Source organism: Trichosurus vulpecula, chromosome 1 (genome assembly GCF_011100635.1).
Source record: "Trichosurus vulpecula isolate mTriVul1 chromosome 1, mTriVul1.pri, whole genome shotgun sequence".
NCBI lineage: Eukaryota > Metazoa > Chordata > Mammalia > Diprotodontia > Phalangeridae > Trichosurus > Trichosurus vulpecula.
This window is the reverse complement of record NC_050573.1, coordinates 360,227,527-360,515,884: the sequence shown is the minus strand read 5'-3', so window position 1 is coordinate 360,515,884 and position 288,358 is coordinate 360,227,527. Positions and strand designations below refer to the sequence as shown.

Sequence of the window (288,358 nt, the reverse complement as noted above, 5' to 3'; positions counted from 1 at the left end):
CTGGATGAAGATCCAGCAAAAGAAACTGAGAAGGAACAGTCAGGTAGGTAGAAGAACCAGGATAGAGTAGTGTCATAGGAACCTGGAGAGAAGAGAGTATAAAAGAAAAGAGGGAGACCAGTAATGTCAAAGGCTGCAGAGAAACCAAGAAGAACTGAGGAAAGGCTATTAGATTTGGCAAGTAAGAAATCATTGGTAACCTTGGAGAGAGCTTCAGTTGAGTGATGAGGTTGGAAAACAGATCTTAGGAGTGTTTGGAAGAAAAAGGAAACGGAGACACTGATTGTATTTGATTTTCCAGTGGAAGTTGGTCACAAAAAGGAGGAGACATATGGAGAGGCAGTGGATAGATCATCTGATAGTATTTTGAGGATGGGGAAGACAAAGACATATTTTTAGGAAGTTGGGAAGCAGCTAGCAGACAGGGAGAGATTTAAGATAAGTGGGAGTAGGGATAATAGAGGGAACAATCTTCTGGAGGAGGTGGGACAGAATGGTCAGTGGTTTGTAGAGGGGTTTGCCCTGGCAAGAAGGGCACCCTCTTCACATAAGACAAAGGGAAGGAAGATAGTTGTACAAGGCATCTGAATTATGCGAGATGAGGAGAGAAGAGGAAGCTCTTGGCCAATGGTGATTCAAAAGTGGAATGACTACTTTAGGAGACTGTACCCTTTCACTTGATGATTCCAAGTGTATACTGTTTGTCCACTTGTTCTGATGTGAAAGAGGGGATCTTTAGTAAGTTTTTTGATTGTTCTAATTGTTAGAAGCCAAAATTTACCTCTCTACAACTTCCAGCCATTACTCCTAGTTCTGCTCTTATGTTGACTTGGTTTTAAAAATTCCAGGTTCTTCATGTGATTTTTTTTCTGTTTCTTCATCCCCTACAATAAATGCTGATAGATAAACTGAAATTATCTTCATGGTGGTCTGTATAAATTTTAGTTCTTTAAGCACTAAAAGGAGAGAATACCAAGTGACCAATGAAGCAATGAAATGATGTTTTTTATTGCACTTGTGCCCAAGTTGAAACCAACTTTTCCAATTTTTTTATTTGTCTCTCTAAAAAGAACCCACAAGGCCTCCCTTCTCACCTCCATCTCTCTTCCTTCAAGGCACAGCTCAAATGCTTCCTTCTACATGAAGCTTTTCCTGATCCTCTAAACTGCTGGTATGTTTCCTTTCAACCTTTTCATTCCTCTTAAAACCTCCTGTAGCATCCCCTCCCCCCACCCTCTAAGAATCTTGCCTCATATTTCACTGAAAAAATTGGGGACCAAGAAGAGCAAGTTTATATGAGAACTTAAAATATGGAGACTGAGTTGGTATGGTCAGATGAGTAGATGGAAGACTAAGAATAGTAGCATGGAAAAAGAGGTGTCAAATAGGTGTCAAAGCTACAGTAGGGGCAAGTAGAACGAGATCTTGAAAAGACCATTCAGCAATCAAGAGATTGATGGTAACCTTGGTAATATTGAATAGTGGACTCAGAAGCCGAATCTCAAGGATAAAAGAAATGAGCAGAACATTGAGGGGAGGTGGTGACACGTTGGTATCTAGTGGAGTCCTAGTCCCTTACAAACACCCCAGAAAACTCTTAAACTGAACCAGAAGGAACAATGATAAAACCAAAGAGAAACAGCCATGAGCTCCTTCATTCGGTGTAACACTACAAGTTCAGACTGTAAGAGTCCTTCAGAACTTTCTGAGAAGAGACAAATGAGGATAAGCAGAAGGCAAAGTATACAAGCAAAACAGACCTAGAGCAGGAGAAAACACCAGACTAAAGTTCAGCTCAAGAAACAGAGCTAGACCAGTGCCCAGGTAGTACTCAAGCTGCCCTACCTAATGCACAGGAAGAGATAGGATCAGAGTAACACCTAGTTACTCTGTCCAAGTAGCCCTGCTAATGGAATTGCAGGCAGCGTTTAGGCGGCCCAGGCCAGAAACACAGCAGTAGAAAGGTCCAGATCAATATCTGGGAAAAAAACAACAAACCCTGCACTCTTGCAGAAGGTTGCTACCAATATAATTAACATCTGTTTGTGATCTGCCAGACTCATAGCAAGGGATGGAGCTAATTCTAAGTTCAAGACTTTGTACAAAGGAAAATACAGAGAAGCAGCCAAGGCTAATACACTAAATTGAGTAAGTACAATGCCTATCTATAATCCAGATGTTTCTGCAAAAGGAGGGCCTCCTCTTAACTACCACTTCCAGGACCAAGCAGGACCTACCCTCACCATCCTAGAATATGGAAGGCGGCAAAATATGACCCAAGTACAAAAGCCCAATCCAAAAATTGAAGCAAGAGACACAAAAGAAAATACCAAATGTAATGAAAAATAGGATGAATTGACAGAAGTCCAAGAGAAAAACCCAGAAAAGGGAGTAGCTCCACAACAAGTCTAAGTAAAGATTCATAGAAAATAAAGTCTTCAACAAAAGGACCATGAAAACACATGGAAAAATTTATCAATATGCAAAATATGAAGTAAAAGGGAATGACAGTGAAGAAAAACTGGAAAGAAAAATTAATAGTAAAAATAAGAATAATAAGAGTTACCATTTATGTAGTGCTTTAAGGTTTACAAAGTACTTTACAAATATTATCTCATTTTGTCTTTACAAAAATCTGGGAAGGTAGGTGCTATTATTATCCCTATTTTATAGGCAGGGAAACTGAGGCAGACAGAAGGTAAATGACTTAGCCAGGGTCACACAACTAGTATCTGAGGGCAGATTTGAGCTGAGGTGTAACCACCAGTCTAGCATGTATTCCACTGAACCACCTACCTGCCTCTAAAAGCTGAGAATAGAGGATGGTAAAACTCTAAATTAGAATATCTTAAAATTAATATGAACTAAACTGAAAGCAGTGTCTTTGTGCTACTACAAGAAATATTTAAATTAAAAGGTAGAGGAAAATAGAAGAAAATATATAGTATAAAAACAATTGAACCATAAACCCACAAATTATCAGCATTTCTGTATATTACCAACAAAGACCAGCAGCAAGAGACAGACAAATTCCATTTAAAATAGCTATATGATATAAAATACTTGGGAGTGTACCTGCTGAGACAAACTCAGGAACTATATGAATACAACTACCAAATACTTTTCACACAAATAAAGTCATATCTAAACAAATGGAAAAATGTTAATTGCTTATGGGTAGATTGAGCCAATATAAAAATGACAGTTCCAAATAAATTAATTTTTTCAGTGCCATAACAATCAAACTATCAAAAAATATTATATAGAGCTAGAAAAAAATAATAACAAAATTTACTTGGAAGAACAAAAGGTTAAGGATATCAAGGGAATCAATGAAAAAAAAATATGAGGGTAGGTGGTCTAGCCACACCAGATCTTAAGCTGTATTTAAAGTGGTAATTATCAAAACAGTCTGGTACTGGCTAAGAAATGGAATGGTGGATCAATGAAATAGATTAGGTACAAATTACATTATAGTAAATGACCATAGTAATCTAGTATATGATAAACCCAAAGATCCAGATTTTTGGAATAAAAACTCATTATTTGACAAAGGCTGCTGGGAGAACTGGAAAACTGGCAGAAACTAGATCTAGACCAACATCTCACACTATATATTAGGATAAGGTCAAGATAGGTACATGAGTTACACATAAAGGGTGATACATAAGCAAATTAGGAGAGGATGGAATAGTTTATCTGTCAGATCTATGGATAATGGAAGAATTTAGGACCAAAGAAAATATAAAGAGCATTACAAAGTTGTAGTGTAAAATAGGTAATTTTGATTATATAAAATTAAAAAGTTGTTACACAAACAAAACCAGTGCAACTGAAATTATAAGAAAAGCAGAAAACTGGGGGAAACTTTTCAGCAAGTGTCTGATAAAGGCCTCATTTCTCAAATATATAGAGAACTGAGTCAAATTTATAAAAATACAGGTCATTCTCCAGTTGATAAATGGTCAAAGGATATGAACTGGCAGTTTTCAGACAAAGAAATTAAAGCTATCTATAGTTACGAAAAATGCTCTAAATCACTATTGATTGGAGAAATGTAAATTAAAACAACTCTGAGGTACCACTTCACCTCTATCAGATTGGTTAATATGACAAAAAAGGAAAATGGTGGATGTTGCAGGGGTTGTGGGAAAACTGATGCACTGTTGGTGGACTTGTGAACTGATCCAACCATTCTGGAGAGCAATTTGGAACTATACCCAAAGGGCTATAAAACTGTGCATACCCTTTGATCCAGCAATATTGAATCTATTACTACTAGGTCTTTATTCCAAAGACATCAAATAGGGGATGGGGGTGGGGAAGGATCTATTTGTACAAAAATATTTATAGCTCTTTTTGTGGTGGATAAGAATTGGAAATTAAAGGGATGCTCAACAATTGAGGAATGGCTAAACAATTTGTGGCATATATGATTGTGATGGACTATTATTGTGCTATAAGAAATGACAAGCAGGATGCTTTCAGAAAAACCTGGAAAGATTCACATGAACTAATGCAAAGTGAAGTGAATGGAACGAAGAGAATGTTGTACACAGCATCAGCAATATTGTTCGATGAAAAACTGCGAATGACTTAGCTATTCTCAGCCACCCAGCGATCCAAGACAATCCCAAAGGACTAATGATGAAGCATACTATCCACCTCCAGAGAAAGAACTAACATTGTTTGAATACAAACTGAAGAATACTATTTTTTACTTTCTTTCATTCTTTTTCTTTTGTTTGAGTCTTTTTGTACCAAAATGACTAATAGGGAAATGTTTTACATGATTGTACATGTATAATCTGATTGCTTACCATCTCAGGGAGGAGGGAGGGAGAGAGAGAATTTGGAACTCAGAAATGTAATTGGGGGAAAATTATATGTGTCTGTGTATATGTATATAGACACATATATTAATACATGTATATGTATATACACATATGCACAGATACATTTGTACATATACATACACACACACACACACACACACACACACACACACACACACACACACACGATCGAACCATAAAACAGGTCAAGGAGAGATCATATGAGAATCATCAGACTGCCTGAAAATCACAAAAACAAAAAACCTGAATGCTTTATTTCTAGAAATGATAAACAATAAGCACCCAGGTCTTTTAGAACCAGAGGGCAATATGGAGATAGAAAGATTTTGCTAGTTAACTTTCAAAATGAAAATTCCCAAGAATGTCATAGCCAAAATCCAAGTTAACAAGTCAAAGAAAAATACTGCTAGCAGCTGGGGTGGGACTGGGGTGGAGGGGTGGGGCTGGGAGGGGGGAATTAAAGTACAAAGAAGTTAAAGTTAGAATCATAAAAGACTTGGCAGTGCTCGCTTTCGAGGAGAGCTTGTAACAGTTCTAAAAGGCAAAAGAAAAAGCATTACAACCAAGAATAACCTATTTGACAATTCTGAATATAATCCTATAGGAGAAAAAAGTACACTTTTAATGAAACAGAGGATTTCCAAAAATTCCTGATGGAAAGGCCAAAGTAGAGACTTTGAATTGTGAACCTAGGAACCATGAGGAACATAGAAAGATAAATACTTTTTAATCAATTTGAAGGGACTATGCAATGATAAATTTTTTGCATTCTAAGAATGGAAAAAGAAGCAAATGTCCCCAGAACTCTTCTAGTTACATAGGAAAGTTAAATTCATAGGCAGAATTTTTGCCTGGGAGTGGTTTTGTTTTCTTTTGGTGGTTAGAGAAGGAAAAAGAAATGGGGAGGAATAGAAGGGAACTTATAGTCTCACGTAGCAGGGATGCATGTGATGAAGAGTATATGAGCATGGAAGGAGGTGTCAAGAGAACTTAGCCTTTCATCTGAACAGGAGAGGAAGGTTGGAAACAATACATATACAGAGGTTGATACAGAAATTATTGAAATCAACAGGGAAATAAATAGGGACAAAGAAGAGAAGTTCAAGTGAATGGTAACCACCAGTGTTGTAAGTTAGACCATTTAAGGAGTATTTAAAAGAAAGTAAAAAAAACCTTTGGGAGAGAGATAAGAGGGACAATGGATTGCAAACATCTGTTCAATTATAGATCATTAGTGTTAAGCACACCACTTCTTTGTAAAGGGAGGAGAGGGAGGCTAAGAGAGAAGAAAATAAAAATAAAAGTGGACAGATTAATAGTCATAACCATGAACATTAATGAGATAAATTAACAGCTAAAATAAAATAAAAATAAGTAGACTGAGGCACAAAGTATGATCAAGTTATTAATAAAGCATGAATTTACCAATAAAATAAAATAGAATCTCACCTTCCTGTCTTTTGTAGTTTTGAGGAGTATGGAACAAAGAATAGGATTTCATGAGTAGGGAGCAAGTTATGATTGTTTAAAAGAGCTTAATATCATGAATGATGAAATCAGTATGATTGATTACAGAGCTGAGACATGAGAGACAATATGATTGGTTGGAAATTGGGAATGTGGGGCTAGCAACAACTCCCTTCTTTCCTGCTGTGACTAAGAAATATTTATTGTTTGAATTTGCCTTCAAGGTTAGAGATAGTGGACCAGACTTCTTTGGATAACAATCCAATCCTTGAAGGATAGCTTGGTGGTGTACAGACTCCCTGGTATCCACCAGCATTCTTCAAGGATAACATTTCCTTGAGACAAGAATAAAACTGATTAGCAGAACTGGATTTCAAAACTTAACTCATTATAGGCCAGCTGAATTTCTAAACTAAGTTCAGAGACAAAGAACTATGACTTAGGCAGTAACAGGACAAAATCAATTAATTGCAGATAGGATCAATTTAAAAAAGAATCAGTCTGATTATTTCATAACCCATTAAATGGAAAAGAATAGCAGCATATATTAGAAAGAAGAATCCAGTAATATGCTATTTGTAAGAAATACTCTTGAAACATAAAGATTGATTTATAACCTGGGACAAAATCTGTTATGCTTCAGGTCAGCTCAAAACAGGGCTAACAATCTTGATTTCAAAAGAGAGTAACAGTAACAAGACACATGATAATGAGAGATTTTATACTTAAAGACACCATAAATAATAATACAAATACTAAATGTTTGTGTACCAAATAATCCATTTAGACCAAGAAAATCTAGTAACTACTACTACAATTACCAGAAGAAAAAAATAGTTAATTACCTGAATAGAACTTTAGCAAAGTTGGAGATGATAGACCTCTGGTGATCACTAATATGAGAACAGACATATATCTGAACTCTACAAAAATTGACCATATAGAAGTAGTATGACCTGACAGAAACCCAAATGATAAACCCAGACAAAGAGAATAAGACCATAATTAGTCCAAACAAAGCCTTACAGAAAATAAAGTCTTTGCCATGAGGACTACAGAAATGATTTTTTTAGGTCTGAAAGGGACACATTGAGGTACCCCACTAGCATAAATTTTCTTTCTGTGTTTGCATACAATTCAGTTAACTTGGCTTTCAAGTATGTATAGTCCATGTTAATAAAATGATAAAAACCACCCAATTATATTGATAGATGCTGAAAAGGCTTTTGACAAAACTATGTTTAAAAAAAAGCACTAGAAATGTTCATAGCCTAGAAAGTATAGACATAATATGGTAAGATGTATCTATCAAAACCCAGAGCTCCATATAATGGAGAAAGGTTAAAGGTCTGTACAGTAAGATTCAAATAAAACAATAATGTTTATTGTCAGCACTGTTATTTTACATAGTTCTAGAAATACTTTCTGTATCAATAATACTAGAAAAAAGCCAGAAGTAGTAGGACTCAGTATTTGAACCCAGATTATATTTGATCTTATGGATATCTTAATAAACTGGGTTTATTAAGGGGAATAAGAGGGTCAGACTTGTACTTAGGAAGATCACTGGCAGCTATATGGAGTATGGACTGGAGTTTGTGAGCAACTCTAGATGCTACTATGTGCAAAAGACATTGTGCTGATTATTTCAAGTCCCAGGTTATCCTGAGCACCCCACATTTTGAAGCCTTTACTTATTGGATAGATACCAGTTAATACACAAATGAAAAGTGAAGTGAATAAGAACTTCACATTGCCCAGAATATGGCATAAATTTGGATGGGTAGGTCATCAAGATAGTTTACCAGGACTTGTATCTTGAAATAGCTCAGCGATTAAACACTGAGCCAGGCCACAGTTAAATAGGAAGAAGAGAACAAATTGAAAATTGTACAGTGGTTTCAATTATCCCAAACTTAATACCAACATAAAACCTCTTTTAAATACTAGTGATACAGGTACAGCTAGCTGGTGCAGTAGATAGAGCACCAGCCCAAGAGTCAGGAGGACCAGAGTTCAAATCTGGCCTCAGACACTGACTAGCTTTTTGACCCTGGAAATTCACTTAACCCTGATTGCCTCCAAAAAATAATAATAGTGATGCAACATAGCTGTCAATCATGAAAGACCACAATCTCAAAAGATCTTTGTTGACCCACAGGGTAATAGAGGTCCATGGTAGTTGTAAGTAGGCTGAAATACATTGCCAACTATGATTTTCAGAGAAATAGCATGAAAGACATTATTAAGGACATAAAACTGGAATAAGCAGTGAGTTTGTTGTGAAATTAGAATGAGGGATAACAGATGGATATCCAGAGTACTGTATTAGATACCTATAAAATGTTTTTTTTAAATCCTCTAATGTTTTGGTCAGATCCTCTTTGGAAAATTTAAGAGGAACATAAATAAGAATCATAGAATGAGCAGATGTGGGTACACTGCATTCTGCATTGATAGAATAACCATAACAATGTTATCATACACTGTTATAAGTGATGCTATATAAAATTTAGAATTCTCTATGCCATATTTCATTTGTAGTAGAATTGTAAAGAAAGTACCTTGAAATATTTAAAATATATTTGTGATATTATCTTTTATTCTTAAATAATATTGCTCTCAGGTCAGGCAAGACATGTTTTGTCTTCTGTGCAAACATCTGTATCCAATCAAGAAAATTCATCAATCATGAGTGAAAAAATTAATCATTTAATTTTAGAAAACAAAGCCTTACAAAATCTTGCTGAACAGGAACAGCAGTACAATATAAGGATTAATGGGCTGATGTTGGAGTTAAACAACACACTTCAGGAGATGGTGAGCCATGAATGTTAATTCTTAGATGTGTTGGGTGGGGAATTGGATACATTAATAGAAGAAAAATTAATAGAAGAATAATATCACAGGAAGTAATAATCCTATTGTTCTCTTTCCAAGTCTGACTACATTGAAGTACAAACAGGCTTTAACTTATGAAAGGGTTATATTTGAAAAGTTTGCTTAAGTTAGTTTGTATAACTTGGAACACATTTCTCCAAAGATACAATATTATAAATTGTAGTGAGTTTCCCAGGTCAATATACAAAAGCTTGCTTATTAGTTCATGTTCTACCTGAAGTATATTTATATAATGGTACTATTTCAACCATAACTAACTACTATTTCCACCATAGTTTCTGTGGGAAAATATATCCCATCTCCCAAAGGATTCCAGATATTGATTTCCTTCCTTCTCAGTGATTTCCTGGAAGAGCTGTGGGGAGAAAGAACTTCTTTGTGGGTGGCAGAGAAATACAGTAAATACTGCTAGGCACTAATAACTTAACTTTGCATATCTGCAAAAGAAGACCATTTTTCTGAATCCGTACGACTGCATGGAGTTAACACTTCTTCATAACTTTGTTAAAGAAGTTAATTTTCTAGGTCAGTTACTGTTAAGGTGCTCTGAATTAGAGAAAAAGCTTAATTAAACTCATAATAGGTAGTTCTGGATGAAGGATAGTCATGTGTCCCAGTGTGAGCTTTTCAGTAGCAACTAGGGTCTAATAATATGAAAGTAATTGTTTTTTGAACATACTGAATTAAGTGGCTTTTCCTGAAAATTTACAGCCTAGTTAGTGATTTAATCTAGCTAGTCCTTGGTACCTGGTCCTTCAGGTACCAGAAACCTCCAGGAGCCCTTGGGATCTTATGCTCCAGTCCACTTTAAATCTTGCAAGTCTACAATCTGTTCTAATTCCCTCTCAAAAAAGTCAAACTTATTCATAATTTAATAAGAGCCATTACAATAGCCAGATAATGAATGGACTTGTATTCTCTAGAACACAGGGAGTCTGATAAGCCTTTGAACTTCCTTCTTAGTCTGTAGAAAAGCAAGTGTCAATAGCTTGTTGTGGATCATATCTGGAGTCATCTGGGTTTTCTTCATGCAGTGTATAACTAAACACTTAAGTGGATGGGAAGGACCCTGAATTTTATTTAGTCAGATCTTCCATCCCTTGTCTGTCACATGAGCCACCATCCATTTTAAGACTTCTGTTACCGTGGCCTCATCCAGCACAGTTAGCCAATGTACTTTCAATATAAAGGTGTGTGTTAATGTGCTCATAAGTGAGGACTCTTAGGTCTCTGCCCACTAGAGTGTGGCAGCACGAAAGAAGGTTCAGATATGGGGGGAAATGATGGAAGTTTATTGAACTCCTTCCCAGGTAAAAACAAACAGTCCCTTACTGGTTTGAGCCACAGGGATGGAGAAAAAAGGCGAGATCCATAATTCCACCCTATTCTAGCTGGACAAGATGAGGAACAGATGCAGCAATTGGAATAGCTCCTTTATTCAATTCTTAGTAAACTGCTATTAATCACTAGGGACATCTACTTTCACTGGCCACATAGGGTAATTAAACATAATTGTGCATAATAGACGACTCCAGTCTCTATCTCTGTTACTAGGGAGGTACTAGTTGGGACCCACTAGCACCATTACTCATATATAACTGAAATTATTTAATTTTAACCATAAGAGGTAGTTTAGACAGCCCCAAGGATTTTCATTTAGCCCTACCAGAATAATAACTAGCAAAGGGATTACTACGGCAGAGAGAGTATTGCCCAGGTTAAAGATAATGGATACATAATTTTAACAGAAAACAGGTCTGTGGCTCCCAAGTGCCTAAAAGGTAAAGTCAAGGCAAGGTCAGAATAGAGTGTTTCAGTATATAAGGAAAATTTTGAATCTAAGCAGATGAACCAGAGTCAGAGCTGACCTTTGGACAGAGATCTATCTCTGGACAAGTATTGGCTCCCAAGAACTCCATGCCCTAAATACACTCCCCCAATCATCCACCACAACTGAGGCCCATATGGGGAGTCTTCTACCTAGGGTATTCCTTTCTCAGTGCTTTGTCTCCCCAAACCCATGGTAGAAATTGGAGTACGCCTATGAAGTCGTTGAGCAGCCCTAGTAGAATTGTAACATGGCGAATACTCACCCTTATATATTTCATGCTTTCCATTTTCTTACCACAGTAACTTGGACATATGACCTCCTGGTCCCCCAGGGGTCCTACAGTTAAATAATCCAAGTTGTAGTGGAACTAGATTCACCAATAGGAAAATTCATTCTGACAGTCCCTTAAGTCTGGATGCAAACAGCCAGGTAGAGTAGAGGCTTTCAGGAAAATCTGAAGTTTTGACGGGAAGGGTAGAAGGATCCTTGCCGTCTTGCTCCTAGATATCCTAATATAATTTTATCAATACCTTTGCATTTATTAAACATGAGAAAGTGTGTCATCACTCTCTGCCATCCTAACATGGTGGTAGGCCTTGTACTTCCTCCCATTAAGTGCAGAGAGTTTGTGAGAATGAATAGTCCTGCTTATCTGAACAGCTGCTGGATCTACCCCAGTCTGCAGTCACTCAGATCTCACTAACTGACCCAGATTTTTCTGGTGATCTGAGTAAAGACCTGTAGATAGTGCCTGGAGCCAGTCTAGGGGAGGGAGATTTTAGGAGGGGTTGTGTACCCAGAAGTTATGAACTATTGTACTGGAAGCAGGCTGGCCATAAGGAATAGGGAGAGGCAGAGGAAATAGGGATCATAAATGCAATCCACCAAATCCATCTCTTTTAAAAATGTTACTCTTTTCCCTGCTTTCCTTCCTACATTAAAAAAATTGATCATGAGGCCATAATAAAATATTGTTTAAAAAAAGAACAACAAACAAAACCTAAAAACTGTCTATTCACAGCGCCAAATATTATGTGGGATAACCTAAATTTAGCTTAGACCAGAGGTTCAAGGTTTTGTTTGTGTTTGCTTAAAACGCAGTAGACCATAATGGACCGTAAAATCCAATTAAATATTCAGAATTGAAATTTATGAACATATAATGCAAGAATTTTAAAAATGTATATAAAACATAACTCCTGTTCTGCAGTACTTAACTGAAGGAAGTCCTCGCCAGCAGTTGAAACTCCAAAAAATATTATTTTTGAGACCTGCTCAGATTCCTGACCAGTTGTTTTATAATTCTTACTCGGCTTGCAGAGCATCAGGAGCGCTAGGCACTCATATTGTCACACTCAGCAATAGCACATATCGTGGATGGTAACCTGGAAAGAGCCTTGACCTAGATGTTTTTATCAGTGACTTGAATGAAGGCATGAGTAGCATGTCAGTCAAATTTATCTTGTTTACAAAATGCTTTATGCTCATTAACTTTTGACATTCAAATGTTTATTATGTTTGAATACAGGTCTTATGTCTTACTTAGTAGAGTTCCTTGAAGGCAGTGACTATCATTTCATTTTGGTAATGCATTATATGGAGAATTGTATGAATACCTGTATTATCAGAAATTCTGAAAAGACATTAGATTCAGAAATTATAATACTTACATTGTTACTAATACCTAAGGGTTAGTCCAGGGCTTCTTAAACTTTTTCCACTTGCAACCCCATCACAAGCCACAGTTTAAGAAGCAGTGATAGTCAATTTTGTTTTTCTTATCTCCGTATTTTTATGCCATTAGGATACCTTGAAACAACAATTAAGCAAGTCGCTGGAAGAAAACAACAGTTTAAAATCACGTTTGTTAAATATGGAACAAGATACCAAACAGGGAGATTCTTCAGCTGTATTAACTGTGCAGATTAATGGTGAGTTCAAAATTCATTCAGTTATATAATCTTTAATAAATTGGTATTTCAGTATTTAATCATAGGTAAGAGTAAATACTAAAATAATAAAAACTATATATTATACTAACACACACATTTGAGAAAAACCATACCTTGAAATTATACAGCAAGAGAAATAAGAAACAGCCCATAAACATGATCTGCCTGATGACATTTTTAATTGTGTCTGTAAGTATATACTATTAATCAAGACAATACCAGGGCATTTAGCTCTGTTGAAGGAAAGATGTAAATGGTATAACTGAACATGAGTGTTCAAAAGCAGGCAAAAAAAATTAAAATAAAAAAGGGGAAAGGAGAGATCAAAGTGAGGAAATGAGAGATTATTTTATTTTTTTTCTTCTTTTAAAAATTTTTATTTTTCCCAGTTATACGTAAAAACAATTTTTAATCTTTGTCTTTTACAATTTTGAGTTGCAGATTTTCTCCCACTTTCCTCCCACTTTCCTCCCTCTCATCTCATTGAGAAGGCAAGCAGTTTGATAAAGGTTGTGCATGTGTAGTCAAAGAAAACACAGACCAAAAAACCCAAGAAAAATATAGAAATTTAAAAAACAGTATGTTTTGATCTGCATTCAGATTCCATCAGTTCTTTCTCTGGAGGTGTATAGCATTTTTCATAATGTGCCCTACAGAATTGTGTTGGATCTTTGTATTACTGAGAATAGCTATGACATTCACAGTTGATCATTGGGCAGTATTCCTGTTACTGTACAATGTTCTCCTGGTTCTGCTCACTTTACTTTTCATCAGTTCATGTAAATCTTTCTAGGTTTTTCTGGAAGTATCCTGTTCATAGTTTCTTACAGCACGATAGTATTCCATCTTAGTTATATACCACAGTTTGGTCAGCCATTCCCCACTTGATGGGCATCCACTCAATTTCCAGTTCTTTGCTACCATAAAAAAGAGCTGCTATAAATATTTTTGTACATATAGGTCCTTTTGCCTTTTTTAAAAAAATCTCTTTGAATTACAAATCTAGTAGTGGTATATTGCTAGATCAGAGAGTATGCAGTTTTACACTTCTTTGAGCATAGTTCCAAATTGCTCTCCAGAATGGTTGGATCAGTTCACAAGTCCACCAACAGTACATTAGTGTCCCAGTTTTCCCACATCCCCTCCAACATTTGTCATTTGCCTTTTCTGTCATATTAGCTAATATGATAGGTGTGACGTGGTACCTCAGAGTTATTTCAGTTTGCATTTCCCTAATCAATAGTTATTTAGAGCATTTTCCATGTAACTACAGAAAGTTTTGATTTCTTCTTCTGAAAACTGCCTGTTCATATCCTTTGACTGTTTATCAGTTGGGGAATGATTTGTCTTCATATAAATTTGACTTAGTTCTCTATATATTTGAAGGATAAAGCCTTTATCAGAGAAACTTGCTATCAAATATTTTCCCCAGTTTTCTGCTTTCCTTTTAATCTGGGGTGTGTTTGTTTTGTTTGTGCAAAACTTTTTTATTTTAATGTAATCAAAGTTATCCATTTTATATCCTGAAATGCTCTCTATCTCTTGTTTAGCAAATTTTTCCCTTATCCACACTCCCCTAATTTGCTTATGGTCCATCCTTTGTGTTGAAATCAGGTACCCATTTTGACAGTATCTTGGTGTATGGTATGAGGTATTGTTCTATATGTAGTTTTAGTCAAACTGCTTTTCAGATTTCCCAGAAGTTTTTATCAAATGATGAGTTTGAGTTTTTGTCCCAGAAGTTTGGATCTTTGTATTTATCAAACAAAGATTACTATGGTCATTTCCTACTGTGTATTGTGTACCTAATCTATTCCACTGATCCACCACTGTATTTCTTAGCCAGTATCAAATTGTTTTGATGATTACCACTTTGTAATACAATTTGAGATCTGGTGTAGCTAGACCACCTTCCTTCACATTTTTCCCCTTAATTCTCTTGACATTCTTGACCTTTTTATTCTTCCAAATGATCTCTTTTTTTTTCTGCCAAGCACTTTCCCTAAGTTTGCTGAAAAGCTGTTTTCTGAATATCCACACTGTGTATTCACCCCCAATGACTGTGGGAATTTTAACAGAGAAAATTGGGGAAAACTGTTACCATTTCTAGCTACCTTAAACCAGAATTTGGTTAAAATATAGTTAACTGCTGTTTTGAAATTTCATTGGTTAGTTCAACATTGTCCATGATACATTTGTATATTGAAATTGGTTAAAAAAAAAAAGAGAGAGAGAGAGAACAAGACCAGAATTAATGTCTTTCTTTCTCCAGTGACCTTGTGATTCATCTTTTGAAAAGTAGAAGTACAAAAGGATTAAATCAATTGGATCTATCATTCATCAATTTGTCTTAATTTTCCTTTGAACCTACTTATACTTGGGGGCCATTAACCTGTTGAAATAATCAGCTTAATAAATTTATGGCTACCAACATATATTTTGACTTGTCTCAAAATGTCTCCTTTCACAAGATTCACTGATTCCTTTTAAATTCTGATATTCCCATATTTGTTAAATAAGTTTATGTTCACCTAACCACATCATTCATATTTTGTAGACATTGGTCATATACCTCTTCTGGTCATTATCTTTGCAGAAAGAAGTGCCTTAACCTCTCTTTGTCTTATTAGTTCTCCTACCCTTTGCTTATTTTAATCACCCTTTCCTGGACCACCTCCATACCCATGTTATTTTTCTTGATCTATGAATACCAGAACTATACGCACTCTTCCAGGTCCAACTACATCAAGGTTTTAGAGAAGGGTAAAATAATATTTTCTCTTTTCTTCCTAAACTCTTTTTGATAATGTTCAACATTTGTTGATGTTTTGGTTGTAGTAGTACTTTATCTTCAGAGCAGTTTATAATGATTCCTTTATCCCTTTTCTGGATCTTAACTGACAGCCTAGACCACACTCTCATATAAATATGGTTTAGATTTATTTTTTCTAAATATAACTATCTATGGTTGCATTTAAACTCATCTGCCAATTCTTCTGCATATTTTTTTATTTTTAAGAACCATTTGTTTAATTATGGTTTTCAACATTCATTTCCACAAGATTTTGAGTTCCAAATTTCCTCCCCATCTCTCTCCTCCCCCCACCCCAAGATGGCATGCATTCTGGTTACCTCTTTCTCCAGGATACCCTCCCATCTGTGGTAGAAGATTCTCCCCCCATCCTCTTCTCCCTTACTTTCTTGTAGGGCAAGAGAGATTTCTGTACCCCATTGTCTGTATATTTTATTTCCCAGTTGCATGTAAAAACAATTTAAAAACATTTGTTTTTAAAACTTTGAATTCTGGATTCTCTCTCTTCTTCCCTCCCTACCCACCCTCATTGAGAAGGCAAGCAATTAAGTATAGGTTATACGTGTGTCATTATGCAAAACACTTCCATAATAGTCATGTTGTGAAAGACTAACTATATTTCCCTCCATCCTGTCCTGCCTCCCACTTACTGTATTTTCTCCTTTGACCTTGTCCTTTACAAAACTCTTTGCTTCTGACTACCCCTCCCCCAGTCTGCCCTCCCTTCTGTCATCCCCCCCTTTAGCCCTTTCCCCCTGTCTTTCATATAAGGTAAGATATCCAATTGAGTGTGTATGTTATTCCCTCCTTAAGCCAAATCTGATTGAGAATAAGATTCACTCATTCCCTTTCACCTCCCCACTCTTCCCCTCCATTATAAGTTTTTTCTTGCCTCTTTTATGTGAGATAATTCACTCCATTCTATCTCTTCCTTTCTCCTTCTCTCAATATATTCCTCTCTCACTCCTTAATTTTATTTTTAAGATATCAACCCTTCATATTCAACTCATCCTGTGCCCTCAGTCTATATATATACATATATATATGTATATATATGTATATATATGTATGTATGTATATATATTTATGTATGTATATGTATGTATATTCCCTTCAACTACCCTAATACTGAGAAAGGTCTCATGAGTTACAGATATTGTCTTTCCATGTAGGAATGTAAACAGTTCAACTTTAATAAGTACCTTATGATTTCTCTTTCCTGTTTACCTTTTCATGCTTTTCTTGATTCTTATATTTGCAAGTCAAATTTTCTATTCAGCTTTGGTCTTTTCATCAAGAGTATTTGAAGGTATTCTATTTCATTGAATGTCTATTTTTCCCCTGAAGTATTGTACTCAGTTTTGCTGGGTAGGTGATACTTGATTTAATCCTAGCTCCTTTGACCTCCAGAATATCGTATGTCAAACCCTTCAATTCCTTAATGTGGAAGCTGCTAGATCTTGTGTTATCCTGATTGTGTTTCCACAGTACTTGAATTGTTTCTTTCTGGCTGCTTACAATATTTTCTCCTTGACCTAGGAACTCTAGAATTTGGCTACAATATTCCTAGGAGTTTTCCTTTTGGGATCTTTTTCAAGAGGCTATTTGTAGATTCTTTCAGTTTCTATTTTACCCTCTGGTTCTAGAATATCAGGGCAGTTTTCCTTGAAATTTCTTGAAAGGTGATGTTTAGGGTTTTTTTTTTTTTTTGATCGTGGCTTTCAGATAGTCCAATAATTTTTAATTATCTCTCCTGGATCTATTTTCCGGGTCAGTGGTTTTTCTAATTAGATATTTCATGTTGTCTTCCATTTTTTTCATTCTTTTGGTTCTGTTTTATAATTTCTTGATTTCTCATAAAGTCGTTAGTTTCCATTTGCTCCATTCTAATTTTTAAGGAATTATTTTCTTCAGTGAGCTTTTGGACCTCCTTTTCCATTTGGCCATTTCTGCTTTTTAAGGCAATCTTCTCCTCACTGACTTTTTGGACTCTTTTGCCATTTAGGTTAGTCTATTTTTAAGGTCTTATTTTCTTCAGTATTTTTTGGGTCTCTTTTAGGAAGCTGTTGATTCATTTTTCATGATTTTCTTGCATCACTCATTTCTTTTCCCAATTTTTCTTCTACTTCTCTTACTTGATTTTCAAAATCCTTTTCAATCTCTTCCATGGCCTGTGACCAATTCATGTTTTTCTTGGAGGTTTTGGATGTAGGATCTTTGACTTTGTTGTCTTCTTCTGAGTGTATGTTTTGATCTTCCTTGTCACTAAAGTAAGATTCTGTAGTCTGAGTTCTTTTCTGCTGTCTGCTCATTTTCCCAGGCAATTACTTGACTTTTGAGCTCTTTGCCAAGGTATGACTCGGCTTCCAGGGTGGAGAGTGCTCTATCCCAAGCTTTGGGGTTTTTGTGCAGATGTTTTCAGAGCTACTTATAGGTACCTGTAACCTTTCAGTTCTTCTGAGGTGCTATAATCCAAGGAGAGCTGTTTACTTCTTTCCTGGCCTGTGCTTTGGTCTATGAGTAACCTCAAGCACTCTTCTCTGCCCTGGACCTGGATCTTTCACTGTTGTTGCAAATAATTTATGTACTCATATAATTAATTTTTCCTAGAATGTTAATTAGAATTTTAAGTCCATCTGTTCCTTTTTTTTTTACTTTGTGGATTAATTTATGGCTTGTTCAATTTATTTCTAAGATTTAGGTTATTTAAATTATTTTTCTGATCATTTGGGCACTGCATGTATTTGTAAATATTCATCCATTTTACTAAATTGATTTCTAGTGGCATATAATTAATTGGGCAACACATTTTTTGATGATTTCCTTTATTGCTTCTTCATTTAAGAGTTCTTTGTTTCTTTTTATTTTGGCAATTTGATTTGGTTTTTTGCTCTTTTAAAAAAAGTCAGATTAACAAGTGGTTTGTCTATAACTACCCCCCGCCAACCAAAAAAAACCCACTAGCTTTTTAGTTTTATTTAGCATTCCAATAGATTTTAGCCAGGTTCAGCTTTATATTTCTCATTTGAATTTCTCATTTGATATTTGTTTTTATATATAGTTAGTTGAGGTTGTTTGATTTGTTGCTTTTCATGACTTTTTGGTTTGTTTTTGTGTTTTATGGAATGTGTGTGGGTGTGTTTGTGTGTGTGTGTTTAGCTATATATCTAGTTCATTGATGCACTCTTTCTCTGTTTTGTTAAATAAAGTATTCACAGAGATAAACTCTGGCCAGAGAAGTGAGAAGAGAGGGGAGAGGTTGCATCTGTTAAATTTCAGTTGTCTTACCATTGGTCTTTTGGGAGCCCTTTTCAGATATCTGTTGGGGTGAAGGTGGGAGAGCTGGGCTCCTACAACTTTTCATGTTCCCATTTTAACTGGAAGTTGCCCCATACAGTATAACCAAATCCAAAAAATCATAAAATTTTACTGTAACACTGTTTAGCAGATTATCAATTTATAACATTGATATCCTTCCTTTGGAACTAATTATCCCATGTAATGTAATTTCGTTTAATGTGTATTCAGAACTAGATAATGTTTTCATTTACAGTAGTTACACTCTTCAGGCTACTGAATCTTAGGGTACATGTAATTGAAATCCTGAGAGATATTATTTCTTAGTTGAATCTATTTTTAATGTTTACCCAGATTTTTTTTGTTATCAGAATATAACTATATAGTTTAAGTAGTTCTTAGAAGATGCATTTGAGTTGTCATTTGCAGCAAAAAATTGGTTGTGATAAAAGCAAGGACAAAGTCAAGACTTCAGTTCTAGTTCTGGCTTTGGCTAAAGTGACAAATAATTTACCATACATCTCTGGACCATGGTTTCTTTTATTTATGAAATATGGGTTAACCTAGATTTCTAAGGTGCCTTCCAGCTTCTAAGATTAAATGATTTCTAATCAGAATATATTAATCTAAAATATATATATTAGTCTAAATAATTCCTCTGATATACTCCCCAAATTATAGTATAGCTTACAATAGTAGCTCTTCTGGTCATGATCATTTCTTCTGCCTGGAGTTTCTGCCCCAACTTTTTATGAGCCATGAACCCATCAAGGCTTACCTTTGGAGCTTTGTAGATCCCTTGATTAGTGGGTTTTTTAAAAAAAATGATAATGCTGTTTTTTCCTCTTATAAGTATTGGTATAAAAAGATCTTTTCTTCCAACTACTTAAACCCTCAAACTGCTATTCATTAAGGAAGAAAATCACTTTTTGTTTCTCCCTTAATCCAGTGAATATGTCCTCTATGAAGATCAAAATTTGTTTCCATTGTCATAGCAACCAGCTGCTGTTACCATTTCTACCATATTTCCTATGTTTATTGGGAAGGGCATATTTCATAACTTCTCCATTTCACACCTGCCAAGTTCAACTTAATCCCAACTATGTTGGGTTCATTTGCTGACTAAAGTAATGCTTCTAATTTTTTTCCCCACTCTCATGTCTATAGTTTAATTTCTGTAAGAATTATTTATTTAAAACACAATGGGGACTTGTTTCCTAAGCACTAACTCACAAAATGGCCTTGTGCTAATAGAACTTATTAATTAAAAAAAAACTAGTATATTTTTATACAAGGCGTACATAACCTGACAGATTTTTAAAGTTACAGTTATACACTTTTTTCCATGCTTCCTCAATTGTGATTGGTAGATTATCAGGTGTTATTTCTACTTTACGAAAGCATGTTGCCTTTTCTTTAATAGGTCGTATTCGAAGTATTCAGAGATAGGAATAGGAATAGGGAAAGGGACTGTACTTGTAATTTCATTGGTAGAAAGAACTTCTAGGTGAAGGAACTCCCTCTATTTTCTTGGCAGCCTGTAATCTTAGAGAATTTCCTAAAGCACTTGGGGGTTAGGGGAGAGTTGCTCAAGATCCCATAGCCATTACATGTTAAAGGTAGGACTTGAACCCTTCCCGGTTCTAAAGCTGTCTCTCTATTCAGCTTACCATGCTTCTTCCTCTCCCTTCAGAGATATTAACTTTGATTGTAAACTTCACCTTGCTCAGTATGAAAAACTCACTTCTTATAAATTCCCAAAATCTCCCCTTGAATCCCTCTTATAGATGAAAATCTTCCTTTCCACCCTTATCTGACTGTACTCCTTGCCATGCACACCCTGCATTCTAGCCAGAATGAACTCAACATTTCATCTTCTACCTCTGTGCATTCACACAGGCCATCTCTTATACTTGTGCAATTGTCTGCTCATATTTCCACTTCTTATAACTCAAATGCTACTTCCTCCATGGGGAATTCTTTAGTTCCCATCACCACCACCAACCTAATATTCTCTCTTTTTTAAGGTTACTTTATATTTACTTAGCTGGGTAAAAATTGAATATTCCTCTCCCCTCCCCTACTCTTTGCATTTGAATATAGACTTTTTGAGGACAGGGACTGTTTTGGTCTTGTTTCTTTTTCCCTAGCACCTAATGCTTTGCACATAGAGGGCACACAGCCAATATTAAATTGAACTGTTAATAAACAATTCAAGTGGAGTGAAGTTAAACTTGAGTGGTTGATTTTGAAGCAAAGTAAAATTCATGGATTAAAAATATCTTTTTGGTCATACCCTTTCTTTTTATAATTTTATTTGTTATTGCTGTGAAATTTTACTTTTAGAGGAATATTACTAGTTGGAACTTGTAATAAAGTATTGCTCTGTTACCCCAATCATAACCTTGGGTTTTCAGAGACTTTGCCAGCAGAGCTCTCTGAGAGCTTTTGCCAAAATGGAGGTGGGGCGTGGGGGTGGGGTGCGAATCCAGGTAATCTTTGGAAGAAGAGTTTCAGTACAGTGGATGGATTCAGAAACTATATGGCTGAGAGTTGATGAGTGATTGAGTGGTAAGGATGTTGGAGGCAGTGAGTACAAACAATTTTTTTCTTTGAGTTTGTTAGTAAAAGGAAGACAAAATAGTTTGAGGGGATCGTAGAACAAGTGAAGATTTTTAACAAGAATGGGGTACTTGTGAGTACGTTTGTAGGATCCTGGATCCAATAGATAGTGAGAGACTGAAGGTGATTGAAAAAGATAAAGCTATTAGTCATCATGTCATTGTTTACACATTATTATGTAGATTATTAATTATACCTTGAGCTCCAGGAAGAGAAGAGGGTTGAGAGAATTTGACTGGATTAACATTGACTTTAACAGGAAGGACCATCTCTCTGAGACTATAAGCAGAAAAGTTAGAGATGGGCTAAAATATTGAGGGATTTCTAGGTGTGGAGTAGATGAAGGGAACTATGGAGAGTCTCAACTTAATACAGCAAAGTAGGAATCAAGGTCATTTGCTGAGAGCAAGGGCGCATAGATATGGGAGGAGGAGTTTGAGAACATTTAGATTTGCTGCAGGGATCAGGTTAGAAAATCAGTGAGGGAAAAATAAAAGAACTGCCACACAGAAATGTATGCCACGAATCAATTAGGTAACATGAAATTGCAGTGGAGCAGAGTAAGTTTGGGGGTGGGGCAGGATTGGGAAGACTGTCAGGACATGTCCACTGAAAGCATCAGGGGCTGGAGGTTAAAGTATAGTAATAAGGGTGGAAGATAATGAATAATGGAAGTCATTAACTTTAAGTAGAATGCAAACTTGTTGAAGTTAAGGACTGTTTGGGGGGAGGAAGGGTTTATCTTTAAATCACCAGCTTAGCACTGTGCTTGGGCCATAATAGGTACTTAATAAATGGTTATTGAATTGAATAGAGTTAAAATTTTAAAGGGAGGAGAGTGAAACCAGAGCAGAGATAATACACTAGGAAACTATAGAGGGATTGAGGTACTGGCAGTATATAGCTGGTGATACTGTATATATCTCATGAATCCTCTGGATTAAAAATACCGTAACTTTATATCTCTTATTTTTCAAGGGTTATCGTAGGTGACACTCTTGCCTTTTTTAAATCTTTATTTTTAATTTATAGAATAAAATAAGCATTTCCATAACATAGCATAATGAAGATAATTGCACATGAAACTGCAAATCTATTATGTACAACTTGCTATTTCTTTTAAATATATAATAAAATTATCTTGTAGATTTTTTTTCTTTCCTCCCCAGTTCCCCCACTCTAGAGATAGCTACCATTAGACACAAATATGGGGGGTGAGACCTTTATCTGAGAAACTGTCTATAAAAATGTTTTCTCAATTTTCTGCTCTCCTTCTAATCTTGGCTATATTTGTTTTATTTGTATAAAACCTTTTTAATTTAACATAATTGAAATTATCCATTTTGTACCTCACTCTGCTCTCTGTCACTTGTTTATTCATAAATCATTCATCTGCCCATAAGTCTGATAAGTAATATGTTCCATGTTCTTCAAATTTTACTGTAATATCTCCTTCTATCTAGGTCATGTTTTCTAACAAGCACAGATAGATGTTGTTTGTTAAATTGATCTAATAAGCAAGTTTAATTACAAATTTATTTTTAGTTAACTTTATGACTTACATGTACAAAAATTTATTTTATTTTTTTTTTCAAATTACATTTTCTTTTTTGGAGTACAACTATTGCCAAATTCTAAAAATTAAGTTTAAATTCACAATTTTATAGAAACAAATGACAAAACTTAATACTAAAGATATTTCATTTCTATTTTAGAACTTCAGAACAGTAATCAGGAGTTGTCCAGTGAAGTAGATAACTTAAAGGAACATCTTGAACACTATGCCAAGATTCAGGAACTGACGGAGATGCTTCAGGAAAGTCACAGGTACATTATTGCCAGGAGTGTATGATTTTAAGATGTTACTACTTAAAAATCATATGAGGGAGAGCGTTTAGAGGTTTTATGACATTGTGAAGAGGGCAGTGGACTGGGAGATCTGTATTCTCATCCTGGTCCTGGGACTCACTGGCTAGCTAATATTTACTTAAACTCTCTGAGCCTCAGATTTTCATCTATGAAATGAATCTGATCACTTAAAGTCCTTTCAGATCTACAATTATGATGTCTTAAGTTCCTTTCAATTTTAACATTATGTACTATGAAGTGTGGTAGCAGAGGGTTGGAGAGAGAAGGGCAATTGGCTAACTTAGGGTAGGGAAGTACAATAACAGAAGGTTAAAGGAATGTCAAGAAGTCAAAGGAGGGATGTGGTGAATTGTTATTATCCTATTGCATTTTCTACATCCCCATATACACACTCACAATTATCCACACTAGCACACTTACTAGAGATTCATAAAGAGAACTGAGGTTCTTAGGGAAGGGAACTAAAACTGGAGCTCACTCTCATGAATAGAAAGCTATGAATATGAGGAATTTTCTAGATTATTCACGCAGAGATTGAACAACTCCATTCCTATTGCTGATACTTGGAATATTTTGTTGTTATTTCTTCAACCAGAAAAATGCTTGTTTATTCTTTTTGTTTCCTGCTATTAAAATTATTCCATATCCAGAATAAAGTATTTTTGCCAATCCTGTGGTGGCTCAATTTTTAAAAATAATGAAATAATGAACAGACCTTGGGTTGTAAATCAGAAGAACAGTATGCCAAAGAAAAACCTAAGGCTCTAAAGAGGAGTTTGACAAGAGGTGTGTTTGAGGGGGTAGACTGAGTAAAGTTTAGAATAGGAATGGATAATAGGAGACACTCTGAAGGATGGGACATTAGAGATCAGGGGGAAGAATTATTGGAAGAATTTCTCTGAGTTGGAAATAGTACAGGTACATGCTTGTTCTTGGAGTATGCATGCCTTTTTTGCAGTGGTAGCTGTTACAAGTCTTGGATATAAATTTCCTCCTTCCCTCTGCCCATCCTTCTTCCATCCTCAGGCCAAAGATGGGAATGCTGCTGTTAGAAGTCTCAAAGAATTTGGAAGGAAAATGTAGCATTCCCATCATTCTCAGCCTACACTTGTGTAGTCCAGCTCACATTTGGAAGCCAGATCACAACTATGTAGGAATTGAAGGTTAAAAATGATTGATTTGTTTGTTGTAAAGGGAAAAAGTGAGATTTTGTCAGGTGAGAAATGACTAGGGTAAATAGGAAATGAAGTAAGCCTGTTGTGAAGGTTATGTGTGAAATCACATAGATAGTATAATACTACTCAGACATAAAGGACTTTTCTTTTTTTAAAAAAATTTATTTAATTTATTTAATATATTTAGTTTTCAGCACTGATTTTCACAAGAGTTTGAATTACAAATTTTCTCCCCGTTTCTACCCCACTCCCCACTCCAAGATGGTGTATATTCTGGTTGCCCCGTTCCCCAGTCAGTCCTCCCTTCTGTCACCCCACTCCCCTCCCATCTCCTTTTTTCCTTCCTTTCTTGTAGGGCAAGATAAATTTCTCTGCTCCATTGCCTGTGTATCTTATTTTCTAGTTGCATGCAAAACATTTTTTTTTTTGTCTTTGAACATCTGTTTTTAAAACTTTGAATTCCAGATTCTCTCCCATCTTCTCTTCCCACCCACTCTCCCTAAGAAGTCAAGCAATTCAACCTAGGCCACATGCATATCATTATGTAAAACCCTTCCACAATACTCATGTTGTGAAAGACTAACTATATTTTGCTCTTTCCTAACCTATCCCCCTTTATCTGATTTTCTCCCTTGACCCTGTCCCTTTTTGAAAGTGTTTGTTTTTGATTACCTTCTCCCCCGTCTGCCCTATCTTCTGTCATCCCCCCTTTTTTATCTTCTTCCTCCTTCTTTCCCGTGGGGTAAGATACCCAATTGAGTGTGTGTATGGTATTCCCTCCTTAGGTCAAATCTGATGAGAGCAAGATTCACTCATTCCCCCTCACCTGCCTCCTCTTCCCTTCCTACAGAACTGCTTTTTCTTGCCACTTATATGTGAGATAATTTATCCCATTCTGTCTCTCCTTTTCTCCCTCTCTTGATATATTCCTCTCTCATCCCTTAATTTGATTTTATTTTTTTTAGATATCATCCCTTCATATCCAACTCACCCTGTGCCCTCTGTCCATATATATATATATATATATATATATATATATATATATATATATATATATATACATACATACATAGACACACACACACACACACACATACACACACATATATGCATATTCCCCTCAGCTACCCTAATACTGAGGTCTGATGAATCATACACATCATCTTTCCATGTAGGAATGTAAACAAAACAGTTCAACTTTAGTAAGTCCCTTGCAATTTCTTTTTCTTGTTCTTTTTCTTGATTACCTTTTCATGCTTCTCTTGATTCTTGTGTTTGAAAGTCAAATTTTCTATTCAGCTCTGGTCTTCTCACTGAGAAAGCTTGAAAGTCCTCTATTTTATTGAAAGTCCATATTTTGCCTTGGAGCATGATACTCAGTTTTGCTGGGTAGGTGATTCTTGGTTTTAATCCTAGCTCTATTGACCTTCAGAATATCATATTCCAAGCCCTTTGATCTCTTAATGTAGAAGCTGCTAGATCTTGGGTATTCTGATTGTGTTTCCACAATACTCAAATTGTTTCTTTCTGGTTGCTTGCAGTATTTTCTCCTTGATCTGGGAAATCGGGAATTTGGTGACAATATTCCTAGGAGTTTTCTTTTTGGGACCTATTTTGAGGAGGTAATCTGTGGATTCTTTCCATATCTATTTTGCCCTGTGGCTCTAGAATATGAGGGCAGTTCTCCTTGATAATTTCTTGAAAGATGATATCTAGGCTCTTTTTGATCATGGCTTTCAGGTAGTCCAATAATTTTTAAATTATCTCTCCTGGATCTATTTTCCAGGTCAGTGGTTTTTCCAATGAGATATTTCACATTGTCTTCCATTTTTTCATTCCTTTGGTTCTGTTTTATAGTATCTTGGTTTCTCATAAAGTCGCTAGCTTCCACTTGCTCCAGTCTAATTTTTAAGGTAATATTTTCTTCAGTGGTCTTTTGGACCTCCTTTTCCATTTGGCTAATTCTGCCTTTCAAGGCATTCTTGTCCTCATTGGCGTTTTGGAGCTCTTTTGCCATTTGAGTTAGTCTGTTTTTTAAGGTGTTGTTTTCTTCAGTATTTTTTTGAGTCTCTTTTAGCTAGTCATTGACTTGTTTTTCATGGTTTTCTTGCATCCTTCTCATTTGTCTTCCCAATTTTTCCTCTACTTCTCTAACTTGCTTTTCCAAATCCTTTTTGAGCTCTTCCATGGCCTGAGACCAGTTCAAGTTTTTCTTGGAGGATTTTGTTGTAGGCTCTTTGACTTTGTTGACTTCTTCTGTCTGTATGTTTTGGTCTTCTTTGTCTCCAAAGAAAGATTCCAAGGTCTGAGATTGAATCTGAGTGCGTTTTCGCTGCCTGGCCATGTTCCCAGCCAACTTACTTGACCCTTAAGTTTTTCGGCAGGGTGTGGCTGCTTGGAGAGTAAAGAGTACTGTGTTCCAAGCTTGAGGGGATGCGCTGTTGTTTTCAGAGCTATTACAGCCAGCTCTGCCACACCAGCACTCCTCCTTCCCCAAGAACCCCCAACCCGGACTGCACTCAGATCAGCAGGCTCTGCACTCCTGCTCTGATCAGCCACTTAATTCCTCCCACCAGGTGGGGCTTGGGCTGGAAGCAACTGCAGCTGTAGTTCTGTAGCTATGCCACCTCTGCTGCCCCTAGCGCAATGGCTGAACCGCGAACTCCTTCCACTCCTGCAGTTTTTCCCACTAACATTCTCTGTTGTCTTTGGTGTTTGTGGGTTGAGAAATCTGGTAACTGCCACAGCTCACTGATTCAGGGCGCTAGGGCCCACGCCGCCCGACTCCCAGTCTGGTTGGTCCTGCCGCCACCCATGCTGGGCTCTGCTCTGCTCTGCTCCACTCTCAGCTCCATGCGCATGCGGTAGACCTTACCCAGAGACCATCCAGGCTGTCCCAGGCTGGACCCCTGCTTCCCTCCGCTATTTCATGGGTTCTGCAGTTCTTCTTTGTTGTCTTTGGTGTTGGTGGGTTGAGAAGTCTGGTAACTACCACAGCTCACTGATTCAGGGCGCTAGGGCCTGCGCCGCCCGGCTCCCGGTCTGGTTGACCCTGCTGCTGCCCCCGCTGCGCTCTGCTCCGCTCAGCTCCCAGCTCTGTGCGTGATAAACCTTACCCAGAGACTATCCAGCTGTACTGGGCTGGAGCCCTGCTTCCCTCTGCTATTTTGTGGGTTCAGCAAGTTCTAGAATTTGTTCAGAGCCATTTTTTATAGGTTTTTGTAGGGACTTGGCAGGGAGCTCACGCAAGTCCCTGCTTTCCAGCCGCCATCTTGGCTCTGTCATAAAGGACTTTTTTTTTTTAATATTTTTTTTTATTTTTAGTTTACCACACACGGTTCTACATAATTTTGAGTTCCAGATTTTCTCCCCTCCCTCCCACCTCCCTCCCCAAGATGGCATGGAATCTCACATAACTACCATGTATAACTTCGCATTGAATTAATTGATACACTAGTCAAGTTGTGGAGAAGAATTATGACCAATGGAATGAATCATGAGAAAGAAGAGACAGAACCAAAAAAAAAAAACCCAAAAACAAAAACAAAAGAGAAGAAAAAATGAAAGCATGTAGTGTGCCTCAATCTGCATTCAAACTTCACAGTTCTTTCTCTGGATGAAGATAGCATTCTCCATCATGAGTCCCCTGGAGTTGTCCTTGCACCTTGCGTTGCTGAGAAGAGCGAAGTCTGTCCGGGTTGGTCCTCACGGAATCCATATATCTGTGGTTGTGTACAATGTTCTCCTGGCTCTGCTCCGCTCACTCAGCATTATGTTGTGTAGGTTTTTCCAGGTTGTTACGAAGTCCATATCATCCCCATTTCTTATGGCCCAATAGTATTCCATTACATTCATATACCACAGCTTGTTCAGCCATTCCCCAATTGATGGGCATCCCTTTGATTTCCAATTCTTGGCTACCACAAAGAGAGCCGCTATAAATATCCTTGTACATATGGGTCCCTTTCCCTTTTGTGTGATTTCTTTGGGATACAACCCTAGAAGTGGTATTGCTGGGTCAAAGGGTATGAACATTCCTATGGCCCTTTTGGCATAGTTCCAAAGTGGCTGGATCATCTCACAACTCCACCAGCAATGTAAAAATGTTCCAATTTTCCCACATCCTCTCCAGCATTTATCATCCTCCTGCTTTGTTATTTTAGCCAATCTTACAGGAGAGATGTGGTATCTAAGAGTTGTTTTGATTTGCATTTCTCTAATCAGTAGTGATCCAGAGCATTTTTTCATATGCCTATAGATAGCTTTAATTTCTTCCTCTGAAAACTGCCTGTTCATATCCTTTGACCATTTCTCAATTGGGGAATGGCTTGTATTCCTATATATTTGACTCAGTTCCCTGTATATTTTAGAAACGACACCTTTATCAGAGATACTAGTTGCAAAGATTTTCTCCCAATTTTCTGCTTCCCTCCTAATTTTTGTTGCATTGGCTTTTTTTTGTACAAAAACCTTTCAATTTAACATAATCAAAATTATCTATTTTGCATTTTGTAATGCTCTCTATCTCTTGTTGGGTCATGAATTCTTTTCTTTTCCATAAATCTGATAAGTAAACTATTCCTTGCTCTCCCAAATTACTTATAGTATCAGCCTTTACTCCTATATCATGAACCCATTTTGACTTTATTCTGGTATATGGTGTAAGATATTGGTCTATGCCCAGTTTCTGCCCTACCATTTTCCAATTTTCCCAGCACTTTTTGTGAAATAGTGAGTTCTTGGCCCAGAAGCTGGCCTCTTTGGGTTTATCAAAGAGTAGATTGCTATAGTTGTTGACTTCTCCATCTTGTGTACCTATCTATTCCATTGATCCACACCCCTGTTTCTTAGCCAGTTCCAGGTAGTTTTGATGACTGCTGCTCTGTAGTACAGTTTAAATCTGGTATGACTAGGCCACCTTCTCTAGCATTTCTTTTCATTAATACCCTAGATATTCTAGAGCTCTTGTTTTTCCAGATGAATTTTGTTATTATTTTGTCCAGCTCGGTAAAATAATCTTTTGGTAGTTCGATTGGTATGGCACTGAATAGATAGATTAATTTAGGTAAAATTGTCATTTTTATTATATTAGCTCAGCCTAACCATGAGCAACTGATATTTTCCATTTATTTAGATCTGCCTTTATTTGCGTGAAAAGTGTGTCATAATTATGTTCATATAGGCCCTGGGTTTGTCTTGACAAATAGACTCCCAAATATTTTATAGTGTCAACAATAACTTTGAATGGAATTTCTCTTTCTATCTCTTGCTGTTGGGATTTGTCAGTAATGTATAGGAATGCTGAGGATTTATGTGGGTTTATTTTATATCCTGCAACTTTGCTGAAGTTGTTTATTGTTTCAAGTAGTTTTTTACTTGATTCACTAGGATTCTCTAAATAAATCATCATATCATCTGCAAAAAGTGATAATTTAGTTTCTTCTTTTCCTATTCTAATTCCTTCAATTTCTTTTTCTTCTCTTATTGCTACAGCTAAAGTTTCTAGTACCAAATTGAATAATAGGGGTGATAATGGACATCCTTGTTTCACCCCTGATCTTATTGGGAATGCATCTAGCTTATCCCCATTACAAATAATGCTTGTCGATGGTTTTAGGTAGATGCTATTTATAATTTTAAGGAAGGTTCCCTTTATTCCTATGCTTTGTAGTGTTTTTAATAGGAATGGGTGTTGTACTTTGTCAAAGGCTTTTTCTGCATCTATTGAGATGATCATATGGTTTCTGCTAGTTTTGTTGTTGATATGGTTAATTATGCTAATAGTTTTCCTAATATTGAACCAGCCTTGCATTCCTCGAATAAATCCTACCTGGTCATAGTGTATTATTCTCATGATGAGTTGCTGCAATCTTTTTGCTAATATTTTATTTAAAATTTTTGCATCAATATTCATTAGAGAAATTGGTCTTTAGAGAAATTTTCTTTCTCTGTTTTGACTCTACCTGGTTTGGGTATTAGTACCATATTTGTGTCATAAAAAGAATTTGGTAGGAGTCCTTCTTCACCTGTTTTCCCAAATAGTCTACAAAGTATTGGAATTAGTTGTTCTTTAAATGTTTGAGAGAATTCAAATGTAAAACCATCTGGCCCTGGAGATTTTTTCCTAGGGAGTTCATTGATGGCATGCTCAATTTCTTTTTCTGAGATGGAGTTATTAAGAAATTTTACTTCCTTTTCTGTTAACCTGGGCAGTTTATGTTTTTGTAGATATTCATCCATATCTCCAAGGTTGTCAAATTTATGGGCATACAGTTGGGCAAAATAATTCCTAATTATTGTTTTGATTTCCTCTTCATTAGAGGTGACCTCACCCTTTTCATTTTTGATACTGGTAATTTGATTTTCTTCTTTCTTTTTTTAAATCAAATTGGCCAAAGGTTTATCAATTTTATTGGTTTTTTTTTTTTTTCAAAAAACCAGCTCTTTGTTTTATTTATTAATTCAATAGTTTTCTTGGTTTCAATTTTATTAATCTCTCCTTTGATTTTCATTATTTATAATTTGGTATTTAATTGGGGGTTTTCAGTTTGCTCTTTTTCTAGCTTTTTCAGCTGTATGCCCAGATCATTGATCTCCTTTTTCCCTATTTTATTCATGTAAGCATTTAGGGATATAAAACTTCCCCTAAGAACTGCCTTTGCTGCATCCCATAAGTTTTGGTATGTTGTTTCATTATTGTCATTCTCTTGAATGAAGTTAGTAATTGTTTCTCTGATTTGTTCTTTGGCCCACTCATTCTTTAGAATTAAATTATTTAGTTTCCAATTAGCTTTTAGCTTATTTTTCCATGGTTCTTTATTACAAATAATTCTTATTGCATCATGATCTGAAATGGATGGTTCTACTACTTCTGCCTTTCTGCACTGGATTGTGAGGTTTTGATGCCCTAGTACATGGTCAATTTTTGAGTATGTGCCATGTACTTTTGAGAAGAAAGTATATTCCTTTTTATCCCCATTCAGTTTTCTCCAGAGGTCTATCATATGTGCCTTTTCTAAAATTCTGTTTACCTCCTTAACTTTTTTCTTATTTATTTTGAGGTTAGATTTATCAAGTTCAGAAAGGGGGAGGTTGAGGTCTCCCAATATTATAGTTTTGCTGTCTATTTCTTCCTGTAACTCCCTTAACCTCTCCTCTAAGAATTTGTATGCCTTACCACTTGGTGCATATATGTTAAGCAATGATATTGCTTCATTGTTTATGGAGCCTTTTAGGAGGATGTAGTGTCCTTCCTTATCTCTTTTAATTAAATCTATCTTTACTTTTGCTTTGTCTGAGATTAGGATTGCTACACCTGCTTTTTTAACTTTAGCTGAGGCACAATATATTTTACTCCAGCCTTTTACCTTTACCCTATGTGTATCCCCCTGTTTCAAATGCGTTTCTTGTAAACAGCATATTGTAGGATTATGGTTTTTAATCCATTCTGCTATCTGCTTCTGTTTTATGAGAGTGTTCATCCCCTTCACGTTCAGAGTTATGATTTCTATCTGTGTCTTTTTCTCCATCCCAGTTCTCCGTTTATGCTTTTATTTCTCCCTTTCCCCTTCTCCTCCTCAACAAAGGTTTGCTTTTGACCACCGCCTTCCTCAATTTACCCTCCCTCTTTATTCCCCTCCCTTATCTTACCGTTTCCCACTTGCTACTTCTCCCCTCCCTTCTGACCACCCTCCTCCCTTTTTCCCCCCTTCCCCTCCTACTTCCTGTAGGACAAGTTAGATTTCTAAACTTATCGGGGTATGTTATTCCCTTCTTGAACTAGCTCAGATGGCAGTAAAGCTCAAATACTGCTCTTCTCCCTCCCTTCTTTCCCTCTACTATAATATGTTTTTGTGCCACTTCATTTGGTGTAATTTACCCTTTTTTACTACCTCCTTACCTCTTCTCTCATAGCCCTCCCTTTATATCTCTTACTTATATTTTTTATCTTTACATCAGTTAATTTATACAGGCTTTCACAACCTATGCATATCCCTTTCAATTGTCATAGTAGCTGTGCCATTCTCAAGACTGACATATATATGTATATATATAAAACATACATAAGATGATATAATCCCACATAGAGATGCAAATAACCTGCCCTTATTGGTTAATAAGGTTTGTGGGGTTTTTCCCCCTGGTTACCTTTTTATGTCTCTCTTGAGTTTTGTATTTGGAGATCCAATTTTCCATTGAGTTCTGGCCTTTTCACCAGGAAGGTCTGGAATTCCCTTATTTCATTGAATGTCCATCTCCTTGCCCGAAAAATTATGCTTAGTTTTGCTGGGTAGTTGATCCTTGGTTGTAGTCCCAGCTCCTTTGCCCTTTGGAATATCATACCCCAATTTCTCCTGTCTTTTAATGTGGAAGCTGAGAGATCCTGCGTGATCCTGACTGTGGTTCCACGATATGTGAATTTCTGCTTTTTGGCTGCTTGCAGTATTTTCTCCTTGAGTTTATAGTTCTGAAATTTGGCTATAATATTTCTTGGTGTTTTCAGTTTGGGATCTCTTTCAGGGGGTGATTGGTGAATTCTTTCAATGACTATTTTGCCCTCAGGTTCTAGGACCTCTGGGCAGTTGTCTTTGATAATTTCTTCGAAGATACTGTCAAGGCTCCTTTTTTCATCGTGGATTTCTGGTAGACCAGTAACTCTTAAATTGTCTCTCCTGGATCTATTTTCCAGGTCGGTTGTTTTCCCAATCAGGTATTTCACATTTTTTTTCTATTTTTTCAATCTTAACGTTTTGCTTTACTACTTCTTGGTGCCTCATAGATTCATTAGCTTCCACTTGTTCAACTCTAATTTTTAATGAGTTAGTGTTTTCATTTTGCTTTTGAGTCTCCTTTTCCATTTGGTTGATTTTACCTCTCAGGGTGTCATTTTCTCTCTTTAGATTCTGAATCTCCATAGCCATTTCGCCAATCTTATTCTTTAGGGACTTGATTTCATCAGTGGATTTTTTTCCAAATTTTCTTTTAGCTCCCTCATTTGGTTTTTAAAATCCTCCTTTAGCTGTTCCAGCAATGCTTTTTGGGTTGGAGACCAGTTCACATTACCTTTTGAGGTATCATACACGTCTATAGTGTCATTACTTCCCTCTTCCATATTGGTATTTTGATCCTGCCTGTCTCCATAAAAAGAGTCTATTGTCCTCGGTTTTTTTGTGTTCTTCTTCATGTTTGTTGTTTTGCCTTTTCCTGGCTTTACCACAAGCTTCTGTCTATGAGGCTCAGGGCTCTCTGTCCCAGCTTGCTTATTCTGGGGATTGTGAGTCTAGAATTATACCCTTCAGTTTCCTGAGGTGTGGGGGAGGGGTCTGGCTCCCTGGCGTCTCACTCCCTATGGGTGCTCTCCAGCACTTGCTTTTCAGCAATGGTCTTAGCTGTTTGTTGCTTGAGCTGATGTCTGGCACTTCCCCTGGGGGAGCAAGAATATGTCTGGGCTCCTGGTGTTGACCCCTGCCGACTCTGCCCCTCTGGAACTAATGAACTTGTAGTATTTGACCACAGAAGCCCCACTTCTTTCTCCTCTGTTCCAGCGTGTTTTTTTTTTTTATTTTTCCCGAGGAATTCTCTGGTTGAAGGGGGTGGGATTAGAGCTGTTTACCTGGCCATTATGTCTCCCGGAAGTTCGAGAAACCGAGTTTCTGGGCTGCAAGCGTCAGGAGTTGGTGTTTCATGGCCGGTGGCGTTGCGCTGCCTCTCCTGGCTTCCACAGACTGCTGTCCTGTGTTGGGTGGCCTGAGGATCTCCGCCAGTTTCAGACGCCCAGCTTTCTCCCAGCCTGTCTCCCACGTGGATTTCCCGGCCAGCCGCTTCCGCTTTGGTCTGGAGCAGCTCCGCACGCCGCACTCCGAGCCCTCTCCGAGCCTATAGATTCGTGCCTTCAGCCTTTCAGACTCTCCCAGCCCAGAAATTTGCCCCACGCAGACTGCTCTCGATTTCTGACTCTCTCAAATCTGCTGAAATTCACTTTTTTATGGGTATCAGACAGACCTTGTGAGAGAGCTCTGGTAAGACGCTGCTTTCATGCGGCCATCTTGGCTCCGCCCCCCAAGGACTTTTCTAAGAGCCATTTAATTCACCAGTTGATACTGGTCAAAGGATGTGAATGGACAGTTTTCAGAGGAAGATATCAGCTATCAATAGTCATACAAAAAATGCTCTAAATCACTAACAATTAGAGAAATGCAAATTAAAACTACTCTGAGATGCTACCTCATGCCCATCAAATAAGCTAAGATGACAAAAAAGGAAAATGGTAAATGCTGCAGAGGTTGTTGGAAAATAGGTACACTAATGAACTGTTGGTGGAGTTGTGAACTAGTCCAACAATTTTGGAAAACATTTTGGAGCTATGCCCAAAAAGCTGTTAAACTGTGCATACCAAGCAATTCTACTACTAGGTCTAGACCCCAGAAAAATTAAAGAAAGAAGAAGAGGGTCAATTAGTATAAAAATACTTATTGCAGCTCTTTTGGTGGTGGCAAGAACTGAAAACTGAAGGGATGCCCATCAATTGGGTAATGGGTGAATTAGTTATGGGCCTAATTTCTCTCCTGAACTGTAGTCTTGCTTTGCCAATTCATGCTAGACATCTTGTCCTGGCTGAAATTGGCATTATAAACTCAATACACCCAAAACAGAATTGATTCTCTTACCTTAAACTTGCTTCTCCCCCAGATTTTCCTATTTCTTTTTTTTTTCTTTTTGGAGGGGGGAGGACAGGGCAATTGGGGCTAAGTGACTTGCCCAAAGTCATACAGCTAGTAAGTGTGTCAAGTGTCTGAGGCCACATTTGAACTCAGGTCTTTCTGACTCCAGGGCCAGTGCTCTACTCACTGCGCCACCTAGCTGTCCCAGACTTTCCTATTTCTGTTGAGGGTGCTCACCTCCCAGGCACCTAGCTTCATAACCTTGGAGTTGTCCTTGACTTTCCTCTTTCCCTTACTCTCCATGTCTAGTTAGTTGTCAAGTTCTGTTAATTCTGCCACCACAGTATCTTTTGCCTCCATTAGCTTCTCTCCATTCACACTGTCACTAGCCTAATTGTGGCCTAGACTACTTAATTAGGCATATTAGCTGTATTGAGTCCATCTTCCACTTAGCCGTCCCAACCATGAACTCGTAGATTTAGAGTCAGAAGTGACCTTAGAGGTCTTATAGTCCAGTCCCCTCATTGAATGGGTGAGACAATTGAGGGACAGAGAAGTTAAGTGGCTTGCCTAAGTTCATATATATAATTAGTGACAGAGACAGATTTCAAGCCCAGGTGACCCAAATCCAAATATAGAAATTTTCACTGTACCATTTCACCATCCTAAGATACAAATTTGACCATATTATTTCCTTGCTCAAAAACTGTGGCTTCTAATTGTGGGCACTATAAAATAGTGACTCCTCAGTCTGGCTTTTAAGACCCTTCACAATCTGGCTCCAGTCTTTCTTCCTTGCCTTATTTCAGGTTATGTTCTTTCATGTAGTCTACATTGTAACCAACCAGGAAAATTAGTTGTTTCTTGAAGCCTGAAATTCACTCGATAACCATCTCTGCTTCTCAGAATCCTTGCCTTCCTCTCAAGGGCTATCTCCTCCATGGTGCCTTTTTTTATCTACCCCACCTCCAGCTGATAGTGTTCTCTCCCTCCTTAAATGGCCTTGTATTAATTTAACCATGTTCTTGTTGTATCCTGTGGCTGCTATCACAATACCTTTCCAGTGGATTTGTGTGATTCCTTATAAAGAAAAGGCATTCAAATGCTTGTTGATTTTAATAAGATGTGACCATTAGTTCTGTTGGTCTCTGGATGAGTGGGTTTATTTTTGCAGAAGTAATAATGTTGATCTGAGTGAAATGGTTTTGTTCTTTTTATTCCATTTTTTTCATTTATTCCATTTTTAAGACTCTATTAATACATCGTTTCTGGAAAGCAAAATAATTAGCTAAACCTTTAATTTTTGAAGCATACTGAATGAAGACTGGGGAAGGTCGGTAATTTTGAAATGTTTTAGAACTTTTGGATGAAATTTATATATTTTTATTTTAAGCACATCATTTTACAGAAAAAAAACCAAGTAATCACTTTACATTATATATTTTTTTACAGTTCTTTGATTTCTACTAATGAACATCTTTTGCAAGAACTCACTCAGACCCATATTCGACACAAGGCTGAAGTTGAGCAGTTACACTGGAGTTATAAGGAGTTAAAAAAGACAATGTCTCAATTTCCTCTTAGCAACTCTGACGTCAGCAGTGGTTAATATTTGTGGAATGTTGAAGAACATACTTTTAACTCTTCAGTCCACATTTTTGTACCTTCATTTTAAAATTATATTGAAACTGTTTTTACCTCAGATCTTTGTATTTTTTCATATTTAATTGTTTAGGGAAGATTTCCTTAAGAAAAATTTATTCTCTGATTTTTTGAAATATTTATGTGGGGTGACTTAACTCTGTTTTTTTTAAAGTTTCATAAATATTATAGGGGAGTGAAAATGTAAGAGGTTTTTCTTTTGGTGAAATCCAAATCCTAAGTGTGTAAAATAAGGAACAGGCTTTGAAATTTCTTAAAGTGAAGTGAGCATTAAGACTTAAATATTCAGAGATACCTTTTATTATCTGTAATCTAAAACTGCTAAATGGTTAAATAGTGATTGTCATTTGACATAATAAGTATCTACAAGTATCTACTCACTTGTAGGTATTTCTTATTATGTAGTCCTGAATATTTTGTTATAAAGTGATTCTTTGTAAATTTAATACTAACTTCTCATTGAGTTTCATAATTTTCGTTATCATAAATGAGAGGTGCATTTTCACAGGAACAAAATTCGACTCAAAATACAACCAGAATCTACTTTAAAATTCAAGAAACAACCTATATTGAAAAGAAAATATTTTTCTAAATTATAGTCAAAATAAATCAGAAAATACAAATAAAATTTTATAGACTGCCCCTGCTGGAAATTAAATCATCAAGTGGATTGAGTTTTCTTATAGCAAAAACATTGTATTTGAAGGTTACATTCTGAAAGCAGAGAGAATAGCTATGATCCACTCTAATGATCGAAAAATTTTGTCATAGAATTTTACAACTGAAGTACCTGAAATCATTTGTTACAACTTCCTTGTTTTATGACTGAGGAGATCTAGACGATTTAAGTTAGTTCCTAAAATTACTGTGACAGAGCAGAGACTAGAACCCAGGTCTCCTGACTTCTAGTTCAGTGCTATTTCCACTATTTCATAATTTTTTTCTTATCATGGTCCTATAAAATGGACATAAATGTGCTGCACATATTACATAATAGGCCTTAGTATTCACATAATATAGATGTAAACAACAGATATACACAAAACAAAGGTCTACTTTATCATAAATTTGACCTATCTGAAGCTAAAGTGCTAGTTATAATAAGCATTAATTTAACATTTAGGTAACAGTTATTCTTGCCTTAGAATCTTAAAAGCTCAAAATTTTTTAAGGCAAAATTGTTACCTAAATTTTAGTTAATGCTTGTTGCCAGCATTTAGCTTTTGATACCTCAACTTTATGGTAACATAGACCTTTGTTTTATGTATATCTCTCGTTTATATCTACATTGCATGAATTTACTTTTAAAGGGATGATTTGAAGACCCTTTGTTGGTTTTTGTTGTTGTTCAGTCGTTTCAGTCGTATCCAAATCCTCCTGACCTCATTTGGAGTTTTCTTGGCAAAGATGCTGGAATGGTTTGCCATTTCCTTCTCCAGCTCATTTCACAGATGAGGAAAATAAGGCAAACAAGGTTAAGTGAGTTGCTCGGGATCACACAGTAAGTGTCTGAGACCAGATTTGAGCTCAGAAGATGAGTCTTCCTGTCTCTAGGCCCATCACTCTCTGCTGTACCATCTAGCTGCCTTATGTTTGAAGGCCCTGTTTTTATTTAAAAAGCTCTCTAAGAGTGTTTGAACAGGTATCTTTTTCCCACCTCTAAATAAATGTTCCTGCAACAGGCTGAGGCATTAGAAATAATTCTGTTTCACTTGTCATATCCCTTAAATGGAGCTTTTCTTGCAACTGTGAGGGGAGAAACTTTGGAAAGAGCATCAAGAGACTGTGACTCTCTTCTTAGTCTTGGCACTAATGCTGGGTGTGCCCTTGGGCAAGGTACTGTACCTTCTCTTTGCCTCAGTTTTCTTACTTGTAAAATGAATAAGTTGAATACCTGTGGTCCTTTCCAGCTTTAATTTTTTTTATTCTAACTTGTGAAGATTTGCAGAACAGTAATCTCTTGAATGTGATGTTCTTGTACTTTCTCATTTATGTTCTCTTTCTTCCAAACATAAGATCAAAGAGGAGCTTTAAAAGGTTTGCTTCTGCTTTGAAAATACCTTTTTCACTTGTTTGCTGATGCCTGGAAGAAGTCACCCAACAACAGGACAGAGTCAGTCACCCTTGTTTGCCTTGGTGACAGTTTTTGCGGAAGACACTCATTGGTTCATATGGAGAACAGCCTCAGAGTTTTGTTTTGTCTTTTAATTATATGATCTCTTTCTACCTGTTGTTGCAAAAGTGAGCATTAAGTGGTCAGTGACACCTCATTTCTCATTGAGAGAAGTGAATATGCAGGTCCACTTGATCATGTGGAAAAAGTAAGATGGAAAAATAAAAAGCTTAGAAAAATTAGTTCTAGCTTTACCAAAGTAAAGTTATTATCTAAGCAGTGTGGGTTAGATCTACATTAGAAGGAAATATGACAGGTAGGCAGTGTGTGGAAGGAGCATTGGATTGGGAAGCAACTGACCTAGGTTCAAGTACTAGCTAATTACTACTGTGTGACCTTGGGTAAGTCAGAGCACTTCACTCGGCCTCAAGATTCCTCTCAGTAAAATGGTGATCTCTGAAGTGTCTTTTAATTCTGGATTCCATGTACTTTGTGTTGCTGTTGTCTATAATTCAAGCTTTATCCCAAGGTAAATATTTTTACTTATTTTGGTGAAAGTGGTGATGATTATTAACTTTAAATCTCAAATCAAGTTGTGCTGTATTTGTGAGCCAAAACATGCCATGCGTACCAGATTTTTTTTCAAGTGACTTAACTGAGTCAAAATTTTGAAAGAATTTGCTTCTTAATTTTTAATGTGGTAAAGGAGAATAAATATTGGAAAAAAACAGAAATGTGTGATTAAAATTTGGTTTAGAAACTTAATTTCATATCTTGATGGTAATGACTTGTCCCAGTGCAGTACATTTTTCTATATGTCCTTGACAAATAGTCATCTAGCCTTTCCTGGAGTAGCTTTAGTGCCAGAACTCAACTTTTAATGAGGCAGAACATTCCGTTTTTGATAGGAAGTTATTATCATGAGTGAATTCTGCCTCCTGCTAACTCTACTTATGGGACTTTTCTGGAGCTAAGCAGAATAATAAGCTTGCTTCTTTCACTTGACAGCTTTTACAAGTATTTGAAGATAGCTAATATTTGAATCTTTTCATCATACTGGTCACTTTCGTCTGTCCTCACTCTTTTGTGTTAGAGGCCCTCCTAAAATGTATCTAGAACTAGAGTTGTCTGACTAGGGCAGGGAACAGCAGAATGATCCTCTCCCTGATTCTTAATACTATGCTAACTAAGCTTAACAAAGCATCAACATTTTGTGTAGATGTAGGATACTTGGGACTCACTTACTTTGAAGATAATTATAAACTTTCAGTTTATCAAGGGCATTTCGAAGCCATAGTACTGGCCCCAAGAGATTCATCTGAATCTAGAATTGGTCCCAGGGGGATATCTAGGCAATATGAGAAGTGAAGAATTGGCATCATGAAATGGCAGTAAGAGAACCTCTCTGAAGACCCCTCTATCAGATATTTCTGCTCTTTAACTCTCTTGGTTAACAGATAGTAGAACATAACATAGGTGACTAAACCTGAGGTCACAAGACATTGTAGAACTGGCAGTTTTTTTACCCAGATCTAAATAAAAAAAGGATTGAAAAGAAGCACTATGGAAGGTCAGTATGCTTTACAAGTGAGAATTTAACCAAGACCACTGACAGTGTCATTCCTTCACTGTACAGTTTGGCCCCCAAAACAATACAACTTGACACTAGGAAAGGTAGCTACTACTGCTCTCTCCTATCTTCCCACAGATATTTCTTTTCCTGTTTTTTTATAAACTTGATCATCAACAAACACATACAGAAAAGAACTAGAAAGAGGGTTGTATGTGGAACTATGAACTTTTCTTATGTTGTTTGCTTTTTTAATTGTATACTAAATTTAATGTTAGTAATGAATTTAGCTAGTTTAATATTATAAACTTTTGAACTTTAATTCCCCTCACTCAAACAGAGCACAACCACTCTACATATAAGTAAAGTCTAGCCAAAGAATTCAAAACATTGGCTGTGTCTGAAAATGTATTATTCTCTACCACTAGTTCATCACATGTCTGCCAAGAAGCAGAAGGCAAGGCTAATAATTATACCTTTGAAATCACAATTATTCATGATATTGATGAAAATTCTGAAATCTTTCACTTATTTTCCTTTACATTATTCTTGTCATTATGTCCTCCTGGTTCTGCTTATTTTGTTCAACATCAGATCATTAAAATGTTTCCAAGTTTCTCTGATTTTTTAAAATTAATTTATTTTTAGTTTTCAACATTCACTTTGACAAGATTTTTGGGGTCCAAATTTTCTCCACATCTCTCCCCTCCCCCTACTCCATGACGGCGTGCATTCTGATTACCCCTTCCCTCAATCTGCCCTCCCTCCTATCACCCGACCCCTCTCCTCTTACCTCCCTCCTCTTCTCTTTTCTTGTAGGGCAAGATAGAGTTCTATACCCCATTGCCTGTATATCTTATTTCCCGGTTGTATGTAAAAACAATTTTTAACATTCATTTTAAAAATTCTCACCCTCCCTCCCCACTCACCGTCACTGAGAAGGCAAGCAATTTGGTATCAGTTATACATGTATAGTAATACAAAACATTTCCATAATATGTTGTAAAAGACTCTATTTCCCTCCGTCCTCTGGTTTATTCTATTATCCCACCTCTGGTTTATTCTATTCTCTCCTTTTCCATTTGGCCAGTTCTGCTTTTTAAGGCATTCTTCTCCTCATTTGCTTTTTGGATCTCTTTTGCCATTTAGGTTAGTCTATTTTTTGAGGTGTTATTTTCTTCAGCATTTTTTGGGGTCTCTTTCACTAAGCTGTTGACTTGTTTTTCATGATTTTCTTGCATTACTCTCATTTCTTTTCCCAATTTTTCCTCTACTTCTCTTACTTGATTTTCAAAATCCTTTTTGAGCTCTTTCATGGTCTGAGACACATTCATATTTTTCTTGGAGCCTTTGGATGTAGGAGCTTTGACTTGTTTTCTTCTGAGTGTATGTTTTGATCTTCCTTGTCACCAAAGTAAGATTCTGTAGTCTTGAGTTTTTTATGCTGTTTGCTCATGAGGCCTGCTTGGGGTTTGCTGGGACTGGGTCTGTGCTGGAGCATTTTGCATGCTGGACTGTACTCCTCCGTCAGACTGGTGCAACAGACCTTTACTGTCAATGTTCTAGGTTGTCTTGGGCTGGAAATTTGTTTCGCTCTGTCATTTTATGGATTCTGCTGCTGTAGAATTTGTTTAGAGTCATTTTTTTACTGGTGGTTTGGGGGAGAGCTCAAGCAAGTCCCTGCTTTTACTCCGCCATCTTGCCCCACCCCCCATTTCTCTGATTTCTTATTTGACATTTCTTATGTCATAAAAATAACAATCCATTATATTCATATGCTACCATCTGTTCAACCAATCTCCAGGTTATGGGCACTCACTGTTTCCCATTCTCTACCACAAAATAATGCTGCTATAAATAATTTTGAATACATGGATCCTTTCCCTTTAGCATTGATATTCTTGAGTATTTGCCTAATAATCGTATTGCTCTTTCAAAGATTATGTATAGGTTAGTGACTTTCTGGATATAATGCCAAATGATTTTTTTGAGAGAACTGGACCAATTGTATCAGTAAGGCAATAATAAAAATGTAGATGATAATTATCAAAATGCGTATGTAGTTCTGTATCACAAAGTATGAGAGACTCTACATGAAAAAGGTAGAAGTATAACATTTATTCAGACACAAGAGAACCCTATCCCGTAACCAAATGCTCAGCTCCCATAGCCAGTTAAGCCACTTTATTATAACAGCAAGGAACTTAAAACATGATATCACAATATGGAGCCTCACCATCCCAAAACCTCTCTGACCCCCTGCTCCAAACACAAACTCACAGTACAGCTAAGTCAGCCCGTTCAGTTCTAATCATCACGCTGACGGCCATTAGCAGCCGTAACTGCTTATGCTCTCTCAGCATTTTTCTGTGACATAACATAACTTCCTTTTCTTGTCAGGAAGCTTCTCCCACCACATGTGTCTTAGGCTTCCTCTGATGTAAGTAGTTCACATGGCCTATTAATGGGTGAGGAAAGATCTTCAGATTTAAATTGCAACTATGTTTGGCCCTAAGATCTTTCGTATCCATTACATAGGGCAGTGGGAATTTTGTGTTAACTGGTGTCAACAGAACTTTACACAACAGTGTAACAGGGATAATACAAGATAAGCATATAGAACAATGTTATCATTCCCTTGAACTAATGGGGCTCAAAATCTTGGGGGCGAAGGTCTCATTCCCCAAAGCTTCCTACTGAAATTGGATGTAGAGCTGTCCCTGCCCCAAGAGTTCTATTCGAGAGGTAAGTTCTTTCGCAAGCTGGCAGCCTGAACTCAGTTGATGCCAGTTCCAGAGATGACACATCACAGTCATGGACAGGTGACATCTGAACACATCAGAGGGTGACATCTGACTTAAGCAATCAGGCATCTGCAGGTAGATGGTACTAAGCCTCCAGGAAACAAATCTCACAAACAAATTTAATAGACAAAAGCCAAAAAGAAACAAAGAGACTATCATAGCCTCATTCACAATAGAATACATGAGTCAAGGGTACAATTTCATAATTATTTTCTCTTGGGTAAACCACTACAGTTACAGTGTTATCTTTACCATGTGCTATAATTTCTGCAGCCTTTGGAACGTTGTCAGGCTTCTGCTTTACCCATACTTTAGCTACCAATTTTATTCTATCAGTAGAACCAAATCCTTCCTTTTCTCTGATAGTTATTTTGGAAGGAGGGTCAGTTTTTTTATTATTATTTTTATTTTATTCAATATTTTTGGTTTTCAGCATTGATTTCCACAATATTTTCAATTACAAATTTTCTCCCCATTTCTGCCCTCCCCCCACTCCAACATGGCATATATTTGGATTGCCCCATTCCCCAGTCAGACCTACCTTCTGTCACCCCACTCCCTGCCCCATCCCCTTTTCTCTTACTTTCTTGTAAGGCAAGATAGACTTCTATGCCCCATTGCCTGTATATCTTATTTCCTAGTTGCATGCAAAAACTTTTTTTTGAACATCTGCTTTTAAAACTTTGAGTTCCAAATTCTCTTCCCTCTTCCCTCCCCACCCAACCTCCCTAAGAAGATGAGAAATTCAACATAGGCCACATGTGTATCATTATGCAAAACCCTTCCACAATACTCATGTTGTGAAAGACTAACTATATTTTGCTCCCTCCCATCCTGTCACCCTTTATTCAGTTTTCTTCCTTGACCCTGTCCCTTTTTGAAACTATTTGCTTTTGATTACCTCTTCCCCATATCTGCCCTCCCTTCTATCATCCCCTGTTTTTTATCTCCTTCCTCCTTTCCTGTGGGATAAGATACCCATTTGAGTGTATTTGTTATTTCGTCCTCAAGTCAAATCCGATGAGAGCAAGATTCACTCATTCTCCCTCACCTGCCCCCTCTTTCCTTACAACAAACTGCTTTTTCTTGCCAATTTTATGCTAGATAATTTACCCCATTCTATCTCTCTTTCTCAATACATTCGTCTCTCATCCCTTAATTTGATTTTGTTTTTTAGATATCATCCCTTCATATTCAACTCACCCTGTACCTTCTGTACACACACACGCACACACACGCACACACGCACACACGCACACACATATATACACATATATATGTGTGTGCATATATATACATATATATGTGTGTATATATTTATATATATATGTATGTATGTATGTATGTATATATATTCCCTTCAGCTACCCTAATACTGAGGTCTCATGAATTATACACATCATCTTTCCATGTAGGAATGTAAACAAAGCAGTTCCACTTTAGTAAGTCCCTTATGATTTCTCTTTCCTGTTTACCTTTTCATGCTTCTCTTGATTCTTGTGTTTGAAAGTCAGATTTTCTACTCTGCTCTGGTCTGTTCACTGAAAAAGCTTGAAAGTACTCTATTTTATTGAAAATCCATATTTTGCCTTGGAACATGATACTCAGTTTTGCCAGGTAGGTGATTCTTGGTTTTAATCTTAGCTCCATTGACCTCTGGAATATCATATTCTGAGCCCTTTGATCCCTTAATGTTGAAGCTGCTAGATCTTGGGTTATCCTCATTGTGTTTCCACAATACTCAAATTGTTTCTTTGTGACTGCTTGTAGTATTTTCTCCTTGATCTGGGAATTCTGGAATTTAGCAACAATATACCTAGGAGTTTTCTTTTTGAGATCTATTCGAGGAGGTAATCTGTGGATTCTTTCAATTTCTGTTTTACCCTCTGGCTCTAGAATAACAGGGCAGTTCTCCTTGATAATTTCTTGAAAAATGATGTCTAGGCTCTTTTTTTGATCATGGCTTTCAAGGTAGTCCAATAATTTTTAAATTATCTCTCCTGGATCTATTTTCCAGGTCAATGGTTTTTCCAATGAGATATTTCACATTCTCTTCCATTTTTTCATTCCCTTGCTTGTGTTTAATAATATCTTGATTTCTCATAAAGTCACTAGATTCCACTTGCTCCAATCTAATTTTTGAAGTAGTATTTTTTTCAGTGGTCTTTTGGACCTCCTTTTCCATTTGACTAGTTCTGTTTTTTAAGACATTCTTGTCCTCATTGGCTTTTTGGAGCTCTTTTGCCATTTGAGTTAGTCTATTTTTTTAAGGTGTTGTTTTCTTCAGTATTTTTTGGGTCTCCTTTAGCAAGTCTTTGACCTGTTTTTCATGGTTTTCTCACATCACTCTCATTTCTCTTTCTTGCTTTTCTAAATCCTTTTTGAGTTCTTCCATGGCCTGAGTCCAATTCATGTTTTTCTTAGAGGCTGTTGATGTAGGCTCTTTGACTTTTTGACTTCTTCTTGCTGTATGTTTAGGTCTTCTTTGTCCCCAAAGAAAGATTCCAAAGTCTGAGTCTGAATCTGAGTGCGTTTTCGCTGCCTGGCCATGTTCCCAGCCAACTACTTGACCCTTGAGTTTTTTGTAAAGGTATGACTGCTTGTAGAGTAGAGAGTACTTTGTCCCAAGCTTTAGGGACTGCACTGCTGTTTTCAGAGCTATTTCTACACAGCAAGCTCTGCCACACCAGCGCTCCACCCCCACCCCGCCATCCCTGCCCAAGAACCGCCAACCCAGACCGTGACTCAGATCCAAGCAGGCTCTGTACTCCCGCTCTGATCTGCCACTTAATTCTTCCCACCAGGTGGGCCTGGGACTGGAAGCAACTGCAGCTGTAGGTCTGGAAGCAGCCTCAGAGCTGCACCACCTCCACTGCCCCCAGGGCGGTGGCCGACTGTGAACTCCTTTCACTCTGTCCCAGCAGCTTTTCCCACTAACCTTCTCTGTTGTCTTTGGCGTTTCTGGGTTGAAAAGTCTGGTAACTGCCACAGCTCACTGATTCAGGGTGCTATGCCTATTCTCCCTGGCTCCTGGTCTGGTTGGTCCCCACGCGGCCTGCCCTGGGATCTGCTCCACTCCGCTCCCAGCTCCGTGTGATAGACCTTACCCAGTGACCATCCAGGATGTCCTGGGCTGGAGCCCTGCTTCCTTCTGCTATTTCATGGGTTCTGCAGTTCTAGAATTTGTTCAGAGTCATTTTATAGGTGTTTGGAGGGATCTGGCAGAGAGCTTTAGGCAGGTCCTTGCTTTCCAGCCACCATCTTGGCTCCACCCTTGGAGGGTCAGTTTTCACAAGAGGTATTGTTTCATAAGTAATAATAATCAATTGAACTATCATTTTTACACAACTGTATAGGTTCTTTACCTAAATTCTGGAGTGTGACAATAATTTCTCCTTGATAACTAGAATCTATCACTCCAGCCAATACATGTATTCCCTGAGCTGCTAATCCTGGTTTAGGTAATATCTGTCCAAAATGATTCTTAGGGATTCTCATATATATATCCCAGTAGAGATTTTTCTTATCTCTTTTCTATCCAACCAAAAGTCCTCTAAACAATGTAAATCATATCCTGCCAGATCAGGTATTCCTGGATATGGTGGTGGGACATCTTCCCTCACAGTCCAATACTCAATATTTTGGATCTTATGTGTTTGCTGTTTTCTAACTTGCAGATTTGGGGTCATCATTCTGGCCAGAGGTGTACTTCCTCCTAATGGTCTATTATTCAAATTACATAAAGCAGTGAACAAATTATCCTTCCAATGTTGATACAAATTATTAGAACTTAACTTTCTTAACTGTTCTTTGAACAATCCATTTATTCTATCGAACCAGATGCTTGTGGATTATATGGAATATGATATATCCACTCTATATTGTTCAATACACAATATCTCTTCATCTCATTACCTTTGAAATGTGACCCATTGTTACTTTGAATCTGCATTAGGGTTCCATAATATAGACTTATAATATCTAAAGTTTTACAGAGGTTTTCTGGGTTGCATTCTTATACGGACAAGCCACTAGTACACCTGAATAGGTGTCAACATAAGTACATATAAATTTGCATCCTTTATCTTGGTCAGTGGTCCAATATAATCTATCTGCCAAATCTGAGCTGGAACTTTTCCTCTTGCTATTTCTCCAGATACTACCCGAGGAACAGTTCGTTCCTTTTCCAATTGACATATATGACATTCCTCTGTTACTTGCTTTAACAATGAATATCTTGTGCCCACCAGTGTGTGGCCTAGACCCCTAAATGGCCAGCCATTTGGTGGACCCATTTTGCTAGTACTGGATCAGCAGTTGGTGTTGAAATAGGGCCAGTATGTTCAGTAGCAGTCTTTCCTAGTTGATCAGCATGTACATTGTACTCACGTTCTGGCATGGTGAGGGCCATGTGAGCATCTACATGAAAAGCTGACAAATTAATAACCAAAGACATGTCCCATATATCTTTCCATACTTCTTTACTCCAAACTTGTTTACCATGAATTTCCTAATTTTGATTTTTCCACATTGGCATCCATGTACCTAACCTATTAGCTACTGCCCACAAATCAGTGAATATATGACACTGTCCTCCTTTCTTTGTTTCAATAATTTGATGTACTGCCATAAGTTCAGCATATTGACTACTTCAACCTATCCCAGTACTTTCCAAAGTTCTCTTAGTACATGGGTTATAGGCTACTGCTTTCCAATGTCTTTTATGGCCCAAATATTTGCTGTCCCATCAGTAAGCCATGCATTTTTCTTCTGTTCTTTAGTCAGTCCATCATATCTGTCATTCCATTTTACCAAGGATTGTACCAACTCTTGCCTTGGTTCAGATGGTTTGTCATTCCCATCAGTGTCAATGCTTGTGATAGATTCATGTAGAGCAGAAACTCCACTTCTGCCTGTTTTCGATCTATTCTGAATATACCATTTCCATTTAATTATGCTAGCCTCTTGTGCATGTCCAATTCTGTGAGATACTCGGGAACTCATTACCCAATCATAATCGGGATTCCAGGCCTTATTATCACTTCATGGCCCAGAGTCAGTTTTTCAGTCTCTACCAAAGCCCAATATACAGCTAACAACTGTTTTTCAAAAGGTGTATATTCTAATCCAGATGAGGGTAGTTTCCTTGACCCAAATCCTAAGGGTACATTTCTGCTTTGTCATTTCTGCCATAAACTCCAATTCACATAGTCATCTTGTAGAATCACTTGTAATTCTACTGGTCCACTTTGCATAGGCCATACATCCAAAGCCAATTGTATAGCAGCTTTAGCTTCTTCAAAAGCTTTACTCTGTTCAAGTCCCCAGTCAAATTCATATTTTTTCCTGGTAACTTTATATAAGGGTTTCAAAATCTGTCCAAGATGTGGAATGTGGTGCCACCAATATCCAAGCAGTCCTATGAACTTTTGTGCCTCTTTCTTATTGGTAGGGATAGGAAAATCTTGAATCTTTTGTCGAGCTTGTGGGAGAAATTCTCGCAGTCCTTTATTCCATTGTCTACCCCAAAACTTTACAGTTTGAGCTGGTCCTTGAATCTTTGCAGGGTTAATTTCCCATCCTTTGCTTTTCATATGCTCAATTGAAAGCATCAAACTCTTCTCCACTTCTTTTACATTTTCTTCCTGTATCAAAATATCATCTATGTAGTGAGTAAGCTGTACATTGGGTAACTTTAATTCATCCAAATGTTCAGCCACAATCCTATGATTGGACTATGCATATATCCTTGTGGCAATCGGGTAAAAGTATATTTTTGGCCCTTCCACATGAAAGCAAACTGGTCCCATTGTTTGGAGTCTATTGGGATCGTAAAGAAAGCATTGGCCAAATCAATAACTGCGTACCAAGTCCCATCATATTTCTGAATCCTTTCTATTAAGATAACAGTATCTGGAACAGCAGCATACAAGGGAGGAGTCACTTTATTCAGTTGTCTATAATCCACTGTCATTCTCCACATTGCATCTAACTTTCCATTGAGGATTATTCCATTGAGTGTTTGTAGGGACTAACACTCCTGCTTCAACATATTCCTTTATAGTATTGGCAATTTCACCTTGCCCACCTGGCACATGATACTGCTTGGGTCCATCTTTACTTTTCCCACTAAAACTGTATCAATTCCTATCTTCCTTACTCCAAATTGATCTCTCCCCTCAGGCAAATTCCAAGTCATGCCTTTCAATATATCTATTCCGATGATGTATTCAGGAATGGGTACAATGACCATAGTGTATTCTTTCTTAGCAAATTGTCCAATTTTCATCATCAGTTTAACTTGTTTGGCTGATATTTCAGCTCCTCCTAGTCCTGTGATGGTAATAGGAGTTCCATGCTTCAATTTGTCAGGGTTTCCATAAATCAAGCTGGCCTCTGCCCCAGTGTCTATCGATGCCCTAGTTATAGTATTTGATCCATTTTTCCAATACATTGTCAGATTAATATGGGGTCTGTAATCCCCTCTGTGTGTTTCTTTAATCTGATCTGGGGCTTGGCCTACTTCCTACTGCCCTTGAAGGTGTGACTCACTTGGATACAAAGATTCAAGATCTGTAGGATTTTCAGGGGCAGTTCCTCCTTCTCTATTCTGTCTGCTCTTAAGCCTCTTATCTCTGTACATTTTGTATAGCTTATCAGTTGGAATACCATCTATTCTTCCAAAATTTACCCCTGCTTTCAATAGAGCAGTAAACATTTTTCTTCTTGTCATTCTGTTCTGACTTTGAATCTGTCAGGTTTTTACCCTTCTCTCCTGAGGAAATTTATCATTTCCCCAGTCTCCTAAGCCACTTATCTGTGAAATCTTATCCAGCATCTCTGAAAGAGGGTTCCCTACTTCTGCAATTAGCAGAGTCAGAATCATGTGTTTATAAGTAGGGAGTGCCGTCTTAATGATCAAATTCCTATGTGAGACCCCCAGGGGAGTTTCATAATAAACTTCGGCATTCCCTAACATAATAGCAGTCTTCATTACCTCCTCCTTTAACTTTCTTGTACAGTCCCTAATTAAATACCAAGGTCTGTCTGCAGTAGGCCACATAGTATCAGCAGGATATTGTCTTTTACAGCCTGCCACAGCCAAAGCCAACAAATTGGTTGTTTGGTTATCTCCTTGCAAATTATAATCCATAAAAACTTGCTGTACAAAAGAATTCTGACTAATACTTATGAATCTCATACAATCCACAGTATCTACAGACACTCCTGTGACCCCTTCATCACTGATTCTCACCATCCAAGATATTAATGATTCTCCTGTTCTCTGAGTGAACCTACTCAAGATATATGTGTTTTCCTGCTGTGTAAAATATTCCAAAACCTCCCTGAACACAGTATTGCGATCCTATGTTTCTTACCCGTTTCACTGTATAGGGTCCATTTCTCTTTGAGAAGTCTGGTGTGATACTGTAATACTCAATGGTGGCTCAGAAGTAGCATTATGCCACAAAGTATCACCTCATGCCTGAGGTTCTGACATTGTATCCTCCTGTCTAGATTCTCTCCCCCTGTTACCATGGTAATCAGACTGACTGCTAGACTGGACCTGGGCTGAACTAAAGTACACTCTTGACCTCCTTGGCTCCCTCTGCCTTCTAGCTGAATTTACTGCAAAGCTAGTAGGTTCCTGTTATTCTGCCACCTGAGGTTATCCATCTTGCTATAGTATAGAAGAAGCATTCTCAGACATTTCAGTAACTGTCTGAGTTCTCTCTCATAATAGTCTGTCCCTGTTTTCACATACAATATGATAGGCTGTGAGTAAAATCCAGCCTCGTCTAGAAATTGCTGTTGGCACTTCCATTCCTGGCTCAACAGTAACCTCTCTGAAGCATTGCTCCAAATCTCTAGGTCCTCCACCATGTAGCTTATATTTCCAGTCTTCACAGAGACCAGTGCATTTAGACTATTCCCTTGCTAGGGAGCAATAAGTTACATCCTCCCATCCTGGGACAACCATTCCTTCCTCTAAAGCCCTTCTACCTCTAAATAGAGATCTTATACCTTGCAATCCTGTTTGTGATGCCAAATAATGTATCAGCAAGGCAGTAATAACAATGTAGATGATAATTGTCAAAATGCCTATGTAGTTCTGTATCTCAAAGTATGAGAGACTTTCCATAAAGAAGGTAAAAGAAGTATAACATTTACATTGGGTAACTTTAATTCATCCAAATGTTCAGCCACAATCCTATGATTGGACTATGCATATATCCTTGTGGCAATCAGGTAAAAGTATATTTTTGGCCCTTCCACATGAAAGCAAACTGGTCCCATTGTTTGGAGTCTATTGGGATCGTAAAGAAAGCATTGGCCAAATCAATAACTGCGTACCAAGTCCCATCATATTTCTGAATCCTTTCTATTAAGATAACAGTATCTGGAACAGGAGCATACAAGGGAGGAGTCACTTTATTCAGTTGTCTATATATTTATTCATTTATATAAATAACATTTATTCAGAGACCATAGAACCATATCCCATAACCAAATGTTCAGCTCCCACAGCCAGTTAACCCATTTTATCATAACAGCAAGGAGCTTAAAACATGGTATCACAACATGGAGCCTTGCCATGCTGGGGTCTTCCCAGACTCACTCACTCACTCACTCTCTCTCTCTCTCTCTCTCTCTCTCTCCCTCTCTCTCTCAGCATTTTCCTGTGATATAACTTCCTCTTCCTGTCAGGAAGCTCCTCCTACCACATGTGTCTTAGGCTTCCTGTGATGTAAGCAGGTCACATGGCCTATTAATGGGTGGGAAAGATCTTTCAAATCTAAATTGCTACTACACCAATTAACAATGCTTTTCTTTCCATAGCACCTCCAATATTTTATTTTTACCTTTTGTTCTTAATTCACATTGAGGGTCTTCCTCTCCCAGTTTGTTTTCTTTTTTTTGAGTTTTTGATTAAAGGGGCCATCCCTTGATTAACTTCTTAAAGAGGCCTATTCATTGAATGGGCATTACCTCACTGAAAGTGAGAACCTGAAAAGACCTTAGCCTAAAAGGACCAGGGTCATCCTGAGCCATCTCCAGTCATCCGAACCCAGATGGCTCTGGAGGAGAAAGTGAGGCTGGTGACCTTGCACAGCCCTCCCTCATTCAAATCAGGCAACTGCAACTCATGTCATCATTTCCCTGATGTCGTGGTTCTCTTTGAGAACAAAGACACACACACATACATATTTCTCTTAGTATTAGTGATTTGCCATTCTTTTATATGCATATTTTTCTTATGAAAATTGCCTATCCTATCCATTGCAGAATAGTTCTTGTTCTTATATATTTATATCAGCTCTCTATGTCGAATATCTTACCTTTTAAAGCATTCTATCTCTTATTGACATTAATAAAAATGAAAAATACTCTTATAAGTGGATGATATTTCAATAAGTTTGGAAGGACAATTTTATATAATATATACAAGGAATCCTACAACATACATAGATCTACAATTTATAAAGGGATCTACAACAACGACTAGACATTTAAATCTATACAATCAAATTCTTGTGGAATTCCAAAGGCTTTTTTTTTAAATAGTTTTACTTCAGATCCTGAGGCAAATTTTTTGGCCCAAGATTTTATTGCAAATATCATATCAGTCTATCTGTTAGCATCCTCCTTGGCTACAGTTATTGTTTGCAACATTTCCTTTACAGCTTCATGGTTACCTTTTTTTTTTTTTGTACTTTGCTCCTCTGGCCCATAGTAGGTCCCTTTGCTATCTCAATGAATTGAGCTCCCTTGAAAACATGATGTGTTCTTCCACATCTTGTTGGACAATTTTGACACACTACGGTCTTTCTTGTAGGCTTGCTTTTTTTCTGATTCCCTTCAGAAAACTGAGGTGACAATGTCTCTCGTTTCCATTTCCTAGCATAAAATGTTTCTTGGAAAAGCCTAGAAATAATTAGACATTCCAATCCTCCCAGAATCCAGCATTCCCATGTCATTTAAGCTTTGAAGGATTTGCTTCACTGACAGTACAACAATTTCTTTCTCTTGGTGTCAGAGATATTTGCTGTAAAGATGTGCTTTTAATTCTGGCTGCCTTGATTTTCTCATGCAAAAGGTTTTCAATTTTATATAATCAAATTGTCCGCTTTGTCTTCTATGATTACCTCTATACCTTGTTTAATTAAGAATTCTTTCCCAGTCATTGTTGTAAATTCTTTTTTTATGATAACTTTTTACATTTAGGTCATGTATACATTTGGAGCTTAATGTGATGTATGCTGTTAGAGGTGGATCTGTCTAACCTTATTTTCATCTAGACTGCTTTCCAGTTGTTCTAGCAGTTTTTGTCAGATGAAGAGTCATTTCCCCTGCAGTTGCTGTCTTTCAGGTTTGTCAAACACTGTACTACTATGTTTGATTACTTCTTCGTCTTATTAGCTAGTCTTTTTATTGAACAACATATCTATTTTTGACTAGTACCAAATAATTTTGTTGATGAGTGTTTTATGGTATAATGGTTTTTTGGTTTTGGTTTTTACATTTTTCATTATTTCCCTTAAGATTCTTGATCTCCCCCACCCCCTCGCTGTCCCTCCCCCGGATGAATTCTGTTATTATTTTGTGTAGTTCTATAAAGTGACCTCTTGGTAGTTTGAGTGGTATGGCACTAGATCTGTAAATTAATTTAGACAACATCATTTTGATTAAATTAGTATGGCCTAACCATGAATAATTAATATCTGTCCAATAATTTCCATTTTTATTCCCTAAGATTTCTTCCTTGCAAGTTTCAGCTTTCAGTTTTGCTGTGCTTTTCTATGCATTTACTCTCCTCATGAATCTTAGCACCTTTCTTTCTTCTGAGTGTGACTTCTCTGGCAGTGTTGTGTTACTGGTATAATTTATTAAGACTAAGTTTATTATGCAAAGCACTTATCTGAGTTGACACATTATTTTTGCACAGTGATTTACATACTTGACTAAACTAGAATTTTCCCAAAGTAATCAATGAATATTTTATTCTGTAATTTTTTAATAATTGTAAATTTCTACGTTCAAAGAACAATATAAGTAAGTATGAGTTGTTGGATACGAGCTGTCAAAATGTACTATTGCCAAAGTTAAAAAAGAAAATCCAAAGACCTAGAGACTCTTGTAACCCTTTTAGAAGAAGTACATGTCCCAGAAAAAGGTGAGATAATAGTAAGCTATTAGAAATGTGGGCCTGGAGCTCAGAAAAGAGATCATGGCTAGAGATGATAGATTTGGGTGTCTCTCATGTGGCTATGGTCTGTTAAAAAGTGGGTATGAATCAAAATGACCAGGTGAGCGTGTAAAGCAGAGAGGGCTAAAGATAGCACCTTAAAGCATATCCATTCTTGGCGTTGAAAGGAGGAGGTAGAAACATTGAAGTTCACTGAAAAGTCAGAAGAGTAGGGGGAGAACCAGAAGTAGGATGAGGAGTGGTATTCAATTATAGAATTAATTTGAGAAAATATGAAGGAGGGGATGATCAAAAGGTCATGGTACAGAAAGGTCAAGTTGGATGGGTACTGAAAAGAAACCACTGGATTTGACAATAAAGGGGTCACTGGTGACCTTGGAGAGAGTGACTTTGGGGGATCAGTGAGAGTGTCCCATATTGCGGTAGTTGAGTAAATGCATTGTCAGAGTCAGCACATCACTTGAATCTCAGAAATTGAAAGACTATCAGTGACCAAATTAACCCAAACTACAGGAATCCCTTCTATAATATCTAAAAAAAAAAAATGAAGCAGTATGGGTAATAGGAAGAATGATGGGTTTGGCACTTAATATTAACTGACTGACTGACTGACCCAGGTCCTTTGACTCTTAAGATCATCATTCTTTCCACTGCATCACGTTGCCTCTTGCCAAACCTCTCCCACTTCAATGATGGGGACTTATTTTTCATATTCACATGTTCTTTCAGTACCTTGGGATATGCTACAGAAAAGAGCTGATGATATGGAGTGTATGTTTTAGGCCTGTGGACATATGAGCTCATGGAGGGCAACTAGGTATTCTCTTTCTCCTTTCTAATCTTGGGTTTCAGCTCCCTTTTATTCAATTTTTATTTCACCCTTCCCAGTCTAAAAGTTGTTCCCCTTGACAGAACCCACCCCCCCCCACACAAAAAAAATAGAAACAATATGAATTCAGCATTTGTGCCTTGTCTTTGTCATTCACTGTCATTGGTTCATCCCCTTCACCCCCTGCCACCCCCCAGCAGCAGTCCTGTTGTCTTTTTGACCTTCCTCTTGTCCCCACCACAGGCTAAATTGCTATTGTCTTTGCCTTTTGTATTAATCTCCAGCATCATCTCCTGAGGTTGTGTGCCTTTAGGGTATGGGGAAAACTCTTTCTAAAAGTTTGGTGAAGAAGTTTAGAGAGAATGAAAATAGATTCCATTTCTATACTTTGAAAACGACAAACCATCTTCTTCACAAGAATCCTCCTTCGAAGGTGATCTACCTTATTTTACAAATAAAGAAAATAAGGCTTAGAGAGCTTAGTGATGACAGCTGGTCAATGTCAGAATCAGAATTTGGATCCAGACCTCCTGGTGTCAAATCTAATGCTAGTTATTCCACACACATACATGTGCTTTTAGAATTCAGTGGAGACCATCCCGTACAGCTCCCTCGGACTCTTTAGAGCCAAAAGATTGAGTTTTAGTCGTGCCTTTACCACTAACACGTTGTGTGACATGACAAATTCCTTAACCTCCCTAGGCCTCAATTTCCTCTTTAAGAAAAATTTTGAACTTGGACTAGAATATTTTTCCAAGGGTCTTCTGTAGCTCTGATATTCAGGGATTTGTATTTCATGCTTAACATTACTGACTATTCTGTTTTCGTAAAAGGATAAAAAAAAAAACCTTTCTACCACCAAAGCACAATTTTTAAAAAAATTATAATTGCTTTAGCACAGGGCATCTAGGTGGTACAGTGGATAGAGCACAGGGTCCCGAGTCAGGAAGACCTGAGTCCAAATCCAGTCTCAGACACTACCTGTGTGACCCTAAGCAAGTCACTTTACCCTGTTTGCCTCAGTTTCCTCATCTGAAAAATGAGCTCGGGAAGGAAATGGCAAACCACTCCACTGTCTTGGCCAAGAAAACCCCCAAAAAGGGGTGATGAAGAGTTGAACATGACTGAAAAATGACTAAGCAACAACAAAATTGCTTTTAGCAAAGAGTTCACTAAATGTAAGGATAAACTATTCTGTTCTATATTGTAATTATTTGGTCTGAAAAATTAGGAATAAATTCAGTGACAAATGACTGAGGAAATATTGAAAATCTAAATGAACCAGACAAAATATGGCCTCTTTCCTTTTTTTGGGGGGGGGGGTGGGCGGCGGACCGGATCCTAGTTAGCAGTTAGACTATATTTAACATTATATAAAGCTTCAAAAATATAGAAGAAAAAGTAGATTCCATATTATTTTAAAAAAGGTATTCAGTGTTATAATGTAATAGCTCTATTTTGTTTAAAATAGAATTTTTTTTTACTTTCTAGATTATTTTCTATGACCATTTAAATTTGAACTTTACATTTTGTGAAATCCTTATAGTCTTAAATTTTCTGTGTTGAAAAAAGGCTGGTATGTTCTTTACATTTAGTTTACATGCTTTCATTTATTTCATTAAATCTTGGTGATTACTCAGACTTACAGACACGCAGAGCACCCTCATGCCTAATAAGAGCCTTAACAAATGTCTATCATTATTGATTTGCTACCTTCTATTTATAGGCTCTATACTGGTGATTAGGTGTAGTCAAACAAAAGATCTCTAAAAAGCCAGAAGGTTGAGAAGACTCTGTAAATATGAAATTTAGTTGGAGTAATCCTAAAGTCTGGCTTTTGGAAAAATCAACTCTTACAAAAAACAACTGTTAACCAAAATCAGCTGTACAAGAACACAATTGGGGGTGGGGGAAGGCAGGGCTGACTGGTTCATTGAAAAAAAAAATGTGGAGGATTTTGTGAACTACAGGCTACATGAGTTAGTGTGAAAATGCACCACCACCACCACCCTTTCCCCCCAACTCTAAGGCTTAGGCTGCCTTAAGAGATAATCCTTCCGTGCTCTATCAGATCATAGAGGAAGTATTACATTTGGTGCTGTGCACCATGAAGAAGCAGTGAATTATAGAAGACAGAGAGCCAGGAAGACCTAGGTTCAAGTCCCGATTCTGACACACTCCAATTCATCTTTCACAAGGTTAAAATACACATGCCACCATGCCACTCCTGTACTTAATAAGCTCCCATAGTTCCCTATTACCTCTAGGATAAAATATAAACTTCATGCAGGTAATCAACTACTGGACAAAGCATTTAGACTTTGAGATCCTTGAAAGCAGGGACTATTTTTTGCCTCTTTGGCTCCCCAGTGTTTAGTACAGTGCCTGGCACATAGTAGGTGCTTAGTATGTTTATTGACATACATGTTGATTGGAATTCATGAAGCACTCACTATGTGTCAGGCACTTTTAAGTGCTGAGGTTACAAAGAAAAGCAAAAACAGTCCCTGGTCTCAAGGAGCTCATATTCTAATGGGAGAGAGAGAGATATATACGTGGGGGGGGGTGTGTGTGTGTGTGTGTATACTAATGGAAGATGATATCTGAGAGAAGGCACAAGTTGGAGAAAAAGGGGAAAAAAAGGGGGGAATGATGAAGGTTTCTCACAGAAGATGTAATATGAACTCTGTCTTGAAGGAGGCAAGGAGGCAAAAGTGAGGAGGAGAATGTCCATTCCAGGCATGGAACATAGACAAAATAGGATTTGGGCCTGAAGGTAATAGGGAGCCACTGAAGTTTATTAAGTAGGGAAGTGACATGGTCAGAATTATACTTTATAATTATAAATGCAAGTAAAGTAAATATTTTTAAAAGGCAAGAATTGACATCCTTTTATAGGAAGCTCTTATGCAAAATAATGCTCATTACTTTCACCACACTCTTCTTTTAACTAGAAGAAATCAAGATGAGTGAAGTAGAGAAAAGAGCTGATTGAAAAGGCAGAATTTATCAAATCATATAATCAGAGGAAAGTGTTAGTTTCCCACTTTGGTGGGAGCAATTTGGAGATAAAATGTTCCTTTGCTTTTATAGTGGAGTAACGATTTTCAAATTTGATGTTTGCCCTTAAACCTTACTTGCCCTTTGGAGGTCAAGAATAATATGATATCTGAATTTTTTATTTCCCACAGTAAAATGCTCCACACTTTGTTAGTGCTTAAAGTTCTGATTTTGTGGTATTTGCTTTAGTTTAACACGTAGTTGGCTTCATCAAAGACTTGGAAGGCTCAGTTTCCTCCTCTGTTAAACAGGGATAATATTTGCTCTACCTCTTGTTGTGAGGATCCAATTAAGTAAATATGTATATAGTTTGTAATCTATAAAATGCTTTACAAGTATAGGTAAATATCATTATTATTGTACTAATAATCCTCAGTATGGAATTCACGTAGGTTTTATTTCTGTTCATAGAGTAGGTTAATAATCATGAAAATGCCAATTACCTTGTTCCATAAAGCATGACTTACCAATCAAATGGAATCTTTACTTTAATGCGTCCGCTCAGTATGGATTTGCTGTCTAGTACTAGAAAGTATTCTGAAAATACAAGTTAATGGATCTCACTGTGTTTCTGGAACGATAGCTCTTTGGTGCATCATTTGCTAAAGGTATAAGAAATCTTTAATAAGTTACAGATCCATTTCTGCTTGTGATTTTGGTGAATTTATTATTATTATTATTTTTACTGGCTGGGTTATTTATCATCAACTAACCAGTTGGGAACCATCGCCAAATACAAATTGTGGTGATTTAATTTTAATAACCTAAAAATTAGAGTGGACCTCGACCTTCTTAATTTCTTTTTTAAGAAAATTATTGATATATTTTGTTTTTTATAGCACTGGAATTTCCCCCAGTAACCTTCTCCCTCTCCCTCCCATAAAGTTATCCTACATATCAAATAATATTTTAAATAAAAGGGAAAAAAGAGGAAGAGGCAATTTTTTTTGGGCAAAACCTATCAATCCATTGGAAAAACATCTCTAAATATATGATACTATACTCATGGACCTCTGACCTTTGAAAAAGAGTGAAGTGGGGAAATTTTGTCACATCTCTTCTTTGGTGCCATTCTTATTCTTTGTAGTTTTGTTAACATTCACTTTTATTGTTTCGTGGTTCTTTCTATTTACATTGTTGTAGTCTTTGTGTATATTGTTTTCTTGGCCCTGCTTGCTAAACTTGGCTTAGAACTTTTAAGTCTTTCCATTCTTCTTTGTATTTATTATATTTGTTCTTTCTTGTTAGCACAGTGATATTCCATTACATTTATATACCACAATTTGTAGATTCACTCCCTACTTTAGTAGCTTCCACAAAAAGTGCTGTTATAAATGTTTTGGTGTCTATAAAGGGACTTTGTTCTTATCAAAGACCCCTTTGGGGTATAAGCCTAATAGTGGAATTTCTGGATCAAAGAGTATTTTAGTCACTTTGCATAATTCAAAATTGCCTTCTAAAATGGTTGTACTGATTCATAAGTCCACCAGTGACTCACTAGTATACTTATCTTCCCATAGCACCCCCAACATTGATCATCCCTATCTTTTGTCATCTTTTCCAGTTTACCGTCAGGTAAAATCTTATGGTTGTTTTTTTTATTTGCATTTCTCTTATTATTAGTGATTTGGAGGATTCTTTCATATGGTTAATAGTTTGAAATTCTTTTGTGAGAACTATTTGATGATATTCTTTGACCATTTATTGGGTAATGGTTTTTGATTTGATATATAGCTATATAAGTGATATATCTATATCTTCTTTATTGTTGTGTATATATATCTTAGTTATCTATAAATATTGGATTATAAACTCTTATCTGAGAAATTTGATCCAAAAGGTTTTTTCCCCTCATTTGACCACTTTCCCTATCCTAGATGCATTAATCTTGCTTGTGCAGAAGCTTTGCAATTTCATATAATCTTATCAATTCATTTTTGAATTTTCAGGCCATTCCTAAATATGACCTAGGTCCAAAGACTCTTCTGGCTGGGAGATGACCTAGCTTAAGTCTGAGTTTTTAGAGTTCTGGAACATTTAATAGTAATATCCCCATAATCTCTCCAAATATCCTTAATTCTAGACCATCCCCCTTAACTGGACTTTTTAAGAATGAGGTCATCCCCTGGGAATGGTGGGGGCGGGGTAGAGGAGAGAGTGAAATTTTGACTCTTACTCAGCATCCATTGCTCTTTCCACTGTCTCATAGCTATAGTTTATTATATCTAGAAACACAAGATTGATTAAGAAACATCATTCCTATTATAAAGGCAAGACAGTATTTCACCTACAAATTGTTTCCAGAAGTGGAGAAGCTTAGGTGAATGTACTTCCATACCTTTGCCTCCTAGAATCCCCTACTTCCTTCAAGATTCAGTTCAAAGACTACCTTCCTCACATAGCCTTTCCTGAATCCCCCAACTGATAGTGACTTCCTTCCTGAATTGATCTATTTTCCTTTATTCTGTATATATATGCGCATGTTGTCTTCCTTGATAAATGAAACATTCTGCCCAATAGTCCCTGGTGCATTTGCTTGTAAGGATGGTGATGACATTGGCGTTCATTTGTTTCAAGGATGACAAACAGCCTCACATTTTAACACATTTATTAATCACGTTACCAACTGGACAGATAATTGTACACAATCAACAGCAAAAACATACACCATGAGTTGCAATCCTGTAGAAGAAACAACGTCCATACAATATGCATTATATTAAAGGTTTGCAAGCCAAGCCTTTTCTAGTCAGACAATGGCTACGTTGGAACTTCAAGCTTATACTGCTTGGCTCTGGAGGGCTGTATATCAAGAAAAGCAATGCTTATTTTGACAACATAGCTTAGTCACGATTAATGCAATTTTAGAAGTTAGTGACACCACCTTACAAAGTTTCAATGTTCATAATATTGTCTTGACTTTTATCATACAGATAAAGTGAAACATTTAATACTTCCTAGCATTAATAAAACAGTGTAAAAATATATCACATATATATATATAAATTTGTTTCCCTTTCCTGAAAAACTTAGTACAAACTAGTAGTATGTGATCCCTTTCAAGTTTCTTTTAAGTTTTCTTTCCCCTCCCCATCCCTACCCCCAAAAGCATAAGGACAAGATGGCAGTTCAATGAAGAGTGTCAAAGTTCAGTACAATGCCTCTGGTTTTGCTTGCCCCTCACCAGGCCTCTCGCTCTCAAGATAGAAGCCAAGCTAACTGATGCCCTTTAGATCAGATCCTTCAATTTCTCTAGAAGATATCTGACTGCCACAATCAAGAAAGTTAAGCACCAATGCCCATGTGCTCAGTTAGCCACTACAGTCCAGACTGAGGAATACCCATCCTTTCCAGCTCTGAAAAACTAAGCTGTTTACTTGCAAAATTTAAGGAAGCATTCAGTAGTAAGTCAATAGAAAATGACTTTGCAAGTTTAATGCTGGGTTTCTCCCCAACCCCCAAGCCTTTTTAGTAGATCGAAAACTTCACAGTAGAGCTAAATGTTAATCTAAGATGCTATATTCAACACTGCAAGAGACAAGGTAACAAAAAAGCACACAGCAACTTTTTTGGCTGGAGTTAGGGTGTAGGATTGGGTAAAGTTCACTGAAGCTATTGGTACATTGGAAGACAAACCCAAGAGCCATTTAAACTTTTCAACCAGTCACCTTAAGTGTTAACAGATTCTATTCCAGGTAGCTGGATCCCAGCTGCTGAATAGAAAACCGGCATGCCCAGGCTCATGCATATCCAGGCATTATTAGGATGTTAAAAGTCTGAACCTGACCTAAAGTTGAGGTGAAACAGTGCAAGACAGCGATTAGTCAGGAAACCTGGAAACTAAAGAACACAACTACATGTGGTAACAAACCTCCCACGCTTCTCCAGTTCTGATTTCTTGGCATTGCTGTCATTTTCATCTGTCCACAACTTGAAAGACTAAAGGCATTAAAACATTTGAAAAATACTCTTGTATAAATATATATAACTCTTGCTATGACATTTTATATTTTATAGTATAATTAGAATTTAGATTTTGGTACCTATCTGCCAAACCTATCTCCTCTGCACTGACCATTTGTCTATCTTATGTAGCACTTAAATAGAAACATAAATAATTTTGTATGATCTGCATTATGAAACAACCTTTTTTTACCTTTCTCTCAAGGCTAAGACATCCTCCTACACATTCCCTTTTCATGACACAAATCGTTCTTGTCTGTAAGGTATTTTCAGAGTGTAAACTTTGTAGGTCCCTCCCCCATCCCAAACCCCAGCTAAGAAGAATTTAATCATTTAACCTTGGTTAAAAAAAGCTAATTGGCATTGCATAAAACCATGCAGCAAAGGCAAACATCCTGGCTATATGCTATATACAATATCCAGAAACTGAACCAAGGAAATTACAGAGATATGTTTTGGGGGCACAGACTCCAGATTCAAGCATAAGTTCTTTGATACACATGATGAAGCCCACTAGCCAGCTAACTAGGACATTTAAATTTTGTCTCTGGATTGTGATGCTCACTAGAATTATTAATATCTACCACCCCATAGTTGCAGATAAATCATGAAACATGACTAGGCAAATGAGTCTATATTCCCAAAGCTTTATTTTTTAGTTTAAAATGACCTTTTAAAGAAAAGATGCCTCTATCCTCAGCTATACATGAACAAAGAAAGGCTCATATGTACTCAAATAGAGAGTTTGCCCTGGTAGGAGGTAAACAGATGAAATACTCAGTTTAGAAGAATTAAAGCCTGCATCTATAGATATCGTCATATACTCCAGCGTATTTGTTCGATTACTAAAATGTCATTATTTCAATTGTGCATACTATTCGCCATAGCTTGTCTCTATGAACAGCCTGAATGGTGGGGAGTCAGAAATGCCAGGCCTGTTACCCAGATACAGCTGAGCAGTTTTCAGGGAATAAGATGAATTTTATTTTACAGCCATGGTATCAGAGATTTAAAGCTAAGTGGGACCTTAGAAGCTATCAAGTCCAACCCTCTAATTTTAAAGGGGGGGAAAGCAGGACCCAGAAAAGTTAAGTGACTTGCCCATGGTCACACAGTTGTTTGTTGTCATTTGTTGGGAGTGCTTAGTCACATTCAATTGTGTCTGATTCTTTGTGGCCCCTTTTGGGCAAAGATACTGGAGTGGTTTGCCATTTCTTTCTCCAGCTCATTTAACAGCTGAGGAAACTGAGGCAAACAGGGTTAAGTGATTTCCCCAGAGTCCCATAGCTAGTACGTATCTGAGGCTGGATTTGAATTCATGTATTTCTGACTCCAGATCTGGAACTCTATCCACTCTGCCACCTAGTTGCCCCACACAGCTAGTAAATGTTTAAGGGAGGAACCCAAGTCTTCTGGCTCCAAGTCCAGTCCCTATCCATGATAACATGTTGTTATTAAATGTCATTAAAACTAAGGACTATCTAAAAGCAAAACAATGAGGAACCTGGAAATCAACTTGATCAAATAACAGAGTTTTAGTCCTGGGATGAAATCAGAACCTATATCTTAGTGCTAGACTAAAGGAAATAATCACAAAGCCCAGAAGAATGTTTATGGTTGAATGTGAACAGGTCATAAAGACTCTGTAGAAACAGATGCTTCACCAGTTCCTTCCTGAGCAGAAATCCAGCTCCCTAGTGATAGTTGTCATTCTCAGGCAAAAGGAAGAGACAACTAGCAGGTTCTCAGTGCCCCTTAGTGTGAGAAGGTGCATGCTATTTGTGAGATTCTAGAATTGAAAAGGACACCCAAAAACATATCTTCTTCACTTTGCTGGCAAAATTCTTGAGCGGTGTTGGGATATAGTCCAGCTGAATGGGCTAAAAGAGCCATCTCCATAATTTTTCATGGTTTTTTCACTTGATCAAACTTATTTCCATTGGCCCCTTTGCTCTGTTATACTTGTAGCATTTCAAATCCACCTTATAAGGGAGGCAATGAAATGAATGTTTTTCCTAGGTAAGGGTTTGGAAAACATACTTGAGGTTTTCTTTTCAGAGACTTTTAGAAAATGAAATTGTTTCCACTTTATAAAATCTAGAGGGTGCCTGGTTGTTAGAAATTGCTTCATTTCCTCAGCCCATTCCCAAAGTCAGTTCACTTTTGAGGGAGTAAAAGGACCTTATCCCTTGGGAGGCATAATTTATTAAATGGATTGAACCTTGATATCCTGGAAGGGCTATTCTTTCCCTGGAGGAGAACAGCTCACCCCTACAATAGTTTGTTGAACTTGGCTCACCAAAGTTTGGGAGCATTAGACTTTTGTTGTTGTTCCCTAGCTTATCACACTTGCCATATTCTCCTTTTAGGGCAAATTTCTTCTGCATTTGCTTGGAAATTGAAGAGTTTCTCCTTGGTTCAAGACAATGGACCATTGCCCTGAGTCAGGACACAATAATTCTGGTTCTCCTTTCACTATTTTGTGGATAAAATAAATCTCAAGTAGAAGAAAGGTGTGAGGACTGCTCGAACTCTGTCCCCTAGAATAGCTGCCACTGAAGGGGTAGTGTATTCCTTTCCTTGGAGGTTAAGCCCTATCATGGATTCATTTAAATCTTCCCCCCACAGATGGCCAGCTTTGCCCCCTTTAAAGTCCTGTGAAGTATTTAAAGGGGCAGAGGGAGTGCTTATACCAGTTATTTGGGATTAAAAGAAAAAAAATCTGACCCATTGTGTGGGTCTCTTTTTCTTGGCTGTTATGCAGACCCTGGCTGGAGGAGAAGCTTAGCTGTGTAAAGACCTAAAAGAGAAAAACAAGGTCTATCTTGGCCTCCCCTGTAGGATGATTGGCAAACTGGAGGGAAAGCAGGGAGGACTATTTCACTTTTCCAAAGTGGACCTACATTCACACAAGCATCTTCTGTGCCCCAAACTGGGTTTCTCTTCAGATGACCAAGCAAGTGTCCTTCCAATTAATTGTGAGTAAGTGGTTATAGCCACTGGACTATAAGAGGACATTTGAGGGATGGAGTAACAGAGAATATGTGGGTTTTAGGCCTTTTTACCATACTGCATGTTAAAATACTACCACCATCAGTTTCCATATTTTTGCAAAAGCATTTTTCAAGCAATACTTAACTCTTAACTAGAGATGCTCTTTACACGTAGGTCCAGACCTGTGAGGAAAGCCAGGAGAAAGTTATTTTGTCTTTTTATTCCCAGCATTTCTTGTGAAATGTCTGATTTAATGCACTCATTGGAAGCAAGCAGGGAGATCTTATTGTCCTCATGTCTACAAACAACCACTAGAGTCTGAGACCTGCAGTTAACCTCAGCTCTTCATCTTCTAAGGTGAAAAGATCGCTTCAGTCTCTTAGACTCCCAGACACCTCAGGGGCATTCTGCCAGGGCTTCTGCCAAGAGTCCTTGGAACTTGACTGTAAAATGACAGCAGAGTACTTCTTGCATTTGAAGCAGATGCTGTGTGTTGCTTGGAAAGGCCAAATGATGCATCCAATCCAGACTCGAATGTCTCACCAGTCACTTTATAATGAGAACAGCTGCATTTCCTTGTCCTCTGGCTATGTTTTGACTTTGGTTCCAACTGATCCATATAGCATTTGTAGAATGTCCATAGCTCACATTATTCTATATGTATATATGTGTGTGTGTGTGTGTGTGTATGGTATGAGGTACTTACTGTACTTCCAGAACAGGGCCAATTAAATTCTCACTATGGATGTTCCCCTAGAGGGAACCACAAAGCACCAACGGTGGCACTTATTCCTGGCACAGGACCCCACCCCCTACTATTCCCCATCCATACCCATGGGGTTGAACAAAGGAAGATACCTTAATTGGGATTTCCTTTGACACTAAAGTTCAGTGGGGCTTTTGTAAATGCCTGAGCTCAGTCTGTAAGTGACATCATGGTATTTAAGGGAAGAAAGGCTCATGTTTTACAGGCAGCAGGTGGCATATCCCATCTCTAGCACAGCCACTTCAAAAGGACATTATAGAATTGTGGGTCTACCTTTCTGGGGGCCTCAAGCACAGGCCTTACTGTCTGAAAGGTTATGCAGGGCTCTTGGGTTCCACTTTAACCAGAAATGACCTGAAAATCCAAGCAAATGTTTCTGCTCCCCTTGGTATTAATTATTCTGATAGTTGTTCTAAATCTCCAATTCACTTTGTAGTGAATAGATTATTGGACTTGGAGTCAGGAAAACCTGGGTTCAAATCCTACCTTTGACACTAGCTATGTGACCATGGACAAGTCACTTAACCTCCCCTCAGCCTCAGTTTCCTCATCTGTAAAATGATGTGATGACCTCTAAGGTCCCTTCCATATCTCTGTATCTTTGATCCTGTGAGTATATGGAATGGCAGCTCAGAGAACCACACCTTAGCTCAACCCAGGGGATTCTTTGCTAACTAATAAACTTCCCTCTCATTTCCTTTGTGTTTCTGTAAGACCACTAAGTGTAAATACATCAATAATACAAGGGAAATGACTAAGAAATCTTTGTTCTATTTCCTGCCTCATCTCAGCAAGGCCCTCAAACACCCAGGGATTTGCACTGGTGCAGGTGCTTTCAGAAGCTCTTTTGCTGGGTATGAAGAATTAGGAAAGAGCCTTTTACTCTTTTAGCTGGATAAAACAAGATGGACTGCCAGTCCACGGGCTAAACCTGAGTGGGAAGCAAATCTCACCTGGAGGTTTGCTTCCCAGGTCCTAGAACCACAAGCTAAAGCAAAACAAAGCCTGGCAAAACTGAATTAGTATAATTTGTTCTGTCGGAACATTGTGTGAATCAATTAACTAAATATTGGATCAGCTGACATAGTTAATATCCTAGGCAGAATTTGTTTACATAATAGTATAAGAAACTGCTTTACTTATGTCTCTTTCTAGTCTGACCTCCTGGGGTGCAGGGACCATATCATATATCTTTACATCTCCCCCAGTGCCTAGCAAGGTACTTTGCACACAGTAGATCTGTAGCATAATTTTTATTGAACTAGTGAATGAAAAGAATGAGTGAAATGAATAAGGAGAATGAATGTGCTGATTTATGTGGTAATTGTGGGAAGGCTGGGTCAGGAAATGTTTCTGTATCTAAACTCTATGACATTATGCATGAAAACTAAACAGGATACCACATAGAAACCATGGATTTCCAACTTCTTTATGGCCAAAAGTGAATCATGACTTAAGTGCTACCAGCTAATGGTTCCTTTACTGGTTAGGGAGCAGGACCCTTGGATCCTGAGATATTTGGTGCACAGTCTCTATCTGCCCATCTTTAAACATTTTTTAAAAAAAAAGCAAAACAACACGAGGCATGGAGTTTATCTTTCAGGCTCTGAAGCTTCAGGGTGGGTGGGGGAGAACCATTCCAAAGCTTTCCCTGCCCTTATGCTTGACTAGCAAGTGAATAAATTCACTAGCCAGAGGCCTGGCCCTACTGGCTATCTATGCCTCCACATAATACTCAGCTCATAGCAAAACCTACAGTCACATCTTATAAAAAGGTAAAATATTCCCATAACTAAAACGGTGTCGAATACAAAGTAAAGATTCCTGAGACCTAAATAAGCATGCATGCTTAACAAATTGGCAAATGTAGCAATACTAAGAAAATCTTACTGCAGCTACAAATATTGAGCATGGATGCAGTTGGAAATGTTTGGAGACACTTATTTTTATGGTTTGTGAATGAGGCGGGGACCCTGTTTAATACAAGATTACAAAGACAAATGACAACAACAACAAAAATGTTAAGACTGTCATACCTCCACAAAAATATCTTGGTAACTTCAACCAACCTGAACAGATACAGCGATGGTAGAGGACTGGGAAACCCTAACACAAGACAGTACCCAGGGCATGCTGAAAAATGGACTCATGGTTGTGTTTCTCTCTCTTTGCAAACACAAAACAAAATCCAAACAAAAATCCAGGGCCTAAGAGAGACTTCTTTCCTTTGTTTATTTTTGTTGTTTTGGTTTCACGTCCTGTTAGGGATTGGAAGAGTTCAGGGGAGGCCAAGTTTATAAAGGAGGCTTCCAAGGGAAAGTCAGTTAAGAGTAAATTGCTGTTAAAAAAAAAAAAAGAGCGAAAGACTATTCAAGAAGGTTTTTTTTTAAGGGGAGAGGGGGTTGATTCTGGCTGGGTGTTGTCAATTCCAGAGGGTATTTTTGACTGTGTACAAAGCCAGCATACATAATCCCATCCTGATCACACTCTGAAAGATGCCTCTGATCTGTACTGAATCCAGAATGGGCAAAGGGACAAACAGAGAGAGACTGTAAAGTTGATTAAACTTTAATAGCCAAAGTTACATATTATTAAAGTTAATGCATGAATTCCATTTCACAAAAAGGAAAAGCAAAGCTTTAAACGGTCAACTGCAAATACCCAGGCTAAAAAAAAAAATCATCATTCATTTTCATTGCATGTTTTGGACTTAATGATGTGTTGGTTTTAGTTTCAAAGAGGGGGAAAGCAGTGACAAATAATAGGTTTGTTCTGGACTTCTGCTGGCAAAATAGAAAACATAAAAGCCGTTGCAATGGCTGGGACTCTTTTTTTGCATTAAGTAATATGAAATGAGGACTCTGTGACTCAGAGAACCAGTGCCTTTCATAAACTGCTCACATGCTTCATAAATATTAGAAGACTTTACTTCAAACTCTTAAGTCTTTTTTCTGCGGCTCTAGAGAGGGAGGAGAGGCGAGGGGATGATTAGCTTTTTGTAAACTGGGAAGTTTTCATGTCCTACCTCATAAGACTTTCTTCCCATTCGTTTGACCTTGCTGTTTGAGATTTCAAACTTTGTTACCTCAGAGCTAGCATAAAAGCAAACACCATATAGATGTGTGGAGTTGTGCTCACATGAACTAGACTCCTGTCCCCCTACACAGATACACAGCATGGCAGTGTGTGCCAAATTCTGGGCAAAACCCCTCAGCAGTGTTAGGTTTAGCCTTTGCATGTTAAACAATGTTCGTGAGACTCCCAATGCCCTTCACACCCACTATGTGGCAGTGTAAGCCTAGAAACAAATTGTGGCCATCCTTCAAGCTTGTTTTCTGCCACCTAAGGCTTAATTTAGTTGTCTTTCTAGTTCTAGTTAGTAGATTAGCTCTAATTGCCTCCAGCCTCTCCCTCCCCCCACCCAGTTTTGTTGTTTTGATCTTTATGCTTGTTGGTGATTTGGATTAAAGTGGGTACGGTTCACACAAGGGGAAGAGGTGACTTTAGACATAGAGATGTGCCCTGTTTTCCCCCTGCTCACATCCAGGAGCTACATTTCTCTGGCTTTCCAGGAAGAAACTTCCTCTGCTTGCAAATAGGGTAGTAAGTAATACGGATCTATGGAAGTTTCTTTGGAAAAACAGCCTTTTACTTCCCAGTTTAATGCTCAGCATTTTGTCTCTGAGGACAGAGTGGACTCATTAGAAAGGAATCAGGCATGGCCAGACCCCAACCCACTCAAGTGGGAGATGTTCTTCTGAAAGATATTCTGCCAAACATGAAGCAGGCCAGGAGAACACTCCATTTGAGGGGCAAAGGGAGACCCTCTCTCACCCCTAAAGCAACACTGAACATTTGGGAATGTTTTTGGCCTCTTAGTGCTACTGATATGGTGTGGATCAGAAAGAAAAAAAAAAAGGCCTTTCCATTTGGTTTCTTGCCTAAAGCTCAGAGACTTTTTTTTTCCCTTTTGCTTTTGCCCACGTTAAACATGAGGAATGTAAAGAAGTGTTGCCCTGTGTTGTGAGGACCTCAGCAGGTGGTAGAATAAGTTCCAGTTCCTGAAAACGATTTCCAACATCATCACCTTCGCATTCATGCCAACCTGAACAGTGTGCATCGCCGTCCTGGCAATGCTTGCTCCTTCTCCGCACGGGACTCCTATTTCCCTCCTTGGACTTTATGGTCATACGTGCCCGCGTGCTTATATCCAGGCACGTAGCCCGACTCATCCACCAAGTCCACTCTTCCAGCCTTGCCCTTGCCCTTGCCAGATGGATCGAACCTCTCCTTGTGGGAACCAGTGAATTTGGATGTGTCTGTAAGTCGTGACACAGTTGGAGAGGAGATGGCTTTCTGTAGCGAGGATTCAGGAAGGTTGACCAGACCAGGTATGGGGAGGAGACAGGAGGGAGAGAATGAGAGGAAAAAAAAAGAAGGAAAAGGGGGGTGGGTAAATATGTAAAATAAACATTTCATTTCAACCAATTCAATTTAATTAGACATATACTAAGGCTCTATACTAGTCAATAGGGTTACAGAGATACATACAATCCAGGCCTTACTCTCCAGGACAGGGGTTCTTAACCTAGGGTCAATGAAGTTAAAAAAATTATTTTGATGACTATTCCAATATAATTGTTTTTCTTTATAATTCTATATATTTTATTCGATACATTTACAAACGTTCTGAGAAGGGGAACATGGGCTTTACCAGATAGCCAAAGGGTTGCATAAAATTAAATTTAAGAACCACTGTTCCATAGTGCAACTAGGTGGCACAGTGAGTAGAGCATCAGCCCTGGAGTCAGGAGGACCTGAGTTCAAATCCAGCCTCAGGCACTTGACTGGCTTACTAGGTGTGTGACCTTGGGCAAGTCACTTAACCTCAATTGCCCTGCCCCCCTCCAAAACAAACAAACAAAAAAGAACCACTGTTCTAGGAGTTAAAAACCTGTTGGAAGGTCAAAGTAAATAAGAGTAGTAATAACAACAACTTTAAGGTTTCCAAAGCCCTTTATCTGTGTTATCTTATTTGATCCTTACGACAACCCTATGAGATAGATTCTATTATTTGCCCCATTTTATTTATTTTTTTTTTCTGAGCCAATTGGTATTTTTTATTAAGATTTTTTTATTTTTAGTTTACAACACTCAGTTCCGCATTTTGAGTTCAGGATTTTCTTCCCCCCCTGTCCCGCCTCCTCCCCAAGATGGCATGGAATCCGATATATCTTCTACATATAACTTCGCATTGAACTTATTTACACAATAGTCAAGTTGTAAAGGAAAATTATGACCAATGGAATGAATTGTGAGAAAGAAGAAACGAAACCAAAAAAAAAAAACAGAGACAAAAACAAAAGAAAAAAAAGGAGAGCAAACAGTTTGCCTCAATCTGCATTCAGTCTCCATAGTCCTTTCTCTGGATGTAGATAGCTCTCTCCATCATGACTCCTTTAGAGTTGTCTTTGCACCTTGTATTGCTGAGAAGAGCAAAGTCCATCAGGGTTAGTCATCACAGAATCCATATATCTGTGGTTGTGTATAATGTTCTCCTGGTTCTGCTCAGCTCACTCAGCATTATATCGCGTAGGTTTTTCCAGGTTATTACGAAGTCCATATCTTCCCCATTTCTTATAGCACAATAGTATTCTATTACCTTCATATACCACAACTTGTTCAACCACTCCCCAATTGATGGGCATCCCCTTGATTTCCAGTTCTTTGCTACTACAAAAAGAGCCTCTATAAATATTTTTGTATATGTGGGTCTTTTTCCCATTTGTGTGATCTCTTTGGGATACAACCCTAGAAGTGGTATTGCTGGGTCAAAGGGTATGAATATTTTTATAGCCCTTTGGGCATAGTTCCAAATTGCTCTCCAGAATGGCTGGGTCAGTTCACAACTCCACCAGCAATGTAACAGTGTTCCAATTTTCCTGCATCCTCTCCAGCATTTATCATTTTCCTGTTTTGTCATTTTAGCCAATCTGACAGGAGGGATGTGGTACTGCCTAAGAGTTGTTTTGATTTGCATTTCTCTAATCAGAGCATTTTTTCATATGCCTATAGATATCTTTAATTTCTTCCTCTGAAAACTGCCTGTTCATATCCTTTGACCATTTCTCAATTGGGGAATGACTTGTATTCCTATAAATTTGGCTCAGTTTCGTGTATATTTTAGAGCTGAGGCCTTTATCAGAGACACTAGTTGTAAAGATTTTCTCCCAGTTTTCTGCTTCCCTCCTAATTTTTGTTGCATTGACTTTTGTTATACAAAAACCTTTCAATTTAACATAATCAAAATTATCCATTTTGCATTTTGTAATGCTCTCTATCTCTTGTTGGGTCATGAATTCTTTTCTTTTCCATAAATCTGATAAGTAAACTATTCCTTGCTCTCCCAAATTGCTTATAGTATCAGCCTTTACTCCTAGATCATGAACCCATTTTGACTTTATTCTGGTATATGGTGTAAGATATTGGTCTATGCCCAGTTTCTGCCCTACCATTTTCCAATTTTCCCAGCAGTTTTTGTGAAATAGTGAATTCTTAGCCCAGAAGCTGGATTCCTTGGGTTTAGCAAGGAGTAGATTGCTATAGTTGTTGACTACTGCATCTTGTGTACCTAACCTATTCCACTGATCCACAACTCTGTTTCTTAGCCAGTACCAGGTAGTTTACTTGTCCCGTTTTATTGGTGAGGAGATTTGAGGCAGACAAAGGTTAAGTGCCTTGTCCAGGGTCACGCACCTAGCAAGTGTCTGAGGCAAGATTCAACTCAGGTTTTCCTGACTTCGAGCTTAATGCTCTATCCACCATGCCAACTGAACCACTATGCATGGATGTAAAGAAGAGTATAATCTTCACCAAAGAGAGCCAAGAAAGAGGATAATTCTGAGGAGAGGGACATTGTTTTAACCTGTGGGTTATGGGAAATCTCCTTGGAGGAGGGGGAGACATCAGAGGTAAATCTTTAATGAAAAGAGGGATTTGAATAGTCAGAAATGACCCCCCCACACACACTCATTTCTGTCTATTCAAATCCCTCTTTTCATTAAAATTTACCTCCAAAAAATAAAAAATAACAAGGGGCAGCTAAGTGGCACAGTGGATAGAGCAGGAATCAGGAGAACCTGAGTCTGAATCCGGCCTCAGACACATGATACGTGGTAGCTGTGTGACCCTGGGCAAGTCACTTAGATCTGTTTGCCTCAGTTTTCTCATCTCTAAAACGAGCTAGAAGAGGAAATAACAAACCACTCTAGTATTTTTGTCAAGAAAACCCCAAATGGGGTCACGATGAGTTAGACACGACTCAAAACACCAAACAACAACAACAGTTGTATGCTTCGCCATGTCTGTCTGTCATGCATCTGCTACTGCTTGTTATCTTTCCTTAGATTTTTAGGAATTTCATCAGTCCGTTGTCTTATGGTCTAGGTCAGGGATGGAGAGCCTGTGGCCTCGAGGCCAAAAAGGATTTGTTCTGTAAAACTTGGACTCAGTCAAAGGCCACACTGGAGGATCTAGAAAGCCACATGTGGCCTCAAGCCCCCAGGTTCCCCATCCCTGGTCTAGGTTGTCCTGGTGAATACTGTTCAAAACAAATAGCAAAACAAACACTAGGCTCACAAAATTCTGTCTGACCAATAAAATTTGAATTTGCTGGACCTACAAACCGCTGCCCTCCCTCCTGTTACCACCCTAAAACATCCTTGACTGTTTCACTACCATCCCAGACGAATCTCAGTGTCCTATAAAAACAAAATGAGGAGGGAACTGAGGATCTAAAGTACAGTAAAATTCTGTCCTCTGCACCCCAAATAGAGTATAAGTTCCTTTATGACAAATGTCTGGTTATTGCCTGTCTCCTCTATGTCAATCATAGTGCCTGGCACACAGTAGGTACTTAATGAATGCTTGCTGAATTCATTGCAAAATAGTTCCTTTAGGCATCTATTTCACAAGTCACATTAGGTATATATTATCTTTCTTGCAGACTGTGTGCAGGGATTAGTATTTATTGTCCTGCCTGGGCTTATTAGCATTATTATTATTAACAACAAATAACATTTATATGGCTCTTTAAAAGTTTGCAAAGTGCCAGACCTTAGGTTCTAAAGTGAAGAGTGTTGAGAAAAGAAAGGCAAAGGCAAACCCAGGGAAAGGCTGGGTACATAATTGGTACCTGTAATAGTTATTAAAGTGGGACTTTTTACTGTTGACCTTTAATGATTCTGGCCTTTGTTTGAATGAGGCAGATAAAGTGGGATGTTTTTGTATTTCTCAGCACTGAGACAATTGGGAGCCATTGATTTGTATCTGATGTGGTATTGGGGGCGGGGAACTTCTCCACACCCAGCCTGGGTGAGGTCTGGACCCTGAACAGGATATATAAATGCAGAGGTTAGTGTTCTCTCTGGGAGCTCTGAGCCACAGCAGGAGTGACACGTGACTCTGGGCCAGCCGTTATAATGAGCTCCCTGGCTGTACACCCAGGTGTTGAATTTTATTGGGTCTGTAATTCAGGGTGCTGATTTTTTCTCCTGAACTAAGCAAATGATATTTGTATGCTGGATTAAAATAAGATTGTTAACCCCTTAACGTTGCTTTCCTTAAGTAAAGCAGATCAAAAGGACCTGTATTGGCAGCTTTCTGGGTGCTGGTTGTTGGTGGATCTTACACCCCCACAGAAGCTGCTAGTTGGATTGTTGAAATAGTACCCAATAAATGTTTCACAAACAAGTGAATGACCTCAGAAAAACATGACAAAACCTAAATGAACTGATGCAAAGTGAAATGAGAAGAACCAGAAAATCATTGTGCACAGTAACACCCATGTTGTAATGATGATCAACTGTGAAAGACTTGGCTATTCTAATCAATACAATGATCCAAGACAATTCCAAAGGACTCATGATGAAAAAGTGCTATCCACCTCCAAAGAGAGGAACTGATGACGTCTGAGTGCAAATGGAAGAATAATTTTATCACTTTCTTTTTCTTGCTTATAATAAAATACTAAAATAAAAGTATATTTTGCATTATTTCACATGTATAATTACTATCATATTGCTTGCCTTCTCAGTAGGTGTGGGAGGGAGTAGAAAAGAAGAGAGAATTTGGAACTCAAAATTTAAATTGTAAAGAACTGTAAAATAAATAATAAAATTTAAATTTTTAAAAAATGAATGAATGGGTATATATGACATAGATATGGTATATGTGTGTGTGTGTGTGTATGTGTGTGTGTGTGTGTGTGTGTGGTATAGAAATAGGTTTTGAGAAAACTCATAGCCAGAAGTAGTTAGTAACTGCAATGTTAAGTGAGGTTGGCCTATGAGAAGCAAACTGGGTAAAGCCATTGAATAGAACAGAATGCATCCTAGAAAATCCATTAATTTGGTTTCTTGTCATCTATAACTGATACAGCATATTGCACAAACATTTAATTCTCAGAAATTTGTACCAATCATAAGCACACTTCTACATTAATTCTTTATTCTGAATTCATCCTGGGATGGGTTCCAGTTGGCTATAGTGTATGGCTATATACCAAAATAAACCACATGGGACTTCGAATGATCTGGACTGTGGACACTGACCAGGTTTTTTCCAATCTGAGAGTGTCAGATGAGCCCTCAGATATTTCGTGGAAGACAGTTCATGGTGCAGAGTTAAAAAAAAAAACGCTGGAGTAGGAGGAAGAAGATCTAGGTTTTTATCCAAATTCTGCCACTGACGACCATTGTGACCTTAGGCAAGTTCACTTGGCCTTTCAACCTCAACTTCCTCTTCTGCAAATGGGGATAGTGTGCACTACCTACAGACTCGAAGGAAATTATGGAATAAAAGCCCTTTGCAAACCTTAAATGTGTTACACCTCCCACAACATTCCTGACAGATGGTCATTCAGCCTCTCCTTAAACACTCCCAGTGACAGAGAACTCATTATCTCACAAAATTTTACCTTGCTGCATTTTTGGACAATTCTGTCGCTCTCCCAACTTCTGAATGTTAGAGGACCCCAATGACAATCTAAATGGGCCCAGTTTAAGGAAAAAAAAAATTGGGATGAAGTAGCTAGGACGTGGTAAACTCAACAGTGAAATTAGAATTTATTGCCGTATTGGTAACCTGGTCAAGTAAGACTAAAGTGAATACAGTCTAGAATAGAATCTAACCTCAAAACAAGCACTTTATTTTATCTTCTTCAGAATTCAAGAATGCTGTGAAATGCTACCTAACCCTCCAAAAATCCCCAGGGACTTAACCTTTTTTGACCCAATCTTTTCTTAGACATTCTGACATTGGTACCATTAAACACCAGTATAGTATAGTAGAACAGTCCTCAAACTTTTGGGCCTTGGGACTTCTTTGTACTCCTCAAAATTATTGAGGACCCCTTAAAGACCATTTATTTATATCTGTTATATCTATCAATATTCACCATGTTAGAAATTACGATGTCTTAAATATTTTATACAAATAGTTTTGACCTTGCAGATCCCCTAAAATGGTCTCAGGAGCCCCCAAAGGTCCCTGGATCACACTTTGAGAATTAGTGGGATATAGCTGGACTTGGAGTCACAAAGACTTAGGTTCTGAATTCTACCTGAAGCTCTTATTGCTCAAGTCATCTAATCTCTCTGTGCCTCAGTTTCTTTATCTGTAAAATGAAAGGGTTAGGCTTATCAGTTATTACATCAGCTCCTACAGCCATCTCATGCATCCAGCTCTAGCTGCTTGGTGTCTAAATTGTTCATCTTCTCCCTGTCCTCTGATACTGAAGGGCAGCGCAAAATTGCCAAATCTAGATTTGTCTTCATCACCATCCTTGGAATCTTTCTTCTTCTTCTGTTTGTGTCTCCCTCCATCTCAACTACCCATTGTCCTCATGCCTTCTTAACTGCTGATTTTACAAAGTCTGCTCCCAGAAAAAGGTTTTGACAGATTCATTTGCACTGAGGTATAAATGACTGAAAGATTTAGGGAGTTACCCTTCCCAAGGACATTTTAACAAAGGACAAAGCCTAGAGATAATAAAAGGTAGATTTTCAGTTATCAATGCCTAGTATGAAGAGAGGTATTAGAAAGGGGGATGTAAAAGGACTTTTCCTCCCTCTTCAAATTATAGTGAGCTGGCAACCCATCTGGCTTGTTTATTATGTAGCAGAGTGACTGAAACTTTCCACAAGCAGATTAATATTCAGCATGGATGGTGCAAACAAAACAAAGACAACTCCTTACTCACTCTTCTATGAATAGACAGTACTTAGTTCCTGCTCTCCCTTAAAATCTATGGGTACTCATAGCAAATGCGCTTGAAATCTAATCAAAATGCTAAAATTCAATCAGATTGTAGATTTTATGAGATTAAAAGGTGATTGAGTATAACTCACTTTACAAATGAGGAGACTGAGGATGAGAGAAATTAAGTGACTTGGCCAAGGCAGTAAGTAGTAAAGTCAGGATTAGAACCCATGCCCGCTGACTTAAAACCGAGAACACTCTACTGCAAGGAATGTCAAATTCAAACAAGAATGGGGGCTACCAAACCAGCCATAAGCATTCCTGTAGGCTGCATATTGACTTAAAAAACTAGATATTGAAAGATTTAACTACTTGGACCAAGATAATGATCCAAGAGAAGGATTCATGATGATAAATGCTCTCTACCTCCCGAGAGAGAACTGATGAACTCTGAGTGCCGATTGAAGCATACTTTTTAAACTTTCTTTACTTTTCTTGGAGTGTATGTGTGTGTGTGTGTGTGTGTGTGTGTGTGTGTGTATGTTTTGCAACAAGGCTAATGTGGAAATGTTGGACATGATTGCACATGAATAATTACTGTCATATTGCTTGCCTTCTCGAGGGGTGGTGGGGGATGGAAGGGAGGGAGAGAATTTGGAACTGAAAATTTGAAAAAAATGAATGTTAAAATTTTTTTAAAAAATATAATTGGAAAATATTTAATGAAAGCTAAAACATATAAAAACCACATATTAACAGTATCTCTGTTCTGTTGTATTTTGATTTATTTAAATAAAATATTTCCCAATTACATTTTAATCTGGGTTCCCATTACATTCAGCAGCCTGCCTTCTGATACCTCTGTTCTACTGCCCCCTCCCTGCTTCTTGTTGTTGTTGTTTAGCTGTGTCTGATTCTTTGTGGCCCAATTTTGGGTTTTCTTGGCAATGATACTGGAGTGCCTTGCCATTTCTTTCTCCAGTTCATTTTATAGATGAGGAAACTGAAGTAAACAGGGTTAAGTGACTTGCCGAGGGTCACACAGCTAGTAAGTATCTGAGGTCAGATTTGAGCTCAGGAAGTGATTCTTCCTGACTCCAGGCCTCGTACTCTATCCACTGTACCACCTGCATCCCACTGTACTATTGCTATTTAAAAAAAATAAAGTAAAATTAGAAGGTTCAGAAGATAGCCACACTGTGGGCCATGGAGACTCATCTAGCCCAACTTCTTCATTTAAAGATGAGAAAACTGAGCCCCAGGAAGGTGAAGTGATTTGTCCAAGGTCACGCAGCAGCAGATTTGGGACTAAATGTTAGTTTGATATGTCTAGCTCTCATGTGGTCCTTGAACCTTCTCCATTTATATAAATGCTGAGAAAAGAGAGTAACACTTTCTTCAAAGTGGCTGTTAGTCAAGCACCGTAGGGACACTATGGAGACTGACTTTTCATTGAGACGGTCCTTTGAAGTGATAGTCCTGTTGTTGGAGGGACACTAATCTTGCCTGTGCTTCATTTTCAGTAATTCATTCAATAAACATTTATTCAGCATACTGTAGGCCACACACTGTGCTAAGCTCTGGGGATACAAAGAGAGGCAAAGGACTGTCCCTGATCTAGGGAGTTTGCAGTCTAATGGGGTAGACAATATGTAAACAAATATATACAGAGCAAGCTACATACAGAATAAATAGGAAACAATTAAGAGCAGGGAAAGCACTGACATCAAGAAGAGTTGGGGAAGCCTTCCTGTAGAAGGTGGGATTTTAGTTGGAACTTAAAGGAAGCCAGTGCAGTCAGTAGTCAGAATGGAGTGGGGAGAGTGCTCAGCCAGAGAGAATGCCTGGAGCCAAGAGATGAAATGTCTTGTTCATGCAACAGCCAGGAGGCCAATGTCACTGGATCGAAGAGTACATGTTGGGGATTAGGGTGTAAGAAGATTGGAAAGGTAGGAGGGGGTGAGTTTATGAAGGGCTTTGAATGCCAAACAGAACATTTTGTATTTGCTCCCGGAGGAATAGGGAGCCACTGGAGTTTATTGAGTAGTGGAGAAGCATGATCAGACCTGAACTTCAGGAAAATCACTTTAGTGGCTGAATGGAGGATGAATTGGAGTGGTGGAGATTGGAGGCAGGCAGACCCACCAGCAGGCTATTGAAATAGTCCAAGTGTGAGGTGATGAGGGTCTGCACCAGAGGTAAAAGTGAATTTTGGTTAAGGTCCCTGTAATGTTAATGGAATAGGAAGATCTTCCCTGTCCATGTGGCCTGTGTGACCACATGTGTTCAATCACAGCTGTTTTACATCCTGAGTCATATAGAGCCAATTGGGGGAGGGACTTGCCTAAGAAGGGGCTTACTTAGGGGGAAGCTTGCTTGTAGGAAGGCTTTCACACTTTTTGGTGCTAAACTAATTGGGCACTGAGTCACCAGGGTTGTGATGCCTTCTGGCTCTGAGAAGTGTATATATACTCTGAGTTGGTATTTTGCTTTGGGGGCTCGCTTATGAGAAGAATCTTTTGATTTCCTGGTGGAGACTCTGAGTAGCCATATGTTCAGAGCTCCTCAACTGCTCAGATGTAAAGACTCTCTCAGTCCAGTGACATATGTAAAGTGTACAGCAATATTTCTTTGATCAGGAAGTTAGAGCCCTGTCCATTGGTCTCTGTGCTAATTTCTCTGCGTATATTTTCTCTGATGTTCAGGGTGCTGACTTTTCCTCTGAACTAGTAAATGTAATTAAAAATAGGACTGTTAACCCCTTTTTGAGCAGTCTTTCCTAGAAAAGCAGATCAAAGAACCTGTTTTAGCAGGGCATCCTGGGTATGCTAGGGTGCTTGCTGCTACAGTCCCACAGTTCCCAGATAGACTATTTTAGTCCTGATGTCCTACACCATCTTTTGAGATATCAGAAGGGGAAGTGATCAGACAGCATCAGGTGAGTGAACACTGCTCTTCATCAGTCCTTTATTGCACCTCCCCCTCCATGTCCATTGCTCCCCTTTTTCCTTCCTTCCTAGTTCCTTCCCTTCTCCTCTACCATGACTCCAGCCCCTTCAGAGTTGTGACCTGGGTACCTGAGAGCAAGCCCTTTCCCCCTGGCTATTTCTCTCCACCCTACATCCCAAGGACAGCTGGAGGGTAAAGCCTTAAAGCCAGCCCCATAATGTGTTTCTATACCGTCACTCCTGATATTATCGGGGCTTTTCCTTCGATGAGCTTGTGTATCTCCTGGATCGCCTCCTCGTTGCTCTTATCTTTAAATCGTTTCTTTGAGAGTTCTTCCAGAGCTTCTTTAAATTGTTCAAAAGTAATTGTCCTGCAGGACTTCCCTCTGCAACAGAAAAAGAAGAGAATAAGTGGAGGGGTGTAGAGGCTAGGGTCTGGAGGCTGGTTAAAGAGTTGGGTGCATTGGGCACCCAACTGAGAGTGTGAAGATCCAGATTGCTGTGGAGCATCACCACACTGCCTGATAAGCCTTAGGGAAGCACAATTAATTCTCCCATTAGTCTGAGTGACTCAGAAGGGACTTTGGGCTCATTGTCTACTGGCTGATCATGCCATATTCGGTGTTCCAACCCCACAACCCACTGAGTCAAGACACTTGTATCATTCCCCACAATGCATCCGTGGAAGAGACTGATTAGACAACACCTAAGCCATGGAGGAGTGTTTGTCAAGCCATCTGCTAATTGAAACTGGGGGTAGCACTGCCAGTGACAAATGAGATGGTAGGAAAATTGTGGTAGGCACAGAAAATGGCGAGTCTGTGAGAAAAGCTGATCCAGTGGGACAAGAGGAGACGGCCATACACACACACACACACACACACACACACACAAACGCACACACACGCACACACACACCTCCCTCCCAAGTACAGTAAAATCTCAACAATGACAGAGAAAGTATTTTTGCCAGTCTGGCTCACTGACCGATTAGAAGTAGGGAATATTTTTATGGAAATGGCATGTTTGTTACTTTTTTATTACATAAGGGGGTGATTATTGTGTTGGTAAACAAAATGGGCTCTTAGCACTCAGTTCAACCAAGTGCCCTTGAAGAGTTTGGCCTTTGTTTCCTTGATTAGATTTGGGAGTCCTTGGTGGCCTCCTTGCCTCAGGGGAGGGCCTAGTTTACACATGGGTTTGAGTGGCATGTTTGGGAATCAGAGGCTTTTAGACCACATGGGTTTAAGTCCCCTCTTTGTGATGATTCTAGGTCACATGGGTGAGTCACATGTGTGACTTGCCCTTGACCCTGAAAAAAGATATAAAACCAGGGGTTGGCTTTCTCTGCTTCGGAGCTCTTACCCACAGCCATGGCGGTGCATGTGACCCTGGGCCAGCCCTTGTTATGAGCTCCTGGGCTGAACCCAGATGTTGGTAACTATGAATCTGTATTTGGTCTGTCTGTCAATGTTTGTAATTTGTTTGTATTTGCTCTGACGTTCAGGGTGCTTGGTATTTGTATGCTGAATTAAAGTAAACTTGTCAACCCCTTAACATAGCTTTCCTTACTAAAGAAGATCAAAAGAACCTGGGCTTTTGAAACGTGCTGGTAACGTGCTTGTTGTTGGGCTTGTGTTGGTCTTTTACCCCCACAACAGCTGCTAGCTAGCTTGTTGAAACAATTACGAAGAAATGAGACTAAATCTGCCGCCTTACACAAATCCTAGTATCTCAGAACTGGAAAGGGCCTTTCAACCATCCCATCTCTGAAAAAGCATTTACTCTCTGACATAGCTTCCCACTTGCTTTTCGCTCTGACAATCCCTTCCACTGTTGTGCAGCTAAGCAGTGGTAATTTTTCTTTAAATCTAACCTAAATCTACTTCTCTACAGTTTCTACCCATTGATTCTGGTTCTGCCCTCCGGGTCCAAGCAGAATAAATGTGATATCTATTCTATATGATGACCCTTCGTATGCTTAAAGGAGTATAGGTCCGCACCCCCCTGTTCAGTCATTTCAGTCATGTCTGACTCTTCACCAACCCCATTTGGAGTTTTCTTGATAGAGATACTGGAGTGGTTTGCCATTTCCTTCTCCAGCTCATTTTACAGATGAGGAAGCTAAGGCAAACAGGGCTAAGTGACTTGCCCAGTGTCACACAGCTAGTAAGTGTTTGAGGTTGGATTTGAATTCACAAAAGTCTTCCTGACTTCAAGCCTAGAACTCTCATCTACTGTGCCACCTAGCTGCCTATCCCCCTCTCCTCTTCTCTAGGTAAAACATGCCCATTTCTTCCAACAGATGTGGGGATAACTGATTCCAATGACTCTCATTGTCTTCAGTGATTACACACAATGTTGATTGATCTCAGATGTAAAAAGAGCAGGAGTTTCCCAGAAAGCTGGGAAAGTCTGCTTTGCCTGCCCTAAAAAACTCCACTTCTTGACCTGCAGCCCATGAAGTTAAAAAAATTGCAATATAATTTTTTCTTTTGTAATTCTGTGCATATTGTTTTATACAATTAAAAACATTTGTCTGAGGAGGCACAGCTGGGGCGCTAGACTGTCAGAGGGGTCCATGACAGGAGGAAGTTAAGGCCTCCTTCCTTAGCACCTGGAACTCTACCATTAGAGAGTCATTGCTTTGTGTTAAGCATTTTACACTGTTGAATGTCTGGGAAGGATCACACATTAAGCTTTATTGGTCACAAATGTAGGTTATTACTACTACTACCACTTAGTTTTTTGTTGTTCAGTTATTTCAGTTGTGTCCGACTTTTCGTGACCACGTTTGAGGTTTTCTTTGCAAGGACACTGGAGTGGTTTTCCATTTCCTTCTCCATCTCATTTTACAGATGAGGAACTGAGGCAAACAGGGTTAAATGCCTTGTCCAGGGTTACAGAGCTAGTAAGTGTCTGAGGCTGGATTTGAACTCAGGAAAATGAGTCTTCCTAATTCCAGACCTCATATGCTGTCCACTGTACTAACTAGCTTCCCCAATAATACTTTAGTATGGATTAATTTAATTGTCTTATAAACAGCTGGGGAATGTTGATGGGAGGACAATGTCAACAGAATGGATCAGTCCAGAGCATTTAGTGCAATGAACCCTGGGCCCAGAGGCAGAAGACTGCCATTTTCTTCCAGGCTTTTCCCCTGGTTACTGGTACAACTTTGGGCCAATCTCTCTACCTCTTCATCTCAGTTTTTTCATCTGTCAAATGAGGGGTTTGGACTTGATGTTTTCTAAGGTCCCTCCCAACCTTTTTAGGGCACTGCCTGGGAAAGGGTAATTGTAGATGGAGTGGCATAGTAGGCACCCCAGGCACAGGCTAACAGAGTAAAAGGACAGGACTTGAGAGATGGCAGGCTGGAGGGCAGCAGAGACAAACTATCTGCAGTTGATCTCTCTCTCATAAGTCTCTCCTAACTCTGCTTCACCTTCCAATCGGCTATCAAAGTGATCTTTCCAGTTGTTGAATAAACAAAGCCAATGGAACAAAGATTAGGAGGGAAGCAGAAAATTGGGAAAAAATCTTTTACAACCAGTATCTCTGATAAAGGCCACATATCTAAAATATGCAGGGAACTGAATCAAATTTATAGGAATACAAGTCATTTTCCGATTAAGAAATGGTCAAAGGATATGACAGGCAGTTTTCAGAGGAATAAATTAAAGATATCTATATTCATATGAAAAAATGCTCTAAATCACAGAGAAATGCAAATCAAAACAACTTCTAGGTACCACACCTCTCCTGTCAGATTGGCTAACATGACAAAACAGGAAAATGATAAATGCTGGAGAGGATGTGGGAAAATTGGAACATTGTTACATTGTTGGTGGAGTTGTGAACTGACCCAGCCATTCTGGAGAGCAATTTGGAACTATGCCCAAAGGGCTATAAAAATGTGCATACCCTTTGACCCAGCAATACCACTCCTAGGGCTGTATCACAAAGAGATCATATAAGTGGGAAATGGACCAGTATGTGCAAAAATGTGCGGCTCTTTTTGTGATGGCAAAGACTTGGAAATCAAGGGGATGTCCATCAATTGGGGAATGACTAAACAAATTGTGGTATATGAATGTAATGGAATACTATTGTGCTATAAGAAATGAGGAACAGACTGACTTCATTATAACCTGGAAAGACTTATATGAACTGATGCTGAGTGAGGGGAGCAAAACCAGGAGATCATTATACATGATTACAGACACACGGTATCTGTAAGGACTAACTTTGATAGACTTGCTTCTTCTCATCAATGCAAGGTTTAAAGACAGCTCCAAAAGACTCATGATGGAAAAAGCTATGCACATCCAGAGAAAGAATTATGGACTCTGAATGCAGATTGAGGCAAACTATTTGCTCTCTTTTTTTCCTTTTTTTTTTTGGTTTCACTTCTTTCCCATGATTCATTCCCTTGGTTATAATTCATCTTTACAATTGGACTATTATATAAATAAGTTCAATGTGAAGGTATGTGTAGAACCTATATTGGATTACATGCCATCTTGGTGGGGGGAGGGGGAGAAGGAGGGAGGGAAAATTTGGAACCCCCAAAATTGTGAAACTGAGTGTTGTAAACTAAAAATAAAAAATAAATTTATAAAAAAGTGATCTTTCCAAAGTACAAGTCTGACCATGTTATCACCTTCCTCTCCTTCAATAAACTCCAGGGGCTCCTTATCACCTCCAGGATCAAATACAAAATCCTCTGTTTGAAGTTCAAGGCACTTCATAACCCTGCCCCATGTGTCCCTCCCTTTCCAGTCTTCTTATACCTTTCATACCCCCAGCAACACATTTTATGATCCAGTAGCACCAATATTCTTGCTGTCACTTGAAAAAGATACTTACTCTACCTCCCAAGGCTGGGCATTTTCTCTAATGTCTGTAAAGCTCTCCCGCCTCATGTTGGCCTTCTGGTTGCCTTCAAGGCCCAGCTAAAATCCCACCTTCTCCAGGAAATCTTTCCCAATCCCCTTTCATTCTAATGCCTTTCCTCTGCTGATTATTTCAAAGTTATTCTCTCTCTCAATGCATACATACATACACACATACATACATAATCTAAATCTATATATCTCGCTTGCACACAATTGTTTGCCATGGACTTTCAAGGCCAGCTCCTTCTTGCTTCTTCAGATCATCATTTAAGGAGTTTCAGTCTCTTCTTTCAAGTCTTCTACCAGCCTGCTCCAGGCCATTGGCGCCTTCTCTCTAACTTTGTCTATCACAAAATTATCTGGTGCTTTTATGTCTAATCATCCCACTTTCATTTCCAAGCTTTCTCCTTGTCTGCATCCTAAACATAAGAAATTTTTTACCTTCTTGTTCTCTTCAGGTGGGCTCAGACTTCTTCTTTCTGAAGCTGCTGCTGAAATTAATCATCCTCCTTTTACCCTTACCTTCTACATAAAACCACATATATTTAGATTCTGCCAAGGCAGCATTTACACAAAAATTCTGAATAATTTCCCTGTGGATGATCAGGAAATCCAATCTAGAAGCAATGGCTTTTGAACTCAGGGGCACAGTATATTAAGTAGTCTGTCAACACATCTTCAATTTATCAATCAGTCATCAACCACCCAACACCTATTAAGTGCCTACTATGTGTCAAGTACCATGCTAGGCACTGGGATACAAAGACAAAATTAAACAGTCCTTGTCCTCGAGGAACTTTTATTCAACTTATTTGTCTAAAAATTAGTCCATTGGTACTAAAAATTCATGTTTGTTATCAAGTTAGGGAACGTGTCTAAAACACCTTGTAAACTTTAAAATACTAGCTTCAAAAATCCATGGCTTAGCAATGTTTAAGAATATAAATAATAGAACAGTTTCACATGGTCAGGCACGGGGTTAATTCAGCCCAGCCTGATGTTCTGACTTTGGGTAGCCAAGTCACAGAGACCTTCTATGGTGGTACCCTCAAAATATTAAGAATAACTTCTCTGTTATCCCCCCTCCCCATTTTCTTTTCATAGCCTTTGTGAAGTGGGGGAAGTAGGGTGTGTGTGGGCTGCAAAAGGCAGCAGAAATCTGCCAACTTTCTGGTTAATTTGATCAAAGGTGACAGCTAAACTGGAAAAGTGGGTAATTGTTCTGTGTAGACATGACCTGTATGTGACTTTGGCAGGGCCAGTTTTCAGAAGCCCTGGAGTGTTGTAAAGACTGATTTCCTTTGTACCTCCTCCCAAATGGTAAACACAACACCCTCCTAGCAACTGACAGTCCTGTGTACCTGGTTTCATATCCTGTTTAAAAACATTCCCTGATTAGAATTTAAAAGATCTAAATAAAATCAATTCCCTTATTCTGTGTCTATGACCTAAGACTTTAAGGGATGATAGTCACAGGCACAAAAATAAAATGATGGCTCAGGCCAGTCAAACAGAAAAATAGTGGGCATTGAAAACCGAATGAGGTCAGAAGTCAGTGCTCTATCTCCCCAGCTCCACCCAAGGCAAGCCCTGGAACACCATTTCCATTACATCACCCCCACTCCTCAAATGCCCACAATGGCTCCCCTGTTACCTATCAGATGAGATCTAAGCTTCTCCGTGCCTTTCTTTCCAGCTGAATACCCTCTCATGTCTGCCATATCATGCCCTTTCCCTTCCTCAAAACTCACCTCTCCCAGGAAGCCTTCTTGGATTACTTCCTGCTGACTCTGATCTGTACTCTGTGCTTCACTTCCTCACTATCTAGGGACTCTGTACTATAATCGATCCCTAATCACCTATATTTAAGGCACAGAAAATCAAAAGCACAAATAATCCTAATTGAGGTAGTCCTGGCTCTGGTTGTGCCCTTTGGGGCAGGATGAGGCTATCCTGTTGTACCTCTTCTTGCCTGGGGGTAGGGAGAAGGACAGGCCCAGAGGCGTGGATTCATCCTTGGCAACAGCTGAGGTCTAGTGCAAGATAATGGTGGCCAGGGCAGTGGGATGGGGCATTGCACAGTCTGTTTGTGAAGGGACAGAGGTGATGGCTGTGGTCAGTCACCAGGTTATCCAATACAGAATTCGATTTGCTTTCAAGGTTACCCATCGACTACATGTCAGTTTGTGCTAACACATTGCTTTATATAATTATGAAATGAGAAACCAAAAATCCTGTCTCTCGATTCAGAATTATTTCTGTTTTATGCCATCTTTAGAGTAACTTTTATCTTGGGGAGACTGGGAGCCATCCTTAGTCATTCCCCTCTTGCTCTGAAGCCCTGGCTAGGAGAAGGGAGGAAAAGCTTCCCATGTCCCCTCTGGGGCTTTTAACATAAATTGAAATCTTGGCCAGCTGAACCCATTAGGGCAGCCGCTGCTCTGCTGTAGACTAACGGTTTGGCACCCAACTTATTCACATGACTGAATATTTTTATTAACTGAGAGGTGGACCTTAATAACACACACAAAAAAAATCTTCTCCCCCCCCCCCCCCCGCCCCCAACTGTATCTGTTCTTATAAGCAATGGCCTTGGAAGGAGAAGGCCATTTATGGTCACTGACAGAAGTCATCAGTGGGAAATGATGACCCAGGACCACCCAATATTAGCAACAGTAGGAACTAGCAGTAGTTAGAGAGTTGCCGGGGAATACAAAGGGAACATGAAAGGCCCTGGCCCTGCTGAAAGTGCAGTGCTGCTGACCTGGGAACCACCAGTAGCTCCCAGCAACAGTGGTTTGATTGAGAACTACTAGGTTCTGAGAGGTCACTGTTCTGGTGCCTGTCATGGCATATCTGAATTCATTATAACAATAGATTACAAATAAGCATTCCCTGTTTTTTTTTTCTTTCTTGTGATCAGACTGAGGCTCAGGGCAGTGGAGCCATCTTTTTGATGGGGCTTTTAGAAAGGAATCCCTCTCTGCCCCCTGCCCCCCACCCCGCTTTTTTTTTTGTATGAATGAAAATACACTTCCTAGATTTTTCTGAAATATGTTTCATAGGACTTCATAAGGTGTCTGGTACCACCACCAGCAAACAGTTCCAAATATACACATGTGCACACACACACACACACACACACACACACACAGCACTTATGGGTGATACGATTAGGAAACAAAGCATAGGGGCAACTAGGTGGCACAATGAGTAGAACACCGGCCCTGGAGTCAGGAGGATCTGAGTTCAGATCCAGCCTCAGATACTTGACACACTTACTAGCTGTGTGACCTTGGGCAAGTCGCTTAGCCCCAATTGCCCTGCCTTCCTCCCTCTAAAAAACAAAAACATAATGCCATTATACGTGAAACTTCAGATTCTGATTAATAACTAACTGCAGAGCTTTATCATAAAACTTTAGGACAGGTGCAATGATGATCAAATTACTTACTTTTATCATGTTATTTATTTTTAAAACTGAAAATAAATTTTAACCTTTATTTCAAAGATTATGTATTTTTTTTCTTGTCTTTACTGTGTTGAGGTATAATTTTGGATTTAAAAAACTGGCACTGGAACATTAGGTGGCTTCTTCCCTAGAACACCTTTTAGGCTATGATAATCCAGTCTCTAAATTGTGGAATGTCGGAATTGGAAGTGACCTTTGAGATCGTTTTAAAGAGAAAGATACTGAGGGCCACAGAAGTGAATATGGCCAGGGTCATAGAGCTCTTTGATGATTCTTAGCAATTACGTGGGAATTTATTTTTGTGAACGTGTAAAAAACTGAAAATGTGGACCAGCGCTCTTTTGGCCACAGAATAGCTTACTGTACCCAACCTAAATTTCAAAGGGAGTATTTAGAGTCTTTGTTGCTGGGCAACTTACTACTCTGTTAGCTGGTGTTTGTAGCCTAAGCTGCGGTTTGCTGTGCCAACTTAGAGAAGTACTTTGACCAAAGAAGAAGAAAAATAAAATAAAAAAACTCCAACCCGACCCACATTGCTCTGTCTTCGGTGACAGCTGTTTATTCAGGTGCAGATGATGGGTGACTGCAAGGACAGGAAAATTGGGAACTGGCAGGAATAAGCTGGAGCTAGAAACCACACGGAAACCTAATTGAACTTTTAATAACTGAAGTTCATCAGCACCAAGTCAAAACCAACACTACCCAGTCCATGTAAACAACAAAGAAAAGACCCTGCAAGAATATATACATTAAAGAAATCACGATTGTTGCCTAAGGTATAGCAGGAAGAATGGTTTTCCTGGCAGCGGCAGCTTCTGTTACAACGACAAAGACAATGTTTCACCATGATTTATAAATGTCTGTTCTGAGAACTAGCTAAAAAAATGGTTCTAATGTTTTGCTAAAACCTGGGAACAAAGCAAATATTTTGGAGAGGAAAATCAGTCATCTACTGATGGGCGGTATGTCGTGAGCTCCATCCTCGCCAAGTATTTCTTGGGCCAAGAGGAGGAAGCATCTTCTTCGGTTGACTTCCTCATTCTACAGACGTGGAAACTAAGTCCCAGAGAAGTGGCCTGAGGTGCCCAAAGTCACTCAGCCGACAAACCTGGGCTAGAACACAATGTCTCTTGGTTCCCAATACTGTGTTCCTGTGCTTTTGAGTAGTCCCTATAAGTTCTAGAATATTCCAAACATTAGCCATGGTGTTAGAAAGGGAAACAACCATAAAGTTAGTATACTCTTAAGTGTGTGTTTTTATACCAGATCTATGAAAACAACTATTTCTGACAAATGCTAACCATTTCCTAAGGTAATATTAAGAAAAGAGTGCCATTATGCCATAACCTCCTAGTTTCTGGGATCCTACTCTTATGTCCTAATTTCTTGATTCTTTGTCCCTGACGTTGGCTTGGGGCAGCTTTGGGAGGCCCATCACCTTTGACTTCCTAAGAGGTTTAAAACCTTTTAAGTTTCATAGTTGACGCTTTTGTGATTTCCAAAGTTGTTTATGCAAAACTAGAATTTAATCACAGTAATTATCTCCCTTAGCCATTGATAGTTATTGATATAACTATCTGCTATCTAGACTCATCTCTGTGGGTTTATTGTTCATTTCTTGCCAACCTTCTCTCCTTATGTTTTTTGGTGGGAGAGAACCTGGGTTCAAACCCTACTTCCTCCAGCTCCTCCCAGGCATACAAACCTACCTGAGTTCCTGGTCTTGGCTTCTCCCATCCTGTCTTTTGTTAATTCCTAAGCTCCAGCTATAAAGCTTCTATAGAAAATATTTTAAAGCACAGAACAGCTATCTGTAGTCATAACAGCTCTTCTAATCACTTAATTTTGCAATAGACTCTCACAAGAAACCAAAGCACTACTCAGAAAAGCATTTATTAGTAAGTAGACTGCTTTCCAAGCTGTGAAAGTGATAAATTAGGCAGAACCTACAATGCAGAGAATATTTGTTGAAGGTAAGTGCCTCTCACAGTGACAGAAAAGAAAATCCTCAACTGTCCCTGAGAAATGTCTCATTGGGTTTTGTAAGGTATCCAATACCATTAACAGCAAATACTTCCAAACATATATGCACATGTATACCTGCAGATACCTCCACATATGGCAGTTTTAAGTGGGATATTACTGGGAAGCAAAGCATAATCCCATCATATGTTTAACCACTGCAATTTCAGATTCTGAAGGTCACAGTTCTAAGGCAAACAGATGCTGATCATAGAGAACATTCCTGATTCTCAACCGTTTGTTCCAGAACACTCCTGCTTCTCATTCCCAGGCCTTGACAATCAAATAGCCCACCCTTGCCCAAAAGAGACCTAGAAAAAGGAGAAAATTTCAATTCCTCATTTGGAACCTAAACACCCTAAAGAAAGAAGGGCTAAAGCTTTCACAAACTAAGAGCCAGAGCTGAGGTGTCACAGGCCAACTACATTCCTAAGGTCAATTCAGTTCATCTAGAAACTCGTCAATTTAGGTCAGATCAGGCTGGGCCTTCTCGGTCCTCAGGGGACCTGTCCACGTGGGTAGTTGTCCCAAGAGATCTAAACATGCCCCAGACAATACCCAATCCTGAGGGGCTGGTAAACTGGGTCAGTTGAGCACCTACCTCCTGCCCACTTAGGGCAAGAAACAACAATGAAAGAAATAAAATGAGAATGAAGTGATAGCAGGGCCCCTGCTGACTGAGGAGGCTCCTGTGCGGCGGCTTGGTTGCAACCAGCAGGCATGTAATGAATCCTACCTAGGTCCGAGTCTTTGTTGGTCACCAGGACAGGCTCTATCCTATGTCTAATGACCCTTGGTTCTCCTTTTCCTATGTCACTATGTACATAGGCTCTCCATTGACTTTTTACAAAATTCATGGGGCATTTAGGGTATAGGGGACAGAAAGATCAGAGGTCAAATCCTACCTCAGACATTTATCACCGGTGTGACCCTGAGTAAGCCACTTAATCTCTGCCAGTTTCCTCATCTGCAAATAGTAATAATAAGAATACTTCCCTCCCAGGGTTGTTGTGAGGAAAATAGCTGAAACTCTGTACAAACCTTAAGGTGCTATATAAATGCTAGCTATTATTATTATAATTATTAAAGTCTGTGGCTGTAAGATCCAGGGTGCATGCAAAACTGACCCCTAGGACATCTCAAAAGAATCAATGAAGCATCCTCTGGTCAGCCTGTTCCACACCAGCTGTGCAGGGAAGAGAGATGGCTGATCCTCCCCACTGGGACTCTGTGGTGATCAAACCGACAAGACTTAGGACGTCCATACACACAAGCACAGGTACAAAGGCAGACACCAAATGACTTTTTCTCCCAGAACCCCCAAGTCTCTCCTGGCTACCGCTGGCCTGGGGAACAGAGAAGGGCTGCGTTTTAAGGACCACTTTTGCTGACTGGCTGACAAACTTAAGAGAATCAGATTTCATAGACTGACTGGTCTAACCCATTGATCTAATGCTAAATGCCCTGTGTGGTACACAGCCCGCAGCACAGGCCTGCGGTAGGGGGAGCAGATGGCGAGAACTTGGCCAATCTCCATCGCCCAAGATTAGCAGGTGGGATATTTATTCACCTTTTCCAGGATTAAGTGGTCACATAGATGGAGCCCTTGGTCTCTGGTATGATCTAGGTACTCAAGTGATCAAAGTGGGTCTGAGAGGCCACCCCCCCCAGGGCAGAGGCCCTCAGGTTGCTAGAATGCACATATACAACCTATATCAAATTGCTCACCATCTTAGGGATGGAACTAAGTTGTTCCCTGCCCTCAGTCAGATACTATCTTTTCTTCAAAGATTATGTATTTCCTCCTGAAGGCCTGAAAACACCATGACTTGATTAAGTATTTTCTTATATTCTCTCATCACTGCATATATTCATGGTCTTGTCTCAGATCTTCTGAAACACAACCCATCTAGGATAGAAGCTATTTAAAGGCAGTAGCTTTATGCTCCCAATAAGGTTGTGCCAAACATAACAATAACACTTTATTTAACTCTTTAAGGTTTGCAGGTTAACAAAACCCTGTCTTATAATTACCCTGTGAGGTAGATGGCGCAAATATTATAATCCCTATTTTACATGGGTAAAGTTCAAGGAAGCAGCACATTGCAATGAAAAGGCCCTGGATTTGGGTTTGGATTCCCCAGTGTAACTTTTTTTTTTTTTGAGGCAATCAGGTTTAAGTGACTTGCTGAGAGTCACAGAGCTAGTCAGTATCTAACGCCAGATTTGAACTCAGGTCCTCCTGACTTCAGGGCTGGTGGAGACTAAACTGAGAGAGATTAAGGAACTTGTCCGAGGTCGTGTAATCATAATTACTAGCGTTAAGATTTGCACTGAGTTCTGACACCAAATCAAGCCTTCTTTGCACTATGTAACAGTATTTTTTAGGAAGAGCTAGCTTAATTTGTCTAAAGTAAATGATAAGGAGAGTCAGGCTCCTGTTTTAAGATACAACGAAATTTAAACATTTTTTTAAAAATCTTAAACAAATATAGAACTTTTCATCATTATGCTTTGGCTCAGTGTTTCATAACACATTCTGTCATCAATCCCCACAAAATATAAATACAAGGGAAAGGGGAAGATGGGCAGTGGGAGTATCCTTATGTCAATCCATAGGAAAGTGACATGTGCCAAATATTCTGCATTTTTCACTGGGGTGGGATAAAAGTGAATAGGCAAAATTTATAGAAAACTAACCTATATTGTAGTTGGGAAGATAGTTGGGTACAGTGGGAAGGATAAGGGATTAGGAACACCCAATGACCTGAGGCCTTGGTCCTGGCACTGCCATACACTAGTTATATAACCCTGGGCAACTGACTCAACCTCTTTCTCAATTTCTGAATCTGTAAAATGAAAGACATATGTTACCTGTTTCAGGGGGTTGTCATGAGGGAAATACTGTTTGTTCATTTTTGGTGTTTTTTTTTTGGTGGTGGTGTTTGTCCTTTGTTTTCTTTTTTTTACCTTCATTTTTTAATTTAAAATTTTGAGTTCCAAGTTTTCTCCCTTCCTCCTTCCCCCTCACCCATCCCTAAGATGGTAAGCAATTTGATATAGATTATATATGTGCAATCATGTAAAACATATCCAGATTAGTCATGTTGTGAAAGAAGAAACAGAACAAAAGGGAAATACACACACACACACACTCACACACACACCCCAAAAGTGAAAATACTATGCTTCGATCTGTATTCAGACTCCGTCAATTCTTTCTCTGGATGTGGATGGCATTTTCCATTATGATTTTTTTTTTTTGGACATGGCTTGAATCATTGTATTGCTGAGAAGAGCTAAGCCAATCAAAGATGATCATTGCATAGTGTTGCTGATACTGTGTACCGTGTTCTCCTGGTTCTGTTCAATTCACTCAGCATCAGTTCATGTAAATCTTTCCAGGTTTTTCAGAAATCTGCCTGTTCATCATTTCTTACTGTATAATAGTATTTCATTACATTCATATACTATAACTTGTTTAGCCATTCCCCAGGGGATGGGCATCCCCTCAATTTCCAGTTCTTTGAGTCACATACTTTGTAAAGCTTTAAGCACTATGAAGAAATATTAGCTATTATTCCAGGTGTATTTCACTCTGTGACATAATTTTTGTACCTACTTGATTATAAACTCCTTGAGGAGAGAGACTTTGTCTTATTTGTCTTTGTGTCTCTTCCCAGTTCCTGGTGCAGGGCATTGAGGGAGGTGCTAAAAAATATGTTTGTTGAGTGACTGAAGGACTGCTAAATATAGACAACAAAAGACCACGAACTAGAGGCAAACTTTTGTTAAACACTCGTGTGTGCATATCCATCCACCCTAGACACCCCTGCTGCTACCCTATAGCAAATAAGTGTTCAGCTGCCACAAAAAGAGAAAACCTTATTTGAAACCTTTGTGTCTCTCCCCATATTCTAGCCACAAGTTTCTCCATAATAATTATAATGAGTGTTGTTGGTTGTTGGCACCTTCAAGCTTTGGTACTTTTGAAACCCGAGTATGTACATAGGAATCCAGGTTAAAAACCACATTTCACAGGAGGTCTCTTCCATTGTTTCCATTCCAGCAGTGTGCTGATTTTGAAAGTAGTTCCTATCTATGAGAACCACCTGCCACACCCTACCTCAGGAGTCAGGCTTTGGGGTAGCAGTCACTTAGGTTACTTTGTCCTGGGCTCTGTGTTGTACCTGACTCCATAAATAGGAAACTTCTGAGAATGCAAGTGCTCTGTACTGCTTCATTTGGCACTTTTGATTATCTCCCTTCTTTAGGATGCTCTCTACTCCCTTGTTTTTCCTGAGACTGCTCTCTCCCTGTTTTTCTCCTCCCCATCTGACCACTCCTTCTCAGTCTAATATGCTGCATCATTACCCATTTTCTGCTCTTTTGACATAGGTGTACCCAGTGCTCTGTCCTAGGTCTTCTTCTCTCTCAGTGGCCTTATTTGCTCCCAAAGTTCAATGATCATCTTTGTGCAGATGACTTTCAGATCTATAAATCCAGCCGTCATTTTTCACCTGAATTTGAATCTTGCTATCAGTTGCCTATAGGATATATCCAACTGCATGTCCTACAGGCATCTTATATCTAAACAGAGCTCATGATTGCCCATTCCTTTCTCTTTCTCCACCAAATCCCCCTCTTCTTCTAACTTCCCTATTTCTGTTGAGGGTGCCATCATCTTGGGGACAGTTCAAACCCCAGGAGCTGATTGTTAAAATTTCAGTATGAGCAGTTATACTTTGGAAATTAGCAAACAAATCAGGACTTAGTTGATTTTTTTCATCATCTAAACTCAAGAAAGTCACGGAGAAAACATTAATAAGTATGTGATGTCTACTTTTTTTTCCTCTAGAGAGCCAGCTGTTAAATATTTGTCAGCATATTTCTTCCTAGTCTCATGACTTTCCTTCACCCCCTTAGTCAATCAGTTGTAAAGGATTGTGAGTGCTCTTATCTAACATTTGACTCCTTGTCCCTACTCAAGCAGCCAGCAGCCTGGTTCAGACCCTCCTCACCTCTCACCCGACTGTTTGACTTTTGGAACACTGTATTCGGCGTCATTCCTCTCACTCACTCGACATTTTGCCAGCATTATACAACATTCAATTTTTCCCTGGGCCTTTGCACAGGCTAGATCTTCACCATATCTGGAATGCTTTCCCTTCTCCCTTCCACCATTCAGAGTTCCCTAGCCACCTCCTAGTATCAGCTCAAGTGCCATCCATCCCCTGCAGGAGAGGGGCCTTTCTGATTCCTTCTAGTTGCTACCACTTACTCCTATTTCAAAATTAATCTGTTTTTTGATGTATTTTATGTTTACTTATTGGCATATGCATATACACACATAAATACACATATAATATATACACACAAATATATATGTATGTGTATATATGTGTGTATATGTATATACCTAAATTATATATTATACATAACATATTAACATGTATTACATATATTAACATGTATTAATACAATCTAATTATATATTATTTATATATTTATATTATATAATTTATAATAATATAAAATTTAATTAATATATTACATACATATGCATAGATTAGATATATATAGCATATATTATATATAAATGTATAAAATTGCCCTCCAGTAGATATACTGTGAGATCCTTGAGGGCAGAGACCATTCACACTTTTGTTTTTATATATCTAGCATATAACATAGTCCCTGGAACATAGAAATTATAATAATTAGTAATAACTAACATTGAAGATTTTGCAAAGCACTTTACATATATTATCTCATTTCATCTTCACAACAATCCTGGGAATTGGAGCCTGTTTTATCCCCATTTTATAGATGAGTAAACTGAGACTGAAAAAGTTTAGGTGACTTGCTCAGGGTCACACAGCTAATAAATGTCTGAGGGCAGATTTGATCTCAGGTCTTCCTGATTCCAACTCCCAGTGCTCTCTCCACTGTGACACCTACCTGCCTTTCAAACAGTAGGTGCTACATACATGCTTATTGAATTAAATTGAACTTCAGACAGCCTGTTAAGCAATGGAGAAGCGTTCACAGCACTGAGGATACAACCAAGTACATTGTGACTACTTCGCACATGTTACCTGAATAACTTACAAAATGAATAGCACCACTGTATTCTTATAAGTGGCATTTCCCCTTCATGGACTAGGACCCTGTGGTGTCAAAAGTCACCACTGGTGTCAATGTGTCAATCAAGCCTGTAGGCATGGTCACTTTGGTCTTTCATCTGCCCAGCCCTGCCTTCTCACCCCTCCTCTAGATTACCTATTTCTTCCACCTAATGCTTGCTTCTGATAAAGGGCTATAATCTTTAGAGGTCGTCTTGTGAGCTTACTCCTGGTAAAGACCCACACAATATTGGGGTGTCTTTTCTATTTTATTTGGTTGGTGGCAGGGGGAGAGACTTATTTGGCTAGCAGAATAATGCAGCAGAAAGACTTCTGTATGTAGATTCAGAGGTCCTGGGCTTCCTCCAGCCTTCCTTCACCACTGCCTCACTGTGGGATCTTGGGCAAATCATTTAAACCTCTGGATTTCTGTTTTCTCTTCTGTAAAATGAAGAGGGTGAACCTGATGACTTTCTAGGGACCCTTTCAGTTCTATACCTATGATTCTTCTATGATTAGGAATGCTTAAAAGCTCTCTCTTCATGCCTTATTATCTAATTTGAGGGACTATTTTGTAAAAATGCCAAATCTCCTTGCATTACATATTTACTTACATAGCCTGAACACTTCAGAAGGTAAATATGTATCATAAAATATAGTACTCACTTTGATTCATCTCCATATGCATCTAGATCTGTAAAGAGAATTCCACGTTGTCCTGTGACTACCTTTATAAGAACAAAATAATTTCTAATACCATTTTTATCTTACAATATTGATTCACATGTTTTACTTCTTTTATCCTCAAATTTACATTTATATTTTTCAGCCTTCAGTTTTAGAGAACATCATCAAGAAAACTGTTTTCACATCATGATTTCCTTTTTCCTTCTCTGAAACATCATCAGTATTGACAAAAGATACTTCTTAAATAGCAAGCACTATATTGTTTCCAGCATTAAATTAATTAAAGGAGCAGCTAGCCACTGCTTATCAAGTCAGAGTTGGGATAGGGATGAGAGGGCTGGTAAAAATTAGACAGTAAAAAAAAATCAGTCAGTAGTTAATCTTCAGTTCATGTCAGTTGCCTTGTCTCCCTTCCTTCTTTATCTCTCCTTCTTCCATTCCTTGGGGTGGATAATGCAGATTTGTTAGTTTCTAATGCATGTCCTACACCAGTGGTGTCAAACTCAAATAGAAACAGATCCCTGCAGCTGCAAATTAACTTTACCAATGTTTGTCCCAGCCACACTGAAAGGATCAGCCAGTCCCTGTGTCAGAAACCCCTGTTCTCCAGGGTGGGGGCTACAAGAAGGTAGTAAACTAAGGTTGTAGCACTTGCCTAGGATCCTTCCTTCCTTCTTCTATACCAAAGATCCTGAAACTTTGAAACTTGAAAACATCAACTCTTGAAACTTTAAAGGAAACTCTAAGTAATATCTTTTAAATGCTTTGCAAATATACCCGCTTCCTTTATTTCTCACAATCATACAGATCCTGGAACCTCGATTAAAGGAAGATTTTGCTATAAGTGTTACTGGCTTAGCAAACATGTTGAATTTAGTTCCTGTTGATTTTGTCAATGGTTCCTATATAATAGTAACTAGGGTCTAGTAAATGAAGATTATTGGTTCAAAAATCTCTGATGGTTAACCAGAGTATATGATTAAAAGTCAATTATTTGAATAATTTGGGGCAAAAAAAGAGGAAATTTTGTGATTTTATATTGTGTTAGAAGTTCTGGGGATATGGGGAAAGGGAGACATATTTATAGAACCACCACCTGATCACTGAATGATAAACAAGACAAATTCATAGAGTTGGAACTATTCATTATGATGTACCAAGGACATATTATTCCAAGGTATTTTTTTGTTGCAGCTGGCATTGGTTTTATAATAGAAAACATAAGACAAAGAATGACACTTAAGCATTATAAAACAATAAGGCAATTATTATCAATACTCCAGTGCACCAACAGCCTCACTCCTGGAGCCACCAGGCATAGACAGGGGCCTGGGAAATGAAACATGGATTTTACTTGAACAGATATGTGCCCTTGTTTATTGTGGACGAGTACACACACATAAAGCTATGATTATGGGTGTATACTCCCTGTATCTATATGGGCATGTGTGAACATATTCATTATAAATAACTTCTTTGAATAGTTTACGGGAAAAAAATGCCCCCAAACCAGAACCATTTAAAACTTACCAAATCTGTGTAATGAAATTTCTTCCTTCTCTCTCTCTTTCTTTCTTTCTTTCTTCCTTCCTTCCTTCCCTCCTTCTTTCAACCCACTCATTTTATAAATGAGGAAATTAAGGCCCAGAGAATTTGAATGATATTCCTAAGGTCACTTGGGTTGTGAATGTCAGAGCCAGGTTTTGAACTGAGATCTTCTGACTCCAAAACTGGTTCTCTTTCACTTGTTGTTCAGTCATGTTGGACTCTTTGTGACCCCATTTGGTGTTTTCTTGGCAAAGATACTGGAGTAGTTTGCCATTTCCTTCTCCCAGTTCATTTTATAGCTGAGGAAACTGAGGCAAATAGGGTTAAGTGACATGCCCAGGGTCACACAGCTAGTAAGTATCTGAGGTCAGATTTGAATTCACTGAATCCAGGCCCTGCACCCTATGCCACCTGGTCCCATACGTATGTGTGTATATACCTGCTTTCCTTAATGTAACCAATAAAAGGTTGCCCTCATCCCCATGATGCTGCTAATTCTTCAACCAATGGTATGATTTCCTCACTTATTCTGATCTGTTCTTTGTTCCACCCATATTAAAAAGGAGTTGAGTCTTCAATTTTTTATCTTTGGCTGAACTGAGGCAAGCTATTGACCCATTCAACTGGCAGGTAGTTCTCCTGTTAATAGAATGCTGTCTCACTCAGAGAAAATGTGTCTCAACCTAACTTTGTCAAATTTGACTTGTGACAGACACACTGCCAGAGTTCTTGAACAAATGGTCTACATATTGCGTGTGGCCCACAACGTTCTTGAGAGTGCTACCCAAACTAGATTAAAATACAATTGCAAAATAATTAACAAAAATACAATAAAACATAGTTAATATTATGTTTTAAAGCTAAATAAGAAGCTTTGAGAATCTTTATGTATGGTTTATGTAGCTAAGTTTTATTTGAGTTTGACACTACTGCTCTGCACCGTTCTGATTAAATGAAATAACGGTTTTAAAATGCTTAGCATTGTGCTTGACACAAAGTAGGCATTTAATAAATGCTTTCCCCACCCCCACCCCCCTTTCCTTCCTTCTGACCTTCCTCTGAAACTTCAGTGAAGTATAATGGGAAGGTACTGGAATTGGAAGATTGGAGTTCTAATTCTGGATTTTCTACTGATTATTTGTACTAGAAAGCCCTAACTTACTTGGGCTTCAGTTGTCTCATCTATAATAAAATGAAGAAATTGGTTTATATGATCTAAAATAGACTTTATTGTCTGTTTCCTTTGGTGTCTTTTTCTTCTTCCAGCTCTATGACTGTGAACATTCCCCAAAGGCCAGTCCCTGGTCTTATGCTCTTTGCTTTCCCTCTTCTTCTTTATAGGACTCTTCTATTGCTATAGATTCAGTTGTCTGTAGTCAAAAGAAGGTAAGCGGCTGGAGCTCAGGACAAAATTGAAGACAGAGATTTTCAAATCAATGGTTTCCTTGAATGCCAAATCTAAACTCTGCAAATTTTCAAGATTGCACTCTCCCCCCATCCCCAATCTAACCCCATGTTTCAACAATCTGCCAGCAGCTGCTGTGGGGGTGTAGGATCCACCAACAACCAGCACACAGCAAGCTGCCAACACAAGTTCTTTTGATCTGCTTTACTAAGGAAAGTAGCATTAAGGGGTTAACAATCTCAATTTAATCGAACATACAAGTATCATTCACTTAGTTCATTGGAAAAAGCCAGCACCCTGAACTTCAGAGAAAATACAAACAAATTATAAACATCAACAGACAAACCAAATACAGTTCATAGTCACCAAGAAACCGTCAACATCTGAGTTCAGCCGGGAGGCCCTTAGAGCAGCTGCCCAGAGTCCATGCCTCCAGGAGTGAGAGCTTCTCTCAAATAGCTCTGTTCTTCCTTTTTACACACTCTTTAGCTGTCATCAAACTTCATCTGAGTGACCAGAACTCAGGTTCCTACTATTGGCTCTGGTCTTAGCAACTCCCCTTAGGACCCTGGGGGCTTCATGCCCATATAGGCTTAAGCACCTAGTAGATAGGAGTTTGGGCCTGGGGCTTTGCACCTATTAAGGTTCAATCAAAGACATTTAATTAATCATTTTAAAACAGTAAGAAAGTCCCACCTTAGTTGATATTACACCCCATTATACTGATCCAAATTTATTTCCCAACTACTACTTAAGACAATCTCTAATCAGATCGGTGTCCTTATGGTCCCACGAGCATAATAGCTTACTCATGTCCATCTCTATACCTATTGTTCAACTGCTCTTGCTCCACTTTCAATGAGGGCAGGAGATAGATAAAATTCAGATTTTAATGTGAGCAATATTCTATTTAAATGTGAGGTTTGATTTTATTCAGTGGTTGGGGTTTTGGACTGAGCATACGTAGGGAGTAGCTATGTGAATCTGTGCATCAGGGCCAGCAAAAATGGCATCTTTAATAGGTGAGCCATCTTGACTTAACAAACACCTCTTTCTAAATTTCTTTGTAAATTATTAGAGATTATGTCAGGGGTCAGTGAGCCAGTAGAGGAGGTTTGGAAGGAGACAGGGCAAGGATAAAAGTCATGAGATGTATCTTTCCTGGCATCACTGAAAGTACACAATGTAAGCAGCTAACTAGTCTTGAGAGGGATTGTTAACACGCTGAGTAAGAATAAGGATTTAAAAAGATCTTTAAAAGATTGCTCCAAATCATTAATAAGAAAAATGTAATTCTAAATTTTCACCACATGTCTAGTAAATTGCCAAAGATGACAAAAGATGGTATTAGTCATTCTTGGAGAGGCTGCAGTAAGAAAAGCATGATAATACATGGAACTGTGAATTGGTCCACCCATTCTGGAAAGCAATTTAGAATTATGCTTTAAATTAAATGTCTATACACTTTAACCCAGAGATGCCCTTTCTGGGAGACATCCCAAGGAGGTCAAAGACAGAAAAGTCCCATATATACTAAAATATTCACAGCAACATTTTTTTTGTGGTAGCAAAGAACTAGAAACAAATTATAAGCCCATTAATTGGGAAATGACTAAACAAATTGTGGTATCTGAATGTAATAGAAGATTACTGCACTATAAGAAACAATGAATATGAAGAATTCAGAGAAGCATAAGAAGACTTTATGAACTGATGTAGAGTAAAATATGCAAAACCACAAAAACCAACATGCACAATGACTACAATGGAAACAACAACAAAAAGAAACTAAACACTGTGTAATTATAATGATCAAGGAAGCATGGCCCTGAAGAAGACTTTAGAAAATTCACTTCTTAAAAAAAAAAAGAAAATTCACTTCTTTGCCTTCTTTATAGAGGTGGGTGACAATGCAATTTGGGGTTTTCTTGGCAATATGCAATATATTACATATACTGTCAAATTTTGTTGCTATTCTGCTAGGTTTTGCTCAATTACTTTGTTTTCTCTTTCTCTTATTTATTTATTTTTGTGTTCAAGGGATGGTTAAGGAGGGCTTTTTGGAATGAAGGTGATATAAAAGATACATAATATATGTGTGTGTGTATGTGTGTGTGTGTGTGTGTGTGTGTGTGTGTGTGTTTAAAGATCTTGACAGGCTGGAAAATTAAGCCAAATCTAACTACATGACATTGAACAGAGATACATTTAAAGTCTTTTTGGTTTCAACAGCTGATTTCATAAGTACAAGATAGTAAAGGTGTGCCTAAATAGCAGGTTATCTGAAAAAGATCTCAAGGTTTTAGCGGGCCACAACCTTGATATGAGTCAACAGTGTGATATGGATGCCAAAAAAGCTAATACAATCTTAGGTTATAGTGAGGGAAGCAGCATAGAGGACCACTCCACTCTGCTCTGGTCAGGCCACACCTAGAATACTCTGTTCAGTTCTGGGAACCACATTTTAGAAGGAAGGTTGATAAGCTGGACAGTGTCCAGAGGAGGGCAACCAGGGTGGAGACAGAGGAAAGATCCCCAGGTCGTGCCATATGAGAATCACTGGACAGAGTGGACTCAGGGAGGAAATAATAGTTTTCAAACATTAAGCGGATGATATGTGGAAGAGGGATTTTGCCTCTAGAGGACAGAACAAATAGAAATGCACAGAAACTGTAAAGATGCAAATTTAGGTTTAATATAAAGGAAAGTGTATTAAACATGGGCACGACCTCGTCAGGAGTTAGTGGACTCTCCTTCCACTATAGGGTAGTCCCTTATAACTCTAAGATTCTGTGACATTCTGCCTGATTAGTATTTCCTGTTCCATGTAATTAGAATGCTGAACTGATTTAGCTTCTAATTCTTGTAAATTATAGAACACATTCTTTTTTTAATGCTAGGGTTGAGAATAAAATTAACATTTGTTTTATCAGGATCTTGTTGTATGTGCTCATTAAGCTCTAACTCAGGAATAATTAGTGAGCTGCATCATAATGGGCTTCTATTACTTAAGTAGATATACAATGTGCCATTTTTACACAATCATTTCTACTTTTATTAATAGCAAGTTAGGAGATTATAATAATCTTGCCTTCAGTATAGTTGTATGTGAATATGGCATATGTAACACAGTCTCTCCAGATTTGGGGGGAAAAGATGTGATCATCTGGATAAATAAAAATCCTAAGAACTAGCACTCTAAGACAGGAAGATTCTCAAATTCTGGTTTTCCCTCTTATTATCTGTGTGGCCTCAGGCAAATCCCTTTCCTCCTTGGAGTTGCAATTTCCTCATTTGTAAAATGAGTGGTGTTAGGGATTAGACCTGGTAAACTTTAAGGTCCATTTCAACTCTAAATTTATTCTCCTTTGATTTGGATTCATTGGTATATTTCTATGTAGCCCCTACCCTTGGAGGTCCTTTCTTCTTTTTATTCAAGAGGATGTGAACTTACTAATTATCAGGGCAAAAATCCATGAAACCCTCTTATCTCCCAATGTGAGACGAAAAAGCCCAGCTTAATGCTGCTTCAGCCCGTGGAAGGGCCTGAACCTGGCTGCAAGAAATGGCAGCAGCCACCATGGAGGTACCCCCATCATGGAGGCACAACCCCAGCCTTGGAGGAGTAGAGCAAGGGTGGGGTCATAAATATTCCAATTGTCCACAATCTTTCATCAGATAAGACCAGTGTCTAGGTCACTGGCCCCCCCCACTTGACATATTCTTACGATAAAGATGTCAAATTTTGAGCAAGCTTCTGAGCCTAAATGCTTCAAGGTGTAGATCGTTTAGCTGACCCTGTTGCTGTTACTATGGGGCCAAAAGGGAGAACTGTAACTATTGAACAGAACTGGGGAAGTCCCAAGGTAAGAAAAGACAGTGTGACTGTTGGAAAAGCAATTGACCTGAAGGACAAATATAAGAATATTGGTGCCAGGCTAGTTCAGGATGTTGCCAATAACACAAGTGGAGTCTGGGGATGGCACTACCATTGTCATGGTCCTTCCATGGTCCATTGCTAAGGAAGGCTTTGAGGAGATTATCAACAGGGCAAGTTCAGTGGAGATCAGGAGAGGTGTGATGCTGACTGTTGATGCCATCATTACTGAGCTCAAGAAGCAGTCTAAACCTGTCACAACCCCTGAAGAAATTGCTCAGGTGCTACAGTTTCTATAAATGGAGACCAGGAAAGTGGCAACATGATGTCTGATGCAATGGTAAAGGTTGGAGGAAAGGGTGTCATCACAGCAAAAGATGGAAAAACATCGAATGATGAATTAGAAATTATTGAAGGCCTGAAGTTTGACAGAAGTTATATCTTTCTGTATTTTATTAACACAGCTAAAAGTGAGAAATGTGAATTTCAAGATACTTATGTTCTCTTACGTGAAAAGATCATCTCTGGTGCCCAATCTTTTGTACCTGCACTTGAAATTGCAAATGCCCCCGGTAAGCCTTTAGTCATAATTGCTGAAGATGGGGATGGAAAACATTAAGTACATTGGTTTTGAACGGGCTAAAAGTTGGGTTGAAGGTTGTTGCAGCGAAAGTTCCAGGTTTTGGTGACGAGAGGAAGAACCCTCTTAAGGATATGGCCATTGCTGCTGGTGATGTGGTGTTTGGAGAGGAGGGATTGACTTTAAATCTTGAATATATTCAAGCTCGTGACTTTGTAAAAGTTGGGGAGGTTATTGGGACAAAAGAAGATGCCATGCTTTTGAAATGAAAGGGTGAAAAATCCCAGATTGAAAAGCATATTCAAGAAATCATTGCGCAGTTAGAGATTACTGCTAGTGACTAGGAAAACGAAAAGTTAAATGAACGTCTGGCCAAACTTTCTGATGGAGTAGCTGTAATAAAGGTTAGTAGAACAAGTGACATAGAACTCAATGAAAAGAAAGACTGAATTACTGATGCACTAAATGCTACACATGCTGCTACTGAGGAAGACATAGTTCTGGGAGGTGGCTATACATTATTCATTGCATTCTGGACCTAGAATTGTTAATCCAGCTAATAAAGATAAAAAAAATTGGAACAAAAATAATTAAGAAGACACTGAAGATCCCTGTGGTTACCACTGATAATGGAGAAAATTTTACAAAGCTCCTCAGAGATCAGTTATGATGCTGTGCTTAGAGATTTTGTGAATATGTTTGAAAAAGGAATAACTGACCAACTAAGGTTGTAAGAACTGTTTTGTTGGATGCTGCTGGTGGAGCTTCTCTGTTAACTACTACAGAAGTTGTAATTACTGAAATTCCTAAAGAAGAGAAAGAACCTGGCATGGGAGGGATGGGTGGAGGCATGGGACACTGCATCTTCTAATTTCCTAAAATAATACTCTATCATTATGAACGTGATGCAAACAATACTCAAGGCAGTATTCTTTACTAATTTAAGAGAAGTGAGTTGAAGACAGAACTGAAACAAAGGCTGATGTTTAAGAAAATTGTGATAACCATCAGTTACTGGTTTTAGTTGACAAAATATGTAAAGGTTTACTGCTGCCACCCATGCTTAGAGGTAACTTATTTTGCATTTTATGAATAAAGACATTTGTATATTCCTAGCACTGGGTACAATATCCATGCACCAATGTTGTCTGCCAACTTAAACCAGCTGAGGCATTTTTACTATTATTCTGTTAAATCAGAATTTTAGTGTTTGCCATCACTAGAAGGAAAGTTCAGAAGCAGCCCATCTGTGCAAAGACTAATTAAAATTGTGTACAAAACAGAGAAATATCCAATTATGTGATGACCTTTGTGCAATACAATTGTTTAAAGTAAAAAAAAAATGACCAGCTTAAAATTAGAAGTTCTTCTCATTAAATCATTGCAAATCCATTGTGTTGATAATGATTTCAGCTGCTGTCTTTGAGGATTGTTACTGTGGCTTTGCTGCCAAACTCTATCCCTTATTTTCATTCATCCTCATTGTCCTCCCATACTATTTTCTCATCTGTAAAATGGGAACAAAAGTAACATGTGCATTATCATCCTCACTATGATCATAGATCCAGAGTTGGAAAAGATCTCGGGTATCATCTAGTCTTATTCCCTTCCCCCATTTTATAGATGGGGAAACTGAGGCAGAGAGAGGGTAAGTGACTTGCCGAGAACACAACGTAGTAGGTGGCAGAGCCAGAATTTGAACCCAAATCCCATGACATCAAGATCAGCCCTCTTTTTACTGCACCATTGTACTTTATAGGCTTGTTGTGAGAAAAGTGGTCTGTAAACTTTAAAGGGACTGTGAATTATTATTATTATTATTATTATTAGTCATTAAGCCATGTGGCAGGTTACTGTAGTTCAATAAATCATGGTGCTAATTAAACAAAGATTATGTCCACCAACACCAATAAGTTTCCTACCTAACCCTGAAGCTGCTATGTATAAAAACAACCAGTGGCCACACTCGCTGGCCCTGATACACAGCAACTGGCACTAAAGTCATTGTCCTTTTGGACCTTATGCTCTAAAATTGCTGTTTCAGTGTGAATCTGGATCTTGAGCCAAAATTTTGGAAAGGAGTCCTTTACCATTTGTTAATGTTAAAATAAACAAATATCTGTAAGCAGAAAGGAAGCCTCTTTCCTCTCTCCCCTAACCCTCCACAGGCAAAGGCTGGCTGAGGAGTATCCATAAATGCAGATAATTCAGCAGCCCCATCTCTGGAGGCTCAGGCCAGCAACAAGTCATTTGCCACAGTGACTTTGGGAGCGCTGACCTGAACATCCCGTTGCTCCATAATCGGCATGAGTTCTGACAGAAACACCACCCATTTCTTAACTTATCCCTTACTTTCAAGGATTCTTCTGCCCCATCACTAGTCCTATGCAAGGGATCCAAATTCTCTTCCTAGAAAGGGTTATTGGAAGCCCAGCAGTCCAGAAATATTTCATGGAAAGGACAAAAAGGAATGTATTATAGGGGAAAATCCAAACAAATGACTTCCTCATAAACAGAGCAATAACATCAGATGTTGGAAATACATGTCAGAATGTCATTGCTCATAAAACAAACACAATCTCCAGTTAGCCCTCAACAGTCTCTCCACACACTCAAGAGTCTGCTCACTTCGAGGACTTTTCTTTCCACCCGGCCAGCAATGCTATGATAATGGTCTATCACTCAAACTAGTAACCTAGATACCAAGGGCATCACTCACAAATCTTTAGTGGCTCCTTATTGCCTCCTGAGCAAAGTTAAAACACTTCAAGCTACCACTCAAGGCCCTCCCCAGTCTGGTAACACCCTAACTCTCCATCATTACTATGAACTCTCCGTCTTATTCTCTTCCTTCCATTTTGTCTATGCTCTTGCTAAACAGGACTACTCTCTACCTTGCAAATGCCCTTTCAATTTTCCTTTCATAACTTTTGATCACAATGTTCCCTATGCCTATAATGTCCAACATCCCTTTCTTTGTCTGATGAATTCCTACTCCCCCTTTAAAAGCTAACTCCAATGCCAAGTCCTCCCAAAAGCCTTCTCTTATCCTTCTTTGGACCTCATAGTACTTTATTTTGTACTGCTCTAGTGAACTTATCATGGAATATCATGTATTAAAGATTTTGGTGTTTGTTTTTATTGTATCTCCAAGAATTGTAATCTTGATGAGTTTAGGGAGAGTGCATTTATGTTGTTCTTGTGGTTCATCCTTTGTTCTCGAAGAGGACCAAGGACATCATGAGTTAAATCCAAATCACTCAGTGCCTGGGATGTCACGAGTATATAAGAGGCATTAATGTACTGCAGACACCATGGGTCCACTGTAAACATTAGTTGAATTGACTATGATTTACTCATAGACAGCTAGGTGGCACAGCAGACAGAGTGCCTGGCCTAGAGTAAGGAAGGCCAATCTTTCTGAGTTCAACTCTGGCCTCAGACACTAGCTACGTCACCCAGGGCAAGTCACTTAGCTCTGTGGGCCTCAGTTTCCTCATTTGTAAAATGAGCTTGAGAAGGAAATGGCAAACCACTCCATAATCTTTGCCAAGAAAACCCCAAATAGGGTCATGGAGAGTCAGACACAACTGAACAACAACAAAAATTAATTGTTCCGTCGGGTTCTGCATCCCAACCAAATGCCCACTAGAATCTGGTAATCCATTGGCTTACAATTTAGTACTAGGTTTGTCCAACTTTTATGACCTTATAATTCCTTGTTTTTGGAAATTTTATGAACTTACTAAGGGTAACCTGTGATCTGACACTGTGACATAAGAATTCTTGGGAAGGAAGTTTATCCAGATTCAAGGACAGGGAGAGGGTTATGTACCAATTTCCTAGTTGTGTGTGTTCTATGTAGAATAGAATAAAGTCAAATTTTCAACAAAACATGTCTTTTTTGTGCTCTGCCTGGTTTAGGTGGCATTGTTTAATAACTAGCCAGTGAGCCTACATTCACTGATAAGAACCATGAGAGACTGTGGTCACCCTTTGGGTTATTTCTACTTACTATTTGCTGGTCACTGTGCTGAGAGCTGGGTATAGAAACACAAGGAAATAAATCTGAAGAAGCTTACCTTCTACTGCAGAAAGAGAGGAGGAGAACAGGAAAGACTTGTGTCACAGGGACAATTCAGGGGACTTTAGGGACAAGAAGAATATTCACAGCCTTTTTCCTGAAAGTATTTAAACTGTTCAAGCATACGAACTTGCAATCACCTATATTTGTTGACTGAATGAATATTACGTGCACAAAATACATAGGATCTCACTAACTTAATTCCATCTTGGAACACATATGTACTCTCTGTCTTTCCCTCTTTGTACACACACACACACACACACACATACACACACACAGAGATCAGCTGATAGATCTAGTTATATATAGATTTCAATCTATATAAAGAGATTGTGTATATACACATACACATATATATATGCATGAATGTATGTATACACATACATACACACACATATATATATCACAAAAAATTATCTATAAACTCTATCAGCTGATGGCTGGTTCCATGGAGTAATTTTTTTTAAAAGCCAAAAAGCAACAACAATCCTAAATGCTTGATCTTCTAAACAGCTCTAAAATGAAAAGAACTGCCAGAGACATCAGTATACACATCACTTTGTATGAAAAATCCTAAAGGATGAGCTCATGGTTCCCTTTCCTCTAGTGTCTTATGGATAAAACTAAGCAGTGGAGACTTCTGTGGATTTGCACATGCTTGTTGTCTCCCATCCTGGAATACTTCATCCACAACCAGCCTTTGATTCTTGTTCCTTCTGACTCACTAACAAGAAATAACATTTGCAGGAAGCCAGTAAGAAGATGAAGCATGGGTTCAGCCATTCTTTCCACAACTGTAGGCAGCACATATAGAGAACAGAGCCTGCTGCTGCTGCTGTTACTGGGTTGAAAAGTCCTAATCTTTGGCCGGGGCAGGGGGCCTGTGGTGGCAGCACCTGCTGGCAAGAGAGGGCTGTTCACTGGGACACATGGAGGAATGGGACTGGTAGAGTCTGGGGCAGGCTGAACCTCTCTTCCTACAGGGTGCTGAACCCAAAAATCTACTTTAAAAAGCATTTTGACTCATTTTCTATAAAGTAAAAATATTTGTTTCATAGACTCCTGTTGATATACTGCTGAAAATATGCTCAAACGGGGCAGCTAGGTGGCACAGTGGACAGAGCACTGGCCCTGTAGTCAAGAGGACCTGAATTCACACTTACAAGCTGTGTGACTCTGGGCAAGTCACTTAACCCTGACCGATAAAAAAAATACACTGAATACAAACACAGACACAAACATCATTGTTGAACTTGGTATCCTAATGGACTATGCAAGGAGCCAGCCTAAGAACTAAATGGAGAGATAAGGAAATGCCATTTAAGAGAGTGGCCCCTGACTGAGTGTACAGTGGAAGCAGGAGGGACTCAAAGCTTGTGGAACCAAATGTTGTAAACTAAAAATAAGTCAAATAAATTTTTAAAAAAAGATGGGATAGAATGATTGCAATAGGGCTGTTCTGATGAAGAACTTAAAAACCATAACATTCTATCTAAATGTGAGTATTTTGTGTGTACACACTTTGCCTTTGTCCAACATTCTGACTTACTTCCCAGTGATGATACTCTTTCTGCCAGTGCAGGCCACCACTTATCTGCAGCTGATAGCCTTGGAGGCTTACATTGGCACTAAAGAGGTCACTATGCTGGTATGTCAGAGATGGTACTGGAACCTAGGTTTTCTTGACTCTAAGGCCAGTCCTCTACCATCATGACCTTCTGCGTCTGATTTATTATAATGATGCTGTCAAAATCGTTGGTTCCTGCCAAGTCCCTGGCTTGCTCACATGAGTGGGACTGATCAATAAGGAAAGTAGACAGAATAAGATAAGGCCATTCCCTGTTACCCGGAAACAACAGTGAAGAGCTCCTGTATGATGAAGCTAGCAAGTGCCCTCTTTGCATATGTAAAGGAATAGCACGTTACCTTAAAAGACATGGCAGGAGGAATTCTTTTTCTGCTTATTTGTGTCTCTTCCCCCAGCCTCTAGCAAAGGGCCTTCCTTACACCTAGAAGGCACTTAATGAATTTAATGAATAAAAGAAAGAATGAATACTTGTTTTCTCTGAGGTAATAGCTTTATGAAACTTCTTTCCCTTATGTCAGCAAAGATTTTGGTTCTGCATTTGAAAGACCATGGGAACATGGGATGGAGAGTTGAAAGGGACCCTGGAGATAATTTAGTCCAACCCCCTCATTTTACAGATGAGAAGACCTAAGGCACACAAAGGGAGTGTGCCTTGTCCAAGGACACATGAGTACACACAACAGCAGAAGAGGGATTCACACTCAGGTCCTATGACCCCATAGTCATTGTCCATGATATAGAGATGCAGGAGCAGGGCTTCAATTTCCACAGAATCCAGATGGACTATGTCCAGAGCAGCTTGAATATTCTTTCATTTTAAGGAAAAGCAGTTAGACATAAAGTTGGTTTCTAGAAGAAAAAGCAAACCCTGACCTGCTTAGCCACCTCAAGTTAGGACATCTTTTTTTTTTTTAGATGCCATATCCTTTGGTTCACAGAAGGAAAACAAATATGGCTGAACCAAACTCCCAGAGTTAAAAGACAGTTAAGAGACACTGCTTCGGAGTAAATGGAAATACTTCATTTGAATTTTTATTTATTTAACCTATTTGCTGTACTATAAAAGCCCTGCAGCTGTTTGTCAGTGAATGGCTGCCAAAAGGTACTTGCTAACCTCATCACAGTTCAGGGTCAAGACATTTTTAGATAGGTCTGCCAACTGGACAAAAGTTTGGGTTTGAAACCTGCTTGAAACAACATTTCTAAATGGCCTTTTCTATCACCTTACCTAAACCTCTATTAGTAGGCTTAATGAGTCATCAGGGAAAGAATTTTAAGCCTGAATTTTAATTCTCTGGTAAATTTCTGAAAATTAACTTTCTTTTGGGAAAGACCATTGTTTTCTATCCAAGAAGGGATCTATCTATAGAGTTCTTTTTCATCTTTCCAGAGTCTGCTTTGAGCTGGGTTGTGCTTTGAGTCAGATGTGTGCAAGCTAGGTTCAGGTAAGTGTCCCAGCTTTGCACAAGTGGAGGATTCCTGTAAGGGGAGAATGGGAGATAAAGTAGTAAAGATGGGGTGGGGTCAGTCTGTGAAGTGCCTTTAATGCCAAGCATAGAAACTTTATTTTGAAGGCAATAGGGAGCCACAGAAGGTATTTGTGTTGAATATATTCTCCACACCCATAATGATGAAGGAAAACCATCCCTGGCCACTTGGCCCCTAAATGGGCCATGCAAGTTTAGGAAGATAACTCTGAAGTGGGGGATAAAAGTAGGGGTGGATAGGAAAGAGCCAGAGCCAGAAACATCAGCCATTTGGGAGGTTTTGCAATAACTGAGGCATGATGGAGGATGTGATGGAGTATGGTGCCCAAAAGACTAGAAAGGAAGTGGGGGAGATGGTAGAGAAAATAAGGAAAAACCAACAAGATTTGTTACCTGATTGGACATGGTTGTCAATCACATTTGGGAGTCATCTCTATAGAGGTGATGGCTAAAGAGTAGATAAGTTCTCTGAGGAAGAATGTGTTGAAAGAGAAAAACATAAAGCAAAGGACTGAACCTTATAGAACACCCAAAATGAGAAGGAATGGAGACAGAGAAGGCAATGAAGGAAAAAGAAAGAAGCAGCTTTAAAGGTGGAGAAGGAACACAAGGTATCACAGAAAGCCCAGAAGAGGGTTTCAAAGTAAAGGGGGGATGGTCAGTGGTGTTAATGGATTCATAAAGGTCAAGGGAAATGAGGAATAAGAAAAGATCTTTGAATCTGGCAATGTGGAGATCAATGATGGTCTCAGAGCAAGTACTTTCAGCAAGGGCCAAGTCAAATTACATTGGGTTGAGAAGTAATAGGATTTGAGGGAATGGGTATAGACTAACCACTTGAAGCATCTGGCAATGAAAGTAAGGATAAAAAGGAGGACATAAAGGTCAAGCTTTTGTTTGCAACCATAATAATAATAAAATGATAATAACTAGCATTTATATAGTGCTTTGAGGTTTATACTACCAAGCTACCTCTGCTTATTTTTGTTTGTGTGCTTGTTTTAAAGATAAGAGCACTGTGCACATATAAGCAAAGGGAAGGAGCCATTCTGTAGAAAGGGAGACAGCTGAAGAATGAGGTGCACAGGTAAGATTGTTGGGGTGTTCAAAGGTAGACAAGGTTTGGAATTGTTAGTGGCCATGGAGCAGCCCTAGGAAATCAACAAGAAATTAATAAAAGGAATGCTGAGCATCCATCAGGATCTACTTGAAGTAAGACAAGATAGATTTGCACTAGGCCAGGTTGGTGATATCCCATGACATTCTTGGGCATGCTCCAGCATACAAGAGGAGAGGAAAAGAATGGATGATTCCAGAGGGGTACAGAGAGCATATAAAAATGTTAAGAGGAGGAGGAAGAGAAGGAAGAGGAGAAAAAAGAAATGTGGGATATTTATGAGGGTAGTATATAAAGTGGCATACCATGGGGGGCAAGCTAGGCAGGGAATCAGGTGAGGCCAGAAGGTCAATGGCCTGAGTGATATAGTAGTAAGTGACTGGAAATGCCACTGAGACTGCAGAGCTAGTTTAGTGGATATAGGGGTAAGAGTGAGTTGTCAATTAAGGATCCTGTGGTAATGGTGGGGAGGGAGGAATTAAATTCTAGATCTTGGTGGGTTCAGCAAGGATGAAGTTCAGGCTGTGGCCTTACTGATGGTTAGGAATAACAAAGTAAGAAAGAAGGAAGGAGACACTCATTTATTAAGCACTGACTATGTGCCCGACACTGTGCTAAGGGCTGAGAACAGATCCCGAGGTGATCATTAGCACAAAGTCCCATCTGTTCTCAGTACAGGGACTTCATCACAGACATTAAAAGCCAATAATCTTCCACGTGGAAACACTTTAGGGAAAGAAAAAGTGAAAAAGTGTTGTGTGTTTCCTCAATACTGAAAGGATAGTTTGAAAAACATGCTAATGATCCAATAGAGTATAAGATCCATGAGGTCGGTAGTGCCAATTTCATTTTGGTCTTTGAATTCCCAGTGCTTATTACAGTTTCTGGCATATGGTAAATGCTTAATAAATACTTCTTGATTGAGTGATTCAAATACTTTTATTATACTAAAAGGACATCCTCTGTATCTTATGCTGGGAAAAACATGATCCTAGGAGTTAGGGCTCCAATTCTACTTCCTTTAACAGCTCTGTGACCATGTGCTAATCATTTTACCTCTGAGCCTAAGTTTCTTCCTCTGGTAAAATGGGGAACATCATATTTACACTACCTATGAACAGGACTATTGTGAGGAAAGTGATTGTAAATAAGCCTTAAAGTCCTATATAAATGAATTGTTGCTGTTGTTACGATTATATATGTGAAAATGCTTTAGAAACCCTAAAGTGCTATACAAATGTAAGCTACAATAAAACAGAAAAAAGGAAAAGGACTTTAGTGCATGCATCTTTTATCCAGTGGAAATTTTGTCTAGTGGAATTCTTTGTGGCCGGAAAACCAGTGATTATGCGATTTGGGCCAGGATGTGGACATAGCTGAATTTTATAGATCGAGATGTTATTGAGAAGTTAGGCACTTGTTAAAATGTGATTCTATTGCGATGAGGAGAACAACGACCAGGAGCTCCATGAGGCCAAGGGCTTTTTGTTCATCTAGCCTGCACTTTCTACCTGCCTCAGTCTTCTCACATAATGCTTATGAGGCACAGAATAGGTGTTCAATCTACTTTTGGTAGTTTCATGAATGAATAAACAAACAAGTGAGTGAAGGAATGCCTAGCAAGAGATAAGCTCAGCGTTTGGCTCTCAGTCCACACCAAATCTCTGCTTCACTAACCCTAACCCAGGGCTGCATGGGCCCAGACAAGGATCCCCAAACTGGGCCCATTTAACACTTATATTTTCCCTCAGGCCCCTCCTACTCATCAACACCATTTTAATTGAATAGCATTTTTGGATTACGATCCAAACATGCTTGCAGGCTGACAAGTAAACAGAACTGAACTGGTTGACAGCAAAGTCTCAGGGAAGGGATTTTCAAAACTGTTAAACCAGTTATTGATTGACCAAAACATCACTCATTCTTCCTACTCCACTATTCCTAACCTTCTCCTCTGCCTCTTGACCAGTAGGCCATATCCCAGCTGTCTTCTTTGTTGAACGTGGTCAAGAGGTGGACACCAGGGGAGTGTCTATGTCTGTTCTAGCGAACCATGATCAATGATTTTAGGAAGAGCATATATATTGAGAGTGAGATCTAAGGGGTCAAGGAAGTACAGTCAAGACTGTACAGTGAAATAGCAGTGAAAGGGAGAGAAAACAGGGCTTACGACAAGATTTGGTCAGTCATAAAGGATAAGAGACCACAGAAGGGATTTTGTAATGATTGGATCACCCAAATAATAATGAAACACATAGGACATATATGTGCTACTCTGTAAAGAGGGACGAAGTTCACTTGCTGTTTCAATCAGTGTCACTATCTGACTGAGCTCATACTTGAAAGTTTCCCTTGTTCCAAGTTGCTTTGTGAGATGAGATGTCAAGAGAGACGCTAGATAATAGTCTAGATTGTGTGCTATATTGTTGGCCCTGCTGTCTAAAGTGGCAATACCTTATATTCCCACTGCTTCCTGGGATTTAATTTTGTTAGATCAGTGAAGGGGAGGGAAAAGAAGTGATGAGTGTTCCAACTTCCTTGATTATTGACAGCTCTTCCAGCCAGTGTCAGGAAACATAAGAATGTTAGATGCATCCCCCTCCTCTCTTTTCCCTCCTCGGTAGCAGGCAGTATGAGCGTGCAGTTTCCACAACTGCTTCAGGAGAGCTGGAACAACAATTAATAACAATGATGATAAAGATTTACTGGCATCCTTAAATCAAAACTGAAGAGGAAAAACACTTTTAAGGTAACTAACACCTTTGTAATAGTAGTCTATATACTTTTGGAATTCTACAATGGACCTTAAAAGGTTTGGTAAGTATCAAAATTATTACTATTGTTAATTATTGTTAATAATAATTGTTCATTATTAACAAAACACAGGGCCCATTGCCCTAAGGCATTTCAAGAAAGATGAATACTTCTTTGCCAAAAAGGAGAAAGAAGATTTATAGAAATTCTTAGAGCACATGATGAATAGGTTTAAAAAAACCTATAGAAATACTTTTGGAACAAGGAGATATCGTGTCACTGAAAAATAGTACCTGATAACAGGTACATGAAATTGGATTCATTAAATGGCTGAGATCCAAGAATGATCAGAGGGCCTACAAACTTAGCCAAAAGAAGCATTAAAATGGTGGAGGAGCCATGTGAATTTGTTTGTGGAAAAGGAGGTTACTTATGATAGCAATTTAGGGTCAAGTTAATTACGGGAAGCTGATCCTTAAGGAGCTCAGTCTTAATTATCAATGTAAATTTTGTGAGAAAATAGTAGAGACTGAGTGATGCATCACTGCAGGTTGTACGAATTTAGCACTGAGCAAGACATGATCGGGTCACTAGAATTATACATCATCATACATGGACTGACAGATGACAAATCCTCATAGTGCAGATACATCAAAATATCCCACAGAACTCCATGAGCAAACTGTAGTGAAATCAGACCATTATCATAGAATGAACCGTTACTCATAATTGCCTGGGCATGACATTGATCCTTAAAAGTCAATATTTGTCATGGAGGTTGACATACCAAGTACTCAGTCCCCAAGGCACTGAGGATGAAAAGTTTTCAAAACATAGAAATGTAGCAAACAGAGCAGGAGCAGAGGTGCATGGCATCCCTATGGTCATGACCACTGCTGGAGTTGTACCAAGGATACTTTGGGTGAGCCAACAGAGGAGGAACCCACAGCCTAATATTTTTAATCCAACTTCAAAAATCAGTTATTTTACTCCTCTGTGTAATTGTTTATAGCACATTAAGTATAAAAGGATGATGGTAGGATAGTTACTTGTCACAAGACCATTTCTTTCTGAACTCCATCAAAAAGTTAAGGATGAGATTAATTACTATTGCTTCCACCACATCTGTAGCACTTGGAAGTTTACAGAGTAGAAAACATATATTACCTTATTTGACCTTACAAGAGCCTTGTGAGTGAGGGAGGTGCTCTTGTTACTATCTTGTAGGTGAGGAAAACGAGGCACCAACCTGCCCATCCAACCTTATAACACATCACTTTCCTACACACATTCTACATTCCAGCCAAACTGGACTTATTCTTACTGTTGTTCATCAGGAACAATCTGTTTCTGGTCTCCATCACTGTATACAGCCTGTTCTTCATGCCTGGAATGAATTCTTTCTCATCCCCTACTCTTAGAATTTCTTGTTCCTTAGTTTCCTTCAAAACCTAGCTCAGATGCTACCTCCTGTATCAAGTCTTTCCTGATCCCAACAACTATTACTGTCATCCCTCAAGATTTGTTTGTTGTTGGTCAGTCATTTTTCAGTCATGTCCAACTCTTCATGAATGCATTTGGGGTTTCCTTGGCAGAGATACTGGCTCCTGCTCATTTTTTTCAGATCAGGAAATTGAGGCAAATAGGTTTAAATGACTTGTCCAGGGTCACACAGCTAGTAAGTATTGAAGCCAGATTTAAACTCAGGAAGCTGAATCTTCCTCGCTCCAGGCAAGCACTCTATCCACTATGCCATCTAGCTGCCTTAGTTTTTACACAAAACAAAATTAATAAAGAAAAAATTAGAAGGCAAACAGTTACCTAGGGGAAAAACTTTTTGCTTCAAGTTTCTCTGCTAAAGGTTTGACATAGAGCAAAGAGGCATTTTGTTGTTCAGTTGTTGCCCAACTCTTTGTGATTCCATTGGAGGTTTTCTTGGCAAAGATACTAGAGTCATTTGCCATTTTCCTTCTCCAGATCATTTTATGGATGAGGAAACTGAGGCAAATGGTTAAGAGACTTGTCTAGGGTCATACAGCTAGTAAGTGTCTGAGGCCAGATTTGAACTCAGGAAGATGAGTCTTCCTAACCCCAGGTCCAGCACTCTATTCACTGTGCCACTCAGCTGTCCCCAGAATTTACTTTGTATTTATTTTATATATACTTGGTGCAAACTTATTTATATACATGCTCTTCCCCTAATAAAACTGTTTCATTTTTGTCTTCATATCACCAATGCCTGGCACTTCGTATGTATTTAATAAATATCTGTTGATTGATCAGTGGAAACTCAGGGAAATTTAAAGGCCTTGCCAATGATTGTAGTTTGAACCTCCATAGGAAGGATTCAAATGCAGAAAGGGCATTTATATAGCACTGAAAGGTTACAAAGTACTTTGCACACATTAGCTCATTTGAACTTTACAAGAGCACTGAGAGATATCTCTTGATTCCAAGTTCTTGGCTCTCTATAAGACCCCAGGGCCAAATTCTCAGTTCACACTAAGGATTCCCTAGGGAAATTGCAGAAGGTTCACACAGGTACAAACAGTTGTGCAACGAGCATACTTCTTTGCAGCCTTTCTTAGATTTTCATCTTAGAAGTGCAAGCGATTCCTGCATAGATGAGCTTAACTGAAGGAATTCCTGAGTACCCCTCTCTGCACCAGTGTGATATCATGTGAAGGGCGCTGAATTTGGTTTCAAATCTTGGCTCTGCCACTTACTACAGAGCACTAGACTTGGAGTCAGGAAGACCCTAGATTAAATCTTTCCTCGATTTCCTAGTTTGTGTGACCCTGGGCAAGTCACTTACTCTCCTTATTATTATCTTATAGTGATCTTGAGATCATAATAGCAACTACCTCACAGGGTAGTTATGAGGGTAAAATGAGATAGCATTACAAAGGCTAGCTATTATTACTGTTACCTTACTGAATATAAACTATTACATCAATATTATTACTAATACATATTATGAATAATAATAATTATTATCTTGTGACTATTTCCATGGGTCTTCCTCTCCTCATTTGTGAGATGAAGATGATAGATTAGATGATTTCTAAGGCCTATGTAAAGTCTATACTTCTAAGTGAGGTATACTTCAGCAAGTCAGACTTGCCAAGTGCTGCTTCTTCCGCTTTTTCTGTTTCAGAGTACAGTGCTTCGGCTGTCTTTATGTACACAAATCCAGTAAAGTAATTAGCTAAATAACTCTGAGACTCTAGGCAATTTGTCCAAACTAGTCAGAAAAGAAGGAATATATGCACATTTGGGGCCTGAATAACCAACCACCACCACCACTACCACCACTACTCTCTCATTTGTATTATGCAAAGAGATTTAAATAATTAGCTTATTTGATCCTGAAAATAGATGTTAAAGGTAGCTGCTATTATTTTACATTTTACAGATGAGGAGAATGGATTTGCCCAGGGTCATACAGCTAACAAGTGTCCAAGGGTTCGAACCCGGGTGCTCCTAACTCCAAATCCAATAGTTCTATGCACTCTGCAATGCTGCCTAATGTGGACACCTACCTCGGTTATCCATATCCTCCAGTGTACACAATGCAAAGCCATCTTTACTGTTTTTAAGTCTCAGAGGGTTGGCATTACATAGCCTGAGGATGGGCTTCTGAGGACTGGTGTTAAAATGCACACTCAGGAATACTCACTGAAATTTAGTGCCCATTTTCACCGCTCCATCTGGGTTTCTGTAGTGAAACTTCAGAGCCTTCCTTTCTTCCTAATGACTTGTGAGCCATGCAGTTGCTCCCTCATGCCCTCAGGTAACATAGTTGGGCCCTGTCCTTTTCAAATGTTTGGATGAAGAAGTCTGAATTGTGACATTTAAGGCCCAAATCCAGTAAACTCTCCCTATTCTCCCCTGAACTTAGTCCTGAATTTGGGGGGATGGGGTGGGGAAAGCAGTGTGAGGGCGGCCTTGAACTGTGATTTTCCTCTTTGGGAACTTCCTCTTCTAATGCTGCCAGTACCCATTCTTCAATTTCTAATCTCAAGAGAGTTTCCTGGGGCACTTGTATCAGGGGACTGTGAACCCAGGTTTGTTTTTTTTTTAAATCTCCAATATGCCATGTTTCCTCTAGCCCTTAATTTAAAATGTGATAATGGTGGCCTGACTTTCAAAAACCAATGAGTCATAATACCCACGGTGTCTACCTTATTTCAGCCTCACGTACGTGAGGCAACAAGAAAAAAGTTTCTCGCTAGTTAGAAGTGAAATAAGACTTATTTCAAGAAGGCGGTCCCCTGTTCCCACAGAAGGGTTGCTGTTGATGGATTTTCCACTCTCCCCCCATGACCTCCCTTCCTTCCAGGACTTTTCTGTACAATTTAGCTGCATTTGCAAGTGTTAGGCCGGGAGGCAGCTTGTTTTGCTGCAAACCTAATCTTGTTCAGGTCATAAAAGCTACAGCTGTTTTATATTCAACTGATAATTTAAGAATGAGATCAGCAGTCATAATCAGGTCAGCAATTAAAAATTAAATACAATCTAAAAGCAACGCACTTCATACAGATTAGTACCATACCATTCTAGAAGCAGAGAAACTGATTGTTTCATCAGTCTTTCTTAAATATAATGCAATTTCATTCCTCTGGATGCACTAATGCAGAATTGGTGATAATTTTGTTAGAGTCTGGGCTGAAGTTTATGTTTAGCTCTGGAAAGTATGATTTGCTAAATACATTCACCATATAAAAGACGGGCTTAGGAGATCCATGACTTAAGAGAGCTACTGATTTCAATCAGTTTAAAAATATCCTTAAAATAACAACAATGTGCATTTTAATTACAAACTCTCTGTCTCCACTCAATAAAGCAAGTCCAGTAAGTTCATCAGCTTGGCAATACTGCCTTAGGCTAATTTGAACTTACTATTTGTACTTGGAAGTAAAATTTGCATTTAGTTTTAAAATATTGTGTGGTTCAGACTTTATTGCTCATTCAGACTGACCTTATCTCCAGACAATCCAAATGAACAGTTTCCCTATGCTTGATGTTTAAATAAAAATACAACCAGTTCCCACATAGCACTTCTAGCCCATTCTGGGATACTGGCACACCTAGTTATCTAAGGTTTTATGCATTGACGACCTTAACCAAATAATGATGATGAATTAGGCATAAGGGAAAAAAAATAAACATAGCCAAACGTTCTCTCGCCATGGATCCACATGGACTTGTGTTAAAATGATGTTGATTTTGAATGGCAATCGACCTATCCTGACTCATTCATACAGTCAGTTGGAAAGGTTTGGGAATATCTGGAGCTAAACTTCTGTCTAAAGATTTCTTTGCTCACCAAGCTAACAAATTTAGACAGAGAACAACGGTGAAATAATAAACGTTTAATAGGGACACTGAAATGAATAATAAAGTAATTAAATCAGCCACATTTCTGAATAAGTGGGAGGAACTCCAGTGTTTAGCCAGAAAAAGAGAAGACTCAGGGTGGGGGAAGGAAGGAGGTGAGGGAGTCTTCTCCTAAGCGTCTTCATGTATTTAAAAGGGTGTGGATTAGGCATAACATTTGTTCTGTTTGGCCCCATAGGACAGAACCAGGAACAATAGCAATGGGTTGGAGGTGCAGAGAGATCAATTTAGGCTTTAGAGGCACTAGGTGGTGCCATAGTGCATAGAATGGGGCCTGGTGTGAGTCTTCCTGACTCATCTTCATGACTTCAAATCTGGCCTCAGACACTTCCTAGTTGTGTGATCCTGGGCAAGTCACTTAACTCTATGTGTCACAGTTTCCTCACCTGGAAAATAAGCCTGAGAAGGAAATGGCACTCCAGTATCTTTGCCAAGAAAACCCCCAACAGGGTCCCAAAATATCAGACATGACTGAAATGACTGCGCAACGACAAACCAGCTAGCTAGTTATCCATTTTTACAGCGCTTTAATATTTACAGAGCTCTTTCCATATGCTCTCATTTGATCCTCACAATAATCCCGGGAGGCAGGAGGCATCATCCCCATTTTACAGACGAGGAGATAAAGTCTGACAAAGAATAAATGACTTATCAAGGTAACATGGCCAGTGTCTGAGTCATGATTCAAACTCAGGCCTGGCTGACTCAAAGTCCAGCTCTATCCACTATATCACCAAGATGTTTCAAAAACTTCCTAACCTATAAAACTGTCCAAAAGTGGAGCTGGCTGCCTCATGAATGCCTCCTCCTAGGAGGTCTTTAAGCAGAAGCTGAATGATAACTTATTTGGCATGTGACAGTAGTGATTCCTTTTGAGTATTCCCAAATAAACAGATGGATATTGATTATGGCCTATATGTGTATGTGTGTGTATGTATGTATGTATATGAGTGTGGAGGTATACACATACACACATACATACATACACACATACATACATACAGTATCTCCAGTATTGTCTGTCCCGTTTTTGAACAGGACCAATGATAGTACGGGGTGATGTCTTGACTTGTGAGGGAATTGGATTTAAGTGAAGCAGAGTTGTGCAAAGTCTTCAGCCTCACTCTCTTTTCCAGAGTCATCAATACCAAAGTCAAGATGATTGATGATGGCCCATGATGAAGAGAATGACCTTGGTGTCTTAAATGTCTGACCAGGCTCTAAGCACTCCACACTGTCTACATCAGCTGCCTTCACGGCCATTGGAACAAATTGTTTTCATCTGCCCATTCCATCGGGAAGTCTTCACACGTTTGGGGTAGACATTCCCCTAACTCACCAACATGTGCGAGGCTTGTTGGTTGCCTTTAACCTGGTTTAGCCCATCTGCCAAGATGCTTAATAGGGTGTGGCTGCTGCACATACTATAGCTTCTGAGAGTCACACATGAGGTGGATGAGCAGCTCTAAAAAGGACTCGTCAAGCCCTGACACCAAAGGTGCTAGTTCTTCTTGAATACCACATACACCCAATATATATTGGAACAGATGACTGCCAAGGTCTCTTCCTTCTCCAGTTCTGTGATTTTGTGAGTATTACGTCTCCTCGTTTTCCTTTTTAAAAATCTAAATTTAACTTAATTCTGCTGCCCCCCCCCCCCAGTCCTTTCCTCTCAATAGTTTGGGATTTAAGTGCCTCCAAACTCATGACTTAGGGGTAGTGAAGACATGGATGCAATCTCTCAGTAGCCAAAATATATTCCTGGATGACCCTGGGGTTGAAGACTTGAAGTTCTCAGCCTTTGTCCAAGATGCTGTGGTGAACCCAATCAAACAGGGGTTTGAATCCTGGCTTTGCTACTTATTACCTAAGTGACCTACAGCAAGTTACTTAGCCATACAATGATCTCATCAGTAAAATGTGGGAGTTGGATTACAGAATCTCTGAAGTCTCTTTTAGCATGAAATCTATAATTCTAAGATCTACAACAGTGGTGTTTTCTCCCTTTCCATGGGGCTCCTGGATGGAGTTCCTGATTGCCTCAAGCTCTGCATGCCACTTGCTTCCCTTGCCTATCTCTCTGTTTTCTATGGCCTCTGCAGAAATGTCTTTTCTTCCTTCATCATCTGGAGAGGGGAAATGTGTTTTCTGTCCCCATGAATGCAGAGGGAACCTCTCTTCTACTCACTGAGAGAGGGCAGGGGAAGGAGCTACTTATAAACCATCCCAATACTGGCACATAAGAAAATATTTAATAAATGCTTTTTGATTAATTGATTGAATGACCAGCTAATATCAGTAATATCGAATTCTGTTGTGGTGGCTTCTAAGGCTATGGACTTAGCCAACAGTCTTTCTAGAGCAGTGTTTCTAAACTCTTCTGATCAAAGTTATTGTTGGCCATGTAGTAATATGTATGTGTATATATGTGGGTTTATACACATATACATACATATTTGACCAAATGCCTCCAACACAAATCTATTTTCTTATTTATAAATTATAAACATGCACTAATAATGTTTTATAAAAATTTTTAAAATTGTTTTATAAAAACTACACAGAAATAGACATTTTAAAGGATGGGATAAAGATGAGAACATATATGATCAGAGTCAATCAGGAGTCACTGCAGTTTACTGAACATGGGAGGGACCTTATAAGACTTAGGAAAATCACTTTAGCAACTGAATGGAAGATGAATTGTGGGTCTGGGAGGCCAAATAGGCATCTATTATAATTATATAAGTGATGATGGACTGAACTGGGAAGTGTGAGTGGAAAGAAGGGGAAAGATATGAGAAACAGAAATTACAAGATTCAACAACTGACTAGATATGAGAAATGAGTCCATGAGAAGAGAGGATAGCACCAAAGTTATGAACTCAAGTGACTGAAAGGATGGTAGTGTCCTCAACAGTAATAGGGCTGTCTGGACATGTAGGTTTGGGGAAAACGATGTCCTGAGATCTAAGTTGCAGATCACAACCTATCAATATCTGCTTGTACTGTGTGAATTCATACCCTTCTCTACCAAAATGAAAAAGGGGGAAATAGGAATATTACTCACCTGTCATTTGCTCCAAGCTCAGCCTTCAAGGTATGCCCAGAGACACCTGCTAAAATCACAAGGTGACTAGTTGGGCAAAGGGTGTGGGGGGTATGCTACGTGTGGGGAGAAATTTTCCCAGTGGCAGCTGTGCAGATGCTGCTTTGAGTGTCCATCTGACAGGGCTTAACTGTCCTAATGAGCTGATGCCAAGCTCAAAAGCAGGGGAAGTTGGGGGCTTGTATATCACAGCGAGGGGGAGGAAGGTAGATATGACTGCTTTGGAGAAAAGATCCATGATTTGCTAACAGGAGGGAAGGTTAAGATACAAGCCATCTTCCCACCCTTTGATCACAGGTTATAGCCCCTATTTTGGACACTGCTGTTCTGGATCTTAGAATTATAGATTTAGTACTGGAAGAGACCTCAGAGGTAATTTAATTCAACTCCTTTGTTTTATAGATGGGATCATTGAGAGGCTAAGTAACTTTCCCCAGGTCACCAAGGTAATAATGAGCAAAACCAGGATTCAAACCCTTGTCCTCTGACTTCCAAACCAGTGCCATTTCCATACTGCCCCCATCCAGGCTAAATCTCAGTCCCTCTTTAGTTCTCATCATCAGGAAGTTTGACCACCAGATGGTGTTATTTTTTGGTCCTCATAAGAACAGTCTACCAATGTGCTATTTAAGTAGAGGGAGTGCCCACACTGGATAAATCTGGACTTCCGGAAGTATCTAGAGTGATTTCTATGAGGCCTCATTTCTCAAGGAGGAACAGTGTTACCTCTGAAGGACCAAGCCCCTACTTCTGGCTCTATATTTTTAATGTATATATGGTCCTTGGAAAGTTGCCAGCCTTCTTTGAGCCTGAGTTTTCTCACCTTTGAAAAGGGTATGATCCTATGTTCCTCCTCCTAGGGATGTTATGAAGAATACCTCCTTCAAAACCCTTTGAAAGAACAGAATTTCAATATAGGGCATTTAGTGTAAGCTGATTATAGCACGGGGCTGTTTGGGTAAGAATAAGACATATTAATAGAATTGTACATGATCCCTCCCAGTGTCCCTGACCCTTAGTGTGAATGAGTCCATGGCAATCACAAGGGATGTTATTAGAGTCCTTTATTGTCAATAAAATAAGCTATTACACTCTGTGTTATTGAGAAGATACTATATGAACTAAATGTTTGTAAATAGTATCACATTTTTAACCTATTAGAGAGAGGAGAGGAGGGGCAGGCTGCTCGGCAAAAGAATTTTGTGTTTCTATGTTGAATCTTTTCATAAACTGAATAATCCACCTTTGATTTACATCTGTGTAATCTTTCAGAAGAATTTTCCTATACAGTAAGTCATCTGTTCTCTGGTGTTTTAATAATCAGTACTTGTTGATTTTAGCTATTCACCACTGTGTGTGTGTCTCTGTATGGCTCCGTGGGAGAGACAGAGAAAGAGAGAGGGACAGAGAGACAGAGACAGACAGACAGACAGACAGACAGAGAATGCTTAGTTTTCCCTTTAGACCAGAGGTTATTAATTTTTTTTTTTTGCATAATGGTCTCCTTTGACAGTATGACAAAGCCTACGGACCCCTTCTCAGAATAATGTTTTTAAATATATAACATAAAATACATAGAGTTACAAAGAAAACCAATTATATAAAAATATATTTAATACAATATTTAAAAAAAACAAGTTCCTAGGCCCCAGGTTAATAACCTTTGCTTTAGACTGCCTTTTCCCTGTAATTATTGCTGCCTATTGAGGGGGAGTATAGCAGGAACAATGGTTTCACACGAAGACATTGATGAACCATGGGTATACCAATCTACAATCGCTACATTGAATACAGTAAACTAAAAACACACACTTATGTGGAATGTGAATGTAAAATAATTGACAAAAAAGTGGCTATAATGTTCATTCTCATTTTAGTGTTGTGAGTTCCCTATGGTTTCTCCAGCATCCGGTGGTCCCCTTACCCTAGCTGAGCAGACTTATTTTCTTACGTAAACTCATGAAAACTCTTCTTGTTATGTGATAGTGAAGAAGAGAGGTTGAAAGTGGGAAGGGACTTTAAGAATCACCTAGTCTAACTCTCTCATTTTACGGATGAGGAAAAGACCCAGTGAGGTCAAGTGACTTGTCCACAGTCACAGAGTAAGTGGCAGAGGCAGAAGGCAACCTCTCGCCCCCTGATTCCAAATCCAACAACACTCTCCCCATTCTACCAAGTAAGAGGAAAAAGCAACATGTCTACAAATGTTTGGTTACTGCCACTGTAGAAATCACATGATAAGGAACCAGGACCGGAAGCATGAGCTGAACATAAATTTTTCTCAGACAGGTGGCACTATGTTTCCATAATGCTTTCTGTTGTTGAGCTCACATTTTGCCCTTCTGTTGATAAGGAATTTCATTGCAATGAGCAGTTTTAGTGGATGTAAATGAGTTTAAACTTAAAAAATAAACTGTAATAGGAACTGATTTAAAGTCCTGAACTTAGGGTAAAGGAACAACTTTCCAAGCATGAGATGAATCACAGAAACTTAAGAGTTGAAAAGGACCTTAGAGGTCATCTCATTGGCCTTTTACCCCATTGAGAAATATGCCCTACAGCCTCCCTAACAGTGGAAAATCTAAACTCTGCTTAAACAGGTATAGTGACAGGAATGTCACCACCTTCCAAGGTTGTCCATTCTATTTTTGGACACCTAGACTTGTTAAAACATCCCCCCTTTTTAAAAATACTTAAACAAAACCGATCTCCCTATAACTCTCACTTACTCCTATTTCTGCTCTTTGGAACTACATAGAATAAGCCTTATCTTGCTTTCATGTGACACATATTTATAGACACCTATCATGTTCCCCTAAGTCTTCTCTTTTCTATGCTAAAATTCTCAGTTCCTTCAGCTGTTCCTCATATGACAGTCTTGAGTCCCCATGCGATTTGCTGCTTATTCTTCCCTGGAAAACACTCAAGTTTGTCAATGTCTCTTCAAAGTATGGCAGCTCAGAATTGGAAGCAATATTTCAGATGTTGCCTGACCAACAAAGGCTTCAGTGGAACTCCAACCCCACCTTGTTCTTCCCATTACACTCATATATTCTTCTTCTATTTTTTTCATTATACTTCTATGAATGTGATAACATTAGTGCTTTGTCAACCACATCAGATTTTTAACTTCTATGGAGCTTTCAGTCTATTCAGACTCCCAAGCCCTTTTCTCATAGGAACTGTCTAATTACATCTGCCTCGTCTGGTGTTTGTTTAGCTTTTTTTTTGAGCCTAATTGCAGAAGTTTACACTTATTCCCATTAAATTTCCTCTGGTTAGATGGAGTATCCAGCCCATTGTGACCTTTTTGGATTCTAAGGCCTTTTATATCTTCATCTAAATCAGGATTTGGCAAAGTATGGCCCAAGTACCAAATTCTGCCAGCTGCCTGTTTTTTGTACAGACTCAAACTAAGAATGGTTTATAAGAATGTAAAAATAATTCCTAGCTGGTGGCTGCACAAAAATGGGCAATGGGCTGGATTTGGCCCTTAGGTTGTAGTTTGCCAACCCCTGATCTAAATCATGGATGAACAGAACAGAATTAGATAAAACAATAGCAAAACTGATTTGAAGGGACAAAAGGTAAAGACGCTCAAGAGAAATAAAATGAGAATGAACATTATAGCCTCTTTTTTGTCAAGACAGAAATGAAGGGACTTAGGACATCTGGATTTCAAATTATGTTATAAAGCAGCAATCATCAAAACTAGACTAGCCGAGCCCCTGTACCCCATACGCCACTTCCTATTCATTTTCATACCACACCACTGGCTCTACAGTCTCTTTTTTAGGACTCTGACCCCGACCCTTGGAACCCTGGGCTCTGATTGGTGAGCTTTCCTCTTATCTTTTTCAATCAACATTCCTATGTAGCCCCTACTCCCCTAATTTGTGTTGTAGCCCATTAGAAGATAAGCTTCTTGAAGGCAGGGAATGTCTTGCTGGCTCCTATTTGCATCCCCAGTGCTTAGCACAATGCCTGTCACATAGCAAAGCCTTAATAAGTGCTTTTTCATTCATTCACTCTTTCAAATATGTTTGATAAACTCAAGAACATAACCCATTGAGGGTTTGACAAGAAGTGCTAGGAAAATTGAAAAGTAATTTGGCATAATTAAATTTATGCCAAAATCTTGTAACATATATCATAATAAATTCCCAGCAGATATTTGTCCTAATTGTAAGAGGTCACATCACAGAAAAAATAAAGGCAAATGGAAGGCAGTGCCTTGCACAATTAAGGATGGGGAAAGAACTCTTAACTAAGGGTGAGAGTTGATCATGAGCAATAAAACAGACAATTTCAGTTACACAAAATGAAAAAGCTTTGGCACAAAATTAGTGTTTCTAGAATAAGTGTAGTTATTGAGTGGACAAAATCTTCTCAGCAACCATCTCTGTAATAGTCTGATTGATACACAAAGTAGATAAGGAATTGATATAGAAACATATGAGAGTCAGAGCTATCCGCCCCCCCCCCCCCATATATTTGTCGGTCCTCTTTGAGAAGGACAAACTAAGACAAACAATGGATATGTAAACGGTCAGTTCTCAAAAGAATAAAAAAATGAAAATTTCCCACAACCATATAGACAATGCTCCATATAGTTAATAATAAGAAAATGCAAATGAAAACTTTGAGGTTTCACCTCATGTACCTATCTGTTGGCAAATGACAAGTAAAAAAAATGCTCCCTATTAGGGGAGACTGTGGAAAGACTAATGCATTGTTGGTAGGTCTGTGAGTTGGTTCACCTATTATGGAAAACAATATAGAATTACATTAGGAAAGTCACTGAACTGTCTATACTCTTTAACCCAATGGAAAATATAATCAGAGTAGGTCAAAGATAGAGGAGAAGGTCTTATAAATACAAAAAAAATTATAGCAACACTTTTTGTTTTATTTTGTTTTGTTTTTTTACAGGAGAAAAGAACCAGAAATAGAGCAGGTATCCACTCAATGGTTGAACAAATTATGGCTTATTAATGGTATATTATTGGCTGTGAGAAACAACAAATATGGAGAACTGAGAAATGTGGGAAGACATTTATGAACTGATGCAGAAAGAAATACACAGAACCAAGACAGCATTGTAGACAATGACCACAACGATATAAGGAAAACAACACTGAAAGATGTTGATCAGTTTTAACTTCAGAATCAAGCATACTTCCTTTTTTCTTGTCAAAGAGAGTGTGGGCTGTAGGAGTGAGGGTTTGGCCCAGTGGTACTTCTTTCTTACAGGGGTGGGGGTAGGGGTAGGAGTGAGGTTGAGTCAAGAGAAGGAACAAGAAAGAAACAATACCAATAACAATGGTTTTTTTATACACATACACATATCACAGAAGAAGCTAGGAAAAGGAAGAAATAAGAAAACAGATATATTAGGTCCTAATTAAGTCACTGTTAATGTTTTGTTTTTGGCATTTATCTAAATTTCAATTCTAACTTTCAGTCTGGTTGTCCTTCACGCATTTGTTGCCTTGACCACCTCTTGTTCTCTCCTTTAACCCTCCATTGTTGTCAAATTAATGCTTTATCGCTGTGATCTAATTTCAGATGCTCCCTACTTGTGCTTAGACTAGCTCACACCTACTCTTCTATCTTTGTCAAATGGGTATCCCACTTCTACTCTGCTCTGCATAAATTCTAGCTACTTGATCTGCATGGTGTGTGTGTGTGTGTGTGTGTGTGTGTGTGTGTGTGTGTGTGTTCAGGAGTGTTACTGAGCAGAGCTGTCTTGTGTGATGGCTTCTCAGAAGCTTCTGCTTCCCTCTTCTGCAGAGCTCCTATGAGCTCTTAGGAACGTTGGGCTACCAAAGCTAGATGTGACCTTAGATATCTCTAGTCTTATACCTTCATTGTATCAATGAGGAAGCTGAGATCCAAGGAGAAGACCTGATTTTCTAAAGGCCATATGGAACTAAAACCCTGTTCTTCTAACTCCCAGTCCAGTGTTCTTTCCTAGGCTGGATTCAAGAAGACATGAGTTCACATGTGATCTCAGACACTTAATATCTGTGTGACTCTGGCCAAGTCACTTAACCTCTGCCTGTCTCAGTTTCTTCAACTGTAAAATTGGAGTAAAAATACCACCTATCCCTCAGGGTTATTGTGAGGATCAGATGAGCCAGTTTTTTTTCCCAAAATATTTTAGGGGCAGCTAGGTGATGCGGCGAATAGGGCAGCAGACCTTGAATCAGGAAGATCTGAGTTAAGTCTGGTCTCTGACACTTACCAGCTGTGTGACCCTGGGCAAGTTATTTAACCCTGTTTGCCTCTGTTTTCTCATTTGTAAAATGAGCTGGAGCAGGAAATGACAAACCACTCCATTATCTTTGCCAAGAAAACCCCAAATGGGGTCACAAAGAGTCAGACATGACTAATCGATTAAACAACAATTTTTTTTTGGAAGCACTTAATTCTGTGCCTGACTCGTGTTGTTCAGTCATTTTTCAGTTGTGTCCAACACTTCATGACCTCATCTGGGGATTTCTTGGCAAAGATACTGGTGTGGTTTGCCATTTCCTTCTCCAATTCATTTTAAAGATGAGGAAACTGAGGCTAACAGAGTTAAGTGACTTGTCCAGGGTCACACAACTATTAGGTGTCTGAGGCAAGATTTGAAATCAGGAGGATGAGTTCCTGACTCTGGGTCTGGCACTCTATCCACTGTGCCATCTAGTTGCCCGCATACTTCAATATTTGTTCTTTTTCCCTTCACTTGCCCCCAAAGCACATCTTACCTAGTGGTTCTAACAGACCTGCTATACCACTGTGATACCACTGGAGGTCAAATTCCACATTGGCATCCATACCTCACGAATATGAGAAACCCAGTGAGTTATTCAGAGATCATGTAAGGCCTTGTTAAATACCTTGCCATGTCTACAGCATTTGCCTGATACTGATCTAATAAACCTTTCCAAAAAAGGAAATGAGGTTAGTCTGACATGACTTCTTAGTGAACACATACATGCTGTGGTCCTAGTGATTACACCTTCCTTTCCAAAGTGGTAACAAATCATCTATTTAGTAATCTACTCGAGAAATTTGCCAGGGATTGATGCCAAGCTTTTGGATTTCTCTTCCCCTCTGCCTTTTTTTTTTTAGCAGTGAAAGTAAAGACTCCTCAAACTCCAATCTATGGGTGGAAGTTTCCTTAGCATGAAGAAAGGGTTTTAGCAGCCCAGCTGAACTGAAGGAGTTAGGAGGTAGCAATAGATTTGAGAAGGTAAGGGACTGTGGGGAAGGGACATATTAAGAGAATGAGAGAATGACCTTTAGTACCACAGGCAGTTACTCTATGGAGGTTTATGAGAAAGCATAGACAAAAATTACACAGAATGAAAACATGAAGAAGGGTTACAGTCTATATCCTTGGAAAAGATACCTACAGAGTTCAAATGATGGGTCTTTTAAAGTATTTCTTACAACATGACAGAACACATGAAGACGAAAGTAAACTGAAAATGAACTGGCTACATGATAGGTATAAGCTCTCAACGTGGCAAAAACTTCTAAGAAGCACATTTCAATATTATAATAATGAAAAAACCCCAAACTACCAGATGACAATCTTAATATGACAGACAGTTCATCACCACATATCATGTCACAAACATAAGCACACCCAGAAATCTGGTTAAGGGTTTGCTACAAAATAGCAGTTTTCAAGAAAAGCAGAGATGAATTGCTTACCATCCTGGGGAAGGGGGAGAGGAGGGAGAAGGGGAAAATGTAGAACACAAAATCTTACGGAAGTGAATGTTGAAAACTAAAAATAAATGAATAAATATATTTTTTAAAAAGCTGAGGTGAGAATTAATATAAAAAGTCAATTGAATTAAAATATCCTATCTGATAAAAATGCTGGAAATAACTAAAATACAAATTAAGTTCCAAGCTCACATGAACTATCGTTAAAAAAAAAAGCCAAGCCAAACCCTCTGTTGGAAAGTTCTCTTTCTTGAAATCTCAAATCACCCTTTCATGTTGAAGAAGCTTTTGACATTTTCATTGAAATAATAAGCACTCTTCTGAACTAGAACAAACACAAAATCTGATTCATTCCAGTTTTCTCTTTTACTAGTTGGCATCTAGGAACGGGGAGAAAAACCAAGGAAGGCAAGTTTCAGGAAACGCACTGTATAAATAAGCCATAGGAGAACACGGAACAAGAGGAAGAGTATTTTCCCCACACGGCACGGTTGGTCTGTGATGCTGTCTTCTGAATGAACAATCAAATTCTGAAGGGAACAATTAAAACAGATCAATCTGGTTTATTTTTGAAGAGGCAAATCAGGGCTTTGGTTGGAAGCCAGTGGTGGTGGAATGTCAACAGACTATAAAAATAGATAAGGACATTGGAGGAAACCAGTTTCAATTCAGCAAGCAAGAAATCTGATTGATTGGGTGTATGCCATCCTCATCTGCCCCAGTTCTATCTAGTCTATTTTCAGTTGCCTAGTTAGTAACCAGATTCTCATTCATCCTGTGTTATATAATGACCCAGATATAATGAAACCAGCTTCTTCAGTGTACTCATTACCCTTTGTAATTATGGTTTAGTAAGGTAGTTTTCATTTTCCTGGTTTCCCTTCTCTGTAGTTACAAACTTGAATAGAGGGAACCTATGTACTTTCACCCCAAAGGCTTTTTGAAGAAATAAGTCACTATGTGCTTGGGGGGAAATGCTTTGCCGTTTGCATGTAACTGGCTGAAACAGAAAAAAACAAAGAGTAGGGATAAATGGTTCATGCTATTTCCATTTATCTGTCTAGAGGGATTTCTGATTATCTCTAGGTAAAAAAATAGAAATAGCAGGATCCCTCAGAAATCAGAGTTGGGATGAGTTTCATAGAACATTTTGATTTATGAACAAAAAGAGGTAGAATGTAGTAAAATTTCCAAGTTGGTAGACAAAATTAAGCTTTTTTTGGTCAGTGAAATATGCCAATGGAGATAAACAAGGAAGATTTCACGCAGTTGTACAAGTTGACTTCAATGAGGGCAAATAATACATTTTGAGAAAAATAATACAACCTAACCCCATAAGATATTAGCTTTGATCCAGGCAAGGGATTTGGAGTTACTTTAGATCGTTAGCTATACATGCAGATCTCACTTGATATGCAACATCAGGGAGAATGTGAGAAATGAAACCAAAAACATTTTACTCTGGTTTAAAAGAAATAAACAAACAAAACAAAAACACCTGGTGGCTATGTAGTTCTGATCGCCCCACCTCCAGAACTAATGGAGCTGGAGAAATATCTAAGCAGTGATTTTGGACTCTAATGAATTTTCAAGTTAGAAATAATAAAGTTGAGCAGTTTAAGTTTAGAAGCTGTAAATCTATAAAGTGTTTGGATTGGATGAACATGGACTTACCATGTAAAACCACATAAAAGAAAATCAGAATTAGAGAGGGATCTCCTTACAGCTGGGGAAAGGTAGTTTTAGGAAAAAAAAAAGGTCATCTTGACCTATATAGAAAGTTATGGTATTTTTATGCAAAAAACATAAATGGATCCAAGGATTTAGGTAAATTATGGTATGTTGTAAGGCAAACTAGAAAGATTTGGGATGCAGTCTTAACTTTGGAGTTTGCCAACAGGAAGAACTACCATCTCTCTCACAATCTGTCCTGTGTTGATGTTGCTGGAGACTGATTGGGAGCTGGATTGCTGATCCAAAATAACATCTTATGTTCAGCACTGGATTGTCATTGGTATAAGGACTCCAGAGACATATGGCATCTGTCTCAAAGGTGGGAGGACAGAAGGTTGTGTGTAGGAAGCATGATAATGCCTAGTTAGCATCCAATTTGTACTTGGGAGAGAATGAAATAACAATAGTTTTTCCTCCCTCTTTCTTCTCCTTTCTGCACAGTGATTCATTGAACTATAAAAGCACCAAGAATATAATTTTTAAAAATTATTTTATAAATCCTGGAGCTGTCATGGGAATATATTTAATTGAAAGCCTATTTCCCTATTCATGTTCTTTCCCTGGCTAACATGTGGAAGGGCAAAGCCTGGAAACTAAGGGCATCACACCACTGCTTCAGAGCACACAAACCCCTTCTGCTTACAGTGGTTCCCATTCACAGTGCCAGGCACTACCAGGTCCTTGCAGGCTCCCACCATGACTCACTGCCAGACTTGAGGTTGAAAGGACAAGAGGGGTTTCCCTGTCAGAAACCAGATTCAGATTCAGAATGAGATTAAACCTTTCAAGCTCAGTAAATAAACTTATCCTCGAGCCTTCTTGTCTAAATAGAGAAAATTGTATGAAACTTCATTTAAAAAACCCAAACACATTTTTCCCCATTATTTTCCTGGTAGGTCATCAAAAGCGGAGATTAATAGCAAAATTGCATTAACTTTTCAAAGGGGAGAAAGTATCAAGCCTTCTAAAATTTATCTTTGGCCCTCACTTCCAGGGCCTCAAGACTCTAAACTGAATGTACTATCATTCAGCCCTAAAGTCTGCTATGGGCAGTGCCTGTGGATCTGGAGGTGTAACGATCTTCAAATCCCTAAACATATAGAGGCATTGTAGTTTGATCCCTCTGCTGGATTCTGCCTTTAGAGAGACAAGAGTGAGTTTGTCCCCCTCAAGTCCATTAGGACTTTCATATTTTCATCATGTTCCAGTGAGTAACCCAGGCACTTTAGACTCCTGTTTTCTCTCCCCAAATAGCCAGAGCTTCAAGCAAACCATTATCCTGTGGTCCTAATCTGAAGACTAATGTTTTTCTTCAAAAGGTAGGGATTCCAAAGAGAGGTGCAGACAGACAGACAGACACACACACACACACACATGTGTGTACACATGGGGGGGGTGAAGAGAGAGAGAGAGAGGGAGTACAGTCACTGATCACACAACAATGACTTCAGTTAGTTTAGATTTCAATTTGGGGCCTATGCATACAATCATTTCATGCTGGGATAAAGACAGGTGAGAACATCCAGGTGGAGGACTATTCTGGGACATGCTAGGCCTAGGCTACCTAAGGCCACTGATGGAAATCTAGGCTTGGCATCAACCAGATGACTTTAGGGAAATAGGGGGACTACTTCCAGCCCTTTCTGGGTGACAATACAATTGGTCCTTTGGGATATTGCGGCTGAGAATGGCGCAGGAATTAAAGGTCAGTTACCTGACCTGTGTCCTTGACTACTTTTTTCATGCAAACCAATTTCATATTCAAAGTCCCACATCTATCCTCTCAAAATAAACCTTGTAAGGAAAAACAAGAGAGAAGGAAATGAAGTGAAACAGACAGCACCATAAAGAAATCCCTCCCAAAGGATGATGCCAAATGAGGTCAAATAAATTAGCCTCACACCAGTCAATTACAAACACCAGCTCACAAGAGTATTGGGTAATCAGAAACACTTTTTTCTTTAGGGAGTTTGGCGAAAGTGGCTGACTCCAAAAGATATTATCAACAAGTATAACTTCTGATTCCCTGAATTGACTTTGTTCATGGATTATCACAGTAGTCATGGTCAGCACAGTAGAAAAGCTGGATGAATGCGGAGGGAGTAGAGTGTCTACTTAGGAATCTGCTGTGACAAATAGAAATAGGGGGTCAGAGGAGTTAGAAAACACTTGTTGGTGACTGGATGGTAAAAAGCACAAACTACACAGTACCTTTGTTAACACTTAGAAGTCCCATGTTAAGATAAATTTTTACTGGTCTCCATGATTCCAGAGGCTCATACATATGCAAATTGATGTGAAGAATTTTATCTAGTTTGGAATTTTCCCCTAGGAATCTGACCTGAACAGGAAACTGGAAACAAAGTGGATTCGCGTTGACTGGGTAATGGATGAACAAATTGTGATATATAAACATAATGGAATGTTATTACACGGTAAGACATGACTTAAATATGAAGAATCTAGAATAATATAGGAAGATTTGTATAAACTGATATAGTGGTATGAAGATCCAGGAGAACAATATATCTGATGACTATAGTCATGGAAAGAAAGACAACCCCTCCTCCTCCCCCCAAATAATCAAACTCTGATTAATTATAATGATGGCCGCTAGGTGGCACAGTGGATAGAGCACCAGGCCTGGAGTCAAGAAGATCTAAGATCAAATCCAGCTTTAGACACTTACTAGTTGTGTGACTCTGGGTGAGTCCCTTAATCCTGTTTGCCTCAGTTTCCTCATCTGTAAGCTGGAGAATAAAATGGCAAACCACTGCAGTATCTATAACGCCAAATGCGATCACAAAGAGTCAGACACAACTGAAACAACTGAACAATAACACAATCTTGGACCTATAGAATTGATGGTGAAACATACCTCTTTCTTATAAGTAGGGAAGTGGGGAACTATAGATATGGAATGGGATATACTTTATCAGACATGATGACTATGTCAATTGGCTTTGCTTAACTTTTTTTATTGTCATGAAGGAGGGGGTTCAATGGCAGGTGTGGTGGTAAGAATTTAAAGAGAAATGACTAGTTTAAAAACCAAACTCAACAATATCACTTAAAACAATTACAATTAAATATGGTTTAAACTAGCCCAAGGACTTGAGGGAGGCTTAGTCAGGTCAAGGGCAAACTCAAGCATTTGGACCTGCTCCAGGGTGGACCTGGGGATACCAACTCCAAAACAAACTGAACTCTAAGCCCATTTGTAAAAAGGAGTTTCTTACCAGATGCTCTGGTGAATCAGTGCATTTCTCACTATAAAAACACATTACACTTTTACCCTCTAGCTCTAAGAATTGGTTAGGAAAAGGCTGGTTAGATAAATAGTGACTGCATTTCTTATTTGAAATAACTGCTACTCTTTTTTTTTTGGAGGGGAGAATGCAGGCCAAATTGGGGTTAAGTGACTTGCCCAAGTTCACACAGCTAGAAAGTGTGTCAAGTGTCTGAGGCTAGATTTGAACTCAGGTCCTCCTGACTCCAAGGATGGTGCTCTACTCACTGTCCCACCTAGCTTCCCCCAATAACTGCTACTCTTAAATGTTATTTGGAGGAAGGCTTTGATTTATTCATGATGGGGCTATGATTTATTATGGTACCTGTGACCGAAGAAATTATATATAGTTAAATTTTCAAAACAATATCAATGACCACCTTATAAACAATGAGCATATTGTATTTGGAAAATTTCGGTTCTCATCTTGAATCAACAGAAAATGTCACAGTGCTGTGATTACTCTGTTGCTAATATCATGTCTTTTCCCATTTATAATATTAGAATATTGGATAATGCAATATTTCCCTTACATGTGGTATATTATTTAGTCTCAAAATCTACGTAGCCTCATTTGTTTTCATTTACGGTTTGTTCATTTGGTTTCTATAGCTCTGATGTACAAACCATTAATTGGGCACTGCCCAACATAGAATTTTCAACAACTTCTAAGACTTGATCGCTTCAAGTCCTCAGTGAAAAGAGTATGGCTATTCCTTCTTGCATTAGGATTTCACATCATTTTTTCCTAGAATGCTACACTAATTTTATTCTGATTTGTTCCACCTCTTCAAATTTTCCAAGACTCATTACTTCTAGAAAACATTTCCTAGGCCACCTAAGAAGGCACCCCCACCCCCCAAAAATTCTTGCTTGCTGATTACTCACTGAGTGTGATTTTGGAACATTTTGTCTCCAGGTTCCCAACTTGACGTGATGGGAAGTTGTGTCTAACTCTAATGCCTGTATGTGTTGGTTCTTAATAGACACAAAATAACACACCAAATTCAGAAAGCCATCCCATGGCTCCAAAGGGAGAAACCAATATGCACCTTACCTTATTCTTGAGTTAGTTAGGATTTTTTAAATAGAAAAGTATCGATAGCATTTACCTAGGAGTAGATAGAGGGATCAAAAGAGTAAGAAGAAACTCCAGAAATATATGAATGAAGTTTTTTTCCCCCATAAGTTAAATCAGAAGTCTAGTCTTGGGTAAGATACTCACCTGATAGGCCTGAATAAATGAAACAATTGTTGTATTCCCTCTAACACTAAATCCTTGTCAGCAGTGATATTGCCATGCTTTTTTTTGGAATAGTCCACAAAAGTTTTTGCCCAGATTGAAACTTGAATCATCATAGTGCATGACTATTGTACAATTTCTTTGCCTCCAAAGGAAACACAGCCAGCTCCTAAAAGCTGATTAACAATGACTGTTTTTGAGAACTCGTGTATAAATATCATCTAAAATAGGATAACAAGTAACACATTTGCATGGAAAAATTCCCAAGGAACCCACAGGAAATCAATCACTTTGTAACAGATTTGCAGTGTGAAAAGCTATGATCTAATTTCTCTGCTTTTCCAGATAGTTCTCTATATTGATCGAAGGGATATTCTTTTATACTGACCCAGAAAAGAAGGTCCTTAATGGAGGTCAGACTGCTCCCAAAATAAACCTCTATGGCATCATCATTCAACGTCCCCAAATTAAAGCTAAATGTATAAACCTGACCCAAGAATAGTTTTGTGTCTTGGCAAATAGCCTAATTTCTACATCAAAGAAATACTTGCCAATATTAATCGAGGGTAATCAACAGTGCTTGGCGCATAGTAGGCACCTAGCAAATACCTATTGATTGGCTAAGGCTGCAATGATATCTCAAGGTATCAATGAACCTCCATTACCAGTACAGGAAACATAGGAATAAAAGTATTTCCATTAGGTGTGCAATGTGAGTGCTGACTGAAGTTTAAACTTCATTAGACACTCTAATAATAATATTAATAATAATAGTAACAACAACGTTTATATAATCCTTTAAGCTTTGCAAAATACTTTACAAATATTATCTCATTTGATCCTCACAACAACCCTGTAGGAAAAATTCCTACTACAGGGTTCCTACTAATATTGTCTTCATTATATGGATGAAGAAGCAGTCTAAGGGAAGTTAAGTGACTTTATCAGGGGTCACTTACCTGGTAAGTGTCTGAAGCAGGATATGAACTCAGGTCTTTTGATGCCAAGAAGCCAATACTCTATCTTCTATGCCACCTAAATCACAAGTAAATTCCAGCAGATTTCTGCAAAAACAACTATTTTATCAAGTGCCTATTATGTTTCTATGTCATTAGAACCAGTGCAAAATTCAGATATTAATGAAAAAGGCATAGATTTGGTTGACAGTCATAGGCTCAGGGCATCATAGATTGAAAAGACCTTGGAGTTCGTGTAGTCTAAGCCCCTTGTTTTACAGATAAGGAAACTGAGGCCCAGAGGGGTAAAATGATTTACTTAAACAGAGATCTTTTTCTTTTCATGACCCCCACGTAACTCTGTGGAGCATTTCCATAATTCTTATTTACAAATAACTTGGGGTGAGGTGGTGGGGGAAATTAAGGCTCACAAGTCAAGTGGCTTGCTTTTTCATAGCTACTTGTAAAGGAAGGATACAAATGCAGGTCCTCACTAATCCTCTCTACTTCTGTATCTTTACAGAAAGAAAGAGAAAGCTTGGGGAAAGACATAATATTCAGCCATTTAATAAACACTTTGTAAGCATCTACCATTTATAATATATCCTTCAGTACCCAAAGGGCAATCCAAAGAGATCTTAGATTTTTATAAAAATATTGTATTTCAATCCAACATGGAGTATCAGATCTTCCTTTCTCTAATTTCCCATCTTCTTTACTCATATCATTTCTTTAAAAAAGGTCACCAAAACTTGTAAAGACAATTTTCTTTGCCTGTGATGACTACAAAAAGTATCCACTTTATTTTAGAAGATATGAAGCCTTTTAGGATGATTGGGTGGAGGTAAAGAAAAATATGGGTGTTTGAGGGACCCCATGCTTGCTGAACCCCATGCCATAGGTACTATGAACTAATTTTTCACCAATTGGGATCCAAGTCAGGATGTGAAAATGTGTAGAGAGGAAGCTTCCTCTTCATGGTGCTGTCTGCAGATGAAATTAGTTAGACCAGGGATTCATTTGGCCGAAGACCAATCCTCACCTACTGTATCATGTGCTTCACAATCTCAAAGGCCAGATCATGTGCTGCAGAGTTAGCATTTACAAGTGAACTTTTCCATTCCAGCCCTGTAATCATACTCCCAAATTTCTGCTCCTAAGCAACCTGAGAATGAAACTGAGAATCAGGTGGCTTGATAAATACTTTATAATGTGCATGAAAATGTCCTCCAGCCTACTTGCCACCCCAGTAGTGCTGCAAATTCCTTGAGCAAGGGCAAAAGGAAGAATGTCCTCGTGACACTTACGATAGAGTCATATATTAGCCCAAGGACGATCTGTGGAAGCTGGAAGGTTTTTTACACTAAGACCTCTCAACATGCTAAACTGTCAAAGCTGGGCCTAAAGAAATGGGAGCAGTCAGATCATGTTATGTCTTCTGTACCTTGTAGTAACTATGAACACTTCCTGGGGAACAAAAGAGATATATCCCGAGGAGAAATGGTCCACTTAAATCTAGGAGCCTTGGGATAGAACATAACTTAGTATGGCTTAGCTAAAGCAGGACCATCTAGCTTCACCCATCCATGCTACGGAAGAAACCAAAAAGGCTTGTTTGTTTATAAAGCAGTCTCACCTCAAGGAGAATCCTCTGGCAAGGACACTTACAAGTGAGGCTCTAATGCATTTATGGTTCCTGATGGCAGGAAAACCTTCCTTTCCATCCCAGAAGCATCTTTTGGGACAGTGCATGGAGACAATACCTACCACACAGTCTAGAAGGCTTTGAGAGAAAATAGTGAAAGAAAAAGGAGGAGTTGTATTTGGCCTAACAAAATGCTCAGTAAAAAAAGAAGAGAGAATGAAGAGGAGAGCAAGCAGTAAAGTATTGAATAGTACAGTGGGACTAGCACTTGAATGGGCCTCAAGGGACCTGGGTTCTAGTTTTGGTTCTTCTATAAGCAATGGTGTGTTCTTCGGCAAGTCATTTAACTTCTTGGGCCTTAATTCCCTCATCTGTAGAATGAGGAAGCTGAATTAAAGTTCCTTCCACTGCTAACAAGCTTTCTCAGGGGTTCTTAACTTGGGTTCCAGGAACTTGTTCTTTTAATGTTTTGATAACTGTATACAAGTGCAATCAATTTTCTTAGTAATCCTACTCATTTTATTTTGTGCATTTAAAAACACTGTTCTAAGAAGGGGCCTATGGGCTTCTCATCAGACTGCCAAAGAGGTCTAGGACATGAAAAAAGGTTAGGAACTCCTCGCCTATCTCTATATAATCACTCTCCCCTGTTCTCTCTCCCTCCCTTAATGATAAAATCATGCGGAAAACCATTTTATGACTACTATTTATTTTTTATAATGTAATATTTTGTTTTCACCACAATTACATGTTAAAACAATTTTTTAACATTTTAAAAAAAGTTTTGAGTTTCAAATTCTATCCCTCCCTCCCTCTTTTCCTCTCTCCCCTCTTCCCTCCCTGGGATGGTAAGCAATCCAACCTAGGTTATACATGTGCAATCATGTTGTAAAACATTTCCATATAATAATATGACTTTATTTGTGAAGTGCTTAGCATAGTGCCTGACACATAGTAAGCACTATATAAATATTAGGAGTTATTATTATTAGTATTGCTTCCAGCTAGGGATTTTGATGAAAAGAGAACTAGTGTCTATGCTGCTCTCAGTCTTTGCCTATGCTAAGAAATGGGCTGCACAATAAGCAGCCCCGAGCCAATACCTGTAAAAGGAGCCGGAGCCCAGTGCCAAGGGCTGAGCTCCAAGGAATCACAATCAGGTCCTTGCTCTACTAGTCAGGAAGCTCTGACCTGTACCGAGGTCAAGGACTAAGCCAAGAGTTCCACACCCAAACACCCGGGCTATTCTCCCAGCTCATCTGCTCATCTCTTGAGCTACCACCAGCAAGTCATATGATAATTAATAATAGTGATGATAATAATATTAGTGCCTGGCACTTCTAGAATGCTTTAAGGTCTACAAAGTCCTTTGTAAATATTGCTACATTTTATCCTCACAAGTCTGGGAAGGAGGTGCTTTTATTATCCTCATCTTACAGATGAAGAAACCTAGGCAGACAGAAGTAAAATGACTGACACAGCTAGTAAGTGTCTGAGAGTGCATTTGAACTCAGTCTTCCTGACTCCAGAACTCTATCCACTGTGCCACCTAGATGCCTCAAGTCATTTTGTTACCTTTGCTTCATGTGGTCCTATTTCTGAAAGCAGACTAGCCCAAGTGATTCACTGAGGGCATACTTATATGTTAGGACAATAGACAGCATGGATCACAGCACAGAACAAGAGTAACACACTGAGGCTGTAGAAGTCCAGGTTAAGTTGGCATATCTTCAAAGGTCAATCTGTTGATTCCATAATCAGCCAAAAGTATATTTGGGACATACTGATCACCAAGATCAATTTTTTCCCCTAAATTTTATATTCCAAATAGGGGGAAAAATTATTCCATCAAAATCTTTCCAATTTCATGTTGGAATTGTCCTTTGTTTAACTGGCTTTCCAGCACCAAGGAATAGAAGTACTTTGTAGGGTACCATGCCCCATGCCCTTCATTTTGAAAGGGCCCTCGGCTTCATACCTCTTGCCCAACTGCCTACTGGGTGTGCCCAAGGATTCATCCAACCCCGTGCGCTGTCTCTGGCAGCAGCACTGAGGAGGTGTCTTGAAATAGTTGCTGTTCATTTAAAAGCCTATCTTTAAAAGGTTAAGGGCATCTCCTCAGCATCCCTAAGTTGCTGCCATTACACTGGCTGATAAAGACATTTAGCTCGATTTTAGTCAGACAGGACCAGTCCTGCTTCTGCTTGAGGGTCAGAGGTGTCTCTCCAGATAGAAGGGAGGGCCCTACTTCTCTTTTTTACCTGTCAATCAATCAATAAGCATGTATTAAGTACCTACTGTGTGCAAAGCACTGTGTTAAGTGTCAGGGATATAAAAGAAAAAAGCCAAACTGTCCCTGCCTTCAAGGAATATACATTCTATCAGGGAGGGCAATGTGTTCACATAATTAAACAAAAATGTTCAGTATTATACAGCCATTGGGATGGTTTACAGACAGATTCATCTAGAACAACATCCTTCAATCCACAAACGGTGTCTGATTGGTTTTCTTACAAAACCAGTTCTTTAGGCCATGCTGTTGTTTAGTCATTTAATCGTGGCTGACTCTTCATGACCCCATGGACCACAGTACGCCAATGCCGTCCATCGGGCTTTCTTGGCAAAATACTGGAGTGGTTTGCCATTTCTTTCTCCAGTGGATTAAGGCAAACAGAGGTTAAGTGACTTGCCCAGGGTCATAGTAAGTGTCTGAGGCCAGAATGTACTTCAGGTCTTCCTGACTCCGGACCCAACACTATCCACTGAGCCACTTAGCTGCCTCTTAACCTATGTTAGTTACCGTAAAAATGCCACTGAACACAGGAACTATATATAACTATATATGTATATATATGAATATGTGTGTGTATATATGTTATATATATGTATGTGTATGCACATACACATACATATATCTGTGACCAGGCAAAGTTATACGGTAATCCATAATTGTGATAAAATGGAGTCCCCTTTCTAAAGTGTAACCTAAAATTTCACTGATACTGCAATTAAGAATCCTACCTTCTATTGCCATGCTTATCATATGCTCCGTAAGGGAATGGATTATAAAACAATTCCATGTAAATGTGCCTATAGTTTCAGAGTGCAATGATTTCTAGGTACTAAGGGGCACTAGATTTGGATTTAGGAGACTTGGGTTCAAATCCCTGGTCTATCACTATGTGACTTTGGATCAATTACTTAGTCTCTCCCAAGGCCACATTCCTTCTCTATAGAATTAAGGAAGATTAGACTAGGTGACCTTTAAATTCCCTTCCAGTTGTAAATACAAACCCAAGGTTCTTTCATTCATTCAATCTCTCTCTCTCTCCCCTCTCTTTCTCTCTCCCCTCTCTTTCTCTCTCTGTATATATATATATATATATATATATATATATATATATATATATATATATATATATGTATATATATATATATATATATGTATATATGTATGTATGTATGTATATATGTATATGTATATATGTATATATATACACATATATAAATAAAAATCGCTGGGGATAAAAGACTAACCAAAATAACTTTGGGTGAGAAGGACCGCAGACATGGAAACAGGGTGAAAAATAAGAGAGAGGTCATTGTTCAGCATTGACTTAGAGCCTCCGATTTGCAATAACTTAAACTTGGCTCCTGTCAGGGGATCTACAGGGAATCTCACTTAACACCACAGTAGAAATATTCAACTCCTACCACTGCTATGGGTTTGCCACTAGAGGGCATCATAGATTAACACACCCACCTCCGGAGGTGGGTTCTATAAATTCCAACCACCTCTACCTAGATCACTCCATGATTTTTTTTTTCCAATCTGAAACTAGTGATTAGAAAAGGAATACACAGTACATAGGCTTTAGCAATAAAGGGAGCATAAAGGGGCCGTTAGAGGTCATTGGAATCCACAGACCTTGTACATTAGTATAACATATAACAGTGTTTAGGTTCATATACACCAGTATTTATGTTTCAAAAAATCCTCTCAAATAAACCATAAAATAGGGCATATCTTATATAAGAATGCTGTTGACCGTCTGGTAATCATAACAACAGTAACGCCCTCCTCCTCCGCCATAAACACTTTAGAACATTTGGAAAACTTGGGACTGCTTTAGATGGACACTAATGAGGATTTCTATAGGTACACTATGAAATCAAGTTAGATTAAGACTACATTGTCGTGGTATAAGTAATAACAACCTAAACCTGAGGCCCACTTGGAGGAGCTTCACACTTTTTAAAAAGAGTGTTTGGGCAGGAGTAGATAGGACCATGCTTTGAGAATCACAGCATTAGATCATTGATTGTGAACTTGGGTTAGGACCTGCATGGAGGCTCAGCTGGGAATCCTGAGGAGAATGGCTGGTGTTGGAAATGATAAATTGCCCTATTGTTACAATGACTCAGTTTCCCCTTGGGTGCCCCTCCATCAATTAGGCTCTTCTCTTCTCTATCTTCTTCTACATTTCTACTCCTTAAAATCTATATTGCTACTGAAAGAGGAAGCTGGCATTGTAGAACTCCTAACAAGTCACTCGGTGGGGGTGACAAGCACAAAGAAAACTGACATTTTCCAACTGGACGAAAGAGATGAAAAATCAATGACCTATATTAGACTAAAATTAGTTTAGAGCGGAACTTTCAAGTTTGTAAAACCCCTTCTGGCTTGTTTTTCCTCCCCTTGAGTCATCGTTGGGGTAGGGTAATGCCTAAAGGTGATGGACCAGACCACCCCTTTCCTTCAAAGAAGTCATGGAGACTTGTCTCTGGAATCCTGGCATTCTGTAGAAGAGTTTGGAATTCATTACTGCCACAGAGTTTTGTCCAGTCCTGCCCACATACTCTCTTTGAAATAAGATATGAAAGAACCGGAGAGTAAAGTTGTTTAAGAGTCACACAGTGGAAAAGTGCAACCTTTCCTCAGTCAGGAACTAATTAAACTAGGAGGAGCATCTGAAAGCCTTGGAAATTAATATAACAAATAGAAATTGAATTGAGAAGCAGGCTAGTCTAATGGGAAAAAAAATCAGCCAGAAGGCACAGTGAAATTCCAATACAGCCCTACGAACATTCATTTTGTTGTTGTTCAGTCTCTTGAACATTTATTTACTAGGGCATTTAAAGCTGGACAGAATGACTAGAAAAATATTAAATAATAGAGAGGTAAATAAAGAGATACTGCCTCATTTTTCCCTCTATGCCATCAGCATCCACACAGGCACTTTTGTAACAAAAATACAAGGTAGTAAGCTGTACAAGCAGCATGCTGCTGGGTACCAGTTTCCCAATGGAATTTAAACTCTCTAAGGATAAGGACTGTGTCATTTTTATTTTTGTAACCCCAGATCCCAGCACAGCAACTTTGCATATAAATGGTGCCTAAGGAATGTTTATAAGATTTGGGTCATGTGGCAGGCTCCAAACAGATCCATCCAAGTGGAGTGGATGGTGGCAGTGAATAGGATGTGGGAAGGATGGAAAGGCTGAGGGGAAAGTGGGCCTGCCTTCAGCACAAAGTTCCTAGTCACTGCTCATGCAATGCTGGGCCCCAGCAAGACCAAAGGTGCAGGAGTCCAGAACAGGGGTGGGGATGGGGCTGGACCTCAGACCCAGATCTATGAGGGAGGAGGAGGCAGGAAGGAGGAGCATGTGCAGAAGGTTTCCCAGTCACTGTGTAGCTAGGCAGCGGCCAGACCTTCCTCCTGTCATGAGGATTCATGAGACATTTGTGGAAAGACATTTGTTTCCTAGAAACAAATGTTTTGTACTTTATTGGGAGGGGAAGCTACACTGACAGTGACTAAAAATGTGCATGGAAGTTTTCATTATTGAAGTATTCCAGAGAAACTGGTCATGTTTGTTTGTTTTAAAGCCTGCAAGGCAGGTTAACTGTGAACTATCAATGCCCATTGGCTGATAGGGTGCAGACTGGCTAGCTGCAGTATTCAGGGCTCTCTCTCCCTCAACCAAGAAAGAAGAAAGGCTCCATGAGATTATCTCATATTTGTGCAACACTTTAAGTGGCTTCTGCATCTGGGTCTCCTTTTTATCTGCAAAATAATCTTATGATGCAGGGAGGATGGGTCCTGCAAAGCCCACCTGCTTAATTAAGCACCCTCCTAGCATTGAGAGTAGATGAGCCCTTAGAGGTGGCCTAGTCCAGGCATCTTTTTTGTGCCCTGAATCCCTCTGGCAGCAATCTGGAAAAGTCTATGTACTCCTTCTCAGATCCCATTCCAGTGCCAGGATAAGGTTTTTAAATTGATAAAACAAAATGCATAAGACTAGAAAGGAAACCCATTACGTTCAAATGGTTATCAAAATATTTTTTATAAAGTTCATCAACACAAGGTTAAGAAATCCTGACCTAGTCCAACCTCTTCATTTTGTTGTTGTTCAGCCATTTCAGCTATTTGTGACCCTATTTGGGGGTTTCTTGGTAAAGATACTGGATTAGTTTGCCATTTGCTTCTCTAGATCATCTTACAGATGAGGAAACTGAGGCAAACAGGGTTAAGTGACTTGGCCAGGATCACACAGCTAGTAAGTATTTGAGGCTGGATTTGAACTCAGATCTTCCTGACTCTGGGTCCAGTGCTTAATCCACTGAGCCCAATCCAAACTCGTTTTATTTTACAGGCAAGGAAACAAGTTCAGAGGTGAAATGACTTGGTTATAAGCTTGTAAAGGGAGCCAACAGCAGAGCGGGGATCATTACCCAGGTTGCCTCACTGATCGGAATCTCAAAGCTAGTAAATATGAGTTCCCCACTTCCCATCCAGGAATAGTCTTCCATGACATTCCACAGGTTTATCTAGTTCAATTACACTAAATCTGCTTATCCCTTCTTCATCCAGCCTTTATTCTATCCAAGGCTGGCAAAGCCTGGCCTCCCTTTCACTTTTATCATTTCACAAGGACCAAAAATGTTTAATGCTCTCTTGAAGAAATTATTCTTGCAACAACTTATTTGCTTTTTGGCCAGGGGCTGTTAGAAATAGTCTTCTTGAGATACACAAACACTCTTGGGCTCAGTGTCCTCATCTGTAAAACGGGAGAGTAGGACCGGCTCCTCTGTATGGTTCTATAAGTCTGGGGTTATACTTCCTCAGTGTTAGCCAATGTCTAGTGGCAGTTATTTCTCAAAGTCAAGGATTACTCAGCACGATTTTGGTACAATGTTTTAAATCCAATTACTATTCATTTCCTGTGGTCAACAAGACTGCTGTGAATGACATGAAAATAGGCAGCTCTCAAAAGATTAGTCATGACTGATCTTGAAAGAGAGTCAAGTTATAGCCGTCAAGAAGTCATATTCAATTTTTACATCCCCGTTTGTCTATTAATTTACCTGTGGGAGCTGATGTGTAGAAATCTCCCTGCATGACACAACATACTTGTTTTATTTTTTAAACTTTCCCTACAAAAACACCCGAGTTTGGCTGACCAAGTTGCAAGCTTCTGGGTGACAGCTCATGTATGACAAATTTCTTTTGTTATGAAAGAGTACACATTTCCAAGTGCCTTCTCTTCCCCAGGTGTCTGAAATAAACAATCCCTAGCATTTACCCCGGATAGGCAGAAAACAACTGCTGCTGTGTTCGGGTGGCTAAGGGGGAGAAGAGCACCCAGCTCTAGCCTTGCCAGGGAATCACAATCGAGCAGCTGTGGTTGCAGAACACATCTGGTTCAGTTTTCGAGTCTCCCAATTGTGGGCAGCAGGCATCTGGTGAGAAGGCCTTACTAGCCCTGCATTGACCTGAGGAGAGCCATCTAAGTGATTTAAATTGGTAGCACTAGAAAAGCAATTACTTTAAAAGTAGTGAAAGGGAGAACAGGGCCCTATCGTAGGCTTGTAGCTTTAGAGCTAGAGGGGCCTTCATGGTCAACCAAACCTCCTCATTTGACAGATAGAGAAACTGAGGACCAGAAAAGTACAGTGACTTGCTTCACTCTGGTAGTAAGTACATAATAAGGATGTATTCAATTTCCCATCATGGTCTGAGTCCCAGAAGGGCTTAATTCATTGAACCTTAGATTTCATTATTTACTCCTTCTCTGACCTTGACCACATAAACCATACAACTTTACTCTCACCACCTCTGAAATATTGGCCTCCCTAATACCAAGTGGGAAATGATCAGTGACCCACTTCCCACAGACTGGTTGTGTGAGGAACAAGAAAATAAATCTATCAGGGAGATCTGCTAAGATTTATAAAACACTTTAGATGTAGTGTTGTTTTGGCCTCTCTAGCTCCAAAAAAGAATTATGATTCTACTGGAAAAAAAAAGCTAAATGGCACCTGTCTGGCAAAAATCCTCAGGAAGAATAGGCAATTTCCCTAGAATACACACACACACACACACACACAAAATAACGCGATTTTTTCTTTTTTGCATTTCAAGGGTGATTCAAAGATGATGCAGATAACAATGAAAGGAATACCAACTGCTGGTATTTCAGAATGTTAAATTTTGATCGATCTTATTTGACTCCCTTCAACTGTTGCTAATTCTTTGTGGGAAGGAAGGGTAAGAGTGGCATTTATCTAGTTTAACAGTAGTCTTCAATAAAAATCTAGTATATGACCACAAAAATTTGTTTAAAATTTAACACATAGTTACATCAAAACAAACAAATGTTGCTATGGAGACAACTACCTAAATAAAGGCTCACAGAGATCCAAAACATGACGTCACCCAGGCCTGCCTGGAACCATAGTAACCTGCCAGGATAAACAGAAATATTTTGATTTTTTTCTATCAAGTAATGTCAGAGAATTAGCAATTTTATGGCAGTACTTAAGACAATTTCCTTGTGGTGTTCCATACTTATGCTCCTAAAATAAGAGCAAAGGTATTTTTATCAGGGCTATTATTATTACCACATTAACTGTATCCAACAAGTGGAGCATGTGGAGGGCATATCTTCTGTATCAAATTCCCCTGAGCAGTTGCTGACCCCAATAAACCAAGAAATTTATGTTCCCAAAGCAACATGTGGGAATGCTAGTCAAACAGAGATCGGACACAATCGTTCTTGGATATTTTGTTCTTCAAAATGTGTAAACACATGCACACACACACACACACACACACACACACACACACCCCAGATCTGACAAAGCCCAACTTCAGTGTTGTGCTGGATGACCAAAGGACATTCTCTGCTGTTTAGATTTTCTCCATTGAATTCTGTGTTTACACCATGCTGAGACAGAGAGAGAGAGAGAGAGAGAGAGAGAGAGACAGAGACAGAGAGAGACAGAGAGAGACAGACAGAGAGAGAGAGAGAGAGAGAGAGAGAGAGACAGAGAGAGAGACAGAGAGAGACAGACAGAGAGACAGAGACAGAGAGAGAGACAGAGACAGAGACAGAAAGAAAGAGAGACAGAGACAGACAGAGACAGAGACAAAGACAGAGGAAGAGAGATAGAGACAGAGACAGAAACAGAGAGACACAGAGAGAGAAGGAGATACAGACAGAGAGACAAGGAGAGATTAAATTAAATTAAACTACTGGATTACCTTCTCAATTATTTTTATTTAGTTTCAGTGTAATAATATATGTGTGCAAAGGGAGAGGGAGGGAGGGAGAGAGAGACAGAGAGACAGACAGAGAGAGAGAGAGAGAGAGAGAGAGACAGAGACAGAGACAGACAGAGAGACAGACAGAGAGACAGAGACAGAGAGACAGAGAGAGAGACAGAGAGAGAGAGAGGCAGAGAGACAGAGACAGAGAGACAAAGAGAGATGGAGAGAGAGAGAGAGAGAGAGAGAGAGAGAGAGAGAGAGAGAGACAGAGACAGAGAGAGACAGAGACAGAGACAGAGAGAGATGAAGAGAGAGAGACAGAGAGACAGAGTGACAGGGAGAGAGAGAGAGGTGGCAGGGCAGGGGATGCCTCCATTACTTAAAAGTGATCTTTGCCTCTGCTTGTCCCAGTGAGCTGCTCAGAGACAGGTCCTTCCTCTGTGAGAGTCACATTGTAGGGAGCACAACAAAGGAAAACTGGTGGGGAGACAGAAAACCATCTCCTCTAAAAAGAGGAACTGAGATGATTTCCGTTTATCAGCACACGCACACACCACCTCCCTGAACTGCTTTGGAGGGCAAGGAAAGGATCAGAAAGACAAAAAGAGAGAAGGCTGGAAAGAGGAATGTGGAAGAGAAGAGGAAAGAAAAGGGGGAAGAATAGAGAAAAGAAAAGAAAAAGAGGGATGATGAGGAGCAGGAGAAAGTATGAGGGTGTCCCAGAGCCGGTTTGATCTCAAAATAATAGCTAGCATTTATATTGTGCTTAGTTTGCAAAGCACTTCACATATATTATCTCATTTAATCTCCACGATGATCCCTGGGATGTGGGTGCTATTATCATCCCCATTTTACAGATGAAGAAAACTGAAGCAGACAACAATGAAATGACTTGCCCAGGGTCATACAGCTAGTAAGGATCTGAAGCTAGATTTGATCTCTAGTCTTCCTGGACTCCAAGTTCAGCATTCTATCTACTGCATTACCTTGCAGGGGAACAGAATTGAAGGTGCTTAAATAACAACTGTAATACAACTACAGCTGCAGCCGTGTGTCCCAGGGACTGCAGCGCTGAGCCTAGAATCAGGAAGATCTAAGTTCAAATCCAGCCTTAGGCACTTACTAATTTCATAACAGTGGGCAAGTCATGGCACCTGTCTGCCTCAGTTTCCCCATCTGTAAAATGGGGATAATTATAGCACCCAGGGCTGTTGTGAAGATTAAATGAAATAATATTTGCAAAGCACTTCACAAACCCTGGAGCTCAATATAGGTGCTAGCTCCTTATTTTACTCTTTTGCAGCTCCCTATCCATAGCACTCCTTCACAGCGTCCCTGAGTAGATGCTTATAGACCATTTGAAAAGCTTATGGTTATCGTTACAAACAACTAAGCATCATCCCCTTTGATATATCGAATTGCTAAGACACATAAAGTTCCAAAAACCCATCCTGAATTGAGCCAGGCTTTGGTGACCAGAATTTGAACTAGAACCATACTGTTTTCCTGGTACTCAGCCTATTGTATTATCTTCACTTCAAATGGCTGAAGTGAACTAATATTCCACATCAGTGGTGAGCCTTAAGGAATTTTAGAGAGAGCATCATAGATAGTATAGACAGGAGGGACCTTAGAGGCCTATTTAATCTAAATCCTTCCCCCTATTTTATAGATCATTTTCTCTCTCTCTCTCTCTGTGTCTCTCTCCATATACATATATATATGTGTGTGTGTGTGTGTGTGTGTGTGTGTCACTTAGAATAGATAGATAGATAGATAGATAGATGTCTCTTCTTCCAGGTGAGGAAAGTGAGTCCCAGGATGGTGACACCATTTACCCAAAGGTCACCCAACTCAAGTCCTCTGATTCCAAATGCTCTTTTCATGGCACCAAATTGCATGTATGTACTAGGTCATGACCCTTCTTTTGACATCCCTTTTTTCTCTTTATAAGATATAGGGGTGCTTTTACAGTTAGCAACCACCTTCCTGGCATAGGTGTCGAATGACCTGATAGGTTATTCTCTATAAAGCACAGGACAAATATGAAATGCTACAAATAAACATATGGGAATATAGAAGATATTGAGGTTGAAAAGAGAAAAAAATGAGGACTACATGTTTCTTTCGTCTGAGGGAGAGTTTACAGAGGAAGAATAAACCTTAAACTCTTCCAGCACCAAGTACATCTCCATATTATGTATACAGCCAGTTCTTGCTTCACCTAAGTAGGCCCTTCTGCAGACCTCCCCCTCTTCTTGTGGGGCTCTGTGGTGTCCTGCTCCCTATGTGGTTCTATGCTTGGGTAGCCAAAATAGGGCCCCTGGCATAGGGCTGTGCCCCAGCTGCTACCTACCAACTAGCTGGGGAGTTGAATTGGCAAAATGCAAAAACATGTAAAGCAAGAACTGTCTATATATAAAATTATACATACACACACGTGTACACACATACACACATATGTGTACACAGATTGTATACATGTGTATATACATCCATGCGTCCATATGTCAAATGCATATATTTATGTGTGTATACACACACCTATGTATATACATACACCCCTTCCTGAGGCCCATTGTTTAGTCTTGGCTTTCTATATAAGTTTACAAATGACAATAACAAAATAATCAGTTATCCAAGAAACTAAATACAGTCACAATATCGAGTCTTCATCTTACCAAGACAATTGGTAAGCTAATTAATTCTCTCAACCTTGTTGCAAAATGTAAGGTATCAGAATCATAGAATTTTGGATCTGAAAGGGACCTAAGAGACTGTATCTCACGGTCCCTGTACTGGCAGAGGCTGAGAGAGTACTTGGCTTGCCCATGGTTATATAAGTGCTAAACAGTGGCAGAGCTCAAACTAAAGTCACTTTTAGTGTTTCCATTACACTAAAATCACCCTCCCCGCCCCCCCCCCACACACTCTCATCAGAGGATTAACATACCTAAGATCCGAGGTCTGGAGCTAGAAGGTACCTCAGGGGTCTATCTTTCTATCCTATTCTATTCTATCTTGTCCAACCCTCTCAATTTATAGCTCTAGAAACTGTGGCCCAGGGAGGTTAAGTAAGTTAATTATCCAAGGTCACACAGGTAGTAAGAAGAAGAGCTAGGATTTGAAGCCAGGTCCCGTGACTCTCTAACCTCCTCTCATTCCTAAGCATGCCTTTTGAAGGGACTCAAATCATGGTAACATTTTGGACTTCCAAACTCTCCATGCTTAGCACAAATGGCCAAGAAACACGTAAATGTCTATGGAACTGAACTGATTTGAGCTTCTACTGACATCCCTTTGGAGGATGAGGATGTTTTGAATAAATTTGCTTCCTCCCCAAACTGCCCAAGTTAAATATAGCTGACCTAGTTTTCTTCCCTTAGTTTGGGAGAAGCAGGGACCATGCCCACATTGGACAGCAGTGAAACAGTGTAGATACATGACAAAGCTGCAACTCTGCCGACTACGGGCTCGTACCGGTTTCATCTATGAACGATGACTATTAGGGATATCAGATCTTGAGTTCCAGTTTTTCCCAAGTGGGCTGACCAAATTGGAAGTTACTGTAATAATTAACCTAAAGTCATACCCAAGAACACATTTATTAAAAGAGATGTGCTGCCCTGCAACCACGCGAATCTGTTTGGTTTCTTTTTTCCTCCTAATTTATTTTTAAATTGATAGGGAGCGACACTGCATAGTCACTTAGGCAGAAAACACAGATTCAGTCAATCATCCTGAGAAGTACTGCCCAAAAAAGTACTTTTAGAATATGAGGAATGTGCCTTGCTCTTCTAAGGAGTTTGACTAATGTTACCAAGGTGATGCCTCAATCCTTCACAGCAAAGGATGTCGTGGCGAGAGCAAAAAAAAAAAAAGAAAAAGTAGAGAACCCCTTGGTTAAGTGACTTGCCCAAGTTACACTTTGGTAAGTGAGGGCCAGTAGAACTTGAAGCCACATCTCTCCCAACATCAAGTCTAGCACTCTCCACTATGCTACTTCTACCAAGACAAAAATGAAATCATTCCTGCACTCAAGCGGCTTACCTTGTTTCTTCCATTATTCACTAAAATCAGGGCTCCTTAACTTTTTGTGTGTGGTAGATTTTTCAGACAATCTGGTGAAAGGCATGGACACCTCCCTGACTAATGTTTTCAAATGAATAAAATAAAACTCATAGGGTTACAAAGGAAACCAATTATAATGAAATACAGTTATATATGTGTATGTCTATGTATATGCATCTGTAAATGTATTATACATGCATATAATGTCTCTTATGTGTCCATGTATACATGTACATGTATACGTATGTACACAATGTATTACATTGTGTGAATATGTGTGTGTATGCATGTATGTATATACACACGTATGTATATATACATACACATTAAAAACAAGCTCATGTACTACAGGTTAAGAACTTCTCCCTTAAATGAACCCTTTGTTCTTACCAAACTATATTATTTATTGTCCCTAAACTATACCTTTGGCTCTCCCACTTCATGCTGTTGCTTAAACTCTTTCCTAGCTTGGTATGCTCTCCACCTTGTCTATAATCAACACAACCATGTTCCAAAGTCTAGCCCAAATATAAATCTATCACATGCACACATACACTTAAACCTACACACAAATGGATCCACAAACATATACCAAATTAGAGGCATGTATGTATATAAACTTTGATGCTCTGAGGTTTACAAAGTGCCACCAAGAAATGGCTAACAATGACTAATGTGGTATGGTATATAATAAGTAAAGTAATGCCATTGGAGTCTAGAGACCTGAGCTCTAATCCTGGGTCTATCACTGACTAGCTAACTCTGTGACCTGGTTTAGATCACTTCACTAACTTGGGCCTCAAGGGCCTCATCTATAAAATGAGGAGATTAGATTAGACAAAGGATTGACTAACCATGGCCCATGGGCCAAATCTAGCCCACTGCTTGTTTTCATGTGATCCATGAGCTAAGAATGGTTTTTATTTAAAATAAATAAAAATGATGGCCCATAAGCCAGAGTTTGCCAAAGCCTGGCCTAGACTGGACTATCTGTAAGGTTCCTTCCAGCTCTGAACATTTATGATTTAATACTGCCCTGGGCTCCTTTAAGAAAATTATATTCCAAAAGAGACATTGGGATGTAAGGGCCTGGACTTAAAGTGAGGAAGAAACAAATTATAATAGCTCAAATAGTATTTCTCCACTTTTCATTTCTCTTTGTTTATATAGATTTCAGACAGCTAAAAATTACCCAGATAACTGATTCAAATGAAATTTTTATGGGAAACATATGATATTCACAGAGAAAATCTCTAGTTATTTAAAAAAAGGATTCATATCAAAACACCCCCTTGGGGGAAAAGGCATAAAAGGAGTGGAAAAAGAAATAATCTAAATGAATACAGCCTGTGTTCCATCAAGGCTTTACTACAAGGAGTTGCTAGGTTTTGGAGGACAAGATAACTTATAAAAACCTATGTCAAGATGAGCTATGTTCTAATGCGTTTCCAGTGTGTGTTGTATACTGAAGGATGGCAAATGTTACCAGGGCCTGGGGCGAGAGGAGGGGGGAATGGGAGAAGGAGGCCTGAAATTGTTACAGATAACATTGAGAGAAAAAGCCATCATTTCTGTTGTCTGACTGTCAAAGGAAAATGAATTCTAGTTTCTGTTGGATCCCAAGTAGACTATCGAATGGATCATGAGTGGCAATGGTTGCTGGGAGACCTTCATAGAGAAGAGAATCAAGTAGATACTGGAATATTCTCAGACCCATGTCCAGAAGCCATGTGATAGAATCGTGGATTTATCTCAATCAAGATAAAGGCAAAAGGTCTAGGGGGCAGAAAGTCAGTAAGATGAGAAAAATACCAGGTCAAAAAGTCAAGGCAGAACAAGATTGGGAGTACTTCCGGCCGGTCCCCTTGAAAATAGAGAATTAGTGAACGGAACACATTTACGTGAGTACAATCCTAAGATGGAGAATTGTCTTCTTTGATATTTCCTGCCAAGGAAGGATGCAGTTTTACTGTCTGTGCCACTAAATGTGGGGAAAGGGGCTGTCCTTGATTTAGGAAAACTAACAGGCAAGTAGTCATGAAATTCTTGTGTCTCCTTAACATGTTAGTAGGCATGTTCTTAGGCTAAGTTCTTATACCTTTGTGGTAAGTTTTTAGGAGCTAAGTGGAGCAGTAGGTAGAGTATGTGGACTAGAGTTAGGAAGATTCATTCTCCTGAGATCAAATTCTGCCTCAGACGTTTACTAACTGCGTGACCCTGGGCAAGTCATTTAACTCTGTTTGCCTCAGGTTCCTCATCTGTAAAATGATCTGGAGAAGAAAATGGCAAACCACCTCAGTATCTCTGCCAAGAGAACCCCAAATAGGGTCATGAAGAGTCACACACAACTGAAAACGAATAAATAACAGCAGCAACTCAGGAATTGGGTTTGATGGCTCCAGGCCTACTTCTCCAGATTGACCAAAAACAAATTTACAGATCTAACACATTTTTCATGATCTAGGTTGTTAGGATGGGCTCCACGAAGGCAAAGAGTCTGCATTAGCTAAATTTGGGGTCTCCCAGTTTCTGAAAATAGGGTTCTGCATCGAGTGACTGCTCAACATTTATTGAATTAAAAAGGAATACCAGCTAGTCAAAAGCAACAAAGTTAACTAAGAGCTAATTAATTTAGAGAGGCAGTGGAAAAAGCATTGCCTCAAGAACCTGAGGACCCAGGGTCAAACCCTACTTCATGCTTAATACAAAGACAAGCATGGGCAAGTCCTTAAATTCTTTGGACCTCTGTTTCCTTAGCTGTGAAGTGTGACAGGGCTGGACCAGAGGCCCTGAGGTCTCTTCCCACTCTAGACCCGTGATCATCAGATTTCACCCCTGATGACTATGTTCACCTTAGTCTAGGGGTGGAAGCACAATATTAGAGAAGTATCATTTGAGGGACGATATAAACCTCAAGGCTTCTTCTTATTCCCTCAATTATTAGCACAAACTCCATGGTGAACTTGCTTTTCATGACTCGCCATAAACTTTGTATTTACTTACATGCTCACTAGTGTCTCCCAGTGAAACGTGAGGTCCTTAGGTTGTAGATATTGTCATGTACAATCAATCAATGAGCATTTATTAAAAGACTACCCAGCCCTGGAGGATTCAAAGAAAAAAAATAACAAAACCATCCTTTTTCTCACAGAGCTCATGTTCTGTGTTCAATGGTTTTGCAGAACTCCCTTTCCTTCCCCTCTTTGTGTCAGAGAGTGGGGTGGGGGAAGGGTTGAGATATATTTTTTCATATTTATTTTTTTTTAAATTTGTGTAATAAAACAAGCATTTCCATAACATAGTATAATAAAAGATGATTACACATGAAACTGCAAATTTACTATGTACAACTTGCAATTCCTTTTAAATACATAATAAAATTATATTGTTGAATGAAAGTGATGCAAAAACAAAGACAATCAATAAAAATAAGATTTTTTTAAAAGAATGTAAGCTCTTCATGGGCAAGCCAGAATGGCTTTATTTTTGTCTTTGTTATGCTTCCCTCTACTCCCCTCACCCCCCAGTCTTTTCCTTGAATGTACTAGCCACTTGATACTGACTGAATGGATGTGAAATAAATTGAAAAAAAAAGCTACCATGAGAACAAGGAAAGCCATTGGAGATAGAACACTTGGGGAAACAAACGTCAGTATGAATTTCCCAAAGTCTGCAACATTCTTAAATACACAAAGATGAATTGCGCTGAAAATAAAACTTTACTTAAAAAAATAAACTTTGGTGTTTGAAAAGAATCCATCTGCTGTTTTATTTAAGTTTAGCAGATAAGGAGAGCCAAGGAGAAGTGCTTGTGAAAAAATGTGACAGGACCTCGACCATACATGTAAGTATGATGAAGTTCTGTCCCAGAGCCCATCTCTTCACCAAGAACGGTTCATGCTAACGCTGGGCTCCTTCCATTCAGACTTGCTTCAACCTCTGTTCTGGTTAACAGAGGGAATATTCATAATGAGAACAATCAGAATGCTGGTTTTGGAAGGTTTCTGACTGATAAAATAAATGATAGATAATAAAGATTATATTTAAAGAGGTGGTATACCACAGAGGACAGAGAGCTGGCCTCAAAGCCAAGAAGACCTGGGTTCAAGTCCCAGCTATAGGACATGTTGACATTGTGACCCCAAGTAACTCAATTTAACTTAGCAATGCTTTAGGCAACTCTAAGAGTGCTAACTCTACTCATGTAAAAAAAAATATATATATACACATATATATGTGTATATATATATATATATACACATATATATGTGTATATATATATATATACACATATATATGTGTATATATATATGTATGTATGTATGTATATATGTTTAGGATCCCAAGACCTGATTTCTCTTGTAATTACACAGCTCAGCAAGGGATTTGGGATTCTAGCCCTATACACCTATACACCAAACAATAGCATCTACTTAAACATTATTCTGGCCCTCCTTTCTCTAGGTCACTTCCTCCCCCCCATTCCTATTATTTCTAGTTCCTATATCAGGGCACACTATTCTGGAACAAAAAAAGCATGGCAGACATCACTCAAGCTGAATTCCTAGAGTCATGATCCTTCATCGTCTCTTGACCCTGACATACCAGCCCCATCTTCTCCTACCAATAATTTAAAAAAATTGCATCCAACAAGTATTCCGAAGACAGTTAAACCACCTCAAAATGGGTTAGTCTTCTCAGAAAATATTGCCATTTAACAAAATGAAGTACCTGCTTCGATGATTACAAGGAGAATTCTAAGAATCCCAATATTTGCCTAAAAGAGAAGGGAATCCACCTATCTACTAATGAGGATATGGAAGGAATGATGAGTTCCAAGCTATGGCTGAGATGAAGCTGTCTAGACCACAACAGCATAAAACACTTTGCACCCAAAAAAGGAGCTAGTGAACAGGGACAGGGACTTACTTGATTTTACTGAAGACAATGTCCACATCGGTGATTGTCACATTTTTCCCATCGATCACTTGGCAGTCCTTACAGAGTTTTGACCAGTTTTTTCCATGCATCTCTTTCCCTGTGGCTCTGGTATCTCCGTGGATAGCAAATTTCCTGAAGGCCTCCTCCAGGGCACTGAGTTCTGGGGCGGCGGCCCCCTCGTTGGTGCCCTCAGATTCCAGCGAGAGCCTTTTAGCTGATTTCTCCTTGGCAGGATCTCCAGGAGACTTGGGGGGAGTCTTGTTGGCAGCTTTGCCTGACTTGGCTTTGTCAGCCATTTTGCTGGAGAAAACAGAAAGAGAGAAGTCATTCTGTTGCATTCTCACAGATGGAAGTGCCTGAGGGCCACTTTCTTGGTTAGCCTGCTCACAGGATATAGGGAGGTCTTGTACATGCTATGGCAGGCAATCCAGGATGTGAAGAAACAAACAAAAGAGGAGTCAGAACTCTTAGGAAGCGTCACCCCTGGGGCCACCATACTGTCTCCTCTTCTCTGAGGTCATGGAACAGAAAAGTAGGAGCAACGTTGTGAAAGACTTGAGTTCAAACCCAGCCTCAGACGTTTACTAGCTGTATGACCCTAGGCAAGTCATTTACCCTAGCTTTCCCCATCTGTAAAATGAGGATGATACTAGCACCTACCTGGCAATGTTGTGAGAATCAAATGAAATGATGATGATCACATTTAGCTCAGTGCCCAACATAGAGCGGGCACGATACCAGTGTTCACTTTTATTATTAACTATTATTAGTAATGGACTTAACCGAGGAAACAACAAACAGAATCAGAGGAGTAGAACTGGAAGGAACCTCAGAAGCCATTTAATTCAACCCCCTCATTCTATCGATGAGGAAACGGAGCACATCCCAGACTTCTATCTTTCTGTCTCCTCTAGGGGAAAAGGAGTATATTAAAAAGGCTGTCATGGGAGACACTGGTTTCCTGCCTCATCCCAGGCATCAGCACCTCTTTTTTGGTGTAGGCCCATGATTTCATCAGTGCAAGGGAATTCCTAGTTGGAAACTCCCTGCACCAAGGCAAACTGGTACCTGCTCTGCCGCTCACCATCTTAGATGGGTACCTGGGCTCCCGAGAAATTAAATGACTCATTTGGATTCACCCTGGTCCTCCTGACTCAGGAATCTGGCCCTCTATTCACCACATCCTGGCCTTTCAATCTTTCTTCTTTTTTTTTTTTTGAAGGGGGAAGGCAGGGCAATTGGGGTTAAGTGACTTGCCCAAGGTCACATAGCTAGTAATTGTGTCAAGCGTCTGAGTTCAGATTTGAACTCAGGTCCTCCTGACTCCAGGGCCAGTGCTCTACTCACTGTGCCACCTAGCTGCCCCCTTTCAATCTTTCTTAAGCCTCTCTTTGCCTGAGAACTTCTCTGTTAATGTATTTGGCATACCTACGTACCTCTGACCCAACCAGAACAATTCATTACAGTCCAGATGACTGACAGGGAAATTTGGCTGACTTTGCACTTACCAAACATCTTACACTTGTTTCAGTTGATTTAGACAAATATTCTGCATCCACCAGTTTGTTCCCAGCCCAGACTGCCAGGGTTCTGAGGCCACCCAAGAGCTTGGGTGCTTAGGCCAAGGTGTCCTACAGTGTGATGTGGTAGACAGAGCACTGGGCAAGGGATCAGAGTCCTGGCCCTGCTCGTACAAAAGTACTTAATCTTTTTGAGCCTCACTTTACTTATCTCTATAATGGGGTTCAAAATACTCAGGAACCTATTGCACATGGTTGTTACATGGATCAAATGAGATAATACATGTAAAGAGTTTTACAATTCTAAAGTGGTATATAAATGTAAGTTGTTGTTATGATTCAAGTGAAGATAAAGTCTGTCTTCTGCTTTAACCATCTCTCAGAGTTATTGTGAAAATGATATTCAATATAAAAGGTGTAGTGAGGATGAGAGGTACTGACATTATCAAATATAAGGATGATAAATGGCCCTGCAGTCATTTAGATTTTGATCTAAGGGTATGTGTGGGGAGTAGGGTGGGGAGGATTCAGGGAAAACAGGGGTGAAAATTCTGGGAAACAAAGCAGTCATTTAAATTTTAATCTAAGGGTATGTGTGGGGAGTAGGGTGGGGAGGATTCAGGCAAAACAGGGGTAAAAACTCTGGGAAACAAATACATTGCTACAAAGATCGGTATCTGAAGGTCTCAGCTGAGGTATATGGAGCAGAGGGAGTAAGTGGACTGGAGGAAGATTATGATAATTTAAGGAAACCAGATATGAAAATGATCATATGGGAAAAATAACCAGAGAGAAAGTCTACCAAGGTTTAATCAGTAGAGCTATAACTAAGGTAGAACAATGAGGCTTTGTTTCAGGGCACCTAAATATAGAGGGGCCTGACTACCAAATGACATGCTCCCTCCTTCCGTATGGCTCAACCTGGCCTCTTTCCACTCCCTCTTCCCAAATCTACCCCATCGATAGGTGTCCCAGGGACTCCTCCTCCTCCCCTATTTAACTAAATTGTCCCAATCACCCATATTGCCAGTTATGGTTCTAAATACTAGGCTCTTTTGACCACAAAGTTATTTTTGGCTTTCCTTCGGAGCACTCCTGAATCCTCAGATCATTATAGGGTACAGAAAGATATATCATTATCCCTACCATCTTTAGGCATGTAGTCAAAACATAGAACAGCACCATTCTCTTATCTTGATGTCTACCATCAGTTCCTCATACCTAAGGAAAACTCAGGCACAGAGCAGGAGACTTGAGTTTTGACACTAGTAACTCAGACTGGCAGCAGGGACTTGCTTCCCTTCACAGCTAAGAGACTTTTTATGGCTTACTAGACTGACTGCCAACCACAAAGTGAGTCTTCCTTGTCCTAGGATGAGAAATTTGGGAAGGTTCCCAATCAAAAACATCTGGCTCCAAACTCAAAAGTTTTATAGTTGCTTCGTTGAGGAAAAAATGATCTGATATGATTAACTTGCTTATATATTACTGAGAAATAAATAGTGTGAAGATAAACCAGAGGAAGTTAGAAAGAAGCACCCTAAGTCTTGTTTTAAATCAATGCAAAAACCTATTTGGGGTTGTCTGTGCCAAGAAGTTTAAGCTCACTCCACTGCTCGCTACAAGTGTTTGCTCTGAACTAATTGTTCAAACTGGAAAACTTGAAACTCCTGATACTAGCAAAGAACAGAAGACAAAATGAGCGCATGTCGTGTTAACAATGGAAAGATGAGACAAGCAACAAGCATTTTTTAACACCTTCTGTGTTCCGTGTTCTTCCATGTTAAATGGTGCTGAAGACACAAATGAAAAAAGAGACATTCCCTGCCCTCAGTCAGCTGACATTCTACTAAGGGGAGAGAACACTTTGCACAGAAAAATACAAAGTGATGTCAATGGGGTAATGAAAAAAGGCTTTGTGAAGGAAGTGTCACTTGAGCTGAGCCTTGAAGAGAGTCTAGGAGTTCCAAGAGGTGAGGGTGGAGAAGGAGAGAATTCCAGGGATTGAGAGGTAGGAGACCTGAGTTCAAGTACCAGCTCTGCCAGCTGGCCATGGCATAGTCACTTAACTTCTGTGTCTTCATTGCTTCAGCTGCAAAATGGGCTGACAGAGGACAATACTACTTATATTCCCTGAATTGAAAGGAAGTGCTTCCTTAGCTGTGAAGCATTTGTATTTTGGAGGCAGTGGTGGTGTCCTGAAAAGAACACTGGGTCTCTAGTCAGAATGCCCAGTCCAAGCTGTGGCCCTGTTAGACCTCTCCAGTTTTAGTTTCTTCATCTAAAACATTAGGATAATGATATTTAGAATGTCTTTCTTATAGAGTTGTTAGGAAGGAAGTAATTTGTACAGTGAATAGAGCACTGGCCCTGGAGTCAGGGAGACCTGAGTTCAAATCCGGCCTCAGACACTTGACACTTACTGTGTGATCTTGGGCAACTCACTTAACCCCAATTGCCTTGCCTTCCCCCCTCCAAAAAAAGGGATGTAATTTGTAACCCTGAAAGCACTAAAGAAATGTGAACTATCATGTCAATGTCAATGATTTAATGAATTATTAATTGAGGCAGGTAGGTGGTACAGCAGGATTTGAAGTCAGGAAGATCTGTCTCAGACATTAGCTGTGTGACCCTGGCCAAGTCACTTAACCTCTGTCTGCCTCAGTCTCCTTATCCGTAAAACAGGGATCATAATACTAATACCTCCTTCGCATGGTTGTTGTACGTGCTCTGCAAATCTTAAAGCACCATATAAATGCTAACTATCATTATTAATTACTTAATATTGATTCTTGCATGCTGACAACCCTTTGCTTGCTGCCTGCAAGGTCAGATTACTCTTTGTTAGAAGAGGCTGGGCAAGTTCCTATGATGCCAGGTCACCAGATTTCAGAGACCATCTCTCTCCCCTCTGCTACCTAAAACCGCAGCCAAAGACAGGTTACCTGGGGAGCAAACTGCTAGCTCTTCTCTGGGGTAGGTTATCTGTGAGGCCGACTCTGGCCTCTATATTCCAGGAGTAAGGCCAGGGCTAAGCAAGAAAACTTGGAATTTACATAGCACTTTAAAGTTTACAAAACCATATATACACACATGTACATACATACATGTATACATATATATGTGTGTGTGTATAATTTTATTCTCACAACCATCCTGTGAAGCAGATGCTACTACCATCTCCATTTTATAGATGAAAACTCAGAGTTAGGGTTAGGGTTAAGTGACGTGCCCAGGGTTACACAGGTAAGTAAATATCTGGGGCAGGATCTGAAACTAAATCTTCTTCCAGATCCATTTCTCCTCCCACTATACTATGATGCCTCCATGGCTACAATAAAGTATGTTCATTTTTCCATTTAATGTCTTGTAGCTAAACTGTCCATGGGTAGGTGTTATTGACATCCTCTTTAGATCTTTGGAGACTCTTAACTGTGAAGAGACAAAAGAAAGAGGCTCTCTAGGTGCCTTTTCTCCTGCTTAATAGCAAGCTGAAGAGAAGGGATCAATCGTTGTTTGGGGTCAGTAGTTGGTCATTTCCCTTCCATAGGCTGGAACTCTATCACGACCAGTATCTCTAAAAGCAATATGGGCAAGTAGAAAAGGCTCCGGGTCAGGTATCAGAGCCCTAGAATTTCTTTCCAGTTTTATCACTGATACCTCCTCTTCCTCTGAAATAGGAGCTCCTAACACTGCTTGCCCTTTGTTTACCCCAGGGTGGCTGCTGGACTTCATCCTAAAAGGGAAAAGGGGCAGAAAACACCAACCTCTACCACACATATATAGAATATTCATAACTTCTACTGGTTGGAACCCAACAAGAGCAGCTTAGTGTCCCTAGTACCTGACCCCACCAGGATAGACACTTTAAGTCAAGGCTCAGGAAAAGGCCATTTCATAACCTGAGTGGATTGGATCACTCTCCGTCCTGGCTCCTGCTGAGGACACCAAGAATCCTGCCCACCTCGGTAGCCCTGGAAGGCATCTGTACTACAGTATCATAGACTTTTAGATCTGGATATTCATAACAGAATATTAGGTCTGAAAGAAAGCTTGCTTTCTTTCTAGTTTTGCTTTCTCATTTTACAAATCAAAACTGATGCCTAGAAGGAAACAAGACTTTATTCAGCACCCACTGTATACCAGGTGTGGTGTCAAGTACTTTACAAATATTATTGCATTTGATTCTCACAACACCCCCGTGTGGAGTAGGGGCTATTATCATTCCCATTTTACAGTCAAAGAAACTGAGGCAGACAGAAATTAAGTTACTTGCCATACAGCTAGTGTCAGGACCTGACTTTGAACTCAGGTCTTCTTCCTGACTCTAAGGCCACTGCACCACCTCACTGCTTAGAGATTGTCAAGTGACTCTTCTAAAGTCGAACAGGTAAATAAAGACAATGTTGTTCAATTATGTTTAATTTGCTCTATTTAGGATAGTGAGGGATATATTTTAGAAATATGTCTCTACAAAACGATTCAAATAGAAAGACCTTAGTTGATCAGGAAACTTCTCGTATGTGGACCAACTCCTTCTCTAATGATTCTAGCTAAATGAGGTACTGCGCATCACTGACACTTCCTTTAACAAGCCCCATTCTTTCAAAGATTTGGATATGGTATATAGGATTATGGAGCAGGAAGGGACTTCCTGGGTCATCTAGTCCAATGGTCAGCAAAAGCAGGCACGTCAAACTCAAATAGAAATGGGGCCCCTTAAACGGTACATAGGAATCCCTGCAGGTTGTGTATTAACTTAGTTTTAAAATGTAATATTATCTGTAGGAGGCAGCTGGGCGGCTCAGCAGATAGAGCCCTGGGCCTGGAGTCAGGAAGACGACTTTAAATCTGGCCTCAGATACTTATTAGCTGCATGACTCTTAGGCGAGTCACTTAACCCTGTTTGCCTCAGTTTCCTCATCTGTAAAATTAGCTGGAGAAGAAAATGGCCAACCACTCCAGTGTCTTTGCCAAGAAAACCCCTGATGGGGTCACAAAAAGTTGGACGTGACTCAACAACTGCAACAATATGATTTCTATTTTGCTGCATTTTTATTTATCTTGTTAAATATTTCCTAGTATTTTTCATCTGGTTCAGGCCTCACACAGGAGCACCCACTGCCTCTATAACATCCCAGACACATGCAGCAACTGCTTGGAAATCTCCAGTGGCAGAGAACTCATTACCTGTGAAGACAGCCTGTTCCATTTTTAGACAGCTCTGTTAAAATTTTTTCTGTATATTAAGCTGAAAGCTGCCTCTGTGCAGCTTCCATTCAGTCCTCCCTTGGCCTCTGGGGCCAAGCAGAACTGGTCCAGTCCCCCTTTCACACTAGCCCTTCAAATATGTAATGATTCCAATCATGCCCCTCCTCAGTCTTCCCTTCTCTGGGCTCTAGCACAACACAGGCCAAGGGCTCTTACAACACATAGCAACTACGACATATTCAGAGAAATTCAAAGAAACTAGGTTCTGTTGGTTAGTTCTGTGGAGGCCGGTGACCCCCTTCTCTTAAAACTAACATAATAGAGTGGTTCCAATGTATTAGGGGTTAGTATTACCCTTAAAGGAATGTCAGGTTTTTGTGAGTGAGCACATTTGTTGGAGCATAAATATGGCCAATGAGTATCTTCCAAATTAATCTTTTATTTACAGTGGTTGATGTGTTGAAAAGTGGCCATGTTTAATGGCTGGAGAGCTGAACTTAGGCTCTGGCCTTCAAGTGTGACCTTGGGCTAGTCACTTAAGTTGCAGAGGGATGGTCAGATTACTTTGGTGGAGGGAATTCCTCACTGAGAATCCCAATACCTATGCAATCACAGTTTCTGGTCCAAAAAAAAAATCTGTTATCTAGCTTTGCTTTTTAAATGTTCCATTGATTGTACATTACCAAAATTTTTTGATGTTTTTTGCTCCAACTTTGAAGAGGTCTAAGTTGGACCCAGACCCCACTCATTGAGCATGTTCTCTGCTGTCTGTGGGACCCTGCCAGCTGCAGTACCGCAGCTGCCGGAGCCCCTGGCTGGCTATCCACCCGTCACTTGTTCCCTCGCTGCCTCCTTCAGACACATCCACAGGCAGGCAGCTTCCCCTAATCATGTTTCCAGGGCAGCAGAGAGCAGGGAAAGGAAAGCAGGGAGGAACCAAAAGGCTGCCAGTATGGACAGCAGGCCTGTCATCTTGTTTCCTACTTGCATTTCTCCCCCACTTCGCTTTTCCACCAGGAGGAAGAAGAAAATAAATCACTTGTCCCAAACAGGCCCTACAGTCCCAGGGAACTGGCTAAGGAAGGAGAAGCAAGAGCTATCAGGCGACCGACTACATGATGGAAACTGGGGCCCTTTACCTTCCTCTGCACTCTCCAGTGTTTGTATACTGCATTCCCAGGAGACCTAGTTCCACCCTGGTCTCAAACATCATTTAAAGGGAAAAGGGTCAAGTGTGGGTGGGAGTGAGAGCCAGATCAAGTTTCATTCAGGCTGGCAACAAACGGCCACCGCCTGGAAAATCCCAGGGCAGACCACTCCATCTCTTCTCTCAAAACTGTCTTGGGCCCAGAATATTTTCAGTGGTTTTTGAGAAGATAAAGGGAAGATTCTAGTTTTGGATTCTTTCAAAGTCAAGCTGAGCAATTAAAGACAAACACATTTCAAAGGGCTCTTGAGGCTAATTCTTTGAAACGCATAGACCCAGGTCCCTGTGACAAAGACTGGGTCTCTCTCTGGGCGCTAACCCATCGCAATTAGACAGACTAAACCAGCATTTCTTGAGACAGGCAGAGCCCTGTGCTAGATTCTGGGGGAGATACAAATATAAATAAAATCTATTCCTTGCCCAGCTTGCACTCTGGTGGGGATATAACACAACATCGAAAACAACAAAAGATCTCAGAGAAATCCATGAAAATATACCATATTTGGGGAGGAGTATAAAATAGTCATGAACACAAAACTCCAACAATACAAAGCTTTGGTGCAAAACTCCAGCAAGGTAGGCATCTGCCTAGGGTCAACTGAACAGATGGACTCTTTTGAATATGACCTTTATAACTATATACATTTTGGATGCCATATGATTCCACCCTCCAAGGCCTGCACACATTTTGTTGTGATAGATCAGGCAGTAACTTATGGAAGGAGCAAATCTCAGACTTTGGCTAGGTTCCACCAAAGCCATGCCTCCCTCTGCCCTGAGAAATCTTTTGGGAAATTCCAAGTTGTGCAGCCTTCTACAGTGGGTAGTCACCAGCTTTGTCTATTTGTAAGCCATTCATTATTAATTGCAAGGCAATATAAACAGAAGCCGTGGGTGCCCCCCAGGAAGGTCATTCACACACTTCGGAAAACTCAGAGGAATGTAATTTCTCACGTTATCTATCGTGAGAGTAGCTACATGGCAAGGAGAAACATGAAATCTGGCCTTTGGGGGCACACCTGCTTCTTTCACTTGGGACATTTTCACCAAAGAAAGAAGGCAAAGAACCTGGTCTCTGCCTGTCTGGAGCACAGCAAAGTGTCTCACCGTGGTCACACTCTTCTCATTTTCTGCCTATGGTTTCGATTTCTTGGCACGGTGTTTGGCCAGGCTTTAGGCGATGAGTTCTTCAGAGAAGGGCTCTTCTGTCTTTTATACAATCAACAGCCTCAATGAAATAGATTGTACACTGTATGCCTACAGCAAGGCCTTGAGGGTGGGGAAAAAGCACCAAGAGCGTTTTCCTTATGTCTCTCCTCAATTCTGATCCAACTACACCCCACCAACGGTGCCTGTGGGCATTGAGAGGGAAAGAGGAAGAAGGAAAAGGGGAAGGTGAGATTATAGGAAATAATAGGGAAAGAGGAACAAGGGGGTAGAGAGAAGCACAGGAGGGGAGGGGAGGAGGAGAGCAAGAGGGGCACACCAGGATGGCCTGCATTCATAGGAACAAATGGAAGTTGGGGGTACATGTGTGTATATATGTGTACATATGATGTACATGTGTGTTTATGTATGTATACACAGTGCGTATATATACAATGTATATACAGACATGTTATATAACATATATAATATGGTACATATATGCTATATGTAATACATATATACATAATATAGTGTATACAACATAGTAAATGATATAGTATACAATATAGTGTGTATATATGTATATGTATATATGAATGAATATACACACATGCACACACACATGCATATTACCAAAACCCATTCCCCAGAGGACAAATTATCAAAGGATGTGAACATCGACTAGAGAATGCATAAACAAATTGTGCTATGTAAATGTAACAGAATATTATCGTGCTATAAGAATCAATGAATAGGATGACTATGGAGAAGAATGGAAAGACTTATATGATCTGATGTGGAGAGAGGTAAGCAGAGGGAACCTTCTGGAAGCCTTCCTCCATTCCTCTTGACATCAAGAGGATGCCAATGGAAAACCTGGGCTGTCATCTACCTGTCATCCCCTGCGTATCTTCTCTCTCTGTCATACATTTCCCAGATTCCTTATTGGTTTACATTGCAGCCTGCTCACACTCACACCTACTACACGTCTCAGTTGTCATCCTCTGTGTGACATGTCATTTTCGAAACACAGAGTCATCCCTTAAAAAATGCTTGTTGGATTAATTGGGGAAGTGGTGCACACCTCTTAAATATGTGACTATTTGCTCCACGTACTTATAAATCTAATCTTAGCCTCAAAGACCTAACAATAGGAAGGCAGTTGGTCGGTCAATAAACATTTATTAAGCACCTACTGTGTGCCAGGCACTGTACTAAGCTCTGAAAGTATCTTGCCTTTAAGCAAGAATAGCATGGCACACATTCTGACCTCTAAGAGGTTATGATACAATAAAGATAGGACCTTCATCACACCTGATTTACCCATGGTGCTGTGTGATAGGAACTGGCCTAGGATATAGGAGACGTAGTTTTTAGCCCTAGTTCTATCACAAGCATCTATATAACCTAGAACCTTATTTTGTCTGGGCCTCAGTTTCTTCACATATAAAATGAGGTAGTTGGACCAAATGATCTCTGAGTTCCCTTTCAACTCAAAGGCTCTGATTCATTATTTTGAAGGGTGATTGAAGATGTGTTTATAGAAGGAAAGGGTTTCTACATTAATTTTATTGTTGGTTTAGACTACATTTTCCCTAATCCCTATCTCTACCTCATCCCATCTACAGAGTCTGTTTACTTGAAGTTAAAGTAGGTATTAAAAATGAGGTAAGCTTTGGACCTGAATGGCCTACTGATTGTCAATTGTGTGCTTATGGATAGAAAGCTTCCCCCCAAAAGAAGATTTTAAAAAACAGAAAAAAGTTTCCCTAAACCACCTGTTTGAATCTAGCACCCATCACACAGTACCTCCAGTACTCCCCACACACACATACAAACAAAACCAATTAAAGCTGCCGATATGCACTGGCTCTTTTCACAAAAAGTCCCGCAATTCAACCAGTTCTGAATTCACCTAGTTATGATGTCACTGATCCGCTTTCTTTCCACAAAGCAATTAGTGAATACTTTTTGAGTTCTGCTCTCCAACCAGCTCTGAATTCACTTACCTGTTTTATCATCTACCCCACATGGTTCCATGATAATACCATAATCAATTATATCATAATCAATCAAATACCATCATCAAGTCACTTAACTTCTTTGGGCCTCAGTTTCCTCCTAGAAAGTGAGTCAGTGGCCCTTAATGACATTAAATCCCTTCTTTTTGCCAGTCTCAAGGCAACTAGTGGGGTAGTAGGCAGAGAGAGCTCTATGCCAGAAGTCAGGAAGACCTGAGTTCAAATTCAGTCCCAGACACTTACTAGTTTTATGGCCCTGGGTAAGTCATTTAATCTCTCTCTGCCTCAGTTTCCTAGACTGTAAAATGGGGACAATAGCACTTACCTTACAAGGTTGTTGTAAAGATTTAATGAGATGATATTTGTTAAAATCATTTAGCATAGTGCCTGGTACATAGTAGATGCTATATAAATGCTTATTTCCAGAACCCCCAGCTAAAAATCTACGTCTCTAAGATCTATTCCCCAATAGATAGGTAATAATTGTAAACTATAAAGAATCATATGAAATTATGGTTAAAATAACTAATAATAAAGTAAATGAAAAAGTTTCTCCTTCCAAGTTATAAAGATGGCAAAACGGGAGCAGAGTTGGAGAGAAGGTAGAAATAAGGTTATATCACACACTGTTAGTGTCACAGATTGTGACTTGGCCCAACCAGTTTGGATAATAAACAGGAGGTATGTGAGACAAGTGCCTAACCTGTCCATTTGACCCAGTGATCTGAAATGTGGGCTTTGTATCTACACAATCTAGCAGAGAGTGCGCATGGATAAATAAAAGTGCGCATGGATATTATTGTGGAGCAATGTGGGGTAGATGATAAAATAATTAACTGAATAGAATGGCTCAAGTAGGTCAAAGACTGTGAGAGAGAAAGGCCCCTTGGTGTGCCAAAATATTAATAGCTGTATGTTATATGACAACAAAGAACTGGACATAAAATAGATACCCATTGATTGGGGAATGGCTGCATAAACATTATTGTGCAGTAAGAAATTATGAATGTGAGGAATTCAGATAACTATAGAAAGATATATATGCTCTGATATAGGGTGAAATAAAACCAGAGGAACAATATATACCTGACTATGACAAAGTAAATGAAAAGATCACTCAAAGAAAAAAGATTATCTCTAATTAACTTGAAAAACCAATAATGATCCCAAGAAGGCATGCCAAAATGAACCTCCTTCTTCTGGAGAACTACTAAAGGCAAAATGTGAAACATAGTTAATGTTGTATTTACTTAACTGTCAACTTAACTTTATAACTCTTTGTTACAAAGGAGCTTTTAAGTAAGGGTATGGAACAGATTCAGAAATGATAGTAATGTAAAAACAGAAGGCATCAATAAACATAATTTTAAAGAACCCCAAGGATATCATGAAAGACTTAATCAAAATACTAAAATCCAGGCATGTTATGACTTCAGCATTACTTTGATAAGCCATTCTTATCACCCTGTCCAAAAGGATATGAGATTATTGTAGCAAGACCTGTTCTTGATGAACCCATGTTGGGTCTTTTGCTCATAAATCATTCCTTAGAGAGAATCAGTTACTTGTCCTTGCTTCCATGGATTATACAGGTCTCTTTAGCTTCTAAGTTGGTTGATGATTTCATTTGGGGCCATATCAATCTCCTTAGACAGCTTTCCTTTTATCCCTCTCATTGAAATAATTGTTTTTCTGTCATCAGAATTTCATTCTTGATTGCCTTCTATCACTTGGGCTGACTTCTTATGTAGAATCTTGAGCCATGCATGGGCTTCTTGCTATATCTGTACTTCCAAATGTGGGGTACCTATAAGACTGCCCATAACTCCTTCTTTTCATCTACCATGTTACTCTAAATAGGCTTGGTAATACCTCCCAAGGTTCTCATCCTTTCTATTATAGCAACTACTTCCTTCTCAAAGGAATGATTGGCTCCCCTTTTAGTTTCTTCAACTTTAGAAAGAATGAAATGGCCACTAAAGCCAGTCAAGAACTTACTGACTTCTTTGCCTCTGGAGCTCTGCCAAAAGACTGCCAATGATGTGCAGAAAGTTAAATTGTTCCATTCAAAATTTCCCTCTAAATCTTCCTTCTTAGCCAGGAGTGTGATGTGCTGCTACAAATTATTATCTATTTTTTGCTTCTGATTCAGCAGTCTGGTACTGGATGTGGTATTTGGATTAGCTGTTGTATATGAGTAATTTTCATTTCAAAAAAATCTGATTTTTTTATTCTGAACTTAATAAACACCAAATAAAAAAGTATTTCCATATACAAAGTAAACAGAAAAAGAGAATTGTGCATGAAACAGAGAAACTATTAGGTACAGTTTGCTTTTCCTTTTAAGTATATAACAAATTCAACACACAACTTTCAAAGCCACCCTGCTTATCTGTGATGACTTTGTAACTTCCTTTAAAAAAACAAAACTTCTGTGCATTTAAAAATGCTTTTATGACTTTCCTTTTTCTTTTCAGATATCCTATTACTAGTTTCCCCTCTCTCCTACTCTGCCACCTCCATGTGAAAACAACAACAACAAAAACCCTTTGTGGCAAACATATAGTCAAACAAACAAATACCCTATTTGGGCAATTTTCTTACTCCTATTCCACTTTCAGTTTATAGCTACCCTGATCAAATTTTCAAGTCTTCAGAAGAAAGTGTTTCTCAGCTTGTTTGATATAGTGCATTCCTAGCCAAAAGCTAGTCATTTCTGTACCTTAAGCCCTAGTCTAGCAGTCCAAAAACTTGTTCCTATTTTCAACTAGCAACACTGCTGAAAATAGCACCTGTACCCTAAATATCTGCTGTTTTTAGCCTAGGGATTCTGGAATCCCTAAGGATACTTTCTAGGCTCTTAACTCAACATGAATTACCGGAAGTACTGTAGGTATCAGGTATTAGGTTTAACAACTCTTGGGAGGTTTTCTGTCATTCCACATACATGCCCTGGGAAGACAACCTGCTTCCCATATTCCTGTTAGGTTGATTGGGAGTCAAGTCCCTGTGTCTCACACAAGGTGTCTCCTGGGTGGTCCCCTGACATCTTGGGATAAGGCTACACAGGTGGTACCAGCACCTGTAAAAGATTCCTGCCTGCCTCGACCCATTACCCACAATGATGAGCACAACGCCTGGAATACAGAAATAATAAATGTTCGTTCCCTCGTTCTTTCCTTCACCTTTTCCCCATCAGCATCTATTGGAAATAAAACATTGTATCCCTCCGATGCTCCCTACTCTCATCTCTTATCCACTTTTCTTTAATAAAACATATCCTTTTTTCCCTTCTTTTTTGGTTTTGTTTCTTCTTTCTCATGATTCATTCCATTGGTTATAATTCTTCTTTACAGCTTGACTATTGTGTAAATAAGTTTAATGAGAAGGTATATGTAGAACCTATATCGGATTACATGTCATCTTGGGGGGTGAAAGGGGAAAAGAGGGAGGGGAAGAAAATTTGGAACTCAAAAAACTGTGGAACTGAGTGTTGTAAACAAAAAATAAATTAAAAAATAAACTATATCCTTTTTTCTCCCATTTCACTGTGGAATTCCTCTCTGGAACAGTCTGTTTATTGTTTAAGAACTCCCTTTCATCACAGATCTTATCCTATGCTTAGCACACTGTCTGGCACACAGTAGGTGCTTAATAAATGTTGATTGATTGGTCTTATACTGATCATCTGGAACTCAAAGAAACCTGGATTCCTTCTGAAGACACTGAAACTCTGACTCCCCACCATAAAACCCTGGGTGCTCATTCTCCTCGCTGCTGCCCTCCACACCGTCCTCCCTCCCCCTGCAACACACACTGGGTCAAGAGAAAGCTTAGGCATATCTCTTGCTGATTACAGACTTTGTCTTGCGACCATAACTAAGTAATCACTTCTCCTTTGAGGTATATTCCATCCAGCTATATAACTGAGACTAACCTCTCTTTCTCCAAGCCATTTTCACTCTTTTCCAAAGGAGTTTAATTCTCACTTTTATTCTTTACCCCAATCTCTGTCTTTATTTTCAAGAACTTCACCATACAAGCTCTTGGCCTCCCGGTACATGCCTCCTCAACTCCTTAACAATCTGTCTGGCAGTTTGCCTTTCCAAACTCATCCCTTTCATTTACATGTTCTACATTCCAGACAAACTGACCTTTATATTACTCCCCCTTTCGTTCCACCCCTAAAATACCTACCCCTCCTCCATATACTTCCTTTTTTCTACAGAAGTCACAAAGCTACCTAGTTTCTCAAGCTTGGAGTCATTCTTGATTCTTTCCTTTTGATTCTTTTCTTTCCTTTCCCTCCCTCCTCATCACATCCAAGCTGTTGCCAAGTCTTGTCTAACCCATTCCTATATATCCCACAAAACTTCAGTTAACCAGAATACCTGGAATTTAAAAGATTCTTGTTGATTGCTTTGTCCAGGAATGCGGGCTAGAACATCCTTTTCACTTCCTATTTTTGTTGTTTGTTATTGCAAATCTTTCTAAAATGTACTAGTGTGCTTTCTTTCCTCAATAAATACAACATAATAAAGATGATTGCATCTCTTGTCCCCATTCAGAAACTTGCAGTGCCTCCAACTTCTCTGAACTCGCCCATAGTTGTAGGTGTACATTAGTGAGCTGAAAGTGTTTTGGCCCCAGGACATCCCCTGGAAGCTGTTTTTTTGGACCGAATCCCAGTTAGAAATTTATATTCTTGTCATCTGTTTCATTCTTTGACAAATGGAGCACCCACAAAAATCTGATTGATTAACGTCACTGAAGATTTATTTATCACCCAACAAAAGCATTGCAACACATTCTAATATAGACATAAACTTTCATGGGGACGTAAGGTTCTCATGAGAAAATAACACAGACTGATTGTAGATATTTTGGTGAGACACTTAAGTAGGATAACATTTAAGACTAAAGGTGAATGGTGTATTGGGAGGAAAAGGAAACATTGGGTTGATAGGCAATAGTCTCTTTATATCATAGTCTTTCAAGAAAAATATTGTACAGAGACTCCCTCTATTTTTCACTTCCCCTTTTCTACCCCTACCAAATGTCCTTGACATTTATTCTGCCTACCCTCATCTTACTGGCCCCCTCACCTTCAGAGATTGCTTAGGAATCAGCAATCACCTATATCGACATGCTTTTGACTAGGGATCCTTTGGACCCTTAGGATCATCCAAAGTCTAAGTAGGATTTCCTGGCATGTCTTTTTATGATGAGGTCCTCCCTCATCCTTTCCTTATGGCCAGGGGCTACTGAAGCTTCTCCAAAGTTCAGATTCTAGTCCACAGTTGTTATTTATGTGATATACTGCTACTAAACAATATACACATAGCGGGTAGTAAGCCACTAAGCGTGAGCCACTAGGGAACTTCTAGCAGCAACTTAATTGTCAGGAGGGAGCCCTCAAAATTAGAGCATTCACAAGAACCAAATAGATTTGGCAATGTTTCCATAATCTAGGCCTGGGATCAAATCCCTGATGACACATCTGATGCTTAGGTGGTGTTATTAAATCAGTAGCATCATCCCCATTTTTCTAATAATTTCCTTAAAGCAATTGATTGTTCTTCAGATTGGAGATAAATACTATCTTTTATCCCTTGTTTCAGAGGGAATGACCAGGGGACACCAATGCCTTGTTTTTATTAACAGGAAACCTTTTTTCCAATGGACTATCTGATGCAATCTGTCTAGCCAAGGGGAGAGGGGCCGTCTCAGATATGGATGGCTCTGTGTGGTGATCTATTCTGATAAGCAGTACTCATTAGAAAAGGAGAGGATACACAAATGAAGCATTATAAGCACATTTTTCAGATTTTTGAGCACATATACACACATCTGAAGGGTAGCTTGTGGTGAATATCTGCTGCATTCTTTACCAATTAATTATGGGAAAGCTAAAGAGGTTTGGGGAGGGAGTGATAGGGGAGACCTGAGGATAGGAAAAAAGTGGAACAGGAAAATAATTCAAAGATCTTTCATAAATTCCTAGGGGAAAGGCCTGAATCATTTTTGGTAACCACAGGTTTGTCACTCCTTTAACGGATAGGAGCAATTACAAAAGTCTACATGTAACTACCTCCTCAAGATCTGTAAGGCCACATCTACAGACTACTGGAGTAGTACTGGGGTCCTCTATTTGGCTAAAGGGAGTGGTGGTGGTGGGATCACAATGTGCTCAAGTATGCCTTAAAGTAAACTGGGAAAGCCCCTGCCAAAGTCAGGAGTTGTATAAGCATGACTGGTCAAGAATGTTGTAATGGGGTATTCCTTTTCAAGCATGAGTGGAAGTAGACGGCCTCAGGCTTCCCTTTTAAAACTCTGCTTCTATAACTAATAAAAAAGGCCAGAGATCAAAATAAAAATAATCTGAAAACCAGGGAAATAAAATAAAACTAAAGGCATTAAATCTGGAGTATATTAGAAGGAGCACCAGATTTTGAATCAGAAGAGCTAAATTCCAACTACTTAGTGCTGCTATTTTGATATTACCTGGAACAATTCAATTAATATTAGGCTTCATTTTTCTTATCTATAAAATGAAAGGACTAGAATAAGTCATCTCTAAATTTTCTTTTAAGTTCTAAATGCTATGAAATATTTTTCTACCTTGATCCCCATTTAGTTTGTGTCTATTTACTTGACAAAAGTCCAGGGACTTCAAAGGCTATCTAGTCCAACCCCTTTTTTATGGATGAGAAAACTGGGACTATGGAGGTTAAGGGACTTGACTAAGGTCATACACACAAGTGTTAAAGGACTTTATAACATTCAGAGCCATTTCATTAATGGAGTGGAATAGGGTCTCCTAGTTTCCTGTCCTTGGAATTCTCCAAGTAAGTGCTCATGAGATAAGTCATAGACTGCATTCACGCTTAAGGTTAGAGTTGGCCTTTCATGACCCTCAATGTTCCCTTTTGTCCTGAGAATTTTTTGATTTGAAGTGATCAGCTCTTTCTGGGCAGCATGTGGTGAGATGGAAATTCTAAATCTATCAGAATACACATGGCCAGGGAAAGGAGATGGACATTGGGATGGACAAGTGCACTAATTAGTAAAACAGATGGTCACTAGTACAACTACTAAAGGTTGGGTAGTGGAAGGAATAGGAGTAGTGGGGGCACACTCCAAATACAAACAGAAGGTTATTAGAGCTGGAAGCTCAACAGGAGGACTGCTGAGCAGCTCGAGACCAGGCTAAGTACACCTGCACAAGTGAAAGACCTTCTAAAAATCCCATTTCTATTGCAATTCAACAAACATTATTAATGCCTACTGGATATAGAGTATTAAGCCAAGTACAAATGGGGTCACAAAGAGTCAGACACAACTGAAAATGACTGAACAAAAATAAAAACTTGTGTAAGAGACCACAGAAGAAACTAAACCCCTATTATAGTTTTTTCAAAAAACCCATATAAGTTTAATAAACTAACATCCCCTTTTGCACTTTTTTCCTTCTGTATATTTTTAAAAGTCTTTTACTACCCCCAATCCCCTTCATTTTGGTTGTGTCTGACTCTTCGTAACCCCATTTGGGGTTTTCTCGGCAAAGAAACTGTAGTGATTTGCCATTTCCTTCTCCAGCTCATCTTACATTTAAGGAAACTGAGATAAACAGGGTTAAGCGAGTTGCAAAAGGTTACACAGCAAAGTGTCTGAGGTCAGATTTGAACTCAGGAGGATGAGTCTTCCTAACTCCAGGCCTGACACTATGCACTGCACCACCTAGCTGCCTGACAGTTTTTGTAGTTTCCCCTTTTCTACCTCTACCAAATGTCCTTGACATTTATTCTGGGTACCCTCACCTTACTGGGCCCCTCACCTTCAGAGATTGCTTGGGAATCAGCAATCCCTATAGCTACATGATTTTGACTAGGGATCCCATGGACCCTTAGGATCATCCAAAGTCTAAGTAGGATTTCCTGGCATGTCTTTTTTATGATGAGGTCCTCCCTCATCCTTTCCTTATGGCCCCAGGAGCTACTGTAGTTTCCCTCTTTTTGTATCCTGAAATGTTTGTATTTGTTGATTAAATTTAAATAAGAAAATGATTATTTTGAGAATTGGCATTACTTCACAGATTGTTACTCAGGTTCAAATGAAATAATGAATGTAAAATGCTTTATAGCTTTAAAAATAAAGCTATTGCATTTTGTCTGTCTCAGAAGAATAAAAACTGGGCCAGGAGCTTAAAGAGACTCAAAGCGTATTTAATTCCATGACAGAGAAAAATGCCTTGGGCCTGAATCCAAGGAATCATCTTGGGTCAGGCCTTTTTACGATGGTGCAAATTTAATCAGTTGGGAATTATTTTTTAAGCATCACACTATTTAGTCTTTTGAAAAGGTAGATTTGTATTTTTAATGTGAGGGCTGCGGTTCAGAATAAAACAGAAGTGGAGCGTTCTGGATTTACTTAATTCTCCTCCATAGATAGGTGTGCTTCCTCCCACCCCACCTCCCAGCATGAAGATTCAGAACACAATTTATTTCAGAGATGACATATTAGAAGCATCTACACCAGGCTCTTCAGTCAAGGGCCACACTTGAGGACCTAGAAAGCCACATGTGGCCTCGAGGCCACAGGTTCCCCACCCTTGAACACAGTAGGATTGGAAGGACAAGAAAAATAAAATCCTTGGATTTTCTTACTCTGAATGCCCCATAATGAGGACTTTTGGAGGATACTAGGAATAACTTCCTATTTGACCAGCAGGAGACTGCGAGCAGAGAACAAACCATCTAGAGAAACGAGTGGGCTTAGAACAAGTTTTTTGTTTTAAAACAGGATGGCTCTCAGCAAGGTGAAGTTAAAGCAACAAAATGGATTTAGAGCTGGAAGGGACCTTAAAGGTCATCTAGTCCATTCTCTTCATTTTAGACTGGAGGACACAGAGGTCCAGAGATATTCAAAAGGCTTGCCCAAAGCTTACACAGGTAGTGAATATACATGAGCCCAAATGCTCTGATTCCAAAGTCAAGTTCACATTTTGCCTTTGACATATTCTGACTGTAATGTAAGTAAAGAAAGTAATGTATGTAAAGTAAGACGTGTTGACCTTTCAGCCCTAAGCAACTATCTAATACTGTAAGTTGAAAAATGATTGCAGATCTACACCTGGAGAGAGAATTTCTTCATTAAGAGTAGCATATGCCAATGAAATCACAGGTCTGGCAAAAAAAATCCCCCAGTACCTAGCACAATGCCTTCCCCAATATGTCTTCAATAAATACTTTGCTAATGGATAAATTTTTGTTTCTACTGGGAACAAAAGGTTAGCAGATGCCAACTGCATCTTCAACTTCAAATGCTAGGAATAAATACTAGATGGTGGGATGTCCTAATTCCAAATTGCGGCTCCAAAAACTAAGGAGAAGGATGTAGACTCATAAGCAGTCAAAGATGGAGATGCAGATTCTAGGGGATGAGGACCTCTTACTCACATCAGCCACTAAGGACATTTTGTAGGCCTTACTGACTCCTCATTATGCTTTTGATCAAGATTTCTCTCCTACCTTGACCCAAAATATGACAGAATTTTCAGCAGTAATTTGGGGGTTTCTAAATGGCTTTCCTTCACTACATGTATGTACAGTAGGACTGTGCAGGAAGGAAATAATTTTTTAAAAAGGCTCCCTGTAATTTCTTTCCTCTTACCTTCTTGTTTTTCACCTAGACCTATGAGATAAGATTTCTTCTTACTAATAAAAGTTACTGGTTATTATGCTTAAAGTATTTTTGATATTGTAGCAATGTAATGATAGAAATGCAAAAAAGGTCACTCCCTGGAGTGGTAGGATAAGGGCCATCACATGCCTGAGTCAGAAGAGAGAATTGGATGTTGAATGGAGGTGAGAATCTGTGTTAGGAAAGACGTGACCAGACAGTAGGGCACATCTTTTACCCCTGCTGTACAAATTAGTTAATCAACAGTGCCCCTCAGAACATAGAGTTGCAACTTTAGGTTGCAATTTTTATAGAAACTTTTGTTCAAAAGTTCTGGGAGTTGCTCTTTGAAATAAAGAGACTGTCACTGAAGTTCAGAAGGAGCTAATGAAAAGCTGCCAGCCATCCCAGGCCATGTGGATGCTGGATCAGCGATGATCAGACCCTAACAGAAGGTCCTAGGTTTCACCTAAGTGGTGTAATTTGCCTTGAAAAGCTATTAACATGTCGCCTTCTGGCAAACCAGTCCAGTCATAGAGAAATAGTTCAAAGCAGAGAACAAGACTTCTCTGGAGTCACAGGTATTTTTAGGGAGAGTGAAGAAGGAGATTGTAGTGTCAATTTAGGGTAGCTCAGGGAAGGGATCTTTCTGAGCCACCTGAGGAAGCACCTTCTTCAACTTGGTTTCTTCAGAAAAGACTGAGGTAAGTAATAAGAAGTGTGGCGGCAGGGGAGGGAGAGAGCCAAGATAGCAGAGAAAAGGTAGGGACTTGCCCGAGCTCCCCCTAAAACTCTTCCAAACAGCTTTAAATACTGTCCCCAAACAAATTCTGAAATGGCAGAACCCACAAAAGGACAAGGTGAAACAATTTTTCAGCCCAAGGCAACTTAGAAGATTGGCAGGAAAGGTATGTTGCACCCTGGTGAGGGTTCCAGTGCAGCTTGTACTCCAGCAACCCAGCAGCAAACCTTGGGGGCTACTAAATTAGTGGCAGCAGTGGTGGTTTCTGAACCTCTCAGCCCACAGATGGTAAGGGGGTCAGACAAATGGTCAGAAGATTACAGGGGTCCTTCTGCTGGCACCAGGGGCAGGACTTCATTGTTTTGTACATACTTGGATTTGAGTCATAGTCCTCAGTCCCAGGGTGAGGAGGTGCACTAGCACACCAAAGCTTGTGGTCACAAGGGAGGTAGGACCCTGGTCACAGTTCCAGGATAGAGAAGAGTGCTTGCAGTAGCTCACAGACCAGTGCACAGTACAGGAAAGTAGTAAACATCTCTCCTTAGATCATATCATCTGGGAAGAGCTGAAAACTTATAGGTCCCCAGAAAAAAACCTGAATCTTGGGACAGTGACTCCTCTATTTTGGAAGCAGAGCCCCACTTTAGCTCAGAGTTAAAAGTAAAAAAAATAGACTGGAAAAATGAGCAAGCAGCAGAAAAAAGTCCTGACAAGAAAGTTACTATGGTGACAGGGAACATCAAAACACAAACCCAGAGGAAGACAACAAAGTCAAAACTCCTACATTTAAAGCCTTGAAGAAAAATATGAATTGGCCTCAGGCCATGGAAGAGCTCAAAAAGGATTTTAAAAATCAAGTAAATGAGGTAGAAGAAAAAATGGGAAGAGAAATGAGACTGATAAAAGAAAATCATGAAAAAATAGTCAATGGCTTGGTAAAGGAGGCACAAAAAATACTGAAGAAAAATACTTAAAAAACAGAATAGGCCAAATGCTAAAAAGGCACAAAAATCCAAATGAAGAGAAGAATGCCTTGAAAAACAGAATTGGACAAAGGGGAAAACAGCTACAAAAATTCACGGAAGAAAAGAACTCCTTAAAAGGCAGGATTGGCCAAATGGAAAAGGGGGTACAAAAACTCATTGAAAAAAAATTCATTCTCATTAATTAATGAAGTTAGAAGGGGTATACATAGACAGAGGTCACAGGGGTGAGTTGATTATGATCATATGATTGTCTAAAAAAATTGAGGGGTGAGAAAGAAGAAGGCACTGGGAAAAGGGGAAAGGGAGAGATAGAATGGGGTAAATTATCTGATATAAAAGGGGCATGAAAGAGCTTTATAAAAGTTGGAGGGGAACATGGGGGAATTGGTGGGGGGAGCATATGAACCTTACTCTCATCAGAACTGGCTCAAAGAGAAAATAACACACATACTCAATTGGGTGTAGAAATCTACAATACATACAGGATAGTACAAGGGGAAGGGGAAATGAGAAGGGGGAGGCAGTATGCTGAGAGAAAGAAGGGTGGAATAGGGGAGGTAAAAGTCAGAAGCAAAATACTTTTGAAAAGGGACAGGGTGAAAGGACAGCAATAATAGACAGGGTGAAAGGACAGCAATAGTAGAATAAACAGGAGGAAAACAGGATGGAGGGAAATACAGTTATCCCTTCTACGTCATGACTTACCCCATTGCAGTTTCGATATATTGTGGGTTGGCATAAGAAATTAAATCGGAATTTGTGGGGGGTTTTACAGAAGCCACAGATGACTCATGGAGGCCAGCAGACAATACAGAAAAGTATTTTACTTAACATTGAACCTACATTTAGCATATGACCAAATATTTAACCCAAATTTTATAATAAGGTGCCTTAAACACCCCATAAAAGACAAAATTCAGACTTCTCTGGTACAAAGGGATGGCCAAAAATTCTTGTACAGATTTTCCAGGTTGCAGAGACACCACACCCTTAACCCCTGAAATGTGGAAGGGATAACTGTACATAGTAATCATAACTGTGAAAAAAATTTTATAGCAAGTTTCTCTGATAAAACCTCATTTCTCAAGCATATAGAAAACTGAGCTAAATTTATAGAAATAAGAGCCATTCCTCAATTAATAAATGGTCAAAGGATACAGACATTTTACAGATAGAAATCAAAGCTATGTATAGACATATGAAAAAATGCTCTAAATCACTATTGATTAGAGAAATACAAATTAAAACAACTTTGAGCTACCATCCCACACCTATCGCAGTAAACAATATTACAGAAAAGGAAATTGACAAATGTTGAATGGGCTGTGGGAAAATTAAGACACTAATGCACTATTGGTGAAGTTGTATACTGATTGAATCATTCTGTAGAGCAATTTGGAACTATGCCCAAAGCGCTATAAAGCCATGCATACCCTTTGACCAAGTGATACCACTACTAGGTCTGTATCTCAAAGAAATAAAAGAACAAAAAGGATATGTACAAAAATATTTATAGTAGCTCTTCTAGTGGTGGCAAAGAATTGGAACTTGAGGGGATGTCCATTAATTGGGGAATGGATGAGCAAGTTGTTGTACATGATTGCATATGTATATGATGCTACAAGAAATGACAAGTAAGATATTCTCAGAAAAAAACTGAGCAGGTAGTTGGCACAATGGATGGAGCACCAGCCCTGCCAGGAGAACCTGAATTCAAATCCAGCCTCAGACACTTAATACTTACTAGCTGCATGACCCTGAGCAAGTCACTTAACCCTGATTGCCTCTCCCACCCCCAAAAAAAGAAAGAAAAAAGAAAAAACATGAAAAGATTTGCATGAACTAATGTAAAGTGAAATGAGGGGAACTAGAACATTGTATAGAGAAACAGCAATATTATGTGATGAACTGCGAATAACTTAGCTATTCTCAGCAATACAATGATCCAAGACAATTCTGAAAGATATATGATGAATAATGCTATCCACCTCCAGAGAAAGAACTGATGGAATCTAAATGAAGATCAAAGCATACTTTTTCTTTTCTTTATTTTTCTTGGGTTTTTTTTTGGACTGAGTTTTCGTTACATGGAAATGTGTTTCACATGATTGCACATGTATAACCTGTGTCAAATTGCTTGCTTTCTCAATGAGAGGAAGGGAGGAGAGGAGGGAGGAAGAGAGAGAATTTGGAGTTCAAAATTTGAAGAAAAAAATGTTAAAATTGTTTTTACATGTGATTGTCAGGGGGGGAATAAAATATTAAATCAAAAAAATAAGAATAAGACAAAACTCTTTATGTCAAGTCAATCCATAGCTAATATGCTGTTGCTGAGGTAACTATAGAAAAATTTATTAAGGACCTATTGTATGCAGAGCACTAGGTCATGTGTTTGGACAAATGCAGTTTAGCTAAGACCGGGTCTCTGCTCTTGTCAAGCTTACCAGGAGTCTATTAAGAGGGATCAGTCACTAGCACAGCTCTAATGCATCATTGTGCATGATAAGTACATTAGAGGGTGACCACCCAAAATGCTGTGAGGGAAGAGGGAAGGCATCACCAACTTTGAAGAGACAAAGCGGGGCTTCCTGGAGGAGGTGGGATTTGAATGAGGCTTCATTGAAAAGGGAATGATACAAAGGGTGAAAAAAGGAAGGGATGAAGTTTCAGGCACTAAGAAAATCATAAGCTAAGTCACAGAGGCAGAAAATCCATGTGTATGTGGGGTGTAGCATACTGTTGTCTACTCAATTCAGCATGTGTGGCAGGGAACAAAATGACTTAAGTCTACAAAGAAAAAGTGACTCCAGACTGTGAAGTCCATTGAACACTGGGCAGATGAGTTGTAACTTTGACAGACAGTAAGGAAGCTCTGAATATGCAGAGGAATGATTTCATGTGGACATATTTAAGATTTGTCTGGCAACAATGTGAAAGATGGATTAAAGGGTGGAGAAAACAAAGGCAGGAGAATGGGTTGAGAGACTATTGCAATAGTCCAAAGCAGTAACAAGGGATTGTACTGGGCAGTTAATGATGGAAATAGAACTCTGTTTGCATCTGTTTCACTGCTTTTGAGATTTCCCTTTTTTTCCACTTCAGTCATTTAATAAAATTCCAAATTCCAATCTTATCCTGGGTCACTGAGCCAAGAGACCCCTAGAGAACAGGTGTGGTGGTAGCACGGCTGTCCCCAGTACAGGGGGGACATCCGGTGGTGAGGGAGCTGGAGATGCCAGTGATGGAAGCTCAGGATAAGGATAGAAGGTCACCTGCGATTGCAATTCCTCCCCTTCTGGGTGTTGTGTTCCAAGACCCTACAGTGAGAGACAAAGTCATAACGTGGGTGATAAGTAGTGAGTCTGCCAAGGACTAGAGACAGATTTATCTCAGTTTCAGAGGAAAGCCATATGTAAATCATCCTGGGTATTGTCACAGGGGCTGGGATGAGGACTAGCAGCTCCTAGAGAGGGTGGTGTGGGGACTTGGGGAATGTTATAACTGGAAAAGACCTAAGGTCATTTAATGCAATCTTTTTTTTTTGGCAAATGAGAGAGGTGAAACATGGCTCAGGGATTCTGCTGATGAAAACAAAATTGGGTGGAAGGGGAAAGCCTAGAGATTTCTTCCTTTCTGTAAGCTACTATTGGTTTTGCTACCACAAAGTGCAAAATGGAGAATGGGTAGGAGTATCCAGTCTTATGTAGCATAAGATGAGGAAAAAGAAGAGAAAATTCCCATGTCACACACAAATCAGAGAGGAAAGGAGTAGCCATTGAATGTTTCTGGTAGTCATTTGGTGTAGACTTAGGCAGGGTATATGTCTGGTCGTAGTAAGGGCGAAGAAGGAGGAAGATTGCCTATTTTAACCTTACGGCGATGCCTATGATGATATGTAACCAGCTTATAAATTGACATTATCAGAGTCCAGTTTCAAAATTTTTTCCCTTAAAAATACCTGGTTAAGCAAAAGATTATTGAAAAAATACAGAATTTTCATGATTATGAAGAGAAATTAGCCTTTTACTACACATATATTATTTTTCTTTATGTTTTCTTTATTTTGACATGTAATTAATATCTTTCTCTCCCACTTAAATTATAATAATCTTTTAAGGCATCATTGATTTAAAGCTGTAAGAGCCCTTAGAGATTACACATTCCAGCTCCCTCCTTTTATCATAGTGAGAAGAAAAACCCACAATAAACTATATGTGAACAAGCTAATATTTTACCAGAAGCTTTCATAATAAATAAAAGAGAGTAAAGCAAAAATGTCCCTTCTCTCCATTATTATTTGGCACAATTCTGGAAATTTTAGCAAAGCAAGACAAGAAAGCAAATTAAAATCATAAACCCTTATAAAAAGGAAGCAAAATTATCCCTAATACAGATTACATGACAGTTTAATTTTAAAAAAAAAAACCTCAGAGACTCATCAAAGAAGTAAAGTTCAAAACCTATAAAAATCATGAGATTTCCAGATAGGAACAGCAAAATTTTATCTAAGGTTTTGCTATTCCTTGGAAGAAAGAGTAGAAATGGAAATCTCATACGAAATAACTATAAAATGCATAAAACATCTATGATCCAATCTACCATGACACATACAAGAATAACATGAACACAATTACAAAATAAAAAAGGAAGAGAAGTAATTCTTTATAGATTAATTTCTGTACCAACAGGTATTGGTAGCTTGATTGGTAAAAATTAATCTATAAATAATTTCTCTTCCTTTTTTATTACTATGAATAACTAGATAAAATAATACAGGCTTAAGAACTAGATTTGGGATTTCATTGGTATAAGCAATACTCAAATGAGGAAACTCTCTCTACCAAGATAGGTAAAGTGCTGGAGTTGCCTAGAGTACCAGAGAGGTTAAGACACTGTCAGCTATGCCAGGGTCACACAGCCAGTATGTGTCAGAGGCAGGACTTATATCTAGGTCTTCCTGGTTCTGAGGCTGGCTTTCTATCTACTACACTATGAAAGCTCTCAAGAGAAATAAAGAAAACAAACAAACAAGGGAATGAAAGGAACATATAACTTCTAGTCTGCCGGCTATATCATAAAATAGTAACTGTCAGATTTAAAAAAAAATTGGTTAAAAAAACAGAAAAGCTAATCAGTGGAACAGACTATATAAGCCCAAAGCAGAAATAACTAAACTCAGTAGCACAAAGTTTGATAATCCCCAAAACATATACTACTGGGGAAAGGACTCCCTACTCCACAAGTAGTGCTAAGAAATTGGAAGCCAGGTAAACCCAAAGACTCCAGGTTCCAGGACAGGAACTCACTATTTGACAGAAACTGCTGGGAAAACTGGAAAATACTATGGCAGAAACTAGGCATAGACCAACATCTTATACCATATACCAAGATAAGGTCAAAATGGATACATGATTACACATAGAGGGTGATACCATAAGCAAATTAGGAGAGGAAGGAATAGTTTACCTGTCAGGTCTATGGAGAAGGGAAGAATTTATGACCAAACAAGAGACAGAAAACATTATGAAATGCAAAATGGATAGCTTTGATTACATTAAATTAAAAAGGTTTTACACAAACAAAGCCAATGCAACCAAGATTAGAAAGGAAACAGAAAGCTGGGAAACAATTTTTACAGCCAGTGTCTCTGACAAAGGCCTCATTTCTAAGATATATAGAGAACTGAGTAAAATTTACAACAATACAAGTCATTCCCCAGTTGATAAATGGTCAAAGGATATGAACAAGCAGTTTCCAGAGGAAAAAATTAAAGCTATCTGTAGTCCTATAAAATAATGCTTTAAATCACTACTGATTAGAGAAATACAAACTAAAACAACTTTGAGGTACCACCTCACACCTATCAGATTGATTAATATGACAATACAGGAAAATGATAAATGTTGGAAATGTGGGAATATTTGAACACTAATGCATTGTTAGTGGAATTGTGAACTGATCCAACCATTCTGGAGAGCAATTTGAAACTATGCCCAAATGGCTATAAAGCTGCATACCCTTTGGTCCAGCAACATCACTACTAGACCTGTATCCTAAAGAGATCATAAAAAAGGGAAAAGGACTCACATGTACAAAATAGCAGCTCTTTTTGTGGTGGGCAAGAACTGGAAATTGAGGGGATGCCCATCAACTGGGGAATGGCAAGTTGTGGTATATGAATGTAATAGAATACTATTGTTCTGTAAGAAATGTTGAGCAGGCAGATTTCAGAAAAACCTGGGAAAACTCTTGTGAACTGACGCTGAGTGAAGTGAACAGAACCAGGAGAACATTGTATACAATAACAGCATCATTGTGCTGATGATCAACTTTGACAGACTTAGCTCTTGTCAGAATACAATGATTTAAGACAATCCCAAAAGACTTGTGATGGAATATGCTAGTTGATAACAGATGTGCAATCTAGAGAGAGAAATATGGAGTCTGAATGCAGATTGAAGCATACTATTTTCTCTTTTTTGTTGTTCTTCTTTCTCATGGTTTTTCCCTTTTGTTCTGATTCTTCTTTTACAACATGACTAATGCGGAAATATGTCTAACATGACTGTATATGTATAGTTTATATCAGATTATATGGTCTTGAGGAAGGGAAGAAAGGGGAAAAATTTGGAACTCAAAATCTTATAAAAGTCAATGTTGAAAACTAAAAATAAATTTAAAAAAATAAAATGCAATGGGTTAAAAAAAAGAAACTGAAAGCGGTTAGCAGGAAATAAGTTTAGACTAGCATCTTATACAATATCACAACAAGTTCCTAAAACTAGAAAAAAAAAGTCACTAATAAAACAGATGTACAAGACCAAGGTCCATTCCCCAACATGTGATTAGTCAAACAACATCAATAAAGTTTTCAAAAGAATAACAAATTCCAACACATGAAAGAGTGCTCCAAATTACTAATAAAAGAAATACAAATTATAACAACTCTGATATCTTACCTCAAACCTAGTAAAATTTGGAAAAATGCCAGAAGATGGAAATGGTTATTTTTGGAGGGGCTGAGTAAGGCAAATGTAATAATACACTTTTGCAGAATTGTGGATTAGTTAAGCCATTCTGGAAAACATTTCAAAATAAAGAAAAAAAGGAATTGTATTGTTCATAAAACAGAGATGCAACAAGAACATCAAAGACAGAATGACAACCCCATTCAATCCAATAATATTAATTAAGGCCAGGCACTACGCTAAGCACTGAGGATACAATTAATAAAAAGACAATCTTGCCTATACCTTTTGACCCAGCAATACCACTATTAGGTCTGTTTTTCAAGATGATTTGGGAAAAAGGAAAAGAACCTATGTATTCTAAAATATTTATAGCAGTTTTCTTTGTGGTAGCAAAGAACTGGAAATTGTGGGGATGCCCGTCAACTGGGGAATGTGATATAACCTTGTAACAATTGTGGGTTCATGATGGACTAGTACTCTCCTATAAGAAATGATGAGCTCAACGATTTTAAAAAAGTATGGAGAGACCTCCATGAAATAATGAAGAGTGAAACGAGCAGAACCAAGAGAGCACTGTATACAGTAACAGCAGTATTGTTTTAAGTACAGTTTTGAGTGATCATGTGTTAACAGCAAGCACCCTAGCATACCCAGGATGGTCTGCTAGCACAGGTTCTTGGATCTGCTTTTTTAGGAAAGACTGCTCAAAAAGGGGTTAACAATCCTACTTTTAATGACATTCACTAGTACAGGCGAAAGGTCAGCACCCTGAACTTCAGAGAAAATAAAAGCAGAGAAAATTACAAGCAGAGAAATTAGCACAAAGACCAACAGACAGGGCTCCAACTGCCTGCTCAAAGCAATATTGCTATACACTTTACATACATCACTGGTTCAAGAGAACCTTTACATTTGAGCAGTTGGGAAGCTCTGAACATACGGCTACTCAAGTCTTGACAAGGAAATCAAAAGATCCTTCTCATAAGTGAGTCCCCAAAGCAAAATACCAACTCAGAGTATAAATACACTTCTCAGAGCCAGAAGGCATCACAACCCTGGTGACTCAGTGCCTAATCAACTTAGTACCAAAATGTGTGAAAGACTTCTAACAAGCAAGCCTCCTCTAAGGAAGCTTCCCTCCCTCGATGGGTTCTGTGACTCAGGATGTATCACAGCTGAGAACTGGGCCAGAGCTCAAGTAGGTCACATAGGCCTATTATTGGACAGAGAAGATCTTCCTATTCCATTAACATTACATCATGTCATTCTGACTATTATAAATACCCAAATTAACCGCAAAGATCCTGTGAAGGAAGATCCTACTTGCATCCAGAAAAAGAGCTGACGTATATTTATGTGTGTATGTGTATATGTATATATATACACACATGCACACACACACATATATGCACACACAGAGACACACACATATACAGATTTCTTTCTTTTATTTTTGCTTGTTTGGTTATGTTTTGGGGGGAAGGCAAGGCAATTGGGGTTTAGTGACTTGCCCAAGGTCACACAGTTAGTAAGTGTCAAGTGTCTGAAGCCCGATTTGAACTGAGGTACTCCTGACTCCAGGGCCATTGCTCTATTTCCTGTGCCACCTTGCTGTCCTGTACAGATTTATTTCTAATGATAGCCCTCTCGAAGTCTGGGGGTGGGGAGGGGGGGAAAGTTACATGATAATTTTGTTGTCTATTTGAAAAGAGCAAGTTGTACATAGTGGATCTGCAATTTCAGGTGCAATCCTCTGTTTTTCTATTCCATGGTTTTATGCCGGTTTTATTTCTTAAGTCCAGAATAAAATAAAGTTAAAAAAAAAGATAGCCCCTGCCCTCCAGGAGGTTATAATCTAAAGGAGAGACAATGCACAAAAGGAGGCAGGAAAGAGTGGGAGGGAGGATGAGACCCACACCAGGGGCCATCTTGTTCCATGGAGTTGAAACCAGACACAGCAGCAGATGCAAAGTGGAATACGCTAAGAGTCCAGTTTCTGCCTTCTATAAATTATAGGAAGGCATTGTGAAAAGTTTGGTACTCTGCCCTCCAAACAGAGGGGAAAGGAAGCCGAGGAAAGTGGTATCAATCAAGGCTTGAGTTAGCAACATGATAGTGAGTTTAGAAGCTATGAGCTTATGCTGGGAGGGTTGAAACCAGGCAGAGCAGCAGATGCAAAGTGGAGATAAGTTTTGTATGTACCAAAATAATAAAATTACTTTTTATTTTAAAAAAAGTGGGAAAAAGTCAGTTCTCATATCTGTTGGAGAATGGTTGAACAAAATATGATATATTAATATTATGGAATAATACTCTGCTGTAAGAAATGGTGAATATTAGTAGTTCACAGAAACATCGGAAAAATTATATAAATTGAAGTAAGCAAATCCAGAATGACTACATACATACATATGCATACATACATATAATACACATACATGCAAGCAACAGGTAGTGCTGGCTAACTAGGGAAGTTAAGGTGTCCATAGGTTGTTGGATGGTGCAGTAAATTTAGCACCAGGCCTAGAGTCAGGGACATAGGTTCAAATCTGGCCTCAGACACTTACCAGCTGCGTGACCCCTATCTGCCTCAGTTTCCTCATCTGTAAACTGGGAATAGTAATAGCACCTACCTCCCAGGGCTGTTGTGAGGCTCAAATGAGATAAAAATTGCAAAGTGCTTGCTTAGCACACTGCCTAGTATAGAGTAAACGCTATATAAATACTATCATTATTTGCTAAGGATGGAGTGGTGGTGGTGGTGGAGAATTCTCTCTTTTATCTATGTAAGAGTGGCTTTCTTTCAGTTCACTCCTTCCTCAGGGGTAGGATGGAGGATTCTTTTAAAACCCCAGCATGTCAAAAAATTGTTGCTGCCAGTGGTTTTTAAAATCCCTTTGCCCATTTGCAGCCTGGAGCTTCTTACTTGTACATGAATCAATAGGAATCTAGCCTCAAATGTTATTCTTTCTCTCTCTAATGCATTGTAATCTCATGTAACTATGTAGCTCAAACCCCCAGCCAGTTGGCACGAGTAAATCCAAATTGTGTTTATGATACCTTTTAATTGTGTTTATGATAGTTTAATTTTACTTCCCTTTTGGATTTGTCCTTACTCTGTTTCTAGTCTCACTAATAGCATTCAAGTAAAGAGTATTGACTCAGATTTGAGTGGTCATTTAGAATTTAATACATATCGCATATTGTATATTGCAAAAACACACACTGAAAGCAATATAATGCACTGAGCTAGCCATTTTTTAAATGGCTATAATCTGCTTTTTCAAGAGGGAGGAAGGGAGATAGAAGCAGTGGCTGGCTCCCTGTCTTGTCCATATCTCCATCAAATAATGAGTAAAGTAAGGGAGTGAATGGGTAGATAACAGAGGAGTTACCTCCACCGGGAAACCTCAGAGGTGGTCAAACCAACAACTGCATTCCTGTATCTCAGAGGTTTACTCACAGGCTCTGGAATGTTTGTCCCTGGCTCCCAGCTGACCCAAGTCATCAGGGAGTGGAGAGCCTGTCCACCCTAAGATTAACCCTTGATGGCAAAATGTAGCATAAAGACTCTGGCTGGGATGTTATTCTGGTTCTGACATGTAGAGTTTTCTACCTGTCCTCCGAGGACAAAATCCCCAGTACAATGTGTCTTGCTTGTTGGATTTGACCTGTCTCCTATCCATTAATCTCACTTCTCCAGGTCATGGTCATCAGCAATCTGAGCTGTTTGCCCCCTTGGAGCTTAGGGAACCCAGAAAAGACGATTGTTTGACCTGCAGACCCTCCTACCCCTTTTCCCTCCATTTCTAAGCATTTTGGGCTGAACTCCAAAAGGTGGGTAACATAAGTAACTACAATGACAACTACAAAAAAGAACACTAGAGAAAACTGAATGCTGTGTGTTTGTAATGGCCAATTTGTACTCAAAAGAAAATTTATTGAGAGATGGGGAATTAAAAGGGCAGAATGTTGAAACAATGTCAGATGCTGTGTCCTTTGATTTTGCTTAACTGTTTTCTCAGTTATAAGGAGGGTTGGTGTCCTTTGAGTATATGTCTGGTGAGGGTAATTTCTAGAAATGGCACCAGTACAACTTATTACAAAAATATTAAAAAGAAAAAAATAGCACTTTCATTTCACATGGACAGTCATAACTAGGGTGGGGTAATTGGGATTTTGGCCCAGAGTACCAAATTTAGAGGATGCATAGAGCAAAGAAATGAGAGACTTTGACACCTACTTAGGGAAGAAAAGACAGTTAAAAGAGGAAGCTGCCAAATAGAGCTGCTGCTGCTGCTTCTTCCCAGCCAGGCCCAGTCCTGCCCTGCTCTCTTCCTTCCATTGTAACTTCCCCAGAAAGAGTCTCACAGACTTGCCCCAAGAATTCTTTATGCTGCTTGTCTGCCCATGAGTAAAATTTCTTAGTTTGGGCTTTACAAGGATATATATGTCTAGCATGCTATAGAGAGGATTGTTTTTCAGGTAGGGTTTAAACTAAAGGGCCTCTTCTAATTCTGAGATCTGTATGAACTTTTAAAAAAAGAATTCTACTAATATGCCTATTACAAATGTGATTACTATCAGGGTGTCTTGAGTGGATTTCCATCAGTAATAGTTTGGGTTTATACACCATTTTAAGGGTTTACAAAACATTTTTTTGTCATAACTTGGTGAAGTGAGTAGTACAAGTATTGTCCCCATTTTCCAGATGAGGAAAATGAGGCTCAGAGCAATTAAATGACCTTTTCCAGGTCATGCAACTACTAAGTGATAGGACTGAGATTCAAACTCATGTCCTCTGACTCCCAAGTCAGTGCTTTTTCTCTAACATTACATCGATTATGAAGTTATTCACCAAAATAAACATCTCGTAAAGGCTATACATTACTCTAGGGGTGCCATTTTTCATGGATTTATATCTGTTTTTATGGATTTGGATGGGTTACAAAATGGGATATTTATCATATGTCTTAGATATTTATCAGTTGCCATGAAACCAGACGATATTCTAAAAGGGGTGAAAACCAACCTGGCCCAGGGGCAATGATGACATCAGGATCTCTGGGAGGAGTTTCAGCTGGCAGACAGTTGGGATAATGATGCTGTGGCCTCTCTCAATGCCACCTCTCCCATTGCCCTTCTCCCCAGTTACACTGTTCTGTTTCTCAGGGCTGCTTCTTCTCTGTGGCCCAGCCTCTTCTCTTCTCCCTCCACAGATACTCTCCCTGCCCTCTCTGAATTCCCCTCCCTTACTGCTGATTCTGTCTCCCTGTGTTTTTCTCCTCTTTTCTTCCTCCTCTTAATCAGTCACTACCTAAGCAGCAAAACTGATATTTCCTCCCTCTCCATATTTCTAATATTCAAGCAGGCTATGGTATTAGGTAGCCTGAGTTGCAAAGCTTTTCACTTATGAGTGGTGGAATAAACCAGTACTCCCATAAAGCAGTCCCCAAATGTTCATCCCTGATTATGCCCTGCATTTTGGTGTAGGGGAAAAAAATTGGTCTTAAAGAGTTGCCAGAGATTTGGACTTAAATCCTATCTCAAATACTTGCTAGCTTTGTGACTGGGGGTAAGTCCTTTATCTCCCTGTGCTTCAGTTTTCTACAAAACAAGGCTTATAATAAATACTTATAATAACTAAATATAATAAATATTTATGAGAAATAAATAAATTACAGGGCCGTTAAGAAGACTGAACAAGATGGTATATGTAAAACACTTCGAAAATAATAAAAAACTACATCCATTGACAATCAAGAAGTATTTTTAAGTCCTACTATGTGCCAGGTACTATGCGAAGCACTTGGGATATAAACAAAATGAAGTAAACAATCACTACTTATAAGGAACTTACTCTGACTGCCAACCTTTATTATTGCCCTTCATTACTCAATACATTTTTAGCTAGATGAATGTTATTGTCCCAGGGGTCTTGTCCTCCAGAAGCTCCATCTTTTTATGTGAACATTTGTCCACTTTGTTTGAGGTACTTTGTACTTTTTTAAACTGACCTTTACGTAAGGCTTGAAGGTCTGTGAAGTACTTTTTGTCCATAATCTCATTTGAGCCTCACAACAATGCCATGAAATAGGTGTTCAATGCATTATTTTTATTTTTTATGTTTTATTTATTTTTTGGTTAACAAGCATTTATATTCTCTTTCTGCTACCTCTCTTCCTCCCCTGCCCGTTAAAGAAGACAAAAAGAGAAACAAACCTTTGTTACAAACAAGCAAAACAAATTCCTGCATTAGCCATGTCTGAAAATGTATGTATCATTCTACATCTAGAGTCTATCACCTCTGGCAGGAATCATGCTTCATCAATCCTTTGAAATAGTAGTTGATAATTTCATTGGCCAGAGTTCTTAAGTCTGTCAAAGATGTTTTTTAAAAAGATTGTAACTATATAAATTGTTCGCCTTATTTTGCTTACTTCACTCTGCATCAGTTTATACAAGTCTTCCAGGATTCACTAAAGCCTTCCCTTTAGTCATTTTTTAAAACAACACAGTAGTATTCCATAGCATTCATATGTAAGCATTTTTCAAATATTTTAAAGATGAAAAAATTAAGTCTGATAAAGGTGAAGTAATTTGTTTACACTCACCCAACAAATCAATGTCTAAGGAGCTATTTGAACCAGATCTTTATGACTCCAAGTCAAACGTGATTTATCTCCTATGCAGGCTGCATCAGTTATCCTATATCATCCTTCCTTCCCTAAGCAGTTATCCTTAATAAGGTATTCTGTCTTAATCCTAAAAGAGGAAAGCATAACTTTAAGTGGATAGACTTTCAGTCATTGCCTTACAAAGCCTACTATTTGGTGGGCTAAGCAGCAAGGGAAAAGAATGGAAATGATGACTTGCCTTCATGTCAATTCCACATGCCTGCCAGTGCCGCATCCTTTGAAGTCCAGCATCCTTATTGTAGCAAAAAACTCAACACCAGGAGAGGTTAGCTCATGAGACCAAAATGGAGCTATATCAAATCACATACCCTAAAACTGGAAGGTCCAATTAGAGAGAGGCTTTGTTATAATTCTGGCAAACTCTACGAAAAATCTACAACTAACTCCTCTTGGTTAATGTCCTAGAGCAGGTTATTTTCCTTGAAAATGCCCATCATTTATATCAGATTCCATGCCATCTTGGGGAGGGAGGGGAGGAGGCAGGGGAAGAAAATCTGGAGCTTGAAATCATGTGGTACTGAGTGTTGTAAACTAAAAATAAAAAATCTTAATAAAAAAAGATAAAGATATGCTGTTAGCATATACAATGTTCTCTTGGTTTTGCTCATTTCACTCTTCATTATTTTGTGCAAGTCTTTCCACGTTTTTCTAGAATCATTGACCTCATAATTATTTTGTCTATTATAAATACCCAGATTAACTATAAAGGACATATGAAGAAAGACACTGTCTGTATCCAGAGAAAAATTGATAAATTGAAGTACTTATAGGATAATTTTACACACACACACACATATATATGGGTATGTGTGTATACATATATATGTGTGTGTACATATATATATTATACATATATAATACATATATATTATACATATATAATACATATATATATGTGTGTGTGTGTGTGTATATATATATATATATATATATATATATATATATATATATATATATAATTTGTCTAATTATAGCCATCTCTCCATCTCTGGGGTAGAGAGGGAGGAAAAAAATTACATAATAATTTTGCTGTATATTTGAAAGAAATAGCAAGTTGTGCATGGTAGATTTGTAGTTTCATGTACAATCATCTTTTTATTGTATTATGTTACAATGTGTTTTATTCCCTAAGATAAAAATTTTTTAAATTAAAAAAAGAAAGTGCCTATCTTTTTTGCTTCCCTCCCCTCGTTAATCAGACTTAAAAACTCTCCCAATCCTTCTTCTCAGGTGCAAGGAAAGCAAATCCAGGACAAGAGTCCTAGGAACAATCTGGTCACATGAGGCTACTACCCAAGTGCTCAGTCTTCTGTGCTGTACATAAATACTAGAGGTTGAGGCAGATAACCTCAAACAGTTGCCAAAATAATATTTCAAGTCTGACCATTATCTTATAGGTCACTATCTTACCCAAAAAACCTTACTATTGCCTATAGCTTCCTATTGCCTCTACAATAAAATACACACTCCTTACTCCAGCATTTTAGGCAGTCTCCAATCTAGCTGCAGGTCCTAAGACATAGCGGCCAACTTAGAACACCTTCCCTATAGGATGAAGAAGATATACTCATTTGTTTGAACAACATGTTCTAAACACATATTGCACAAAAGGTACCATGGAAGACAAAAGATACACATAAAACCTGAGCTGTGTCCTCAAGACACTTCCAGTTTAGTAGGGAAAATAACACGCACACACACATACACATCAATGATGATACTACTATTAATGTGATAAATGCTACATGAGTAGTACACATTAAATGTTATAGGATTTGGTGTAGGAAGTATCACCCCTGGCAAGAATAATATAAATCAGAGAAAGTGTCATAGAGTAAGGAGCAGTTGAGTTAGATGCTATTAACAAATCATACTTTCAGTGCATTAAAGTGTATCAGACTATTTATCCCTATATTAAATGACCCCAGGCAGTTAATTGTTTTTGAGTTTCTCCTCTGCTTTAAGTCCCTCAGCCTGTCTGTCTCTAATAGTATCCAGTTTCTTACTTGCTGTTTCTAACTCACTGTGGGCTAGGAAATTAACTCAGCTTACTAAGCTACCTAAAAGAAATGTCAAGAGGTTTGGAGTAAGGACCCAAAGTGCTCTCCTAAGGAAAAAGTTACACTGATGGTATGATACGTGTTTTGGCTCCTAAAGCTCCATTTTTGTTTCCTTCTGGTAGGAAATCTCTGCTGTGTTTTTTTTTAATTTTTGCTATGATGCATAAGTAAATTGTGAAAAGGGAGGTATTGTTTATATATATATATATATATATATATATATATATATATATATATATATATATATCATACATGTACACACTAATACTTCTATTAGTGAAGAAGGTACATTCCAATGAGTAACTTTGTCAGAAATTATGACTAGAGACTAGTATTTTTGAACATCAGAAAAGGGACGGGGCTTAGGTAGCAAAAATTATTAGATACTAACTGAAATGACATCAAAGATAATAATAATACTATCATCTTGCTCCCTGGGAAAAAGTTTCTTACCAGGAAACTCATCACCATGGAAATTCACATGAGTTTTGATCATTCACATCTCATCAATAGCCTCAGTAGCCTTCACCCCTCTGATTGGAGGCCTGGAGGGGGCAGGGAAGCCAAAAACTCCTCCCAAAGCCTCCACATAAAGACGGTTCAGAAGCCCAGCCAACTCTTCCTTTCCTACCAGCTATACTCCCTGGAGTCTGCTCCACCATCATCGTGCCCCATCCTCCCTTTTCAGCTTTCTTTTATGAGTTGTCTTCTCCTGATTTGATTATAAGCTCATTGAGGGAATGGATGGTCTTTCTTTGCCTCATTTGGATCCTCAGTGCTTACCACAGTGTAGGTACTTAATAAATATTTATTACATTGTATTGCATAATATCTAGCATTTATATAATATCTTTAGGTTTACGAAGTATATTACAAATATTATTTAATTTTATCCTCACAACAATCCTGGGATGGAGGTACTATTATCACCTCCATCTTATAGATGAGGAAACTGAAGAAGACAGTGGTTAAGTGACTTTCCCAGGGTCACATGGCTAGTAAGGGTCTCAGGCAGGATTTGAAATTAGGTCTTCCCAACTCCAGGCCCAGTGCTTTATCCACTCTGCCATCTAGTTGCTTCCAGAAAGCACCACCACCACCATGACTAATAACAACAACAAAATACATCAGTTAGTCTTGGGGCAGAGGGAGGAGATAGTCTAGTTGAATCATCCTAAGAACCAATCCTAGACACTAGATATAGAAATAGCTATGACACATCAATAAAATGTGTGAAATTCAACATGTCATTCAATTTAATTCTTCAAAATGACTACTGTATGCAAATGTGCACTACCATGCTAAGTTCTGGGGATGTAAAGATGAAAAGCAATGTTGTCTCTGTCCTTAACAAGCTACATGAAATAAGACGAATTAATAGGTAAGTATAACATAAGGAAGAGCATGATAGAGGTAAAGGACAGACCTAGATAAAATGCTCTACAAAAATTCAAGGATGGAGAGAACATTTTTGTCTGGTCAGGCACCATGAAAGGTTTCATGGAGAAGATAGCACCTGAGCTGATCCTTGGAGGAGGAGGATTTTTAACACAGAGTGAAGAGGGAATGCATTTCAGGCATAAGGAATGATCTGTGGAAATACATAAAGGCAGAAGGTAGTAAACTGAGATTAGGGAATTAATAGTGGTATAGGTTGCCTGGAACCTAGAGTGTGTGGAAAGAAGCAATGTGAAATAAAGCTGGAAAAATAGGCTGCAGCCAGATTGGAGACTGCCTAAAATGCTAGAGTAAGGAGTCAGTATTTTATTGTAGGGGCAATAGGAGGCCATAGGCAATAGGAAGGTTTTTGGGTAAGATAATAACATGATCAGACCTAAAAGATTATTTTGGCTACTGTTTGAAGGAAGAATTAAAGAGGGGGAAAGACTGGAGTTAGGGTAGTTAGGAAGTCATTAGATGATGAGAATCTGAACTAAGGTAGTTGGCATAATAAAGACAAAAGGTTAGATGCAAGAGATATTGTGAGGGGAGAATCAATTGGACTTGGTGAATGGTTGCACGTGGCAAATGAGAGAGAGAGGAAAGAGTCCCAAATTTTGAATCTGACTAACTGGGAAGGTAGTGTTACCCTAAGAGAAATAAGGAAATTTAGAGGAGTAGCAGGAACAAAGGGAAGATCATTAATTTGGTTTTAGATATGTTGAATTGCATATGCTGGCGGGATACATAGGTTTAAATGTCCACCTGATAACTAGAAAAGTGGAATTGTTTCTCAGGAGAGATTGGAGCTCTACAGTGGAGTCTTATCATATGTTCATTTAGCTTATATCCTCCACAAATTTAACTTGCCCAAATTTAATATAAAAAATTAAGAAAAAATACAATAAATAAGTACAGATGTCTCCTACCATTCAATGAAAACATAGGGATCTGAGTTGGGAGATGTGAATTTCTGTTCCCTCAGGGGTTCTCAGTTCCACCACAACTCTCATAGTGCAAGCATCTGGCCAAATCTCACCACTTGCTAAATTCTAGAATCCCTCTTCATCCTAGCCACAGAGACTATTCCTTCTGTTTATTTTGGCAGAGACAAGGAAAGACAGCTTTGGTTGGCCTTTTTAGAGTTCTCCTGGTCAACTAGGAGGCACCTGGTGAGGTCTCCTTTGACCTCTTTGTGTTTTCCTTCACCTTATGGTGAAGCAAGAAAAAGAAACAATTACACAATCATCTGGTCACCCTCTAATATTAATCTCACTTATGTGTAAAGCTCTTTTAAAAGCATTTCCCCCACTAACCATCAGTTTTCTGGCCAGATAAATCCTTACCTAATTTTGTTTACTTCTATATGAGTAGAAGTCCTGGTTCCTGCCTTTCTCTAGGTCAATAACTTCCCTGACTAAAGTGAAAAATAAGATTTGAATGGAATTGTTACCATAGTAAGCATTCAAATAAATCTGCTCTCTGATATAGATAATGTTCTTTTAAAAAGACTACAAGTTGTGATATATGATCATGATAGAATACTACTGTGCTATGAGAAATGATGAACTCCATGATTTTAGAAAAACATGGATATAGACTTACATGAAATAATGAAGAGTGAAATGAGCAGAACCAAGAGAATGTTGTATTCAGTAACCGCAATATTGTTTTAAGAAGAACTTTGAGTGATTAAGTCATTTTGACTATTATAAATACCCAAATTAACTACAAAGGACTTATGAAGATGCTATCTTCATCCAGAGAAAGAATTGATAAATAGAAATACATATAGAATGATATATGTGTGTATGTATGTGTATACATATAAAAATATATATATGCACATATTTCTGTCTAAGATAGCCACCTCTAGAGTGCAATGAGAGAAGGGAAGAATAAAGAAAAAAAGAAAGTTACATGATAACTTCATTATATATTTAAAAGGAATAGCAAGTTGTACATAATAAATAGAGTTGCGGTTTCATGTGCAATCATTTTTTTTCTATTCTATGTTATGGAAATGCTTGTTTTATTTAAGTTCAGAATAAAATAAATATATTTGCAAAAAAATCCCACAATCTACTTCCAACCACAACAGTTTAGAGATACTAACTATGCTGCTGCATATGTATACAGCTTAAGGGATTTTCAATGGCATTTTAGATGATCTTCATTGTAAGTGCTGAACTTTACTGAATGCGTAGAGTTGGGAATCATCTCCATAGAGGTAATAATTAAATTCATGGGAACAAATGAGATCAAAAAAGAAGATATTGAGAAATATCTTTTTACTTTTCTAGTATAAAGTTTTCACTATACAAAGTATTATTTGTTCCTTTAAAATGAACTTAAATAGCTATGCAAAACAGCATGCTTGATACACTAAGGGACATAAAGAAACATGAGACACACTGTCCCTGTCCATAAAGAGACATTAAAGGAGTGAAGGGAAGGACTCTAGTATATTAGGTATATTCTTTATGGAGTATTAAAGAAAATATGGATAACAATCATATATGATAAGAATACTTGGAAGAGAGACTAAATAAAATTGATAAAATCATAGATGTATCTAAATAACAAAATATGGAATCATGGAAGAAAGGTCATCCGACTTTCTCCTCTGAAGCTTGCAAAAAGATTTGAATCAGTTTTTCTCCATCTGTCTATTTTTTTAAGCAAAATTTACTATAGTGTCTTGTCCCAAAATGTCCAATGGTAAAAGAAGAGGCTTGGGTTACATGGCCTTAGGCAAAACTGAATATGTAGAAGATTGAAAACTAGATTTTCTTCTCCCTTTCTATTTTCCCCCCATATTCATTATATTGAAGTATGTTATATTCTTGCTCAAAAGAAAGGTCCTATCTGAGCATTTAAAAATTAAATATCAATCTATAATTTATGATATCCAGTCATGGTTATCAATTTTAGAAGCTAAGAGACAGCCTATGAGTTATGTAGTCAGTAAAATCTAAAGAAACTGGGGCAGCTAGGTGGTGCATCTGATAGAGTACCAGCCCTGGAGTGAAGATGACCCGATTATACTTACCAGCTGGGTGACCCTAGGCAAGTCACTTAACCCCAATTTCCTCCAAAAAAAACACACATTGAATACAACATTCTCTTGGTTCTGCTCATTTGACTCTTCATTATTTCATGTAAGTCTATATCCATGTTTTCCTAAAATCATGGAACTCATCATTCCTCATAGCACAGCAGTATTCTATCACAATCATATATCAGATCTGTAGTCTTTTTAAAAATTGATTTCCATGTTTACTCTTTCCTCTGAACTCCTATTATCTGTACCTGTCTCAGTATCTGGGATATACTATCTTGACTTGCTATTTTTTTCAATGTGTGTATGTCTTTTCTCCTCAACTAGACTGCAAGCTTCTTAAGAACAAGGAAACCAGGCACTCAGATATCTTTTGATTGATTTTACTGTAGAAGAATGTGAACTCCTAGAGGACAAGGATTGCTCTTCCTTTTGTCTTTGTATGCCCAGAAGGTAGCACAATTTAAGTACCTTGTATAGTAAATGGTTTGATGGATTGGATGTGAAATCATTTGAAAGAAACCAGAAATATTTTATATAGAAACCGAGAAAGCAGTTAGCCTGTTATATAACTCTAGAAATGAACAATTTCTTATATTCTTAGGACAATTTAAAAAAAAATAACAGATTTGGTTTTGGTCATCAAAAACAAAAAAAACCTGCTAAACTATCCCAAGAATGAGTTATTTTTTTACAATTTCTGACTACAGATATACATATACATCTTTTTATTCTTTTTGATTCTATAATCATAGAATGTCAAAGCTGGAAGAGACCTTAGACATCATTCAAGCTAACTTCTTCATTTTACAGGTGAGGAAAGTGGGTCTCAGAAAAACTGAATAACTTGTTTAAGATCATATAAATAAAAAAAAAACCAGCAGATTTGAGGCTGAAACCCAGGTCTCCTGACTCTAAATATACTAATAGTCTCTTAATATTATACCATATCTTTCTTCAAGGCTTAGCTCATTTACCACCTCCTCTATGAACTTTTTCTAAGCTCTGCCTGTCCCCTATTAGAGCTATTCCCCTCCTCAAATTACTTGTCACTTATTTATCTGTTGCATATGCTTTATCTCCCTGAAATGCAAGTTCCTTGCAGGCAGGGATTTAAAAATTTTTCATCTTTATATCTCCTTGAATTTCCATCTTTGTATCTCCATCATTCTCTGGAAGATGTTAGAACTTCTGATAAAACTGAATTGAAACTGAATTTAATTGCCTCTCCTAGTCATCTTGTGAATGAACCCTTTCCCCTACATAAATAAATACATCTGAAGTGATGCTCAGAGGTCCCAATAAAGAGTTCCCTAAGTCAGCCATTCTCAATGGGCCTTGTTTCCTGTGATTGGTGGCACTCCCTGGTGGTGGCACAGGTGGCTAGTGTTGCTTTGCCAATTTTACATGATGAGTTTGCTGAGGCTGTTATAAAAACAATATAGCTTCCCCAATAATACCTCAAGTTAATATGGTAAACGAAAGCTGTCCAAGATCATTTATTATCAGGTGCAGTAAAACAGTGAATTTCAGTATATAAAAATATGTATTTATATAACATTAATAGAATTTATATATAATTATATATTTATATAATTTTTATATATGATATAACAATGTCCAGGGTTTGGCAGATGAGGGGGTGATATCAGTGAAGGCACAAGTTTTAAACATATGAAGATGCAACAATACTGCTTGCCCTCCAGACCTATGCTACAATCTATCTGGAACAGACTAAGTGTAATCGGTGTCTGATCCTCCTGGGGAAGACATCGTGTCACACCTCAAAATCATTGGCTATAATTAGGTATAGTTGTTAAGTCCCACAGTCTCTACCCTGAAGATGCTCTCCATTTTAATTGACTCTTCCACTGAAGGGTGTTGTCAGCTCTAAGGCAGTAGAAGATAATGCATAATAGCCACAGCATGTAGGAAAACCTGCACCTACATGGCATACGTAGCTACTGCAGTAAAGTCTTCCTGAAAGCAAAAAGGAGGAAAAAATATACAAAGCATTCAAGGAGGTCTTTATCTTTCAACAAAAGAAGGAACAAAAATGAAATCAGTACTATTTCTTTGGATAGACCAGCTTCTAATGAACATTTGGCAATTTAATGTTTGGTAAACATGCACAGAAAAATCTACAGGTTTTAAGAAGACAAAAGTGGTGCATCATTCATTGCTTTATAGCAGTCACAGAGTTGTAGATCACCAATAAACCAACACGTCAGATACAATTTATATCCTTTAATGTATTCATGGCATTCCTTCCCATTACTGCCAGTTGAAATCCTGCCCCTCTTGTAAGCCTCTAGTCAAACACCAAGTATTCCAAGATCCACGATCCATGATTCCATGTAGCCTGTCATTATTCCCCATCCATATAATCAGCTTGATGTGATTCCTCCCTTCCCAGATCTCCTCTTATGGCGTCTTTCTCATACTGCTGCACACTATAGTTATCTGTCTACAGATCTTCTTTCTGCACTAGATTACAAGCTCCTTGCAGATAAGGCCCATGTGTTATTTTTCTTTGCATCCCCAAGGTGCTCACTTAGCACAGTGCCTTGGACACATCAGGCACTGGGAAAATGTTAGATAAAATACCTTTAATTTTAAATAAAATACCTTTAGCCATAAGAAAAGGATACGAAAAAGACAATTAAAATAGAAGGAAATGCAAACATAACAGTTATGTTATAGTGTACTTTGACCAGACATTGAAGGCTTAGAATATAACCGAAGATGCAGAATTCTTAGTCTCTTTTTTTTAACCATCAGTTTTCAGTATAAGAGAGAAGCCTTTTAATGACATAGAAATGCTCAAATGTTACTCCTTGTTATGGAAGCCCTGTAAAAAAATTTTTTTCCTGGGTAGCATACACTCTGAATTTTGCTCACAGATTTATGTGGAAACAATAAGTGGAGATAAGGCAAAAACTTCTGGGGAAAAGTTGGTGATTTGCATATGATAAAATCCTATCAACACTATGAATAATAATCCTGGTGTGGGAAGGGAAAACAATTTGCTCTAGAGCAAATTCATTGAAGCTTGTGGAAAGTCTCTTTTCACAAAAGGAACCTTCACAAATTAGGTCAAAAGATCCCCATTCATTCTGAGTCTACAAGGGCACAAAATGACCCATTTTTGTCATTCAGAAGAGCTTTAGGTTCTTAAATCCTTAGGCTATTTAACAAAGAGTCCGTCTCTTAGAGGAAGCGCAATCAACTTTTGCCAATTGATTGACAGTTATGTTTTAACTTTGGAATATAGCCTGGAAAGGGAGAAAACGCTTTTATTGCATATCCATTATAACCAGCTACCGCAGGATTTTTATGAGCAGAATTATTTCATGTGATAGGGGCAATAAAGGGAAGTGCCAACACCAAGATTGAATTGTATTTGCATAAAGATGGGAAGAAAGACTCAGAACGTGTTAGAAGGCCTACAGGGATAGAGCTTCATTTGATTTTTAATTATTTAATTTCCCCAAGAACAGAGGGCTTGGCCCCGCAGGAACCCTGAATTCCCTCAAGCTCTCTCACTCCCAACATCCCTAGTCCCTTGCCCCAGGCCATACAGTGAACATCAGAGAACCCACAGGCAGTCCATCCACACACACCCTTCTATCTGCCCTCGCCCTCACCCCCAGTTTCCAGCTCAGGAGCCTCTGGCTGTCATAGTCTCCTTGCCTACACCACCAGCTTTTCTGGCTCAAAAAGAAGGAAAGCCCGGCTGGGGCCCTATTTGAAGGATGGAACAGGGTCTGTGTCAAGTTGAGGAGTGGGGGAGGCGAGGAAGAGAAGGAAGAAGGGATGATGTAGAACCCCAGGATCTGAACCTTCCAAGACTGCACCCGTCCTGCTGCGCCAGGGAAGCTACGTCTTCTTTAGATAAGGCGCCTCAGCCTGAAGGGTGATAATGCCATCGCCCCCAGCTCTGGGTACTCGAGCCCCTGGGGGGAATGAAGGTGTTCTCGGAGCGCAGACAGGTTCAGGTGCAGTGTTCAGGCCCATCTTGGCGGCCGGTGCTAGGGGGATAAAGACCTCGCTCATCAACACTTCCCCCACCCCACCCCAATCTTCTTGCCTGCGGTAACAGGGACCCCGCAGCACACCTTCCCCCACAAATACGCAGCCTCAGCTCAGTCAGCAGGGTTGGCCAATGCACCATCCTCGAGCTGGCGCAGGTGCCAAGGCGAAGGGTGCAGGCGGTGCTCGGTCGGGAGCGGGTGCGCGCTGTGCATGCACGGTGCATAAAGAGGGGAGACCCCAAGGAGGAAGCCCCTGTGGACAGAACCGCGGAGTTCTCTAAACAGCACCTCGTCTCGTCCCCCCAAAGGGACGCTCCCAGTTGAGGAGACGCAATCTCCGGTCAGACCTGCCGCCGCCCTCGAGGGCCGCGCCGTGCCCACTTACCCACGGGGGAAAGCAGCTACAGGAGCAGCGGCGCCTCCTCCTCCTCCTCCTAGTCCTCTGGGGCCACCCGACACCCCAGACCAGACCCGGCTGCAGCTCCCAGACTCTGCCCAGTGGCCCAGCCGCCACCACCGGGGCCCGAGCCCCGCCTCAACACCGCCAACGCCCCGCCCCCCCCTCGCCCATTGGCCTCTGGCCACCGCCTCGGTCCCCCACCCACTTTCCTCATTGAGTGAAACGGCTCCCCGCCCCGCCCCCTTCCCTGCTCGGGCTCTGCAGGGGGAGCGAAAGCTAGAGCGCTGCAGCCCCCCGGAGCCGAGAGGCAACGGCCGCAGCCTCTCCCTTAAATGGCCCGGGTGGAGGACTGGGGCCGGTCTGGCGTGTCACTGTGCTGACAGGTCTAGGGACGCTTCACTCCCCCAGGCCTCTCTCAGGTGTGCAGGGTTGAAGGGCAGGCAGCATTTCTGCAACAGGCAGCGTGGGAAAAAAAAAATTCCGTGTGCATCCAGTGGGACCGACTTCTAGATGCGGATTTGGAAGGAGAGGGGCTTGATAATGGGGAGGCTTTGGATAGGGGCGGAGTAGGAAAGATTTAGCCATATTGAGCTCTGATGGGCTGCAGGGGGAAGCTACACACACACACACACACACACACACACACTCGCTAGCCTAGTTGTTGGAAGCAAACAGGCTTAAGAAATCAGTGTGTTTCTCGGTGGCTGAATTCGCCAGTTTTTACAGCTTAGGAAACCAAGGTTGTAGACGTGACTTTGTTTCTTCTCCCGCTCTACTCTTTTCTCTGACACAGAAAAACAGTAAAGGAGCAAAGATCTCCATCGCCAAATGTCTCTGTCTCTTTTTCAATGTCAAATCAACAAGCTTTCTAGCTGTGTGACGCTGGGCAAGTCACCACCTCGGCTTGCCTCCGCTTCCTCCGCAGTAAAATGGGGATAATAACAGCGCCTACCTCTTAGGGTTGTTCTGAAGACCAAATGAGATAAAATTTGTAAAGTTCTTAGCACAATGCGTAACACATAATAGGAGCTATAATAAATTCCCTTCCTCTTCTCTTCTCCTCTCCCCCCACGCCACTTTAAGAGCCTACTATGTTCCAGGCACTATGCTAAGGATATCTGCGTCTGTCTATTTCTCCACCCGTCTCCCCCACCCCCACTTCCAAGCACTATCTGAATTATCCTTGAGAGTACTAAAATAGAGATACCTCAGTTTGTTAGAAGGAGCTTTGGTACCCTGCCTCTGACAGTGGTCTTTGTTATAAAATGCAGGAGACAGCTAGAGGTGCCCTTTCCAACAACTGACCCACTACTAACCCTGAGAAAAACTTACCTAGCAGCACCTGATCAGATAAAGAAGAAAGCTGCCTTTACCATCACAGTCCTCCCTCTACCCACTAAGTTATGGCCTCTTTCTTCTATTTTTAAGGTCTAGATAACAAGTAGTGGCAAGTAGTCTACAGTATGTTTAGTATTCTCCAAACCCAGGCAACAAGTTTTTTGTTTTTGTTTTTTCCTCCCACTTACCTATCCTTATTCCAAGGGCTGCAGCTCTGAAGTCCAGCCCCCCTGACCCTGTCTTAGTAACAGTTGAACTAAACTCAGGATCTTGATTTTTCTTTTAAATTCTCTATTCCATTGCTAGAGGTCTGAAAACAGCTCTGATGAGATCTGCTTCTGTATTCATGCTATTATTGTTTTGTCATTTTCCCATCCCCCCTTCTTATCATAGATGGAATCTTATACTTATTTAATTATTCAAGGAATACTCATTAACTCCTGTGTGTTGAGGAAGCACTGTCCTAAGCACCAGGGGAAATATGAAGTTTAGGCAAAACAGTCCTTACATTCATGGAGTTTAGTCTAGTAGGGGCATGGCACAAAACTGGAATATACAAAGTTACATGATTAGTTCATAAGAGAGATGCAAAACAAAGTGCTGTGCGAAATCTGAGGAGAAGTGTCTTTCTGAAGGTTTTTCTAAGAAGACTTCTGGAGAAGGTGACATTTAAATTGGGCTTTTAAGGGTGGGTGATAATTCAACAGACAAAGAGGGACATAGAGGGTATAACAGACATAGGGGATTGCATGTACAAAGGTGTGGAGCTAGAAAAGACATGGCATATTTTGGGGTGAGATAGTTTGGCTGGGGCATAGAGTATATGGAGGGAAATAATTAGATAAAGCTGGAAAGTAAGATAAGCCAGAGATGATAAAAGGCCTAGAATGCCAAACAAAAGAATCTGAACTTTACTTCTTAGACAACAGTTAGCCACTAAAGATTTTTCAGCATAAGGTTGAAATGGATAGGTCTATGTATAAAGGAAAATTGTCATAGTAGTATGAAAGATTAGAGAGAGAAGAAAGTGGAAGTGGGAAGATATCTTAGAAGGCTATTAAGAGGGTGATAGAAAGGGCCTGTACTAGATAGTTGCATTCAGAACAAAGAAGAAGAAATGGATGGAAGAAGAGAATAAACAAGGATTTAAAAAAAAACTAACGATATAAAAAGAGGGAGAGGGAAAGGGAAGGGCCAAAGATAAACTGAATGTTTTGAACATAGGAGCTAGTGATGCCACAGATAATCAGAAGGAGAAGAATAGGTGTGAGGAAAACATGATAAACTTGGCTTTGGTTGATTTTTCAGTGTCGGAGGGACATCCAGGTAAAGGTCACCTATAGGAAACTGGAGTTCAAAAGAGAGGCCAGGACTGGAGATACAGATTTGGAATTTATCTGCTTAAAGATAACACTTTAAACCATAGGAGTGAATGATATTGCTGAGAGAGAAAGAGACAGACAAATAGGTAGGCAGAGACAGAGACACAGAGGAGAAATATAGAAAGACAAAGGCACAGAGAAAAAGAGATGATGAAACAGAGACAGAGAGAAACAAGAAGGGCAAAGGTAGGCCTTTAGGGAAGACTCACAGTAAGAGGTCTACAATTAGTCATGCATCTGTTTACTATGTGCCTGGCTCTGCTAAGAACCAAGCATACAAAGAAAGGCAAAAACAAAAACAAAAAAATCCAACAGCCCTGCCCTTATGGAACTTAAATTCTAGTAGGGAAGACCCATATAAATAATTAAGCACATACAAAATACATATACAGAGTGGATAGACAGCAATCTTAGAGGGAAAGGCACTGTTGTTCATCCTTCATTTTAGAAGAGGACCAACGACATCACAGGGTAATGTCTTGACTTGTTCATGAATTGAATTTAAGTGAGGCAGAGTTGCATAAAGTCATCAGCCTGACTTTCTCTTCCAGAGCCATTGAAGTCCAGTGATAAGACAAAAATCAAGATGACTGATGATGGCCCGAGATGCAGGGTATGACCTTGGTGTCTTCAATTTCTAACCAGGTTCTAAGTGCTCCACAGCATCTGTTTCAGCCAACTTCAGGACAGTTGGAACAAATTGTTCTCATTTGCCCATTCTACTGAGGGGAGTCTTCACATACATGGGATAAACACGGTTGGAGGTCTGTTGTTTACCCTCACCCTGGTTTATTCCATGTGCCAAAAGTTTTTTTTTTACTCTGATGTGACTACTGCTCATGCTGCATCTTCTTGGAACCACAGGTAAGAATTGAGTTCCAGGTAGACAGCAAAGAGGGATGAACAGTCCTAAAAAGGGCTCAGCAAGCACTCACATTAGAGGTGCTAGTTCTTCTTGGTCACGCCATACACTCCAGGACTCAGGAAAGGCCATCTTCAGAAGGTGACATTTGATTCAAGTCTCAGAGAAATTCAGGGATGGAAGTGGAGGCAAAGAGGCAGAATATTTTAGAGACAGTTACAGACATGGAAATGAGAGAGGGAGTATTGTATATAAGGAACACCAAGGAGGCCAGTATAGTTAAATCAAGTTTTAGAGGTAAGATAATGAGTTCTGTGTTGGATATATTGAGACTGAGATGCCTACTGGGCGTCCCAGTTCCATATGACCAACTTCCTATTGGCAATTTTGAATATTTAGATCTAGGCATTATTTGCCTAGAATTGATTGAGAGCTGATGAAATCACTAGTGAGAATAGTATCTGGAGAGAAAGAATAGAGATGCCACTGTAGGGGCATGGGTGGGAAGGAAGGTGTGGTTAGAATGGTAAAAAAAGAACAAGGTGAATATGGAATCTCTAAGTCAAGAGAGGAAGGAGTATTTGTTAAGGAGGGGTGGGCAGCAGTGTCAAATGCTAAAGAGAAGTCAAGGAGGGTACTTAGTACTCAAATGAGTCTGTCATCTATTTCCTCCAACGATGTAGATTGTGACCTGTCTATCCTTGCCCACTCCCTCCTATTCTTGGTCATTTCCTATGAACTCATCTTAGGCAATCCCTCAACACAATGCTAGAGCCTTGATTTCTCTTGAAATTGTGAGAGTACCAGTAAAGCAAACAGCCAATCCATCAGTTGACCTGTGTTCTTGCCACATGTCCAGCTCATTCCCTACCCCCCATCCCCATCTATAATTATATCCTTCACTTGGATTCTCCCTTGTATTTCTTTGTAATTTTTTGAATCCTGTTCACATTCACCATTTGCTTTTCCATTGCCTTTGGGGTAACATTCATTCCCAACTCCTCATGGAGGATGAGTACTAAAAAAACAAAGCCATTGAATTTGGTAATTAGAAGGACATTGATAATATTAGCTAATTGGTTTGAATGGAAGCTAGAAACCAAATGACTCAGGAAAGAGTGAGTAGTGAAGAAGTAGACATATCATGTTGAGACTCTTTTCAATAAATTTGGCAGTAAAGAGGAGGAGAGAGGTGGTATGATAGGTGGATATGGTGAAAGGACGAGAGCAAATTTTTCTTTTTTTTTATTTTAGGATTGGACAGCAGGAGCTTGCTTTATAGATAATGAGAAGGATCCAGTAGGGAAGAGGCTGAAGATGTTAAGAGAGAGGGGGGATGAATGATGGAGCAAGTTTCTAGAGAGGGAAAAAGAGAATAGGATCAAAAGCACAGGTGGGGGATTAGCTCTAAGAAGGAGCAAGGGTATCCCTTCTTCTGGGACAGAAGGGGAGCAGAGGGTGAGTGATGATTCTAATGAATGGAGGAGGGAAGGAAGAAAACGTCAAGTCTTTTAGCTCAGTGTTTGAAGTGAAGTAACCTTAGAGACTAAGAGCTGACTTCCCCTAGGTGAGATTGTTTTCACTCCTACTTTGAGTTGAGATTTCATCTCATTCACAGCAGAAAAGCTCATTTATTCTTGTATATTCTCTGGCCTATCCTAATCTTTATAACTTTCCTAACTTCTGTCTATTGCTGATTTTGGTAAAGAGGTATACTAACTATTTGAAAATCTGTGTGTGTGTGTGTGTGTGTGTGTGTGTGTGTAAACTAGCATTTGGTAGGAAGGAATAGAAAGCAAGTGAGTGTAATCTAAGTCCTACCTTCCCCTTCACAGCAACCAGGGAAAGAAATGTTGATCTTGAGAAGACCCCTAAAATTATTGTACTCCTAAATTATAAATAGTTGCCATATAGTAGATAAATATAATTCCAGCCTAATACTCTTCTTGGAGATAGGCCAGGGAAGGAGCATAACCCCAACTCTTTTCAGAGACAAGGCAGGGAAGGAACATAATCCCAGCTAAGGCCCTCTTCCTTCTCCCTCCAAAGGCATAAATTGTAATATCTTTTGGAGAATGATGAGTTGGATCCCATTTAAGATAGCTTACTATGCCATATGCAAGCCCAGTCATCTTTATATCTGGACTATGACCATACCTATACCCTTATATATGTAGCCATATATGTTCTAATCTATGCATATATTCCTTTAGCTACATATGTAATACATATATGTACATATATAAATATAGTAGAAACAAGCATTTTATTTATTATATTTATATTTCTTATAATATGCACACCTTATTGTGCCCACTTTAGATATGTGCTCTGAATTTGTAGGAAGTTTATCCTATTTGCATATGAGGTGCTCAACTTCTTGGAGGTTAATTGCTCAAGTAACTCTCATCTACATAGTGTCACTATAGACATGATATAGTGAAAATATATAGTATATAGGAAGTATAAAGACAATGGAGAATAAGCTAGAGTAAGAATTAGGAGAGAATCTCCTTTTTAGATGTTTTCCTTTCCTATCTCCAGAAACACAAATAGCACCCAAATTATCCCAGGATTGCAGGGGGGCGGTCTACAGAGCTTGCTTTTGCCATTAAAAAATTATAAGGAATTTTTTCTTTTTTAATTGAAAGACTATAATTTATGTCCACCCTATTGATTTTCAGCATTTGTCTCTTATTAATTCCACAAAATTTTTGCTCATGAAATTTGCTTATTCTTTCTGTAGCCCATAATCTACTATTTTTTTATGGAAAAAAGTCCTCAAGATTAACCTATTTATTAATTTTGCTATGAAACATGTATTCCTTCTTCCCAAAGTAGTGGAAAGAGTATTGAATTTAGAACCAGAAGACTTGGGTTCAAATCCTGGGTCTGCTACTTATTACTTATCTGATAATGGACAAGTTCCTCAATTCTTTTGATTCTCAGTTTCTTTTTCTGTGAAAGGAAATGGGTGGGGAGGGAGCATGACACCTGATTAAGGTCCTTTTTTAGCTTCACAGTCTAGAATTGTATAATGAAAATTCAAAATATCTAAGAACAAGAACGAGAAAAGGGAAAAGAAGGTAAGGAGAATTAAATTTATATATTTAATTACCTCAGATGACTCATTATAGGCTTCTGTTTTATTTAGATCTCAAGCTTGGATTGTGTTTTCTTTATGTCTCATATAGCCCTAAGCACAGAGTCATTACTTAAAAAAATTAATGTTAATATAAACAAAATAATTAACCTACTCAGATTTTATATGTGTCTATTAGCATATTAGCCTAAAGGAAGGGTGTTGAGTCCACGTTTTAAACTTCCTCTGAGGTCTCAGATTTTGCCACTAGGAAAGCAATCTCACATGGTTAGGGAGAAGTAGTTTGGAGAAAATGTTCAGGAAGTCCAAGGTTTAGTAAACAAATGAAAAAGAAAAAAAAGATGGTGGGAGTAAGAAGATAGGCAGGAAATGTGCTATCAATACTGGCAATTGACTTAAAATCGATCAAGTAAAATGTAAGTGAAGCAACAAGAATTTCATTGAAGAAAAGCATCACTAGCAATAGTCAAAATTAGCCACTGGTCCCAACCATGTAGAGTCAGTCATATTCTTTAAAGTCTGAAACTCCTGCTCTGGAGCCCCTTGGTTGGCTTAGTGAATGCCTCACATGACCTTCCACATTTCAGTAGGTTCCAAACACTCTTCCCCCTACTCTCCACCTCAGTTACGTTGGTCAATCTCCTCACCCATCACCTACATGCTTGCTCTACTATCCCTGCCCCACCAGCTTTCCAGTTCTGCAACCACGGTCAAATTAATGCTGTCACGGCTGTTCTAAAAGGGCATGGCATTGTTCTGCCCTATGATTCCACTCATTATCCCAGTAACTTTCTGAACCCAAAAACCCTATTCCTGCCACCCCCTCCTCATTTCTGTTGTCTCCTCTTCTTAGAATGTAAGCTTCTTGAGGGCAGGGGCTATCTCTATTTTCTTTTTGTATCTCCAGAGCTTAGCCCAGTCCCTGTCATAGAATAAATGCTTAATGAGCAGTGGATAGAGGGCTGGGTCTGGAAGCAGGAAGGCCTGGGTTCAAATCCCACTTAGATACTTCCTAGCTATGTAACCCTGGGTAAACACCTAAATTGCTACCTGCCTCAGTTTCCTCATCTGTAAGGTAGAGATTATAGTGGTATCTACCATTGTGTTGTTGTAAGGATAAATTGAAATGGTGTTTGTAAAGTGCTTTTCAAACTTTAAAGCACTATATAAAAGATAGCTGTTATTGTTCATACATTCTCTAGAGATACAGAAGAGCTGAGAATCAGAAATGTGGGTTGAAGGAGGTCAGGGAGGTCACTGGGAATAAGAATCATGGAAAAAAGTCAAGGATCATCATGGCAATTTTAAAATTGTGTTTGTATTTTTTTTCTTGAAGTATGAAGAGCATCAGAAATGTAGCTTTGTTTCACTTCTCATACAAAGTTATTACATTGATTGCTCTTTTTGTTAAAGCAAGTTGCCTTTTTTTCTCTTCTTTCTTTTTTCGTCTTTGTCATATGGAATGACTGCTAGGTGGGGAAAGGGAGGGATGTAATCAGAAATGAAAGCAAAGTAATAACAAAAGGTATCAGTTAAAGATTAAAAATTTAAGCATAAAAGTTACCCTATATATAATATGTAAAGAAGTAGCAGAGTTCATATTTATAATTCTAACACCAAGGATAAACGTTGGCTAATTTTAAATGAATGATTGAATGAAAAGGCATTTATTAAATGATGTGTGAAGCACTTTGGGCCTTGGGGATGGATACATATACAGAAGTGAGATCATTTCTGCCCTCAAGAAATTTACATTGTAAGGGAGAAAAAATATATATATATACACAAAATACATGTACGTACATATATACATACCACGTACATACACATACAATATACATAATATATGTATATATGCATATGCATGCATACATGCATACATACATACATGGATACATACATGTGACTGTTGGCCGTGGAGGGATGTTTTTGTTTGGGAGTCACTGGGATACAATGAGTAGCCATGGAGAAGATGATGAGCATGCACTTGCCAGTATCATTGGCAGTACTGATTTGATTATGGGTTCCAGAGGAAGAGGTAGAAAGGGGTGGCAGTACATGAACTTGAGAAACATAGCTGGGAGAGCTAGATACAGACAGTGGGCCATTAAGCCAAATGAGTTTGCATTAACCACTGCACTAATCAGGCCAGCAGGCTCCAAGCTGGGAGTTCCAAAAGCTGAATGGGATAAGAAATTTTCACATTCATGAAAGCCATTATTGACTATCATTTAATGAAAATTTGCTTGCATTTCATAATTTTGCTTGATTTTCGCATTACCTAATAGGCAATTAACCCTATCTTCCTCCTTCTTTTTTAAAGTAAAATTTGTAATAAGGAGACAGGGTCTTATATTTGTGGAGGAGGAAGGGCAGTAAGCTTGTCTGAATGATGTGAAAGCTTCATTTTGGTTATAAGATTGGAAAGGTAAACTGGGGCAAGATTACAAAGTTTCCTGAATGCCACGGTAAGAAAATTTATATTTCATTCTATAGGAATTTGTCTATTTTTTCTGCTCTTAATAGTCCTATTTCTCCCAGAGTCTGACACTGTGTGATAGATATAGTAGTAAATATATGGGTAATGAATGACCTTTAGTTCCTTGGACTATACCACCCAGCTTTCTCTGATTAGTTCTTTTGAGTTATAATTACTTTATTTTTTTTAAAAAGGGAATAGATATCATAAAATTACAGAATTTAGAGTTGGAAGGGGCAGAAGTCATGAAGGTAATTAATAGAAGAAATAGAAATCAAGCCCAAGTCTTTTGGCTCCAAATCCAGTGAATCTTTTTGTTATATCACACACTGCTGCCTTTTGGTCAATATTTTTAGGATTAATAAATAATTTTCACTGGCCTTGTGAAGTGTTAATATTTTGAAAGCTAAGCTTCTCCCCCAAACCTTAAAGTGACAAATGAGCCACAGTGTACAAGAAAACAAAGAACGGGTCAAGTTAGAGAGCTATTCTTTAATAATGTTTATTAATCAAGAAGTTGAGTTTGCCAAGTTACTTCCTTAAAAGGAGAGATTACTCTAAATATTAATTTTAGTAAAAGCACGAAGAAAAAGTAGGTTTTGAATAAACTACAAAACTGATGAGCACTAGATTAGAATTATGGAATTGTATTACAATTTTAAAGGTAGCTAGGTGGTATAGTAGATAGAACACTGGGACTGGAATCAGGAAGACTCATCTTCATGAGTTCAAATCTTTCCTCAGATATGTACTAGCTGTGTGACCTTGGGTAAGTCACTTCTTGTTTTTAACTTCAGTTCTTCATCTATAAAATTAACTAGAGAAGGAAATAGCAGACCACTCCAGTATCTTTGCCAAGAAAACCCTAAAATGGAGTCATGAAGAGTCAGACATGACTGAACAACAACAATTATAATTTTAATTAAACTTTAAATTTGGAATCAAATGAGATAATAATTGTGAAGCATAGTACTTGGCACGTATTAAGTGCTTTATAAATGTTAATTATTATTATTATTAGCTCCTATTTTGGATTCTGGCTCTGCCATTCATTGGTGGCATGACATTGGGTAAGTCTCTAAATCTCTATAAGCCTCAGTTTCCTCATCTGTAAAATGAGTTGTTTGGGCCACTTGACGTTTGAAGACCCTTCCAGTTCCATCTATGATCTTATAATATTCAAAAGGGAAATTGGTCTCGCGATTCTACTGTGTTATTGATGTCCTTATCAGTATTGCTTTATGAATGTATATTGTGGCCAAAGAAAACTACCAATCTACTTGGAATCAGTCATTGATGGTAAAATTGCATACAAATGCTTCACTGTTGCTTAAGAAAGTTTAGGAAAGTGAAAATAATTGTTTCTTTCTGTATTTCACACATTATCTTCTAAGTCAATATTTGGGATGGAAGAGAGAGAGCCTCGTAGAAAGGAAAATCATTGGACTTAGAGTCAGGGCAAACTTGGGGTTCAGATTCCACCTAGAACAGTTACTTTCTATGTACCTCTGGGCAAGTCAGTTAACTTTTCAGTCTTAGCTTCTTTCTCTGTAAGTGGTGATAATAATACTTTTATTCTATATTCTGTCCTACAGGCTTATTGTGAGGAAAGTTGTTTTTTTTTCTTTCTTGAAATGGTCTTAAATAAAGAGACATTGACATGTATTTGGTTATTGATATTATGGTATAAGTTAAAGTGATCTCTTTTCTAAAATAACCAGTTATTCATACTAAATAACAGAAATGTCCATAACAATAATAGATAGCATCTAGATAGCATCTACTATGTGGAAAGCATTGTGCTAACCAAAATTCTGCAAATATTATCTCATTTAGTCTTCAAAACAACGCTGAGAGCTAGGTGCTCTCATTATCTCCACTTTATAGCTGAAGAAACTGAGGCAAATTAGAAGTTAAGTGACTTGCCCAGGGCCATACAGCTAGTAAGTATCTAAGACTGGATATGAACTCTGGTCTTCCTAACTCCAGATTTGTTGTTGTTCTTCCTTCATTCTCTAAGAGGACCAATGACATCATAAGAGTGATGACTTGCCCATGAATTAGATTTAAGTGAGGCAGAACTGTGAACAGTCATCTGTTCTCTAGAGTCATGGCAGTCCAGAGGTAAGACGAAGTCAAGATGACCGGATTTAGAACTCTATCCATTGTGCTACCTGGCTGCTATCACTAGTTAAACCATGATCCCTTTGGAAAATCACACACTACCTATTTTCACAAGAGATGGGTAAATAAACCTGAATGCCAGTTGCTAATTTGTAGTGCAAATTGTTCTCAGTGAAGATCCACTGCAGTCAGAAAAGCCACACCCCTACTTCTCAGCAGGAAGCTGCCTGAGAAAACAGATTCGGTTCATGAGGTTTGCTTAGTGAATAGGAAATAGGAGACGACTTGCCATGGTCTCCAGGGATATTTGATAAAACCTCCCTGATCACTCTTTCTCACCTCTGAAGCTGTACCTGCCTGGCTAGCCTGGGGCACCTCCTAGCAGCTGGTGTTAGGTATATAATGCCTTGCGCCTGACTTGGACTATTTGCCAGCCTCCCTTCCCAGAGCTCCTTGGGCTCACAGTATACACTTCCTGGCTTCTATTGTTCCTTGATGACATCCTATTTCCTATCTTTTCAGTTACCAGGTCACATTGTGGTTTGATTACATGCAAGTAGAACCTTGGCTTGTTTATATCATAGGTAAAAATGCCCATACTAATTTGTAGTACCAAGCTACTTTCCTCAGGGACTATGAGTCTGGAATTAAGTAAATACTCATTTATTTTAATAAAGTCATGCTAAGGTGAAAACTTTTTATTTGTTCATTTAGGCCTCAGACCTGAGCCTAATTATTGCAAGTTTCAATTTAGAGAGACTCCTAGGGATACTTGTCGTAACAATTTCTGAGTTGGGCTGGAATTAGCACTATCTTTGAGTGGGGAAAGTGTTCCCCCTGGGGGAGCCTTTATATTTGGTTGTCAGAGGAGTGAGATTTGGTCTGAGGACTGGCTCAGTTTTGAAATGGAGATAAGAAGTAAGTGATATGTCTGTGGAAACAGAATGAGAAAGAAAAAAAATGGAAAGAAAACCTGGAAATCTATCACTTTTTTTATTATACTATGTTATAGAAATGTCACAAGTCTCAAAATAACTCACCTTGTATAACTATGTTGGACACGTTATAATTATGACCACTCATTTTCAAGTCTTTAAGGTACTGTGAAATATGGGATATATTTTAAGTCATTATTCAAAGCACTTTAAATGAGGGGTAATTTATGACCACAATGTGTTATTTTTCCACCCAGAGTTTTTTTCTTTAATTCAAACACTGCAGCATGAATAGTTGAAGGGAAAGAAATATACAAAAATACAAATGAGTGATCCAATCCCAATCAAGCCCACAATGAGTAGTTTTCTCAGGTTAGCTAGGTCTAACAGAGATTGGTGAAGAGTGATGAAATATCTCATTGTCCCCTGCACCAGACATCCCTAAACAGAAGACTCCCTGTCTTCTGCCATGATGTGGAAGGGCGGCTTTCTATAGCCATCACCTCTGTAAGATGAAGCATAATTGGCTTGAATTCTTGGTCTTTTCTTTTTTTTTACTTTTCAGATTACCCTCCATCACTGGAGGGTAATCACCCTTTGTAGTATAATGTCTGTCATTTTAAGGGATACAAATGATTTTACTACCATGTGAAAAATTTGGGGATACAAATTCTATATAGAATTGACAGCAGGCATAATACAATATCACTCAATTAGCCTGACTTTGCACTTTACTGGGCCATCCTTATTTCCTCTCCTGGTTAGGGGACCTACCTAACTTAATCCTCAGGTTATTTCTATACTTATTTGATAACTTAGGTTACTTCTACTACCTAGGTCCAGGCTCTCTCTCTCTTTGCCTGTCTGTCTGTCTGTCTGTCTCTCTCTGTTCTCTCTCTCTCTCTGTTCTCTCTCTCTTTCTCTGTTCTCTCTCTCTCTCTCTGTCTGTAATCTTGGTCCCTGTAGACCATTATCATGGTAGGATCCTTCTCTGTTTGAACTTTAGGTATAATTCTTGCCTATGGTCTGAAATGCTGAAATTGTTATTTTTATAGTCATCTAAATGCTGATTCAGCCATGTCCTCAGGACTGTCCCTAGAAATTCCCTAATCTAACAATTTCCATGACCTTGGCACACATCTTGCTAACAGATTTTTCATGGTTGTGTCCCTCTAGTCATCTTCAAGTGTTCTTTTTTTTATTTTTTTCAAGTATGTTTATTAACTGAGTTCTTCTAGTTTTGACTGATTTTTTCTGGGTTCTTTTCTTCTCTTCTTCCCTATCCCATACCCACCAAGTTCCTTTACAACTTTCCCCTTTCTTTTCTTTAAATTTTATTTTTATTCTGGAGTTGACAAACACCAATCATGAACATTTCATCAAAGAGAACAGAAAAGGAGGATTGTATATAGAACTGTGAATCTCCTTACTTACCACTTGGATTTTCTTTCTTCATTTCTTTCTTCCTTTTTTAATTTCTTTCTTTCTTTTTTAACATATATAATCAATTCAGCATATTAGTTCCAAAACTGTCTTGCTTGACTTTGTAGCCCCTGAACATCTTCCTGATCTCTTCTGTTCATTTTCTCTAAAAGCTTCTGTGATGGGGAACTCCCACATGGATGAAGTTCCTTCTCTACTTGGAGAAGACTAAGGAGCCTCCTTCCAGGAGAGTTGTGTGTTTCAACAATCGGGCTAGCAGCTGTTGTGGGGGTGAAAGACCAACAAGCTCAACAACAAACATGCTACCAGCATGCTGCAAAAGCCCAGGTTCTTTTGATTTGCTTTACTAAGGAAATTTACTAAGGGGTTGACAAGCTTACTTTAATTCAACATACAGACATCATTCACTTAGTTCAGGGGAAAAAACCAGCACCCTGAACTTCAGAGAAAAATACAAACAAGTTACAAATACCGACAGACAGACCCAATACAATTCATAGTTACCAACATCTAGGTTCAGCCCGGGAGCTCATAGCAAGGGCTGGCCCAGAGTCACACACACCACCATGGCTGTGGGTAAGAGCTCCGAAAAAGAGAATACCAACCCCTAGTTTTATATCTTTTTAAGCGTCAAGGGTGAGTCACACATGCGACTCACCCACGTGACCTAGAATCGTCACAAAGAGGCGACTTAAACCCACGTGGTCTAAAAGCCTCTGATGTCCCAAACATGTCACTCAAACTCATGTGTAAACTAGGCCCTCCCCTGAGTCAAGGAGGTCACCCAAGGACTGCCGAATCTAATCAAGGAAACAAAGGCCAAACTCTTCAAGGGCACTTGGTTGAACGGAGTGTTAAGAGCCTATTTTGTTTACCAACACATTGTGATAACATGGAAGTACCTCTGAGATACTTAAGCAATATAGACATTCTCTGTTTCTGGTTTGCTAACCATGCTATTAGAAGAAGCCTTTTATATAGGCTGCGTGGCCAAAACTAAGATAAGAGTGCCTTCATAAGTCCTTGGTTGGCCTTGGCTCATTCTTTCTAACTGCATGCTCATTGGCTGCTCTCTCATGGTTTGATTCCTTTCCTGATTGCATCCAGTGAAAGGGAATGCTTTAAAGCCCAAGGCCTAACCCCTATGAAAATGACATATGGCCCTGTAGAAATGGGCCTCAGTCCTTTTGCCTCTGTCTTCTTTTCCACTTCAGGTGAGGCAATTGGAGCCCCTGACATGAGTTCCAAAAGGTCAGGGGAGTGAACATCTTAGTTTCTGGACTTCTTAGCATCCAAGAGTCCTGGTGTCCAAGCTCTTAGCACCCTGGTTTTGCAGCCAAGTCGACATCTAAGCTGAAGGACCAAAGAGTGACATTCAGGAGTGGTGTTTGAGACCCAGTTCAGGAATAGTCGGGAAGAGGATTGATCTGGCTGTGGTGCCACATCAGGACATGGACTCAGCGGAACCAGTGCTAGTTCAAATTGTGCTAAGAGTGAGCCTACTCTCCTCAGAAGTGAGATGGGGAGAAAGTGCACCCAAAGTGGTGGTGGGGTGGTAGTGCTTGTCCTTTTGTTACTGCTATATCTTCAAGTAAATTTATTTTGTAATATCTAACTAATGTTAAATCGTTTAATGGAACTGGGACACTATTTACTGGCACCTAACAGTGAGGGAAACAGCCACATCACCATCTCCCCCACCTCCTCATCCTTCCCCTAATCAAAACCAAACAAACACATACATTGGCCATGTCTAAAAATGTATGCATCATTTTTAAAAAATGTCTAGTTCAATCAGTACTTATTAAGTGTTTACTATATATTCCAGACACTGGGCCTGGTACTGAGGATGCAAAGGACAAAAATATGATAGATGGTTCCTGCCCTCCAGGTGCTTACATTCTACTACAATGCATTTCATCCTACTATGAAGATTTCCAAACCCTTGATGACACAGATGACATTGATGACAAGTAGATCCTTATTTTGTGGCAATCTTGGAATATGGGACTATTTGTAGAACCCCTTGGCAATGTTTCCTGAGAACACAGTTCAAAGGATGTAAAATGAAGTCATCCAGGACAGTTCTTATTTTACAGATGAGCTTGAGAAGGGAGCAGAAAATAGAAGAGATTATCATGAGGAGAGTATTTCTGGGGTCACTTGGGAAGAGGAGGTAATTAGACAGAGCAAGTGAACTGCTCTAAGCCTGTCAGAAGATTCTTCTCTCAGAGGGACTTCAGTGTCTGGGCTGACAATTTTCTAAGTCCTTTTAGGGGTCCAGGTCCAATGATGGGGGTGATGGTACCTGGACCCATAATTTTCCCATATATTTCAGCAACTCAGTCCCTGAACTTTCCCACATATTTCAGCCCAGATCACTGGTGCACTGGTGTCTTGCCCCAGGCATCTGGCCTATCCCAGCCCACCAAGACACTCAATAGTCCTTTCACTGTGGCTTTCCAACCTACCCCAGACCACTTAACTCCTTTCACTGTTTACCCTTGGCCCACCCCAGGCTATTTACCACTCCTTAATCTCATCTAGACTCTTTCGCTGTTGCCCCTGGCACAACCCAGTTTATTTACCACTTCTTAATCCAGATCTTTTTGTATAAAAGTATCAATCTCAGCCCCCATCAAGTTGCAGATTCTTTAGGAACCTAGCTTACTCTGTTGGCATTACAATAAGCCCTGCTACTTTAACTGAAAGAAGGCTGAGTGCTTGAATTCTTTCTAAGCAGACTTGCCCTGTATCCTTACATTTCCAGGTTCCCAGCAACGCCCAACCACATCACCATCATTACCACTAAGATGGTTTATAAAACCCTCTGTTTGGCTTTTAAAGCCCTCCACAATGTGACCCCTTCTACCTTTCCAATTTGAGAATCCTTATCTTTCACTGGATGTCTCCCATGCTTGATGTGTTCTCCATCTTTGTCTTTGCCTCCTGGCTTCCCTGGCTTTCCTTAAGACTCAGCTTAAATCCTACTTTCAGCAAGAGGTCTTTTCTGGTCTGCCTTGATGCCTTACCTCTGAAATTTTCTCCAATTTACCTCGTACATCTCTTGTATGTACATAGTTTCCCATTAGATTGTGAACTCCTTGACAATAGGGACTGTTTTTGTCTTTCTTTGTATCCCTAGACCTTACTGTAGTGCCTGGCACATAGTAGGTACTTAATAAATGTTTGCAGACTTGATTTGATTCGATATGTGAGATATTGTGCTGGAAATTAAAGACAATAAGATAAAAAAAAAAAACAAAAACAAAACCCTGTTTCCTCACAGAGCTTACAGTTTCATGGGGAATATAACTTATGAACAAATAATTAAAAAAAACCCAAGGTCAAAGGAAAGAACACTGGGGAGTTGCGAAGGTAATAAGGGAAGGCTTCAAAGAGCTGAGCCTTGAAGGCACTTAAGGATTATGAGAAACAGAAAATTTCCCCTTTGATAGATAAATAATTGACCTGGTATAGCAGTAGTGGTGAAGATTGTGGGTGACTGATCACTCCCTAGCTTGTACACACACACACACACACACACACACACACACACACACACACACACACACTCATTGGAATATGAATTACTCAAGGATAAAGGCTGGTTTTTTGGGTTTATTTGTTTATTTTCTTTGTATTTCCATTGCTTAGAACAATGCATAGAAAGCACTTAATAAGTGATTGTGGGGTAGCAGGTATACAACATACATAAAAACTAGGTTGCTGTTGAGTAATTTCAGTTGCATCAGTCTCTTTGTGATCTTATTTGAAGTTTTCTTGGCTAAAACAATGGAGTGGTTTGCCATTTCCTTCTCCAGCTCATTTTATAGATAAGGACACTGAGGCAAACAGGGTTAAGTGACTGGCCCGGGGTCACACAGCTAGTAAATGTCTGAGGGTGGATTTGAACTCAGGTTTTCCTGACTCCAGGTCTGGTGCTCTGTCCCCTGAGCCACCTAGATGCCCTTGAGAAATGTAGACAGTACCATGTCATTTCCTTTTCCCCCTGTCCCCCTGCCCAGGTACTTCCTGTAACTTTTAAATTTTCATCTACAAGTATGTTTTTTAAAAAACTTATAAATAGGAGACTAAACATGTATGTTTCACATGTTTAAAGTGTTTTTTTACTTTTATTTTTATAAGTTTTCAATTTTTTTACAAGTTTACTATGATACTTCAAGGATCTATGCTTTGAATTGTGTGGGTTCTTGACCCACGTCATAACTCCACTAATATAACTGAAAAGTTATTCACTTTCTGACCATCCTGGTGATGATGATACTTCTTGAACTTAGGCTGGTCCTCAGATAGCAGCAGGCACCCAGTCTGTCACTGGCTCTTCCTTGAAGTCTTTCCAGCCTGGTAGGACCTGCCAGAGCTTGCCCTCTGTTGGCACAGCTTTTGGCATTGAAGCCTGATTTTACTGGTGGATCATAGTAATACAGGCTTTTTGATTGTTTGTTTGTTTCCATTGTTATTTCTAAACATCAGGAACTGAAAAAGATCACAAGGAGGTACTGAATGGACCACTGGACTTGAAGTCAGGAGGAGGGATAAAAGGAGGACATCTGCCTAGGAATGCCACAGGAGGTCTTCATTTGCTGTCATTCCCTTTCACTCCTTACTCTAATCTAGAAAGTGATGGAGTCAGGGTGTGGGTGGGACTAGGATCCAATCCTTTTCCCTACCTCCTTGCAGGATCAGCCTTGCATAGCGAAAAAGTTCAATGGTGTTATTTAAGAATAGGCCTCCTGGACAAAATTTTTCTCCGCTGGTGATTCTGCCAATTAGAAATTAATTTCAGTTAACGAGGAAATAGTCCTAGTAGGGTTACTAGAAAGTTCTATTAACTATTCACATGCAATGATGATGATGATGATGATAGCTCATATTTAAATAGAGCTTTAAGGTTTACCTGTTGTTTTATACCTAATTAAGATACTCAGAGGGAATGACAGTATGGATTAAGAGGGAGCCGGGGTGGAACGGTGAAAGGTAATTTTGGAGTATGAGTATGTTGACTATTTATTGACTGAAACAAAAAGTGATGTACTTGATCTAACATAGGTTTTTTCTTTTTGTGAGGCCTCATTATAAGCATATTTGTTTTCTTGATATCTGGACTGGCTCAGAGAATTCAAGATGCATGACCATTGTAAGCATGGAGTACTTCATGGATGGGAAGGTATGGTTGATTGTCACAACAACGACAGGCTTTGAAGAAGCCTGAAAGAGCAGCATCTCTGAAAGGGATGGGGCAGGGATGAGGGAAGGCACCGCAGTGGGGGAAAGGGAAGGGCATGGAAGAAGAAATGGGAAACTTGGTAAAAACAAGCTAGTTCAGATACTGGTAAGGGGATTCCTGATTCGGGTGCAAATCAGTAAAATTACCTGTGAAGTTCCTTCCAATTCTGAGATTCTGGGATTCTATAAAAATTTGAAATTTTGCCAAGGACCAGCTCCTTCCATTTCCCTGGATCATTGCTATTCTAATTAGTCTTCCTGCCTCAGGCCTCTACGTTTTCTAATCTTTTCTCTGTTGAGCTACTAGATTGACATCTCTAAAGCACAAGTCTGACCATGTCACTCCTCTGCTTAACAAGTTTCAATGGCTCCTTTTTTGCCTCCAAGACAAAATACAAATACCTCTATTTAGCATTTGAAGCCCTTCAAAGTATAACTCCAAGATTTCTAAACTAATTTCACATTATTCCTCCTTATACTCTCTACATTCCAACCAAAGCAACCTACTTTCTCTTCACATATACGCCATTCCATCTTCTCCATCCATGTCTTTGCACAGTCATGCCTGGAATGCCCTTCTTCTTTACCTCTGCCTCTTGGAATCCTTACTTCCAATAAGGCTCAGCCTAAATGCCTCTTCCTATAGCGGCCTTTCCAGGTGCCTCTAGCTCTTAGTGTGTCTCCCCTCAAATTACTTTCTATCTACTTTCTATTTATGCAACTGTGTATATGTTCTTTTCTCCCAGTAGAATGTACTCTCTTTGAGGGCAAACACTGTTTCCTTTTTGTTTTTATAGGCTACTGTCTAGCCCTGTGCTATTATGTGCACATTATAGGCGTTTTACAAATGCTTGTAAAATTAAAATACCTTCTTCCAGGGCACAAAACATAATTGTGATTTAACTTATCAGGTCCCCATCCTTCTACTTCCCTCCTTTTGACCATTGTTACTAGAATAGGAGTCTAAAGTGATTCACTGAGGAGGTTACTGAGGAGATGGAGGATTGAGCCAGTTGCCATCAAATGATTCTATAAAATTGCGTATAGAAAACTCATGTGCTTTGCAAAGATAGGGCCATGATAAAATAAGTGCATCAAAGAGAAAATGTGTGAGGGGCTATTTTATATTGTGTGTGCCTATACATGTACATATTAGTGCAATTATATTTCTTGTATTCCTAGGAGAAAGGAGACCAGTGGTGTCAAACTCAAAATAGAAATGGGGGCCACTAAATTCTATGTAGTGATATCCATGGGCTGCATATCGATTTAGTTGTAAAATATAATATAATCTAATTATTATTTGATTTTATTTCTCTTTATTTTGTTAATTTTTTCCCACGTACATTTTAATCTAGTTTGGGTTGCCCTTGGGAATATTGTGGGCCACATGTAGCCCATGAACTGTGTGTTTGACACTTCTGCTCAAGATCACGTCAACAGCTACGTACTTCTTCTTTTCATAAGACAATCTTGGCTGACTTTAATTCTTTGTTGCAATTACCATTCTGGGGCAAATTAAGAACATTTGGGATTCAGGGGAAGCATAATCACAAAGGGCTCCTCCACAGCATCCCAGATTAATTGGTTGAGAGTTGGAAGGAAAGTCATGTAGTCCAACTCCCTCTTTTTAAAGATGTGGAAACAGAGACTCTAAGAAATGAAGTGACACAAGAAGCAAGAGGCAGTTCTAAGACGCTAATCATTGTATACCAATCCCTCTTTTAAGAGTCTTCTATAATGCAATTCATGCATGATGCAAAATGGAGATTTGGGACCCTGGGGCACATTCTCCTTCTGCTATAATGTTAATTCACCTCTTCCATTATCTTCTCGCCAGTAATAATAATAGCAATAATTCACTTTTATATAGGGCCTTAGGATGCACAAAACATTCTCTTTGCATCAGGCTTAGGAATTAGAAACTACGTGTATTGTCTTGCTAGCCTGTTGGATTCCCTGAACTCCACTGTTGTGCAGCAATCAGGTTGAAGATACTGTTTTGCACACTTGTGGAACTTTGGACTTGGAAGGATTATCTAGTCAACTTTCATTTGTAGACTGAGAAACTGGTTGCCCAAAGACTGAGTAACTTACCTAAAGTCACAAAGATAATTAGTGGTAGAAATGGAACTAGAACCCAAGTCTAAAAGACCCCCAAGAACTTTGGCATATTGTTTACTTTATGGGAAATTATTTAGATTAATTCTTTTTTTGTTGTTTTGGATGAACTACTCCAGGGACTTGCAGATCTAGGTTCTAGTTCTGGTATTACCTTAAGCTAGCTGTTTGGTCTTGGGTAAGTCTCCTCTTTCTATTGGGTTTAATTTTCTTTAGCTGTAAAATGAAGATACTCTATTAAATAACAATATTTTTCAGTCTCTGGGTTAAACTAGAATGCTAAGACTCTTCCCAGTTCTAAATCCTATGAACTCTTTAGATCCACAACATTCTACCTATGCTTCTAGGCTACCTTCTCCCCAGCTTTAGAAGAAAGTTCTGAAACAGTCCAAAGTCATTGTTTGGCTCAGAGGTTTCTTTCCAACCAAGGTCAAAACTGTCTGAGTCCCAAAGCTAAGGATTCCTGGGGCAAGCTCTTTTCCACAAAGGACTCCAATTTAATTCTCAAGACTGTTCTGGGCAGGGGATAAGAATGAGTGGGGGCTGGCACAAGTGGACTATCTCCTAGAAGGGTAAAGGAGGCCTCCTTCCCCCTGCCCTAGACTCAGTGATCCCAGGATGCCCTCCTCATGCCCCTGTTATGCCCATCAGCTCACTTCCACTATTGCAGGAGAGATGGAGCTCCCAGGCTGCAGAAAGTGGTGCCCTTTGGCTCTTGGGGCATACAACTTTCCTGATCAATGGGCACAGACTGCAGAGGACCATGCTATATATATTAGGAGCCAGGACTTCCTGTGTAAAGGAAGAGTCTGGTTTAAAGTACAAGTTTCCAATTGGCCCCTTTCTTCTGCCATCTCCTTCCTGGCCCAGCAACAGGCAAGGTCATGGATATAACGGACAACATGGGGAAGAGAAGAGGATGAGTTTCCCAGAGGGGAGGTAATTATGCTGCTAATGCCGGGCTCTATCTCGTTGTGCAGCTAGAGTGCTAATCAGTAGGAATCCCTCTCTGTAACTGGGGGGAAGGAGAGGGGAGCTGGCAGGCTGCAGCTGGTGGGGATGGCTTGATTGAAGGAGGAAGGAGAAGCTATAATAGGTTCTGGTGGAGGGGCTGGTGGGCCTGGGAGGGGATACCTCCAGCTGGAGCTTCCTTAACATGTAGAGATGCTCAGATGATGGGCAAAGCAGATCCTCTGGACCATCAATAAAGAGCCAGTTGTCACGTTCTTGTTCCTGGTGACTCCAGGGTGGGTGGATAAGGGGTGATGGCGTGGTCCCCCGATGGTTCAGGGAGACCCTCTGCTGTTGCCACACCCTTGCTTCCCACAACGATGCTGGGAGATAGCTGGACTCTGGTCTCTTGGCTGAATGAAAGGAATGCTCTGTCAAAAAAAAAAAAGGGATTTCATTGGTCATTCTGGATTAGTGGAATTGACTCCAGATCTCTGGAATCAACACCTCCTGGCCTGCCCTGTCTTGTCGCTACCCAAGTCCCAGCATGACAGTGGGCAAGATGTCAGTGTTTGTGGTGAGTGTAGAGGCTTCCAAAAAAAACAAAAACCCCAAAACTACCACACCCTCCTCACTTGTTTAGCATGGCGGGTAGTTGTTGGCAACAAGAGTTTTGTTGCCAGCAACTATCTACCCACAAGCATTTTCTATCCCTGCCTACAGAATTGCTGATAAATGAATAAATCTATCATTAAAGCATTGGACCTAAATTGCCATTAATTAAATTTATTGATAGTTATTGGGCATCTACCAAGACACCATAGTAAACCTTCTGAAGCACAGAGATCCAGTGTTCACTTTCCTTGAGCTTATACTATAATATTAATTAACACAGTGATTTCAGATAATACAATCACTGATCAAAATAAAAGTTCAATGATCAGATAATGGCCATGAAATGAATACATGGCAAGACCTTGGTAACGGACTTCACTGTTTTTTGTTTCTGCAAGTCTTCATCTATGGCAGTTGTTGCACAGAATAACATGGCTCAGTAACACATGGATTGGGGTTTAACCTTGGGTTAAATCATATCTGACACTCAACCAAATGCATACAGTAATATCCTGAGATGAGTTAGCCAAGGCAGACATCAACCCTATTTGCCTACAGTAGCATTATAAAGGCTCTTCTTTATGCCTTTGGGATACTTTCGGGGCAGTAGAAAACACTATAGCTGTAGAGTTGGGACACTCCTAAGACAAACAGAATTCTAGTCCTGTTGTGGCCAATAGCTAGAAATGTGACCTTTTCTAAATCACTTCACATATCTAGACCTCAGTTTTCTCATCTGTAAAGTTAATCTTGAGGATACTTTCTAATTCTAACAGACCATTGATTTTATTTCCAAATATGCATTTTTATCCCATTATCTCTAGGTTTTCAGTTCTACTACAAAATTTTGCTATCATTCCAAAGAAATAATTCTCTCTTCCTGATACTCAGTTTCAAATGGTCATTTGCCAATCAATGACCTCATAATTACCAAAGACTTGCCCCTTAAAGACCAGAACACTGGATACTTAGGACATTTCTGTGACCAGGAACAAGAGAAACACATCAGATCTCACACCTTTTATAGCTACAGCAGGAGATGAATTTTTTTTTAATTTAATTTAAATTTATTTATTTGACATATTTAGTTTTCAGCATTGATTTTCACAATAGTTTGAATTACAAATTTTCTCCCCATTTCTACCCTCCCCCCCCACTCCAAGATGGCGTATATTCTGGTTGCCCTGTTCCCCAGTCAGCCCTTCCCTCTATCACCCCCCTCCCCTCTCATCCCCTTTTCCCTTCCTTTCTTGTAGGGCAAGATAAATTTCTACACCCCATTGCCTGTGTATCTTATTTTTTAATTGCATGCAAAAACTTTTTTTTTTTGTTTTTGAACATCTAATTTTAAACCTTTGAGTTCCAAATTCTCTCCCCTCTTCCCTTCCCACCCACCCTCCCTAAGAAGTCGAGCAATTCAACCTAGGCCACATGTGTATCATTATGTATAACCCTTCCACAATACTCATGTTGTGAAAGACTAACTACCTTTTGCTCCTTCCCAACCCATCCCGCTTTATTGAATTTTCTCCCTTGACCCTGTATCCTTTCCAAAGTGTTTGTTTTTGATTACCTTCACCCCCATCTGCCCTCCCCTCCATCATCCCCCCCTTTTATTTTTTTTTTATCTTCCTCCCTCTTCTTTCCTGTGGGGTAAGATACACAACTGAGTATGTATGGTATTCCCTCCTCAGGCCAAATCTGATGAGCGCAAGGTTCACTCATTCCCCCCTCACCTTCCTTCTCCCCTCCTCCCACAAAACTGCTTTCTCTTGCCACCTTTATGTGAGATAATCCACCCCATTCTATCTCTCCCTATCTCCCTCTCTCCGTATGATGCTCTCTCATCCCTTAATTTCATTTTATTTCTTTTAGATATCTTCCCTTCATCTTCAACTCACCCTGTGTCACACATATATATACACATAGATATATACATACATACACATTCACTTATATATATACATAAACATATATATATATATATATGCATATTCCCTTCAGCTACCCTAATACTGAGGTCTCATGAATCATCCATGACCTCTTTCCATGTAGGAATGTAAACAAAACAGTTCAACTTTAGTAAGTCCCTTGCAATTTCTGTTTCTTGATTACCTTTTCATGCTTCTCTTGATTCTTATGTTTGAAAGTCAAATTTTCTATTCAGTTCTGGTCTTTTCACTGAGAAAGCTTGAAAGTCCTCTATTTTATTGAAAATCCATATTTTGCCTTGGAGCATGATACTCAGTTTTGCTGGGTAGGTGATTCGAGGTTTTAATCCTAGCTCCATTGACCTCCGGAATATCGCATTCCAGGCCCTTCGATCTCTTAATGTAGAAGCTGCCAGATCCTGGGTTATTCTGATTGGGTTTCCACAATACTCAAATTGTTTCTTTCTGGCTGCTTGCAGTATTTTCTCCTTGATCTGGGAGCTCTGGAATTTGGCGACAATATTCCTAGGAGATTTCTTTTTGGGATCTATTTGAGGAGGCGATCAATGAATTCTTTCAATTTCTATTTTGCCCCGTGGCTCTAGAATATCAGGGTAGTTCTCCTTGATAATTTCTTGAAAGATGATATCTAGGCTCTTTTTTTGATCATGGCTTTCAGGTAGTCCAATTATTTTTAAATTATCTCTCCTGGATCTATTTTCCAGGTCAGTGGTTTTTCCAAGGAGATATTTCACATTGTCTTCCATTTTTTCATTCCTTTGGTTCTGTTTTATAATATCCTGATTTCTCATAAAGTCACTAGCTTCCACTTGCTCCAATCTAATTTTTAAAGTAGTATTTTCTTCTGTGGTCTTTTGGACCTCCTTTTCCATTTGGTTAATTCTGCCTTTCAAGGCATTCTTCTCCTCATTGGCTTTTTGGAGCTCTTTTGCCATTTGAGTTAATCTATTTTTTAAGGTGTTGTTTTCTTCAGTGTATTTTTCAGTATTTTTTTGGGTCTCCTTTAGCAAGTCATTGACTTGTTTTTCATGGTTTTCTCGCATCCTTCTCATTTCTCTTCCCAATTTTTCCTCTACTTCTCTAACTTGCTTTTCCAAATCCTTTTTGAGCTCTTCCATGGCCTGGGACCAGTTCATGTTTTTCTTGGAGGTTTCTGTTGTAGGCTCTTTGACTTTATTAATTTCTTCTGTCTGTATGTTTTGGTCTTCTTTGTCAGCAAAGAAAGAATGCAGAGTCTGAGACTGAATCTCGGTGCGTTTTCGCTGCCTGGCCATAATCCCAGCCAACTAATTTGACCTTTGAGTTTTTCAGTGGGGTATGACTGCTTGTAGACTACAGAGTTCTATGTTCCACGTTTGGGGGGGAGGTGCCAGCTCTGCCGCACCAGCACTGCTCCTTCCCCAAGGACCCCCAACCCGAACTGGGCTCAGATCTTCGGCAGGCTGTGCACCCTGCTCTGATCTGCCACTTAATTCCTCCCACCAGGTGGGCCTGGAGCCGGAAGCAGCAGCAGCTGTAGCTGCCCCACCTCCGCTGCCCCCGGGGCTGGAGGCCGAACCACGAACTCCTTCCACTCCCGCAGCTTTTCCCACTAACCTTCTCCGCAGTCTTTGGTGTTTGTGGGTTGAGAAGTCTCGTAACTGCCGCAGCTCACTGAATCAGGGCGCTAGGGCATGCTCTGCCCGGTTGCTGGACTTGTTGGTCCACGCCGCTCAGGCTGAGCTCTGCTCCACTCCGTTCCCAGCTCCCAGCTCCCAGCTCCGTGCGGGATAGACCTCACCCAGAGACCATCCAGGCTGTCCTGGGCTGGAGCCCTACTTCCCTCTGCTGTTCTGTGGGTTCTGCTGTTCTAGAATTGGTTCAGAGCCATTTTTTATAGGTTTTTGGAGGGGCTCGGCAGGGAGCTCAGACTGGTCCCTGCTTTCCAGCCGCCATCTTGGCTCCTGCTCAGGAGATGAATTCTTAACCAACCAAAGTATAGAGACAAATATAAGAGATAAAATAGATAATTTTAATAACATGAAATTGAAAAGCTTCTACATAAAGCTAATGCATCTAGGATAATAAAGTGGTAGATTAAGAAAAAATCCATGTATCAAATATTCCTGGTAAAGGTCTGATATTCAAGATATATAGATGACTAAGATCTGTATATATCTGTCACGGTCTAGGGGTGCTGGGCCCCTGAAATTCAAGGGCTGGTTCTGCCTTGAATGAATTTGACTCAAGCCTTCTTTCAGCCAGAGATATGGTTTATTATACCCTGGCCCTATTGGCCAGATTTTAAGAATCTGAGCATTGGCCAGACTTTTAAGGAATCTAAGCATTTTAATGGAGGAAAGATGGACCTTTTATATAGCTGGATATGATCTAGGAGTGGCCAAGTAGTCTGGGAACAGAGAAGGGTTCTAGAAGGAGTTAAGGGTGGGAAGTCGCCAGGGAGGTATTAGACAATGAAGGGCTGGGCTAGGTTAGAGGTAATAGAGAATTGGAGGTTTGGTCGTGGGGCCACAATGAAAGGCCAGGTGACACCAGAGACTGGCCATGTGGAAAAGTTCAATGAAAGTTGGGGAGGCAGTTCCCAGGGCCCATACCCTGTCATATCTATATCTAGATATCTTTATGTGTACCAATATACATGTCGATATATAGGTTACATATATGGATGTATATATGTAAAACAAAAACATTCTTGAATAGAGAAAGTTAAAGTTTATAAACAAATATTCTTAAAAGAATTACAAACTGTTAACAAATATATAAAAAAATACTGTAGATAATGAGTAATAAAAGAAATGCAAATCAAGACGACTCTGAAGGTTCATCTCACACCCAGCAAATTGTCAAAGATGACAAAAGCTGGGAAGAGTCAGTTTTGGAGGGGTTTCAGTAAGGAGCACACAAATGAATTGTTAATGGAGCTATGAATCTTATAGGAAGAGAAGGACTGTATGAGGAAGAGGTAAGGAAGGAAGGAGTGTGCTCCAGGCTCGGGGGCCAGTTACTGGTGCTGATAATGTAGTTTCACTTCTCAAACCCCTGGAAAATAAAAATAATGTCTTTAGTAATACAATTACTGGAATTGGTAATTCTGATATCAGTTTTTTAAACTTTTTATCTCAGATCTATTAAATTATTAGATTACTTGCATCTTCTGCCTGAATTTATCCACAGTGTTTAGTTTCAGAATCTGTTTCATCAATAGAGAAATTTTATCGATAGAAAGTAATAAAGCAATTATTCCAAGTTTCTTTGAAACCTCTCTTAAGAGAGGCAAAGTTTAGAGTCTTGGCTTAAATGTTCAGGGTAAAATTGATCAGGAGGATGTACCATTCTCCCTGACCTAGAGCTGAATCAGTAGGGTCAAAATTGGTCAGAGTTTGAAGATTTTAGGTCTGTGGGCACTAACTGTGAGGGCCCAGCAATCTCTGACTGCCAGAGTCCAGCCATCTTTGGCACAGATGTAACTGAGAAAAAAGAAAGAGCTTAAGGAAGGCTTGTCAACCATGCAGTTATCAGCGACCTTGTGATAAAGCAGTATCATTGAACAAACTCTTTGGTGTATGTTGGGGTTTTACCCATCTGACAACTTACAGCATGTCATTGCGTGAGACTTTCCTCAGGGATGTCCACAGAGGACACAAACATAAACATATATGTATAAAACCCCACAAGAGGCTGGGGTGCCCCCTCTGACTAAGAGACTCATGTGGATTAAATTGGGTCAGATTCTTCTCCTTTATATACCCAACCCAGAGCTCTAGAGAACTTCTAAATCTTCTAAAGCTCAGGTTTGGCTCATTAGAAGGTGTCCTTTGAAGGGATTAAGAAGGATCCTTCTAGAAATGTACTCAGTGCTCAAAGAACATAAGGTATAGAATAGTTATTTCTTTCTTCCATTTCAAAAGATATGTCTTTCCTAATTAGAATGTAAGTCCTGAAAGTCAGAAATGGAGCTGGAGACCTACTATGCACGAGCAGCTATTATAGCTTCTAGAGGGTGAGGAGAAGAGAGGAAAGACATCTTTCCACAGAGAGCACAAGAGAGAACTTTCAAAGTCCTAAGGCGTATCCTGGAAGAGAGGAAGAAGAGAGAATGGTAGCAGAAATTATTTCTTCTCTAAAACCAACCAAATGGGTAGCTCTTCCTGCTTTTCTTCTTAGTGGCTAGCTCTCTTGGTCCTGTCAATGCCCACCTAATGTTCTGTCACAGGGAGTAAGGGGATAATAAGGAGATTGCTTTGCCACCCCAAAGCACAAGTCTGGGGTTGCAGCATCATCCCAAAGCACAAACTATCAAAGTTGGGCCCGAGTACATTTCTCTGGAGGTGGCGCAAGGTCCAATAGATCAGGGGTCTCTGCTCATTATCCCTGTTTCACAGGAAAAGCCACCCATGTTACCATATTCTTTAAAGTTGTCCTGTCCTGTAGCAGAGGTCTTACCTGCCTCTCTTACTCACATTCCTACCAGTTAATTCTTCATTCTACCTATTGATCAGCTGTCAAATCTTCATGTTTTTACTTTCTCAATATTTCTTTCATCTTACTCCTTCCCAATCAAACAGCTGCCACTTTAATTCAAGCCCACATGTCTGGATTACTGTAACAATCTCCTAATTGGCCTCCCTGCCTCAAGTCTCCCTCCACTACAGTCCTTCCTGCCTTCTGTTGCCAAAATAAATTTCCTGAAGTATATATCTGACCATGTAACTCCCCTACTCAACCAACTCCAGTGGTGTCCTATTGTTTTTAGGATAAAATATAAACTCTGTTCAGCTTTTAAAGTCCTACAGAACCTGGTTCCAATATATTTTTCCAGCCTCATTGCATATCATCTCACCTCCCATATTCTTATATCCAACCAAGCTGACCGTCTTTCCATTCCTCACACACAACACTCCATCTCTTATCTTTGTGCCTTTTTACTAACTGCCCTCCATGAATGGAGTGTTCTCACTCTTTGCGGCTTCCTTCATCTTCTGCGTGAAATTTTTCTGGATCTCCCAACAATGAACTTCTTCCAAAACTACCTCATATTTAACTGCTCTGGACACGGATATATGTGTATATATGTACATGTACACATATAGATACACTTTATACATACTTTCATAATACACATAGATACACATTACATATACTTTCTATACCTAGATATAAAATTTATGTTTATATGATATGTTTTTATATATAGTCATTTCCCCATTAGAATATGAACTCCTTGAAAGCAGGGATTGTTTCATTCTCTATACTTAGATCCCTAGCATGTAGCGCAGTGCCTGTCACATAGTAGGTACCTAATAAATACTTCTTGACTGATCGAAAGGTCAGTTTATGAACAATGGGTAAGGAGTGTGAGTTAACTCTGTTTCATATAAGATGGCTACAGGCAAACTCAGGAGGACTAGTTTGAAGAAGGAAGGTTGATACCTTCATTAGTGTCACTGGCAAAAGCTCTTCCTTCTTGCACCCACATATCTGTTGCCTTGCCTTGATTATACTAACAGTGATCTCAAAATAGCCTGGTCAGGTCAGGGTATATATATGGCACTAATAGTTCTGATGGTCCGAGACCAGAACCATGTGGACTGTCAAAGGGTACGTTAGTACCAAGTAGAGACCAGGTGAGACACCAGAGGCCAGACGCATGGATAAAGTCGAGACATTTTGCTTGGCAGTGCTGGAGTCATGGGATCCAACGGGCAAGATGTGTTTATGTTTCCTAAGGTCAAGCAGAAATCCAGATTTTCCACATGGGTGTGAGCTTGTACGATGCTTTCTTTTTTGTTTTTCCGATATGAGTTGATCAGTGCAAAGACTGTGCTCCCATTCTTTGAGTCCTAGTGTCTAGAACTGACCAGCCTCCCCTTCCTTGATATGCCTAAGCAGCAGGTGTGAACAGCTCCCTGGCAAAGTTAAAGTTTGCTGTATTGTTTTTATATGATGGTAGAAGACAGGGAAATTCATTAATCAGCCAAGAAACTGTCCATTTTGTAGTAAGCTGTCTTCACAACACTTTTATGGCCAGTACAATACTGTATTAAGAAAAAAAGTCTTTGTTTTATTCTAGCTACTTTACCACTTATCTACCCTGTCACTTTTGGGGGGGTTTGTTAGGGTATTAGGGTGGAGGTAGTGTGTGTTCTTAATCATGGCTTGTGGAAGGCTTTTTCTTAAATTGTAAACTTGTTCTAGGGGTAGTTCTAGAACCTAGTCCTCCTCTGGGGAGGGGGCTTGAACAAATGAGTCATCATTAAGAGAGCTCAGGGAAGTGGGTGGTTGTGGCAGCTTCAGCCAGGGAAAGGTGTGAAACATTCATTACTTCCATGATGGGTCTGTTAGCTCAATTCCTCCAGCAATCTAGGTGCCAAAAGCATCATGAAAGCAAGGTCTTGGTAGGAGATTCAACAGGGAACATTGGTTTTGAAATAAAGGACTATGGTAGGGACCCTTTCTGGAATCAGCTTGGAGAGGACAGTTTGAGAGAAGCGGATTATGTCAGGCTCAGAGCGCTATGACCTCCAGAGAGGCTAGGAACTATGATACTAATCTAGGCAATGAGTTGAGAAGTCAAACTTTTGCATGAAGGGTAAGAATACTGGGAAGGTAGAAATGGGTCAGTTTGTGAAGGGCTTTTAATGCCAAAGGGATTTGTATTTGATGTGAGAGGTAATAGAGAATCATTGGAGTTTATTGGGATAGGACTGACATTGTCAAATCTACACATTAGGAAAATCACTTTGGCAGCTGTGTGGACAATGGATTGGACAGGGAGATTAATGAGAAGTCCAGGAGAGAGCTAATGAGGATCTAAATTATGGGGAAGTGGGGGGAAAGATCAGGGTTAATTGTTAAGTCTTGTATGACTTTGAAACTTTTCTATTCATTTGTTATTCCAGACCCCTGCCCTCCACATGTTATATGTATGCATACACACACATACACATATATGTACATTCTTTACATATAGATGTAAACTTTATGTAATATAAATTTTTATCTATACTCATTTCCCCATCAGAATGTAAAGTCCCTGAAAGTAGGGATTGTTTAATTCTTTGTACTTGGATCCCCAGCACCTAGCACAATGCCTGACACATAGTAGGTGCCTAATAAATACTTACTGCTTGATTAAAAGGTCAGTCCTACTCCAATGCCTCTTGATGATGTGTTACCAACTCTGGGTCCTCAAAGACTGTGCTAGAAGAACACAAGCCCTGGTGGCTCCTGACACACTGACACAGTCTGGAATATGGGTCTGCCGATGGATGGATGTTAGTTTGGAGACACTCCTGGCAAGAAGGTTGATTCCCCCCCCCCCCATAGTGATTATTTGTAAAACAAAACAAAAACAATGACAAAGACCTCAAACTGAATAATTTAATTTTTAAAAAGCCATCCTTCCTCCCAAAAAACTCCATCCAAACTAAAGGAAGATTATAGGTTGGTGTCATTGAGCAAGGCAGGAAAGAAGAGGAAGAGATTGTGTCCTCTCCTTTAGACAAAGACGGATGGACAAACAGTTTGGGATTGCGTGTGAAGGCAGGAGGTAGAAGTGTGTGTGTGTGTTTGTGTGTGTGCATACATGCATGTGTGTGCATATGTGTGTATGTATGTGTGTATGGGGTGGGGGGTTCATGGGGATATAACAAGTCTATGGTGGTACAAGTCCAGTATTTTCTTTCTGCCCATTCACATAGTTTAGCCATAAGATCAATCAACTTGATGTAGAAGCCAAAATTCTCTAACTTGTTTATGGATATGAAGAATGTGGCAAGTGGCGAATCTATAGAACATGGTGAATTATTATTTATCAGAGGTAGAGGAGGGAAGAGCTTAGGATAACAACTCTGAAGTTCCTGATCTATGATTATGAGGATAGCAGCATCCTTAATAAAAACAGGGAAATTTGGAGAAGTAGATTTCAAGGAGAAGATGACAAATTCCATAGTGACCATGTCAATTTTGAGATTTCGATGGCACATCGTGATGACAATTTTAGCAGGCAGTTGGTGATATGGAACTAGAGTCCTGTAGGGAGATTAGGAATAAATAGATACATTTGGGAATCAGTTGCATAGAGAGAATTTAACTCATGGGAGCAGATCAGCTCATCAAAGAAGAAAGTGTATATAGAGAAAGAAGCCCAATGACACAGGACAGAACCTTGAGTTAACTCATACATAGAGGGTGGGAGATGAATGGTGAACTGGGATAGATACTGAAAAGGAGCAGTCAGGTGATTAGCAGGAGAATGAAAGGAAAGTAATGTCATGGAAAATGAGGCTATCCAGAAGGAGGGGATGCTTGACAGTGTTGGAACTGCAGAAAGATCAAGGAGAATGAGGACTACCTTCAAAGGTCAATGGATTTAGCAATTTATCCATCACTGATAGAGTTGGTACTAGTAAGGAGGCTATAAGGGATGGGTTCAAGATGCCAGTACAAGGTACTGTCCCTTTCTCATGTGGATATCTTATTTACTGAAAATGGCAGAAGGACATATATGTGAGAAACACAGAGAAAAGCAGTTTGAAGAGATACACAAATAATAGATTTGCTTTCTCTAATCAGCAACTGGTATTAGATCTTTCCTCCCCATATCAACCGCAGAGCTTTGGAGTTTGAGGAGGACTTCAGTGAAAACAAAAGTACTGACTGAAGGCAGTGAATTACTTACAGGCAGTTAATTTACATCTGACTGTTTTTAGGACTTGAAAGTTTATCGTTGGGAAACTGTGAACTAAAGAACTGTTTGGAGACCATGAGAAAATTGTATGTTAACTATTTGGGCCATATCTGACAGAAATGTGGATTTTTGTTCCTCAACTAAGGTGGGTCACTGCTCATTAAGAGACCCTGATTTGATAGGAGGCAGGAGAAATAATTAAAAAGCCACATAAGAAGCCAAGGAATTAGGAGGTTAGAGCTGAAGTGGCATGTAGGAGCAAAGGTGTCAGAAGCCAGAGCAGAGTGTATAGAATCTGACAGAGCTGAGAAGTCAACAGAAGCGTAGCTTAGATGAAATTGGCTAACTAGAGACAGGCAGACCCTGCAGTTGATAGGGGGAGTTGATCTGACTTGAGGGAAGATGTGATGCTGGGAGCTGATTAGAGAAAACAAAATTTATTGTTTGAAGAGCTGGCTAGCAAAAGAGCTGCCTTACTCTCTAGCAATATCTATAGCTGGAGAGAGAAAACTTCTCAAAGACCTTAAAACAGACCTGAATAGATTTGCAAATCTCAGTCTTAACAGAACTGTCTTTCACTGAAAGAGTGAAATGCTGCTCCCTTGATCAGAAAAAAAGAAAAGACCTGGGAAGCTCTGTATATCTCAGGCTTAAGGCTACTGTTTGCTAAAATTTCTTAACACTGCTTCAGTGGCATGAAAGTAGTAACTTTCTCATGAGGAGCCTCATGGGGTCTGCAGGAGAGCAGATATGTGCAAAAGAGAAGTAGTTTCCGTATAAAAGGTCACATGTGGTATAGACTTATCCTTGAAGAAGACCAAGTCTAGCTCCCCTACACCAAGATTATCTCTAAAACTCCAAGAGTAAATTGTAGCAGTGTAGCCACCCTTTCTGAGGAACCACCCCGAACCTGTCAGAATAGGTGCAGATAGGGTGAGCAAGATAGCCTCAGCCTGGAAAGACAGAAAAGTTGGGGGTGGGTGCCATTCCTTCTATACTATACTGACATCCTAGGAGTGTGTTACCTCTATATACTCCTCCCTGTTCCCCCAGCAACATTATGAATCCTTCTCTGGGGGGTGGAGGAGACTTGCTCCTTACCCACCCCACACACCCCAACTCTACTCCAACCATGGAAGCAGCCCATTTATTTTCTTGGCCATTCCCAAGGTTTTTAATTCCCACCCCTCATTCCAAGGTGCAATAGCACTCATGTATTTTTCCTGGGAAATCTCCCAGGAAATTCTCTCTCCCACTAATTGCCTGGTCTGGGGCTTTTTGCCATGCTAAACACCTGGGATCAGTGCATGGCTATTGGGGAAAATCAGCAAAAGGAACTGTTGCCCTCAATAATAAACTTAGCCCTGCTCCTTTCCAAGTCACTATTTTCCTCTGCCCTCTCTTTTTACCATGCTGTGATGAATCTTTCTCTCTTTTGGTATAGTAGAAAGATCACTAAAATAAAGAGTTAGAGGACCTGAGTTTTAATCTTGGCTCTGCTACTTCTTACCAGATCTAAGCTTGCAATGCTACTTTAATCTCTATGTATCAATGAACTTACCTTTAAAATGAAAATGTTGGTATCAATGATCTCTAAGGTGGTCCCTGCTAGATGTAAATCTAGAATCATAGGATTGAAGATTCTCACAACCTATCTTCTAGTATTCACTAAAATCTACCAAAGGGAGCACTTCTCTTGGCATCCTCCCCAAGTCTGATTACTCTTCTTATATCCCCTGACACATGGGGCCAAAAAGAACAATGGACATAATCTTTTCTCCTCATTCCCATTTCCAGACCTTCCCTCTGTTACCATCACTCAGCAACCACCTCTTCTCCTTTAAAGTTTACTTCATCTTGACCAGATTCTAGTTGCTGTTGTCTATGGTTTTCTAGGTCTCTCTCTCTCACCTCCCCACTAAATTCAATATTTGATTTAGAGTCTTCGTAGAAACCTTCACCTTCTTCAAACATGCTGACTTCCTGTTGATCTCTGACTCCTCTACCTCAACAATTCACAAGAGTGGTCATACCTTAGACAATTACCACGCCATCATCACTGGAACAGTAAGGCAATAACAACGATGTAGATGATAATTGTCAAAATGTCTATGTAGTTCTGTATCACAAAGTATATGAGACTCTCCACATAGAAGGTAGAAGTAAACCATTTATTCAGACACTAGAGAACCATATCCCATAACCAAATGCTCAGCTCCCACAGCCAGTCGGTCTACTTCATCATAACAGCAAGGAACCCAAAACATGCCATACAGAATATCACAACATGGAGCCTCACCATCCTGAAACCTCTCCCACCCCCTGCTGCGGTCTTCCCCAAAACAAACTCACAGTACAGCTAAGTCAGATGGTTCAGTTCTAACAATCATGAGGGCAGCCATTAGCAGCCACCAGTGGCCACAACATCTCTCTCTCTCTCTCTCTCTCTCTCTCTCACAGCATTTTTCTGTGACATAACTTCCTTTTCCTGTCAGGAAGCTCCTCCCACCACATGTCTTAGGCTTCCTGTGATGTAAGCAGGTCACATGGCCTATTAATGAGTGGGAAAGATCTTCAAATCAAAATTGCTACTACAATCACTCAACATATTTTGTTCTAAATGCCAGAATTCCTAGTTATAGCTCTAGTCATTGGTGAGCTTTGTGACAGTGATTCAAAAAAATTAGGGCTATCAGAAACCAGTTTACAAGATGTTAAGAAATAAATTGGTGGCAAAGGAATGGAGGCTTAGAGATTGTTATTATTATTTTTTAGTTTCATTTACTTCTTTATATTGTGTACCATCTGGTCATCTACTGGTCAATCTCTTTTTTTAAACTGGTACTAAGTTATTTAGATGATTACTGCTTTGTACAATAGTTGAAACCTAGTACCACTAGGTCTCCTTCTTTACCACTCCCCCACCCCATTATTTTCCTTGAGATTCTTAATCTTTTGTCCCTCCAGGGAAATTGTATTTTTTTTCTTATTCTTTAAAGTAATCCTTTGGTAGTTTGATTGGTAAGACACTAAATAAATTAATTTAGGCAATTTTATCATTTTAATTATGTTGGCTTGGCTTGTCTATACACAAATACTATTGCTCCTATTGTTTAGGTTTGCAGAGACACAGAGAGAGAGAGAGACAGACAGACAGACACACACACACACACACACACAGAGAAAGAGAGAGAGAGAGAGAGAGAGAGAGAGAGAGAGAGATGATTCTTTAGAAAATGTGAGGGCACAGAAAAGAGGGAATAAATAGAGGGATTAACCTCGGCAAGGACTTCTTCAGAGAATGGATCAAAGGGAGAAGAGGATGGTTTTAGATGTATAGAGGTTTTGACTTCAAAAGCCATCTAGTCCAACCCACTTATTTCACAAATGAGGAAAATTAGGCCCATTTAAGTTAAATGACTTGGCTAAGGTCTTACAAGGTTTTACAGATGGAATGAATGTGCTTGGGATGGCTGGCAACTATTTTCACAATAAAGTAGGAGGGAAGTTTGTCTACTGAGAAATACTGAGGATATGACAGTATGACAGAGTCAGTTAGGGAAGAGTAAAGGAATGAATAAATGAATACAAGGACTTCTTTGCTTCAACGAAAAGGAAGGCTAAAGATGAAAGAAAAGGTATGAGGGAGAGGAGACATTTTTGGAACAGTCATGCAGAAGTGTGATAGAGAATCAGAAAAGAATACAAGGTTTGCCTTACCTCAGTGAGGGTCTCATTGAGATGAGATAACACCGATTGGTAGTTGTCCAGTCTGCATAGCTATGTGACTTCCTCTAGCAGGTTCAGCACCTTGGGAGTCAGAATTGAAAAGACAAACGGTGGGGGTGACTCAGGGATAAGGGATGTAAGGCATGAATGATGGAGAGACAAGGGGGCAAGGAATTTGAGAGTGTCAAATGATGGGAGCAGTGTTGAACTGGTCAACTGCAGGGTCAGGACATATAGTACTCAGAGTATATGGGTGTAGTGATTGCAAGCAAAGGTTGATATGTAGGTAATAAGATTTGTGAAAATGAGAAACCAGATGAGTGAAACCTGATTTCTTAGAGAATCTATTTGCCATTGGGAACCAGGTTTAGAGTTTATTGAAACACTAACAACATCTACTAAAATTTCCAAAGGTGGAAACGTTGTTTTTTCTTAGCATTAATTGACCTTTGTTTTTCAGTTGTTTCTGTTGTGTCTGACTCTTTGTGATGCTCTTTGGGGTTTGGAGTGGTTTGCCATTCCTTTCTTCAGCTCATTTTATAGTTGGAAAATCTAGGGCAAACAGGGTTAAGTGACTTGCCCAGGGTCACGCAGCTAATAAATGTTTGAGATTTGGATTCAGGAAAATGAGTCTTCCTGACCCTAGGCCCAGTACCACCTAGCTGCCCCTGAATTGAACTTAAGAGAAGACAAATAATAATTGGGCTTATCCTTTAGTATTGTAAACTTAGATTAAGCAAGCTTTTGTACACCCTCAAATAAAATAATTTTTCCCGAAAAGAAAATGAAAATGTTAGTCATTTATTTTATCTTTTGCCTTCTAGCTGAAGAACTTGAAAGCTAGAGAGGTTTAGAAAGTGTGCCTAAGCCCTTTTGAGCTTCTTAAATATCACTAGCTTCCAAGCTGTTCTTGTCATGGAAAATGAAAATGACCATGTTAGGGGCATACATCACTCACTCTCAGAAGGCACTGTGTTAACGTGATAAGATTTTCATTCCCATCTTCAGCATGTGTCTTTTTCTCTTCCCTCCCATTTTCACTACTAAAATATCCATTAGCAGTTGTGAATTGAACTCTATTGGAAAATTTCATTATTATATTTCCCTTTTTATTCTATATTCTTTCCTTCACTTCCCCCGCTCCAACTCCCTACCACTCTATCAGACAAACTTTCATGAGATATCTACTTATCAGGACACTGCTGGTGAGGCCTGACACCAGGCTGGTGTTAGGGTGATAAAATTTTCAACCACATCAATTATAGGAGTCTATCTCCTGAGTTAGAGAGGGGTTGCAAACTTTGTTGGTGGAAGTGATGAAATCATCGATCTTTAATGTACTGAAGACGTATTCATTTATTAACACATTTTAAGGAAACTTTTCTTTGTATGGTTACTTTGGGATTCATCAGAGCAAATCTAAAGCCCTCTTCCACATGAAAGATTCACAGCATGAAAAAATGCAGTCCAAGTTGAGATGCCTAGAATTATTAGATTTCTTGAAAACACTGATTTTTGGTGGTGATCTTTGTTCATTTCTCCCCCTTCCATTTCAATATATCTTACTTATTTCATTAAATATTTCCCAACTACATGTAAAATTTTTTAATTTTATTTTTTTTAAAAATTGAGTTCCAAATTTCTCCCTCTGTCATGCCCCTCCTCCCTCCTTGAGAAGGCAACCGATTTGATTATACATGTAAACCCATGCAAAACATATTTCCATATTAGCAATGTTGCAAAAGAAAACATAGGAAAAACCTAAGAAAAATAAAATAAAAGGTGTCAGCTTCAGTCCGTATTCAAAGTTCATCAGTTCTTTCTCTGGTTGTGGAAAACATTTTTCAATGATCTATGTCCATTTCAAGGAGTATATATAGCAGCTGTAGAGTCTGGCCATTTCTGCATATATGTCTGGGACAGAAAATACAATTGGACAAAAAGGTAGCCCCAGAATTAAACAGGAGAAGGGAAATGGGCTGGATTACATTCAGGATATGAAAAGGCTCTTTTAATAAATTAATAAATGAAGGCCTATTCTTTTAAAACTAATATTCTACTGCTGTTGGAATGTGGTCATGAGTCATGGAACAATACAGTCTCTGAAGAATTAAAATTATGGACAATGTGAAGCACATGGAAGGTGTGAAGATCCCTCCCCCCATATCAAAAGAGGAAATAGTCCTACCTGCCCCCAAATACTTATTTTAGCTCTTTTTGTAGTGACAAAGAACTGGAAACTGAGGGAGTGTCTATCAATTAGGGAATGGCTGAACAAATTATGGTATAGGAATATGATAAAATATTATTGTGCCATCAGAAATGATGGATGCTTTGAGAGACCCTGGGAAGACTTGTATGAACTGATGCAGTGAAGTGAACAGAGCCAGGAGAACAGCTTATACTATAACAATCAAGTAGTAAAGAGAAACAATTTGGAAAGACACAGGAACTCTTTTCAGTGTAATGCCCAACCATGATTCCAGAAAACTGATAATGAAACATTCTACCCACCTCCTGACAGAGAAGTGATAGACAAAATCTGAAGAATGAGGCACAATCTTTTGGACATGGCCAATATGGGACTTTATTTTGCTTGACTATGCATATTTGTTAAAAGATTTTTTTTTTCTGGGGGTTGGGTCGAGTAGGTAGGAGGGACCAAAAGGAAATGCTTATTAATTGAAAAATTAATTTAAAAATCAAAACAGAGGGATAATAGCAACTACCTCATAGGAGTGTTGTCAGGATCAAATGAGATAAAGTGTAAAGTGCTTTGCAAAACTTGTTTAGCACTAGAGAAGTGTAATTATTGTTATTAATCTTTACGCTGCAGGGTAGCTCAGTTGTTTTCTAGGGATCTAGCTTGGCTCCTGGCACATGGCATACCCTTAATAAATTCTTGTTCACGATTGGTAGGGGTGGGAGGGCTTCTGCTCAGGCTGGTTGGATTGGTTTCCCTGCCCTGAAGTCACAGCAAAGGAAGATAGGAATACTGTCTTATCTAAATTGACTTCTCTGTGAAGTCTTAGCACAGTTTGTTGAGTTGGAATGAATATTCGGGAGAAAATGCTATTTTCAGATTTTTCATCAAATGTTGGGGCATTCCTCTCTTTCTCTTGCTGAGGAAGCCAGTTGTCAGGTGCATGATATGATTTCTGTAAGCTTCCTGTGTCAGAAGCATAGAATATTAGAGTTGGAAGGGACCTCTGTACCTATGTAGTGTAATACATTCCTCAATGAGATTCCTCCCTAGAGGATACATGACTAGTGCTCATCCATCTTGTATGTGAAGATTTCTCTTGAGGAAGAGCCCCCTACATTTCAAAGCAACCAATTATACTTTTGGATAGCTCCAGCGACTAGGAGGTTTTTCCTTCTGTCAAACCTAAATTTGCTTCTTTGAAATTTCCATTCATTGATCTTACTTCTACCTTGTGACATCAAGGAGAAAAAAGTCTAGTCTCTCTCTTCCATGTAACAGATTTTCACGTCCTTGAACATGGCTATCATACTTTTCCCTAAACAGGGATGTACTATAGCCTTCTCCTACTGGAAAACTTATTGTTAAATTTTCAGTGTGAGCCTTTACACTCCAGAAATCAGCAAATGCTACAAATAAGGGCTTTGTTTATTTATTTTATTATTTTCTCGGCTATAAAAATGATGGGCAAATTTTTAATAATGCAGATTAAACTTAAAAATTCATCCAGCAAACATCCCCTCCCTCCCATTTTTTTCTTGGTTGTTAAAAATTACCAGCACATCCCTGGTCCTAAGTCTTTTCTTCTGCAGGCTGAACATGCCCAATGTCTTCAAATGATCCACTGCTGAGTCCTTTCAACCATTTCTGTAGCCTATCAATAGACTAAAATTTGGCACCCAGAAATGTGATCTGATCAGTATAGTGCAGTGGCTCAGAAACTTTTTGTTCTCAGGATCCCTTTATACTCTTAAAAAAATTGAGACCCCCAAAGGGCTTTGTCTGCGGGGGTTATATTTATTAATATTTACCATATTAAAAAATTTAAAATATCAGCATTATTTTGAAAATAGTTTTGACCTTGTGGACCCTCCTGAAAGGATCTTGAGGGTCCCCAGGGACCTCTGGATGACACTCTGAGAACCTCTGGTATAGAGGGTAGCAAGAGTCTCACCTCTCTAGTCCAGGACATAAGGTTTCATTTAGTGCAGCTTGAGCTCACATTAAAGTTTTTTTTTCTAAGTTTCTGTATCACATTAACTTATACTGAGTTTACAAGCCACTAAAATCCCCAGATCTTTTTCAGATTTAATGCTGTCTAACCATGCCTTTTCCATCTTGAATTTATGAAATTTACTTTTTAAAACCAAGCGTAAAACTTCACATATCCCTATTAAATTTAATCTTATTTTATTCTGCCCATTGTTCTAGCCTGCTGAGACTTGTTTGAATCCCTATCCTTGTCATACAGTACATTAGCTATCCCCTTTACCTTTATGTCATCTGTAAATTTTACAAATGGGCCATTTTAGCTTTTAACCAGATCATTGCTAAGAATATGAAGTAGCCCAGGACTAAGGACACATTCTTATGATGGTCTTAGAGGGTATCATACGTGATCTCTATTTGACTTTAGGAACTGAAACTCTTGAACCTACATCTTTGTTAACAATCAAGCTGTACATAACTGAGATATATGTAGCTCAATGCTCAATAAATTACATGTGCCTGATAAACAAATCAATCACTAAACATTTATTAAATAGCTGCTATGTAGCAGGCACTATGCTAAGTGCTGGATATGATCTGTACCATGTCTGACTCATGGATAAAAATTTTCTGAGAGAAGAGAGCAGGGGGAAGGTCAGATCAAGTCATCACCCTCTTCTCCCATCCCAGACACCATGCTCTGTATCTCTCCTTTCTTTTCTCTGAAATACTGGCCATATATAATGATCTTTTCCCTCTAGGAAGTGTACTGTATTTATGTCTTTCTGTAAGATCCACAAGGGCAGAGATCACCTTTTATCTAAACCTTTTATCTCTGCCAACTCTTGGACCAATGCCCTGCATGGGGTAGATATATAATGATTATTCGTTAAAGGCGAAGTTGAAATTAAAATTGAAGTTAGCCAATGAAGTTAGCCTCCTCATGTAATTTACTTACTAACACAATGGAGATATCCTCAGTGTCCCATTTCAAGTGTGATTTGTTTTTGGCTACTTACTTAAATTGGGATTGCAATTTAATACATACAGATACACAAAAGAAAAGAAAAAAACAAGTTTCAGGGAAACCAGGGGAGACAAAGTCAGAGGTATAATTGGGATAGGGTAAGGGAAACAGTTGCCTGAGGATGTAGCCTGGGAGGTATGTAGGTGGGGCAGTACAGATAGTGTGTAAAGTGGGTCCAGTACACTGGGCATTGGTGCTCTACTGAGCAAAGTGAATGGAGGGGGCATCCAAGAAAGGTGGAGTCCACTGGGTCTTTAAACTTGGAGGCGGGATAAGAGACAAGGTGTATATTAGGACTCAGCTTGGGAAATGGTAAAAAAAGAACTGAGGTCAGCCAACAACTGGGAAAACACAGGATGAGTTTGTGATTAATTGAGTAAGAATTTTATAAGGAATAGAGTTGGTGGGAATAGGCTACATTGGGGGGCTAGTTATGGGGCCATACTTAGCCTCTGAGGAGAGAAAGTTGGTGATAGATTCCAAAAGAAAAGAATATTGTTTTGGGCCATCAGAGGTTGCAAAGTCTCTCCTGATGACAGGGATAAGGACAGGCTTTCTGGAAGAGTTGTCATTCATAGCATGGTCCAGTGAAAAGGGGTCTAGGTGTAGATGTAGAGGAATCAAGTTTGAAATATGGCTTTGTCACTTACTACCTAAAGTCTGACAGCATCAGAAAGTAGAAAAACTAGAAAGTAGCTGAACAACATTCTCTATGTTCTCTCCCTTGGTTATCTCATTTCTTTCTTTGGTTTCTGGTCACATCTCTATGCAGATGAGTACCAAATATTCACATTCAGCCCCTCATCTCCTCCTGCACTCTAGTCTTGTAAAGGCAATCAGTGAATGGGAAGATCTTCCCTGCCCATCTGAGCGGGCTTCAGGGGCGGGGCTCTCAGGGTCCTGGGGGGAGTGGCTAGGATTGGAGCCAATGGAAGCCTGTGGTGGGAGGAGTTCGATGAATGGTTGCAGCAGAGCTAAGAGGCAGTTGGTGAGGCAGTTGGTGAGAGCAGTTAAGAGCTGAAGGAGAGAAGAAGCAGTCAGCTAGCTGGAACACAGCTTGGAGATTGCGGTGAAAGTGGTGGCGACAGCAGCAGGCGCTACAGAAAAGCAGGACTGACCCTCGTGGAGAACAGAGAGTGCTGAGCAGGGGCTTGAGGCCAGTAGGTGGTCTTCTTGCTGGAAGGCCCCAGCATTGGGGGGGGAGGGGGAAACACCAGTGTGGCTTGGCTTGCTGCCATAATGTTTTTCTGTGGCCTCCTGGTCACTATTGTGAGATGGGCATACTGGTTTTGGAAGGTTCTTGCCAGGATGTCAAACTGGGGACACTGGTCCATGGGTCTGCTACTTTTGAGTTTCAATAAATGTTTTAACTCCTCTGCCTTCTACTTAGAGAATGCCTTATATTCTGTGATTCTGGACCATTTAGGCATATTCATGGTTATCTTTGAAGTCATGAATTCTGCCTTAATGATATAAGTCCTGAATTGCCAACCTGTTGAACTGCTTGCTGCACATCTCTACTTAGATGTCCTCTTGATTCCTTACATATCTTCCTCTCCCCCCACTCACCAAACCTCTTCTAAAATTCTCCATTTTGTTTGAGAATGCCACCATACCTTCAGTCACCCATATTTGTAACTTTGGAGCCCCCCTAGTCTTTTCCCTCTCCTTCACCTCCTCATGTCCCATTAGTCAGCAGCTCCTGAAGACTCTACCTCCACAACATCTCTTGCATCTTGGCTCATATGGCTATTACCTTAACACAGGTCTTAATCACCTCTTTCCTAGACTATTACAATTGCCTCCTAAGTGGTCTCTTCTCTCTTCCACCCATTTACTACATGACTGCTAAAATTATCTCTCTCTTGTATAGGTCTGACCATATCACTCCCCCTGCTCAATAACCTTCTGTGGCTCCCTGTTGTCTCTAGGATAAAATACAAACACCTCTATTGTCTAAGTAAGGCCTTGCACCATCTGGCTCTAATTTGACAACCTTATCTAATATGACCACTCCTGCTGATCAATTGTGGGTTACTGTCAAACTCTACTACATGGTAAGAGGAAGGCATACTGAGTTTAGAGTCAGAAGGACCTTGCTTTGAATTCCGGCTTTCTCCACCATTTACAACCTGTGTGACCTTGGGTCACACTTCACCTTTCTGGTACTCAGTTTCTTCATCTGTAAGATGAAAGATTAGACTTTTTGATTTCTGAAGTCCCTTCCAGCTCTCAATCTATGAGCCTATGATTCCATCTCTTCCCTCCTTGCATATGCACAAACTGTCTCCCTTACCTGGAATTTACTCTCTCCTCATCTCTATTTCTCAGAATCCTCATCTTCCTTCAAGGGTCAGTTCATAGACCAATGCTTCTTCAAGGCCTTCCTTGATCCCTACCTACCACCCTAAGATTTTAATGCCCTTATCCTGTTTAAATTACCTTGTATTTATTTGTCTACGTACATATTAGATCTCCCTGTAGAATACAAGCCCCTGGAGAATAGGAGATGTGATGTTTTATTCCATCACCGTCCCCATCCCTAATGGTGAGCACAGAGCCTTGTATATAATGGGCCTGCAATAAATGTTTCCTTAATTAAATTGAATTGATCCAGGTAGATGGAGAAATAGAAATTGTTTTTAAGAGGGGCATCTGAACATGGTAATAGTTAGAAGGGAAGTAGTAAATAGGGAGGGACCAATTGAAAATGCTAATGAAACATAAATAAGGGAGGCAATGTGTGAGGGGGTGGGAATGGGAAGGTAAGAGAGAAACCACAGGATAGACCTAGAAAGGAAGAGGCACATTTACATTTCTGTATTCTCCTGATGATGGTAATGTGTTTTTTATCTACCTTCTGACTTCCCACTACAGACAAATGTTCTCAGTTTTATGTAGGATCATAGGTTTGTATCCACAAGGGCTGTTAGATATCTTCTAGTCAGAGATTTCAAGCACCTGTGATAATACTCCCAGGGGTGATCTAGATTAAAATGTAATTGGGAAATATTTAAGAAAAAATATAATCAAACGTAGATAATGTTGTTACATGGTTTTCTAAGTCTATGCAGACTGCAGGAATCCTTGAGCATGGTTTTTGTTGTTTGGTTGTTTCAGTCATATCTGACTATGATACCATTTGGAGTTTTCTTGGCAAAGATATTGGATGAGTTGGTTTGCCATTTCCATCTCCAGCTCATTTTACAGATGAGGAAAGTGAGGCAAACAAGGTTAAGTGACTTTTCCAGGGTCACAAAGCTAATAACTGTCTGAGGCTAAATTTGAACTCAGGAAGATGAGTCTTCCTAATTCTAGGCTCAGTGCTCTATCCACTGCACCACCTAGCTGCCCCTTGTATGGTTTACTTGTCCCTGTTTCTATCTGAGTTGGATACCGCTATTCTAGTCCATCTCCCTTACTTTACAGATTAGAAATCTGAGGCCTTAAAAGGTTAAATGATTTATCCAAATCCACACAACTTGTAAAGAGCAGAACTGGGATTCCAAACCAGGTGCTCTTACTCCAGATTTATTCTCTTTTTACTAAGCTGCGCTGCCTCTTACCTCTAATTCAACTTAATCCAGCAAATATTTTTAAGCAGGCAGAGGGGAGGGGCAACCAGCATTTAATAAGTATTTATGTGCCAGGTACTGTGCTAAGTGCTTGCTGGTGTTATGAAGACAAGGAAAAAGAAAGATAGTCCCTGCCCTAAAGGAGATTATATTCTAATGAGGCAAGGCACACAAAAGGGAACTGAAAAGCAGAGTAGGGGGGTGGGGTGGTGATGTTGGTGCTGGTGTGAGGGCATGGTGTTGAAATGCCAAATATCAGAAGCACTCCCAGGAGGGAAGGAAAGGAAAAGGTTGACCAGCCTGGGATATACTACAAAATAGAGACCCTGAGAGGAACTCGCCAGGGAAATACATGGTGTATGGATGTTCCAGGGAAGGAACCCCGCCTCTCCCAGGTGCTGAGAGAGTTTCCAGGGAGAGACTGCAGGAAAGGGTATGGAAAATCAGAAACACAGCCAGGAGGGGAAGGGTACCTGGTACATGCAAGGCATTATGCTAGATTCTGGGGTCACGAAAGCAAAACAAACAGTACCTTCTTTAAGGAGCTGGAAGAAACAGCTTGTAAGAAAATAAGTGAATGGAAGACAATATAAGGAGAGAAAGAGAGTAATAAAACTGAGAAGGCCTCAGGTACAAGATGGTGGTGGAATTGAGTCTTGAAGGAAGCCAGGGATTCTAAGAGGCAGAGGTGAGAAGGTAGTGTGGTCCAGGCCTGGGGTGGGGGTGGGGGATAGCCTGTGCAAAAGAAATGGGAAATGAACAGCTGAATTAGGAAAATAGCCAAGTGGGTCAGTTTGGCAAGAGCATGGAATGCATGAAGGGAAATCATGTGCAATGAATCTGGAAAGTCATGCTTAGGGATTAGTCTTTGCCCCTAGAGAAATCACTGAAAAGCTCTTAAGGCTAGATTATTCTTTTGTTTCACTTATCAAGGTCTTTCTATTTCTCTAGGTTAGTACCTTGACTCAGTTTCCTTGCCTGACCTTGTGCCTTTGGTTTCTGAAAATCCTCTTCTTCCTGAAAAGTGACCTGGACTTTGGACTCCTTGCCTTACTCTGCCTTTCAAGCCTCTTGCACTCCCATCTGTTTATCTAGCTTCTAAACCATTGCTTATGTGCTTGACTCTCACTTGCTACCAAGGAGCCAGATCCAGGCCTCCTTTGGCCCTGGACAGCTGCCTGGTCCATAACAACCTGCCTGTTGTAGCCCACTTTTGGATCCTGGCCCAGGATTCTCAACCTGTCCTGCTGTCTGTGACTTGGCATTGCCCTGATCTTGATCCATCATGCCATCTTTAGATGTGAGAGAAAACACATTGCCTGCCCTCCTGTTCTTTGCCTTTCATCTTTTATGAGACTCAGTTTAAAAATTGATGAATGGAGAAAACAGTTCCAGAGAGAGAAAATGTGTAGAGATTGTGCATCAAGAAGGAAGAAGGAAAGATGAAGTTATGTTGTAGTAACTGGTTATGTCACCTATAAGGCAGCAATGAACATTAGTCTGTAAACTTAATTACCCCCTTGGTTTGTATTACTTCAATTAGATTGTTTAATAGAACTTTCCACAAAGAATTCCTCCTCTATCCTGAGGAAAGTGGGTATTGAAAACTGTTCTTTCCTGTCCAAATGTATTTTAAAACACTCAAAAGAAAACTCACCAAGATAATTTACCTGCCTGTTTCCACATCTGTAAAATGAGGAGGTTGGAGCAGATAATCTCCAAGACCCCTTCCAGATGTATGATCCCATTTAAGATCCCGGTTTAGAGGAATCTACAGATGATACCCAAATTGTAGGCATAGACTCATAGAATCTAGGCATGACTTCAGATACTGTCTAGACCTACTTCTATTATTACTTTCTACAAAATCATCAAGTGATCATAAAACCGCCTCTTAAAATACTCCAGTGACAGAGGACTGTCTTGGGGACCCTGCTTGTTCAACTTTTGGATAGCTCCAATAGTCAAGAAGTATTTTTTTTCTGTTATTGAGCCAAAATCTCCTCTAAGTGTCATGGTGGGAAGCAAAAGGGGCTAACTCATGGCCACATTCACTCTTCCTCTCAACCAAGAAAGGGGCAGGAAAAAAATATACTCAGATCATCCTTATATCTGCCCACTAGGAGCTGGCTCAAGTCAGGGATGGGGACTTGTTGCCTCAATACCTGTTCACTGTCTTCTCCCTCTCACTGGAGTCAGGTTTAGAAATTTTGTCAGCCATACCCATTCCCAACAATCAGTAGGCCCTCTCATGTTGAGAGGCAATGGCCCCAGATCTGCGTGGAATTCTCTCTCTCTTTGCTTTTGGGGGAGTTTATAAAATTATTAACAAAATGCAAAATTAACTAATATAGCTCATTGGTGATTGACTTATAGAAAATATTTCTTTTCTTTAATCATTTGCCAGAGCATGCTGTCCTAAACTAGAAAAGAAATTTTCTAGATAGTTTCCTTAGTGTAGTTAGAACAACTAGAACTTTCTTTTCAGGTGTACCCTCTGTCTGTGATCAGAATATACACAAGGAAATGCATATATCTGGGTCAACCACAAATATGTGATAAAGAAAAACCAGGATTCTAATAATAATAAATAACATTTATTAAATAATAAAATTATTAATTAATATTTATCAATTAAATAAAATGATTAATAATAATTGATAAATTATATTGATAATAATAAAAATAAATAAATAAGTGAATAATAAAAAAATAAACAAATAACAAATAACAATAAAACAATTGGGATATAACAGAATGATCATAACAGATGCCTGCTAAACAACAAAGTGGAAGGGGAAATGGGATTGGAGAGAGAAACCTTTATGGAATTTCCTCATAGAGGTGTATGTGCCTCCTAGCAAACATAGTCAATATTTCTTATCATAAAGTAGGATGCTGACTTTCAATGAGATTCTACTCTGTAGCCCATAGTCCCAATGGCCATAGCAGTATGGTGATTCTCTAGACATTTCTCTGATCTCCAATTCCATGTCTCTGTCTCTGTGTCTCTGTGTTTCTCTGTTTCTCTTCTGTACTCTTTTCCTATCATTGCTTTCAGTGTATGGGAAAAGGAAGAATCCTTCTGTGCTGCTGCTAGCTGGTAGGTGCTGCTGTTACCCACCAGCATGCATTACCCTCATTTAAGCTTTTCATGGGACTGTGTAATTTCTTATAGTTCAATGCAAGCCCCAAGCTAGGAAGATGAGCAATAAATGCCAAGTCCCAGAATTCTCAGCAAAGATTTAAACTACTTTTCCAGTGAAGTCTCTGGCATCACCCTTCACTCCAGAGAGGGGGAGAAAGAGGGTGGTGTCAGATACCTTATTAAATCAGTCCAATCCTTTTCCCAAATGACAATGTTCAAATACTTTAGAGTAACTATTGTGTCCTCACTCAGTCTTTTCTTCTCTAGACTAAACATTAACAGATCCTTTCGAGATCTTCACATGGTATGGTTTTGAGTCCCCTCACCAACCTGCTTGTATTGTCTATGTCTTTCCTAAAATGGGGTCTTTAGAACTTAACATATGACTCCAGATGTGTCCTGACTAGGGCAAAGGACTACAGGACCATTACTTTTCTCGCTCTGGACATTTTACTTCTATTATTATGGCCTAAGATTGCATTAGGTTTTCTAATTATATCTCTCTATTACTGATTCATGCTAAAATTACAGTTGGTTAGAACTTCTAGGTTTTTTGCATAGGGACTATTTTCTAGCTATGTCTCTACTGTTTTGTTACTTGCATAATTGATTTTTTGAGCCCATTATATTTGTCCTGGAGAGTTTCGTTTATTTTAGATTTGTCCCATTTAACAAAATCTTTTTGCATCCAGATTCTGCTATCAAAACATAGCATGCAGGAGAGAATACACTGCCTCTGAAAGGTTACGTTGGCAAACTCAAGCCTCTACTAATTGCCTTTTATCAAAAAGCTTAATGTGAGCATTTCAAACTGATAACACAGGGTCTAACTTCCATTTTAAACATCTGGATGGATTTTCTCTTAATATCCTATTTGTTTTCCCTGCTTAGGAAAAATCACAGAATTTCAGAGGGAGAAATTACCTCTTCAGCCACCTAGTCCAATATATACCAAAAAATCATTTTCCTCTACAACATACCAGGCATTCAGGCTTTGCTTGAAGATTTCCAGTAAAGGAGAATATACTATATCCTGAGACAGACCATTCCACTTTGGAATGTTTATTTAGTTTAGAACACGAAGACTCCCTACCACTTTAAAGGACTTAAAGTTAACAAAAATCTGAAGGTCCATTGGTTTCCATAGTTGAACAGAGACCAGTCAGAATAGCAGATTACAAGGAAGAAGCAACAAAACAGAGAGAGGGGCTGGAGGAGATCAAAGAAGCAAAGCATGAGTTGTTAAGCAAAACCTTTTCTTCCCTCTCTCTTCAGAAAGTGCCTTGAGAAACACACTGTGATGACATGTAAATATTATGTTGCTGCCTGTTTATTTTTACAGAACAGGAAAAGAGGCTTGCATCAGCATTATTCAAAAGCCCATAATGCTCTCTCTCTCAGGACCCAGCACCATTTAATCAGGGTGGGTGATGAAATCAGACTTATTAAAGCCCAACAACTGTTCCCAAAAGATTCCCAAGAAGAGTGGTAATATTTTTAGATAACTGAGTCAGACTAGAAATGTCTAGAGCTAAGAGGAGTGGGGAAAGGAAATATGGTGAGAAATACTTCTTGCTCTATCACAGATTAGGTAGAACAGAGAACCAAGACTCCTCAGTGGTTCATGATCCTGCCCAGGAGGTACAGAAGGAGGGAATGTACTAGACAGAAAGCAGCAGACACATCTCTGTTGAGACAGCCTTGACTAATCATTTTGTATTTCTGCTGCTCCACCCTGTTCCCTAAAGAGCACCCGGGAAATGAGCTCCAGGTCTTTAGCTGGGTCTGGCCAATCAAGGATGCTCCTCTGCCTTGCTTGCACATTCTTGTTTGCACCTTCAAGTAAAAATTAGTGAATTCAAGATTTCTGGATATAATCAGAAATTATATTTTTAAAACTCTTGGGAAATTTTTGTTCTTCTGGGAAATAATAATACTAACAATCTCACATTTTTGTAGTGTATTAAAGCATACAAAAAAACCTTTTCTATGAGATAAACAGTGCAACTCTTACTATTCCCATTTAATAATGTGGACACTGAGGATCAGCGAACTTGATTAGCCCCCAGTCCCATAACTAATGTCAGAGGCAGGATATGAACCCACATCACTTGAGTGAAGAATTCAGAATTCTTGCAGTGAGGAACCAGGGAATGGTTAATATTATAGCTTCCAGAGCGCTGGTCTGGGGTTCTTGGCAGCATTCAGGGGATGATGGTCTTCCATGATTCAAAGAAGCTGACTTGAGTCTTGGAAGCTGTTTTCAGCTTGTCCCTCTTTCCACCCTCTAGTTGTTAAGCAGCTGACTTCTTGAATTGTGGGAAAGAAGACATGAAATGGTAGTGACCCCATTCCTGGGCAATTGAGAGCGACTTTGAAATCTCTATCCTTTCAGCAGTGCTGGAGCTGGTTGCTCCCTGAAGTTCATTTGTAGACTTTTCTTTTCTTTGCCCCCTTCATCCTACGAAAAGGTTGGCCCCTCTACTCTATTGTGAGGGAACAACAGGTTAGTGGACCGTTGCTTGATGCTTTCTAACTTGTCTCTGCCAGAGTTGGCTGGAAAGTATATGAGCTCATGCCACAAATGACATCACCAAAGCCGTCCTTGGCTGCCAGCCTGTGACAGTTTGAGAAAGGAGATTTACAAGAGTTGGGGGGAGGAAGGGGGCAGGAGAGGAAGACAATTCGTTTGGTCACGGGCTCTGGGTATCAATGCAGCTTGACCTCAGAAGACATAAGGCTTTCTGTAGAGAGATAGGACTCCATCGTGAATTTTGACTCCAACAGAGGAAACAAGCTGTTTTCAGTCCCTTCAGAAAAGCTAACCTTGTGCTTCTTAGGTTGAGGCCAAGTTTGTTTGAGGCAAAATCCAGAGTGGGTGCACCAATTCTTGAGCAGCTCCAGCTGCAAGCACAGATGTTGTAGGAGGGCCTTCCTCCCCCTAAAGGCCTTGTGTTACAGTAGAATGCCTGTTCCTGGCTGCAGAGGGGCTACAGTCTCACTTTTAAGACAGAGGGTGCACTTCCCAATGTGGGGGAAGGGAGTGTCCCAATGTGGGGGGAGGGAACTCCTAAGCCTTGCCTTCCAAAGTCAGCCAGGAGGAGCCGAACCAGCAGCTTTCCTTGAGGAGGAAAATAGGAAAAGCCCTGCTCTAAGTACCCAAGACTGGAGTGAAAAGAAGCTGCCCCGTTTTCAGAATTACTGGGGAGTTTGGGAGGTCTTGGGAGCTAAAGAGAAACAGTGACCTAAATGCAAATTCTGGTCCTCTAAGCAACATTTTGCAGAGGAATTGCTCTCTAACACAGTTCCCATGGGGGGGAGAAGGGCAGCTCCCCAAACCCTGTAAGAGACTACTGGAGCCTAGTGTTCTAAACATTCCAGATACTCTGCATTTCCCTAGAATTAAAGCTAAAGGGACTAAATATCAAATTAACGATGTTTCGCACCACTGGATGACAGAGGACAATGTTTATGTTTTTGAAAGGGGGAAACCAAGGAAAAGGGAAATCCATTGACTTGATCAAAGCCATCATGCTATTGCTTGGAACTGAATAGTCATCCCCCTTCTCTCTAATCCTCTTTTCTCATTTCTTCTTTTCCTTTTTCTTACTACTTTTCTTTTGGCGTTCCCCCCTTTTCAGTCTCCCTTGCTAAGGTTTGCCTTAACAATTCTCTCACAGGTATATGCACCCCTCCCCTCCCCCTCCAACCAAGAACATTCTAGCTCTCCAGGGAGGCAAACCCGTGGTCTGTCCTCAAAAGCAAAAATTGTATAAATTACCTTAAATATCATTATCCAGGCAAATAATTTCATTAAATCTTTTTCCAAAAGAAAAAAGTGGGTTTATGAACTTGACAAGCACAAACATTTTCATAAGACAAAGATGAACAGAGGATTATATGTGAAACTGTGAATCTTTATTAATAGTTTTTTTAAAGTTTGTACTGAATTTAACAAGCTAGTGCTCACACTACTGTTACCTTCTAGATGTCTGTATGCGCTCTCTCTCTCTCTCTCTCTCTCTCTCTCTTTCTCTCTCTCTCCCTCTCTCTCTCTCTCTGTTTCATTAACATTCTTTTCTTTCTTTTCTTATATTTTGGCATCACCATAATTTCTCCTTCACTGCTTTCAATGATTCTTCCCACCAAAAGAAAAAAGTCCTCTCTTGTAGCAAGTAAGTATAGTTCAGAAAACAAATTCACTCATTTTGTGCCAGAAAATGTCAGTCTCATTCCACACCTCCAGTCCTCATTGAGGCTTTTCTGTTTTTGTTTCTTAAGACTGGATCTCTCCATGTTAGGCTGGGCAGGGGATACTTATGAGTCCAAGGCCTCTATTCTACTGATCAGCTTGGGAGTTCTGGCCTACTTTGTTTCCAATCTAGGTTAGTTTGAGCTTCCTTAGGCAACCTGGTACCCCCTCACCCCCTATCTTTCCAGGGGACTCTCTACATTGATTTTGAACTTAGTGAAGAATATTCTATTGGCTTAGACTTCTGCAGCTCATAACTCCAGAGCTCAAGACATCTGACATCCTTAGTGTCTCATGTAGCTAGGACAACAGGCATGCACCACCATGCTTGGCCCTCATTGAGTCTTTATACAGCATGATACGCTATGACAACAACATTGTATTTACTTACAATAAAATAATATTAGCTATTCTCAGGGAAGCTAGGTGGTGTAGTGGATAGAGAACAGACTTGGAGTCAGGAAGACTCATCTTTTTGAATTTAAATCTAGCCTCAGACATTTACTAGCTGTGTGACCCTGGACAAGTCACTTAACCCTGTTTGCCTCCGTTTCCTCATCTGTAAAATGAAGTGAAGAACAAAATGGCAAACTGCTCCCCTATCTTTGCCAAGAAAACCCCAAACGGGGTCGTAGAGAGTAGAGTAGGCACGGCTTAAAAAAAGTGACCAAATGACAACAACATTCATATTTCTAAAGCTTTAAGGTTTACAATGCTTTTTTTTTCAGACCATCCCTGGGAGGCATCTAGCAAAAATATTATTATCTCCATTTTAGAGATGAGGAAATACATAAAGTGATTCTTTACAGTCCTACAGCCAATGTGTTGATAGCAGTATTCCAATCCGTCTTCAGTCTCCAGACTCTTCCACAGAATCCCACAGTGAGATGTTTTGATCACATCTACCGGCAGATCCATTCTATGACCCTAAAGTTTCTTTGAGGAAAGAGATACTATACTTCTGTCAGCCAGCCAAACTCTGGAGGCTCAGGGAATGAGCAATGACATTAGAAATACAGATTCTGGCAGGGAAATCACCCTCTCCTGAGCAGACTGCTCTTGCCTGAATTAGAACACATAGGAGATGAGAGTTAGATTTTATCACAACCTGTAATCACAACTACAAACCCTACTTGATGTCTAGGGAAGTGGGTGTTAGCTTTGAATCATACTGCCTCTCCAGAACCACAAGAGTCAATCCCACCCAGGTTGATTCACCCCTTTGCAGGAGTGTCTTCTGAATGGGCCCAGCTGGCATCCTAACAACTCAGCCGTTCTTTCACATGCACACTGCCTTATCTGTGTTCTTGTCATAAGCAATGACTGTCTTGTCTGTGCTCTTGACTAGTAACACCTTAGGGCTTGTTTCTCTGATACAGACAGTATATTATTTAATAGTTTGAACATAGATGGTGTGATTGGTACAATCCATCTCTTTTGTTGTTGTTTAATAGAAGGATTTCACAGATTCATGAACTCTCAGAGTTGGAAGAGACCTCAGAGTGATTTCACTCAACTCTTATCTGACCAAGAATTCCTTCTATAGAAAACCCCACAAAATAATCTTCCAACTTCTTCTTGAAGTTGTCACGTGAAGGGAAATCCACCATCTGTCAAAGCAACCAATTCCCCTTTTGAATTAAAGCTGGATAGCTTTAAAACGCTGAGAGGTTTTTCCTGCTATCAAGCATGAACCGTCCTCTTTGAAACATCCACATATGGCTACTAGTTCTTTCTTCTGAAACCAAACAGAAAAAAAAAACCCTAAGCCCTCTTCCACATGAAGGCCATTTAAATATAGCTAACATGTCCCTCTTAAGATTTCTCTTCTCTAGGCTTTCAAATGACTCTTCCAGGTTCTTCAAGTGACTCCAATGGAAAAATAACCGTCTTCTCATCACCCTGGTCATCCTCCCGTGTCTGTGCTCTAGTAGGATGACATCTTTCCTGTAGGGTAGCAGTCGGATCCAGGTGTGGTCTGACCAGCAGAGAGAATGGGAGGACTCTTATTTCCCTTGACCTTGATATGATGTCTCTCTTTCTGTAGCATAAGATTGGATTAGCTTTTTTGGCTTCTGGGAAAATAGTTTAGGTTCAGGTTGCTGTCCACTGAAATTTCTCAGATCATATTCCCTTTCAAAGAATTCAAATTCAAAGTATTACCTACTCACGCATCTTCCAGATTGTACTTGTGGTTTTGATCTTTTGAACGCAAGTGAAGAATTTTACATTTATTTCTATTAAAATTTACCTTGTTAGATTCATCCCAATGTTCGAGGCTTCTAACGTCTTATTGGATTCCTACTTTCTTCTCACTGTTCATCCTCATCATCATAAAATAACAAGAAAAATGGCAATTTCTGTTGCACCATTAAGTATAACTGAACATACGTCTCATTCGATCTGCATAAAATTTCGTGATATAGGTACAGCAGCTACAATTATTCCCATTTTACAGATGAGGAAACCGAGACTCAAGAGAGGGAAAATGATTTGTCTGTGTTTTTGAACGTATATTGCTCGACTCAAAGTTCTGTTCTTTCCATCACGCCGGGAAGCCTTTTTCATCTAATGGGTGTTAGTTATCTCCTCCACTTATATTTCATTTTTAAATTTGATAAGCATGTGATTTATTTACTCATTTATAGTAGGCAGCTGGTGGCTCTCTGGACCTGGAATAAGGAAGACCTGGGTTTAAATCCAGCTTCAGATACTCGTTAGCTGTGTGACCCTGGGCAAGTCATAAGCCTGTCTGCCTCAGTTTCCTTAACTGTAAAATGGCGATAATAACAGCACCTACCTCATAAGGTTGTTGTGAGGATCAAATGAAATAAAATTTGTTAAATCCCTTAGTGTGCCTGACACATGGTAGGTACTATATAAATACTTATTCACTCTTCTCCCTTCCCCCTTTATCCTTTCATCAAAGTCCATTGATAAAGGTGTTAAACACCCCAGGGCTAAGGACTGATGCTTTGGACACTTTCTACAGTATCCCTTCAAGCTAATATTGACCCATTGATAGTTACTTTTTGGATCACATCATTCAACCCATTCTGAATCTACTTAATTTTACTGTCATCCAACTTACAGATCTTCATCTTTTCCACTTGGGTGGCGTGAGGTTGTTGCTGTTTGTCCTTCCTTCTCAAAGAGGACCATGACACCAGGAGGGTGATGACCTGATTTGCCAGTGAATTGGATTTAAGTGAAGGAGGGCTGTGCAAGGTCACCAGCCTCACTTTTTCCTCTGAAGCTATCTGGGTCCAGTGGCAAGATATAGATCAGGACAACTGAAGATGGTTCCAGATATAGTGGGAGACCTTGGCCTTTTTAAGCTAAGGTCTTTCTGAAGTCTCAGTTTGATTGGGACAGGATGTCAGATGATTTTGGACAGAATGTGATAACCTTCAGGATGTCTGGAGTTATCAAAGATTAGATTTGTTCCAGTGGGGATGTTTTCTCTGTAGTTAATCTAATCAAAATATCCTGGTTGAGCAAGAAATTCCTAAGACAATGAAAGCCTCTTTCAAGATAGAATCAGTGGACTTAGCCCATTTTTGAATGAAATACTGATTGAGGACTGGTTTCTTTTTACATATACCTGTAGCTCCTGAATGACAATGAGACTTTCCGAGGTACTAAGTTGACTCTGACACACCAGAGTTTACCCAGTTTGAACACTTAAGATGTTCTTTAATCAGAACATCCTGCCCCCTAGATAAAAGTTGTTAATAAGTAATAGCTCAAGTTTATAAACTCATAGCATTCAGATCAAAAGAAAAATATAACCTTCTAATGATACAAATGCATCACATTCTAGGTGTCATCCCAAAAATCAACAGCACATTTATCCAACAATATCCCAAAATTACAATGTAAGAAACTCATAAACATAACATTAAAAATAAATCATGGATTTAAAACATGAAACATTAAACAAAACTTATTGCCAGTCAAATGGCATGAATCTAGTTGAATGCATCTCCAAATCAGCTGTACAAATCATTCCACTCATCTACCAGTTTTGGCATTCTATACGAGTGACATTCAGAGACTAGTATAGAGTGGTTATTGCTTTTGCTCACGTAGCATGTGGCTGTCTCATGTGGTTTCCAGGGAGCATCTCCTCCCCCCATCCTTATTCAAGGAAAATGTTAATTCCTTCCAGGAAGGGAAGCAGAACGTTGTGCTAGAGGTTGGCCACTCTGCTTTTCTCAGAGAGATAGAAGGGGTACCAGAATAGAATTATATTTATCTTATTGTTAGTCTAGAGGATTCTTCCTGGAAGGTTCAAGCTGAGTTTCTGATGGCTATTCATTGATGGGGTAGGGAGGTTCCAAGTTTTATATCCAAGGCTTTACTCTCTTCCCATCAAATGCCAGTTCCACAACAGACACACATAGCAAATAGCAAAAAACCCCATTTATCCAAGATGACAGCAAAACAGAAAATAGAGGAAATATACATATGAGAAAATATACCAACAATATAAATTAAAAGAGTTTGGGGGGTGAGATATCTTTGTTCAGCTGGGAGAGAGAGAGAGAGAGAGAGAGAGAGAGAGAGAGAGAGAGAGAGGGAGAGGGAGAGGGAGAGGGAGAGGGAGAGGGAAAGACAGAGAGAGGGAGAGGGAGAGGGAGAGGGAGAGGGAGAGGGAGGGAGAGAGGAGTCCCTGATCACATCCAAACAGAAAATTCCTCCCAAATCTCTAGAACAGTAAGCTGGGAATGGGAACATAAGCAAAGTTATACATGCTGGCTTCTTCCCAGTTTTTCTCCCTTCAGTGGCTTGTAGAGAGGTGAGCATTACACATCTCTTTTGAAGCTGGAAACTGGAAGAACCAGAAGAGACTCGAGAGGCTGAGTCTCTCTTCCTTCCCAATCTCTCCAACTTTGAATGAAGAACTTTGCCAGATGGTTTGTTGAAATTTAAATATGCTATGCTATAGCAGTCTCTTGTTTCTTCAGTCCACCTACACTGACAACAAAAATTAAATTATATTAGTCTGCCATGACCTGTTCCTGAGGAATCCATGTTAGCTGTTAGTAATCACCACTTTTCCTTCAGAATTCTCCAACACCCTACTTTGAATTATTCTTTCAAGGATTTTTCCCAGATTGTTATACAAGTTGCAGATTCTACTCTCTTCTCTTTTTTTTGAAAGGGGCAAGATATTTAGCAGTTTTCAGTCCTTCAGCACCTCTACCAGTCTACCAGGGTCTTTTGAAATCTGTCAATCAATAAGCATTTATTAAGTGCCTATTAGGTACCAGGCACTATGCTAAGCATTGAGGATAGGAAAAAAAAGGTAAAAAATAATCCCTGACCTCAAGGAGCTCACAATCTAATGGAAAAAGACAATATATAAAAAACAACTGAAGCAGGTGGGGGGGGGGGGCTCTGGGATAGGGAATGATGAAGTCCAGAGGAGTACAGACAAATGGGAAGTGATGAGATGGCTGCACTGGGCTCCCTCCTTAAATGGAGAATCTGGAAGGAGCTCACAGTTGTCCAGTCTGTAACCTTTCTGATCAGAGAAAGGGAAGGGCCTTCCTCAGGGTCAGGAGACACAGACAGCTCCTCAGTCATCATTTCTGTCCACTCTTTCACAACCCTGTTGTATAATTTGTCCTAGTCTAATGGATTGGACTCCCTGAAGACGGCTAAGCGCTCTCTTAATCAGAAAGCATTTATCAAGGGCTTACCTTATGTCAAGAAAGGGAAAAATAGTCGCCGTCCTCCAGAAGCATATGTACTAAAGAGAGAGATGCCATAAATAGGTAAATAAAAGATACGTAAAGAGTAAATGGAAGGTAGCCTTAGAGGGGAATTCAGAGCAGCTATGGCAACAGAACTGTAGAAAGTGGCGTTTGACCAGAATCACGAAGGAAGCCAGGGCAGTCAGGACAAAAGCCCAGAGGTAGGAGATGGAGCATCACGTGCTAAGAAAGGAAAGTAAGCCCATATGATTGTAATGTATGGTGCCTGGAGGAGAGTAATGTGTAAGAAGTTTAGAAAGATAGAAAGAGGCCAGGTTGTGAAGAGGCCTAGGTGTTCTTCGATCTTCTTGCCCCCAATATAGTTTTTTAATGCCCTGTTGACGGTCTTTAGCATGCATCTATAGCCTTAACCCATTGCGAGCTTGAGAATTTTGGATATTTGTTCTTTTTGAAGAAGAGGGCCACTCTTTTTAACCTTATCCTCCATTCCTTGCCCTTGCTTCTAGCCTTTAAAAATCTCGGTTGGTCAACATGGTGCCTCCATATTAATCTCCTTAGAGACAATGCCTCTGTTTTTCTCTCCATCGAAATTATATTGTCATTAGAATTTTACTCTTTAGAGTTGCTTCCTGGACTGACTTTCCATTTAGAAGCTGTAGGATCCTAATTATCTTCTCTCTAAACTCTTTGAAACTCTCTCTCCCAAAGTTTTGGGTTTATGTTCCCATTCGTTTTTTTCTCAGTGTTCTCCCTCATCCGAATTTTGGGGTGTATCATTGAGAATCCTTAGCAAATGTGGTTTTGATTTATCTTCACAGTACAATAACCATTCACTTACCCATTTAAGAAATATTCATTATTTTCCTATTGTGTCTGATGCCATTTTCTAGATACTAGAAGGGCACGTAGGTGACAAAGTGGGTAGAGTGCTGGACCTGAAGTTAGGAAGACTCATCTTCCTGACTTTAAATCTGGTCTCAGACATTTACTAGCTGTATGACCCTGGGCAAGTCACCTAATCCTGTTCACCTCAATTGCCTCATCTGTAAAATGAGTTGGAGAAGAAAATGGCAAACCACTCAAGTATCTTTGACAAGAAAACCCCAAATGGGGTCGTGAAGAGTTGGGCATGACTGGAATGACTAAATAACAACAGAGATACTAGAAGAGTTTAATATAATATAATATAATATAATATAATATAATATAATATAATATAATAAATATATATGATATGATATGATGTGATGTGATGTGATGTGATGTGATATGATATGATATGATATGATGTAATGTAATACAATACAATACAATATAAAATAATATAATACAATACAATATAACATCATATAACATAACATAACATAATGTAACATAACATAATGTAACATAACATAATGTAACATAACATGTCATGAGAATAAATAAGATCTAGTCCTTACCCTTAAAAGTCACTTCTGGTAAAAATTAGAATTTATTTTATTTATCAAAAGCTAGACTCTTAGAGGCCACTCCCCAAAAGGAAGCTGCCTCTTTATGAAGGGTGACTGTAGAAACAGAAGAGACCTAGGGAGGAGGACAAAGGGATGATAGTTAAAAGCGGAGGCATCCTGACCTGGGCTGGCCAGGAGGGCCTTCATCTGCACAAAATGGGTATGCTAATGTAACTAACATTATCCATAAGCAGTCAAGTGTAACCTGGGCAAAAGAAAGAGAACCCAGGGCTGGGTCTAAGGTGGCCTTTGAGTTTGCTAAAAATAACAGATCCATGTGAGTTGTCAAAGAGACCACAGGATTGAAGAGCTAGAATTGGAAGGGACTGCAGAGACCACCTTAATTTTATAGATGAGGGAACTGAGTCTCAGGGAAGTTAAATCCCTTGCCCAAGTTCTCATAGGCAGTAATTATCAAAAGGGATTTGAACACAAGGCTTTCGATTCTACCAGCTTGATTTTCCCAGGGCTCTTTTGCACCATGCGGTTTCCCAACCTACATGGAAAAAGAAACAAAATTCTTTTCTTTTCCTTGTAAATCTTGCTCTATGTGGGTTTTCCTCTATGACAATTAGACTATGAATTGAAATTAATCCTATTTCATTTTTGTCATAATTGGAAAAATTGCTGATTAAAAAACATATATAGTGTAAGTGGGACTATCCAGCACTGTTGGGGGATACAATCATTTGTTTTCCAAATACTTAAAATTTTTCCCTTTAAGTGGCAAAACTTTTCTTATTTTAGTTGCTTCCAGGCACACAGTAGGTGCTTAATAAATGTTTGGTGACTTGACTCCAAATCTTTCTAAAATGGTGATTTAGTGGATAGGTGGCAGTAGACAGGGTTCTGGATTTGGAGTCAAGAAGAACTGAATTCAAATCTTGCCTCAGACACTTACTAGCTTGTGATCCCTGAGCAAATCATTTGCCTTTTCTCTGACTCAATTCCTTTAACTATACAATGGGTTTAATAATAGCAACTAGCTGCCAGGGTTGTTGTAAGATTGAATGAGATGCCATACTAAGCGCTTTGTAAACTTAAAAAAGCTTTAAAAATGCTAACTTGGTAATTACTCCTTCCATTGTCCCTTCATGCCTCATCAGCAGTTTTACCCCGGAACATCCCGTTGCTGTGTTGGCTTGTTCTCCCCTCCTTGAGTTTCTCTTGGGGCTTCCAATTTCAACTTTATTCCTCTTCTGGCTGTACTTCTGACTTTATGGATTTTGGCACCACGCCAGGTACCTTTGCCCTCCCTTCCCCCAGCCCCAATCCGCTTTCTATCTTCTTCCTATATGATGTCTTCCCCCATTAGAGGCCCTCCTTCAGGAGGGCTTGTATTGTACCTGTATTGTATTGTACTTGTATTGCACCATACCTGGCACATAGTAAGTGCTTAATAAATGCTTGTTGCATTGTATTGACTCTTTACACTGCAAATAATCACTCTGATTTGCCATAGGTCTAAAAAAAAAAAGAATTCTCTAGTAGCCAGCCTTCCAGTGATAAGCCTCTCGGAACTTAGCAAAGCTAATCCTTTAGAGTCACACAGAGTCCATTGCTAGGCCAATAATGAAAACCTTTCCAGGTTGGTGAGAGCTGACATGACTCCTTCAAGAGTCCAGAGTCATCTTCATGATGAGACGCGGGCTGGAACAACAAAGTTGCTGGCAGCTGCTGTGGAGGTGAAAGACCAACAACAAGAGCACACAGGAGGGCTCTAGCACAGGTTCTTTGATCTGATTTTCTAAGGAAAGCAACTTTAAGGGTTAACAATGTCACTTTAATTAAACATACATATATCATTCACTTAGTGGGGGAAAAAGTCAGCACCTGCAACTTCAGGGAAAACACAAACAGAAATTACAAGCAGAAATTATATAAACAGAGCAAATAACACATAAAATCAACAGACAGGCCTCTAGCTGTTTGAATAGGACATTACCTACATAGTTACCGGAGAGAGAGTCACCAATATCTGGGTTTTCAAAGCTGGGGGGGGCGGGCTTCTATGGCTAACCAGTCTCCTCTGGCCAAATCACCAACACTCTTCCAATGAGTGTACCCCCAAAAGCAAAATGCCACCCTCAGAGCTCATATACTCTGTTCAGGGCCCTAAGGGCTCAGCACCTACTTAGCAAAAAGGGGTGTGGGAAAGATCTTTAATCGCTAGCACCACATCATATACATTGTTTCCAATCAATGACTCTTGATTCAAATAAAGACAAGACTCAAAGACACAGATTGCCTCAGTGTTGAGAAACACTCCAAGACAACAAAAGGTCCCACTTTACTTCCTATTACATCAGAAAGGCAAGACTCATCCAAGGTACTTGACTACCTCAGTGTTTAGAAGCACTCCAAAACAAAAGACAAAAGGTCCCACTTTACCTGCCTGATTCAAACAAAGTCAAGACTCATTAAAGGCACTTGATTGCTTTAGCATTCCAAAAGAGAAAGCAGTAAAAAAAAAAAAGTCCCACCCTGCTTAACGTTACAAGGGTTGAAAACTCAGACTTTAGTGGAAAATGGTAAACATGACACTTTCTTGATGGTACATGGTCACCATGATGAACTAGGCTCTGCTATAACCCAGTGATACCCTGAGAGGTTAGTGAAGCATGTAAAGTTATTTGTGTCCCAGTGATCCATAGGCCCAAACTTCTGAGCTTTTTAATTAATTGATCATTATAGTTTTTTTCCATCTCCTCCCTTCAGGTTCATGTGTGGTTGGACATTTTTTACTTGGATGTCTTGTTAACATCTCAAATTCAACAGGTAAAAAATGGAATTAATTATTTTCTCTCCTAAACCTGAACCTCTTCCTAGGTTTGAAGGTACAGAGTCACCTTGGATTCTTCCCTCTCTTTTATAACTCACATCTAATCAGTTACTGAATGTTAGCCATTCTACCTCCACCACATCTCTTGCATCCATCACCTCCTTTCTACTCAGATGGTCACCACCCAAGATCAGGGCTTCATCATCTCTCTTCATCTAGGGATCATGTGGGAGGAGAAAGCTGAAGACACCACCTTATGGGAGAGATCCAGATAATTCAGAATGATTCCTATGGGCAAAGAGCCTGAGATACTTTCCCCTGCCCTTGAATATAAGCACTGGAACACAACTCTGGTTACTCTGTCCTAGTTATGGCTTGGTCTGTAGCTGACCATATCTTCACAGGCAAAAAAAGTGACTTTAGAGTTCAATAATACAAGATCCTTCTGTGGTTATTGTTCATTGGTTATTTTTAAAAGAACTTGACTCAATAGAGCAAGACGCAACTTTGAAGGCAATCCTTCAACAAAGCTATTTCCCATTCATACTTTAATATCTTAGAAAATTCCTTTCTTCAATAATCTTCATGATCAACATCAAGCATCACATAAAACAGGAAGATGTCTGCTTATCAAAGATGTTTGTGGGATATCCTGTACAGAGTCTAAATGTAGAAGGGATTCCTTATTGACAATGAAGTTCTCCATGGGCTCCTATTTGTGGCTCTCTTTGTTCCCCAGATCTCTACAGAGATGCCTTAGTTTTATCTATGGCCATTCAAAAGAGATTGGATTAACCATTTATATTGGAAAAAATACAAATGGATGAAGAATACCTATTACCCAGACTATGAAAAACAACTACATCAGGAACCCACTGAGTTATCAGCATACGAGACTTGGACAGATATAGTAGAAGGACAATGACTCAGTCTTGAAGAGGAGGGAGAGGGTAGGATTGCATCTGAAAAATTGTTTAGTGCCTTCAATGACTACAAGTGGTTTCCTCACAAAGAAATGTATTTTCCTTCTTCTCTTCCTTCTTTTTTCCCTTCCTTCCTTCTTTTTTCCTTTTTTCCTTCCTTCCTTCCTTTCTTCCATCCTTCCTTCCTTCCGTCATTCCTTCCTTCTTTCCTTCCTTCCTTCCTTCCCACTGTGAATTATAAAAAGCTCAAGAGACACAGTTTCTGGGTAATTAAAATCATTTTACTAGCAGATAATTAATAAAAGGGGGTGGTAGCACTCTCAAATGCCAAAGACCCCTCATGGAACACACTGAATGCTTATATACCCTTGGAATTGCCACCCTTCCTGAGGGTGGCAATCAGCTCTGATTGGTTAACCAAGTAATGAGAGAATGACTATTATAATGAAAGGTGGGCTTCTTCTGATAAAGGTCTGGTGGACTTGACCCTGATCACTTAGTCCTGATCAAAGAGACTTATCTATACCTATATCACCCTCATCTAGGGTAATCTAGTCAAAAAGGGGAATCCACAGTTACCCAGACTTGTCTGAGTAAAATGCAAAGGGCCAAAATCTATCAATTCACCTAAACTAAAATTTATTTACCTTTTGATCAGATCTGAGTTTTCCCATCAGCCTGCACTTCAAAGGCTGTCTGAGCAACCTACAGGGCCTGATTTCTGAATGAGGAAGTAGAAAAGGAGAAAGACCTTGATTCTAATTCGACAATTGGTAATTAATATAAAAAGAGAAATAATCATTTCTCTCATCACCTTCTTCCCTAAGTTCCCACCCCACCTCTCTTTCGCTGTCTAAATGAACGATACATGAATGAGTTTTAAAGCATAAACTACTTTAATAACTTTTTAGTTATTTTCTCTAAGTTTCCATCAGGATTCTTTGTTCATTCATTTCCCATTTACTTTTCCATTCATATGGTTGCAATTAGGGTGCACTCTATTCTTCTAGTTCTGCTTTTTTTTTCACTTTAAGTGATTTCAAAATGATCTTTCCAGATTTCTTTCTATTCCTTATATCTGTCTATCATAATTGTAGCATAATATTCTATTAAATTACTATACTACAATTCATTTAACCATTGTCCTAGATTGTTTCCAGTTTTTTTTTTGCCTCTAAAAATAATACTGCTGTAAAAATCTTCAAACAGATAGCTCTTTTTCCCTTTCGCCAAAACATTCCCAGCAGTGGAATTTTGGGGCAGAAACATATCTTTTAGATGCCTATATTCTTCTGCTGATGTTATATAGGTACAAATCAAGGAGTTTCCTAGTACCAGAGGATTAATCCTATGAGCCTATCGATTTAAATTGCAGGTGGCCCAAATGGCAATGGAGAAAAGGCCTGGTGCCGTGAGGTGGGTGTAGCTTATTACCCATTATTACTTCACTGTAAGAAGTGTTGTAAAATATATCATCCAGAAAATGTCTAATCTCAAAAGAAGTGAAATGGTCACACAGCAAGAGTGAAGGATGCTGATAGATAATCTGAGACCTAGAGGATGGCCTCCAGGGCATGGAGTAGATCCCCTGTGGAGGATTTGTGGGATTAGATATGGAGAGATCTGGACTTGCTTCAGTGGAATGAGGGTCCACACTCATGAGCTCATGGATCCTTCAAAATACTAAGTAATAATAAGAATGGTGATGATTAATAATGAGTAATAAGTATTATTAGAACAATAATCATATCATTTATATAGTGTTTTAAGGCTTGCAAAATATTTTGCAAATATTATCTATTTTTATCATCACAACAACCTTGTGAGGTGGGCGATATTATTATCCCCATTTTACAAATGAGGAAACTGAAGCAGGTAATGGTTAAATGACTTGTCCAGGGTCACACAAGTACTAAGTATCTAAGGAGGGATTTGAACTCAGGACATCCTCACTCCATACAACTTTCCCTTTTTTCATCACCTAGATGCTTTCAAGTATGAAAAAGCAGAGGTTACCTTAAAAGGAATGCAGGACTCATTATAAGATGAGGAGCTCATCCTTGCTTCCTGCCTCTCCTCAATCCCTTATATATAGTGCAACTAGTTCAAGAAATAAATGCATATTTATTAAGCTGCTCTAGGTCCCATGAAAATACAGCAAGGTATGACATGAGTCCTCTGTCAAGAAATTTATAATAGCTAGGCAGCACCATAGTTCATAGAGTGTAAGGCCCGGAGCTGGGAAGACTCATCTTCATGAGTTCAAATTTGACCTCAGACACTTACTAGCTGTGTGACCCTGGGCAAGTCACTTAACCCTGTTGGCCTCAGTTGCTTCATCTGTACAATGAGCTGGAAAGGAAATGGTAAACTACTTCAATATCTTTGCCAAGAAAACCGCAAATGGGGTCAGGAAAGATCAGACATAACTGAAGTAACTGAACAGCAACAATAAAAATTACTTAAGTCCTCTGTCAAGAAATTTATAATATAGTGAAAAGACACACACACACACACACACACGTGCATGACTTACTGCTTTGGTACATATACATATTCCACAATCCCTTAGGACTCTGGGCTTACAGAGATCAATCCTGGAATTTTAGCCTGGAGATAAGACAGTTTCTCTCTTTGGCTCCGTCCCTACCGCAGGCTTACATATGGCTCTGTGCCAGGGGTTTCCTCATATGTCAGTAATAGGGTCCCCCCACCACAAAGGTATCCATTGTTTAAATGTAAAATATGAATATCGGGTATGAGAAAGCTTTTTTTTTCTTTTACCACAGAAAATGTATGACGCAAAGGACTCTCCTGCATGACTTAAATACAGGAAACATGAAATTCTCAAGTAGACCACTATACTCATTATATTTTCCTAGGAGATAGTGGCCTCTTTTGATACAATTAAACAAATACTCTCCATCAACCTGAGCCCTGAACCATCTGAGCAACTCATAGCAATATTGTGAAGGGTTGGCAAGATCCCAGTTCCCTGCATCGCCGTGGCTATGTCTTCCTTCTCCAAACTGCATGCAGTCAAGAAACTATTCCTTTTCTGAAGGTTGGCTTTCAACATAGGAACTCTTGAGAACTCTTGAACTAAGACTTATCTTTCCATTGTTTTTTGAATAATTATAATTCGATTCAGTCATCCCACCCATTCCAACATACTTTTCCAGCCTTATCTCTTACCATTTTCTTTCACATACTTTCCTCATGAGGAAACCCCAAAGCTGGAAGTATCCATTCCCAAGATAGCTGACCTCTGACCTGTGCTTAGACACTGAAACAGAAAAGTAGAAGAAAGGGCCTAGGAATTCCAATCCCAGGTTCACCTGGACAAGCATCGCATACTGCCGTGTTTTTCTCCTGTAAGTTACCGTTTTTTGCTTCTGGAGGGAGTAAAGGAAAAATCCATTGCCACTTTTGTGGTTCTATGGTCTAGACATCAAGGGGAGAGAAAATCAGAAAAGAGGAAGGGGCAAAAGTAGCAGACCTGTTTTCCAGCTCACTTATAGATCACAGGGAAGGTGATTCTTATGACAGATGTGTATGTGTGTGTGTGTGTGTGTGTGTGTGTGTGTGTGTGTGTGTGTTTGGGAGTGGGGCTCAGCCAACCAATCATCAGGAGGTAGCCCCACTCCCTGAGGCCTAACCAGAGAAAATTTCATTATATCTTCTCAGTTAGAGACTAGGACGCATATGAAACTGCCTGGGAGAGGCCACCTCCTGTTAAAGGTCAGCACCCTGTAATCTCAGGGCACTCACAGAGTTGATTAGGAATGTTCCAGATTACCCCTATATCACCTGCTACATATGCAAACAACAGTGATAATAATAGCTAACATTTATTTAGTGCTTCGAGGTTTACAAGTAGCTTTATATGTAGTATCTTACATGATCCTTACAATGACCCTGTGAGGTAGGTACCATTTTAAACTCCATTTTACAGATAAGGAATTTGAGTCTGCAGGCACTTAGTTCACACACCTCATATGAAAATCTGAGGAAGGATTTAAGCTCAGATATTCCTGACTCCAAGTCCACAATTCTAACCACTATGCCAGAAGTGTCAAACATGCAGCCCAAGGACCACCAACAACACAGCCTAGCATGGCCAGAACCAGATTAAAAAAAAGTGGTTCCTATCTGATTTTGATGTGTTGACGTACTAATAAATAAATTACCCATATATACATACACACATACATGTATGTGTGTATATATGTATATATATGTATGTATGTATATCTATATATATATGGATTTTTCTATGTCAATGTGTGACCCGTGGGGATCCTCATGTGTGGTTTATTGGCCCCTCTTTCTTATTTGAATTTGACCGTTGGTCTATAGCACTCTGCCTCCCTCAAAATACATGGCTGAGGTAGAAAAAGGCATCAAGAAACTTTAGAAAGGGGGGATCATTTTGTGTAGGGATCAAGATAGGGGAATGGCATGAGTAAAGGCATGGAGATGAAAATAGATGGGGGGCAGGGAGTCAAGACTAGCCAGAACACAGAGCATGTGAAAGAGAATGGTGAGAGATAGGACTGGAAAGTTATGTTGGACTCAGATTGGAGAAGAGTTGAATGCTAGCATGAGGTTATAATTATTCAGTAGAAAATATGGAGCTAGGGGCTAGACACTTGGAGTTAGGAAAACCTAGTTGAACAATCCCACCTTTGACACTTAGATCATAGGTCGTAGATTTATAGCTGAAAAGGACCTTGGCAGTCATTGAATCCAACCCTTTCACTTTCTAGATAAAGAAATAGAGGCCCAGAGAAGTCACCCAAGTAGCAAAAGTCTGATGTGGAATTTCAGCCCAGATATTTCTGACTCAAAGTCTAGGATTCCATTCTTAATACAATACTCTGAGTCTGTTTCTTCATCTGGAGAATGGGGATAATTATGGGAGCTACTGAACAGGGTTGTTGTGAAGCACAGATGAAAGAAGTAAGTAAAGGGCTTTGAATGCTTTTATGCATTATGTAAATGTCAGTTATCATTAATTTATAAATAAAGTGAGCCTTTTATAATAAGTTAAGCTGTGTTGAGCTGGATTAAGTTACAAAATCACACATTTGTAATTTATTCTGTTGGCTTCTAGTCAAAGATTTTGTCCCATTGAATCTACATGGTTTTTGTATCCACCTGGCTAGGTGAAGGGCTAAAGCACACTATAGAAGATCTATCACAAGGCTTATGGACCTAGGCTATAGTTTCAAGGTTGAAGTCTAAGAAGAGATTTCCATGTTCTTTCCTTTACATGGTGGTAAGGGAAATGACCCAAGGTAAACTTAAGAGTGTCTTCAGTTTGAGGGTGGGCTGAGTGGTATCCTCATAAGGCAAAATAATAATTGATACATTGGATGGTAGATTCAAAATTCAGTATTTTTGAAAGTTTAAAATGATGGCTACAAACCAATTTTATCCTTAAGTTAAAAAAAACTGCCAAGCACAGGATGGGGAAAGCAGCCTTAATGGAGGTAGATATGAAAAAGACCTAAGGTCAACATGGACTAACACTGCCAGCAAAGCTTGAAAGATGAACAACAAAATTACATTAATAGAAGTACAGTGTCCAAAACGAAGGAGAAAACATTTCTATACTATGTACTGATAGAATTGCATCTGGGATTTTGTTTCCAGTTTGGGATAACACATTTTTTAAAAGTTTCTTTTTTTGATGTCTTTTGTTTTATATCATTACTTTTATTTCTTATAACATTCCTTCCCTCTTCCCTACCCATTGAGTCACTCCTTACAACAAATAATTATCAAAGAAAGAAAAAAAATCAGTTTAGCAAAACCAATCAACATGTAGAACTTGTCTGACGGTACATAGAATATTCCATCCTCATAGTCTCACACTTCTGTAATGAATGGAAGGAGGAACGGTTTTTCAATTATTCTACTACTCCAAGCTTAGACATTATAATTATATAGCATTCAATTTCAGCTGCTCTGTTCTTTCCTTTGGCATTATTGTAGTCATTATGTATATATTGTTTTCCTGGTTCTGTTTACCTTACATCGAATCATTTAATATATCTTTTCATGCTTCTCTGAATTCTTCATATTTCTTTCTCCCAGCTTAGTAATATTTCTTTACATCCATTTACCACAGTTTGTATAGCTATTCCCAGTTGATAGGAAACTACTTTGTTCTTGGCTACTACAAGTATTTTGGTATATGCCTGACCTTTCTTGTGTGGTTTGTGCTTTGTTCTGGAAGAGGATCATGACATCAGGGAGATGATGACGTAACTTGCAATTGACTTTGATTTGAGCGAGGGAGGGCTGTGCAAAGTAACCAGTCTCACTTTCTCCTCTAGAGCCATCTGAGGAGTGGCTAGATATCTATCAGGACAACTGGAGACAATCTAGGATGCAGGGGAAATCTTGGCCCTTTGTAGCTAAAGTATTTCCAGGTTCTCACTTTTGAGTGAGGCAGTACCTCAGTGCTATGAATAGGCCTCCTTAAGAAGTGAGTCAAGGGATGGCCCCTTTAATAAAAAAAAATTAAATTGGGAGGCGAAGATCCTCAGAGTTGCTGGCCAAAAGAGAAACTGTTACTATTTACATTCATTCTGGGCCAGGAGGACCCCCAAAATAACCAATAAGTGGTGCTTGGGCAGGGACCCGTTGTTGTCCTATCCATGAGATCTAGAGTGAATCAGGTTTAAGGCTTGGTTTTTGAGAAAGAAATCTAGCCAGTAAATCTCAAGTTAGCTAGGCAGGTTTTGGCCATCAAAATTTACCCTCCTTTGGATGGAACACCCTCAGATAAGAGGAGAGGAGAGGATAGAATGAGCTGAGTTGCCCAACTGGAACTGGCCAGCTGGGTCACCATACAGGCAGCTGGGACTACTCACAGGTTGTGGTTTGATCTAGAAGAGGACCGTGACATCAGGAATATGATGACATTGGACCAGATTTGTCCTATAAAACTTGGATTCAGTCAAAAGGCTGCACCTGAGGACCTAGAGGGCCACATTTGGCCTCAAGGCTGCAAGGTTCCCCACCCCTGTACCAAGCAATAGAATCTCTGGGTTAAAGGGTATTGGCCTTTTTAATCTCCTTTTTATCATCATTTCGAATATTTTTTCAAAATGATAGGACCAATTCACAACTCCACAGTACATTAATTTTACCATAGACTCTCTCACTTTGATCCTTTCTATCTTATGTCGTGTTTGCCAATTTTCTGGCATTTCAGAGAAATCTTAGATATGTTTTCAGTAGCATTGTGAACCATTAACAATCATAAAAAATTGTAGCAAATAACAGTAAGATAACAAGATAACAATAAGAGAAGTGCTACTTGTCCACATTTTTGATCACGTATCCATATGGGGATGGCTCTACAACTTATATTTTGTGAGCGAGAGGTTTTAGAAGAGACACTGACCACCTGGAGCCCATTTAGAAAAAAGATAATATAACCAAAGAGCCTGGAAATAATATCCTATGAGGAACACTTGAAAGAATTGGGTATATTTATGTTAGAAAATAGTAGACTTGGGAGGGAGAATGGTGCTTTTTAAAATAATTGAAGGATTGTGATTAGAGGGAACTTTTATTGTGCAAATGATAGAAAAACCTCTTATCAATTAATGGACAGAAACAAAATTAAAAATTTGGTCCAATATAAGAAAAGGCCTACTAATGATCTGGGCTGTTCAAAAATTGATTGGCCTGTTTTTGGGTTTGAGAACTCCCTGTCACTGATATTCTCAGGCTCTGGGCTAGCTATTCTTGGAGCACAGTCTCTTTCCATGCAAAGAGAGACTCCTGGGGGCCCAGACATATGTCTTTTAGATGTAGCATCTGTGAGGGCTCATTACGACTGCACCCAGATGCTAGAAGCTCCCCATGGGAAGACATTAGGGGAGTGAACACTTATTTTCACCAATAGAGACATGACCTGACAGTGTTTACCTTTTTTCTGCATGCTGCCTTAATCCTAATCTATATCCAAAAGACCTGAGTTCATATCCTTCCTCCAACACTTGCTAACTGTGTGATTCTAGGCAAGACGTTTATCCTCCCTCTGCCTTAGTTTGCTCATCTATAAAATGGGGATAATAATAGCAGCTGTCTTCCAGAGTTTTTGCAATGAGCAAATGAGATAACATATGTAACCACATTGCAACCCTTCATGGCACTATATATCATTAATTAATTATATTAATAATTATTAATTATTAGCTATCATATAAATTATCAATTAATATTATATCCTCATAATAATTATTAATTATCATCACTAATTATTACTATTAACATAGTTAATTAATTATTATAACTATTATTAACATAATAATTATTAAATATTAATATTCTTGCAAGTAGTCATGCTATTAATTAATTAATTATTATTAGTGATGACATTGTCAATAAAAACAATAATAATTCCTATTATGTTCCCTAAATGAAGGTAAACCCAACCTCCAGGATCCTAGGATCATAGATTTTGAGTGGGAAGGGATCTCAAAGGACATCCAGTCTAATCCCTTCATTTTATAGGTAAGTAAAATGCTGAAAGACATACAGGGCATTAGGTGGTACCATAATACATGGAGGGCTGGGCCTGAAGTGACAAAGACTCATCTTCCTGAGTTCAAATCTGGCTTCAGACACTTGCCAGCTGTGTGATCCTGGGCAAATCACTTAAACTTATTTATCTCAGTTCCTTATTTGTACAATGAGCAGGAGAAGCAAATGGCAAACCACTCCAGCATCTTTGCCAAGAAAACCCCCAACGGGGTCACAAAGAGTCAGACATGACTGAAATGACTCAGCAACAACAAAGACATACAGGTAGTTGGCATGAGAGATGGGATCTGAACCAGGTACCCTGAGTCCAGAACCATACCTCAGGTTAACCCCAAATTGACAGGGATCTGTACATGACATCCCCAGAATCCTGCAAATTGTTGAGGAACTGCATGCAGAATGTGACCACAAATATAGTGCCTGACTCATTCTCTTAGAGCTTCCCACACAGTCACACCACCCTTTAACCATTCTCTCTCATTCTTATACTGTCATTTTATTCCCATTTCCCACTCCCACTCAAAAAACACTCCACACCCTTTTGCAAACAACCAGGACCAAACTTCCTAACACACTACTGTCTACCAGCCTCAGGAGAATGTCCTGATGGATTCTTTCTATGCAAGGCAAAGGATGGAACCAACAGCTACCAGCATCTGTGAGCCCTCCTTAGGTGTAGTACACAGCTACCTCTTAAAGTTTATCAACTATAAATATTAAGAAAAGTTTCAGGGGCAACCTTTAAGGGGTGTTGGTTGTATGGGAAATTCCTGCATCAAGTGAGTGGCCATGAAGATCACTTTTGACACTTAAGAATTTATGATTTTATGATTCTAGGTCATACAAGATTTTTCCCTTCTACATGCATTTCCCTGGAACTTCCTATAATTTAAATATTAGTGCAACGTAGTAGGAACCTGAAGATTTGAATGTTATGACAAAATTCCCTAGCAATGGAAACCTGTGGCTTGCCTCATTTCATTCAAGTAGTAACTTATGTTTAACACAGAATAATTTATCTCTCTTCCAAGTGCCATTTCTTTTTCTCAGTGGTGTCAAACTGAAATAGAAATGGATGCCTGTGGGCCACATACTGACACAGAAAATCACAATTTAACATTATCTGTGCTCTGTTATATTTTCATTTGGTCAAACAGTTCCCAATTACATTTTAATCTGTTTCAGATTAACTAGGTAGATGTCTATTTCATGTGGCCTTTATATTACAGATTTGATGTCATTGCTTTACACAATATATTCCCATGGAGAGAACTTAATGCATAGTTTAGAATTTGATAAGTAGCTTGTAGTTGGAAGTTTGCTGTGTAGATGTCACGGAACACAAATGTCCTCTCCTTTACCATTTACAATGTCAAATGTACTTATATTAGCAAAGAGGTCAGACAACCACTATAGAAATGGAATGGTGAACTATTTCAACAGGATAAGAAAGCAGGGAAGCTGAGGCTGACGTAGCCAGTAAAGCATTAGACATTACAAACCTAACTTGGCAAAGATAGACTTAAATTTTCCCTTAGAAGTTTCTTCTTGTTCTTTCTTTAATGTCAAACCCATGGTGATATTTCTTTCAAATACACCCTAGAAGGGATTTATTGTAGCTTTCTTGATGGTGCATTGTTTAAAAAAAAGCTGTTTTCTTTTTTTACATTTTATCTTTTTTCTAATTTATTTATTTATTTTTAGTTTATAACATTCAGTTCCACAAGCTTTTGAGTTTTAAATTTTCTCCCCCTCTCTCTCCTTTCCACTCCCCAACACAGCATGCGATCTGATATAGGTTCTACATATACATTCATATTAAACTTATTTTCACATTAGTCATGTTGTAAAGAAGAATTATAGCCAGTGGAATGAACCATGAGAAAGAAGAAACAAACAAAACAAAACAAAAAAGAGAGAGGTCAAATAGTATGATTCGATCTGCACTGACTCTGTAATTCTTTCTCTGGATGTGGTTAGCATTTTCCATCATGAGTCTTTTGAAGTTGTCTTATAACCTTGCATTGCTGAGAAGAGCCAAGTCTGTCAAAGTTAGTCATCACACAATGTGGCTGTAACTGTGTAAAATGTTCTCCTGGTTCTGCTCCCTGCAAAAGTTGTTTTCTTGGTGAGCTTTTATCAGTGGGAAGACACACACACACATACATATATGGGAAAATAATAATTTACATTCTAAATATTTGACTAGAGAGACTGAAATATTTGTTAGCTTCTTATTTTGCTAAGCTAAATAGTTTATCTATGTTAGGTTTCCTTAGTCATAGGCTGATTCTGATGATAGGATCATATATTTAGAGCTAGAAGGGATTTTAAAGACCGTCAATTTATAGATGAGAAAACCGAAACCCAGAAAGACTAAGCAATATGCCTAAAGCCACATAGTTTATAAGAGTCTGAGGCAAGATTTGAACCCAGGACTTTCTGACTCCATATCCTATACTACCTCCATTAAACCAAGTAGCTTCCCAACAAAAGGATTATGGATTTGCATTTTTGTAGTGTGACTTACACATTTTTAGTGTTCTATTATATCTTCGATTTTAATGAAGTCTTCTGATATTACTATTACCAGTTCTTATAAAATGTTTTCCCCATGTCTACTTAGAACATTTTTTCTATCTCCTTCATCATCAACAATAAGTGGGTTGTATTAAATTTCTATTTATCAAATTGAATAAGGAAAAAATTTAAAGGGATAAATGTAAATGAAGTTTTATACCTAGATACGAAAAGCTAATTTCATAAGTACAAGAGTAGAGAGGCATGGCTAGAGAACAGTTTGAAAAAGATCAGGAGGTTTCAGTAAACCACAAGCTGAGGATGAATCAACCGTGTGACATGGCAACCAAGCTACTATAACCTGGAGCTACAGAAATGGGAGACTGAAGAACAGGAGGGAGATAGCCTGCTGTACTCTGCCCTGTTCAGAGCACATCCAGAATCTTGTATTCAGTTCTAGCTATCACATTTTATTAGATTAGGTTTGTTCTGCCTTGCTCCAGAGGGGAGAACAAAAAGAAATGGGCAGATGTTGCCAAGAGGCAAATTTGGGGTTGATGTCAGGAAAATCTCCCTAATAATTCAGTTTTTGTAAAATGAAAAGGGGTCTGCTTCAGGCCACAATGAGCTCCCTCTCACTGTAGGTCTCCAAGCAAAGGCTGGATGAGCACTTGTGAGGTCTTTTGAAGAGGGGATTCTTTCTCAGGGATAGGTGAAATAGGATGGCTCTGAAAGTTCATTTTAGTTTGTAAATTCCATGATTCTGTGATTTGAAGTTCCATTTCAAATCTTTGTTTTTGGAGGCAATCTGGTTAAGTGACTTGCCCAAGGTCATACAGCTAGTAAGTGCCTGAGATCAGATTTGAATTCAAGCCTTCTTGATTCCAGGGCCAGTGCTCAATTCTAAGATTCCTTTATATAGACCCTGAGCAATATCAGTATGATAACACAGCTAAAGCAAAAAAGTAATGACCATCCAAATAAGATATGGTAATGATTGGCCAAGATGTTCATTGTAGTTGAAAAAAAATGCTGAACTCTGAATCACAAGAACTGAGTTCAAATCTCAGCTCTGCTAATGGCTACCTGTGTGACCCCAGCTGAGTAACTTTACATCTCTGGGCCTCAGTTTGCTCATTGTAAAATAAGGGAATTGGACTAGATGTCCTCAAAGTTCCCTGCCAGTGTGTAGATCCTGTGATCTAACTGTAGAGCAGGACTTAAATCTCCGGACAAGCAAACTCTCAGAAGTATAGAGAATTAGCCTTTTAATAAGAATGTTCTTTCTACAAATAATAATTCCCCAAATCTTTTTTTTTCAACAAGATGTAGTATTTTATGGGTGGGGTGTAGCCCACTTGGTATCTTAGAAATTAGAAGAGTTCAAAAGTCTGAATTGTATTAGTAGTTTAATGACTTTTTAAGAACTCATCAGCATTATTCTGCCACCACAGAGAACGCACAACGAAGTAACCTGAATATTCTTCAATATAAGAAAACCTTGGTTTAGGTGACTACATTGAGCAGGCTGCTATGAAGAAGCCACTCAATGGGACTTTTTGACGGTGGAGAATAAGAAAAGAGATGATTCCTTTCTTTTTTTGGGTAAGGTTAAAAGCCAAACCTAGTAGTATGTTTCTAGACCTTTCTAAATTGCCTGAATAAGAGTGCTTATCTTTTATATATTTTATATATCTTTTATCTATATCTTTTAAAAAGATATTTTATATCTTTTATATATTGATGTCACTATGAATAGCACTGGGCACGTCTGAAAAAATCTGCAAAGTTTTATCTCCAAAATTTAGCTCAGGGAATTCCTAAGGATTTTATCTCGAGCATTCAAACTCTGCTTCACAGAGCACAACTCCGATGGGCTGGACATATTGTTCGAATGCGAAACGTTCGCCTGCCAAAAAGACTATTTTATGGAGAACTCACACAGGGCAAGCGTTCACATGGTGGTCAGAAGAAGGGATGAAAGGACACTCTCAAGAACTTTGGAATTGTGTGGCATGGGACACATTGCACAGGACCACTCAGCATGGCGTGCCCACATCAGAGAAGGTGCTGTGCTACATGAGCAAAGCAGAATTGAAACAGCTCAAAGGAAATACAAGATGTAGTATCCACCCCAAATGTTCACACGGACTATTTGTGCCCAACCTGTGGTAGAGCATTCTGAGCTCGTGTTGGCCTGATCAGCCACAGTCGGTCAGACACATTGAATCTTGACTCAAGCACAGTGATGTCATTTTGGTCCTCTTCCAGAACAAAGGACAACAACCAACCAACCAATCTCCAATTGGAGTGAATGATTTGGTTACTGTAAAGTCACACAGAGAATTAAATGAAGCACCACGAATCCTTATTCCCTTGACTAAGCAAATTGTGGTACAGGAAGATAATGACATATTGCTATACTTAAGAGATGATGAATAGGATGACTTTAGAGAAATGTGGGAAGAATTATGTGAATTGATGCAAAGTGAAGATGACAACGATATCAATGGAAGAACAATGGCAAAAGAAACGGAAACAGAATGCTGTGAAATTAGAATGACTAATCTTGACCCCAAAAAAGAGGTAGGAGAAGGCCCTGCTCGGAATTCACTGCTGAGGATAGATACTATGGGTCTGGAAAGCAACGTCTAATATCACGCTGGTGTGATGTGTTCCTTAGTTTTTCTGAATTGTTTTTTTCTCTTTATTTTTCTTACAAGGGATAGCTCATATTGGAAAATGAAGGTGATATAAAAATATCAATTAAAAAAATCTCTTTCCCCAAAAGACTCCCCTCCCTCCCAATCTTTATTAACTACTCTTCTTCCAACTTTTCTCACCCTTTGTGTAGTCATCTACTCTAAAACATCAAACACATGAGATTTCATAACAGTAATAAAGAAGGGCCTAAACCTTCAATTTATATTACCACAGCCAGAAGATAATTCTTAAAAGAATTTTCTAATATATTTATTTTTAAAATTTTAATTTATCTTATTTTTAATTCATGGAATAAAATAAGCATTTCTATAATATAGTATAATAAAAATGATTGTACATGAAACTGCAAATTGATTATGTACAACTTGCTGTTCCTTTTAAATATATAATAGTTATAATGTAATTTTTTCTTTCTTTTTCTCCCACCTCCAGCCTAGAGATAGCTACCATTTATGTGTGTGTGTGTGTGTGTGTATAAAATGATTTTATACATACTTCTATTTATCAGTTCTTTTTCTGGATGCAGATAGCGTCTTCCTTCATAGGTCCTTTGTAGCTGATTTAGATATTTATAATAGTCAAAGTGACTTAGTCACCCAAAGTTGTTCTTTAAAACAAAATTGCTCCAACTGTATACAACATGCTCTTGGTTCTGCTCATTTTACTTTTCATTAATTCATGCAAGTACGTCCATGTGTTTCTAAGATCATCAAGCTCATCATTTCTTATAGTACAGTAGTATTCTCTCTCAATCATATATCACAACTTGTTTAGTCATTAAAAAAAACCTACTGTACCTCACCTAAGTGGCACTGCATCTGGGTTCCTTAATAACAAATAAAGAATTCACAACCTACTTATTAAATTTCCAAGGGCTGAATTTCTGAAAATATTTAGTAAAGAATTTTAGCTAGTGGTTACAAAAATATTGTCTTTGAGCCGTAAATAATGACAAAATAAAATATTTAGTTACCCTGAATTTTCAGAACCTAAATTAATTACTCTTTGGAGTTCAAATATGTTCGCACACAATCACCTTCAATCAGCAGACCCTGGATTCCTGAACAGCTGCAGGTTTAAAAAAGATTTTTTTGTTTGCAGTTTTTTCCCACTGCAGGAAATTACTTCATTTGTTGTTTTAGAGACTTTGCAGAGTCATGATAGCAACGGAAAAAACCTTCCCGAAACAAATATCACGCTTTTACTCTATTTGGTCCTTTTATTTTGTTGTGTAGCAGGGAGTTGCCATGAATTCACCCACATCTTTCTTAATCGTGGTCTCTAATGGATGCAGCAGAAGTCGTTTCAGGAAAGCTAGAGGCCCCCTGTTTCCCCGGTTTGTCCTTCGCAGAACTCTCTGTGCCAGTCTCCCTCCCTTCCCTCTCCCTTCACCAAGTAACTGATGTGGTACACCTCCTAATAGGAAAGTTCTATATAAAATTAAAAAACACACCATCCTCAAAAAGGGACCCAATTTTCCCTTGCATACTGGTGAACACACACACATTCCCCAGTGAAAAGAAAAAAAGCATTCCAGACTCACTTCTGCTCCATGGGAATGTCAGTCAGGGCCAATTCTACCTTCTCTGAGAGACTCATAGACAAGGGAAGGAGTGGAGTTGAATTTGCATGTGTGTAAGGAGTGAGTTAGGACTTAGCAGAGTAACTAGCACATAGTAGGTGCTTAATAAAATGCTTGTTGTCTTAAATTATCCAAAACCTATACACAAGAGAAGGGAAAACCACATTTATCCCTTCCCCTTGCAAATACACAGAGAGGCTTCCTTCATGGTGTTGGAGAATCCACTTTTCAATCAACCTATGAAGCATAAAATATTGAAAAAAGTGGTGTATCAGCTTTCATCCTCACAGGCAAATTGATCTTGCTGTTAAGAGGTAAACGCAGATCAAGAGGGGAAAAAAATTTCATCCCTGGTAATGTAGATCCCCATTAAAGGCAAAAGATAAGGGATTTTCTAGCTATGTAAGAGAAAAGATTTTTTTTTCCCAGTTAGCATTGTCTGAAAGTGGAATGGGTTGTCTCAGGGGATTGTGGGCTTCTAATCTTTGGAAGTCTCCCAGGAGAGGCTGGGTGACCACTAGTTGGGGATGCTGTCCTGGATGACTCTTGAGATCCCTTCCAATCTCGATGGTGTGATTCTGCTTGTGGGCCTTTAAATGATTAACTTCTTGAGAGATCAGTATAAGGCTATTCCAGAGAGCAGGAGGCACCCACTGGTGGCATGTGGGATACTTTGTACTCTTTTTATAAAATGGAGAAGAAGAAGGTACAGTGTCCTGCTACGACCCTCTTGGAACTCTGCCTAGCGATCTGGAATCATAGAAGTCCTTCTGGGCACTTGCTCTGTATCTGAATCTGTGTGAGAACTTACAATGGGGGACTTTTCCTGTAACCCAAAACCAATGTCATTCACCTGTCATTTCAGCTTCTTGAGGATACAGTGTCAAGTCTGATGACAGCCAATCTTCTTTCTCCTCACTTGGAGAACTTGATTTCAGTGAGCTGACTTTGAGGCTACTGAGTAATTTAAAAATAAATGATTACAAACCCAGAAGCATTTAAATGATCTCTTCACATTTTTCCATAATTGCAATCTCAATTAGATAGTCAGAAGCTGGCATCTGACCTCCTCCTGCTTAAAAAAAAAATCAAAAGTAGGTGATTTGTTTATAGAAATGTTGTTCATTTCGTATTGTTATTTCAGTTGCATTCTACTCTTCGTGACCTCATTTGGGGTTTTCTTGACAGAGATGGTTTGCCATTTCCTTCTCCAGCCCATTTTACAGATGAGGAAACTGAGGCAAACAGGGTTAAGTGGCTTGCCCAGGATCATATAGCTAGTTAGTGTCAGAAGCCAGATTTGAAGTCAGGTCTTCCTGACTTCAGGCCTGGTGCTCTATCCACCTAGTTGCTCCACTTATAAAAATAGCTACAAGCAGGATGTTGCGTTTATTGATTACTTGTACTTTTCCTTTCCAGATTCACCTTTCTTCTTGCCCCTTACTGGAAAAAAGCACTGGATTTAGAGTCAGAGGACCTGGGTTTGAACCCCAACTCTGCCACATACTGTGTGACCTTAGGTAAGTAACTTACCTCTTTGAGTTTCAGTGTCTTAATCTGTAAAAGAAGAGAATTAGCCTAGATGATCTGTGAGGGCCTTTCCTGTTCTAGATCTATGATCTTATTCTGTCTCTCACCCTGCTGGCATGTGGATATGACAGCAACAGATGAAAAGAGATGGGAGAAGGTTGGGACATGTGGAGGAAAGGTGGGGCCACCAGTTCTGTCCTTTTAAACTATCCAAGGAATCGAATCCCC

The 288,358-nt window shown here is 39.2% G+C and overlaps 2 protein-coding genes and 1 pseudogene across 2 annotated transcripts in view; 2 read left to right on the top strand and 1 right to left on the bottom strand.

Moving 5' to 3' along the window:
• The window catches only part of CEP72 (centrosomal protein 72), a 67,278-nt gene extending 30,226 nt beyond the window's left edge, over positions 1–37,052 (top strand). The window contains exons 6-9 of the mRNA XM_036745734.1: positions 8,950–9,143; positions 12,860–12,986; positions 23,454–23,565; positions 36,896–37,052. Of these exons, the coding sequence (XP_036601629.1) occupies positions 8,950–9,143; positions 12,860–12,986; positions 23,454–23,565; positions 36,896–37,052 (590 nt within the window). The remainder of the gene's footprint in view (positions 1–8,949; positions 9,144–12,859; positions 12,987–23,453; positions 23,566–36,895) is intronic.
• Positions 37,053–68,965: 31,913 nt separating this feature from the next.
• Positions 68,966–207,255, bottom strand: LOC118828121 (tubulin polymerization promoting protein). Its single transcript, XM_036734537.1, has 4 exons — positions 207,104–207,255; positions 159,926–160,237; positions 80,853–81,006; positions 68,966–70,769 (listed from the first exon to the last, which is right to left on the bottom strand). The coding sequence occupies exons 2-4, from the start codon at positions 160,231–160,233 to the stop codon at positions 70,575–70,577; spliced, it is 657 nt and encodes a 218-aa protein (XP_036590432.1). The 5' UTR covers positions 160,234–160,237; positions 207,104–207,255; the 3' UTR covers positions 68,966–70,574.
• LOC118828111 lies at positions 104,432–106,105 on the top strand (annotated as a pseudogene).
• Positions 207,256–288,358: the final 81,103 nt, after the last annotated feature.

Excerpts from the sequence above, each read along its gene's own strand:
- LOC118828121 (XM_036734537.1), bottom strand. The coding sequence starts at position 160,233 with ATGGCTGACAAAGCCAAGTCAGGCAAAGCTGCCAACAAGACTCCCCCC. Across the intron at positions 81,007-159,925 it reads ATTGTCTTCAGTAAAATCAA|AGGGAAGTCCTGCAGGACAA; the intron begins GTAAGTCCCTGT and ends TTTCTGTTGCAG. Across the intron at positions 70,770-80,852 it reads CGATAATATCAGGAGTGACG|AAAGCCATCTCCTCTCCAAC; the intron begins GTATAGAAACAC and ends TCCTCGCTACAG.